Here is a 236,346-nt window from a genome sequence, read left to right on the forward strand (position 1 = left end):
AACAAATGTTTTAAGTGAGCTGCAGAGGGGGAGGCAAATTATTCTCATGAAGCTCCGAGGTTTGGGGATGATGCGGCTGCCAGCTGAGTGCTGGTGCTCGTAGCAGTGTTTCAAAGTGGGGCTGCCGACTTTGCCAGGCCTGCTTCCAGGCAGCACCGCAGGCCCGGCCCGCAGCAGCAGTGCAGCCCTGTCCCCTCCTGTGTCCCCTGCTGGAGGTGCCTCATGCACCGTGGTGGCATATGGAGCAGGAGAAGGCAGGGAGGCAGCCATCCTTTTAAATGTGGGCTGAGACATTTTACCCAAGGGTCTGCAAACATTTAGACACAAAACTGCTGCCGCTAACTGCCAGCCCATTGTCTGCCAGTGACAGTTTTCTCTGAAAGTTACTTACCAGGGGGCGAATGTTGATTGAGCAAATGAACACAAAGTGGCCAAAGCCACTGGCTGTGAATTGTGCTGCTGTTAGTTTAAACAGCTTGGAGAGAATTGCCCTTATTCAGGGAAATAAGGAGGAATATTCATAGAGGGCAAAACTTGCTGGCAGTGACCAGAACAGGGAGATGGACAGACCATTCTGCCTTGACAGAGACACTGTGCTGGCCATGTTTGTTGCACAGGTCTTCCCTCCTCTGAGTGTGATTTAATACAAGACCTCTCCATCCCTCTGTCTTCATCCTTCTGCAGTGCTAAGCCTATACTTGTGCTTCTGGGCTGGAGGTAGGAGCGACAGCCACAACATATGCTCCGTACTTGGAGACTATGCCCCATCCTTGGAGGCTGTCAAGGTCAGGCTGGATCAGGCTCTAAGAACCTGATCTATCTGTACGTACCCCTGCTCATTACACAGGATTTGGACTGGATGACCTTTAGGTTTCCCTTCCAATTCAAACAATTCTGTGATTTTATCAGTTCCAGTAGGCTCCGAACTGTCATGGTCAAACCATCCTCGGCCAGGGGATTCTCTCAGCCTCAGCTCATAAATTCCCAGGCCAGCATGTTCATCTGAGTCATGTCTCTCTGGTTGGAGGAGCTTACTGTACTCAGATGGGGTCAGAAGAACCTAGCAAACTGCACCCACATGCTAACACCTCAATAAATGCCCTCAAGGTGGGGATCACAGAGTCTCTGCTCCATGTGCACACTGAAACCCCCTGTGATGTGGAAAAGAACTGCCCATGCTACGATTTGGCTTCTGCCATGCAGGGGCAATGGTCACACAGGTAAATGTTTTTCCTGTGGCCTGACTCATGAGCTTTTAGAGCTAGAGACTTTGTATGAGGCCTTTTCCAGCCTCTGGCACCTTGCTTGCTGCCCATGTGAAGCAGCACCCTTGGGTAGAGGAATCTGTTTTCAGAGGTTCGGGGGGGTGGCAGTACCTAGGTGAAATTTGTCTTACAAAGAGAAAGGAGGAGAGGGATGAAATACCTGAGCATTCAAAGGAATGGGGAAACCATGACACAAATAGAAGACATGCACATTGTCTCAAATCACACCAGGGTAAAGCTGTCCTTCAAGTACACAAGAGCATCTCCAGGAAGGACTCTAAAACTGAGAGGCATCAGATCAGCTTGAACCTGTTTGCTCAATGAGCTGGTGCTGCAGCAGAAGTGGTTTGCCAGAGATATACCAGATATATGCCAGAGTAAAATCAATGCAGGGATGTCAAAATATTGCCTTAAACGTTCACTGATCAAGTAAAAGGGACTATAAAATCTCCTTAAAGTTGGTGTCTGCTTTAGTGAGCAACTCAGGGCCCTGGAAGGCCCTCCAATAGCAGAAGCCTGGGATTAATTACTTCTCATCCCAGCACCACTGTCTCCGTGACTTCTCCCTGTCTGTCTATCTAACAGTGCTGCGGCTCCTCAGGCCAGGGGCTGCTTCTCATTGGAATTTTGCATGTTCCCAGGCTCACAAAGCCATCCTGGTTGTTCCACAATTCGAGCAGCAGCAGCAAACCAAACCTTTGGGCACACTGATGTTAACAAGTAACATCGCTGCCCATGTTGACAGAGCGGAGACATTGATGTTTCTTTCCCAGTTTTATTTTATTGTTTGGCTTTGGAAAAGAGCAGAAGCACATAACTACAAGGATGGGAGATTCTCTCATGTCCCCACTGCATATTTCAGTCAACCAAAATTAACCTCTTCTCGGGAGACAGAGATGCAGTGTGCAATGAGTTATGGTGAGTGTGGTGAATGTGGCAAGGAGAGAGCACAGCAAAAAGAAACACAATTCACAAACAGTAGAAACACAAGAAGCTTCTGCAGGTAACCCAGTGAAAAACATAGAGCAGCTGTAAAGAGCTACCTGGGCTGGAAAAAGGACTCTTCACAGTAGCCTTTGTGGAACTTGACAGATGGGAAGAAGCATTCGACAGATACCTTGTGCTGCAAAGCTCTTGTTATCCTTTTAATTTTGCTGAAAAAGTTCTGAGGCTGGAAATAGTGTAGAGAACAAACACAGAGTAAAGGTAAAGATCTGTATTCATGCCATGAAAGAGATGGACCATCTATGGTCAGAGCACCTGTGCTATGCTTTCTCGCAAAGGCTGTGCTGTTAGACCATCCCATCACAAAACCAAAACCCAAAATCTGGTGTCCCACGTTTCACCTCTGTCCCTACCTGCCAAAGGGTTCCCAGATGTGCAGAACATATTTGTGTTCTGCAGTAAGGGGAGAGGTGGTTAGAAGGTGGCCCAGGATGTTGTTGTAACACGCCAAGCATTGGGCAAATCATCTAAAATCATTGTTGGCACTTTAGGGAACAGCAAACACAAGGTTTGGGGTCTGAAAGGTTCTGCAGGTCTTTTCTATCTCAAGCCACATGTGGATGTAACATTGGCAAGAAATAGCAGCTTAGAACCTGAAATAACACTCCTTACATCTGCTTGTACTCCTTTCCTTCCTTTCCAGCCCCGGCTCTGAAACTGCGAGTGGAGGGCTGGAGTGACTCTCACCGTGGTGCCAGCAGCAGTGGGAACTCCCACCCGGCACTAACTGGTTAAGAATAGTCTTTACATTTTCCCTAGCTGCCGTGTTCCAGGGAACTTGAATTAACAATTCACCAAGCATGTTAGTTTTGAATGACTGCATTGAAATCAGCACAAACTCAAACAAGCCCTATAAAAAGCCAAAGCTTTATCGTGTGCTTGGTGGTGGCAGAAAGAAGGCCTGTGGGAAGGAAACAATACCCGCCTGAGAGGGGCGAGCGGTTATCTGCTGGCCATCAGCACAGGACGGCCGTGTTATTTTTCCGTCAGCTCACCATGTGAGCAGGCTATGGTGTACAGTACCAGGCTGTGCAAAAGCCCACAGCCGGGTCCTTCTGTTTGTAGGGCTTGCTGACATAAGGTGGAGTTCAGGTTATTGTGGTGTGGGACGTTTCCTGTCCCAGCCACAGATAAGCACAAATCCCAGCAGCCTCATGGGCTCTCTTTGTCCTGGGCTGGAGCTACTTAAAGCCCGTATACGGCCAGCCTGGGGTGAGAGGGCTCTCATCCTATAGCCCACAGATGCTTCTCCATGTACCTATCATCCCGTGAACTTTTTACCTCTGGAGGAGAGGAGGATGAGTCTGAGCTGAGGAGAGCTGCCAGTGAGTGCGCATTCCTTCACACAAGGAGTAACAGGATTAAACCCAACTGCTAACTACGAGCCTGGTGCATACTGGCGGAAGTGCAAATGAAGGTCCTGCTATGGAAACAGCTTTAAGCTCACTTTGTGTCAACCAGCTTGATGTCAGCACGATGTCTCTAAGCCACTCCTGCCCATGTCCTGTGTATTGTATTAGCATGGAAATTGCTGCTGACATGGAAAAATTACATGTTAGCCTGGAAAAGGCAGAGCACACTGAAAGGATAGGCTTTTTCAGTGCTTTGAGTGACAGAGACATCCCAGCAGCAAGCATGGGACCCAGCAGCCCTGCACTAACCCTTACCTTGTTGTGTCCCACCAGCAAAGCAGGGGAACCACGGCCCCATTCGGGCGGGCTCCACTGCTTCATCCCAGCACCAGATGTGTTATCCCAGCACCAGCTTAGAGCAAGCCAAGGGACAGACTGGGAATCCTTTGTTTTCAGGGCTGAAGTGTCAGGAAGTGTTACAGAGTGCCTGTATTTTGCTCAGTAGGATGAAGCCTCCTATCTCCTCCTTAACTGGAACCATAGCTTGAATGTCTTGCTGGCTAGACCTCAGGATGCATTAGATAAATCTGTTCTTGCCTCTGCCTGGGCCTTCTTTTTACTGCTAATGCTTATAAGGTACAGGATGTTGCATTTCTCTCACAGTAACACATAAAGGCGTGCCATCCAGATAGGCATCACAGGAGACTCTCTATCCAGAATTCACTTCACTGCGTTCACACCAGATTGGAAATCAGCAGCATCATCATCAGCTACACTCTTCTGTTTGCTGCAATCATATACCCTGTTTCACATGAAACTTGGAAGGAGACGACCACCCCTGCTGCCTCTGTGTCTTATCAGACAGGAAGGTTTCTCCTCTTCCAAGCAGGCTCAGTTGGAAAAATAATCTGAATAATTATTTCTGCTCACCTTTAACTGTAGCCTCAATGCCTCACACACAAATTATTCAGCCAGTGGAATCAGCCCAGATCTACTTAATGCAAATGTTAATTTATCAGGTGTTTCACCTCTCCTAAATGCTCATCTTGATCAATTTGAGGCTGGCTGGTGGATGTGGTTTGTGAAAGGTGCTGAGAGTTTGTTGCCTAAAAAGTCTAATAAAATTAAGTGCTGCGACAATGACTGTAGTCAGAGCTACATCTGCTTCCTCTGAAAAATTGCGAGCATGGAACATACCAGGCTGGGAGGGACAGAAAAAATAAACAAATTCAATTAAAAAAAAAAAAGCCCTTTGGCATTACAATGGGTGGCACATCCATTCATGGTACATCCCAGCGCCACCTCACATCCTTGTCACGATGTGGGGATGTTATAGGATTGATGGAGAAGGAGCAGGGTGGTGTGGGACAGTAATGGATCTCTGTCCAAGGAGGCTGATCCAGCAGGTCCTTGTGCCTGTAGAGTCTTCCTGCACCTTAACCCTCCCTTCCGCCACTGGAGAGAAATGTTTGGAAAGATTTTCAGAGTGACCTTCCTCCTCCTCCTCGTTAAATTTAGCTCAATCTTGTAAAGCTCAATCAGGAACAGCAATTAGAGGGCTGAGTGTTTTGGTTTGCAGTTATCTGCAAGGTCAGTGGGAAGTACACTTTGTTTTGGTGAAGGTTCCTTGGTTCTCCTGCAGTTTAAACACAGAGGCAGTATGTTAAAAATAAAAACAAAATGTGCTCGCCTGTCCTGAGTCTCACAAATTTAAATCCCTTTCTACACCCCCAAATTTGTGCCTTTCCTTTGCAATACTGATAAAACATAACCAGCTATGTTTGATGGAGGTTAGCTTTGATGAAAGTCGGGGAAGTCAGTGAACGACCTGCCATTGTTCAGGGCTCCCAAAAGCCTCAGAACCCTCCACCCCTATGGGGATCTCCAAGAAGATGACATACTTCTTGGCTGTGGATGAGGATTTTCACTGCTCATCACTCTGGGGACATGCATAACTGCAGTCCACTGCCACTGCCTCGACCTGTGAGGGCAGCCCATGTCCTATCTCACTCCTCTGTCTCTTTTGCCTGTCTTTGTTCGTGTAATTTCCATTGTAGCTAGAACTCTTTTCTTTAATGGCTGAAATGTGTCTTTTGGTATTTTTAGCCGAAAGCTTGGCAGCTTGGCAGCCCCTGGGCATTTTGCCACCTCCAGCAAAAAATGTGCATCGTCCCGATAAGGATTTCAATGCTGTGCTTGGGGGGCCTGTGTGCAGGGAGAGTGGTCTGCTGGCTGCCTGCTCCAGAGGCTCAGGGCTATTCCTGGTAAATCCCATCACACCCAGGCCTGACTTATTGCACCTTGGGTAGAAAGGTGTAGCAGGAGGCCTTCCTGGGCGAGCTGTGTGAGCAAAGCAGGAGACAGCTGTCATACGGCTAAAATTGTTGTGGGGCAAAGTAAACATAGCAGATGACTCCCAAAATCTGCCTTGACAGAGGCAGTGATGGCTAGCAATGGGTGGAGTGCAGCACACACAAGACAGGACATTTTGGAGATCATAAAAACTTAGGCACCAAATATGCTTATCTGGCCATGATCAGCACAGTCACCTTCATTGTCGAGGAAAGGAGAGAATCTCCCTCAGGACATATTTTCGGGGATAACACGGATACTCTAAATGGTCTTCAAATAGGCCTATCTTCCCTATCGGCGCTCTAGGATAGGGAGCCGCCAGGCTGGCAGCTGTGCTGGCCTCTCCCAATCCACAACGCCCTGACCAGGGCCTGTAAGGATGGGACAGGCATCATCTCTGTCCCTGGACAAACAGCTCTGTCACTGCTCTGTTCAGAGTGGAATAATTCAAGGGTAGCAGTGCCTGAGGGCTGGTGGCATGCTGGATGTGTGTGTGTGTATGCACTGAACAGAAGGACAATTTCTTCTGTTCTATTAAGAAAGATGCTCTTTTTTTCCTTCCAACATGAGGTTTGCTTTTTTGTTTTCACTAACAGTGATTCAGTCTCAGAATTGTTGCTTAACCAACCTTTTCCCACCTGCTATGTTCAGCTGATTATTCTTGCCTAATTGTAAATCCTTGCACTGTTCCCCTCTGAGTTTCATCAAGTTTTCCCCTTTTCCTCTCCTCTCCTCTCCTCTCCTCTCCTCTCCTCTCCTCTCCTCTCCTCTCCTCTCCTCTCTTTTTTTTTTATTTCAAAATTTTGCTTGTACATTCCAAATGTCTGTTTTAGCCAGCCTTGATGCCACAGTGTAAGTTGCCTCTCAGTGTGACTAGGACAATGACAGAGAGATGGGCACAGGCCATGCATCCTGCTTAGTGACTCCCTGTTTTGACTAGCAGCAGCTCCTTGGCTTGGGTTATCAAACCTGTTTTGCACTGGAACTGCATTTTTCAGTTTTGCATGAAGATGTGTGAGCCAGCTTTGAAAGCACATGAGCCAACCCCAACCCACCTCCAGAAACAAGTAGTCTGAGATGTGCAAGAGAGATGCAAGATGGCTGGAAGGACACCTTGACACAGAAAACAATGCAGTTTAGGTGTTTTACAAGTCAGCTTGATCATACCATAACAAACCAGCTGTGTAACCAGAAGGTCTTGGTGGCATCTGGGCAGAGAAGTGGAGCCTTTGCAGTTACATGCCTCTGGGACCATTAAGGTTTGATTTAGGTAATTGTGCCAGTTTTCTGACTCCTGCCCTTGTAGTCCAGCTCTCCTCTACAAGGGCACAAGCTCACATCAAAATATTTTCTTCAACCATGTTCACCTTTGGGAGATGCTGTTTTGTATGTGAAAGGCTTTAGACTGAACTTTTTCTTTTGCAAAATTTTCTTACCAAGAAAACACTTAACTTTTATCCTAGCTTAGCAAAGTGAACAAAAATCCAGACTCTGGAAATTGCTGCAGTCTGTAGGATCCCAGCTTCTGAGCAGCTGCTGGCTCTCAGTTGGCACTAGTGGCTTGTATTAAAGGCCAGCAGGTTGCTTCACAAGCCAGGAGCCTGAGTTACCACAAAATCTGTGTTAGTTTTCCCCTCACCCCTTTTTGGCTTTAAAACCTTGAAGAGCTGCAACACACAGAACAAAGGAGAAAGCAACAGGAGAGCAGCAAGGTCACACATCTGCTACTTTCCACACTTCCTTATCTCTGACATCATGGGCTGAAGGTCTTTCTTCTCATTAAAACAGCCAAATAATTGCAAACTGTACACAAACTGACTAAATGTGTGGCCTTCTGCCTTAGTCATAATATGGGCTGTCTTGCCAGTGAAGATATTTCTTGGCCTGGCAATGCAGAGGGTATGAGAAAAGGAGCAGGTCTGTGAGATCACAGCAGGAAATCTTGCCCCTGCTGCCATCCTTGGTGCTGACCAGCTGCATGACATGGCATGGACAAGGAGGGTGGAAGGTGAAAATCAGGAAAAAGTGTGTAAGAGATGGCTCCTGACAGCAATATATAAACTGCAGTGTTAGTAGTCTTAGTCCTTCCTAATTGATTTGTGAAAAGTTGGAAGGTTCTGCTAGGGCATCCTGCCTAACACTGACCTCACAGCTTCCCACAGTACATCCCTCTGCCACAGGCAACTTTCTTTTGGCTGTACTCACCTAGCAGCAAGGCTTCTGCAATGTGCTGCCATGCTCTTCATCCCCACTGGTGAAAATGTAGTTCTGAGTTCTCACATTGGATTTTTTTTTTCAGTATGGCTTCAACTTCCAGCTATTCTTGTTGTGCTTTTCTCTGACAAAAACAAGAGGCTGCTTGAATGAATTTGTAAAATCTGCCTTTGTTTAAAAAGCTAAACAGTGCGAGATGATTCCTCGGATCTGTAAGCTGCCAGTAACCAGCCAGTAGCACACTACTGCTGTCTCCAGCACAAGTTGCCTGCCCCTACTGGTGGGACCCCATTAAACAACATACCCCCATTAGCAACATACAAGAAGCAGGAAGGACAGAGGTAGACAGAGGCTTTTCCCACTACAAGAGTACTGTTCAGCAGGTGCATGATTGTTTTATTTTTCCACTTTCTTTAAAAGCTGAGTCGTAATTACTGCTAGAGGTAGATAGCCAAAGTTTTTAGCTGATCCAGTTTTCCTTGGGAATAAATCAGCTGACAAATATGCTCTCTTTTTGACAGGTTCTCAGATCAACCTGCGACCTTTCTGATTAGATAAGATTCATCATAGACATCTTGTGGCATGCTGCCACACTCTCACAGAGCAGTTCCTCTATCTCTACACAATTGCTTAAAGACAAAATAAGGTGACACTGCAAAACATAACAGCAAAGGCTGCTGATGTGCAGCGATCATAGAGATATTACTTCCCTGTTTGAAGAAACCCTACTCAAATACATACCGAAAAACAAGCAAAAGATGGCAGGGCTAAGTGGACATCTGGAATAATAATAGACCACTGGGAATTCAGTGGAGCTTCCCATCAGTCCAAGCTGAAAGACAGCAGCAAGACTTGTGGCTTCTCTCAATGCAGAGACAGTTTATTCACAGATTAGAAAGTCTTTTAAATGATCTGTCTCCAGGCTGTGCTTCTTGAATATAAGTACCTGGGACTGAGGCCCAGACACAGAGGAAGAAAGAAGAACAAGACATACGCAAACTACAAGCAGCTAACCAACAGAGGGATGCTTGGTAACCACAGGATATAATAACACCTGGGTGGAACAGTTTTTTCCTTTGAAAATTCTAAATACTTCATGGAAAATTTCCAGTTCTGATGGTTCTAGGTAGGTTGAAACAAATCATTTAGCCTTCTGTACTTTGGTGGAGGATGAGGTTGAAATCTTCTATTTCAGCCTTTTGCTCCAAGTAGCTGCAGTTTCAGTCTAAATATTGCATTCCAGTTTCCTGGAGTCATCCCAACAAACCTCCTGAATATCCATTTTGTGATTTAAAATAATTCTGGTTTTCACTTTGGCATTGGAATGATGCAAACATTTTTAATGGTAAGAAATATACAGAATAGAAATAATCTTTTCTAACCTATACTTATGAGAAAGAACAATGATCCAGGTCTGCCAGAGCTGTTATGCCTATACTATTCCTCAGATAGGCCTATGGCTAGTGCATATCTGATGATCTAGGAACATCTCCTTATACGTTTGGCTTCTGCCCCGATACACAGAGCTATTGGTTTCCTAAGGCTGACCAGGACTGGTTCTCAGGGTACATTCCTGCAGCATGCTCCAGTAGAGACAAAGTATAATGAAGACTGATCACGGAGATTTGGGATCCAAGTTAGGAATGTACTGGAAATCAACAGTTGTCCATGCAATGCTGCAATTGGTGAAGAGAAATAAAATGCATTGGTTGAGCAGTTCAGCCTCTTTGAAATGCTGCTGTTTCTGTCCTCTTTTCACTCTGGTAAACTCAGAAGCTCAAAAAATATGACCAAAGTAACCTTGAAAGTATCAGGGTTAAACAAGCACAAGCACAAGCTCACAGGTAGGCCTTTCAAGGCAGGACTCCCGTGAAGATGTGAAAGGTTTCCCTGTGCTCCATCTTTCCTTGTTCACCAGCATTTCCTTCACATTTGGCTGGAATCTTTCAGCCTGAACATACTGCTTTCCTACCACTGAGCATTTCTTCTCCATTAGCAAAGAATTATCAACATTTATCACAATAAATGTTCCCCTAGCTCTCAGGGAAACATGACTTCAAAGCCTCCTGTTAGGATCAGTCACATCGCTGCAGCACCTTGAGATGTGGGCTCTGCTGGTCTTGCTGTCTCGCATGAAGATTACATTGCAACCTCTAGGATGCTTATTAAGTAGACAATATAGAGTACAGTAAAATGAGCTCATGTGACATCTCCATGGTAGGTCAGGTGGAAGCAAGGGACAAGACCTGAGTTATCATATTCCTATCCCAGTGGACACAACTTTCTACCTGTAGTGCCTTCCCATCACCCATCTTCACTCTGCATCCATATGGTTGAGAGCAACAGGTGATGTTCCTGGAAGACCTTGTCTCTTGGCTTCTTCCTTCTCTCATAGGGGTTTTCAGATCTGCAGCCTCTTGGTACCACCTGAGTTGCTTATAACTGGAGTCTATCCTCAGGAAGCATCAAGAACCACTGTGCATGCAGATTCCATGCTCACCCTTACCCAGTATCTCCTTCACTTTCCCATTCCCTCCTCAGCGGGTGGGAACTTCCAGCTTCAGCCCTTCTCCAGGTGCATGCTCCTTAACAGTGAAGAAAAGAGGTTGTCCTGCTAAAGATAACATATAGCGTATAACCTGCTACTGGCTACCTCACCTGTTGACTCTTAGCAATGTTTTGCAGGCTACATCTTGCACCAGATGAGGCTCTTCTTGTTCAGAAGTGGTAATGATGTGAATCTGGCTGTCATCCAGAGGCTACAGGACATGTAATCTGAGCAGGATTAATCCTGTGCAATTGTCCATTTGTAATGTTTTCCTGCACAGTATAGATATCTGAACTGCGCACTGTGGAGAAGGATTGTTGCATCCTAAGAGGGCTCAGGACTGAGCTGTGGAGTGGCTTTGATGGGTTATAAGTGATGTTAGTCAGATCACTGCAAACCCTACAAAAGAGATCAAGCACCTCTTTCAGAAATGAATGACTTCTTTATTATTTTTTTTTCATGCATTACGGAGAGCAGAGGCACATTTGTGGTTAGTGGGGACTTACATTGTCTTATGTAATGTATTGTGACCAGTGTCTTATCTTTGTATGGGTCAGAGGAAATGCTGTAACCTTCTGAATCCATGTTTAAATAGTACAGAGTTACAGGTGTTTGTGAATTGATTTTGAAAGTCTGAATTTCAGTGAGAGTACACACATCCTACCAGAAGAACAGTTTGAGTTCTGTACTTCTCCTTCTTGGAAAATCAATTCAGATGTTCTTTGCATACACAGTTGTAGGTGCTCATCTTCCAAGCTGTGATCGAAATACATGAACCCATTACTTGAACTGCAGTTCCGTGGTTTGTTTCAGCAGGCCCAGGATAAAATATGACTGCTGGTTACAGCATCATCTGCAGAATCAGATCCTGGAAGAGATTTCTGGAACGGAAAGTGCAGAAACCCTGCTCTTTGCAGAAACTCTGGAATGGAATAGGATGAGAAAACAGGGACAGAGAAAAGTATAAGAGCACTCCCTGAAAAATAAGAAGTAAGACTAAAATACAATATATGGCCTAAAAATGAGCCAGAAGAAAAAGATCAGAACTGAAGTCAGAATTGTGCACTCTCCTCTCAAGCTATGTAGCCATGCCACTGAAGTCCTAATACGCCACTTCTGCCTATAGGCTTGCTGTTGCCTAATCTTTTTTTGCAATTCCTTATCTCTGCTAAGGCCCTTGTTCTGCAGATATTTAGATGTGTGAGTTCAGTGGCATTTATGGAGTATTTCTCAAGAAAATTGTGTTTGGAGATAGCACCTCTGTCACAGTTCCTGTAAACAAAAAAAGATGGTTAAAGTTAATACAGGTTTTACAGAAATAAAACAATTTTGATTCCAGTTAAAGGCAAAGGTGTGGCTCAGGTTCCTTTTTCCAAAGTCCTTGTAGCATTCTTTTGAGCCATAAATGTTGATTCTTTACAGGGTAGCTGTGAACAAGGAGGACAGATATAGGGCCTGATGAATATCAACTCTCATGGTATGCTAGTGCCCTGGATATGCACCCATCCCTCACTGCATCAAACGTTGGTGTGTGATGGGCACTGCCCAGTCTGAAAGCAGGGCAGGGGGAGAGTGCAGTGTCAGCTTCAGTGACAGCAAAGAATGTTACGCATTTAGATACACTGGCTAAAGACAGTCCTGTGAACAGCAAAAAAAATGGAGCTGTGCCTTCTGTTGTGATAAAGGATTATGAGAATAAGTTTTGAGATTTCTGAAAAAATCATCAATTTTTTGGTATATTTGCAGTTCTGTTTTCAGTTGACGTGAATATATTACCTGTCAGCTTTCAAATGGAATGTATATATTTCAAATATATATATTGCAATCAAATATTCAACTCAAAGAATAATGTGACCATGTCTCTCTACCAGACTTACATATCACTCTCTTACCAGAGATAAATAACTCTCACTTCACAGCCACACCTCATTTATGTCACTGCTTTTTGGCAGTAGATTCATTTGTGAACACCTATTTTCAAGTATGAAGCACAGGAAAAGTAAAATTTCATCAAAAATCTCTGACAAACACCTTGAGAGCTGACTGTGAATTGGAGCCGCTACCAATCAAATCAGAGTGATGTGTTAGTTTCATAAAAACAAAGACTCATATCCCACTAGTTTTAGGTATTTGTTTCTCTCCTTTTTAGTTTGAACAAAAAATATTAAAAGAGAAAATAAGTTTTGTTACTTATATACAGGAGCTATATTATATATATAAAATGAGGGCTGCTCCAAAAGTAATGACTCCTACTTTATGATGCTGGCCCATGACATCAGAGGTGGATACGGATGGTATGACAGTAAAGGCTGAATGTTCCCACCAATATCCAGTTAGCTCTTGTTCCCATGTGACAGATGGCAGCAGAGGGGCAGTCTGACAAAGTGGCACCTAATGTGGAAGTGCATATGCAGCAAAGGTGTGTCATTGGATTCCTTCATACAGAAAAATGGTATTCATCGATGCTTGCTGAATGTTTGTAGAGACCAAAGTGGATGAGAGCAAAGTGAGGCAATGGGTGGTGTGTTTCAGCAGTGGTGACAGTGGGTCGCCTCCAGTGGTACAGGTTTGAGGAGTATGACATACTGGCATTTCTTCATTGCTGGTGAAAATGCATAGCTAATGATAGTGGCTCTGATGAAAGATAGTGTTTTGTAGTAGAGAATTTGCTCTATCGAATAGTGTTATTGTGCCCTTTATATTGGTTGTAGTTTCTGTGGAAATAAATAGGAGGCATTACTTTTGGTGCAACCCCTTTATATGCAGCCTGAGACAATTCCACTTCACTCACTGCAGCCCAAGCAAGCCAAAAGGTTACACTGCTATGAGTTAAGGTATTCCAAATCCAGGCGATGTGGGGACCTTCTGGTGCTGGAAGATTTTTCCAGTTATGTACATATGATGAGTTCCTCATCTTCCAGAGCAGCAGATTCCCTGCCAAATCCATGCAATCCCCTTTAAAGCTGACTCTGGGGTTTTCTGAACACCATGCCTGGTCTTCAAGGAGAATGGCCACTGATCCTTAATTAAGTGTCTCTTTTCTATTTGTTTATGTATTTATTCAGACTGCGCATTCATTCGCATTGTATTCATTGAGCTTTGATCACATCCTGAATCACTGTCTGTCTGCACGCAAGCGTTTATCTAAAGGTATGGGTTTAAACTAATTAACTCAGACTGGTACAAGCCCCAGTGTAGGCACTGATATTGGCTCAATACCTTACTCAGAGCACTCTGAAGTTGGCTGAGATCTTGTAGGGATCCTCTTCTTTGGGAGTAAAGTGTTTGCACAGCAGCAGGACTGAGCTTTGCTGGGTTGTACAGTGGCTGACCTCAACTGATAGGGTGCTGAGGTGCTGTGGTCTGCGTCTGCTGGAGATGTTCAGATGGAGGATCTTGGCAGTGCAGGGTGACTTTATTATTACAAAACTCTCAGCAAGATAATGCCGTTTCTAATCAAGGTGAGCAGAAGCTGCCGATCTGCTCCCTGGGTGCTGTGTCCCTGCCCTGCTGTGGAGCAAACTCATTTGCTTTGCAAAGCGCTTACAGATGCCTGTAAATGGAAAAGGGGTGGAAACACGCCTGTTCTCCCTGGCTGCAAATGAAGCACATGTCCTCTTTCCCTGAGGTGATTTTCCCACCTGGGTGGATCCAGGCTGCCTCACGAGCCATTCAGTCCTGGCAGACCCGTGGCAGACAGGGCCAGCAGAGAAGCACCCTGATAAAAGCCGCCTCTCTTGCGCTTATCACCAAACGAACTCCCAGTTGGCTTTGTTTGACTTCGCCGGTTTATTGGATTTGTTGCTTCCCTTCTTCATTTTCATATTAAAGGCTGGCGCGGGGCTGTGATCCCGCTCAGCACAGCACTGGTGTGCAGGGCTCTAATTGCTCAGCTGCCTGAGGTCATCGCCGGGAGCTGCGCCGTGTGTGGCGACGGCACCTCGTATTTTCTCCCCAGCCAGATTGAAAAAAAAAGATTCAATTGGCTCTGGGTCTGTCAATAGTGACTAATCAGGTGCTGTACAATTAATTATGGAGGGGTGTCATTTTAAAACAATTCCAAGGTGGGAAAGAACAGGCCCAGGCCCTTTACCTGTTGGCACTGTTTGTGTTGCTAAGCCAATCCAGCCTGCGTCCTCCATTTCATTTACCTTTTAAACTATTGCCCCCGCATAAGTAAACACTTTCTATAAAGTGTGTGTGCACGCATGTGTGTAAGTGGGTGGAGAGTGATCTGGGAAGCTCTCTACCCTAGAAAAGATACTGATGATGAAGGGAAAAAAAGAAGAAGAAAAAGCATAATTTGGCAATAATTCCAGAGAAGAGCAGATTACAACAGGTGGATGAAACAATGATAGCATAGCTGAGGCTGAATCCCCGTAACCCAAATTAGTATGAGACAGGGTGATAAGAGATGTCCTCACTGTGCAGATGTGGGGCTGCCCAGGTGCCTCATGCTGGGCTTTCCTGGCTGCTCTAATACAGGAAATTGGAAGCACCCTGTCAGATTGCCCAGCTTGATGATCTAGGAGCTCTTAAACACCCTCCAGCCAAAAGCTGTACCTGCAGTGCTGTTCTGCTCCATAGGAAAAAATGTGGATTCCTGTGTGTCAGTGTGTGACTGCTGACATCGCTTTTCACTATATTAAATGAAGAGTTAGATATTCTGTATAGACAAGTTACGTGCTAGACAAGGTATTTTAGGAGCAGAAGTCTAAGGCACATCATAGTGGGTTTTTTTTATTTTTGTTTTTTGAACTTTTCAAAATTAAGAATGTTGGCCCTTCCCTTCCCTTCCCTTCCCTTCCCTTCCCTTCCCTTCCCTTCCCAAAATCAGCTTTTCACTTCGTTGGATAACATATTCAAATGAAAAGATTAATTAAACATCAGTACATTTGTATCCTTTATTTAATCAGAAGACTTCTACAGTGTTACTCAAAGCCACTTTCACAGCTTTGCATCTAAGTGCCATTGCTGAGAGTTCTCTCCCTCCCCCAATCCTCAGCCAAAAAAATACATCATGTTGGCTTTGTTAATGGTGAAACATTTAGTACACTTAAACTCAGTTTCTTTCAGTGTTTTGATGACTGCTGCCCTGCTTTGTTGCCATGATGAAGTACTGGGGCTGGAGCTCCTTGTCAGAGGACTTTGCAATATGAAGTGAGCAGGTGCAGCCCACAGGGGCTGTGTAACCAATGTGCTGCCATCTGGTCTAGGGCAGAAACCTGCTGAATCCAGTATCCTGGTTTCAAAGCAAGAAGTTGCAGCAAGTTTTATATTGAGCATGTGAGAATTAGGAGGGCTGTTCCCAAAGTAATGCCTCCTGTTTTATTATGTTGGCACATGACATCAGAGGCGGATGTTGGTGGTACGGTGGTAGAGGTTGAACCTTCCCATCAATGTCCTGTTACCTGTTGTTGCTGTGTGACAGATGGCAGCAGAGGGACAGTCTGAGAGAACGGCTTCTGACATTATATGAAACAATGGAGTGTGACTGAATTCCTTCATGTGGAAAAATGGTACCCAGTGACATTCATCATAGAAACACAGAATCATAAGTTGGAAAAGACTTAAGATGATCTTGATCTGAACGTAGGGGAGGTTCAAGCTGGATATCAGGAAAAAAATTCTTCTCCAAAAATGTGGTGAGGCGTTGCAACAGGCTGCCCAGGGAGGTGGTAGAGTCACTGTTCCTGGAGATGTTCAGGAAAAGGGTAGTTGTGGCACTGAGGGACGTGGTTAGCGGGCATGATTGGGATGAGCTGATGGTTGGACTAGATAGATGATCCTGGAGGTCTTTTCCAGTGTTAATGATTCTGTGTTTCTATGATTCTATGTTTCTATGATTGTGTTTCCCTATTCTGGCAGGGAGAGCAGTGGCACAGTGTGATGGGTAACACGGGGTTTTATGGCCAAGTGAAATAATGGATGTTGGAGTGGAGGTTACAATGTAAACATGCACTCAGATACCAGAGTAATGAACATAGCATAAATATTTAGATGTGTTCCTACATCTAATTCTTGGCCTCATAATTCTCATGTCAAATAGTTTATAAAAGGCAAAACTATATTTCAGTTACAGGCGCGGCTTCATAATTCTTAAGGTTAATTAAGGCAGCCAAATGTGCTTCATGCCTGTCTGCCGTGGCTGTGTAACTGTACTAAGTTGTGTATCATTAAAGGCTTTTCCTATCAGTGACTGTAACAACAGTGATTGTCAGCACATGTGTATCTGAGTGTTTAGCCTAGGTGACAAGCAGCAGCAGTGTGCACTGTCCTTATGTCTCATATAAACATACTGTCACTTGTGTGTACACAACAAGTAAAGGAAGAGTTAATGGTGGCTTGAGATCCTGTTACATGATGTGAACACATCTGAAATGCAGGTAGCACAGAAACAGTGTGCGCCCCAATGCCAGCTTGTGCCCACTCCTTCCTCCTTCAGCTGTCCCTTGCTGTGTTCTTTGAGGACAGTGAATATCTCTCAAGTTGGGGCTGGCAGGGGTCAGGAATGTCTCTGGTAGGGCTGCATGGACAGGCCAGCATCACACCACAGGCCATCTCCTGGGACCTGATGCTGGGCTGCTCCTGATGTCTCAGTGCCTCCTATTTGAGATTAGATGAGTGCCAGGCAAGGAATCCCCCACTGCCAGGGGAATCCCAGCCTGGCACTTCACAGTGTTTTCAAGGATGGCAAGGAGCCTTATCCAGCCTCTACATCTGCCCTAGATGCTTTGCATTCCAGTGATGTGCCACAGATGTGCTGAACCTACAGTACAAACACTACCATCTCACCATCTCTATGGCCAGCAGTTGTTGGTAGGCTCCATCCCAGGCACAGTGGACAGGAACATCTTCACTGCCAAAGATGTCCCATGGAGTCGGTAGCAGGTGACACAGGCTGCCCCTCGCCTATGTCAGCTGGACTGCTTGTTGGGTGCCTCCTGTGCAGAGAACAGCAAAGCTCAGGCAAATAGAAGAGACAGGAGGAGTGTTTTCCAGCCTGGCAGCACTGAGAGTGCATTGAGAGTCCATCGTTGGGTTTTTCAGCTCGAGTTGCTCTGCAGTGGGGCGTGCCCTGGGGAAAACCCTTCTCCCAGAAGACTCAATAATTCAACATATCATCTTCCCAAGTGCTGGTGTCTGTCAGCCCAGTGTTTCACCGTTTCATCGCTACATCAACACAACTCATGCCCCATCTCTCTATCTTCCATTTCTCAGTGCTGTGCCCTTTTGGGGCTTCTTTCTCTTTAAGAGGAAACGCAGCGGAAGCTGAGCTATTCAATATTGTTTCATATTATTTGGTTGTGAAACAATTTAATTTGTTTATGGCTTTAAAGGTCAGATTTGACTTTTGCCCAAATTTCTGAAGAATAAAGAATGGATCAGGCTGAAAGGGACTTTGTGGCATGATAAAATGAAGAAAGAGAAGGGGGCTAGTGAGAATATTTAACTGGAACAGCAAGGCAAACTTACCTTCAGCTCAGGTTTAAAAGCCTAGTCAATCATTAGACATTTTTTATTATTTACCTGGTACAAAATCCCCCCAGGAGAAGAAGTACAAAAACTCATAGGCCACATTCTTGCAAATTTTAGTAACTTGCTCAATAATTTTTTTTCTTTTTTTTTTTCTTCTTTTTTTTTTTTTTTTCCTGTGATTCAAAACATTTTGAGGGGTACAGATCACATAGGTGTATTTATAGATCAGAAACAAGGAGGAAGCGCAAGGTGGTTGCGGATCCAAGCAGAGGATGTTTGTAACAGTGATGAGAGCAGGGCCAGCCGGGGACTTTGAGAAGGAAGGTGATTCTCACACAGTGAGCAGAAGACAAAGGTTGCATTTACACCTGGCCAGAGGTTTAATCATCTACCATTTCCAAACATTGCAGGCTCACAATCTGTTGTGTCTGAGATCATAAAACATATCACAAACTGGAGACAAGAGAGCTGGGGCTCAATTGACCAGAGCTTATCTTTTCTTTTTCCTACTTCTTATTTTTCACTCAATTTTCTGCTTAAAAAAAAAAACACAAAACAAACAAACAACTTGTGATCCCTAAATTCTTACCTGATATAGCAGAAAACATGGTGCAAAGTAATTCTAAAGACTAGGGTGGATTTCTAGACTAGGGTGGATTTCTATTCCTCTCTGCCTCACCACTCCAGGTGCTGGGGATTCCACCTGGCTGCCCAAAGCTCCCTCCCAGGCTTTCAGGGAGGAGAGAAATTGAGGAAAAGTGACTATAAAGTGGAGAGAAATATTCAAAGAGGAGTGGGTAGAAGTCTCTCAGAGATTAGCTTTCCAGGTCCTAACATAAAAACATCTAACACTGAACCATCTGAACCTGAATCTGTAGGCAGCTTTTGTCTTTTTTTTTGTGTATGGATTTTTGAATTATGGCAACGTTTTAAGGAGAATTTGGATGTGATGGGAGGGTTTGTTGGGTTTTTTTTTGGAACATTTGCATTTTTGCATTTCGCATATGCAGTCGGTTTCTTCTGAAGGGAGGCTGGCAGGTCTGTTGGGCAAGACCAGTGACTCCCATGGCAAAGAGAGGCCGTTGCTTCTTCCTTCTCCTGATGGCCTCTGCAGGGTCATTGCCCTTAGCTGAGCAACCACAGCCAGACTGTGGGCAGGAGCGGAGACTTAAAGCAAATGGGATTTCCCACTGACAGTTGCAATGGGCGGTAGGAGTGTGGAATGACCAGGGCATGGCCACAGCTGTCATCCCTCCTGAGGGCTGGGCCAGGAGGGACCTTGAAGAGGGGATGTTCCTTTGCACCTCGTTTGGGTGCTTCAGTGCTGATTCATCAAAGCACTTAGCGCCAGGAGGAAGAACCCGCCCTGTTGGGATGAAGGTTTGCACTGCTAACTTCAAAAGGGGCCCGATTTAACCCTTTAACTTTAGTGGGGTTTGGGCCCCTGTTTGGAGGTAAGGAGGTGATACTGCTGGGTTGGAAGGGAACACAAATACCTTGAGGGTCCTGAGTGTCATCATCATGGTGCCTTTGCGAGTGTTCTGCCTGCCAGCTCTGTAACCACTCTAAAAAACGGGAGCTTCCCCACGGCAAGCTCATCAATCAAAGCAGGATGGAGAGCCATCTGCCCCTGGCATGGCCAGGTGCCCTCAGGGTGTCCCTTGCCTTCCTGAGGTTGCCCTCGACCTGATAACGAGAGTGGCATCTTTGATGTCACCTGAGGGAGCAGTCACACACAATTGCATAATCAAGGTCACAGGAAAATTACACAAAACTTTGTCCACATCTATTGGAAAAATCTGAAGCATTTGCAAAAAAAAAAAAAAAAAGAAAAAGAAAAAAGAAAAAGAAAACAAAACAAAACAAAAAAAACCCCTAACCACAAACTCTTATCCATGCCACCACAACAACATGCTGAATGGAACGCTGCAGTGGTGAGTTTTCCCTTTACTATATCCCAGAATTTTTTATGAAAATAAGTAATACGGGTATAAAGGCAATTAAAAGTTCTCTCTGACAGCCACATTAATTCAGCTCTGTGGTTTTCCCTCTCTCCTCTTCAGATAGTGTTTCAATTACACGATGATAATGTGTGAATATAAGACGCAATCATCTCATACTTCGCATTGCTGAGTGTTGTCTGTCTGAGGATTTTAAGGGGTGAATTGGGTTTCACATGCCCTCAGGAACTACTGAGTATCTGCGAGGCTGCTTGCAAAAAAAAGAAATAGCTACTTTGAGAATTTGTACACGAAAATAAAGAGAAGAATTTTCGGAATTTGTCTCGGAGAAATTTCTGCTCTTCCCTGTGTTAATAAAATTTACATTGAAAAGCTTCCCCCTTTCTTGCCCTTTAGTCTTATCATATTTCTACGCCTTCTTTTTTTTTTTTTTTTAATTTTATCCTCATTTGTCTGTGAGAAAGAATAAGTTGTGGAGGTAGCTTACAGTCAAAAAATCTGTAGCATGAAAGAGGTCAGAACTAGAAAGCGAAGCAAGAAAAGCAAAAACTGAAAACATTTTACAAAATAAATAAGAAAATCTTTAAAAAGCTTATGACGCCTGAAAGGCCTCATAGGTGGTGAAGAGGCCACAGGTCCTGCCCTGTTTGCCCCAGCTGGGCTGGTGAGAGCCCAGTTTCCCAGCTGCCTCCAAATGTTCTTGTCTCCTGGTGATTCAGTGGCACATCATGGCATCAGATCCAGGATGAGGCTGTCTGCAGCACCCGTCTTTCCTCTGTCTGTCACTTAACTGGAGATGATGACTGATGTGCCAGAGATTTTACATCACCAAAATCTGTGTGGTGCAAAGGTCCAGGAGGAGTTGCACAATGCACAGTGATGCCTCTTCAAGACTCTCAAGCTTTTAAGTCTTAAGGCTGAAACATGCATTTCTGATGTGACTCTCTCACAGCATAGTCCTGTCCCTTTATCCTGAGTGGGTTCCTTCTAAATTCTGACCTGCTGAAACTCTCCTCAAAGCTTCTCCCACCTTTGCTGACTGTTGGTATTTCTGATCATGAGAATATTAGGGCAGAATCTTTTAACTTCTTCCACAGACCCAAGTAAATCAAGAGCTCAAAATATCATCTGCTATTCCACTGCTTTATAAAAGTTCTCAAGTTAAGACCTGAAGAAATGATCTTTTTTCCTGATTGCAGAAAGAGCTCAGTCTTTTCGATTTTCATATCATACCAGGAAGAGTGGCTTAATCTGTCTTCCTAACTTTAAGAGTTCAGGGAGCTCTCTTTCCCCCACTTTGGGGACAGCTTGTGAGGAAGCTGTCAATAAACATCCACATTGCTTTCCTATGCTCTGTCATCTGAAAGACTGTCCCCCTTAAATAACATCCATAAATCAGGTGGCTTAGTTAGTTTAAGTGTGGACACAGTTCATCCTTACTAAGTTTGCATTTTGCTTTAGAATACAACAGAAACAACAGAAGTTGGTCCAAGTGAGCCACCCAGAGCAGGGTGCCAGGCTTATGAAGTTCTCCAAGGAGGCCAGAGCAGGGTGCCAGGCTTATGAAGTTCTCCAAGGAGGAGATCCCACAGCCTTTGGGCAGCCTGTACCAGTGCTCTGTCACCGGCACAGCACAGAAATACTGCCTGGTGTTCAGTGAGAAACTCCTATGTTCCAAGCTGTGCCCATTGCTGCTGGGCACACTGGGCACTACTGGAAGGTGCATGGCCCTATCCTTTTTGTTCCTTCCCTTCAGGTATTTATAGGCAGTGATGAGAGATTGCTCGGAGCCTTCTCCTGGCTGAACAGCTCCACCTTTCTCAGCCTCTCCTCACAGTAAACGTTCTCCAGCCCCATTGCCATTTTCATGGCCCTCCACTGGACTCTCTTCAGTATGCCCACATCTCTTGTATTGGGGAACCCACAACCGCACCCAGCACTCCCGGTGTGGCCCCACCAGTGTCGAGGAGATGGGAATCAACAAGAATCTGGTGAAATCCACTCCTGACTCATGGGAATGGCTGGATGGCTGCGGGGCCATTGAAAGGATACAGGGTTGGAAAGCCAATAAATCCAGCAAGGCCGCTTGGCTGCTTTATGCAGAGATGTAACGGCACCGTCTGGAGTATTCTGCTCCTTTACATACCTCGAGAGGCTGCCGTCACCCACAGAACATTTCTTGTATCAGCAGAACTGCTCATCGGCTATAATTTTTGTTGAAATATCTCGCTTTAAACTTAGAGAGAACGAATGGAGGCCTCAAATCTGTAAATCAGCTGCACTTTGGAAAACAAATCATCGCAGTGGAGTTTTGCCAAGCTAATATTCTGTTATCATTCATTATTTGGTTTTCACTTTCTGAGCTGATTTAAAAACACCATGCTCCAACTGTACCAGTTGCTTCCAAGATATGAGCCTGATTTACACTTTGAAGATGTGAGCGGCCTCGTAGCTGTGTTTCTAGGATGAAGATGTGCTACAGTGAGGAGTTTTGGGGCAGCAAACTCAGGACATGTGGACAAGATCTTGCATGTTACATCTGCTTACCTGCTTGGCCTAGCGAGGTATTATCACTGACACAAGCAGTGACTTTTCCACGTGCTACAGCAATAATGTTGACTTCCAGAGAAAAGATGGTAAGACATTTCCCAGTGTGATTTCCTAATGGGACTCTGTGAGAAAATACAGTGGAATAAGCATCTATGAGAGGAAAGCAACACCTGGAAAAAGGATAACAGATGAGGAGTAATGGGGATGTGACATTCATATCTATGGTCCAGAAAATGGATAAGGTGAAGAGGAAGCACCATGGGGAGGACGGGAAAAAACCAATGGAAATTAAATGGTTATTTAAGAAGTCAAGCAAAACACAGCTCAGTGAAACCAAGCCACTGTCCAGGTGTGGTTTAATCAGCACTGAGGACAGCAAGGACACTTAGCTTTCTTTCTTGAGTTTGGGGATTTCTTTGATTCTGATGCTTGCTATAGTATTGTGGGACAGATCTGCTTAAAAATAAATAAATAAATAAATAAATAAATGTGTAGTGATTCAAACACTTATCCCGAATCATAAATAAATGTTATTAACCTTGGTTATGTTCTTAGCAGAAATCAACCTACTAAGAAAATTTTCAGCCTTCTAAACACTTCTTATTTTTCTCTGACCAGAAACACAGGGAAATCAGATTTTTTCAGTCACCATAGAAGGCCAGATCTTCACCTAGTTTAACTTTGTTCTGGTCACAAATAACAAAATATGGAAGTTGAATTGCTGTTCCATCCTATTTTTTGCAGTTCCTGTAAGTCTGTGCAATTAGACAGGCTTTGAGACGAGCTCCAGATTCTCCTTCCTTGCTCGTGTGAAATCCTTTCAAGGCTTCCTGAAGGTTATTACAATAATGCTATTGCATGTTAACAAATACCTACCACTTCCAAGAACACAGCTATTTACACGTCACAGGCTTTTTAAAAAACAAAGGGTCTTTCTTCAAAGGAAAATGGGCTTCCTTGTTATTATTGCTGCATCCTTGTTTCCCCGTCTTGGTGTACAGGCTGGCATACAGGATTTCTGTCTTGCATACGGAAGCATAAGATTTAGATCTGGACTATGTGTATGGCTCAAAAAGAATTGGGGTTATAAAATTCTCACATTTCACATTTGTGGTGGCATAGGATTAAGGAGATATAAATGAACAGGTTCACATAAGAACAATTGTTATACCTTCTTTCACTTATACCCTCTTTAAATTGTGTTGCCAGAAGCAGATTGAAGAAGTTTTTGTGTAGATTTGCATCAGCTCTCCCGTGTTAAGATTGCACTGGCCTTCACAAGGTGCTTGGAGGAGCAGCTGCTAGAGTTGATAGGACCCTGTGTATGCCAGTGTATGTGGAGTTTCAGGTATACCTCTCCAACAGTAAATGGAAGGATACAACTCTTTGAAAGATAATGGCAGGACAAGGGGAAATGGTTTTAAGTTGAGGGAGGGGAGATTTAGGTTGGATGTCAGGGGGAAATTCTTTACAGAGAGAGTGGTGAGGTGCTGGAACAGGCTGCCCAGAGAGGTTGTGGATGCCCCGTCCTTGGAGGTGCTCAAGGTCAGATTGGATGGGGCCCTGGGCAGCCTGGTCTAGTATTAGATGTGGAGGTTGGTGGCCCTGCATGTGGCAGGGGGGTTGGAGATTCATGATCCTTGAGGTCCCTTCCAACCCTGGCCATTCTGTGATTCTATGATTCCATGATTCCATGATTCCATGATTCCATGATATGATAGAGCCTTTTGTCTTTAGTATAGCAGATAAAACCAAAGCTCTTGTGCTCCTGTGGTTCCACCTTTCAAGTTTCAATCTAAGAAATAAGACTGTAACCACCAGTGAGTCTATTCTTGAATCGCAGATGATCTGTTTTTTTGCTAGCAGCAGGTCATTGCAGATATCCAGTATTTGTGTATACTAACACTGAAAAACACCAGCTTGCAGGAAACCACTGAATTGTGCGTAGCAATTTTCCTCTCATTTTTATGCTCAGTGAGAAATCAGTCTCTTATGTGAGTGGAGCAGATACCTGCAATTTGTGATGCACTCAGCGTAACAGTAATGTTAACCACCCCATCTGGTAATCTGAGTGATAAGAACATTGGCTCAGATCTGATGTTCCTGCTGGTACCACGTACCAAGTTCATGTCATTGTTATTAGCAGCATGTGCCCACCATTCTCTTTCTACAGAGCTGGTTGCAGTTGGGGATATATCCTTTTAGAGCTTCATCCCTTGAGACATCTTCATATGCATCTCAGCCTCTCCATCCTCATTGGAACTGCATCTTCCTAGCATCTTCAGTTTTACCACTTCCAAGAAATGATCCTGATGAGACATTCAGGATGCGATGCCAAGGGCATTATGAGTTCCCCAATAGGACGGCTGCCTGCATTTTACGAGAAGGAGCAGCATTGTGCAAGGGCAGATGGCCGAACCTGCAGAACTAGTTTCAGCCATAAATGCTCGGAGCACCATGAATGTTCCGTGGCTTTTTTTTTTTTTTTTTTTAAGGCTGAAATATATTTGGGAAGTACTTGTTCAAACTACTGAGCAGTCAAATATTAACAAGTGGAAACTGAGGGGAAAAAAAAGAAAAAAAAAGATACTTTGAAGGGCTGAAGCTTGTGTGGGTTCTTGCTGTATTTGCCAAACTACAATCACTGGGGCCACACTTGCGACAGGCTAAAACGTTGCTGTGAATAGAAAGTACATCATAAGGGTTCTCAAATACGAAAGTGGGGCTGGAACAAAGGGCAGGCACCAGACAGACTTCCCCTGTTGCGATTACCAGTGTGTCACCCTGGTGCCAGCAGTCTGGTGGCGGCAGCGGGCGGCCGCTTTGCACCAAATGCCACCGGGCAGCTTTGAAACCCTGTGCAGCCCCGCTCTGTGTGCCGCCTCAGTGCAGCAGAGCGAGCTTTATCTCTCTTGTTCTGAGAGTGTTTGCTTTAAAGATGATTTACCACACTTGACAATTACCGAATTTCCTAAATTGAACCTGAGGCTTGGTTGCTATTCTGTAAGGTGCTGTGTGCAGAGCAGTGTGCAGGAGGTATGTTAGTCAATGGGTAGCATCTCCGAGAAACACCTACACATTAGCAATGGACATGAGCCATTTGGGTGCTGATGAGATTTCTTCACTAATAGAGCCGCTGGCACCAGTGCTGCGAGAATGCTCTTCCTTCACTTGAATGAGAGGCAATACAAAGAGGTATTGTTTCGTGTATAGTTTGTTGGGAAAATTACCAAACATTTATATTAGAACGTTTGACAACGGTGTCAACAACATTTCCCTGGATTGCTGCTTAATATATCTTAATTATTTGTTTTCCTTGTGGTGGTTCTTTTAATCTGTTCTTATTAAAGTCTTCCACGTTCCACTAATATTGTCACTGTGTTTCTTTTGAAGGAAACAAGTGTGTGTACTGATAGATTAGATTATCCTGCCCTTTTTTTTTTTTAAAGGGAGAAATGTCTTCAAAATGAAGTACATCAAAAGTAAAAGTAGGTGACAAATGTTAATATTTGCAAAGTGCTTCTGCTTTGATCCCGCATTTCTATTTTTTTAAGAGTTTGACAAATGTGTCCTGTGGTTTGGCTTCAAACCTCTTTGCCTAGTGCTTTACTTGACCCACAACCCATTTGATCTTCCACTTGTTTTTTCTTCTGTCCAGGAGGCCTCTGGACTTGATAAAGGATAGTTCTTATCTCCCACTTGCTGCTGTTCAGAGGCATCATTTTTTATTTTTGGTTGGATTAGGTTATTGTGTCTGTTTGCTTAGGCGATTTCTAAAGAGACATTTATATTGCTGTTATTCTTTGTGATGGTTGCCTTCCCGTTTTCAAGCCAGCTAGATCTGATCTGATCAGGACCTGGATGCACCCATTGATTCTGGCACAGGATGTGAGGCAGCAGGACTGATGGCTGGCTACCACTGGGTTCCATCACATAATTATCATGCATGCTGTCCTCAGTACCAAAGTAGAGAGGCTTTCTATTAGTTAATAACCAGACCCCATTAGGAGCTCTGGATTGAGGTCTGATCCTCAGACCTCAGATCCTCTACAGGGATCCTACTGATCTTACTGCTGCCCCAAAACTCATTCGGCCACTTCTGATCCTGTCCCTGGTATTGTCCTTCATGCACCTGAACTCTTGCATCCTGATAGCTTTAAAGAAATCAAGCACAGCCTGAAGTGGATGAGTGCTCACCTGTGTGCCAGTGTGGGAAGATTACCTACAAGTAGAGATGCTCCTACAGTACTTCAGGTGGTGACAGTGGGGTTACTACCACCACAATTCAGGACAGCTCTTCTGCCAGGCTCTTGCATGCTGCATGTTCTTTTCAGGTTTCTGCATTCCTTGCAGATAGTGGGGCTTCAGTGCACTGCACTCCAGTTCTGTCTCTAGGAGAAGACGTTGCCACAGGTGAGATTAATTCTACCAATGTAGTGACAGATATGTGTGCTTTGAATAAGGGTGGACGTGAGGAGAAGGGGAGCTTGCTTTTAGGAGCAATAGTTACAATACCTTTCCTAACTGGGGTCATATGGCAGGGTGTTAGAACAGTAAAAATATCTTTGCTGCTATGTTTCTTGTCTTAATGGGAGTGTGATAGCTGTCAGCTCTCCATCTCATTCCTCCTCCTGCAGAACACATGCAGGGAAGGCATGCAGCAAGACATAGAGATTTTCATGGGTACGGTTGGGTGTCAGTAAAAAAAATAAAAAGAAAAGAACATGAAAAATCCTGAGAATGAGGAAAACAGTGATGATGGCACTCAGAGATTCAGGGAGAGCCTAGCTAGGTAAACACTTCATCACTGCACTGGCCTCTTCTGTGTTTGTCTATTACTTTCCATTCTCTCATTTTTAGTGCAGAACTATTTCCTTTTGCTCTTACAAGTATAGGAATCCTTCTGCAGGCAGCATTGTATTTTCTAACACTTTACATTCAATCAGGCACTCTACTTTTCATAGGTAGAATGCTTTTCTTCTGGTGAGAACAATTTTATTTTATTTAAAAAAAGCACCAGGGTATTGCACTTTTTTTCTTATTATTTTGTTTTAAGGAATATCTCTAGCCAGATCAACTTTTGCTTTCCAGTGCTGTTTTCACAGGCATTTCCTGAAGATGGACTATCAGATAAAATGCTGACTTTAGCCTTTTCTTTATCCTCTGTGTTGGGTATTATTTTATTCCTCTTGTTTGTTTTTGCAGTTTCTTTTTCTGGGTTTTACTGAGAGCACTCTGCCAGAGAACCAGGAGGTTCAGCACCAGCAGCATGTCAGCTCAGAAGCTGTGTCTCTGCTGGAGCCATCCCTCAGCTTGCTTTATGATTTATGACCAAACTAAGATAAACAATTAATCACAATTAAGGAATGAATCAGATAAAGAAATTTCTCTGCTTGGGGAGTTCTCCTGGTGTCCAGTATCTGCTGTCATGTCCCTTATTCCACCTCTCAGCTTGCAGGAGTCCAAGTGGAAAAGTGGAAATAACCGATGCTTGGTGCTGTGCTGGTTTCAGAGAGTCATAGAATGGTTTGGGTTGGAAGGGACCTTAAATCCCACCCAGTCCCACCCCGTGCCGTGGGCAGGGCTGCCACCCAGCAGCTCAGCTGCCCAGGGCTCCATCCAACCTGGCCTTGAGCACCTCCAGGGATGGGGCACCACAGCTTACATGGGCGGCTGTGCCAGCATCTCACCACTCTCTGAGTAAAGAATTTCTTCCTCACATCTCTTTTGGATTTCCTCTCTTTTAGTTTAAATCCATTCCCACTTTTCCTATCACTAATAGACTGAAAAAGTTGTTTCCCCTCTTGCTTGTAAGCTCCTTTCAAGTAATGTAAGTCTGCAACAAGGTCTCCCGAGAGACTTCTCCAAGCTAGTTTCAGAGTGCCAGAAATGTCACTGAACTAGCTCTGAACATGTCCTGTTAGTCCTGAAATACTCAGCAGCTTTTGAGTCTGGGAGACTGCTGCATTTCCTCAATGGTTGTCAGCAATGGGATGCAAGAAGGTGTGGTTTCTCGTTAAGCACAGTCTTTCCTAGTGGGAAAAAACCCAAAAACCAAAAAGCATGCAAAATGGAGAACACTAACATTAATTGTTTTATTTTAAGAAGTTTCTCCTCTCCTCTGTAGACTTCCTGCTCTTGTGCTCTCTCTCTTACATGTGAACGCAAATTTCCCAGCATTTCTTGGGGTGACTCAGAGAGGAGCAGGTGTAATGCTCATGTCCTGGGCATTGGTGGGCTCAGCAGTAAGTCCCTGATTTGCCTGAAGATGGAATATGTGTGAGGAAAGGGTATACATGGGATGGACTGGGGTGCCAAAAAGCAGCCTCTCCAAGGAGCTCTCCTCTTCCTCAGGTGAACCATCTGCTGCATTGTTTCCTTGAATTTCACACAAAAGGGGAAAGTGTCTTGTAAAAGACAAGAGATGTTAAACCACATCTAAAAGCTAATTGCCCAGGGTCAGCAACGGCTAGACAGATTGAAAGGCAGGAAGAAATTTAACTCTATTTTAGACTGGACGCTTACATTAGGATTAAACAAGTCACCCTACAGAGATACCCCATCCCTGAAGACACCCAAGGTCAGGATGGATGGGGCTCTGAGCACCTAACTGAGATGTAGGTATCCCTGTTCATTGCAGGGGAGTTGGACTAGATGGCCTTTAGAGATTCCTTCCAACTCAAACAGATCTATGATTCTATGATTCTATTTCCCCAAAAAAGAAACCTGGCTTACCTAGATGCATCACATTTACGAAGTTGAGAATCCAGCCTCCAAATACTTCACATTTCTCACACAGCTCATGGCTTTAACAGATTCTTTGTTCCTTAAACTGCTCTCGCTCTGCTGGAAAGGGAGTGCCGTGGGATTATGAATGTATGGCAGGTGCGGCTGTGCTGTGGGGAGCAGGAGAAAAGAGTGAAGAATGCAGAGAGATGGACCCAGTGCATCTCTAAGGAGTGGTCCTGAGCACTTGTGCATCTGTACATCTAATATGTGCCTCTGCTCCTCTGTTTGTCCTGGTTCAGCCCAAATATGATGGGAGGCTGCTCAGCAATGTCTCTCAAGCAGAGCCTGGCCCAGGAGGGGCAATGCCAGCCTTGGCTGTGGTGGGAGAATCGTGCTTGCCGGCTCACCTCCACATCATGAAACAAATGGAAAGTCTGCCTTTTGCTTTTACATTTGTGGAAGTATGACTGGCTTTTTTGTCTGGACTCTAGAAGAGCTGAGAGCCTCCAGGGAGGATGGAATAGCAGAAAGAAAAGTACGCACAGCAGCCTGTGGAATGGAAACTTTTGTTAAGTGGGGTAGTTCGGTGTTGTTATAACACCTGTCAAGAGTAGGAAATAATACCTTGACCCTTTCCTAGCACTGCTCAGGCAGGTGCTGATACAGTGATGGATGTTACTTACACAGGGAGAAGGGGGAGGCAGGAGGAGGGGCTCATTTTTTTTTTTTTCCCCTGCAGATATGCATACAGTAAAAGGTGCAGATTTTGCAGGTCTGGAAATGCTGGGAAAGGGCAGTGAAGGATAAGCATGTCAGAAAGCATGTAAGCAAGAGTCAAAGGAATATAACTTCAAAATAAGTGAGTAAGCAGAGTTAATCTACAAGCCCAACCTGAACCAGCCTCATATGGAAACTTGAAGTTTGAACGTGCACAGGTAGTTTATATGAACGATTTTCCATTTTAAGGAATGGTTTCATTTCTGGGTCTGGGCAGGACTGGCTTGCAAGGTGTAGCACTGTCAAATGATCAGACAAAATTTGTAGCCTGCCTTGAAACAGGAAATACTGAAAATCCCATGAGGATTGGTGGTGAGCTTTGGAGACACAAGAGATTTGGTCTTGATCCGGTGAGACAAGTAGTTGTGTCTGAGCCTCCATGTATGAGTAGCTCCTTTATTTTGTGGGACTGTGCAGAGAGATACCCCACATAATCCTTTCTTCATATGGTCTTATTAGGTATCCAGCCTTTTGTGAAATATCCAAAATGAAGGCTGACATCTTGTGAAGTTTGTTCTCATTCCAGGCTCAACATTTTGTTCTTTTGCATGATAAGAGGCCACTAACATGAACAATGCATGTAAAAATGACAATTCTGTTTTCATGTCAACCTTTCATGAGAAGCTTCTTGTTGTCTTCAAACAGTTGCTAACAAGAAGTGTTGTCTGAACTTTACATATTACTTGAGGCATCCACTTAACTATAATCAGTCACTGACCAAGGAAAATCTTAGAAAGGATGGGTAAAGACAATCTTCTGCTCGCCTCTTCTGCTATAACTTTGTCTTCCTGCTTAATGCTGAAGATAGCAGACTCTTTTTTCGTTTTCTCTCCAGCAGATGATCAATGAATGTTGCACCCATCATCACTGGGCTTCTCTGTGCCCCAGCCTTTTTTCTTGTTCCCTCACCTTCTTTTAGCTGCTTTCTGTAGCATGTGGAGCACAGCAGGTGAAATCACCTCATTTTCCCCCATCATTCTCATCTTTGTCCATGTCTCCTCAGAAGTGGACAATCCATTTCTGCTAAAGAGCAGGAGAGTTCTGGGCAATCTGGGTCTTTTGTACAAGACTCCCAGAACTCTCTTGGGAAAATGGTCATTGTGGCTTTTGTTTTGGTCAGTAGTGTGACTGTGATCACATCCAAACCTGCAGCAGATCTTTCTGCTTTGCACAAGACAGCATGGGATTTTGGCATTCTGCCTTACTTGGCTCTTGCCTGGGCTTAAATGGAAAAATAACATTTTAAGAACAAACAAAGTGTTGTTCCTTTGTTTGCTTGCATTTTCCCAGAATAAATAGTCTTCCATGAAGTGTACCTGGAAAATTCCAGGAAGACATCCCTTTTGTAACCCATCACACACAGTATTTTACCCATCACACACTATAGACCCAGTGTTTTCCTTCTGGAGCAACTGAGGAGGTTTTATTTTCACTTTGCTTCTCCCTTGCCTTCCCCCACATTCCCAGTTTTCCTCTTCTATTATTAACTTAAACAATGCCTTATTGGAAAGTGTACTCTTTCAAAAGTTGCTTTGTTAAAAAGCAAAACAAAAAACCACATAAACAACAGCAAATAACAAACTCCCCCCAAATTTCCCACAGAAACAACTTTGACTTTGAAACTGGAAAGCACTGGCACATGGTGCTGCTGTGCCCAGATGTTACATCCTGGGTAAACCACAGTTACCCTCCGGTTGCTCTGCTGACTTATTTTTCCACTTGATGCTCTTCCATTGAGCCCCAAGGTTTCCAGGTTCAGATACAAACATCCACAAAGATGAGCTAATTGTCAAAGAGAGACAGGAGTGTATATCAAAATCAAATTTCCTCTGCTTTCTCACTTCATATCTTTCCGTCCAAAAGGTGCCAGATTGGGCCAGGACTCTCAAGGAAGGTGGCTATAAGGAGAAAGGTGTAGTAGAGACTATTATTCTCGTAAGTGTGTAGATGAAGGGAAGCTGAGAAAAACTCCTTGAATTGGAGCCTCTGGCATGTATCTGGATGATTTTTTTCCCCAGACAGCAGGAGCTGCCATTCCTCCGTTCTCTACCCTCATGAGCTTTCTGAGAAGCGCAGAGCTACACACTCTTATCTAACCCTGGTGCCTTGTTGCAGGCAGAGGACTGGTGAGATCTCCCTTCCAGGTAGGACCCTGAAGATCTCTCTTACTCTGCAGTCAGACTCACAGCTAGTTATTTTCTTGTGAGCACCCACAGAATAACCACACCATAGGAAGGTGTGGACTGCTGCTCTTTTTGCATTGCTTGGTGTTTATGAAGGACTACAAGAAGGAATTACAAAGGAAGAAGCATGCAAAATCCTTTCCCATTTCTTTTTAAAGCTATACTTGTTTCTTAATCGTAAAATCATAGGATTGCTAAGGTTGGAAAAGACCTCCAATATCATGTAGTCCAACCATCTACCTACAGTATTTCCCCACTAAACCATGTCCCTTAGTACCAGATCTAATGTTTCTTCAACCCTTCCAGGGTTGGTGACTCAACCATTTCCCTGGGCAGCCCATTCCAGTACCTGACCACATAATGATACATCCTTACCAAATATTTGAAGGCTATGTTCATTTTCTTATTTTTTGAATGACCTTAGGCCTAGCAGATTTATTATATCATCGTTTCTAGAGGAATTTCTGTATTTTAAACTACCCTTTGGGCCCCAGAGCTATGTAAAGCACTCAGGTAACTTCATCTTATTGTGGTGACGATGAATATGTGTTAATTTTTTTAATATCCTGCCACATATGTGGTGTTGACATCACAGCGATGACTTCTCCTGACTGATACTCCTGGGTGAAACTGAAATTGCTCGCGCAAGGACCATGCAGTGAATACAGCTTGCATACAGGCAGTTGTATATGGCTTTTTCTGCATTGTCCTACCAATGACCCCTTCTGTAATCAGGCAGAAATCATGCTCCTGAAGAGTGGGAGGTAGTGCTGCTTCCATGCTGGCCTGTTCCTGGGCCCCCGCTGCACAGACATTGCCAACAGTAACAAATTGCTCTGAGTTATGTGCGGCAGTTTAGTGATGTGGACTGGTTATTTATTAGAGAGGGATCTGAGACAACAGCAAAGGGCAAAAGTGGGAATTTAAAAAATATCCAAATCAAATGAAATGAATCTGCTTTGGCCAGAAGGCTGGTCTCCTATTTCTCACTTCTGGGTCTAACCTTATTTATCTAATGGAGGGGTACACGTAGAGATTTGAATGCAAACTCCTTGTGGATAAAGAAATGTTCCTGGGGGTTGTGTATAAAGGTGACAGGGTTGGACTAAACTGCATTTCCAGAGGTGACAAAATAATCTTTTAGTATTTTATTAGTCATAGATTCCTAGGCGTAATCCTGGCTGTGATACTAGTTGCCTTGCTCAGTGGCACCTTTCAATTTGAAGAAGTGTAATTAAAATAACCTCCTCCCATGCTCTTGAAAGGAGAAGCTAGCGTGAGTGAGGACATTGTTTGGTGGAAGCCAGGTCAATGAAGGTCACTGAAGCAACGTTGATTGCCAGGAACAGAGAGCCAGATACTGAGTTTGTTTTGACTTGGAAAAGAAACTTCTTTGTTTAACGTCATGAGTCCATAAATTCGGGGTTTCAAAAATGAGAGAGGAGCTGTTGATGGTGATCCATTACTGGTTCTATTAACATGCAAAAGCAATGCCATTAGGCTACTGGTCTGCACAGATAACTATGTACCCTCAGTACTTTTGCTTGATGCAGAGGTCTGAAAGGATGAAGATACTTTGGAGACGTACCTGCTCAGAGGAAACTGACAGCTCCTGAGAAGCAAAGGGCCTCACAGGCAGAGATCTGGCAGCAGTATGACCTGGACTTGTAAAGAAGAAGAGGGTGGGAAGACATGTTGATGCAAACTCCAAAGACAGATGCAGGCTATGTGGAATAAGTGCCTCTTTCTTGCCTGGATCCCTGCTTGGGAAGCTTGATTTACTTCTGTGAAGCACTATGGAAGCAAAACATTTTTCAGATGGATCAGTCAGTGCGGCACATTTTCCTAGGAACAGAGGCCCTGGCCATTGCTCATTGCTTGAAGCTGTCCTTCTGAAAACCCACAATATGACGAGGGAGCAACTTCCCCACTATTCAGAAGGAGTACTCAACAAACACATTTTTAAATAGTTGCTGACCAATAGATTCTGCTGGAAAAGTAATTTTAGTAATGGCTACAAGCTGCTGCTTGGTTCTACCTAACCGCTGTGTGGACTATGTCTCCAGGATCAAAGTCTGCAATGAAAACTGAGATTGGCTTGATTCACATTGAATCAGCTCCTCCTCAACAAACATTAAGGGGTGTGCATGACTTCCACAGGCACTGCCTGCCACAGGCAGCTCCTACCAGGATCAGACCACTTGTGTCACCGTACCAAAAAAACGACACAAAACAACAACAAAAAAGGTCTCACTTGGCCACCATGAGCAGATAAATATGGGATGCTTTGTACCACCTTGTGAGTACACAGTGAGAAATTATGGGAAACTGCAATGTTTCCAATTGAATATAATGAACTTTAATACATTTTTTTAAATAGACATGAGTAACAATACGTCTAGATCCACTCAAAACTCCAAAGACAAATCAGCTTTGGGATGGAATAGAGGAATTAACTTTTTCCTCACTTTCACTGCTGGGACATGCAGCCTTCCTCCCCTATGAGGTAATTTAATTTTCACATTATGCTTTATGGGATATCCTTTATTTACCTAATGTTTTCCTGTCGAGTCTTTTCAGACTATGAATCTTGTATATTTTATATACACAAAGGTGACTTTTCCTTCCTTTAATGACCGTGGCTTATCAGTGCAGGCAACCGATACTGGACTCATAAATATGTCACTCTCCAGCCCACAGCAGCCCCTTCTGCTTCATAAGACTGCTCCTTGCTGCTTGCTCCTCCTTCTCTCCCTGTGTCTCTGTGGTCCACTCATCCCCTCAGCTCCGCTCAACTCACCATTGGCCAGTATAAATAAATCACTGATTTAAGCTATAGGTGAAAATCATTGTGAAAGCAGCACACAGAGAAATGTAATACAAGGTCAGTGGAGCCAGTGTCTTCCGACTCCAATTAAATATTTCCTGTAAGTCGGTGCCAATTGTGCATCTTGTAAGAACATTTGAAAGCAGGAGGTTGAACTCTAAGGGACCCTCTCGCCTCAAAACCTGTTTCCTGTTTAACAAGATTTAACAAGCAGAACCTAACATGCGCCATCAGCAACAAAAGTCATTGTAAATTGCTCCAGTGTGCAAAGGTATTGTGCTTCCTCTCTGCCCTGAACACCTACCGGCTCTTCCAGCCTGTCACTGGGTGACTGCAGCATGATGCCTCAGTGCCACAGGACATGACAGGCTTGTGTAGGCTCAGCAGTTTTCTGAGAGAGGTGTAAAGAAGGGGTGAAAAGACAGCCTTTTCGAAAGGGATCAAAGATCGTTGGGTGAAAGCTTCAAAGCTTCACTCCATTCTCTGAGGAGTTTTGCACAGAGTTTGAATTCTTGCTGTCTGTGTTAATATTACCTGCCTTTGGATGTGCAATCGGAAACAGGCAGAGAGCTTGTGATGATCTCAACATTTAAGGAGTCTGTGTGATGCCCATTTGTGACTGTGGTTGCAATAGGAGCTTCTTAGAGAGCTGTACTGTGGCAGTAAACATCCATCTACAAATATCTTCATACGTAATATGCATGTTTTAAAAATGTATGTGTGTCTATATCTCTTAATATATTATAGATAGATATTTACATTATATCCATCTATCTATCTATCTATCTATCTATCTATCTATCTATCTATCGATCTGTCAACAGGAACTAATTTCAATGTAATGTATTCCCTGTATCTCTTGCTCTAAGCCAAACGCCTAGGACCTAGGATACCTCCTCCAAGAGCTCCGGAGATAACCACAACAAAGTCTGGGGCAAAAGTCCTATTGTTTGCTGTGAACACTTGTAGAATTCATACACCAGAAACAAGGAAATCTGACTGAAGTTTCCAAGTGCATAGCCTGTGTCTTGCCATTATTCCGGGATCAGCTGCCATTCTCACCTGTGACACCCCAGCATCAGCCAACAACCAGGCAAAGGCCTGTGAGCAAAGAGAGGGGTAAATATTTAAAAGCACAAGATAAATGCTGTAAGATGGATTTTACTGCCATGAAGGTAGCTCCATCCTCAACGCTATTCACAAACTGATAAATACATTTCAGCCATGGATGTTAAAATGAGAATTGTTTTCCTCAAAGAGGTTGCAAACTTGAGATATAAGACATACAAAAACTGATCACCTGTTGTCAGGGTGGGGGAGAAGCTTAGAAATTGGATGCAGGTTCTTCAGCTACATGTTCAATGGGCCATTCTTTATTTGACATCCATCATTTAGGGATACAAATAAGAAGACAGGTCTTTTCTGAAGGGAGTTTCCTCAGCTTTGGTCCTGGCCTTCTAGTTCATGTGTGGATGTGGGACCATTCATTTCACACTTTTTATTTGATTGCTGAATTACTCCCCATCCAGGCTGAGCTCAGAGCTGCAAATACAGCTTGAAATCAGCCAAATAAAAGCTTCAGCTGCTTCCTCCTCCTCTTTTGTGGGTCCAGGCCACAAAGAGAAGTTTCCTCACATTTCCCTGACCTCACCTTCTCTGCTACTACCTGGGACCTTATCAAATGTGTTCATGTCAGTTAGAACTAACAATTGCAACATTTAAGCAAAAGCAAGAAGCCAGGTAATGTGTCCTAGTCTATTCTTTGCCAGAGTGGCTATTAATATCCCCTGTGCACTGCCAGTCATGGAAACATGGCAGACACTGCGTGGCCGTGTCAAGTTATTCTACACACAGTGGAGCGTTGGCTCAGACATGGACTGGGGGATGAGCTCTGAGCTTCTTCTCAACTTTTATGGAAACCATTTGGGTAGACATCAGACAGAAACAATATTTCCTCCCCAGACTGGGGTATAAGGGAATGCTTTTAACATAATTGCTCATAATTGTTAGCACTGACAGCTGAAATGTTATTAGAACCACACCTGAGAGGGGTAAAGGAGGTGTGAGAAGAGCACCTGAGGCTGCTCTCCTTCACGGAAGCACAAAGAAGCAGGTGATGCAGCTTGTATTAGGGCTGATGCAAGCTGATGATTTAATTTGGTATGAGGTATGAGATGAAGTTATGGCTGAAGAGGGAGGAGCTTTCAGTCCTCATAATATAAATATAACATCACTTGTTGATGCTTTGGTACTTATATGCTGAAGCTGCTAGCTTTATCATCTTCCAAAATCATGTGTAAAACCAGAACAGGGTATGATGCACTGTTGACTTGAGTAAAGCCACCCCTTTCTTCTGCCTTGTGGTAGCACAGGTACAAAAATACTATATCCTGGAATCTTGGGGTCTGAGGCAGCAAATAAGAGTTTCAGGGCACTTCTCTAGAGGAGGAGCACATAGGTGGCGTGCAAGACTTCTGCTTGTGGAACCAGCAGTTTAGACACACAGCCTGGAGGGGACCTGCACAAAGTACTTGTGTGCAAAACACTGGTACTGGGAAAGACTATGCTTCATCCCTGTGCGTGAAAAGGCCTTGATTCAGAGTGTGTTTGCACTGATGGGCCTGAGTAGTGACAGCTACAGTACACGTGCTTCAGGCACCGTAATCTCAAACTGAGGTGGATCCCTTTCCATTAAATGCCGTGCGTAACATCTGAAGGAAGCAGCTCCCAGGCTAAGGAGTCTGAAGTTCCCTTTGGTAATATCATGGAGTCATAAAATCATTAGGCTGGAAAAGATTACTAAGACCATCCAGTTCACTACAGCAGATGTACCGCTTTTTCCTTGTACAGAAGGAAAACTGAGTCATGTTTATACCGTTTTTAGAGTGTGTGACTTGGATTTATATGAAATCTCTTGTGCATAGCTGGACGTTAAAATCAGAATCTGTGTCTTATGTTTCTGCTTGAGAGGAGGATGGGAACAGACAAACATTTCCAGACAGGCGGTGGAGTGGATTAGCACAAAAGAAGATGCAGACCTCAGTCATTCAGCTGCCAGCAGAAAGGAGGGGGAGTACACTTAGGCAGCTGGTGGAGAAACAGGTGCAGAGAAGGTTTCCTGGTAGCCATTCTGTCATCCTGCTTTGAACCTTCAACTCCTCAGTAAATCTTCCCTTTTGGAAATCTCTCTTCAAAGTTTCATTTCCTCATGCTCCTAAAATAGTTTTTGATAAGCAACTTGTCCTGCTGATAAAGCCCTTTTGGTTACATTCCTAGAAGTCTATTTTCATGTTTTCTTACTGTGCTTCAGCTGTTTGCATTCCCATTTGGAAAAAAATATCAGTGAAAAAAAAAATCTAGTCAAGGCTTAACACAACACAAAGATTAGTTGGTTAGGTTTAGTAGCACAGCAGGACCTTGTCAGTCAACTGAAATTCCAAGGAATATCATAAATGTATGATGATAGAACCCGTTTCTAACCTCTCAGTGGAGAGACATGGGGACTGCACTGGCACATTGGGTTGAGATTTTCCTGAAGTTTTTCCTGATATTCAACCTAAACTTACCCTGGTGCAACTTAAGGCCATTTCCCCTCGTCCTGTCACGTCTCACCAGTGAGAAGAGACCAACCCCTCTCTTGCTGTAAGCACCTTTCAAATATTGGAAGAGAGCAACAAGGTCTCTCTTCAGCCTTCTCTTCCCCAGACTAAGCAGCCCCAATTCCTTCAGTCTCTCCTCGTAGGGCATATTCTCCAAGCCCTTCACAAGCCCTGTTGCCTTTCTTTGGACCTACTCCAGAACCTAACAATCACACGGAGTGATTTGTGTGAGTGATGTTAGAAGAGTGGGTAATCTGATGGTAGCGCTTGGGGAAAAAGGCTCCTCTATAACTTCAATGCAAAGCCTAGAAAGTGGTTCTGTAGCTTCTGAGGAGCAACAAACAAGACACCAGATCTGCTGGCTTCTTTTCAAAACAGTTTTAGCAGATTCTGGATATCTAACAACAGATGAAATACTTAGTGCCAGTTATGAGACTGTTGTTAGGGGCTGTTTCCATATGATGTACCAAGACTGTTTCCTACAGTACAGAATGTAGAATGAAAGCTGTGCTGTAAGTGACATGCTCACGACAATCCTGCTTTTAATTCCTCTGCAATGTGGGGCAGAACTGTAAGCTTGACGTGAGCAAGGGCTGCCTGTATCCCTCAGAACAATTCATTGCAACCAATTACAACTTCTTTCAGCAAACTCATTTCCTCACTATGCCAAGCCACACATCCATCTGGGGCCAGAGAAGGGACTTTATTCTTCAGAGACAGTGGTTGAGAATACCTCATTGGCCTTCAGGGGGCTCAGCCTTATTGCTACTTGTTCCCTAATGTCCAAATATGAAATGCTTAATCATATTCTGAAGGCAGTAAGCAAGGGACACCTGTGTGCACACATGCAGCAGGTGGGGAGATGCTGAGTGTCCCCAAGAAGCATGAGATGGGCTGTACCTGTTCTTCTGGGTCTGGTGAATTGATGGGAAAGGAGAGCAAGTCAGCACCCTTGCTGCTGCAGGAAGATAAAGATATTTTCTGCATCAGATGTGAAATGAAGCTTGCTAGCTTTGATAGTGCTCCCTAACAGATAGGTCATTGCAGTGCAGCTACCCCATTAACAAGCAGCATCTTTCTTTTGGTTTTGATAAATTTCTTCCCACTCAAGTCAGACACAAACAAAAAAGGCTGCCCTCAGCTTAGCCCAAAGGTGACCTCTTGGCAATGCAGCCTCAGAAGTACCCCAACTGCACACACCCTAAACAGAGACATACATTTTTCTCGAGTCAAGGAATCTTTTTTGTGGGTTTGCAGTGACTTGCAGGCATTTGGGAGGGAATCAAACAGGAAACAAGACCGTGACTACTCTAGTGTACATCAGATCTCAGCAAGTAGCCTTGCACAGTGCCTCTGTGCCCTGTGGGCAAAACCTAATTTTTCCAGGATCAGAGAGATCCACCATGCTATAGGGCATCCTATAAAAACACATTAATTTGATCTGGCTGCCAACCATGGATCCAATCATCCTCATTTGGGTCAGGGCAGTTTAACACTGCTTCCCACAGATTCTCCCTTATTGACTGTCATGGCAGCACAAGAAGGCACCATCACAGAGCACACTTAGGAGTATCATTTAAGTCATTCTAGAATTTAAGCATTTAAATACTGATGTTGGTGTGATTTCCCATGTTCCTGAAAATGGGTTCCATACCCACTAACCATGTCCCTCAGTGCCACATTCACACAGTTCTTGAACACCTCCAGGGATGGTAACTCTACCACCTCCCTGGGCAAAGAATGTTTGTTCCTAATCATCTTAACCCTAATAAATGCAGCAACTCTGTATTAAAACAGGGAATCCTGAAAGACTGCAGAAATGAGTCACTTTTAGTGTTTGTTGCACATAACTAAACATGGAGAAGGAAGAAAATTTAGAGTCATCAAAGTACAATTTCCAAACAGACTTGCATCATTAAAAAGCCATTTAGCTCTGTAGTTCAAGGTTAGGTTTGTTCCCAGAAGATGAGGTAATTTAGTAAAATAATAATGCTCCCATAAAACAAAACCCATAATAGAATTCAGACTTAGCCGTTGCAAAGGAAGGAAACTGTAACTTCTGTCAAAGCACAGGGATGAGATTAGCATTAATAAAGCATTCTTGACAAAGCAGAGTGATAGTATACGGGGGAAGGGACATCCAAATAGCTCTCATTTCCACAATGTTTCCTCCCAGATATGGCCTTTTTAATTAGCCATCGGAAAGAAAACTGAAAGTTCACTTTCTCCTTCTCAGTGCCGAGAACAGTGCCACCAGTCCATCATATTGTTATGAGCTAGCAGAGACGTAAAAGAACTACATTCATATTCCTTATCACAGCTAGAGGTATTTCCTTTGTGTTGCTAGCAGTATTTTGATTAGTTTTGGCTGTGTCTGCAGGGAAGACACAGTTTATATTTTCCATAGCTCACATCATTTCTAGAAATAAAGTGTCTTTCCAGTGTTCAATGCTGTGTATTGGCGGGGTTTAATTGCTGAAGGGGTTCGTTGTTGAGTCTTTTTAAACTCCTGTTGGTTTCATGACTAAGTTTGAGGCGAAACATTGATAGTGAATTGTTCCCAGAGCCAGATGGTGACTTTCAATGAATCATTTATTTGAGGAATGTAACGCTTCCCCCTCAGACTCCACTGTCCCCTGGCAGACACAGTTGACAGCCTAATGCAGGAGCGCAGAGGTGCTCTGCAGAGAGTGATTTCAGAGCCCTTTTTTTCCATACGTCTGGCACTGGTGGCTTTTCCTGGTGGTTTTCCTACAGGAAAAGCTCTCAGGGAAATCTGATGGCAGCGGTGCAGAGTGACAGCCTTGCGGTTGCCTGTGGCTTTTTACCATGTGGAAGGGAAAGGAAAGGGCAATGTTCTTCCCCTCTTCAGAAAGGGAATGCGGCAGCCCCCAGGTATCCTGAGAGCAACCAAAGCCTCAAAGAAGAGGGTTTGTGCAACAAACATTGCTTTGCGCTTGTTTCTAAAACCTCACCAAAGAGTAGAAGATTTTTATTATGTATTTTGGTGCTTCACAGAAGTACAGGCCTTGCTGGTAGAAGCTGCTGGGAAACATAACACATTCTGGGGGTAAAACAGGCTGAACGCACTTACACTTTCCTTTTTGAGGCTGCTAATTTTATGTGACTAAATTATTTGAGGAAACCAGATACAAAAAATCAAATGCTGGCCAGGCTCCTGCTGGCTCATGGAAAAGCTCTGCTCCATTTTCTCTTTTGTTTCCCTCCGAAACCTGAAGCAAGCAGAAGCTTTTAGGAGTGCTAATTGGAGGCCAGTGCAAGCCTCTAAATAACTTTATGACAACCTGCATTGTTTTGCATGTGGAAAATGGAAGAAAAAAAAAAAAGAAGAAAACAATGGAAAATGGGCCACCTCAGATGTTTCCTACTTTGGCAGGCAGTGAGTATGTCTCCACATGAAGGACTGAGATACACTTCACTGCAAATTTATTTTCTGGAGCCGTTGCTAGCCCTCTGGGTGCTCTTAAAACCTGTGGATTCTGTTCTCCTGAGCCACCCAGGTCAGCAGTAGCCTGTGGAAGTGACATAGTCCTGTAATAACTAGCAGCCCCAGGACAGTTTTGCTCTCCTGGTTGAGACATGCAGCATCTGCCAAGCAGCCATCCAGGAGCCTCAGGTGTGCCACTCTTTGGGACACCACTGTCACTATGTCCCAATTGGGAATAGGAGAGCATTGATGTTGGTGTAGAGGCAGCTAGATAAAATCAGCTAACCATGTGTTTATGAGAGGCATGGAGCGGATTTGTTCCGCTCATCTTGCATATGCCTCAGAAGAGCCTTTGTTCTACTGACAAAATCTCCCTGTGCCCTACAATCCAGGGAGTGATAAAAAAGGTATCTTAAAAATGTAGCAATGGTGCCTACTCAACAGGGCTTTAAATCAAAACAAAGTCTTCAGTGAGGAAAAAGGGTTTTCCACTCTGGAAGAATTCCTGGTCTTGTGTTTCCCAAAATGCTATCACGAAACATCGTTATCTTGGCTCTTCCTATCTATGGTGTGTCATTGGAATGGCCTGAATGAAGTTGCTATTTGTAGCATGGGGCTCATGCAAAGCTTGTATCAGTAAAGACACTTAATTGCTCCTCCTTGCAATATTATGCAATTGGCCCTTCTCTAATAGTTCTTCTTGTCAATGCTGGGATCTCATGACTCACTGTCATGAGGGAGCTTTCTCCTTCCTGTGAGCAGTAACTGGTTCACTTGCAAATCTCTGCCAGTTCCTGCATACAAGAGGACGCCTCCATCCTTTCTTGCTAGCGTCTGGAATGCAGCAATCAGATGTGCTCCAGAAATGACTGTATTCAAATGAAGATACTAGGTAAGGCCCTTTGCTCCTCTAAGGAAGGCTGCAAGATGTAGTTAGCAGTGGCTAAGCTTCCTTATGTTGTTTATTAATAGTGAGCAGTTTATCATAGAACCACAGAATGGTTTGGGTTGAAAGGGACCTTAAATCTCACATGGTCCCACCCCATGCCATGGGCAGGGCTGCCACCCAGCAGCTCAGCTGCCCAGGGCTCCATCCAACTCGGCCTTGCCTCCAGGGATGGGGCACCACAGCTTACATGGGCGGCTGTGCCAGCGCCTCACCACCCTCTGAGTAAAGAATTTTCTCCTTACATCTAATCTAGATCTCCTCTCTTTTAGTTTCAAACCATTCCCCCTTATCCTATCACTAATAGACTGTAAAAAGTCAGTCCTTCTTCTGTTCATAAGCTCCCTACAAATACTGGAAAGCTGCAATTTGATCTGATGGAGCCTTCTCTTCTCTAAGCTAAACAACTCCCTCAACCTTTTTTTTTTTTTTCTTAGGAGAGGTGTTCCAGCCCTCTGACCCAATCCAATAGCCATCTGGACCCAATCCAATAGCTCCACATCCTTCCTGTGTTGGAAGCCTCAGGCCTGAACACAGTAATCCAGAAGGGGTCTTACAAGGGCAGAATAGAAGGAGGACAATCCCCTTTCTCTTGCTGCTGGCCACCCCTCTTTTGATGCAGCCCAGGACACAGTTGGTCTTTCTTGGCTGCACTGTTATGGAATAACTGTTTGGAAAGTGTTATTATGGCTTGCTTTGGAGACTCTATAGCCAGTACTGTGCTTCCAGCAGATGCTAACGTAGTGTCAGGTGGTTGGCTGGGCATTGCCTGTAGCATTGATCATAGATTAGACCCCTATTTGAGGATGCCCTGGGCTAGAGCCAGTCCTCCAAGGAACCCAATTGTGGAGCAACTGTTTGAAACTGTTCCCTCTATCGCTTTCAGGTAGTGCAAAGGTGGTGCTTTGCTTCACAAGTGTAAAAAGTGCATTCCTTAATGACAGCTAGTATGAACAAGCTCTCCTGAAATGGAGAGGACTGACTCCTATATGAGATTCTCCTTTCAATAATGCACTGCTAAAACTCAGGAGCTCCCTTTCACACTTGTTGAAGACATTTCGAGTTGAATGTATTTAAGAGGCTGGGGATAGGATTAAACAAATATAGTGTAGGTATCACTTCATATGCCCTTTTTCAGTAGGCTTCTCTGCATGCTGCTGGTGCTGCTGGGGACAGGTCATGAGGGGAAGTGGGTCTTGGATGGCTTTGTCCAATGGTTCTCTTACTGCAGTTTTCTCAGGTTTCTCCATTTCTCCATCCTCTAGTATCTTTCTCTTTTTACCCTCCTTCCTTCATCTTTAGGCACCAAGGCTGTGTAACACTTGTTATCCTTCATCTAACATACAACACAGTGCACTACAAGCCTCCTAGTGAAGGTGTCTGCTGCAGGAGGGCAGTCAAGCTGAAACACATCTTCCAGAGGAGATTTGCTACTTCGGTTTACAGTGGGCTGTGTAATAGCTCACAACATCTGCTCCATTGTGACTCCTTTCTAGGGGCCAAACATATTCAGCAAGCAAATGGAATGGCGGCTCAACCTGCAGCTCTGCCAGAACAGCCTCCATCTCTCTCTCCATCAAGGTAAGCAAAGTCTGTTTCCTACCAAAGCTCATCCTGCAGAACACCTACAAAAGAGTGCAGTTTTTCTGGGAGATGACCCTATTTGTAAGTCCACATACCACCCTCGCATGCCTGATATGATGTGCCACATCAGCAGTGATGGGATGAAGATGGGAAAAGCTCTGCAGGGCACAGATGAAATGCTCCCTGCTCATGGTGAGACGAGGAGTGATAACAGTATTATCCGGGAACTTTCCCCTCCCACCTACCACTGCCACCTCCTTTCTCTCAAAAACACAAACAAGCCAACTTGATTTATATGTTCATAGCTGGGAGTGATTGCCAGCTTAATGAGCACTGCTATTTATATCTAAATAATTGCACTCCTAAACAACTGCTTGGGGGGCATCAGGATGGAAGGTAAGATTCTGTGCCATGGTTTGAAGGGATTCAGGCAGACGTTGTCAGAAGGAGGAATGTATGTTTCATCCAAACTGCAAAAACACTTTAGAGTGTTTTACCCAAAGGGAGGGAAGCTGAACAAAGAGAGGCACTGGAGCAGTGACACCGCGTATGCAGATTTGGCACGCTTACAAATGTGCACCAGCCTGCACCTATTCATAACTCTTTTTACTAAACAGCTTCCTTTGACCACCTCAGGTGTGGCAGCTCTATATGGGCATGGACCATTTATATGACATGGGCAGCACCATCCCTAGCCCAGCGCACAAGGCAGTCCACGCACGGCATCTCTCCCTGCACTGTTTTGGCTGAACTACTGCTGAGTGAATCTCTTGGCTCAGTGCAGAGCTTGCAAGGCCACTTAAATCTCTCTGACCCTTTAATGAAGTTTTTAAAAGGGCTTCATAAATCTTCATCACTAAGAATTTCTTAAAGCCCCACAGGATTCCTCCAGGGGAATTAGCCACTAAAACAAGTAGACAGGCTCAGGTATGTTTATCACATTCGTCTTCATTATTCCATGAGTTTTCCTTCTTTCTCTTCTTATAAATAAGTTACAGCTAGGAAAAGGAACACCAACTCAGTATCACTCATCCAGCAACTTTTAACCTTCCACTACAGCTGTGTGAGATCAGTTCTTTTCTTGGGTATGCTTTCCGTGCAGGACCATCTGCATGCCACACATCGTTTACCCTTCCGCATTTAAGCCATCGTATTGCTCCTCACCTGGGAAGGAACCTGATTCTTTGCCTTTCATATAAAAGCATGCCTTGTGTCACAACATGTCAGCTCCAAAATGGATCAGTTACCTGCTAGCCCTTCTCTCTTTTCCCTTTGAATTTTGGCTGACTTTGGCAATAGTTTTTTGAGAGGAATGCCAATCACCTCTGAAAGAACTGCCGATTTGGTGGCTGTATAAGGGCTGCTAGGAAAATACACCATTTTTTAAAAATTGCCTCCATACCATATTGTGATTTCCAGAGGAAGCTGGAGAGGAAGATTCTGTATGCTCTGGGTGAGTTTTTTGAAGCTACACCTCTGGGGAATGAGGACAGAAAATACATGAATGAGATTCACAGGTGAAAAGATAACGGATAATCAGTGGAGGTAAAGTCACTGAAAACAGCAAGAGTGTTCCCTCCTCATGTGATGCTCAGGAAGGACTGCAGATCTTCATGATACAGCCCAATCCAGCAAGCTTGAGCCACCTCTTGGGAAAATTTCATCACAAAATCATGCTTTAATGAGCCAGATCATTTTCAAAGTTGACTTTTCATTAGGTATTTTTCTTATGTCACTAAGAAAAAGTAGAGTGCCATGGAAAAGCTCCATTAGAGCCATCATGACACTATCTTGTTTTTATCTGCATTACAATAACAGATAAATCTGAGGGAGAACTGGAAAAATGCATGTGGATCAGAAAAAAGAAACATGCATGTGCAGGCAAGCAAGGTCTTATAAAAAAAAATTGATATTGACGTCTTGATCTAGTGAAAGCAGAGGTCATGTGTCCCTAGTCTAGATCAAGACTGGAATGAGACATGTCAACCGATGAACTGAGGGTGTAGGCTCAAAATCCAGATTACACGTGAAAGATGAGATACCTGAGGCACTAATGGAGAGCTCCAAAGCCATGTGAATCACAGCTTCCTGCAATTCTTGCACCTCAGGGTGCTGGATGAGGTCATGTTGTGATGCTGTCACATGAACAAGTTGGATGATTGCATTTAATCATCAGAGTTGTAGGATGGGTTATACCATGCAATATGCTGTCTTCTGTAGAGCAGACAGGGACACAGTTTTACCCTAATGTGGAGAAGATTAGATTTTATCTGACTTCCCGCATGTTAAAGGCTATGCAAGTTCACCCAAGTGCTTGCAAAGCTGTATACAACAATTTGAACTAGGCTGTAGCTTTTTGCAAAATTCACAGGTAGACAAAAATGACAGGCAGAGGATAGAAGCAATCGAAGGACCATCATCACCTGAGATCCATGGAGCAGCAGGAAGCTGGAGAGATAAGAATGAAGGCCAGAGAGATTTCAGCAAGTGACTCATGGCTTTAAGAAAAGATGGAAGAACCCTAAATCCCAGCCAAATTGACCTGGGAGAAGTTCTTACTCAGGCCTGAATCACATATGCAGCTTCATCCTTTGAATGTAAGCAAAATAAGTAGGGCTGTGATCAGAGACCTGCAGGGAATTGCAGCTGGGGAGCATGAGAGGCTGCTGCCCCATGGCCAAGGCACCGTCTCCAACCAAACGCCTGATACTAACCCTGTCCATTTAAGCCTGTAACTGACCGAAAATGAGCCACCTACGAATGTCTTTAGGGACACAGGCTTCATGATTTGGCTGAGGCGTTGCCTACACTGTGTTTTTCCACAATAAAACTTGTGTGACTGCAAACAGGAGTTGGACTCAACGATTTTTATGGGTCCCTTCCAACTGGGGATATTCTATGATCCTATGGTTCTGGGAAATCTCTTGTGTAAATTTAGCTGGGAGAAGAAAACAACAATGCTGCGGCACTTCTGTACCAAGGATTTGCAGCAGAGATGCTACATGGCTATAAGAAGAGCCAGAAAAGGCAAAGTTTAAGCCCATACAATGAACTATCACACCGTAGTCCCATCCAGCCCCTGCCCCAGATGCCGGTTGCCACCTCTGTCCCACAGTTGTCACCTCCTCAGCGGTGCCAAAACAGCTGTGTGCAGGACAGCTCAAACCAGAGCGCTGAAGTAGTGGAAGTTAAAAATAAACCTCCTGCAGGAGGAAGAGAGAGGGAGATATTTTTAAATGTAACCACTTCAGTGGTCTTTCTCCCGGTGTGGTCCCACGTGGAATTCCATTAACATGACGGGAAGGCAGTGATTGCAGGGCTGGCACCAGCACGGCTCCTCTGGGCAGGAGGGACCCTCCAGGCTGCCAGAGAGGGCTGCTTGACAGCAGGGCACCAAAGCCAACGTGCTGTGGAAGGACTTCCAACATCCAGACCCTACACAGGTTAAAGGCAGGACCCAGGTCTCCCAGACTCAACATTTGCTCCTCAATTCTCATAGCCTTAGTTTTAAAATGTATTGTAGGCCAGCCAGAATTATTATTAATAGAAACAAATAAAGAGGCACTGAGGTTTTCCCCGTTTTATAAATGAATATTCATTATAACCATTAACCTCCTCCACAGTTTGTGGTAGCGTGGCTAGACATCACCCACTGAAATCTATTCAAACACAAAATGCACGATAAACAGAGTAAGAAACATCAGAAGACATGCAAATTGAGGGGGAAAAAAAGCTTCATTTAATGAAATTTTTTACATAATCAACAAAGAAAATATTTGTACATTCCTTAAATAGCTTGAAAAGTTCAAGGAAAAGCATCCAACAATACTTCAGAAGGTTGCAGTGCAGATATGACTTGGCAATTTGAAGAATAATTCAGCAACTTGCTTTTGTTTTGGTCCAGGTCATTTCTGGGCTTCGATGGGCACAGCCCAACTTCCACAGTATAGTTCAGGCACCGCAGCGTATTTGCTCTGTTTAAACAAGGAATGCATCTGTTCGCATACAGGCGTCCCCTTTGGATTGCTCCAGAGAAGCTCTGCACCAGCAGAAGTGCCAGAGAAGCAAGTAACATTTAGGCAGCTTTCAGACTGCCATTCAGGGTTGCAAACCAGTCATTAATTCTTCAAATGGTTGGGTTGGTTTGTTTGTTTGTTTTGGTCTTGAATTCTTCATCAAAGTTTTCCAATGATATTACTGATGGAGTTTCAAGGCAACCCTCAGCAAAACAGCACCGAATAATGAAGTAGTGTCCCGAGTCCTGAATCCAGGAACACTTCCCTGGTCTGTGTGCTGGGTCACACCAGTCCCTGGGTGCCTACTTGGGTGTACAGGCAGGATTTCAGTTAAAATTCCTGGACTCTCAGTATGTTCAGCACATCCTTCAAACCTCTCATAATAAATGGAGCCAAGGGCATAGTGAGTCAGTTTTGTGCTTAGATGATATATAATTGTCTCATGAACTCTGTACAAATTACCTCTTCTCCGTATTGTTTTTGCAGTGTATTGTTTTTCTTGAATAATATGGCACACGTCCAGTTTTTATTGCAGTCAATAAATTACCCCGGTTTAGATCTGGATGGCCCCAAAATGATTAACTGACATCAACCAACATAATTAAGCCATCCTTTTTAATACTGTCGGTAGTGTTCATTTAGACCATTATGTTTATTTTTAATCATCAACGCATTTCCCTAAGAGCATCTTTTTGCTTTCTTTTTAACCAAGAAGGGGGACCCAAGATGGGACACTTTGCTCAGCTGTAACAGATCTGTGACCCTAAGTCTGACACCGGGGTGTAGTGATGTAAAGGAAAATGCATGCTGTCACATTTTAATTAAATAGGTCAATTCTTACGGGCCCTCCTCCAGCAAAACTCCCATTGCAGCCAGGTCCTCAGTGGTGAGGCTTTACTGACTTCTTTACTCAGCAGGATTCTCCTTTCCAAAAAGAGGGCTGATAAAATAATTTAGTCCATTAAACAGCCTATTTTTGATATTCACTGACAGATACTGGGAACCCTCGTAACGTTGAATACCACAGCGGAGATATACTGCTGTTTTTAGCAACGTGAGGCTGTAGGGCTGCTGGATACTGCCTTTGTGCAAAGAGTGGGATGGACCCATGGCAGCTCTCCCTCCTTCTGCTGAGTGAGGGTCCCATTGCCCCATCCCTCTGTGCTCCCTTTACAGCTCAGGTTGAACTACTTGCTTTCTGATCTCCTCTGCAGATGCACCCAGCTCTGTGTTCCTACAGCACAAACACTTGGCTTCGGTCAGTGTATTTCTGTACAGAATGTTTTTAGCTTTCTTGTAGGCACAGCTCCCAGCCGTTAGTTTCTCTTCTATGGGTGTATTAGAGGAAATGCTGTGGAAGAGGTGTCACCCTCTGGACCTCACAGGCACACACGGTTCCAGGCAGGCACCAGAAAAATATGTTTTCCTATTTCTTGCAAGCAGAGATGAAGCTAATTTGTTTCTAAAAGCCCCACCGAAGGAAATGTCATTCAACAATTCTGTTGAAGATATCAAAAGCCAAACTGAGGAGATACAAAAATGGAGCACAGCGAGAGGCAGGGTCTTGGGAGTTGAGCAGTGCCTGCTTCTGTAGGGAGAACCTGAAGGGTACAGCTTGGAGTCCAGGTTCGGGCTGAAATAAATCCACTTGAGAGAGCATTGCCCTACGTGGTATGTAAGAACAGAACATCAGTGTGAACCTCTGCTGCCACCTCACTTCCCTCTGTCTATCCCCATCCTCCTGCACAGCCTCAGTGCCCACGCAGCTGCCGGCACCTGCACCACAGAGGTGTTGTAACCTGACAGAGCCCAGTGTGAAACACAGGGGGCAGCCACCCTGCCCCACAGAAAGTGCACGTTTCTGCTGGGCTGCAGTAAAAGCAAGCAACACGCACAAATCTCTAATAAGTAAAAGCTTTTTTCTTGTAATTTTATTTTTAAATTGCTTTATTTCACAGCTAGATATTGCAGTTGTGCATGCCTCAGCTTCTGTTTGGCCATTCTGAATAGCAGCTCAGTGTAGATGCAGTAGCTCAGCCCAGATGCAGTCCTGCTTACAAACTGCCGGAGGTGTTTCGGTACACAGCTGATGCTGTTATATTCAGGGCTCATCAAAGATGCAAACGTCTTTTTTTTTTTTTTTTTTTTTTTTTTTTTTTTCGCCTTGGAAATAGCCACTGTGCAGATTCCAGCACGTGGATTTAGAGCCATAGAGCCATTGGGCATCCCGAGTTGGAGAACCGTTTACACCCTGCCAATGTTACGAATGCTGAAAAGCACAGCAATCGGGATGACTCCCACCTACTCAGGCACCGCTGTGATAAAGCTTTAATTTCTTCCCTGAGTTTTATCATCGACTGTGATAAACGTAGGAACTGATGACAGTGCGCAAAGCCAGCCCCTAAGCACGCCCGGCTGCACTCGCGTCCATCCAATCCGGACTGAAACAGAGCAGTTCGCACCTCCAAATGCACTCATCTGTGACCCTTTACAACACACCGACGGTGGCGATGGGACGGCAACAGTGCAGCCTCCCGGTCATAAGCGTCTTTTGGGACTTTCCGATCCCGATGTCGTCGCAATTAGCAATAAATTCGATGCGTCGGTAACACGCAGACCGGCGTTTTCCTAAGGCAATCGAAAAGCGCCGATCCTTTGCGCAGCGAACGGACAAACGCTGCTGCGGGGACAGGACGGGAACGACGGACATTGCGCGGGGATCTGCGCGGGGCCGGCGGTACTTTTGGGTGGGATAAAGGGAGAAGGAAAGAGAAAAGGAGTACAAAATAAGGGGGAGCGGGGTAGGGGGAAGGGTGAGGGTGTGTGAGGGTGTTCCGCTGCATCCACATTTCTTAATTATAATTATGATTATTTCAATAATGTGTTCTCAGCCAGCCCTGAGATCCTCCCGCTGCAATGTGGCGGCTTTTGTTTGCTTCTATTCGCTTCTTCTTTTCTTTTTTTTTTTTTTTACCCATCCATCGAATGAGACTTCAATTTACAGAATGGATCGGGCGGCCCCCGGCAGAGATCCCGACGCTTCAAGACGAGCAGCAGCGGAGTCGCCAAATTGTGCCACTGCTCTCGGAACGGCAATTGGAAAACTGTTGGTTTGGAGCAAGGGAGGGGCTTTGCTGAAGTCAGATTGCAATTTTCGTGTGTGCATATATACTCATACATATATATATATATATATATACACACAAACTGCAGATATACATATATATACACAGTGTATATATTTTTATATATATGCACACATATATGTGAGTGTATATATATGAGTGTATATATATATTTACATATTTCGTGCGTGTATATGTAATTATATATATGTGTGTATATATATGTAAATTGCATCTTTGTTTCAGACTGTCCCTCACGAACGTTGTTTCCAACGGGACATCCTTTGCCGGCGATGCTGGCAATAGAAACAACAAAAAAGCCGAAGTAAAAAGTACAGGGGAAGGCGGTGCCGGGGGCATTGCCCGGCTGGGTGCGGTGGTTTCGTCCCTCGGAAGGCCCCCGCGGCGGTTCTTAGCGCAGGAACGGGAGCGCAGCGCTGCCCGCAGGTTTTTGAAGCAGAAAACGAAATGTTCTTTTCGGCCCCGGGAGCCCTTATCGATAGGGAGAAGGGAACGGTCAACATCCCTCCGAACCGCCGCGGGCTTTTAGGGGGAGAGTTCCGCCAACCGTCGGGCCCGAGGGGACGCACGGAGAGCTCGCTGCCCGCCCGGCCGCCGCCCGGGCGATAACGCCGGACCCGATGTCCCAGCGGGGGGGGGGGGGGGCGATAACAGCGTATTTTAAGGCACTGGGATAAGGAACGGAGGGGAGCGCAGGCAGCACGTCGGCTCAGGGCGCTGCGTTATCGGCCCGGCCCCACTGGCTCCCCGTGCCGCTCGAGTACAAGGCGTTACATAAACACCGCCCGGGGAGAGCGCCGCGGTCCCCAAAGTGACCCCTCACAGCCGGGCCCTCCCTTAGATGAAGAGCCCCCGGTGGGGTTGCCCTAAGGGATTGCAACGCCCGGCTGTGGGGTTTGGGATTGGGGGCTCACCGTTACGTCAGAAGAACGCGATTTGGGCACGGAGTTGAGACCACGAGGAGCTGGCGGCAGCAGGGCTGCGGGGGGCACAGCCGTGCCGGGGTAGGCGCCCCGCGGGGCTCGGCCCGACCCGAAAGGAAGCGTGGAGCCGGCGGCGTTTAGGGGCGGGGATCGGTACGTGTGGGGGGAAAGGCGGCGTCTGTATCGCGCTCGGGGCTCCCCCGCAGGTAACGAACAAGGAGGGAGAAAGAAAAAGCGTTTTACGTGGCAAAATCCTATGGGAGTGAGCGCGGGGAGTTAAGAGACAGAGGATCGCTGCTTCGAAAAGGTTATTTTCTACGTATTATTAGGCCAGTTAACAAACATCGAAAGGTAAAAATAACGATGGAATGCAATGCAATGAAATTAAATATATTTTTTAAAAGATAAAATAAAATACAAATAAAACAAAACTCCTAATCCGGTAGGACAACATCAGTATCCACACAGAGCCCCGAGTAAAGCTACAATCCGGCAGAGGAACGTTCCCACTCGTTCCCCCATTCTGCCCCCCTAGGTTCTCTCCCCCCTCCCCCCATCCCCGCCCTTCGCGGAGCGACGCCGACAGATCCGCAGGCGATAACCTCGGGGCAACGCCGTTATTTTAATTTTCCACTCACTTTCCCGCTATCAGTTTGTACACAGCTGAGATAAGAAGATCGGAGGGTGGGGGGATGTGGGGTGGTGGTGGGGGAAAGAAAAAGAGGGAGGAAAAAAAGAAGAACGAGAAAGAAGCAGCGGAGAAATGCGCACCGCCGCAGGCTCGCACACGGCTTTGGCCTCACCTGACGGCCGGGGAGGAGTGCGCGTTCCCCCTCGCAGCGCTCTGGTGCTAAGGAGCAGAACGAAGGGTTAACGGCAGCGACACCGCCGAGCGCGGCCCCCCCGCCCCCCTCCTCCTCTGCCCGGCCCCGAGCGCTGCGGTGCCCCCCCGGCCGCCCGCCCGCAGCTCCCGCGGAGCCGCTGTTTGCTCAGCGCCCGGAGCCCAATCAGGGCCGCTCCGCCTGCACTTTCCCGGCCCGGCGGCGAGAGGCGCCTCCTCTCTCCCATTTATACGCCGCCCGCCGCCGCCGCTGCCCCTCGGCGCTGGATCCCTCCCGGCCCGGAGCCGGCAGCAGGTTTGGGCCCCCGTTCTTCTCGCTCCTTTCCGTTCGCTTTCCGCCAGGGGAGCCCGAGGGAGGTTTGTGGGCAAACATCCGACGGCGGGGCCGCAGCTTTATCTAGCTGCCGGCCCTTATCTGCCGCTTATCTCGGGCGGGAGAGAGACGCGCTCCGCGCCCATCTGCGTGTCGGTCCCTACGGGTGCCCCCTCTCAGAGACATCGTCTCCTCTCAGAGATGCGGCGGAGGGCTCGGGGCCAGCCCAGTCCCTGTCCCTGCAGCCGTTGTCTCCGGCCCCGCGCCCCTCCCGGCCGCTTTCCCGCCTCCCCGTGCTGGGAAGGAGCGGACGATAGAGGCGATGCGCGAAGTAACCTCACAGCGATCGCCTTCCCGGTGCTTGTCACCACGGAACATTGTCAAATGACTCATTCATCGCACCGGGAATCGTAAGGACGGCGGTGACGGAGGAAGGAGCTCTGCCGCACCCCCGTCCCCCTGCACCCCCGGCAGCTGTGGGTCGCGGAGGTGCGGACGGGAACCGGCGGGTCCCGTTACGGCCGCCCCGCGCTAACGTTGTTGTTGTCATTTCTCTCCCCCCTCCCCTCCCTCTCTCGTCCCGCCCCCCCACCCCCCCCCCGCCTCGGACCCCCTCCCCTCTCCCTCCTCCCTCCCGTCCCCACCCAGCGCGCAGAGCGGAGCTGCATGGCCGTGGCTGAAGGCGGCTGCCGCGCGGCGGAGCGGTGCGCTGCGTCCTCGTACCCCTTCGCCGCCCGGGCGCCTCCTTCGCCCTCCTCCACCTCCGGGACCCCCGCTCCGGAGACCGGCGGCAGCTCCCGGCCCGCCCCGCGGCACCTCGGGGCCGCCCCCGCTCCCGGCCGGCCCGCCCGCCGGGAGGAGGACGTCCCGCCGTCGCTCTCGCTGCCTCCGGACTCGGAGCGGCCGCCGGCGATGTACCAGACCTTGGCCATTTCGGCCTCGCAGGGCCCCGCGCCCTACGACGGATCTCCGGGCGGCTTCATGCACTCCGCGCCCAGCTCGCCCGTCTACGTGCCCACCACCCGCGTGGGCTCCGTGCTGCCCACGCTGCCCTACCTGCAGGGCGGCGGCGCGGCCCAGCCCGGCCACGCTCCGGCCGGCCACGTCTGGTCGCAGCCGGCGGCCGAGAGCCCCTCGTACGGCGCCGCGGGCGGCGCGCACCCCTCGGGCCGCTTCCCCTACTCGCCCAGCCCGCCCGTGGCCAACGGCGCCTCGCGGGAGCAGTACGGCGGCGGCCTGGCGGCGAGGGAGCAGTACGGAGCGCTGCCGCGGCCGCTCAACGGCTCCTACCCGGCGCCCTACGCCTCCTACGTGGGGCCGCAGCTCGGCCCTGCCTGGCCCGCTGCGCCCTTCGAGAACTCCGTGCTGCACTGCCTGCAGGGCCGCGCCGCGCCTATCCCCGTGCGGGCTCCCAGCGCAGGTAGGGGCCGCCGGCGGCCGCGTGGGGTCTGGGGGGAGCGGCCGGGAACGGCGCTTCGTTCGGGGCGGTCGCGAAGCGAACGGTGCCGGGATAGGAGGGGGCAGGGGGATGCGGGGTCTTCTGCCGTCCCCGAGTGCGAGCCCGTTCTTAACTACAGGATTATCAAATTAATGATCGAATCGCTTAATTGCTGAATTACTTATCGGTTGGACTACTTAATAATTTCATCCGCAAAGCTTTTCGTTACTTCGTTTAAAAACAAAAACAACGAACAACCCAAACACTCAATATCTATATATGTTTTAAAGAAAGCGAGACTCAGCCTCACTCCGTCGATGAGAACGGGTACCCGCGCTGCTGCCGTGCGGGGATGTCCCGATCGCTCCGGAGGTGTCACAGTGCTGCTGTGTGGAGGGATGCGGGGGGGGGGGGGGGGGGGATCTCCATTGGAATCGCAGCGGTGTGACGATCGCTGCCGTTTGTGCAGCTTTAGGGGGTGTCTGTAGGGGTAGGAGTGAGTGTGTGTAGGGAGAGATGGGACTGTGCGAGTGTACGTATGTATATATATAGTATAGATGTGTATATATGTATATATATGCTTATATGCACGCCTCTGCATACTTATATATACGGGTATATATACTGATATATACCTGTGTAGGGGGATAGATGTACGCATAGACGTGCGCGCACACCCGCACTCTCCCTCTCCCGGGCAGCCCCAGGCCCACCCCCTCTGCCCGCTCCGTCCCGCCGTGCCGCTGCCGGCCCCCGAGCCGTCCCCGCCGTCTCCCGGTGGCACCGGGCGGCTGTCGGACGTACGAAGGCTCCGCTCGGCGTCTGCTCGCGGGGGTCGCGGTGAGGCGGAAGCGGTGGGGGAACGGAGCAGAGCAAAGCCGAAGTTTTAACAAACGCTTTGTACACGATTTCCCTAAACTGCAGCGTAAAGCTAAGGGGAAAATAACAGCAAATAAAAACGCGTAAAGACTTTATCGGGCTGGAGGAGGTGAGACGGGACATGGGAAGGAGAGAAGGGGCAGTGCCGATGGAGCCCGGTGGGCTTCGGCTCTGCCCCGCTCCGGGCTTTCTCCCGCCACAGAGCCCTTGTCGGGGCGGCGGAGCGCGGGCCGGGGCTGCCCGTCGGTGGGAGGGCTCCGGAGTGCGCTGTGTCGGGCACGGCAGTGGCACGGGCAGCCCACAGCAGCCCGCAGGGATCGCTTTCGTTTGGTCTGGTTCTAACAAAACACGAGGCGATCTGATGCCGCTTAACTTAACGTTATTCGTAGGGCTACCAAAAAGTAATTTCAAATTAAAGCTTTATTTTTGCTTTCCACGGAGAGAAATATTTTTCTCACTAGTTAAGAGAAACAATATATATATATTTAAAAAAAAAAAAAAGAACAGAAAAAAACAAGGCCGGGCAGTGCGATCAGAGCACAATTCCTTTCGGTCGGCACGAAGGGAACTACGGAAGAGAGACAAATCAAACAATGATTCCAGCGCCCGTGGAACATCGGCCTGGGGTTTGGTGTGGGGATGGATCAGTGCGGACGCTGCGCTCCGCAGCTCTGCGATCCCCCTTAGCCGCGCACAACGAAGGGCCGTTCCCTGCCCGAGCAGTGCCGCGGGGCAGTCGCAGCGCTCCGCGTTTTCACGCTCAGCGCGGAGCAGTATAGGCAACGTTTGTATTTAGTGCAGTTTCGTTTTGGAGTGGGTTTTTTTTTTTTTTCGTTTCTTTTTTTTTTTTTTTTTTTATCCCCACAAAATAGATAAAGCACGAAGATTCGCAGGGGGAAGGTGTTCTCTTTTACACTCGCGTTTCCTTTGCTCCATGCCGTGCTCAGCGCTCTCCCAGCGCTCCACAGCCTTTGGAACATTGTGGCCCAACGCTGCCGATTTTTCCGTTTCCCCCTCTTTCTCCCGCCGAGGACGAATTGAACCAAATAAGCTAAGCGTTCGTTCCCCTTTGTAGCTGGGAGACCGGGCTCCCTCAGGTCGAAGCCGTACCCGTTCGCTGGGCGCTTTCCACCAGAAAGCTGCACGGCTCCGTGCCCTGCGGGGACACCGAGCAAAGCCGCCCCGGGCCCGCAGGTGGGCTCCGATCCGGGGGCTTGCATTACGGCAGGGCATTGCCGCAAGGCATTTCGGCAGGGCGTTTTGGCAGCAGCGGCTGCGCTAGGAGCCTGGTGGGATTAAAGGAAAACAACAACAAATTAGGTGGTGTGGGGGGGAATTTTAAAAAATTTAATCTCGGGGCCTGCGGGGGAATGGCTCGGCCGTGCCTCATAGCAGTGCCCTGCTCCTGTCCGCAGAGCTGCTGGAAGACCTCTCTGAAAGCCGCGAGTGCGTCAACTGCGGCTCCATCCAGACCCCGCTTTGGAGGAGGGATGGCACCGGGAATTACCTGTGCAACGCCTGCGGGCTCTACACCAAAATGAACGGCCTCAGCCGGCCCCTCATCAAGCCCCAGAAGAGAGTGGTGAGTGTGGACTGCGGGCCGAGTGTTGGGTGTGAGAGACGTAGGGACGCCACTGAGGTGTCCCGGTTCGGAGGCCAGCGCGCTGGTAGCGCAGGCAAAGGGCCTCTCTTTGGGACTCTCTGCCCATACACAGGTGTTTGGCGTTTATTTTGCATTAGTGGAGCTCATCGGTGTGAGGAGGTTTACTTCCAAAGTTTCCAAAAGGGTTGGGAGAAAAAAAAAAAAAAAGTAATTGGGTTTGGAAAGTGTTTGTTGAGAGCGCTAGGAATTTCTGCAGACCTGCTTTGTTTGCCGAGAGCTCGATCCTTGGGAACGTAAGCAAGTTTTGTATATAATTCAAAGAAAAGCAATTGTTTAAACGACAATAATAGCCTTTGTTTTGTTTGACTCCTAAGAAATGAGTGGTAATTTTTCTAAAAATATCTTCCTAAAACCAGGGGGAGGGAAATAAATAGTACAAACCAGAGCCCCTGTTTATGACTCCGGCTGGCACTGAATAGGTGAGGAGAGAATTTACCAAGTGGGAACTGCACATTATGTTTAGCAAATCTGGGTGGAGGTCAGCGGGGAAAAAGAATCCGTGCCTTGGTAATGGCTGTTAGGAGCGAGCCACAATAAATCACACCACTATAATCCGAGCTGATGGTTGGACCCTTGTGTACGGAGACGGCGTAGCAAAGCGATCGACCCTTCAAGAGCCTTTCAATCAAACCAGCTGCTCCAGTCCGTCCCTATTTTCGTAGCGTTTAAACTCACCCTTTATTTCACAACGGTCTGAATTTAATGCCTTTAATGGGGGAAGGCAAAAAGTGGACACTCAGGGAGCGGACAGTCCCCGTTCCCAAAGCGACCTCACCTCTGATTAAAGGGACAAAGCTAATGTAGCACTGGGGCAGGAACTGTTTGCCGCTTGGTGCCTGTGTATTTGTAGCCGGCCGTGCACCAAATCACATTGCAGGAAGTTTTATCTCCTTAGTGGGAAGCTCAGCTGCCCGCGGCACCGTGGCTGGGTGCAGATTTTGATGGGCTCGTACCTCTTCCCGACCCTTCTCACCGTTTCCGAGGGGGGAGAGGGCTGAGGAGACCAAATCAGAGTCAGGCAGCAGCCTGATTTCAGCCCGACACCTCGGCTAAATAACTCTGAAATAGCTCTGTGCAACACTCTGCACCAAGCACACTGGCCAGAGCTATAAATCAGAGGCGGCTGCGTGCTCACGCCATTGGAAATATGTAGGTGAGAAGGGAAAATGTTTTGAAAATGCTAAACATGTTTAGATTTCCCTGAAGTTTCTGATAAAATTCCTGCGGCAGAAAAGCCATTTTAGCTTCAAAATGTGCCCCAAAACTCTCGTTTGTTTAGATAGAGGAATGAGCAAAGCTACGGAAATAAAATTAAGGAAGATTTACACCAGACTGCATACGAAAGACAGAAGGATTTAGCAGTGAAATGGCATTTTGCTTGCGAAGAGAGAAAATACAACATACGTGTTACAACCAACTTTTTTTATGACCTGTTCCGTGTGAAACTCGTACTGAATTGCGGAGCACAGTGGGCAGCGTATTTATATGCATTTGAAACTACAAATTCTGCTTTTGTGAGAATTGGATTTTTCAGATTAGAAAGTATATGTATATATTTCAGCCTGTCTTATATTTGGTTGTTTTTTTAAATTTGTTATTATTGTGCAATTAATAATGAATTACTGCTCCAAAGTTGCACAAATCCTATTAAATCTGGAGCTCGCTCTGAGCCGTAGATTAGAATGACAAATTTCCTGTGAAAGAAACTGAAACAGCCCAAATTCAAGAAACTCGGTCATTACTCTGGAATATTCTCCATGCTGAAAGCATCGCTGCGTGTTTCCCAAGTGGCAGGCGGCTCTGTGGTATCAAAGGTGACCGAGCTGTGCCTAACAACCCAGCAGTAAATGATTCAAGAGGAAGGGCATAGTACCCTCAACTCAGTCATTTCAGTTATGGGCGCTTTATAGTCAAAATAAGATTAATGCAATTCTCTAAAGCTGACTTTTCCACGTAAACTCGTTTGGCTGCCAGACAGAGCCAGTCGCAGCTTTTTTTATATATTTTTTTTTGACAATGTGATACTTTGAAAAATAATAGATTTACGATGTAGCTGGAATTCTTTGCTTGTGATGAATGTAAAAGAGATCACTTGTTACAGGAACTTTTATAACCCATTCACCTTCATTTCACATGTTTATGAGGACTGCCTTCACTTATGATATACAGCCTGCAGCCATAAAGCGCCAGGTTATGCGGTTATTTCTGATACCGCGTTGCCTCATCTTGGCTCCAAACTCCACGGAAGAGTGCCATAAATGGCTTATTTGCAGTGTGGACCTTGTTGTCCCATACCAGCTTTTCTGATGGCCGAGGGAAAACTTCGTCCGTAAAACTTGTTCCTGAGACACGTTGTTTTTCACACGATAACATAGCACAGCATGATAAGGAAGCCTTTCCACAAAGTGATGCTTTTTGATGTGTTGCACTCTCTAAAAGCTGTCCTCAGCCCCTCTCCCTTGTCTAAGCCCAGGCTTGCTGCTTGCGTCCTGGGAGGCATCATGGCATTGCTGGGGACTGCAAGAAGGTGTTTGGTGCGGCAGTGTTGTGGTCTGTCCTGCTGGAGAAAAACCCGCTGGTCTCAGTGGAGGCCCAAGTCAGTGATTCCCAAGTGTGACTTGCAGCCCTTCCAATCATCTTTCCAGCCTTGAAAATGAGGATAATCTTGCGTCACTTCTAGGATATCCTTTAGAAATGTTATAAAAAAGCCCCCCGCCATCCCTGCTTTTTGAATGTCAACTGCAAAAACACCGACCATCTGCTCCTGCCCACCTGTTTACGTGTGTTTGCCTCCCCATGCCCACAGCCCTCGTCGCGGCGACTCGGCCTGTCCTGTGCCAACTGCCACACCACCACCACCACCCTCTGGCGCCGGAACGCCGAGGGCGAGCCAGTCTGCAATGCATGCGGCCTCTACATGAAGCTTCACGGGGTAAGAAAGTCCCTTTTGGCCTAGGTGCCATGTTCCCTCTGGTCTGTGCACCGTGTCCCCTCACGCCTGGCTGCCCTGTCCCCCAGGCTCTGGTGAGTGCTGGCAGAAGGTTTGTCCCTGCCGTGGCTTTGGGCACAGCATGTGGGTGGCATCTGGCTTCCCAAAGCCAGGGCAAAGTTTCTGTTGACTCTAATAGTCTTGGACTATGGAGTTAGGAAAAAAAAGGATAGAGGTGTATGAAATTGACAAAATGACTGAAAATGGCACTGGAAATTGGCTCTCTCCTTTTAGCAAGTTATGGTGTTGACAGTGCAATGACAGGGATTTGTCATTGCAAATTTGTATAGATATGTATGAAGAAACTGCCTCGGGATAATTGGCAGAGGTCTTTTTGTCACCATGATTTCAGACAGGGAAAAAAACACTGGACATTTAATATGATAGCTTTTCATAGTCTGGACGGGCAAAATTTTAAATGTAATTACAACCATAGGTATGCCAGCAAAACTTTATATGCGATTTCAGCCTTGGTAGGCAATAATCCAGGAAGAAAATAACTTGAATGTGATGGAATATGGTTTGAGACTTGGAGACCATGATGACCCACTGGGTTATGTTACAGCTGAGCACATGTGTTTGAAGAAAGTGGGCGTTAGGAGTGGTTGGTACGTGGTCCAGCCTTTGAAAAAAACGTAAATTTTATCACTGGTTTAAACATTGTAATGATAATAAGCACATGGCTAAACTGTATTTTTCCAAACTCATGTTATCATGAAATGAAAATACATCTTAAGCCAATGTTTTCTGTATAATCGTTATGATTATACAGAAAACACAAAGCTGACTTTTGAATCATTTTCTCTACAGACATAAGTTTGGATACTCTAAACCTGTATCACATGCAGAACTGCTTATAAGAACAAATGCCACGCTGATTATGGTGTGAAGCTTCTGTCCTAAAAAGCTTACTGGTGTTGATCTGGTTCGCATAGCTGGTCTGCAAGGAGAGGAGAATTTTTACCCTCATTTGCATTCTTGCTTTCCAGAACAAACTTCTGAAGATAATCCCCAACTGACTGGGAAAAGGAATTAGTGATCAGATACTTCCAGTCCAGTTTAATGTCGTATGACCTATGGCCAAACAGTGCTTTTTTTTTCCCTTTAAACTGGTGCTGTTAATCTGTGGACCGACTGAGGTGTTGGAAAAGTTGTTTAGCCTACATCAACAAAAACCTTTTCCCTCTTCTTTATTCTGATAAAACTCCCGTTGAAACAACTCATGGTTTTGCCCAAATAAAATACAATGTTTTTTGGAATTGCTACGTTGTGGCTGGAAAAATGACTTGAACAGGCGTTTCGACCATCTCTCTTTGCTCTTATAGTCTAGTTTTGATTTTTGGTCACTAGAGCACAAGCACAGCTCTAAGATTGGTGTGGAAATTTTTTCTTTTCAGGTTCCCCGACCGCTTGCTATGAAGAAAGAAGGAATTCAGACAAGGAAACGAAAACCTAAGAACATAAATAAGTCAAAGGCATGCTCTGGTAAATATGAAAAAATAAGATAGTTGAGATGCTAGAATTTTTTTCCTTGGCTGGAAAATTCTTGTTTTTAATGCCGGACCCTGATCTTTCAGGTAACAGTACTACTGCAGTTCCTATGACTCCAACATCCACGTCTTCTACTAACTCAGATGACTGTAGCAAAAATGCCTCCCCAAGCACACAGCCGGCAGCCTCGGGGGTGAGTACTGATGCAGCATCCATACTGCTAAGCAGGCTGATCACTGCGCGGTGTTATCACAACTTTTATCTTATCTAGCAGAACAATAATCTAAATAAACTTTCCACTTTTGTTAGCTGATACTAGAACAAGATTTTCGGAAGATATCACATATAGCTGTAAACAGATCGACAAGCTTAAGTACTTTACAAACCCCTTAATTAAGATCTATATAATTTTTATGATTAAGTTAAGCATGGCTTAGCCCAAGCCCTTTTGTATTGAAGTGTTTTGCTTATTTCCCTCTCAAAGGTTTTTCTCTGAAGCAAAACCAACAAACCGTACCCAATTGATCCTTTCAAGAAACATTTATGCACATGCCGTTTCTTTCTGAAATGCTCTCTGATAAGATTTTGTCCTGCTGTTTGAAGGGAAGCATAATGCCATTTGGTTTAAACTCAGCTTTATTCCTACACTCGGACTCAGACCGAGCTGAAAGCAGGCAGAGAATGCCAGCTGATTGCAGTGTGTGTGCATCAGCCCGCTGCTAGCAGAGGGCTCCTCCAGGGTTGGGTGCTCAGCCTCTGACAGCCACGAGCTCTAGTAGTTTTGAGTCACATGCTCATACCATCTCAGACTGCCTTTCTTCGCTCAGTTATCACATTTGATAACAAATACTACTGTTAAAATTGCACGCCTTAATACAGATTAATTCCTAACCTTTTGGCTACATGTACCCTTATCCACACTCCTTTTTATCTTCATATCCTTCAATCTACCACATCATTTATTTCAAAAGCTTTCCTAATGTGACTTTCTCTCTTTTTTAATAAAAAGAAGACACTGTTTATAATAAGTATTTTTCAATATGTCCCAGCACTCCCACATCCCAGTTTCTATTAAATCTAGTCGTTCAATTGCTGACATTCAAAGTTTCATTGTACAGAGGGAAAGAAACAACAGAAAGCAATTTTAGCAGATGCAATTGTTTGTTGGCTGGCAGGGCCACCAAGTTTCAGAAGCACTGGGTTTTTGGTTCTGATGCTGTCAGGCAAGGATATTATTAACAGGGATCCTCTTTGACAATGAGAAAACCCTGACAGTCCAATAAAATAAACAGATCACTTGGGGAAAAAAAAGAAAACAAACAAACAAACAAACAAAAAGCAAGGGATAAACAGTAACCAAAAAGTGCACTGTGCTGGGTTTCGTGCTCTCTGCATTGAATACTATTTTTTAATTTCTCCCCTAATATTTCCAAAGGGAAAAAAAATCAGCCAGATTTTCCCTTTGGATGCTTACTGATCTGAGGAATGTTGTGTGATTTATACAATGGGCAGAACTAACGGGAAAATGCACCCGGAGTCTCAGAGGTGTGGGCTGTAGGTGGTGCAGCTGTGTGCTCCTCTGGAAGGAGAGACCTTATGGAGAGACCCCCTTTTCCCCATGCTGCCAATTTCTTGGCTGGCTGTCGTCTGTCTTCTTTTTCTAGGACAGTGTGTCAGCACCGATATTAGTGATATTTCTTTTATCATTTTAGTGATACAGTTTGTGATACGATTTTAGTAGGAGGAGTTGTGTGCGTGCAAGAGGAGAGAGAGCTGAGTGTTCCTAAGGCAAAAGATGAGCTGGGAGATGCTGGCAACTATGAGTGACTTGCAGAAGCCCTGAGGCTGCTCTTATTTACATGAAGGCTTCCCCAGGGCCAGCACATCCCTGTTTTTTCTGCAGATCAGGCTAAGAGAGGACAGTCATAGCTTTTTCTCTGCTATGATTCTCCTGGAGTGTATGTTCATGTGGCATGCATGTACAAAGCACTTGCAAAATATCTCTTGTGTGCAAAAATTCTGTAAAAGGAAGCAATGGAGGTGGGCTGTATCTCAAGCATCAGCAATTCAGTGGGATGGAGAAGAATGTGAGCCAAAACGCCGTGAGCTGGGTGCTCTTAAGGCCCATTGAAGCTGTCAAGAGGGAAGGGAATGCAGCATTTTAGAACATGGAAGCCCTTAATCTGATCATGTGTGTGAAGCACAGATACTTTACTGGACTTCTATTTTCTTTTTTTTTTTCCCCCATGTTTGAGCTTACATATTGATAGCCTGAAGGTTCGTGTCTATTCTTAGCACAGGCAGTGGCTTTGCATGAGGAGAATAAGCTTCTTCAGGCCATGTCAGGAGGTAAAAGCCTTCGGATGGATGAATCCAGGCTCTCTAATCTTTGGTTGCCTTAACAAGAAGGGTGATGTTGCTGTAACCTGGGCACCTGTTCAGAGAGTGTACTTGTCCATTACCTGCACATTGCACAACTGACATGGCAACTTGTTGTTGCCTTACTCTGTTTTTTCTTCTCTGGCCCTTCTGCGAGAAAGGGAAAAATGCCAAATCAACATTAGACAGAAAAAATATGATGACGTTTTAGAAACTCTTGTCTGAAATTCACTGCCATGTTGTTGCTAAATGAAACAGAGAAAATGAATTCCTCTACTGGTACAAAAGTAATTTATTATGTCTCTTGTGGGAGGCTGCCAAAAGAGCTCCTAGTTATGTAAAAATATAATGGAAATGAAATTCAGCAGAATTCATTTGTGTCAGTAATACTCACTTTTTGCCCTACCTTTCTTTATCTGTTTTAAAGTAAAATAAAGAGGGGAGGGCAGAAAAAGAGGAGGGCAGCAATTACTCAACAAAATGTCTTTGAGACACTCTATTTCATGAAGGGAACTTTATGCGATGCCAATTTCAAGAGAAATTGTCAAGAACCTTAAATGTTGATTTTACGTTCTAGCTGAAGTTTAAACATTTAAAAGATATGATTAATGAATTGCTATGGGTGCAAAGTTGATTTCAAACATCTCAAAATGTAAAAGTGTTCGGATCGGAGATATTTCGTTGCCCCATTGTAAAGGAGCTATTTGCCAAATTCACATCTGGATCTAGGATTTAGGCCCATTTCTGTTTTCCTAAGCAGTGTAAGTACTGGGAGTCCTGTGTTACTAATATGGAAAAGGCCCAGCTGCATGATATATGAAGTTGCCTTACATCCCCATAAAAAGAAGGTTTCAGGCAGCCTGCATGTGCATCCATACCTGCTTTCCCTTTGTTGCTGGTGAATCAGCACAGAGAAAAGCTATGCAGAATAATTTGCTAAACGAGGGGCACCGTCTTTAGTGCACACCCATACATTTCCATGCAGGGGCTCCAACTGATGTGATTACCAGAAGGGCTTTATTCCCTTATTAGGACAAAAGGCAGGACGAAAACTGCTGTAAAATCTGCTTTTCATGGCAGGGCATGGAGGCTCTTTGAGCCAGAGCTGATGTCAGTAGAGGCTCAGCAGCACCAGAGCAGCTCCTCTTGCAGAGGACTGTGCTATGCCCCTTACCTCCAATCGGGAGCTATCTGAGAAGGACTGTAACTGCATGCCACAGAGTAACTGTAGAATAACTCAGGACAGGCATCTTGCAGGTAAAACATGTGTTTACCTCCTTGGAGGCTGACCTGCAGAAAGTGCTTCGGGACTGGCTTTTTGGTTCTGTAGTATGGAAAGTGGGAGAGCTGAAGGAACCAACCTTTGCAGTTGGTAAGGAGGAAGAAAAATACAGCTCCGGCCGTTCCCCAGATGACAAGACAGCCTGAGCTGAATTCACTGATTAGCTTTCACATACTTGTTTTATTTTGTTTTCAGAAGAGGGTTCGTTGGAGAGAGATTGTTGGAGGTTTTGATTTTTGCGCTCTTCTAGGTAGCAGATTGATAGGACAGGGGAACCAGTGTGAGTACAGTATCTCCCAGAGTGTGGATGAGCCTCTTAAAAATATTTACCAGCCACCTGCGCACTGGAAAGTTAAATGGCTGAGAGTCCTTCAGACTACGTGATGATGAGATTTCAGTTAATATAGAGTAGTTTGTTAGCTGCTGGGGTAGCTTTGATGAGAAAGGCTCACCAGCACGGTTGTTAGGACTTTTACCTGGAAAATGAGAACACAGTGCCTCAGTCCTGGTATGAGTAAATATTTAAAGCAGGTGGAATAAGATCAGTAGGAGGCATGAGGAACGTGGCAACCTAAAACACCAAATAGTCTGGTAGTCAGGGCATTATGCAGGAGATATGAAATGTCAGTTTAAATCTTCCCTGTCAGGGAATTAATCCACATTCTCTTTCCTCTTTTGCACTAGTCTTTGCTCTTGCACAAAATAGGATTCTGCTTCCCTCTCCCCACTCAGTTTTATAAATTTAGCCGTTCACTTTTTTTTTTTCCTGTGTATACACGTGTTCAAGAGAAAGCATTTATTTTTGTATCACATAGAACAAAGCAATCCATCCTTTCTTTTGTTTCAGTGGGGAAAACCAAGGAATAAGGAGTATTTTTTGTTCTACTCAAGCATTATACAGGGTTTTAGATGCATATATTTTGCTTTGTTTAGCTTTATTGCAAAAGCAATGAAACCAATTGCTCAAACAGCCCTCATCAGCAGTGGGGTCATCAGCTTTCCCATACCCATGCTGGAAGTTGCCTCCTTTAGGAAATTAATGAAGTATTAACCACAGATTTATGTCGCTATAATACAAAGGAGAGATTAGAAGATATATAAACTTACACATCTGTAATATAAACAAAAGGATCAATTAGACTAGCAAGAAATTACAGCTTTGCGTAGCAAGGGGGTCACTAAATCAGGGAAAAGCTGTGGTTTTGCAGTACTGAAACCCCTGTTTGGAAAGGAGAGAGAGTATTTGGAGAAAGTGGGGATGGCAGTTACCGATGGGAAGCTGAGACTGGAAAATGAAGGGCTCACTGCCATTTGCCAAAATACATTATACATGAAATACGTTTTTGCAAGTGTGTTTCAGCTGACTACGGTTATTATTTAAGTGCAGCAAAGCTAAACTGCGCTAATAGGAGAGGAAGGGATCAGCCTATTGGCTGAGATACAGACCTAGTATGATGTCCAAAATTCCTGGAGTGTTTTAAACTTTTGAAGCAGAAGGAGCAAAGGTCTATCTGATAGAACAGAGGTTCAGACCAAGGCTCTCAGCCACCCCTTCCAGATGTTAGCGCAACTTTTTGACCAGAGACTTTGCCTTTCAGCACCCTCCCCTCTCCCTGGTCTCCATGGCAGACAGACGGTGCAGGAAGGAGTGGGTAGAATAAACAATGAGTCTTCCAGCCAGGGATGTTTCCCTACTGCTGTGCCGAGCAGCTTGCTCCTGCTCCGGGCTAGCAGGACTGGGGAGGATGTGGGTGTCCAAATCCCTTTGTGGATCTGGCCAGGGTCTGGCTGTGAGCATGGAGGGCAGATCCTCTGCAGAGAGGTCACCTCTGATCCAGATGACTTGCCTGCAGGCTGCTCCATAACTGGCTCCTGCTGCTTTGTGTAGAAAGAAGGTGGGATCCTTCAACCACCTTTACAGATACAGATGTTTGTTCGGGAGGCAGGTTCTTCCCAATGGACTTCAATCATTTTTTCTTCAGGAAGTTGAGTTTCATTGATTATCTCTCTTAATATCAGATACCAGCAATAAAAACAAATCCATTATTTCATTGATTGAGCCAGCTGTCGTGAACTGGAGTAGCCTCTTGACTTCAGCAGCAACGTTCAGCTCATTTATTCCAGCTAGCAAACGTCCTCTAATCACCAATCAGCCTTCTGCTGCATTTCCCTTGCTGAAGTAGGAGGTAGGCAGGCTTGGGTCACCTCGCTCAAAGATTCAGCCACCTCCTTTTCACGAGTTTGTTTTTCATGTCTCACTTTGGGAGCTGCCTGAGCTGTCTGGATTTGTCACGACATTACTGGGGTGGGGTTTCCAGGCCCAGCTGTCCTGCCCAGGTCCTGCCCACGCTGGCTCAATGGGGCCAGGATCCGGCCGTGGTTGGGTAGGGATGGGCGGCCTTCAAACAGGACGTGCCTCTGCGTCCTCCCTTCTGGGGTGCCAGAGGGAGGGGGAGCTGATAACCCGGTATGGAAAGGGCAGAGTGCTGTGCCCCACCTTTGTGGGACTGAATCAGGAAAAGGGCAAACTACATTTTCCGAGCCCGGAAAAAATAGGCGGCGATAAGATATTTGCCTACCGGAACAACAGAGGCAAATATGGGCAAACAGGAACCTTTCAAAGCGGCTCCTGGCGTTTTTGGCTAAAGCTGAACACATTTAAACCCTTCTTCCAGCGTGGGGGCACTCAATCTGTTAAAAAAAATAGGTATGTGGTGCCAACAGAAGTCCACACGATGAATGTGAATTTAAAAAACCTGGGTTGATGCAAGACCCACAAATGGACCTGAAGGTTCTTGTGAAAATTGTTTCATTTAATTACTTATGCACAGATAAAGAGGATACAGAGATTAGTTGTTACTGAACAGTAACTGTGTATCTGATAGATGGATAATATAAAAATACTTTTTCTCAAATTGGAGTCATTCTGTTTTCTGCAGCAGCGGTTGTTTCTTCACTCTGTATTTTGGCCTAACAGCTGACGAAACTGGGTGCAAGAATAGCAGCCATCAGACATTTTAATAAGAGAAAAATGAAAATATTGGGCTTTGGTTTGTTTCGGACAGAGCTGACCACTGGCAATGCTGGCAATGAGTACCTCTGTCAGGTGAAGCTTCAGCTGGGTTAGCAACAAAAGCACTGCGAAGTGCAGCTCAGAAACTGCCTTTGAATAAGCAAAACCCCACTTTTCCTATGTACGAACTGCTAGATTGGCATAGCTCCAGGAGAGCCAAGAGCTCTACTCTTGTAAAATGATTAAATATGTATACTTTTCACTTAAACAGCAGGCAGGAAGCTTCTGCAATCACAGTTTAGGATAGCCTTTTTTTTTTTTTTTTGTCCTCTTCTTAAGGAATCCTGTCCGAAGACTATCCATTAACAAGTAAATTAAGGTTTCAAAGTTGACATATCCAAGAGTTAATTTTGCATGAAGTCAGCTCTTAAACATTTCCTTTATCAGGTGAAAATGTTGCCCCTTCTCTGTCTGGCACAGCAAATTTTTCTCTAGTGGATCTGCTCAGCCTTATGGAAAAAATGATTGTTTCTTTGTCTTTGCAACTCCCTGTCTCTCCATTAAAATAAATGACCTGATTACAGCGCTGGTCAGAGCTTCAGCTCTGTGCCTACCAGGGTTCCCTGTGCTTTGTTTTGGGTGTGTAGGTGGTAGTAGTAGGTGGCATGGAGCAAACATGCTCCTGGGTCAGAGGCATAGTTGCTCTGCTTGAGATAAAAAAGGCATCTCCCATAGTGGTTAGTCTTGTGGGGATTAAGGGATCCTGGTGAGCACTTTGAAGGGAGAGGAGTGGTTTTAGATGTCTTACAGTCTGCGGGAGACAAAGAAATCTGACCTCCAGGAGGTGCTCAGCACCCATTGCTGGATGCATTGGGCTTCTCCCATGGAGGGAGCAAAACTAGAAGTGCCACCATACCTGGGTCACATGTTTGGTGCTGGCTTCTGTGTTCCTTCATTAGTGAATGGTGAGACACATGCGCTGCATTCTTCATCATGTACACCTCCTCCCTTACTGTCTAATTTCCACATATTTTCTTGCATGTCATGCTCTTTCTTTTCCACCTTGCTGTGAAGACAACCACTGTACTGTTCTCCAAACACAGCTTTCAACCTAGTTAGGCCTTGCCAGCGTGGGAAAATGAAGAGGCTGTTCCCAAAATATTGATTCAGCTACAGTGTTTGGGGGCTGGTGGTGAGAGGTTGCCTACTGGGGCTGTGAAGTCTCCTTGAGATCTTCAGCAGCTGCCTGGACACAGGCCTGGGCAGCCTGCTCAGGGTGGTCCTGCTTGAGCAGGGGTGGGGCCAGATGCCAGCCTCAGTTATTCTGTGGTCTTCTGCGGTTTCAAGAGCTGAGCACAAACTCTGGATTTTCACAAATGCTTAGGAAAGCAGTGCAAAGCTTACCCTCTCAGTGAAATCTCCCTTTCCTTTCCATCCTTCTCCAGGCAAGCTCGTCAGTGATGTCCGGCCCGGGAGAGAGCACCAGTCCCGAAAGCAGCAACCTTAAGTATTCAGGTCAAGATGGGCTGTACACAGGAGTCAGCCTGACCTCCACGGCTGAGGTGACGGCGTCTGTCAGACAGGATCATTGGTGTGCCCTGGCTCTGGCATGACCCGCTGCCAGCCAAGCTGGATCCCGGCACAGAGCAGCAGCCCCCAGATGTCGTGCGGGGTTTCTTCTGTGGAGCGGTGGCAGCGAGAGTGCTGGCTAGGGACGCTCCTCTGAAATTGTTTCCGTGCCTTGGTGGCAGAGGTGGCTTTCAGTTCCCCTAAGAGGCTCTGCCGAAGCATCCTCATCCTCATCTATGCAAGAAAACTGTAGGGAAAGCAAGTGCCCACTGGGGAATAGCTAATGCAGCCATACACACTCAAAAAAAAAAATAAAAAAAAATAAAAAAAATAAAATAAAATAAAAAAAGTAAAAAATATAAAAAGGAAAATGGAAAAAAAAAAGAAAAAAAAAAAAAAAGAAGAGAGAAACCTAGACCTATTGATAGATTCCAGAAACACACCTTCACTCACCCAGCAGTGCTGCCTTTCTGATTGTATATTTGTTTTCACTCTCTCATCACCTTCTCCTCCCAAGAATTTGACAGACGCCGTCAGCATTGGGGAGGCTTGAATTATTAGAGATAAGCAGATACTCTCTGAAGTGTTGGTAGCGTGTACTGCTGGAGTCAGCGTGGGCGCCCAGAGCCGGACATTTGACCTCCTCACCCATCCTGTGCCTGCCTTGCTCTGCTCCCTTGTGCCAGAGCCCAGCGATGCCCGGGGGAGAAAATCACAGCCTTTGGTACAAACCTCACGGGGTCGAGCTGGTGAAGGACATTTTGTTCTTGTTTAAGATATTTACTCACCTTGCAAGACTGCGCTATAACTTTTGAAGTACACTGTGACTGAGGTTTATGAAAGTTCATATTTTGTGGCTGAACTGTATAGAGTCAGTCAAAATTTGTAAACAGGGTAGCAATCAGATATTTTTTCTTCCATATATACAATAATTTTTTTTAAAAGAAGTGCAATTTGCGTTGCAGCAATCAGTGTTAAATCATTTGCATAAGATTTAACAACGGTTTTTATACGAATGAATGAATGTAAACATTTTAACTTAATGGTACGTAAATAATTTAAAAGAAAAACTTAACTAGGCATCCTTAGGCTTTTTAGTGCAACAAAACCCATCCACTTTCTGTATTTCCAGTTGCTAAAGCAGGAGTTTCAAAGAACAAGCCTTCTCTCAGGAAAATTGCCCTAGCTGTTTGCTCCTAAGTTTTGTACAAAAAAGCAAATGCATCCCCAGTTGGTTATTTTTTTGCCATTTGAAGAAGCCTGTACTGGAAAGAAACAAACTGCAATGAAACTTTACTACCTAACCGATACATACGTAAATACTCCATAAGATATTTAGGCATCTTTGAAGTTTAGGATGCGATCTGTATAGTGTGACTGACACATCGTTAGGTTGGTTTCCATTGTTTTTTAAATGGGATGGCATTTGGAAAGTTGTTTCATCAGAGCTCTACAAATAAAAGGGTATCATTTTTTTTCTGTACACCGCGCCTTCTCCTTTGTTTCAGCCACAGCAGTTTATCTGTATTGAAAGCTATGGATGCAGGCAGCATGTCAGATGGCTTCAATCATGGTCTTCAGTCAAAATGTTCGCTCTGCCTAGCTGAGTCTGTGCCATGAGTGGCATTTTTAGAACTTCCCTCTGTATGCATGCCTCCTGGAGGTATGTACAACTGGGGTCCTGCACCTTCCAACATGAGTGTCTCTTGTGCATACATGTTGTATTTCTGCTTAAATGCCTTGGGAGGACCATAACGGTTTTTCTTGGCCTTCACACAGTAGCTAAAGTGTGGGAGGTAGGTCTCTTGTGTATGTAAAAATCAGCAAATGGGGCAGCAGAGCCCTTGCCTTTCTGCTGACATCCTCTGGTGGTGAAGTCTGAAGGGCAACCACAGCTGAAGGCTCTGAAAAAGAGAAGGTGTTAGTTTATAGCTGCTGAGGGGAATAGAAAGCCTCTGGCTGGCTTTGAGGACCAGTCCTCTGCATTGCTTCGCCGTTGGGAGCAAGACTTTATACTTTGTGTGTTTTCCAGCTACGCTGGCTGTGCTGCTGAACAGGGATGCCGACAGCCCTGTGAGTGGCTGCAATGCATCTCTTCACCTTCCTCAGAATAAGATCCATTTGGGGTGAAGTGGGACAGCTCTTCTGCTTGCAGTGAAGCTATGCTGCTGTGCACCAGCTGAGAACCTGCCTGCTTGCTTTTCAGCCTGTAAAACCCAGAGGGCTGAGGCTGCCTGTGTAATCCCAGGGCTGATGGGAGGACCAACGGATGGACACAGTGGCACAGGCCTCAGAGAGCAGCTCGTAGCAAACAGCCTCTCCTGGGGTTTGGTCTGTATCAGACCTGCTTAGCAGACCCAAGGAGACTGTCATGGTGCTGGACCACTTCAGTTCATTGCACCCTGTGTGTTAATGTGGTGGTGCAGTCCAGCCCTGCTGACCTAGGGCCACATGGGCTGGGATCTCCTAATTTAATAGCTGTTTAGCTCCATCCAACTGGAAAGTGGGCCATGCAAGGGAACACTGGGTTTAAAAAGCAGAAGGTGTGCAAAAGAGGATGAATCTCTTTCCTTTTGAAGCATTTGTTGGCTGAAATACCCTTTTCTGTGCTGACACTTAAATGGATGAAAAGCTGTCACTAATGGGTGTTGAGCAGCCTTCAGACTTAGCTGGAGTCTTGCATTCTCTTTTTTTTTTTTTTTTTTTTTTTTAAAAACAGGAATGAAGTTTGGTGTGCTACTTCTGAATAGTGTAATATAAACCTCACTGCTGAGCAGGAGGAGAGGGCCATGTAGGTCAAAGCTATGTTCCTTCGGGTTATTCTAAAACAGGGAGCTCAGACCAGCACATCCTAATTTGGAGCTGCTGACCCAGCAGTAAACTTAGCTGGCTGCTGACACTCTTGCCATCAGCCTGTGGATGTCTCGTTGCTTTGAAACCCCGTGGCACCATTTAAGAGGGCTCCCAGGAAGCTCTTCTGCCTTCTCAGTACCACCTTTACCTGAAGTGTGACCTAGGATGGTTCTCACAGATAGTAAGTCTTGGAGGGCACAAAAAAATGTGAAGCGTTCTCTCGGATCTGAGTCTGAAAATATTCTTTTAGGTGATATAAGGTGTGGGGGAGAAGAAAGGGAAAAACAGAAGCAAAACAACCAAAACAACCTTTCCTAGGGAAGGTGTGTAATCAATGGATATCAAGATGTTACAATCACAATACAATCAAGAGAGTTAGGCGAAGTGGACAACGATAACAAAAGAGAATAAAATGGAAGGCTTACCCTTAGTCTGGGCTCACCACAAACACCAATAGAGACAATCTCCAGAAGAGATCCTTCCCCACTAGTAGCCAGCTCTTAAATAGGTCTAGGAGGGGTGCAGCCAGGCTCCACCCCTTCCGGCAGTACAGGTGAATTGCCTTCACCTGTGCTCCTCTGGCTGGCTCATGGCTCACCTCAGGTGATCAATCAGAGGTTCAGGCCGTGACTCTGCAGTTCCCATACAGGAAGGTGTTTCCTGTTTTTATTAGCAAGAGCATCAAGAATTAAATACTCTGCCTCCTTGGACAAGAGGCAGGTTTTTGTCCCTCTGCGATAGATAGGAGGGATGCAGTACCATGTTGCCTTATTCTATAGATGCTGAGGAGCTCAAAACCAAGTTCTGTTATGATTTTACATAGCAAAAATCTAAGAATTCTATCAGAGCTCTACAAGAGTACCTTTCTACTCACCAAAGCCAATCTCCAAATGTACTTACTGCTGAAGCTGCTTGACAAAATAAAGGTTTGTCTTTTTAAAAAATTATATATATACATTTGTTTATTTATTTTGCTTTTCAGTCCTGACAAGCTGGCCCAGTTCTGGGTTTGTGAGCTGGATTTTGCTCTGGCTCATACATCATCAATAACACTGATACTGATAGACGGCCTGGCCAGATGCTTTCCTTACGTATCCCTGTTTTTCTTCAGTGACAGCCCCTGGGATGGGCTGGGAAAGAACAAAGAGAGTTCGGCTGCAAGTCTCAATTACTAGTGAGGCTGAACAAGCCAAACTGACCACAGAGCAGCTCTCTGGTGCCAGGATGAAGCTTCAGAGTTGACATTCAGAACAAAACAAAATTAAAAAAAGCATACAGTTATATGTTATCATAGCATCTTTTCTCTAGAAACAACCAATATTAAATGGCTAATGACTTCAGGCATCTTCTTCAGGCTCGCATGCCAAATAACACTGAGGCATTGACAGCATATGCCAGGGTGAGATGTGTGCTGTGGAGGTATATGAGTGTGCAACAACTGCTGGACTTGGTTTGGTGAACTGGATGAAGCACAGACAAACAGGCCTTGTGGCAACTTGGAGGTTTTTTGTTACTTATGAGGAATCAGAGGACAAGGACCTTCACCTGGTGTGAAGCGAGGAGCCAAAGCAGCTAATTTGATTTGGTTTTCTTGCTGCAAAACTAGATAGAGCCATGTGTCAGTCCCGCAATATTTGCTATATAGAACTTGGGTAATTCACTGTTCTGCATAAAAATGATACCAATTCTCATTCTTTCCAAGAGAACACGAATTTTATGAGTTACACTCTGTCCCTGTTACCAAGAGCCTTAGCTGAACACAGGATGTAGAAACACAAAACGGACTCCAGCTCCTCCTGAGTGCTTGGGGCTCCAGATCTTCCTTATCCAGCTGCCCTGAACTTCATTCCTCACAGATCCTTCACTTCCTAAATTTGTATACATTGGAGATTCCAGGGTTGCGTCAAACCTACTGAAATCAATATTAAAATATAGGGCAAGGTTTGTTGCAGTGGGCCACGGGAGGAAGAAACTGAGGGCTTGAGGGGCAATTCCAAGAAGGCTCTGCTCCACATGTTGCAAAAGGCTTTGAGGTCTTCGTTACATGTATGTAACTTGTTTTTAAATCATTTCTTACCTTCTTTCCTTAAAGATATGCAATGAAATTTGCTGTAAGTGATAGGAGAGTGCCCCAGTGGGTGGGCAGCCAAACAGGAGCTGTTAGAACAATGTACTATGCAAAAGTGCTAATACATTCCCTGAAATAAACTGGGAAATACTGAGTAGAGGTAAAGAGGTAATTTGCGATGCTGCATTTGGAGCTGGCTTCCATATTTGAAAAGGATGTTGAAATTTGGAGAGTGTAGGGGAAAAGAGCCACATGAAATGATTTAAGGACTGGAGAAATTGTCTGGCCTTGACAAATTTCATGACCACAGTCTGTTGAAAGTATCCAAAAGACTGAAAGGTGACTGGTTTAGTGAGTCTCTTCATGGGAAGAAAAATCTTAGTACTGAAAGGGCTTTGATCTTGCAGAGGAAAACAGTGGTCTTCCTCTAGTGTTCAGAAGGTGAAGCCAGATAAGCTCAGGTGAGGAATTAGCCTCAACTGAAAAAATTAATGTTATTAGTGATGACATGATGGCAAGAGAAGAAAACGAGTGCTCAATCTCCTGACGTCTTTGCAACAAAATTGTCTAAAAGGCTGAATTCAGCTGAACAAAAGTGAGAAGTGACTGAGCTCAGGACTAAGTAGGTTACATTTGCTGCTTTGTGATTTATAGGCCAGATTAGTTCCCATTTGGCCTGAAGCTGTATTATGTTTTGGGATGAGACCCAATGCTGAGAGTTTGAATTTTTGTCATTATGAAAAACCCCATGGCACTTTTCCTGTGAGTCGTGGTAAACACTGTGGTGTCTTGACCCACTTTCAGCATAAGTCATTACTTTTTGCCTACCTAAAACATCCTCTTTCCTCTCTAGAACTGCCCTGCATCTTTATTGTTTCCTATTAAATACATCCTGAGTTTCACAGATGAAAAGGCTGTGTTTTAAATTATTGCAAATAGGATCTGAAAATACTTTATGGCCTAACACACAGGAAGAGCCACATTTCCAGAGCAGTGGCATAGAGATGTGCCAGTGAGGTCTGGACAGGCACATCTTCCAGCACTGCCTGCACCAGGGCAGGGTCTGCCTCAGGTTTGCATGGTTTCGATACTCTGTTCTTCACAGAATAAGTTGTGTCACAAGGTTAATTTTATTTTATTTTAAACCATAAGGGACTTTTCACCAACCCTGGAACAGTCTTCTGAAGACAGCAATAGTCATGGAATCATGGAATCATTTGAGTTGGAAGGGGCCCGTAAAGGTCATCTGGTCCAACCCCACTGCAATGAACAGGGACACTTACAGCTCAGTAAGACTGCTCAGGGCCCAGCCCAGCCTGATCTTGAGTGCCTCCAGGGATGGGGCACCCACCACCTCTCTGGGCAACATATTCCAGTGCCTCAGCACTCTCACTGTAAAAAAATTTTTCCTTATATCTAGTCTAAGTATCTCCTCTTTTAGTTAGAAACTATTTCCCCTTGTTCTATCCTTCCTTATAACACAGTGATGTCCTGTAGTTTCCAGAAAATTTCACTTGTCTTGTATCAATTAATGGTTAGAACCCTGAGCCTGGAAATTAATATTTCTATTTCATCTAATGGAAAACAACAACAAAAATTGCTTACAAGATGGACTGACAAAACATTTATTCTTCATTGCAACCACCAAGGGATTCCTTCAAACTTTTATATTGCATACTGGCTGCACTGAGCGTAGGTGTGGAGAAATTACGCTGTCTGTGCAATTTAGCAGCTCTCAGAAGATTAAAAAATGAGTTTCTCCCAGAGTATTGTTAGGATTATCTGTGCACTAGATAGAAGGAGGCCAGTAGAGCTCCCACTTTATTGTCAGGTCCCAGGCTTTGCTCAGAGTAGTGATAAAATTCCTGAGACTAAGAAGCTTTGTATAAGCAGGAATTTCAGGAAAAACAGCTTGTCTTTCTAAGTCCCCACGATCAGTTTTCAACAAGAAACTTCGCATACGGATCCCAGCAGACTCAGGCTCTGTATGCAGGGCACTGATCTTAACAGTTCTCTGTGGCTGAGTTCATCAGGAGGAAGTGGACAGGCACCAACAGCTGTGTGCTGTATCCGTTCTGCAGCACGAATTAGTCCCACTCCCTCTGCCGTTTAGTCATGACCAGTTTGCCTCGTGCAAGTAGATGGGTGCTCGCCTCAGGACTGTGTGATATGGTCAAATCTATCACACTGCAAAACCATTTCTTATCTAAAGCAAAGGATTAGTACTTCTGAAATGAGCACACTGAAAAAAAATAAAAATCAGGGTGAAGCTGGGAGGAGCTCGTATTTCACACCTGTTATGTACCAAGGTGTGTATGATGTTTATGTACGCTCTGCTTTCCTGCCGCAGTCAACCTAAAAGGTGGTCAGCATGCTTCACTCATGATTTAATGTACTTCAGCCTATGAGGAAACCTATGTGAGTGAAATGTTAACTCTGAGGTTTCAGTTCTTGTGAAGTTTTGGCCTTGTTTCTTGGTCTACAGGCTCCTCGTGACACCCCCAGCCCAGGCATATTCTTTCCCCTGCAGTCGGGTGCACAGGCCCCTGTGGATCCGTGGCAGAGGTTAACTCTAGTTTATAAGGACCTTTAAAAGATAAGAGCCTCAATTACAGTAGGCTAAAGCAGGCAAGCATATAGGAAGCAGCAAGCTGTCAGCTTCAATGTTAGCTACAAAGTTGAGGAGTACGTGCTTGACACCCTCGTAATCATTGAGACTACTTATGGCAGCCACCTACATCAAACCTCGGCTTCTGGGAGGAGCCTTGTAAAACACAGAGCAATTCAGGCTAGGCCTCATCTAACTTCTCCAAGTGGTTTGAATGGGATAGTCCATGTTTCAGGGACTCACCAGCTGCCAGGAGGTCTTGGCCACCAGAAGCCCCAGCTATCAACCATACCTGAGGGGCACAGTGACCCTCCACTGCTAAGGCACTGAGTAGTGCACCCATCTCCTCCAATTTGACTGTGGTGTGGGAGAGCCATACCTACCTGTCCTGGCCAGAACTTGACTGTTTAGAGGAGAACCAGTACACTAAACATGAGCATGTTCTACCTACATAGCATAGGTGGGAAGGAGGCAAAATAGTCATGGTTGGATGGAGCTTTACTAATAAATGCATTGCAACAGAAGGCAGTGGGAATAGGTCATTACTCCCAGGCAGATATTTTTTATAGCCGCAGAAAATACAGGTCCCGATTTTGCCCTTTGCACCAGAGATAGGGTTAGAATAACAATGGCCACTGTGGAGATAATCCTGATTTACACTAAATAAATTATTCTACTTGCAAGCCAATTTCAGGTATTGGCCTGAGGCACATAGTCCAAGTTTCCAGCTGCAGCTGGGGAACAAGTGGGGCTTGACAAACACCTCTATGCCTTTCTGCTGCTTCAAGCAGAAGGCATGGGCAGAGAGGAGAGAGAGAGAATGAGGCTTCCTTGGTCATCTGAAGAACAGGGATCATTTACCAACCACAGATATGGTTAGATTAATTTCTATGTTCTGTGTGTATGACTGGGCTCATGAGAATTCATTGTGTAAGCCAGAGGACAAGACGGCATCCTTCTGTTAATAAGTACAGAGCAGATAATTAAAAAATTAATGCGAGAGTTTCATTGTTTCAGAAAATCAGCAGTGGACCTGAGGCATGTAGCAAGTCTTTAATTAGCATTATCCTTTAAAGTAAGTAATACAGTGAAAAATCTCCTTGAGTTCTCTGATAGCATATTCATTAGCTAATCAACAGTACTACTATTTCCTTTGAAGTATGCCTTACTCTGCTGTACTAAAGTGCACACACTGATTTACTGGTAAGGGTAATTAAAGGGCATGTCATAAATGCCACTGACGTCATGGAATATTGTTCTTTAACCGTCTTTCCAGTTAACTCTTCCATGTGGAAAAATAGATATTTTGCATCTGACCCTCACCTGGTGTTGAGCATTCTCCATCTCGTAGTGTCACAGCACTTTTGGGAACCCAGGGCAGTGGAGGATGTAGGCTTGCATTTATGGCTTCCCATGGTCGTGAAGTAGATGAATTTGAAATTCTTCCAGCCTTTGCAAAAAGCATGGCAGCGTCACAGAAACTTTTTCTAAGAAAGTTCTTACACAGGAATTTCAGAGAGCCTTCGCCTGTGTAACCTACCCAACCCAGCAGTGAAGCTCTGGTAGTCCTGGTGGCAAGGTGAGCACTTCAGAAAACAACTGTTTCCCATCACCCTTCTCTTGACTTATACCTTCCCTTAAGGCAGAAACTTAGCCCCTGGCTGGACAACACAGATGGTGTGTGTACACCTTTACAGGTTTTTAATTGGATTCTACTCTATCTGTAAGGGAAAGGCCAGGTAGGTTGGAAGAATTGTACCTAAGCTATGCATTTAAAGCTTTCTCTTCTGTGATGAACTTTGAAAACTGGGGGTGCTTTCCATCCATCAGGCTTGTAAATGCCATACTGGCACAAGGGTGTATGAGTGAACAGGGGAACATTAGCACAGGCTTTTCCATCTTCTTGTTTGCTTTATTGCCTCTTTCCCCTTCCTCTACCTTTTTCCTCTTTCCCCTTCTCTGTTTTGTCTAGTGGATTTCTTTTTCTTCTGAGCTATAGGTTTGTCTTCTTTAATCTCACTGCACTGAACAAAATGTTTCCTGATTTTTATTTTTTTTTTCATTTACTGTGTTACACAACATAAACAAGTGGTAGCCTTTCCTTACTGTATTTCAGGTAGTGGTATAATTCCAGGTAACAATAATAAATAGGTCATAAAAAATGGAATGAACAACCATCCTTCACTCACACAAATGAAAGAAATAAAAAGATCAATAATGCGAAACACTTGATTTCAGAATATGTTAAACATATGTTTTACTGTATATTTTAATGGTATATGGTCCTATTTATCTCAGATATGCCTGTTTTCAACGTAGACAACTGTCCTCATTTAAAGCAGAGGTCAAAATTCAATTTTTTCAATTCAATTTTGATCATGGATCTTATTCATGTTATTTGTTACTTTTACTAAGATGATCAGGGGGCTGGAGCACCTCCCCTGTGAAGACAGGCTGAGGGAGCTGGGCTTGTTCAGCCCGGGGAAAAGAAGGCTGTGGGGTGACCTCATTGCAGCCTTTCAGTACCTAAAGGGAGTCTACAGGGGGGGAGGGAATCAACTCTTTACAAGGGTTGATAACTGCAGGGTGAGGTTTCAAGTTGAGGGAGGGGAGATTTAGGTTGGACGTCAGGGGGAAATTCTTTACAGAGAGAGTGGTGAGGTACTGGAACAGGCTGCCCGGAGAGGTTGTGGATGCCCCGCTCTTGGAGGTGTTCAAGGCCAGATTGGATGGGGCCCTGGGCAGCCTGGTCTGGTATTAAATGTGGAGGTTGGTGGCCCTGCATGTGGCAGGGGGGTTGGAGATTCGGGATCCTTGAGGTCCCTTCCAACCCTGGCCATTCTGTGATTCTGCGATTTGTGTTAGTAGACACACTAAGTCAGTATTTGCCCTCTGCTGAAATGAGACTCTCAGGCACAATGGTATAAACCCAGCTGTACAGCTAGAGTACTCTCAGGCTTTCCCATTAATATCCAAGAAGGAAAATGTTCCATCCTCCCACTACCAGTGAGAAACACAGTGGGGATTGTTATCCATTTTATGGATCACGAGAGATGGGACTCAATAATTTGTCAGAAATCCACAGGTGCTATTTTACCTTCCTGGCCCCAGGTGATGTCCCAGCTGGTGGGCAAGGGCCTTGGCAGTGATGTGTGACAGCTCATATTGGTGACTCTTGGCATGGTTTTGGCCAGGTCCACCTAGCTGCCCCCTATAGTCAGGGGACCAGCACGGGCCAGAGACTGGGCCCAGATTGGATTGCTGCCTCTACGTTGAGGATAAGAGAGACTGGCTTGGAGCACTCCTCCTTCAACTGTTCCCTGATCCATTTTATTTCCCAGCAGAGATATAGCCACTTGATGTGTATTTGAGATGTGTGCCTGTTTGCTTGCATGGAAGTGGCATACTTCAAGACTAGCTGGTGAAGAAAGAAGATAAGACACAATATGAAATGTGGATGAGTCTTTTGTGACCCTGAGCCAAGACCTGCCTTAAGTCTGGGGATATTTTTTTTATGAAGGCACGTGATCCTCTGCCTATGTCAGCACAAAGCAGAGATAGGCCCCAACACGTGACTCTTTAGTGACTGGTTTGAATGGAATTGTGTGATTTTTTTGAACAGATTTATTGTGCAAGCAAAAATGTATTTGCTAAAGATTACAGCAGCCTGTTTGCTCTGAATGCTTAGCCCGGAGAATAAAGACTGCCCTATGTGACCGTTCATTACATGGTGAAACAAGGTTTGTGGTGTCAAATACCTGTTCTAGTTTTGTTATCCTCATATCACACAATCTGCAGCAGGGTCTAGCCAGTGGACACAGAGCAGGGCTGGGCTGCAGAGGCTTCAGCTCCTGTGTCCCTTATAGAAGTGGACTATAGGTCTATATACCACTCATGTGTGGATTTCAGATCTGTGTCAGGTGCAAACACACAACCTATGCGCTCACAGACCCCTGACATTTCCAAAATACTTTTGTGGGCTTACACAATCACTGAGTTGCTCTACCTGAGCCTCTCTAGGGTGTCCTCGAGCACCTTTCTGTCACCTTCTTCTCAGGGACAGATGGACTCAGGAGTGCTCACTGACGTCTGGCTCCTGATCACAGGCAAGAGAAGAAGTAGGACTCAGCCTTTGACTTCTGATTTTTCATTTCTGCTTCAAATAGACAATATTTTAAGTCAGATGCGTGTTACATAATTTCATAGCTGGAAGACTCTTGCAGCATTCTGCCCTACTGAGGCCACACCTGGAGTACTGTGTCCAATTCTGGGCTCCTCAGTTCAAGAAAGACAGGGAAATTTTGGACAGTCCCACAAAGGGCTACAAAGATGTTGAGAAGCCTGGAGCATCTCCCTTATGAGGAAAGGCTGGGGTGTTCAGCCTGGAGAAGTGAAGACTGAGGTGGGATCTTAACAAGGCTTGTAAATACCTAATGGGTAGAAGACAGGCGATTGGCTTTCCACCTTTTTAGGGCCAGGCTTTCAGTGGTGCCCAGCCACAGAACAAGTAGCAATGAACACAAACTGCAACACAGGAAGTTCCATATGAACGTGAGGAAGAACTTTTTGACTTCAAGGGTAATAAATTGCTGGAACAGGCTACCTTGAGAGGCTGTGGAGTCACCTCTGGAGATGTTCAAGACCTGCCTGGATGCTTTCCTGTGCAACCTGCTGTAGGGAACCTGCTTTAGCGAGGGGTTGGACTGAATGATCTCCAGTGGTCCCTTCCAACCTCTACAATTATGTGATTCTTGGTGAGCACTCTCCCTAAAATGCAGCAGCTGAGAAGTATGGCTCCATTCCCTGTAGAGCTGTTTGCAAGGCTAGTTTATGAGCATTTCCAACAGAAATATCTTGTAGGCTATGTAGCTTAGTGGGCAACAGACCATCTTGGTCTGGTACCAATTGTGTTCTGAGAGCATGAACCACACACAAAGGTGGACAGAGATGTCTCAGGTTTTTGACAAAAGCAAATGGAGGCAGAGTACTATGGAATTTCAAAATCCACCCTATTTCTTTTACCTGACTTTGTTTTTTAAAACATTCAGGTGGCTGATCTGCAATACGTAGACCTCAATTTGCTTTGGAACTGTGGTTCAGATGTACTTCTAGATGAAACTTAAAAAAAATAAAAAATCATATAAGCATGTTCAAGGTCAGTTGATAAAAATAATTCTTTTGCCTATGTGTTGAATGCAGTTAGAGGTCCCATCACTCAATTTCCTTGGCAGAAACACTCCTGAGGCTTTCTTGTGCTGATACTCCACTGCAGTGTTTGGAAAGAGAAACTCGGCCAACTACGAAGTTATCTTGGAATTGTCCTTGTACAGGGGAGAATGGGGCTTGATTTAGTCTGGCAGGCTGCTAACATCTGCTGCCATGGCATTTTTTGCCAGCTTTCATGGCGCCAGCAAATGGAAGAATGCTGCAGCCCTTGTATCTCTGGAGTTGGTTTAGCATAAGCTTGTCTGTAGGAGGAGGAGTTTGCTGAAATGAACAACCGGAGCAACTGACCTTGCACTGATCTTGCTGACAGTTCCTGCTTGAAATAAGGTTGCCCTGGTTTGGTGCAACATCACTCACCTCCAGCAAGGGAATTTCCAAATGTTAGGAAACACAAAAGATCTGTATAAGGAGTGACACATTCAGAAGGATCCATCTGCACCTGTCACGGGATCTGAGTGCAGAAGCTCTGAAGGAACTCAGTTCCAGACTGAAGGTTGCGGTGGGTTTGTAAAAGATGTCTCTCATATCTTTATCTCTGCATATCTTTAGACAGCAAATTTCAAATCTCATTCTGGATCCCAAATAAAAGCAAACAAAGTGGAAAAATCCTAGAACAGAAACAATGTCCAAAGGCTAGTAGCATCTTCATAGATGCTACTCAAAAACATGGAAATTGAAAAACTTTGTTGAAAACTGTTGTAAAAGACTCAACAAATTCAGGTTCAAGGCAGGAGACTGAATGTTTTGCCTCTTTGGCCTCCTCATGCTTCATACCTTGGAAACCTACCTACAGCTCTGCCTGTTAATGAACATCTGTTTTTGATTGTCACAAACCCATATATTTCAGTAAAATAAATACACCTGATGTCTACTTGGGAACCAATCTATTGTTTCTGCTGTGCCAGGTTCAGCCATTGCTTTTAAATCGGAAATAGACACTTTTTTCTCACTTGCCTACTTATTACCTGTAAGTGCTAAATGACCCCAGTGGGAATTGTGTTTCTGTTTGGTCTAGCTGCAGAACATGGGCTGAAATGTTGCCTTTACTTTGGTGTCTGATGTGTTGTGTGTTGAAGGACTGTCTTGCATATGCAGACTACTGGTATAAGTGTGTAAATAAATCTTTCTCATCTTCTGGTAATTCTGTGTTAGTCCAAATGGACACTGAACTAAATGTGGGTGAAAATACTAAGGTTAAAAAACATAACCTCACCGAGTCCTGCTCATCTTATTCAGGGGCATCACTTTCCTGTCTGTACTGGCACCTTGGTACCACTGTGGCTGTCCACAGCTGTGACAGAAGCCTTGCACAACACTCAGATTTAAAAAAAAAAGAAAGAGTGTGATCAGAGTCACAATGAAAGCCGTTCAAGGCAGGAGCTCCTGGTTTCCCAGAGCAGATAGACCTTCACATGTCATGGCAGGGTGTTTGCTGTTTGATAACCTATTGATCTTGTCATACAGGGTGAAAATCACAGTTCCTACATATAGGAGAAATCAACACCTGTTGATTTCATGATAACTATCAGACTATATGAGCATAACCATTTCTTGCCTTATAACGCTGCTGAGAGCAGCTGAGATTTCTCACCTTCACCTCTTCAGTCTCAGTTCCAGCTAGTTTCAGTCTCTGTTACTACTTGTTGTGAAATAATGGGGGTGGGAGGAACGTTCTGCCTGAGAGAGTAAAATGTATAAGTAGTATCCCTTTTCTATTTTCTATTTTTTATTTTTATTATGTCCTATCTACGTGGTGAAAAGGTTTCAGCAGTCTACTTGTCTGGAGGGGAAACATCAGTGTGGACGTACTGGTTCAGACCAAGGATCTTCTAGTCCAATATTTGGTGTCTTAAAACTGGCTACAAAAAGATGTTTCAGGGAGCGTGAGAACAGGGCAAGTATGTGTAACATTTTCCTTTAAGTCCCTCCCACTCTCTGACCATTTTCAGCTCATAACTGTTTGGACCTTCCTAAGCCTCTGCAGTTTGTTTATGTGTAGCAGCTCGCAATGGATTCCTCATCCAGGGCTCATCCATTCTCACCCTGATCCCTTGTAAATTGTGTGCATCCACATTGACCTTTCAAAAGGAGTTGCACCTGCTGCGAGAAGAGCCACCTCCTTTGCCAAGAGGTGGAAGCCCCATCCCTTGAGACATTCAAGATCAGGCAGGTGGGAGTCTGAGCAACCTGATGAAGTTGGAGGTGTCCCAGTTCATTGCAGGGGAGATGGACTAGATGGTCTTTAAGGGTCCCCTCCAACTCAAATGATTCTATGAGTCTCCTTTGCCCAGCTGTGAACCCAGTTCCTAATAGTTTAGTTTGATGGTCCCTAGGTCATCTTTTGGAAGATACTGAGCCAATCCCTATCTGTGCTCTCCAAGCCACTTCTGACAAACTACTCTCCTATCTTCACCAAAGACTCTCAGACTCTAATGTCTCTAAACCTGTGTCCTCCAACAGAATGCTGTTCACACCGTGCTGATACTCATTGCAGTGCAAAGCTGCTTATTGGTATTTGAGAAAAGCACAGTTGCTTTTTATGCATAATTATTTCATCCTCCAGAGGGTACATGCAAAGGCCATCTTCAGCTTGGAGAATCAATCAGCAGATGATGGGGAGAAACAGTTTTCTCCAGAAGGAAACCTATGCTGCAGCACTGGCATGGTTGTGCATAAGTTTCTCAGGAGCACACAGGAGTGTCAGACACAATGACACTGATCACATCCACATGTGGGCTTGCCTGATGGCACTGGCATCACTGCCGAGGGTAGCATTCAGCCAAAGGCATGCCACAGCTGAGGTGAAGAAAGTTCAAACTGCTTGGACAACATGCTAGCTGGAACAGGAGGATCTCTCCAGGAAATTTTCAAAGCTCTATTTGGGGAAGACTGTGTGTATTCATGTGTGTGTGTGTGTGTGTAGGTCCTCTCCTCTCTCTCTGTTGTGTCCCATGCTTGCAGGTCTTCCTGGATTACCACTCAGCAATCAGTACTGTTTTGCTAAAATTAATACTATGGCTGCTTGTGGATTAACATCTCAGATTTCCTAGGTATGGGAGAATTCTTCACCTACATCCAAAACCTATAGTAAGGATTAATCTGGCCTCAGATTAGTGCTCTTTCATGCCTGCTCCCTCATTTCCAAAGACAGTCCATGTTCTCAGCTAAAGGGTAGAGACAGATTCCTCATGCTCTGACCAGCTGCCTGACCTGGAGGACTGAGGTGAAAGTATATAAAGCCAGCCCATAGAAATGGAGTAACAATCTGACTGCGGGTCTTGCTATAGATCAGCCAGGGACGTGCTGAAGAAGTGACTGCTGCCCAGACCTTCCTCACCAAGGAGAATGCTACTAGTACATGGCTGATAATGAGGAAGGCTGGAAGGGCTGTGGGGATTTGGTGCATGCACTGCAAACTGGGGTTGAGTTTGTTTGGAGTAGTGATAACATATGGAAGCACATATGGCGTGGGGTAGAGTCAAAACAACTTGGACACAGGAAAACAAGTGGCAAGAAGAAAGAAGTGAACAGACAGTACTTTTGTTCAAACTTCCTTTGGGATCAAGATGAAAATGTGCATCATTTTTTTCATTTCCTCTTTCTCAAGTATCCACCAGTCTGCATCACCTGTGTTCCAGGCAGCTGCAAAATACTTTGCCTGTAAAGTGGGATATACTTCTGTTGCTTGCTATCACAGCTGATTTTGCAATTGAGAATAATTCATGGTGTTATGTGATGAACTAATCTAACCCCACAGCGCTCATTTGAGCAGCACTCAAAGGAAAAAGCTGGAACAGCAGCACTTACATTTCCCTACCCCCAAAGGCAAACGAACCATTAACACTGCAGTAAAGCAGCAGAGCAAAGGTGTGTTTGCTGCATAAGGTTGGTCTCATAAAAGTGAACTTTGCCCAAGATTGAACAAAACTGTAAGAAACACACAGAAGGGAACTAAAGACATGATTTTTATAAGGACAAGTTATTTATGATCTTTATCCGATTCTTTATATGGTTTAAATTTTGTTACACAACATCCATTCCTTCCACACTTTGGCAGGAGAGATGTCGGATTATTAGGACAGATGCAATAACCATATTTTTAATGCTCAGTTGTTGTTGAGCTACCTTATCCCATTCAAAGTGTTTTATGGTCAGGTTGCTCCATTTGCATAATTACTGCCACATCACCAGTTGATTGATTTTATCTGTTTCTCTCTCAAACCAATCTAAAATATGATATGCATATAAAAACATCATGCATGCTCATGCAAACTTTACATTTGTAATTGCTTCAGGTCAAAAATATCTGATAAAGTTGCCCTCTGTTATTTCCCCCTCCCTGCTAGCTTCTTTCATTCGCTGTTGTGAATACTTTATATCACACGGAAGTATTATCTATCAGCAATTTTATTTTTCTTTGAATGGGAGACAAAATAAGTGACATAGAAAGTCAAAACAAAGGCAGTACTGACACAGGCAGCTGTGAGTGCATGGAATCACAAGTACAGGTGGGCAGGTTTGTCACACTGAAGTCTGAGGGAAAGTCAAAACCACTGCTGCTTTCTGGGTAGATTTCAAACTGTACACCAAAAATGTCTCTGTGATTTCAATGGTGCCTGGACTCCAACAACCAGATAAACCTGGTAGCTCTTGTTCACATCTTGGAAAAATTAAGTATCTTGAAGTAGATAACAAGATTTACACAAGTGTCAACAGAAGTCAAGATGAGCAAATTCTTCTCTAGATTTTAAATATTTGGAAAGAAGAGTGATGTAAATCTTCGCAGTTATGAGTTACGCTGGTTAGATTTTGCCAGCAGTTCATGTGATGGGAACTAAAATCAAAGATAGCATAAATGGTAAAAAAAGGTACTTCTTAATTTCCTGATATCAGGAGTTATCTTCCTGGTTCGAATTATCATGGAATTAACAATCTGATTATGTTCTTTAATTTTTTTTCACTGATCCTTGCTCATCTTCCATGAAAGGCTCACTGTGACAGACTCAACTTCTCATCTCAATGCATACATCCTGAAGGTAAAGCTCACTTTTAAGCATTTGAAGGAGAAATGAAAAACAAGCTTGTCTCCTGCACAAAAAAAGAGGAAGAGATGCTTATAAAAATTCTCACTTCCAAAAGATTCCAAGGAGAGCCAAAAAACATGCAATATCTCATTTCTGCTCACTAATTTATCTTTCTCTCCTATGTGTCCAAAATGACAAATTTTTTTTTTTTTTTTTTTTTTTTTTTTTTTTTTTTTTTTTTTTTCTGATTCAAATTCTCATGGATCAGATAGCAGTTTGAAGTGAATGGCAAAATACTCCTGCATTTTCAACAAAAGAGGAAATTATATCTGCTTTCATAAAAGTTTCTTAGTTGCTGCTGCTCTCATCTTGGTGATGTAACCCACCATTTCCTTCTTCTCCTCTGCAACTCTTTGGTGATTCAAGATCTGTTATTTTCATGCTCCTAGAAAATAGACCTGTGTGTTTTAAACAGGAGAACTGATAAAGTAACTGGATGGAGAGCTGCTTGTTATTTGCAGTTTGGAATTAAGTTCCTTGCTGCTGATGAAACAGTTGTAGGAAAGTAACTATTTCATTCAAACTGTTTCCATGGCAGCTGTTGACGGTATCCTTCAGAAAAGCCAAGCCTTAGCATTCACAAATAATAGATTCAATCTTATCCTGACACAGGCTATGATATCAATAAGCTTCTGTCTTCAGGTCAATAAAAAAGGCTTAATAAAACAGCCTTTGTAAAAACATCTAGTATAAAATCAGCACATAAGCTAAGATGAGGTAAATAATTTGACCAGCTTGTATTTGGCTGGAGACTGAGAATGAGGAGCATTGCTTTAGCATGCACTTGTTTTCCTTCCAGTAGAAGATAACTAAGTGGTGGGAATGTCTTGCTCCAAAGCCCGAGCTGATGGGCACATGTCTATTAATGAAAGCCAGACAAAGCTCCACTTCTGTGGCTTCTGTCTTTCCATTTGGCCAGAACCTGGATTATTTAGTATACTCATGTGGATATTAAGCTATAAATGGAAATAATGGGACAACGTGCCCTGTGGTGGCAGAAGCACCCTGCTGACCCTTCAAGTAACACGTCTGATATCCCATGCAAGCAAGGCAGCTGCTCAGTCACTCTTGCCTAGATGGTACAAGGCTGAAATGACAGTCCCATGGCTGAAAGGTGGAGAGATGCTGGGCTGTGAGGTTCCACCGGGGCAGTATTGGCTGAGAACTGGCACAGGTGCCCAGAGAGGTTGGAGAATCCTTGGAGATGTTCAGAAGCCTCCCAGATATGGGCCTGGGAACTCTGCTCTGGGTGTCCCTGCCAGAACAGAGGTTGAGTCAGACGGACCCAGAGGTTTCTTCCAACCTCAACCACTCTATGCTTCATGATAATTTAATCCAAGAAACTGCTGCCTTCCCAGCTGAGCCATGTGAGCTTTTTATGTCCTCTAAGAAGTACCTACTCTCTACCAACTTAGCATGAGCTTCTTGTTATTTTTTTCCTGGATGGTGACAATGTACTCACTTGGTTCTTCCTGGAAGTCTACTGTCGGGGTATCGCGCACATATCTACACACATAGAACAATGTTGAAACATTAAAAAATGTGTAATGCAAAGACTGATCTGTCTTGCAGCTCGTTTCCAAGTGTAATCCAAATTACACTTTTCTGTTGAGCTAGATTCAATTTGATTACAGGGTATTTTCTAAGACTACTCTTTTTTTGAGAACTGAATAAGAAATAACATTAGGAGACAGAAACCCTACTCTTCCTAGGGCTGTGGGCAGGGACTACACAGGACACAGTTCTTGATTCAGGAATTCACTTCCCTCTTTGCGTGAGGGAGCCCCTGTTTGTTGACTTTCCCAACATGTTGCACAGGCTATCTATTTATTCAGGCCTTTTCTGGATGGGTGGGTTTAGTGGGGAGGATCTTTGAAATTTCCTTTTGCTTTCCTTTCTTTGGAAGATACTCATTCATATCCTAACTGATTTTCAGGCTTTTCTTGTCCCTTATGTCTCCTAAAGAAGTATGGTAGATGTACAATGCTGCAAAAAGTAAAATAAAACAAAACAAAACAAAATGTGGAGAAGTTATTCTCTTCCTCCACAGCCTCTGTACCAGTTCTTTAGTAATTAAGGGAGGAAACCAGACTTCCTTCTTCCCAGTGATGCCAGACATTGCTGGCTTGGTCCTTGGCAATGCTGGTGCAGGAAGTGTCCCTCATCCCCAGGCATTCACATCCTTACAGGCTGAGGACAAACTGGCAGATGGACACAGCCTGGCCTGCTGTACCAACAGAACAACCTCTTTGTCTCCTGCAGAGCACTGTGGAGATCAAAAGGGATGTGCTGTTGTCAGCTCAGCTCCCCGTCAGCTGCAGTAGGCCAAGAAAGACCAAGGCAGGTCTCCTTTTGCTTGTGGAGAGGAGGGCGGAAGGATAAGGGGGTAGTGAGAAGGAGATATTGAACTGTGTTGATACCGATATCAAATATTTTTCAAGCAGTAAATCTACTAGATAAACTAATCTCAAGTGCCATAAGACTCCAGATGAAATACTGGAATATGCCAAGCTTCTCATTTTTATTTCCAAATGTTGAGTTAATCTAGATTCAAACCGAGCCAAATTTTGCCTTAGAGTAAGCAGGTGCAACTCCACGGGCTTGAACAAGGTTACACCCACCTAACAGGGCTGGATTTGTCCTGAAATGATTTAAATAAGGCAGAACAGAGCACAGATGTTTCCAGTGTTTCATCTTTGAACCAAGAGTCACGTGAAAAATGAAAAAGTCTTCTCATTTTCTCTCACATCAAGCTTCGGCAGGCTCTGTTTAAGCACAAGACCTCACCATCTTTCCTTTCTTCATTTCTTCCTTCCTTCCTTCCTATCTTTCTTTCTCTCTCTCCCTTTCTCTCTCCCTTTCTTCCTTCCTTCCTTCCTTCCTTCCTTCCTTTCTTTCTTTCTTTCTTTCTTTCTTTCTTTCTTTCTTTCTTTCTTTCTTTCTTTCTTTCTTTCTTTCTTTCTTTCTTTCTTTCTTTCTTTCTTTCTTTCTTTCTTTCTTTCTTTCTTTCTTTCTTTCTTTCTTTCTTTCTTTCTTTCTTTCTTTCTTTCTTTCTTTCTTTCTTTCTTTCTTTCTCTCTTTCTTTCTCTCTTTCTTTCTCTCTTTCTTTCTCTCTTTCTTTCTCTCTTTCTTCTCTCTCTTTCTCTCTTTCTTTCTCTCTCTTTCTCTCTTTCTCTCTTTCTTTCTCTCTTTCTTTCCCTTTCTCCCTTTCTTCCTTTCTTCCTTTCCTTCTTTCCTTCTTTCCTTTTTTCCTCCTTCCTTTCTTCCTTTCTCTCTCTCTCTCTTTCTCTCTTTCTTCTCATTTGCTGCCACATTTACCCACTTTCTTTCCTTCCTTGTCCTTGTTCTGAAGATGTTTTACTTAACAGGAAAGACCTGTCATGAGAGTGAATGAGACTCTTGTTGATGGATTCACCTGACCCAGATGTTATCTCTTTTCCTTCTGACTCTAGTATAATTGAATACTGGAATTATACTTAGTTTGCAGTTCTCACTGAAGTTTTTGTGGACATTGTGTTTTGTGAGTTCTCCATATTGTATAAAATCAAGACAATTGTTATCAGGAATCTATATGCTTCCTACCAGAACAAGTGACTTTTGCTCATCTCACAGTAAGGAGCGCATAGAAGGTTGTCTACGGAAAATAATAAATGGTATGTTGATATGGCAGCAGTCATTGGTTTCAAGGTAGGTTATAGATACCTAACCATGAATAAAGAGAAAAACAGCACTGAGTGTGGAAATGATTACTGTCCTTTCCCATCATTACACAATGAATCAACCATTGCTGCTCAAGGGGTCTGGCAGTGTGGCATTGCCAGCCTGGGCTGGTTACTCAACATGACTTTCCCACTCCCATGGCTCAGACCATTGATGGTTCAGCAGTATCAGGAGCAGAAAGTCCCCACCGACCCGACTCCATGATGCTCAGGGAGCTCAGCACTTTCTGGAGATTAGTATCACCTGGCTATTATTCTCCAACCTGGATATTCTTGGCTAACAATCATTACCTTTTCCTCCACCCCCACTCCATGCAGCAGAACAGCAGCCTGCTATCCACTTCCTTCCCCCATCACCCCCCACCACGGCGCAGCCCTAGCAGGAAGGAAGTCAGCAGCCCACCTCCCTCCCCTGTCTTCACAAGGAATGGGGCCGGGTGTCACTTACTGCTTTGGTGCATGGAGGAAGGGGGGGAAGAGCACACTACATGATGTTACCACCCTACTGGTGGATGGTAGCCACCACACCGTCTGATGTTACTGGCATAAGTCATGACTCTTCTCATTTCAGGAGGTCTGTCAGTATCTCTGAGTTTACCCAAGGGGAATATAAAGATACTCCTGTCCTGTGAGGATGGAAGCGTCATAGGCTGAGGCATTTCCTCTGTTCTGGAGCCCTGTGAGGCCTAGCAGCAGTCTGAACCACTGCAAGCCAGTAAGGTAGTGGCTTTGCTTCTTCAGGATCAGATGTTTAACAGCCCGACTAAGTAAATTTTGGATGTTTTCAGGGCTTTCAAAGGGCATTTGCTGTTAAAGATTCTTAAAATCTAGGAAAACAGGGACCTTCTTAAAGACGTATATGAAACCATCTTCTGCAGTTTCTCAAGGCAAGGCACTCTTTATTACTGCTCCAGCAATTTACTCTCCAGAAATTTCACACAATATAGGGAGGCTTGCCGGTGTCCCTGAACTGACAACATGCTTTTTAGCAAAAATAGCAGCTTCAGCTGCAGAAAGCACTTTGGGTTCAGACCTGGAGGATGTTAAGCCTCATCTTGCACTTCCCCTTCAGCCATCCCTTTTGTTACTTGTGTTAATATTCTTGGCTAGAGCAGCTTGTGCTGAAGGAAGAGGAACAAAATGTTCAGCCTTTTAAGTGCTTTACTTTGAGGCATTTTTTTTTCTTGCACTGCTAACATTTTACCTAGCCTGGATTCAATATAGGACTTCACAGGTTTCATCTCACAGGCACGTATGAATCAAGGTACTCTTGGGCTTCAGTAATACAAATCTATTTTTACACCACATCAAATCAGTTGTCAAAATGAAGCAAGGTAGAAAACAAAACGATAAGAAAATTATAGCTGTATTTATATGTTTTCATCCTATAAGTACAATACATTTTCACACTACAATGAATAAAATCTTACAGGCGGCTGAGCAGATATTCAGAGTATAATTTTCCTGTGCTGCCAGACTCCTTGGGATAAGTTTCCAGTAGAGGCTCAGCCTGTGTCCATGTTTGAAGGAAAACACGAGTGATTGTATGCTCCTCCTGCATGGGACGCTACACTGCGTTTGGCAGGCCAGATGCCGCTGCAGGAACCTCACTTTCTTTTCTGGCACTTTAAAACAATTCAGTCTTGAACATTAAAGAAGCTTGATGATTATGTTTTTTTCTACGTTTAGATAAGATAGCCAGTTCACCTGAAAGCAATTGCTCTGGCTTGCTGTCACACAGAATGCTGCAGCAGTGACACCAAGCATTTGCTTGAGCATTTTCATCTTTTATGTGTTTTTATAGACAGCAGAGGCTCCAACCTGGGCAGAAAGGGCAGTGTCTGACATATGCAATCTTGCTTTCTTGACACCTGAGGTTGATCAGCTTTTGTATGTGCATACTTCCATTTGCACAGCCCTCATCTGAAGCCATCGTAATAGCCACCCTCTTCAAAATGCAATCCCATCATCTGCTTTTAGCTTCTGTGAAGAAATACTTCCATTAACATATTCTAAACTTTTCATGCCTTTACTTCACTGATTGCTGTCTCCACAAATTTCAATCAAAATCTCCTCAGACCTGAAGTTAACACTTATTTGTTCCATTTTTTTTGCATTTCTGGTAAAGTAATGCCAAATTCCATGTGTGACATACATCATCTGGGTATACTGCAGTTCTTCAGTAGATGGAGTCTAGTCATTGGGAAGACGCTCTTGGAATAGGCAAGTAGGGTAAGGAAGCACTGGGTGTCTGCAGAATACCTAACAACTGATTTCTTCATCACTCAGAGCATGCTTTACAGGCACAGCAATGTTGTCCATCTCATGAGGGGTCTGGGTTTGGATTTCCTTCCTCTTGAGGTCAGACAAAGGAGGCAGCTCCCACTTTTTTTCATGGTCCAAGTGAGGAGCACCCCTGGACAAAGTGACTGCCTCTGGGACACTTATGGACAGAGTGATGAATTCATGCCCCCCTCAAAAGTAAGGCAAATTCTGCTTTTAAAAATAGCAAGATCTATTGTATATGTGCAGAAATATTTGATTTGGTGCATAAAAATATAAGCAAATCAGTAGTACACAGGCACCATTTATGCTGCTCAAGCAGGGCTGCTACAAGGGAAAGTAGTATTCAGCCTCATATTTCCATAGATCTAATCTGTCGTGTTCATCTTGTTCCTTTGAAATAGCTAATGATATCTGACCAAGCTAATTTAATACAATTGGAAGACATTCATTACCATCTTTGGTGGCTTGGACTGGAACTGGCTGTGAAATAGTGCACATGTTAAATTGCAGAGAGTCAAACCAGATAGAAACATGGGGAGTTGCTTTTCTGAGTGGATGGGGGGCTCTCCTGCTGGGTGCAGAGCCACTGATACATGTGGCTGGTATGGGCCTTGGAGCAAGGAGAGAAACAAAAGAGATGCCTAGGACTCGTTCTGAGCCCTTTCCTGCAGCTTCCTTCACCACTCCAGGGAGGTGAAGAGGTGGCATAGGTGTGAAAAGGTCATTATGAGAAAAAGTTGATATTTTAAGTGTGGATTTACCAAAGTAAACTATGAAGAATGAGAGAAAATGAAAAGATCCTATTTCTCATGGGTTTAAAGCCAGCTAACAAGGCTGATCATCCAGGAGATGTTGAAGAAAGAGCAATTTCCACATCCTTACTCAACTGTTACAAACTGTAGTATTTATTCCTTTTTAGTTGCTAAAATTCCGGAGTGTAGTTATACTTATGGCAGTGCTTTCCTCCTTCACCATTTACCTATCAGGCTGCAGTGTTTGGGTCTTCTAGCAGTGCTCCAGCATGTGCTTGTGGCAGAGAGGTCTTGTCATGATGCTGCAGAGCAGCAAACTCTGAGAGAGCTAAAGGTGTGTGTAGACACACCCAGGTGTAAGCAGCTACATATATGCCCATCCTACACCCATTCTTCTTTATCCAATGTCTTTTGCCATCTCACAAAGGTGTTGTGAGAAGACCAGGAAGCAACATGGGTACCGCAGTTACTGGCTATATAAATCCAGCAGGAACAGAACGAGGACGTTTTTACACCATCATAGATTTTTAAATAAATTGCTTTTCCTTTTAAAACAAGCTCAACGAGCAGGAGATAGAGTTTTCTCAAGGCCACGCATTTCTGTTTCATCTTACTATTGGCAGTTTAGCAGTGTCATTAAATAATGTTGTAGAAGGTTAATTATTTTTAGTCTAGTAATAAAATTTTCAAGCAAGAGACCTGTTTGAAAGGTCGATGACCTCATATAAATTGCTAAGTGTCAATAAATATCTTTCAACACAGGTGGAACAATATTTGTAAGGTTATGGACAGAGCTGTAGAGTTTAGCTTGCTCAAGACCATTAAAGATCTCATGCTCAGAGCTGAACTGCGAATGTCATCAGTGCAACCTTTAAAACACTGCCTGCTCAGACCTGACTTCTTCAGAAACAGCGCTGCTGTTTTTGAGAGCTGAAGGTCACCAGGAAAGAGGAAAGGCTTTCAAGTAAGAAAAAAAGTACCTGCAATTTTCTTTTGATTTCACTCAAACATGATTCCTGAATCATTTTGCTTTGCACTTTTCCCAAACAGGCATAATATTTTATCAGTCGTCTACTTCAGATTTTTCACTCCTGGCTTTAAGTTAATATTTGATGATTCATTTAACTGTGAACACAAAGGAAATTTCTAACTTCAGATTTCTCATGTACCAACACAATGTCTCAGGCACGATTTGCTTTTCTGTAAGATGAATCTGCATCTGCTACTTCCTGTGCCTAATGGAAATGGGAAGGGACATTAAATGCTGTTTTATGAGGACTTTCCAACTTCATGCTATGTTTGAATGCTACGTGAGCAACATGCGGGGTTTTTATGAACGGAGGAAAGCATATCCTGAATTATCTCACTGCTATTCTACATGCAATTTCAAAGGAAAACAAAGCGTGTCTTTCATACGTGATTCATCTTCTAGGAATCCATGCCTTCATAGCACCTTTTTCTAAAACAGGAAATAAATATGTGTTGCTAAGTTACTTTCAAGCTTTGAAAAATCCCACTGCTGCCTCCATTGTCCAGGTTGTGTTCTGAGGGCTGTGCTGTCACACAGCCTTTTTTTCCCCATAATGGATATCTGCTCTTTGAAGGTGAAGGCAAAAAGTCACACGGACTCCCAGCTTCCCTCAGCAGGTTAGGCCTCTTGCACCTGTGCAAAGCATCCCCCCACCTGGCTGGGAAGTTCCAGGAAGATGCAGACAACATTCATGGGCACAGAGGGAAGTCTTGCAGGCTGCAAGGCACCAAGCCAGTGCTCCTCACTTCAACATGTTGATGCCTGGGTAGGGACACGTTGTGCTCCAGTCATCATCAGCACCAGCACTTTTGCTAAGCAGATAAAGCTACCTGCATCTCACGGATCTGCCTTCCTTTCTTTGACTTGGTGCACATCAGCATTTTATTGCATGTGATTTACAAAGAATTACTTCCCAGCTCTGTCTCTTAAGAGTAGGTGTCTTCTGATTAATTCAGAGCTATAAACAGGACCAGCTAGCGTGATTCCCCCACATCCTGGTCAACACTGCAACTGACCTGTAACACGCTCTCCCAGCAATTTCAGCACTGGGCGTCTCTTAAGCAAATATGGCTAATCGCTTCAGCAGTGTGCTGGCATTAAGAATGGAACTGCATGGCAAATAACTGTGACGGTGTGCACAGCACCACCAGGCAAGAAAACAACATCGTCATGTGAGGCAGAACGTTGGACAGGCCGGCAGAGCTCAGCAGCAGCAGCAGCAGCAGCAGCGCGCCTCCGGGGCAGCCGGCACCTCCGGGACAGCCGGCTCCTCCGGGCGCAGCGCGGGGCTCCGCCTGCCGGTGCCTCCCGTACCCGCTTCCAGCACGGAGAGCAGAGGAAGAAGGGGAGGAGGAGCCCCCAGCCCGGAGCTGCCCGAGGCTGCGTGCCCACCGCCGGGTTCCTGCTTTTGGAATGATCTCCGGTGTGCTCTAACAGCTACGTTAATCTCCCCATTAAAGGAAACGCTTCACGTCATCTGTTCTGCCACGGGCAGTCTTCTTCCCTTGCCACATCCACCGAATTTTGATTTCATCTCACCTGAAATGCATTTGGCCACATCTTGCAGTATACAAACTGGATTTACATTACCAATGTAGTGCTCCAACATAATTTGCCATAATTAGCCCATCAAGCCCGCTAAGCAATAGTTTGCTTTATGTTCTACAAATCAAAGAGCACTCAGGGCAGTCGGGATACTCTGGAAATCATTTCCCTGCAATTTTCAGCAATCTAATACAAATTCTTGGTAAAATGATACATTAGTCACTCATTACACAACATGTCTTTCTCCAATAACTTACAGTTCGTTCTAGCTGCACTAAAAATAGTGGTTATAACCCTCATTAATTATAAGGATGTTGGATAGTAAATTGCTACAAAAAAGCTTTCGTGCCAGGAACTGCAGCTCCCTTGTTTGTATTTGATGTCTGTATTATGAGACAAATAATGTTTCCTCTTTCCAACTACAGGCCCTGGCTCAGAAAAGCTGGCAAAACTCTCCTGAAAGACAGCCATGGGTAGACTAGGGGGACATGGGGCTTTAGGGGGTTTCTGATACCCGGGGTTCGTGAAGATGCTCTCCACCCTGTTGCCCTGAGAGCTGGGTTATAAAGTGACCAGAAAAACTGGGATATAGTATCACAGAATGGATTAGGTTAGAAGGGTCCTTAAAGATCATCGTGCTCCAATCTCCCTGCCATGGGCAGGGCTGCCACCCAGCAGCTCAGCTGCCCAGGGCCCCATCCAACCTGGCCTTGAGCGTCTGCAGGGATGGGCCACCACAGCTTACGTGGGCAGCTGTGCCAGCGCCTTACTGCCCAGTAATGAAGTCTACACAGGCCTGGAGCTGGGTTAGAAAAACTGTAGGAGGAAAGACGCATCCACCAACCAATTTCTGAAAGCTGAGAAGTTGGACTGGGAAGGGATGCTGTTTTCAGGCAGGATCTGCTCTTATGCACTGCCTTCCAGCCCCTTGGAATAGCCAGGGAACAGCTGGTGGGACAGCTCAGGCACTGTCATACTCATTGGCTCCTTCTTTTTTGTCCCTCTGATGGCTCCAGCCAAGAAAGCACACAAGGACATTTGCAGTATCAGAAGAATGATTCCCTTTTCCATGATTTTTTTTTCCTCTTAATTCGACTTCAACTTCATGTGACATTCAGGGTCTTTGAATACATATGGAGTTTCACTGCAGCAGTCATACAACCACCAATGCTACAGTATAATTTCCTTGCTAAAATGCAATACTGTAAGCTGTATAATAAGACACTTCATGATTTATTGCCATTGAGGACTGGATCCAAACAACTACATTCTTCTTTTTCTCCTCAGCTATATGACAGTTTTGTTTTTGTTTTTTTCTCTCAGATTTGATTGATGCTTTGAATATTATCAGGTTTTGTTTTTGTTTTGTCACCTAAGTGTAGTGGTGATTATCATCACAAAATGTGGAATTTACTTCCTTTGGGAAACCTGTCTTTTTGCCTTCAGAACTCAGAGACTCCAACTAGAATATTAAAATATACTTAGCATTTACAAAATGTTTAAGAACCACAGTCATTTTCTTCATTCACATTAGTTGGAGGGACAGTTCTATCTCAAAAGGCAGTACAAAATAGACAATGATGCTCCAGAGCTCATATTGCAGAAACTGGTTAATGTAAGCTAGCCAAAATCTGCTAGCACATTAGTGTAACAGGACCCATTATTCATGGGATGTTCCAATTATCCTCCTTAGTTTGGAAAAATCCTCAATGCTAAACTCTTTTAAATGCCAGAAGTCAGCTAAAATTTGGGTGTTGTGCAATTTTCCAGCAGTGAGGGGAAAGCCGGGCTCTTTCTGCCCCTGCACCAGCCATGGGGAACTCACTCCAGCACAAGCAATCACCAGTAAAGTAGCACTGAGAATTCCTCAAAAACATCCCTTCAAGAGCCGCAGCAGCTCCTCAGTCTGCTGCTGCTCCTGTATGCTGTGACAGCTCAGAGTGTGCAAGAGTTGCAAAATGGTGGCCATACATAGGCGAGCAATTTGCTGGAGGCTGTCAGTTTTGAAGGTCACCCAGTGGATCTGCAGTAGCCCCAGAGAATCACTAGGTCATATCCTTGAGCACACTGTACAACATTATGCTCCACTAGATAGATGCTACTGGTGTTAAAAGCAGGGAGTATGTAATTAAGGAGATTTCAACCTTCTTGAAGAACACCTCCCAAAGAAAATGAAGTGCTTCTGAGGGCTAACAGACACATGTTTTCTTTCTCCTTTTTGTGGCCTGGGACAAGAGTGCTAGCTAGCATACAGTCTTTTACATCTTCTAAGCTTGATCAGATTTGTCTTCATATCCAACATGTTGAAAGAAAGTTACTTGTGCAACAGTTCTTGGGTCTGGTCTTTTTTTTTTATCCCTAAGCTGTTAACCCAGTCTTTAATGGACCCACCTCTCAGGGAGCCCAGGCTGGGCTGGAGACAAACACACAAGAAGGATGCCTTGTCACTGCAAATGATGTCACTGGAACTTCTCACCAATTCTGTGTATCTTCATGCTTACTGGCATTGGAGCTGTTGCGGGATCTCTCCCTTGGTTCAGTCATGAGCACAAGTTGCCTGTGGTTTTTAAACACAGGAATCCAGCAAGCTATAGTCTGGAAAAGAAACAGTAAAGGTTCAATTTTCCACCAAAGAAAGATGTCTGTAGAACTCTTCAGTGAAAATGTTGCTTCTGGTGTGGCCCGCACATCCATTTTGTGTAGGAACAAGCCCTCTTTCTCCCCAAATGTGTGAAGCAGGGAGGATACCAAAGAGGCAAGCCAAGAGAAGAATGCAGAGCATTCCCTGAAGAGTTGTGGCCTCAAAATTAGGCAGAAGATATCTCATAGCATTGTTTTGCATGGCTGTTGGATTTCCCTTTGCTGCAGGGCTTGTGGAGGCTTTTCATTTAGTGCAGCCAGCAAGGAGCAGCTGGGGGCGGTGGCAATGTAGATTAGTAATCTGTGGAATAATAAACTCCATACAAGCCATGTTCATTGACTGCTACAGCTGATGGAAATTAGGATGACCATTTAAACAAAATGATCTCTGTCTCCTTGCAGGTGGTGAGTTATAAAAGAGTCATTCATCAAGAATCCTTGGAATTTAGGATAGTAAAGTAAGTCAGTAGAAATCATAGAAATGAAGTAAAACTGTAGTTTGGGCAAGATGCTGCCAGGTGATTGTATTATGCATGCATGACAACTCTAAAATGAACCTGTAAGGACCTCATTTTAAGATTTTAAGCCTAAAATTGAGAGATGGAAAACGTGAATTCAGCTGATTAATCCTAGAGACCCACAGCTTCCTAGATGTCTCTTTTTGGGCCTAAAAGCTGCCCCTGCCTTCAGGCTGCATTACTGCTGGACAGAAAAGGCTTGACCACCAGGTCAGGAAAGATGGACAGGTTAAGACTTTGGCCTTGTTGAGATGCCATTACTACACATTACCTGTACTGAACCTGTAGGTGCCCAGTCTATTGTTGGATGTGGCCTAAGGTTTATTGCTCACTTATTGATCACATTGAGTGAACACTACCCCAGGCCAAATATTTTGCCACAAAGACACATTTTAAAATAACTTTATTTGGCCAGTTTTCTCTTTCTCCTTTATTGAGTTTTTGTAAATGATCTGGCTGGCAAAATGGCAACTTGCATATATTGCAGATTATTCACACTACAATTCACATGCTATTCCAATGGGCCCTAAAGGGAAAAAAAATCTACTAGAGTAGGATGCTGGGAAGCTGTCTTTTATTTACTGTTAACTTCAGTGAGGGTGAGACAGTCCAAGAGGCTAGAGAAAAGTCTTGTGACATGTGCATAACATTTCTGGTTGCTCAGTGGAAAAAATCTGCACTTACTAGAAGGAGTAAGGGATTCCTGACTGAAGGAAGAACATGACTCTGCTCTTTATTAAACTCTTAGCATTGCAACTTATCTGCATTTGAGAGTTGAAAACAGCAATCTCAGAAGTGGTCTGACACAAAATTTCTTACTGCTACCTCACACTACCTCAAGAACTGTAGGCTTTTCTCTCTTCGTTGTCTCCAGTGCCAATCTCCCTGGGAAGCTAAGGCACATATAATGCATATTTGCACTTACTCCATCGATGAGACTATTATCAGTTAAAGCCATTTAAAGTCTTTACTGCTTTTGCTTTTACCATAACAGCTTACTTCACAAGCTCATTCATGAAAACTAGATTAATTTTAGAGGCCAGTAGTGACAGGTACAATGCATGCTATTTTTACTGAAGGAGGGATGTCCAGTTCTAGGCTTACTGGTGGTGCTTGTGTGCTGCATTGGGCTGCAGCCAGAGGTACCTGATGAGGTTCCTCTGATGCCATGCCAGGTCTTCCCCAGTGCCAGGTCTTCATCCAAGGGAAATCTGTCCCTGTTTTTAGGTATGAGCCTCTGCCTAATGCAATATTTATAACATATTTGCTTCACAGAATCTCATTTAGGGCTATAATTACATTCAGAAATGCAATGAATTACATTAATGTCTGTCTGAAAATAGTTCAAATGCCTTGGAAATGATGATGACAATATGAATAAAGACATCTTTGAATACATTAATGAAATTAGGACAGCATAAACAAATTCATGTACAAACTCACTGATTTTGGTGACGTTATTTCTGATTTTGACACTGATACTGGCATAAGTCAGAACAGAACCTGGCCATCAGTTTTTTCCAAGGTTTAGAAGGATAAAACGCATAAAACTTAAGGCTTTTCATTCAGCCTAGACTTTGTATTGTGTACACTCGTCTGAATTCCTCTTTTATAATGGCCAAGCCATTAGAAGGAGACCTTTCCTACCCCTTTAGCATGTAGCAGCATTAATAAATCAAATGATTTCTTGCTGGCCAAAGCAAGTTGGCCAGGAAAAAAAAAATCTATAATATGCAGGCTATGTAGCTGTGATCTCCTTTACTGTAACAACAGGGTTCTGTGTGTTGCATATGTAATAGTTGTTTGAAGAAAACAAAAAATCAGGATTCTTTTAGAGGAAAACTTTTTGGTTGAAAAGATGTAGCAATAGCCATGCGTGTAATATAGTTTAACAATCTTAAATATTCCAGACAGGAAAAGTTTTTTGTCAAAGTCTCTGACAGTTTAAACTTTAAAGCTTCAGCAAAACTTTTAAACTTTTAAACTTTGAACCTGTTTGAACTTCATTTGATTTATGAATTATTAAATGTACCACTGAAATTCACCGTCTTTATTTTCATCTAGTAAAGATTTTTTGTTTAAAAGCTGCAGATGAAGAGTGGGAACGAAGGAAATGCAGCCCGAGGAGATTATAGCGCGGTTTTATCAGAGCAGCATTCCTCTCAGCTGTATAAAACAAAAATCCAGTAAAATATTTAGAAGTAGGAGAGATAAAGGACTAAAAGTGGTATATACAAAGTGCGGGGAAAATGAATGCTAACTGGAAAGCTGGATTAGATGATATTTTGAAAATTAGATATCTCTAAATTAATTATTTAACTATTTCTTCATGTTGTGCTCAGTTTTTATATGTCAGGATTAAGAGAAGGGCAGCTCCAAGGTTAACAGTGTCTTTAAAATTAAGTGGAGGGCAGTGGGAAGGAGGAAGGCATTACTTTAGAAAGTTTCTCTGGAGGAAACAAATCTATGGAAAGGGAAATGCCCTGAATGGCTCCCAGAGTCCTGAGCCAGAGTGTCAGCTGTAATTTATGTCGTGGCTGACAAGGGACCTGCTTAAATCACGGCGCTCAACCTAGCTAGGTATAAAATGGAGAGGCTGAGCGGTCAGCACTCATACAAATCTAATCATATCCTTCAGGCTGCGTCCCAGTTCAGCCTGGTCACCGCACAACCCTGTGGGAGCATGAGGATCCCGGGGGGAATCCTTCTGAAAGCCTGGAGAAAAGTCGGTCCTGGAAGAGGCACAGAGAGAGTGTGGCGGCAGTCTGTGCACAGGCGGCGGGTATTTATAGCCTGTGTCTGAATGAGCCTGTACAGATGTAGTTTATCTGGGAGTGCTAGATACTGTCTGCATATTGGTGATCCCTTGCTTGCAGGATAAAAGGAGAAATAAATAGAAGGCAAACCCACTCGTTGGCTCTTTAATGAATTGTAAAAGTCTGCTTTGCCAGGATGCTTAGTGCTGAGTCCCCAGGGAAGGCACCATCCCCTGCCAGGGAGCAGAGCCATGCTGGGAGCACTGGGGCAAGGGAAGAGCGGATTGCTCTAGCCCTGTTGAACGCCTTCCAGCAACTGTTGTTGCAGAGCAATCACGTTAATAAGGCCAGAGATAAAAGGGATAAAGCACACCGGGGAAACGGAATGAAACTGGAGCTGTGTGAATACCCAAACTTGGCAAATGTTAATGTCAACAGCCTAAGTTGCAATTGAGCTTCTGAACTTGCAGCAAAAGGAATAGAAGACCCCGGTAAAAATGAGGAAGAACTGGGGAAGAGGGAGGCCAGAAACAATGTACCCCGCAGCTTGTACATGCAGCCATTGCAATAATCCATGCAGCATCCAGCCTCACATTACACACAGAGAACAAGGTCTTAAGCAGAAGGAGAAACTAGATATGCAAGTATTTTTTCTCTAATAAGAAGCTTTTTGTTTGTCTTTTTCCTTATACTCTGTTCAGGATGATGTCTTCTTACAGAAGAAAAGGCAGGGAGATTCTACCAGCATCCAGCTGGCAGCAGAAAATCAAGGCTATTCACGAGCAAGCTGAGCAGCAATAGGACACCACACACAAGTGAGTGCCCGAGGACACAGAATTAGGAGCCCTATGAACAACTTAGATCAGAGCACTTCAATTTATCTGATATAAAGTGGATTTTATTGAGGGGCTGCCTTCAGAATAGGGCTACTTGACATTTTTTGTGCTGGAGTGTATTTGCTTAGAAATCTCAAAAACTGGGAGGTTTATGGATAATGGGAACAGAAACGAGCAAAGCCCAACTATGGGACATTAAATCACGTGCAGAAGTTTGAACATCGGTAACCACATTAGTTCTGCAACAGCATTCATGAACATAATGATAATAATTGCAGAATTGGGCATTTGGCATGATTTTAGTTACATTTTATGAGCAGAAAAATAATAGAACCGTTATCTTGCAGTGCAAAATGCATTTGCTCTTTTGTACAAAGCAGTGCCTTAAAGGTTTTTCCTTAGCAAATTCATGCAGGGACATTGGCTCAGGTAGACGAGGTGGAATGACCTCCAGTTGCGTCAGGTTGGATATTAGGAAAAAATTTGTCTGAAAGAGAGGTGAGGCACTTCAGTGAGGTGGTGGAGTCATTGCCCCTGGAGGTGTTCAAGAAACTCATAGATGTGATACTTAGAGACAAAGGGTTAGTGGCAATATTGGTGGTAGGTGGATTGTTGGACTAGTGATCATAGGGGTCTTTTCCAACCTTACTGATTCTATGAAATTAGGGAGAGCAATGTCACTGGGCAATTCTTACCTCCAAGGTATGGCTACCTACATTGTACCCTCTGTGCAATTGAAGTTCAGCGCTCTTTGACTCTGTGGTGTTTGGGAACTGAGGCTGTGGTGGTCGCCTTCCACAGTACAGGCCTTCAGGAGCAATGCTTTGGAAACATAATGCATGCTTGAGTTCTGAAGACAACTTCTTAGTTTGGGACAGAATCAAAACATTCAGCCTTAACCTTAAAGGTAGGTGGAATGGCCAATACCTTCACAGCTGTTGTGTGGCCATGGGAGAGGGCTGACCAGAAGGGCAGTGACAAAAGTAGTTTGCAGCACTGCAGTAGTTTGTTCCACCACTTTTCACTTGTGCTGTCTTTAGGGATGTGCTGAGACAATTGCCACTCAAGATGGACGGTGGGTTTAAACTCTTTTCTCTGAAATCCAAGGGAGAGAGAAAGAAATAATGCTTAGCACAGTAAAGCTCAGGAGGCTGGAAACCATCTCAGCTTTCAGTGTGGAAAAGCAGCTATCTCCCACCCACACAGTCAATGCTCTTACAATGCACCCTAAGAGCAGGCTCAGATCAAAGGGGCTTTCTGGATGAAATCACAGCAGGTTTGTGTATAAACATGTCCCCTCTCATCCCTGACCGCTCTGGGATCAATTTCTCTATCAGCAGCTCTTATTCAAGAGGTGGGCCTATGAATTCAGCAATGGGGGCTTCCAAACTGAGCTGCCTGGGGGATTTGCAGACCAAAAGGCACTGTTGACCAGAGGAAAAAAGTTTCCTTATTTCTCCTGTGTTACCCATAGTGTTATTTTAAAAATAAACTAATTGTCACTTTGGCTTCTATGCAGCCTTTCTGTTTTATGCATGCTCTAAAATTTCCATTGGTGTCCTGACCCAGCCAGGGGCTTTGAATGAGCTCCATAGGAAATGGGTCAGTTCAGAGCAGCCTAACCCAGAGATCTGTCGCTAAAAGTAGGCCTGTGCTTCAGGAAACAACTGGGCTGGAAAAAAAAAAAAAAAGAGGAAAAAGAGGGACTTTGCTCGGGGAAATCTATGCAAAACTGAAGTTAACTGTGTACATTGCGGACAATTAAAAGAAATATTTAATAGCGGAATCTCTGACTCACGGAAATGGGTTTTAACCATTCTTCCCAAGCACAAAGACAGAGGAAAGCACACCGCTGTGCAGGTAGAGAGCGGTTGCTGGACTCGGCCCCTTCAGCTTCCAGCACGCTTGAAGAAAAATTGGTTGCAGGGATCAGAAAGCACTGCAAGGCCAAAAGACTTCAACAGTGAAAATGTATGTTCTCAAGCTTGTTGCTAAAGCCTGCCTGACTCTGCCATTACACCCTCCAGGGGCCATGGTCTCAGGCAACTTAAGGCGTGCAAAGGGGTGAAGGGACGGGCCTTTTCCTGAAAAAACCAAGGGGCTGTGCCCCCACCCAAATACATGTCAATCTGGGGGCTGCAGGCCTAGGAGGCTGCGTCATGGAGGCGTGCCACTGGGATGGGGTGGGTGGCAGCCTAGCCTCTCCTCCCAAAAATTTTGGCCGGGTGGCCTCCTCCCTCTCTTCCCGCTAAGCATTTTAAATATTTCCACCCTGAAGTGGACCAGTTTCTCCCGACACTTGTAGTGCTTGGCAAACAGCGACGGCCCGGCACATCCTGTCCAGGGTGGGTGAAAGGGGGAAGGTGACTCCTGGCCCCCCCAGCCCAGGCCCTGGCGGCCCCCCCAAAGTATGCAGTGGGCGTGCGCCTCCCCGAAGTGTGTGTTTTGGATGAGGCAGCGCATCAGCTGCCTGGTATCAGCGCTGCGGCTCCGGCGGGGCGGGATGGAGGCTGAGCAGAGCCAGGCTCGGGAGGGTCAAGTACAGGTTGCTGCAGGAAAGAACCGGGGGAGGGGAGCCCGGGTCACTCCTCTCCCTGCTGTCTCTCTTTTTCTCTTTTTCCTTTTTCTTTTTTTTTTTTTTTTCATCTTCCCCCCACCCTTTTTCCTTCTTGACCCCCCTTTCTGCCGCAGAAGGGGATTTTGGGACTATTCCATCAGTGTGGTATGTCTGTATAAACATCATTAGCTCCTATGAGCTGACACGCTGGAGATTTTCATTTCTTCTTACAAATCGCTCCCTTCCACAATAAAAATACCATGCATATTAGGCTGGATATGCTAGGAGGGAAAATGGAGATGTTTATTCTCACTGCCTTTGATCTCCAGCAAAGCAAAAAGCGATCTCAGCAGAGGACTACCACCCTGGGCAGGAGAACTCGAGGGTCTCCCTGATGGCTGTGGTGTAAATGCAGAGCCACCGGCCTGGCCACAGGCACGGGGCAGTAAGCAGGAAGCCAGGCACCAACATGCGCTGCTGCTAGCACAGCAGAAAGGCTGCAGGCTGGGCAGAGCTCTCCAGAGTGGCCAAGAGGGGCTGAGCAAGGGTAGGCCAGCACAAAATACTTCATCTCTGGTGTGCCTGCGGGGCCCAGCCGACCCCGTCCCGTCTTGTCCCTCTCGTTCCATTGCATCCCAGTGTGCCATCTGTTCCCTGCCTGTGGGTTGGCGCTGGTAAACACGGTGCTCTGGCACATGAGCTTGCCTCAGCCACTTCTGCCTTCTGCCCCTTTGTCCTGGCCGCAGAATGGCATTTCAGTGACAGTAGATCTCCACTCTTAACTTCTTCAAAGCTCCTTCCTAGGCCCGTTGCCTCAGTGGCTTTGCTTCTTTTTTTCAGTCATTCTAGGGGGACGAGGGCACTCAGTGATGCATTTATTCCCAGTGCAACAGCGGTAAAAGCAGTGAGGTCTGCATGCCCAACTCTACACGGAGAAGGCGGCACTCAGCACAGCATGTATCAGTTCTTGCAAACCTTTGTGACAAGACTTCAGTTGAGCTGAGTTGTCCTACACTGCAAAGACAGATGGTCTGGGGACCTACCCTCACCTCAGGCTTTTCAAGTCTTCTCTTTTTGCTCTCAATATTGTGTGTTCTTGTCTGTTTCTAGTGGTCTCTGTGTACCAATTCATATGAATGACCAAAGCCCATCTAATTAGGGCCATTTGCAGCAGTAAAATATGCAGATGCCAGCCCAGACCTTGTTGTTTGCTGCAGTCCCTGACTGCATGACTAGGAGGGCCTGCCATAAAAAGAAGGGACCAGATCAGTTGCTAACACGAACCTCAGAAATGCCAAATGTCAGCCTATTTCCCTCTGTTAGGTTGATCCTCTGTGTGTGCCACAGTGCAGACCCATTAGTCAGACCGCATTGGGTCATCTTCCCTTCTCATCCTTGAGAATTTCCTCTCCATACCTCAAACCTTCTTTCCACAAATCCCCAGGACAAGGGTGTGGGCAGAAAGCCCCTCACTCACTCACTCACTATTTCCCTTAGTTCCTTCAGTGGGGTTGTGCATTTGGTTTCTTGCTGCCACTTGCTCTTTTGGTAATTAATTACCATGGACTCTATGAGGCAGCTTCACTCATTTGTGATACTGTCTTTTCCTAGGCAAACTGAAACCAGTTGTATTAAGAGCAAGTACAGAGAGGGTTTTAACAGGTCTTCTACATATGTGACTGTATGACACGGAAAATCCACAGCTTGTTCCTACTGCAGAGACCTGCTTTCTACTCTACCTTTTATATCTGAGTTATATCATGACTTTCAAGCCCTCAATTTTAGAGAAGCGTTGGGTAACTAAGGACAGCATTTTGCTTAATAGATGTCAAAAGTCAGAGGCTAAATAGAGTTATCACTTTGCCAGTGTCTGAGAATCTAGCCCTCATTCTTTGAATACATTTTTATGCCATGTGACTGTAGTCGAGGGACTGATAGGCCTGGAGCCAAAGTCATGACCAAATAGTGAAGGAGTTAGGAATCTGCATTTCTCAGCTGGAGGTGACAAACTGGAGTCTTTTGATCCTCACAGAAAAAAAATAATAAGGCAGAAAAAAACCAAAGTAACGAACCCAAAGGTCTTCATTGAATTCACGTTACTCCTTTTATCCAAACAAGTGACAACAGAGATTTCAAAACATAGCTCTAACTTCAAGGGAGGAAATGTCCACTTCCAGGTCTGGAGAATCTGCCCTCATGAGGCCAAACTTGTGATCCCTGTGGTATAAGATTTTCCTAAAGGATAACAGTTGTAATTCCAGTATCACCGATACATTAATGATGTGCATAATGCTGAAATCACTAGTTTACATGATTTAAGAACATCTGGTTTGTAAGACCAAGCTGTCATTCCCTGCTGGATCATGCACAGTGGCTTCAGTGGCCTGGGTATCGCCTGTCCTGCTGTTTGTGTCAGACCCTTCAGGCCACCAAGCGATACAGCAGCCTGAATGCTCCTGCAGCAGTGATCAGACATCAGCTTTGCAACGCCAGGCATCCATGAATGACATCGTACAGAAACAATATGCCCTCATTTTTATCACCTGAGCTGTCTGAGTAACTTGAGTAAATAAAAAGGGAGGTTACTGTGTTCACCTTTTCTTGTGGCTTCTGCATTTATTCAATATCAGTAGCTTAACAAATTGCTAATTAGTAGAAGCCTGTAATTATTTTTTAAGACACCATTGGTAGAAAGACAGTTTTTAATTCAAATGCGCTGGCAATCACATAAAAATAAGGCAGTAATATTTTGTTTTTCCCAACTTGGGCTGAGTGGAACGAGCTGTAAGTATCTAGCTGAACTAATGAGATCTAATCTTGGATCTGCGGTAGAATAATCATCTGAGTAGTAAGAATCAGTAGTAGAATATAAGCAACTGCTTGCAAACATCTGTACCAGCCGAAGCTTCGTAAAATCACACAGACAATAATTTTGAATAAAGGCTCTTAAAAATACTGTAACTTGTTTGCTGACAGCAAACAATAAGCCAGACCCTCTGGATAAATTATTTGCAGTGAGTTCTTTGCTTGGATCTAGTTCTCCTCCTCCTCCTCAGGCAGTATTTTTAAAGAGAACAGACACCAATTATTTGGATTTTCAGCCCCAGGGATTTGGAAGCAAAAAGAGTTCATCAAAATGAGTGTGGGTTTTTTTTTTTCTTTCCCCCCCCCCCCCCCCCCCTGTGTTAAAGTGAATTTCAATCTTAAACAAACATGCCTGCAATAAACTGGGACTTGAACAGGGCTCATCATGAAGAGCACCTAATGATCCAACCCCGATGCTAGGAACTGTTGTTCTTCTGACAGGGGTACCGACGTGAAATCTCCATGCAGTGGAAAGTCTTGTGGGCAGACTTATTGCACTGGCTGCAAAGCAAACTGTAAAGCACTAAAAGGGATTCTCCCAAGGCTAGCTGCTAGCACAGCTTACATAAAAAAATATGGCACATTCAGAAACTAACATAAAACATTTAAAATATGATTTTTTTTTATAAGTATATATGTCAAATATGAAATATGACAAAGTTTTCTATAGATGATTAAGAAATTGCAAATTCTTATTTACAGAGTAGCCTTCCAATGACAAATTCCTTCACACCATGTCAGCTGTGTGTGTGGGGGGGTGGGTTGTAAGTACCATTTTCCCCTTGCATTCTTTGAAAACCTTTGATAATTGCAAAATCTTCATTCAGCTTGATCTTTGCTGCATGCTAAGTTTGTTTTAACATTTTCTGTTTACAAATACATAGTTTAGTTTCAGGATGTTTCTTCCCTTCAGTGAACTATTCAATGCAGCTACCGTATTTGAATGGTTCTTGGCATTTTTTATTTCATTGTGACCCAACAAAATGGCTATTTTTGCTCATGCGAGCTGGCTTCCCCAAATGTTGCTAAGATGAACAACTGAACCATTGCTGCCATGCTCACAAGGCTATCTCACTTCACGCTCTTCCTTTGCACTTCTTCAGCAGGGCCCTGTCCCGCCAATCCTGGGCTGTGTCTGCACTGAGGAGTGATACCAGCACACCGCCACCGTGAAAGGCTAAGTGGTCTGGTTCCCTCGCACAGATCCACATACAGAGGTTAGAGGGTGCATATTTGTACTCGTAACTGTTTCACCAGTTTTGACTGATGCATAGCTTTCGGTGAAGCTAGAGTTGGAAGTTCAGGTTTGCCTTGGATTCCTGCAGGGTGAGGTCACTCTGAGTAACAGATCTTTGACAAGTGGTCCAAAAAGGCCCGCCTCTTTCCTACACAGCCTCAGTCCTTCAAGCAAGCATGATGTAATGTGGAAAGCCAAAATACTTGCCAGTTGACCACTTGCCTACCATTGCAAAATCAGTGAAAACTCTCACTGACGGACAGAAAATCTCTGGCTTTCTACTAGCTTAGATGCTCTAAAATCATGTCCCAAGTTTCTTTGTGCTACCTCTGAGTCCATGTCTGCACTGTATGGCATCCAGAGGTGAGGTGCTTCCTGTCCCCAGCACTGTGCATCCCACAGCACAGATCTGGCAGGCGCAGCCCAGGGCAGCCCTGCTGCAGCAGCACAGATCTATAGGCACCAAGTGAGGTACAGATGCCACTAAAGGCAAAAGAGCTGAAAGGCTGACTCAGCAGCTGCTCTCTAGGAGCAACTCAAAGCAGTTAGGAACTGAGTGCTATGAAGACTTCAAGATACAATTCCTTCCTAACGGGGAATGGGACAAAACAATTCAAACTATGTACAGAATTTAAGGCCAGAAAAAAAAGCATCCAGCAAGGTACTGCCAGGTTATATAACTTCATCAGCTGCAATCAGCACCTGTGATAACGACTTTTTATACTGCTGGAATGGTATCATTGCATGGTATTTACTCTGCAGGTCTCAAAGGCAAACCTTAGGAGTACAGTGCAGTATATTTTATTTCTATGTTAAAAACAAACAAACAACAACAACCAAAAAAAAAAAAAAAAACAGGGAGAGAAAGATTGCACCTTTCCATATCTACCTACAACAGCATAGAGTAGCATCTTAGATAAAGCACATTCTTTAAGCAGGACACAGTGCAGTATCTGTAATACCAGGGTATGCTTTGCCAATCTGGATGAGAGACTCACCATGTTTTTACTGCAGATACACTCAGTTTGTGTGCTCAGCTGTAAGGGTGAAAAATCTGTTGCATGTAGAACCATTGAAATGGCAACCACATATTTCATGCTCTGGAGCTCTCTGCAGTGATCAAATCCCACTAATGTTGGTGTTTTCCTTATAGGCAGACTTGCTTACTTGCTGCTACCTTCTAAGAGAGCCAAGAAGCACGCTCTGGCATTAGCTTCATTGTAAGTTTTTGGTAACTTTGGTGTAACTGCTAAGTACAATTTTCTTCTTATCATTTAAACTTGGTCTTGCCCCTAGCCGTCCCTCTGCTCCTGTGTAAGAGTCACCAGACTCACCATGAGATGTCATTGTCTGTATATTTTGCAGGTGGCAAATAAATTACTTTTATTTTCATTATCATCAGCTGCCAGGGCAATTATTATTTGATGTCAGTGATGTCTTCAGGCTTGGTCTTGAGTTTTCCGTTGCAAAAAGGCCAGCAGATTGAGGGAGGTAATACTCCTCCTTTGCTCTGTGCTGGTGAGACCATATCTTGAGTAGTGTGTCTAGTTCTGGACTCCTCAGTTCAAGAATGACAGGGAACTTCTGGAGAGAGTATTGCAGAGATAATTAGGGGCCTGGAGCATCTCCTTTGTGATGAAAAGCTGAGACACCTGGGGCTGTTCAGCCTGGAGAAGAGAAGAGAAGAGAAGAGAAGAGAAGAGAAGAGAAGAGAAGAGAAGAGAAGAGAAGAGAAGAGAAGAGAAGAGAAGAGAAGAGAAGAGAAGAGAAGAGAAGAGAAGAGAAGAGAAGAGAAGAGAAGAGAAGAGAAGACTGAGGGGGGGATCTCATCAATGCTCTTCTTCTGTCCTGTAAAATTATCTCATTCACATCTAAAGCTGTTTTAGCCTTTTAACTGGGTAAAACATTTTTACCCCATTATTGAAAGCAGGTGAATGTTCCATGCCACCTGCACTCAGAAGTGATATCTCCTCCCACTGAAATTCCCTGTCATGACACAAGATAAGGCAGCAGAACTCACAACCATAGGAGGTGGCTGTGGTGTCATTTCAGTGGAGAATTTGCCTTACTGCTTTGCAGCTTAGGTCTGAGGCTGCAAACCCTCTAGCACAGACACAAGATGGCAAAATGTGGTGTTTGATTGAAACATGGCACACCACTGCTTTGTTGTGTGGTATGCCAGAGTGGACAGGTATGACTTTACACTTTCACTCACTTGCATTGATTTCTAGTGCTTTTAACAAGAGTTTGTTTGATTTGAACTGTAAGTTTCCTGAGTTTTCATTTAGAGAAATGTGAAAAATCATCTTTTAGGGGAGGAACAACTGGACAGTAGAGGTGTTGCTACAAAATGCCTTATGAAGTGGTGCACTGCAGCCACTTCTCCACTTCTTCTCCCTGCATCAATTACTCTGTGCTCTCAAAGACTGCAACTTAGTGATCATTAGAATATTATTTCCTCGATGCTTCCAAATGTGCTTCCCAGGGGAAAAAATAATAAAAATAAATGGAAAACACTTATGTATATATATATATATATAAATATATATAAAAACACAATACACAATACTTTCAGCTAAGTAAACACTAAAATCTGTCACACTGGATTCAAAAGACAATGGAAAAGGAAATGAAACATAAGCATATGCCTAATATTGATCAAAACAGTCACCCTCTCAAAGGGCTGTAAACAGTAAAACAACAGATTCACTGCAGCAGGGAGCCCAGGTTTAAGGAATTTCTTTGCAAGGGTATAAATCCCCTCTGCATTCGCTGTGGTGCATAGCAGAGTCCAGTCCTCCATCTCTAAGCTTTTTAAAATCCTCCCAAACAATTTTAATGTGAGCACAATGCAACCTTGAGAGCAGTCCTGGAAGATATCTGAATGTCCAGTTCTCAAAACAAGACTTCAACATACGTCACACCCCTCCTTGGATTACTTTGGCCAAGGGTGACAGGATCAACCAGAATTCCAGGTTGCAGCTCATTAGTCCATAACAGCTAGCTTATCTCTGTCTGCCAGTAGGGCAGTTCTGACCATTCACATTTGGATTACTTAGACATTTCCTGGGATAGCTATCTTGATGCAATTTTTGTGCCCCTGAGCAAAAATAGAAGCAGTTAGACCTGAACTGTAGGTGTAATCTGTTAGCAAAGCAGCTGAAAATCCACTTCAGTGATATTCCGCTTCAAATGTAAAATTTCAGATATGATAGTGAAGTAGAAGATCTTCAGAACACACCATCAGATGGAGATGGGCTGTTTGTGCCAGGCCGGGGAATTTAAAAAAAGAAAAAAAAAAAAAAGAGTACTTTAACATCATCTCAAGTTAGTGAAACAAATTATCAAGTGCATGAGTGATTGGTCACTGGAATGCTTTACTCTGGGAAGTGGTGAATTCTCCAAAACTTGATGTCATTGCATCAGGACTGGACGTCTTTCAGGAAGGTTTTGTGTCAGACAGGAGAAACTACTGAACTCAGCTTGTGATTATTTGTACATCAGAAGTGGGAAGGGCTGACAGGGAACCTGAAAACATGCTAAAAATCTGCGAAAGCAGGTTAGTGGGGTTCTTTATGTGATCTCAGAGTGTAATAGCCAGAAAGCATCCATGCTCAGAAATGAATTGAGTGTTGCCTGAGGAGTGGCTGAGTCAGTAGAGCTATCAACTCCTTCTCAGCGCTGCATTGGCTCCGTAGTGCTGACAGCACTAAAAAACTTGTTTATTGATTGTCAATGAAGTATGACTTGAATATGCACAGTCTTCAAACAGAAGAGGAAAAAGATGATTTTACATCATCATTGGTCTGGTTAGCTACACCAAGCTGATCCAATTACCTTTTCTGTTGTTAAAAGTTTTGATGTGATTGTTTTAGGAAAACAACTCCCATCTTAGAAGAATTAAATATCATCCTGGAAAAGTAAACGTTCACTTAGATAAGGAAAATGACTGCTGGAAGCATCACAGCAAGTAAATTCTGCCTTTTATTGAACTATTTCCTCTACATAACCATGGGAATTTTGAAAAAGATGAAAATCAAAAACATGCACAAAATGTAGAAACTGAAAAAGGAAAGGAAAATAAAAAGACAAAACAGAAATGCTATATTACATCAAAAAATACCCTGAAATTTTGGAAGAAGCAAATACTATTTCCCATTCTCCACAGACACTAGTCTGTAAAAACAATGCAAAACATTACATCTTGTTCTGGTAATGACTTTGTAGGACTGACCCCCATGCAGAAAGCCAAAGCAGTGTCAGTGCCTCAGGTAAGACACAACAAGTCCTGTTTTGAAGACAGCTTTTTGCAAAGAATTAAATTCTGCTATTTAAATACATGCAGGCAGCACTGTCTGAGGCAGATATGACAGAACCATCTCAGCAGCAATGCTACGGCTGAAGATGCTTTCAGCATCAGCTGCTATTTTTAGGTGCTTACAGTTTGATTGGAGACTTTTACTGTGCCAGGTGTAGCGCAAACCATAGCAATGAAATAAAGCTTTGCTTGTAATTGTAATGACTCCTATACTTACAATGAGGAAAAATTTGGAAAGTATGGAAGAATTACATTTGTCTTTTCTGTTCTTTAAGAGCAGGGCAGTCCAGCATTCAATGACAGAATAAAAAGCCCCTGAGTCAGACAATGGGCAACACATGGATTTTGTTTTAGCTGCTATAACTCCAAAACCTTATTTGAGAATTCTCCCACACTCAGTGGTTCATAAATGTGCTTGGCACATGGTACTAATGTGATTTAGAGTCACACCTCTGTTACCAGATCTCCAAGCATGTCAGCAGTCCAACATGGACCCATTCTCCTTTTTATTTTCAAGTGGAGCCATTTGAACCAGAACATGCTATACAATCCCACAAGGGCAAGGTAGATCTTTCAACAATTTCATACTTTCTTTGCAATGACGGAAATGGCTAGGCAAAGTGCAGAATAATAAATAATTGGGTCCATTTAGGATATAAGTCCAGGTTATACGTGCAAGACAAGATCTTCATTGGAGGCTCTGCCCCTCTGAAAGAATTGGCCAAGAGCACAGGAGTTGCAGGCATGTTGCCAGATTTCAGGCAGGGGAACTCAAGATTTTCACCAGAAGCATTCAGAGCAATGCAGAGTTTCAACAGCAGACCAGATTCTCAGAGGTGTTTGGTACATATGCCTACTCCTGGTGAGATTTGTTTACTTGTTGATTCTTACAAGGTCTCAGTCTAGTTCTGCTCCCAGTCTCCCAGCACACTGTGGAAGTCCACACGACTATCTCATCCAACTCTGTGTTTTCTCCACGGTCCTTTCAAATTCTGCCACTGCCTCTGCTCATTAGATCATTACCAGTTAGTTGGGTGCTTGAAGATGGGGATAGGATTCGTCTCATCTTCCGTGGTTGCTTCAGGTGATTCTTCACGCTCAGAGGGAAGCTGTGGATGAATTAGACTTTCAGAGACCATGCTCACGCATGGGAGGCTTTGAGACTTTTGATGCCTAACTTGAGTCTGAAAACTGAAAATCTGGGACTGCTCCTATTTCCTTAATTTCATGGATGGAAAATGCATTTTAGATCTCAAGTGGAAGCTAACACTGTAACAAAGCTCTCAGAACCAAGATAACACACAGTTGTGTACACATTTTACAGCAGCATTCTTTGAAAATCAGATTAACTCAACTCAAGCTCTCATCCCCATCCTTGAAAATGTGTGTGCAAATCCCAGTGCACTCAATGGATGTTGCATGAAAGCCACACAAATGGAGTCACTTTTCGGAGAGTAGTACAGAGCAAGGCCAGGGTGCTGCTTGCTGCTAGCACTCCCCTAAATTCATTTTTCTCTTTTCATTTTTATAGTATTTCTCCTCCCACACCTTTGCCCTCCCTGCCTTTCTGAACTTTCACAGATATTTAAGCATTGGCTTTCGTACTGAAACTGGGCCCTGATCTTATGTGAAAAACAAGGGAAACTTTCTGAAGGAATAACCTAAATGCAACACCAGATAAATTAAAAGTACTCACTGCTGTCATTCAGCGAAGCCATGCACAGGCAGAGAACTTTCACAGCTATTAAAAAAAATGTGCTATTCAGTGCAAACTTGCCATCTGGCTCCTAGTGCTGGATTCCACTACAGTGTGCTTCTTGAGATTATACTCATCTGCCAGCCTCCCCCTCTCCTCCCAAGGCACTTAGGAAGACTCTTCTGGGAATAGAAAGTGAATTATTTTATCCCAATCACTATGCAGCTAACTATACATGGTAATTAAACAAAGAGACATTCTCCTTCTGCCATTGGAGGCAAAGGTTTTCTTGCTAGCCATAAATAACAATCCTTCTTTGGGAAGATGAAAAGGTATTTACAGAATAAACTGGTATACTGTTATCATGCTGATGGCCAGGCAAAGATAATTAAGTATTAAAATAGACAACAAGGGAAAGATATTCAAAGTGGAGGCTTCTTATGCCATCTTTAATGGATGCAGTTGTTCTGGATGATCACAAGCATCTCTGAGCACAGAGAAGAGGGGGAATGTTTATCTCCGATTTAAACAGCCGTGAAGCCAGTGGAGTCCACCAGGAATGAATGTGGTTTGCTGGGAGACCTCACCTCCTATGACAAGGGAGTAGCTTTATTAAACTCAGTGGCCTCCGTAAATAGGGTCTTCCATGTAAATGTTTGCTGGATGAGGCCCTAATAGCTGACAAGGTGGAGAGCTTTCCCGTGCAGCTCCCATCTCATGTCTGGGAAATATTAACATTCAAGCAGAGGAAAGTGCTCTTGTTTGTACCAAGCACTGCTAAATTCAGCTGTGGGAGACCCGCACAGTGCAAACCTCCCCAGGGGCACACACTCACTTGGCAGCTGCCCCCTCCTGTCTGCAGTCCCAGATGACTCACGCTCTCCTCACGCTGGCCCCAGTATTCCCACCAGGCTCTAGGCAGTTTGCTGAACTAGAAATTCTCAACACCATACCACGATGCTGCAGCTCTGACCCTGAATCTGACGTTTCCACGTGGTCCAAGCTTTTCTTTTTCTGACCTGAAAGTTAATATCCTTAGTAATTCAAATGCACCCAGAACTTCTAGCATGCATTTGGTAAGCTTTGATAATTTTCATTCACCTGCAACTTCTGTCTCAGTGTCAGGACTGCCAGCTCTAAGTCACAAAAAATATCACGAGGCATATTCTCCTGGCTCTGTCTCACTCTGCACTCATGATGCTTACTTAAAGAATATAAAGAGCCTTTCATTTAGTCCTTTGGTTTTGGAGCCTTACCATTAACCGATGCTATGCCTTCAGATTCTTTAAAAAAAAAAGCAACCCAAAATATAAAACAACCAAAGATATCAGAGATTCTGAAAGATTCTCGGGACTCCAGGAGCATAGCAGAATGGTTAAGACGAAATCTGAAATTCCTTCTTGGTTCAGCTGCCTTTCCTTCAAGCTTAAAACTACATCGTGATTTAGGCCCCCGTTTTGAATCCAAAATGTTATGACTCCTCCTTGTTTTGCTGCGAGCCTTCCAAAGTTTTCTGGATCCAACATTTCCTAGGCATATCTCTTAATGTAGATATTCCCCACTGGGTCCTAAACTCTTGCTTAGGTTCCCAATTGGCTCCACTTCTTGCTCCTGAGACTGAATTTATCTTATCTCACATACAGAGATCCCTAATGGATTCTACTCATTGGTTGCTTTTCCTCAAGTACTGACACTCCCTCACGGTTTACCCTGCTTCTCAGCCTGCCAAGTAATATATAGCAAGTTATTCATAACTGCATGAATGTGTTTTGATAGACCAGTTCATTCAAAAGTCTTTGTCCTGCTGATGTCACAGACCTGGTAGTTTGTCAGGCAAACAGTCTTCCATTTGCCAAGACTTTAATGTCTAATGATTAAAAATACATTACGAGAACTAAATATCCAAGCATCATTTTGAAACTCCTCCCTTTCTGGAGGATAGAGAGTTTTATGGATTTACACCAGCTATAATTTTGGTCTCTGTCAAAATAAGCTGCCAGAACATGTCCATTGTGTTAGTTAGTGTGTCTCCAAGTTCATTCTGAATGGCAGATTCAACCACCACCCTCAACACTCTGGGTCTTCAAGACTGTGCTAAGAAACCATCAGCTTCCAAACTCCATAAAAGAGAGAGCCTAGGTCTTCTTGATGTCTTAGGTCTGGACTAGCCCCTTGCTTACACAGCCTAGCTCCATTAGGCTTTACAGCATAGTTCTGCAGCCTGTGGCCTGACTCTAAATGCTACTAATCCCAGCAGAGATGCTGTGACTTGAAGTGGAGCCAGACTGCAGGCAGCAATGAGAATGAATAGCAAGTAGGTATCACGAGCTCTGGCTCCCTGTGCTGGAGCCTACCCTCACCACCTTTGCACTGGCACCTTTGAGTGTTTCTTAGCTAGCTGCCAGCATTTCTCTTTTGGCAATATCCCTGCCCACCTGATTATGCCAGGGTAAAACAGAAACTAAGAGCAGAATCTGGTCTGCTGATAGACCAAACTTGGCTCTAGTCTGGTGCCCTATGATTCACTCCCACACTATTGCTGCCTATTAATAAAACACTTTTTCCAAGACTCAGAAAATGAATTACTCATAGATAAGACACTGAAATTGAAATCTTGTCAACACTGTATATTTAGAAAGTGACTGTGGGACAAATACAGATCAGTATTCCATCAGTGTGGACTTAGCACCTGAACGGGTGTGCTTGCTGCAAGGGACAGTACTCAGAAGCACTCACCCCTTTTGTCATTTGCCATTCATCAGCTACTTGGACCATGGCTGTGATTTCATAGGTAATTCCATGATGTGAAGAGCAAAGCACACAGGTGAGATGATGAAAAAGATATTTTTGGTATGCATAGGCCCTAATAATCATTTGCTTTTGCAAAGATCAAAAATGACCAGTTTTTGCCCCTTACCAGGCTCACTGCACAGCTAATCAAATCTGTTTCTCCAGTCTGCGAAAGATTCTGCTCTACATATTCAGAAGTCCAGTAGCATAATGCATCTAGTACCACAGTCTTTCCAATCAGATTGCAGATCCTTAGCATGGTTTCAGTTGCTAACAAGTTAAGTAAGTCATTTTCCACAGATGTTTCTAGGTGATCAATATTTCCAATCAATCTTCGCTTAACAGAACCTCAGTCATTTAAGATGCTCTTTCGTATCTTTTGTCATCTCTCAGTAGTGGCAGGTGTTGAAGCTGTAAGTCATTTTCAGTCAGTCCGTACATGGTATCTCCCAAATTTTCCCCTCAACACATTTTCCAGGGTGATGCCTCAATTTATATCCAGATCCTTGCCAGGCATCGTGACTCTATTTTCATCTCTCTGGTGGTGGAAAATGATCCAAATTCACTTGTCATCCAATAACTTTTGAATCATGCCAAGTGGCATCTAGGATAAAACTACATTCCTAAAAAGGCTCAGATCCACATAAAGTTTATTCATGTAGAGAAAGGACATGAGCAGATCTAGTGCCCATGCTGGGCCAGAAAGATGAACTCAAAATAAGGAAGGTGAAGAAAAGCAAGGAAGGTGATCAGGAAATAGAGAACAACTGAGGGAAGATTTAAAGAGTTTTACTTTGTGAAGACTAGTAGGAGAAAGTGTGAGAGGGAAGACTTTTATATAAAGTGCATGATTCAAGCACCATGAATGAATACATATTTTTAAATTAAAGGATAGTGCTAGCACAAAAACACATGGGTTTTAATAAACTTCAAGCTGGAAAGCAGAGGGATTTAGTGATAAAAGAAGTGAAGTTCTGGAGAAAGTCCTAAACTACTTGAGTAGTGTGAAGATGGACTATGAACAGGTCATGCCTTGCCCCACAGGAACTCCTTCCCACCCTGAAAATCAGTTTATATGTGTTGCCTTCCATTGCAGCACCCTCACAGCACTGTTTTACAAACACAGGAATCTAATACACATTAAATGGTTTATGAAACAGGTAGCCTAAAACCTCTAGCCTTGGGGCTCTCCAGTGTGTCTAGTCAGGCTGGATATTAGGAAAAAAATCTCTGAAAGAGCAGTGAGGCAGTGGCACAGGCTGCCCAGGGAGGTGGTGGTGTCACCTGGAGGTGTTCAAGAAATTTGGAGATGTGGCACGGAGGGACATGGGTTAGTGAGCATAGAGACAGACCTGAAGATCATTTAATTCTAACAACTTGCTCAAAGTGGAGCCATTTTCAAAATTATATCAGGCTGTTTGTGACCTCATTCATTCAAGTTTTGAAGATCTTTATGGATGAAGAATCCACAGCCTCTAGAGCCTTTCAGCATGACTTACTCCAGTACTTAGCTAACTGCTCAGTAGGTGAAATATGACCATCTCAGCAGCTTTCTGCTGCACTTGTTCATCTACAGGTTATATAGATGAAGAAGCTTTGTATTGTTCTTCCTTTCTACAGTCTGCTCTCAAAGACTTCCATGTGGAAGAACTGCTTAACAGTAAGGGTGACGGAGCATGGAAAAGTTTCCCCAGAGATGTTGTGGAGTCTCCTTCTATAGAGATACTCAAGACTCATTTGGATGCCTACCTGTGTGACCTGTTGTAGGGTACCTGCTTTAGCAGGGAGCTGGACTCAGTAATCTCTTCCAACCCCTGCAATTCTGTGATTCTGTATTTTCTACTTGGGGCACTCCTGATGGCATTCCCACTGCATTTGGGGCATCTCAGGATAGGCCAACAGTGATAGGGTCCACCTCAGAGCCATCACTAAGCCTGGACATGCTGACTACTCAAGCCTCAGCTGAACCTTCTTATGATTCAGTCCCAGCCTGCCCATCCCACTCTTTTTATGCTAGATGTTGGACTTAGAAATGCTGTCAGTGACAAACACACAGCTCTATCCTCCTGACTTGTGGCCCTTCAGCATCCTGTTTCTTCCCTTCATAATGAGTGATGGTGGTTGATTGTTATCTCACTAAACTTTAATATCCCGAGTAAATATATGGCTTCCAGATTAACCAATTCAGCCTGTTGTCACATAGAACCATTCCCTAAGTCTTGTTCTAGCTGTGGCACTGGGGACAACTGATCACTCCATAGGTTCAGCCACAGCTATAAATCCTCCTGGTATACTCCACGTTGTTAAAAACAATATTAAAAAGGATTTTTTCAAGCATTCCTTCAGGAACGATTGAGGTGGTAATCTACTTAGAAAGCAGTGTTATATCAATACTATGACAGAGCTTTCCTGTTTGCATGATGAGAGATTGACAGTGTTTTGACATTATAGATTGTCATCATGACAGCGCCTAGCAATGACAGCTTGCTTTATCTCCCAAACAATTTATAAACATGAATTTCAAAATCACACAAGAACGATATGCGATATGTACCAGAAAATGTGAAGAATCCTTCTAAGATCAACATGCTACATGTAACAGATTTCTTAGGAAACTGCCAGAGTGTAACAAGAGGAGCATTTCTGCAGAAATGTTGCCCTTGGCAGATGTGTCTATAGAAAGCAGAAGAGTAAGGCTGGGAATCTGTTTATTTACAAGAGAAGCATCCTCCCAATAACAGCAGGAATACTGCAACTTAAAAATAAAAATACACATACAAACACCTTACTGGAATGTATTTTAATTTAACTTGAGCTAGACTGGGAACTCATTCTCACTGCTTCTTTGATGTGGCAATAGGCAAGTTAAAGAATGTTCACAGTTTATGCATTCATCTCTGGGAGAGGCAACCCTGAATTCCTTGTGGAAAAAGTCTGTTTTTGCAGTGGGAAATGCTGTTTCTTCAGACTACTATTAAATGTTCTTTCCCTGGATTTTCCTGTGCACTTAGAATATACACAAAGCCTAGAGGAACTTTCAGCTACCCACAACAAGTTTTCTGCACACGCAGTGCCAGCTCCACGTGGTCATTTCGGGTTTGCTGGGAGGAAAGGAGATGAAAACTCAGGGCTCATGAACTGGCAGGGACCAGGCAGGCAGGACAATCACAAAACAAACAAACAAACCAAAAACAACCACCAAAACCTAACAAAACATTCATATTAGGCACACTGAGTTGTCATATGTCAGTATGAGCTGCTTCTAGAAAAGAACTACTATCGGAGTCCTTACCTGGGAAGTTAACGCACTGAGCTGCAACAGTATTGAAACACTTCCCTGACTCTTCATTACCCACTGATAATACGTTGGTGACTTGAAGAACTCTTGCATCCAGCTGCTGTCAGACCCTGAAGACACATGGATCCCTTAGATGCCTCCGTATCTCTCATGTACCTTGCCTCACTCTGTTTCAGGTGTCACTCTCCTAAAAATCCATTCCACAAAACTCTTAACAAAAGACTGGTGGTGATTTCTACATTTTCAACCAGTGCATCCATACACTTTAGCCAACCTTCCACTTGCAGTTCTGATTCTTGGGAGAAAAACAGGGACGTCTTATGTGAGCCTAGCCTGCAGGAGAATTTCTGCCACAGGAATTTGAAACATGGGAGGTGGCCATCTCTGACCAAGTAACACCCATGTCCTGCTTCTTCCTTCATTTCTCTCTTTGCTTAGGCAGCTCCACACTCAGACCTATTTGAAACTTTTCCAAATCCACCCAATTTCTTCCAGGGAGGGCTGAGATCCTCTAAGATAATATGCCCAGAACAGTGCAATCAGGCTGCCCACATATTGTAGACCCAATGTATTGTAGGAGCACTGGCTTCACTCTGAGCATGTGGTAGGGCACAGCCATCTCCACGCTGCCTGCAGCCCAACTTGCTCCCTGGGGGAGAGAAGTATTTGTAGAAAGAAAAGTGGCACAAATGAGCTTCTCCAATTCCAAATCACCCAGAGAACCAGACTGAGGCAGATCCTGGATTTCTGTACAAAAGACTCAAAACAGGGTGGTTTCAAACTTTACATAACAGAACCAAATTTAATGTAAGTCCCCTTCTGGAAGAGGCAGGGAGCCATTCACATTGGCTAAGGACTTGCTTTTCATTCAATCCCTTGCATCCACTCCAAGTTGCTCCATTTGTCTGAAGAAATTAAAATATAGTGAAAAGATTTCAGGTTTCTGCGCAACAGGCTCTCAGTGACCTCCAACCGCTTTCTGGTGTTTTGGTGAGAGAGCACGGAATCATAAAATATCCTGAGTTGGAAGGGACGCATAAAGATTATTGAGTCCAACTCGTGATCACAACGACAGAATCAGGAGAATCACAGAACGGCTTAGGTTAGAGGAGACCTTAAAGATGGCTGCCCCCCAGCAGCTCAGCTGCCCAGGGCTCCATCCAACCTGACCTTGAGCACCTCCAGGGATGGGGCACTATAGCTTCTCTGGGCAGCTGTGCCAGTACCTCACCTCTGAGTCACGAATTTCTTTCTCAGATCTAACCTAAATCTCCTCTTAGTTTAAAGCCATTTCCCTTTGTCCTATCATTACCAAACTGTGTAAAAAGTCAGTCCCTCTCCTGCTTGTAAGCTCCCTTCAAGTACTGGAAGGCCACAAGGAGGTCACTCTGGAGCTTCCTCTTCTCCAGGATGAACGTGCCCAGCTCCTTCACGGGCTTATGGCACAAAGTGGCTCATTCAGAACCACAGAGCAGTGCTGTGCTTCCACGGCAGCACTCACACCATGCAGTGCCACTGACACTGCTGGGGGACAGCAGCTACGGGCAGAAGTATGGCACAGTAAGAGAAAAAAAGAAAAGGCTGCTACGGCATTCTGTCCTCAAGTCCTTGCTGCCACCAATGAATTATTAACCTCAATGATTAAATTATTATTTGCAAGAGTGCACTAAAGCAGTAAAGATGGGCTAGTTGCAATGCCGTTTCCTCATTGCACATGGCCCTCCTTTCCCCTGCGTGCCAGCCCCGCTCCGCTGAGCGCTGAGTTCCCGGTGAAAGCCTTTGGTGCACACACACAGGAAGTGAGGTCAGGCTTGTTTTGGCAGTTTCAGCCGCTTTTATCCCAGATAGCAGCTGAATTTTATCAGTTGGTTTAGCCTTTGGTCTTCGAGAGACACACTATTATTTCACTCCTCTTTAAAAATAATAATAAAGAAAGAAGAAAGAAAAAAAAAAAAAAAAAGGAAGGAAGAAAGAAAAGGCTCAGCGAGGCCGCAGCAGCAGCGAGAGGGCGAGCCGTGCCTCAGAGCCGGCCGAGCGCTGCCGCGAGCGCCCTCGTGTGCCCGCAGCTCCCGCAGCACTGCCCCGCCTCGGCGGGTACCCCGGGCCCCTCCGAAGGGATGATGTCGCCTTCCCTGGGCTGGCACCGACGCCGCCCTCCCCGTGAGCAGAGTGTCGGGTTGCAGAATGAGGCGTGAAGTTGGACGTTAGGAAGGAGATAGTAGGAAAAACTTCTTCGTCGAGAAGCGCTGGATGGGCTGCCCAAGAAGGTGGTGAAGTCGCAGTCCCTGGGGGTGTTCAAGAAACACTTAGGTGTTATACTGAGGGACGCTGTTAGTAGGAAATATTGGTGATAGGTGGACAATTGGACTGGATGACCTTGGAGGTCTTTTTCAACCTTGGTGATTCTATGATTCTAAGAGCACAGGTTGCTGTCATTCTCCTCTCTTCATGTGAGCTTGTTCACAATGTTTCTTCCATCCGAGTGTGAGCTTCTCAGCACAACCTTCCAGCAGAAAAATAATACATATTTTTGTTCTCAGTGACAACTTTCATACTAAAATCACTGCAAGTCAAACATAAAAAACATTTTTGAGATATAAATGACAAACAATGCCCATATTGGAAACTTTCTAGAGATTACTTCAGGCCCTGGAAGAGGGCCCCTGCCTCTGTCAAAGAAGTGTTATCTTGAGATTGTCAATGCATGCTTCAGAGTAAGAGTGACTTTGTCCCCAGAGACCCAAGGGAACATAACAAGTGACATCAGTCATATTTTGGAGACTGTAGAGTCTCGTGTCACTAAACGTCAACTAAATCTCTGTACATGGCTCTCTTCAAAGAGTCATTCCTGAAGTGCTGAAAGGTGAGGGGGCTAACTAAGCCAATTAAAGAAACATTTACTAAGCAGGGGAAGGACACGATGATCTGCAGACCAGGTATGTAACAATTTATTTTGTTTTCCTTTAGTTTCTGTCAGGGCCAAAGTGGGTGGGAAAAATACCTCTCCACCAAGCACCAGAGGTAGGACATGAGCTGACGAAAGGCAGGAGGCTTACTCTGAAGCAATGGCCATTTCTTTTTCCCCTCAAGCTAATGTTCTGTCTGTTCCACCTCGGCATTCCTTGTGAAGCCAGAGACAACAAGCTGGTCTGCCCAAACACAAAAATAAAACACCAGACAGACTTCTTTGGGAAAAGCAACATTTCTTGTGAAAGAGGAATTGCAATTGGAATTTACTGGAATGCTAGCAGTCATACCATCAGGTCATATTCTGATCCTGCTCGCTTTATTGTAAATAACGAACGGTCTCCCAGCCACACCAGCCATGGCCGCTCCTTTTTTGGCCCTTTATTCGTATGTCGGAGCTCCTAAGAAGTAATTAAAATGGGAGACATTTTGTGCTATTGAAAACAAACTATTGTATTTCCTTGGTGAAACCAGAGCTTTTCCTTTTGCAGAAGTTGACTCATGTGAAAAGCAGCCACAAAGGAATCATACAAATACATTTTGGGATACAAACAGACTGTTTTTTGTCAATCAGTCTCCTGTCACTCATAGGTGGGACAAAATTTTGCTTTGGTGTTAGCCAATGCCACAGCTATGAGTACTACCAAGGAATGTAGGCAGAGGTGTCCTTGCAGCTCTGGTGAAGAGAAAACAGGGCATTACTTCTGTCCCTGTCCTAGAGGTGACTGTTTCCCCAGCAGAGCCTGCAAGTGGAAATTATGGCTGGACGAAGCTGCTGGCCTAGCTCAATGCGATTCCTGCAGCATCTCAATGTAACTCATCTGACTTTTTGCTGAGGCTGCTCGGTTCACCAAGGCCGCTGACTTGGCTTGATAGAGCCATGGAAACTTCCCACTGAAGGCACTTGCAAAGAGGAGATAGGCAGTGATATCTAAAATTAGGAAAACCCCCTTTCTGAAAAGATCATGAGTCTGAGCTTTAAGAGAATTTACACACCACGTCCTTATCTGGGATCTAAGTTCAAGGCTGTTCGTATCTTGGGTGTTGGTTTGGTTCATTATGGAGATAAGTCCAAGCTGTGAAATTTGGATCTGGACCAAATTTCTCCATAGTTTGAAAGAATTTGGCTCCATCATTTTGGAAAGGGCCTATCACTGCTACTAGGTCTTTTAACTCGAACAACAGATGCAGACATAATAAGAAGAGAAATGAACATTAGGAAGTCATCATAACTGCACCAAGCTGAACTCTCCAACACTTTCCAGAGTCTCTAATTTACAAAGAAAGAAGAATAATAAAGCATAAACAGTAACTGAAACACATCCAACATTTCAATCAGTGCAGTGCACTTATTACATAGGCTCTATAAATACATTTTGCTAATGCAGGAAGTCTGGGACAAGATCAAGAGCAAAGGCAATTAGCCGATTGTGATTACCAGGCATTTGACAAAATACTGTTTGATACTTGGAAGAATATAATCACATGCAGAAGATTGCTATCAAAACTGTTTGTTTAGTATAATGAATATGGCAGCAAAAGCATGTTCTGTGTATGGATATCTGTGGCAACACCACTCTGTGATGTTGGGGTATCAACAGTAGATTGTACAACTTCAAGACACCAAAGATAAGGAAATAATAAGGCACTACAGAAGGTCTGGAAGAGAAAGCAAAAAATATGGAGAGAGAAAGAAGCCAGTGGCAGCCCCATTCAATCAGCTCATGCTGTAAAAATAAAAAGTACATTACAACCATCATATCAAAGGCTCTTCAGGTGCCTTCAATGCTTTAAGCTATTAAAGTGGTCCCTTCAGGTCAGCTGAAGAAAAAAATATAAATCTATAGCATGCTTCTTATCTTACTGAAATCTGTGAAATACACAGTCAACACTGTCTGGCATTCCTACAGGCTTGCAACAATTATTACAGCTACTGACATAAATGTCATATCACAATGCAAGGTTTTGAAGCCTAGCAAGTGCAGCTAATCTTAGCTAATCTCAGGCATGATTCTTTTAGGGAAAGCGTTCTTATACAGTCATCTTGTTTCTCTTGGTTGGCAAAAAAATCAACTACTAGATATACTCCATAGTACAGTCCTTATCATGTTCATTTTACACATACACTGACATCATCCAAATTAGGTAGGCAAGTGTTTGACTTCATTTTAACAAATGTTTAAGTGTTAAAATGCAGCTGAGACTGAAAGCATGCAGACTGCTATTCTAAGGCAGTTCGGTAGTAGGTAAAACATGAATATGAAATGTAGTACGGTAGTTAGCAAAATGGAAATCCTAGAGTCCAGTGAGGAATAAAGAGCAAACCACCTAATCTCCAGCACTGTGTGCTTCCCAGAACCTTCACATTTGAGCATCTCATGGGCTTTAAAATATTCACCCTATCAACATGCCTGAGAGGTGGGTGAATAAAAGCCTTGCTCTTTACAGGTGTCAGGCTCTGCCCAGGATGTCTGTGGTTAGCAGTGATTGAAACCTGGTCTCCAATACCCCAAGCAAGGCTCTCCTCCCAGACAGGACTTCCCTTTGGGAACAGGCAACACATTGGTTCTGCTGGGCAGCTCCTGCAAGAAGCAAAGGCTGTGCCTCACTGTTTTTTTTTTTTCCTTGGGCAAGTGCTTTCAGTGTTGGGCATAAATGAGGCCAGAAGGGCAAGCAAGCATTGTGGACCAGGAAAGCTTAGGAAACCTAGCACACATCTATAATGTTTTTCTTTCTCTTTTTCATGCCCGCACTGGAAGCAGGGATCTGAGTACAGAGCTCACTCCACACCGTATTTTCCTCAGCAATGATTTACAGACTGCTCTCCTTTACTTCATTCTCCTTCTCTGAGAGATTGCCAGTCCTGTCAGCATTATCCTCTCTGACACTCTGCTCTGGAAATATTTCAAGATCAGATATGCTTTTCTTGCTTTCGCTGCCTATATTTCTAGAAGGACCATCAACCAGACAATGTTTTGCACCGGAGTCTGATGCCAGAGCCAGAACACGGATGAGTTAGCAGCCACTCAGTCTGCAGAGTCTAGTACCAGCTGCTCTGCGCACACAGTAGCAAACCTGAAAAATCCAGGAAAACAGGAAGCCTCTTTGGTGTGCTGCTTGAATTGCAGACCTTTCTCTTATTCAGACCTTCTGGCTGGAGCTGCTGATGGAAAGGAATTTGCAGTGAGAATTGCAGATCAACCTAAATCTCCCACTAAATATAGCCCTCCTTATATATATAGTGAGCAGGAAGAGAGGGGGAACACAGCAGGAGGGGGAGAGTTCTTTCGATACACAAAATGTAGGCTGAGAGCAGTTAAGCATCGTTAATTAATGATGAGTTTTCAATAGCAGGGTTCATGTATTTGAATTCTAAGTTGAGCAAAGCTGAAGAAAAGCAGATTCTGTGTTCAAAAATGTTATGAAGTTACACACGTAGCAAAAAGAAAACACGTGTAACCACAAAATATTACTCACTGAACAACAATAAAGTGAATGAGTCATGATATTAAATAACTCTATTAAACAAAAGTTGCAGAATGCCTGGGAAGGCTGAACTGATTCAACTTCTGATCATTACGTGCCCGTTAACGTCTTCCTTTAGCAAGCTTGAATAACGAATGGGATGCCAGTGGGAGGCTGCTGTGAACAGCAGAGGAAGGGTGTATAGTGTGGTGGCTAAATGTGTATGATAATGTCATCTGTCCCCAAGAGAACAAAGAACATCTGACCCATGTACTTTTAGCCCTCTCATCCTCCACCAGCCTAATTGCTCTGCAAGGAGACGTGGATGAAATCACAGAGTTCCTGCAGATTTCAGAGCGTAGAGTAATAGTCTACGGGAAAGATGTTATCTCGTGTCCAAAGAATCAGGAACATAAGCACAGCCTACGTTTCACAAACAACAACAACAACAAAACAGAAAACCACCTGAAATTATTTTGCAAACTTGTAATTTATGATTCATGCATCTTTGGACAGAGCTTATCCTCTGCATCATTTGGAGCTACTTACACTGTCAGCATAGGGTTTGGAGAGTGCTCCAAGGGCTCTGAAGGTGCCTGAATCTGTGAATGTACAGTTCCAGATTCAAGGAATATCTAGGTGGTCAAAGTTTTTGTCTTGCCCTTTCAGGTCATCTTCAGATGTCTTCTTCTCTTCAACGTGACCTCACTGCTGCTCTGAAATCCTTGTGTCATGTTGTGTGGAGTTAGTCTCTTAGAGCGCCATGTCCAAAGGGTTTCTGAAATGGAGTCCATGCCTTGATATGTACTTGTGTGCCAAAGGTGCTTTCATTTCTGTGCCCATTTAGGATAGGTAAAGCTCTCTCAAATCCCTCATGGGCCTTAGGGGCCTGGGAAGAGGAATTTCAGAAGCTTGAGCTAGTAAGGTAGTCAGAAGCAACTCAACATGTACACTACATCAGCAGTGCAGCTCAACTTCTGCAAGTCACACAAATGTGAACACTAACATCAGTAAGATTTCTGGTGGGAGCTGCACTTGAGTTGAGACTGAAAAAACAATAAGTGCCAGAAACTGTGGGTTTGAAGTTCTACTTTAAGCAAGTAACTTTGCTGGCAGCATGATGCTCAATATCTACTTTTGCAGACGAGTTAATGTGAGACTCAGCTGGACACAGAGATATGAAATATAGCAAAGGTGACAAAGTTATCTCTGCTCTTGCTTATTGCTTGAATTCATTTCCAGTGTTTATAAGACAAAGAATAGTATTCCAACAGAAAAAAAAAAAAAAAAAAGAAAAAAAGAAAAAAAAAGAAAAAAAATTAAAAAACCAAGAGACATGTAATTCAGTAGCGCATATGAAAAATACTTGAACAGACGAATGGTGTTTAGTTTAGTTAATATAGCTATCATTAGTGAACCACAATGCAGACATTTTTTAAAAGACTGCAATCACCATGACAGCCTGATAACATTTAGTCACATCATTTCCGAATATGATTATCCTTCTGAAACCCTTTTTTTTTTTTTTTTCATGAAAACAGAGGGCAGATTTGAAGTCTGTGGTTTGTTCTCAAGAAAGCCTGTTTGCTCTCTCTTTGAAAAGCACCATGATATAGTGGGAAAAGCAGAATGGGGGGATTTGTATTAAAATTTTCACCCAAAATTCAAGGAAAATCTTGCTATCTTACACTGTAAACTGTAACTGATTTGCACATATTATTTAGACTGCAGGCCTTACTTTCAGGGATCTTCATCCCAGTGCCACAGTACTGTAGTGGGGACAAGGGCAATCCATGCAGGACCTAAACGAGACGGAGAGCAAGATCTGTGGGGATATTCCTTCTCATGATCTTTCTGTAGCACAGACATCTGCTTGTGTCAATCTGCTGTACACTTTTGGAATAATCCATGAGCAGAACAGTCTGGCCTACGTACTGAGCTATACCTGAAAGTCTGAGAAGCTCAGAGTGCCTTGGGATGGTGGACAACATGTCATGGCAGGGTGCAATAAAGTGTGTAGTTCTGCTGGAAGGAGTAGGGGGGATACTGACTTTTTGCCTTGCATTCTGCATCCAGTCCAGGCCATGGCCACAGTGGTACACAAGCCCCCAGCAATCCTTGCTCCAGTGGAGAGATGGTTCCCTGCCTTTGTTCTTGAAAGCCTCGCTCACCTTCTGAACTAAACTAGGAGTACAGTAGCCTATGTCCTCTTGCAGCTAGCATAGCTAAGTGAAGTTGCATGATAAATAGGTTGAATTTAGTGGTGTCCTCTACTGTTTTACACTGATTTACTATCATCATCTCAGGCACTGCCAAATTATTATTTTATTGGGAAGGAAAATAGAGGTACCACAAAGTGACACTTATTCCTTGGAAGAATTTGGCAGGCAGCCGCGATAAGAAGGACTCGGTGGCCCGAGCCCGATCCTCCCAGTGGGACCGCTGCAGTGTGAGGATTCCCTTACTAGGATGTAGTAGAAGCAGAGCCTGCAGCCCCTTGGCTTGCCTCTGCAGCATCCACTTAGCTTAACTGGATGAAACACTTACAAACTGATCTGGATGAAACACTTACAAACTCCAAATCTGTGCAAACGTGCAATCAGCAGCATAATTAATTGTGCTTTTCTGACAGAAGTTGTTGCAAATAGATAGGTTAAGCACTGGAAGTGCTGCTCCAGGCGGGATGGCTGCTGGCAAAGTCCATGGCTAGGAATTTGCAGAAAGCGAAGGAGAGAGTATGCAAGGGCTGTCAAGCATCATTTGGTCTGTGAGTCCAAATTAATTGAATTGATATTCAGGGGGAAAGTGGTGCATTTTTATTGTCCAAATGAATCTGGATGAAAAACCCAATCCCATGGTTTGAATTCAGAGTGGTTTTGATTTAGGGATTTGCCTTGATTTATGAAGACAGGGGGCCAGTCCCCTTGAATATATACTTGGCACTGAGAATTTGCACCATTATTTCTGACTTATCTTGGGCCACACAAGGCAAAGCTCACACCCATAGCTTGTTTTCCTTGTGATCTGGGTTCGATTCCACTCTGTGGGAAGCTGGTAGCAGTGCTGGGCTGAGGAGACACTCTGAACAGCCACCCTGCTCCCTGGTTTCAGACAATAAGATGAGGGGCATGGAGATTCCCTAGGGACTGTTCACATTCGTATCCTGACTGCAAAACCACCCCAATGAGAGTTCAGATGTGAGAGGGTGAAAAGGTTCTGAGTGGGGCTGTTGCCTGGATAAGGCTGTGAGGCTCTCCATAGAATGTGACCTACAGAGCCTAGGCCTGGTGTTTTCCAGAGGAGATGGTGGACGCCAGGCAGGGGTGATTCTAAATCACCTTCCCTGGAGGACGCCAGCACCCTACTGAAGTGGAGTTTCATGCTGGAGTGGTGTTTGGGGGCATGCAATACTGGCAGTGCGGCTCCACGCCAGGCACCAGCCTGAGCTCTCAGAGATGCTAAGCTCCACTTGGCCTCCACGTGGGGAGAGCGGGAAAAAGGGCCAAGACTCCTTATCTCTTATTTCATCACTTTATTGCAATATTGCGGCTGATTAAGTACTTGAGAATGACTCTCCATTCAGTTTTGGTTTTGCAAGCTCCTTAGGGACAGGTCCTTGTACCCTATGTTGCTCCATTTCAGAATGAATAAAGGAAGCGATGTTAAACTGCTGTTTAGGAATCACAATTATGAAAACCCTATTAAACTATTCAAAAGGCAGCTTGAGCTGCCATGCTCACCTTTTTTGTTTTGTGACGAGAAAAATCTTTGCTCCTGAGCTGTGGAGGAAAATCCAGCCCACAACTGCATGTTTCATAGGAGTTATAAACTCTGCAAGACAAGTGACTGTAATGGAAACAAAAACAACCCTGTAATGGTAGCAGGTGCAAAATGAAGCAGTACATTAAAAATAGCCTGGCCGCATTCCCCAGTGGCATGAGTTCTCAATGCACATCACTCCGAAATAATCCATTTATCCTTTCTCCCTATGGTTACAGAGAGCCATACTCTATAGCTCTGTGCTATGCGTGCTGGGGATCTGCTGCAGCCCCCATCAAGACTGCCTGTACCCTCCTTCTAGCACTGTGCACAGCGTCAAAACCCTTTCTCTGTCTTCTCCTCACTGCAGGTAGGGAATGACGGCAAAAGAAGCAAATGTGCTTCTTCAGGTTCTGATAAGTGCTGACTTAATTGCTAGGAGAATAATGTTAAATTAATTCGTGTTTTGTTGAGGGTAAATTTGACTCTGGGGCTGTTTGTACTGCAGGACTTAGCAATCACAAGCTGCTCTGGAGCTCTGAGGGCTGACAAAGGCACATTTAAATAGCCAGCTTTCATTGAGCAAAGCCTGGCCTTCACAAGCTGCACTCAGCACTTCTGCACCTCTTGGCTGTCGCTGCTTCTCCAGGCCCAGATCCTTTACTTCTGCCTCATCAGTCTCTTTCTTTAGAGCTGCTTTGTGGTGTCACCTCCTTACATCATGGGATCATTTTTTCTTCTCCAGTCTTGTATTTCCAGTCTCAGATTCAGGCTGGGTGACTCGGAAGCAATACTGGCTGTGCATACAGCCCTGGTGCCATCGCCACCGAGCACAGCCTTGGGGCCCCTGGCTTTGGTGGGCAGACACCTGACTTATTCCAAGTGATTTCATCTGTATCAAAAAAGTTCAGGCAGAAAAGTTGCAAATGGGGTTATTTCTATGCTAGTCATTAAGTAAAGGCAAAAAACTAAGAGACAACATTTTAATATCGTTAATAAAAACAGCCTTTGAAAGTTTGATTGCTGACTGCTTTCATTTATTCTCTTTTCCTTGGGTCAGTTCTCATCACAGCCTATTGATCTCTTTGGCTGTTGTGCCAATGCGAAAACCCAGAGCAGACCAAATGGACCAAAGTCCGAGCAGTTTCAGAGGAGGCAGAATTTGTCTGTAGACTTTTAGCAGGACAACTTGCATCTCAGTAGCTCAGTACAAAGTTTGGCAAGCCAGAGGACACAAATGAAGTTCATCTGCTGACGGCTTAACATTGTTTTATCTAAATAAATGTTTCACGGGGCATTTACCAGCAGCTTCTGAGCTGCAGTCAGTGAGCTTGGAGATAGGAGGCCCTTACTGCAGTTGGTTTATATCACCCATAATAAATCAACTCTTCTGGAATAAATCAGCTTGTCACAGCCCAGTGCACACATTCATGTGTGCAGACCTGGGTGACTTGCTGCCACAAAGCCTCTCCATGACAGCACGTGTGCCCTGGTGCCTGGGAGAGTGTCTAAGAGGTTTACACACCAAGCCCTATCAGAAGACCAGTATGGCTGTCTGATAACAACTCTCTCTTTTGCATGGGGCTGCTCTCTGAGACTTTGGCTGGTGAGCTCAGTATTTGTTGTATCCTACCACCTTGAGGATTTGCCTGTGCACCTGCTCAGAGCAGCCTGTCTCCTGGCCTCACCTGCAAGGCAAGCACTTCAGGTGCTTAGCGACTCCAAGGAGTCTAAATCAAGAATTTAATTCATACCACGAGTCTAAGCCATCAGCCTTCTGGAGGCAAAAGCAAAGCAACCAGAGATACTGGCTGGTGCTTGGTCAGCCCAACGCTGTTGGCAGATGGTGAGCATAGCACGGCCTGTCCCCACGGCCAAAGATTTCTTCAGGCTCGGAGGCCTTGCTCATATTCCAAATCCATGCTCTGTTTATATTTTCTTTTGTCCTGAACAAAAATTGGCCTCATTGTGTGGGAGCAACACTGGAAAAGAAAAACAAGAAACATCCACTGAGAGAACATGGATATTGTGGGAGCTGAGGAAATGTACATACTTTGCTGATTCCATTTGCTGATGATGTCAGAGTCAAAGAATATCTTAAAAAAAAAAAAAAAAAAAAAAGATCTCTGCAACTTGGAATCAAAAGCTCTGTTCATCACGGCCTCCTGTTAAAAGAAGAAATGTAAACACTCTTCCTTGCCACCACCCCCAACCTCCCAGAAATTAAATCTGGCTCCATTCGGGTGGACCTTCGGCTGGAATCAAGGGGACGTCTCCAGGGAGGCAGGCGTTAATGTACCGGGGGTGCGGCGGGGGGCAGGAGAATGCGAACGCGCAATGTGAAATGCAGGGATTCAAGCTGCTGCATTTCATAGAGGCTGAAGAAGGGCGGCCTGACACTTTACAGATTGGGTGTAATACACAGGAAATTTGTCCTTTCTGCCAGAGTAGTCTAGGGATAGGGCTACCCCTCCACCCCCAGCCACTTTGCTTGGCTGGTAAAAGCTCAGGAGAAAAGGGTTAAATAAATGTTTGTGATATGATAAGGTGCTTGTTTATTCAAGGGATGACAGATTATTGGCTCCCAAGGCAGGGTTGAAAAATAGTACAAAGGAGCTGGCTTTCTCTTCACTGATGTGATTTCCTCCGAAGGTTTTGCTTTTTGGTAGGAACAATATGCGCTGGGAATTAAGAGGGATGATTTTATTTCAGACTGGAACAGACAGACTAAGAGCTGCTTTCTGGAGTCACTGACTCTGTTTTTGTTTTTGTGGGTTGGGTTTTTTTTTTTTCCCATTTTTTTCCTCTCTGCTGAGCTTCTTCTCCCAAACCCTTTGGAAACTGGACTATATCCCATCCAGGATGAACACTCAGCATGGCAGGCTGGCTTGAGCCCTTCAGATTAGTGCAGATACACATCCTCTGCTAAACACAGGTTGAGGGGAGGGTTTCTCACCGCCGCGGGATGCCTGTGGCAGCCCGATGGCAGGACTGCCGCTGCAGAGCTGTGATGCACTGACACCAGCACTCAGCTGTCACTCAGACAAGCAGCACGATGTTCAGGCTGCAATGGGGCAGCCAAACCCGCGCTCCCATCCACAGGGAGCCAGCCAGCGGCCGCCCATTGGGGAAACCAGGCAGTGGTTCCCATGATCCTGGAGTAAATGACAGTTAATCCACACATTTGTTTTCAATGCTTGGATCTGGCACTGGATTCCTTTTTGAATGAAAACTATGCCAAACATCTTTTATAATTTTTTTCCTCGAGCAAATATGTGAGCAATCCAGCACTGAAGTGCCAGAAACATTTGCTTTCCTTCCTAAGAAGTGGGGTAAAGAAAAAAACAAAACACCACACACATCCACACAACAAATTTTATTTAAAAGCCTTCAAAGGACAAGACACTTTAAACACTGGACTGAGCTATTGAACCTTTCTCCAGTGTGTATGTGCAAGAGAAGTACATATGTGTACTATATTATATTATATTATAATTATATTATTATATATTATATTATAGAATCATTAAGGTTAGAAAAGACCCCTAAGACCATTGAGGCCAACTTTCAACCCATCACAACTATGTTCTCTAGAGCATGTGTGTGGTGGGTATGCACAGAAAGACTCTCACACTGTCTATTTCTTTCAGATCTCACATTGCTTTACAAATAAACAAACATACATACAAAGATTAAAAAATCTAGATCAAAGCTTAATATTAGAACCTGTCTTTCAGAAGGAAACTTTGAGTCATTTAGTGGGTAGACCCGGAAGATCACTGATCCATGTGTCTTTAGTTCTAAAGCAATGAGGGCCTGAGCTGCAAGGACAGCTTTCTTCAAATCCTCAGAGCTGGACGAATCCATGGCAAATAAAGCTCAGGCAGAAGCAGGATGAAGGCTGTGCAAGGAGGAATATTAGTATTTAAAGGCTGAGCCAAACAGGGGGAAGATACAGTGTCACACTAAAGGCAGCTCTTAAATGTCATGGTAGTCCGCAAAGTCTCATCCAAACAAGGTCTGGTCACGTAGCTGGACATGAATAACTCATGTGAGAAAGCCTTTCTAAAGGTTTGTCCTCAGCATCTCTGGAAACACCATGTTCCTTTCTCCTCCAGTCTGGTCCTATGTGGTACCTAAGACTTGCACAGAGTTAGCCGAACATCTCACTTGGAAAGCCCATGATGGTCACTGGCCCCATGTGTGCAGCGAGCGGGCCCCAGACTGGCACAAAACTCCAGACCCATCCTCAAACCAAGAGCAAAAGGGGGCTGTACGACCTTTCACAGCCACTCCTATGGGTTTACCTTTCCTACTACTAACTGCATTTCTTGGTGAGTGGTCAGATAACTTATGCTGGCTTGATTCTGCTTTGACCATCCTGCTAAGATAATTCTTCTTAATTAATGTTAAGTTACTTACATCATAAGACAAGAGCAGTGTCAGATTTCGATATACTGCAATACTAAATTAACCTGTTATGATCTTGTTTCTTTTTGCACCCCTGCTAGCTTCCACAATCCCGCTATGTCCATTTGAGACATATTTTAACACAGTTTCAGTCTTCCATTCTCTCTGTGCTGTCCCAACATTTTCTGGGAGTGGGGACCAACTTATCCAAAAGGCACATGCTATGCTTGTACCAACGTCAATAAAAAGGCATCAGTATAATTTTAGCCTTACAGCTTTGTGTAGCTATTAACAAAAATCCTTCGAGATGTCCCTCGTCCCCCTGTACCCAATTCGCATGATGCTTTCATGGGAGTTTTAGTTACCAGCATACTGTTGATCAAATGTAGGTAGGAAAGGCGCACACATAGCCCAGAAATGTGTGTTAGATAACCTAGAGCAGATATTTCAGGTATTAGGAGGGTTGTCCCTGGTACCCCAAACCTGCCTCAAACTAGCACTTCCTCAGCGGGGACTCATTGACACAGGTCTGTCACAGTTGGAATGGAGTCATTTCACACCAGGGGCTGAGCTGGTTTGAGCAAACATTGTAAAGTATCCAGCTCTGCAATGCGTCAGTAATGTCTGCCAACAGAAATATTCTTACACATATCCTTCAGCTGCCATTTTTGTTTATCTACCAAAAAAAATGGGGGTAAGTTAATTACGTGCATGTACTCCTGTTCCTATCTACATGAATGAACTAACCCAACCTCAAAAGCAACAGCTCAGGATGAAAATAAGATCTCCTGCATGGGAAAAAAACTACACTTCAATGGGATTGCGTATTTTTAGTTCCAGCTTTTGTTTTCAGGATGATCTTTTCATTTGTGGGTCAGGTTAAGTCAAATATTTCCAGGCAGTTCTTCACAGAGGAGGAGAACAGACACCCCTCTGGCTGCGTAGCTATTTCTCTTCTTGGACATGATGTTGGTCTTCAACCAAGCTTGGGTGACAGGTTAACAGAAAGTCAGGGGAAGGTCTTGTAGGATGCAATATTTCTTCTCCAAGAGACTATGTGGAACCAGAGGAGAAGGAGGTTACGTTTTGGGGCTGTGCGTTTACATGGGCCCCACCATTTGTCAGGGAGACCATCCACCAAGGCTGGACGTCACAAGGCGGCTGCCACTATGTATTTGTGTAGGATCTCAAGCCAAAGGCACATGTGCTGTATTTGCACCAGTCACATAAAGTGATGTGCTGTAAATCCCAACATCCAAGCACTCCTAAGGCATGGGAGTAGGAATTAAAGGAGCTCTTTTTCTGGTAGTCACCACCACTCATCTCCACTCATCACCTTCAGTTCTTCCAGCTCCAAAATCATGCCACTAAGTAATGCAGCCTTGTCTACCTCTACCATCTGTGGCACACAGCAAGTGTTTTCTTTCTTTGCTGCAATTAACATGATGGCTGATAGACCATGTCTTTCTTCTAACCCCCAACCCCAGAGGATCACATGCTGAAAGCAATGATAATTTGGTTGCTGTTGCAGTTTTGCAATGATAGGGATCATAATCACTGAGACTTTGATTATGCCCTTTTGAAGATGAGGCAAGCACTGCTGTTTACAGCATCCTGCTGTCATTGGCCATCATATGACTTCCTGACATTGCCTCTGGGGTGATGCACAACCTCCGCTTCCCCAGCAGAGCCTGGTCCCATGAGAGGTATAATTTTGCCCAGTGCAGGGGTAATTCCTTCAGTTGCAGGGAAGCAATTGGTTGTGCACACAGCCTGCTTCTCATGCCATGGCGCTAGGCTGGCCAGAAGCCCCCTGGGCCCCCTCTGTCCAGCTGCACGAGAACGAATGATGACGTTGCAGCCTCAACTTCTGGCATTTCCTGGCTTTTCTTAATCTTAACATCTCATTAGGCTTTATTTGCAGATGTGTATCCTTGCTCTCTTCTCACACAGGCTGCTGTAAATCACCGCTGCCTCTGCTGAAATCCACAGAGCGGCCACAAAAAGGAAAGGCTGGAGGTAGAGGGATTGCTGTGAGGGCTGGGGGAGGCAGTGCCTCTATGGCCATGGCCTGAAGGTCCCTTGTGCCACCTTGATCAAAGTCTGTCCTCACAGCAAAACTTCACTCTAACCATCTTGGCCAGACCAAGTATGCAGAACTTCTGGGACTTGCCTCCTGCTAGCTCCTACTTGGAAGAAGGGCCATCATGCTGCATTTATCTACAGCAATGAATCCATCCAGCCACTTGATAAATGAATGAGGCTTTGGCAAAGTGCTTTGAGCAAGCAATGCTTTATCTGGATGCATAGAGCAACCGTTAATATCATATGCACTAGAAAGATGTGTGGCTTTATTTTTAGCTAAGTAGGAAATACTGAGGTTAGCATTGTTATTCAGAGGTTGAAGATCAAGTGGCAAACTGGTTAAACTGTAAACAGGACTGGAGAGAGAGATGAAATGGGGAGCATCTGTCTTCTCCTTATTTGTTCATGGTGATCACTTATAGTCAATGTGTTTGCTGTGGTGATAAAGCTACATTTTAAATAGAGATTAGTGATTGGTGAATTGGCCTCCTGTTACTGTTAGAGTACATCATTGTTCACCTGTAGCACACGGTGCCAATTATTACACCAAAAAGTGATTATCTAAATCATGGCAAAACTTATTCTGTTGGGAAAAAAATATATACCATTTTAATAGGATTTCATCTCGTCTTCAGTGCAAGGGTCAAATATCCAAGAGTGGAGCAGCAACATGAAAGGCAGGTGCAAAATATATTTAATGGATCACTGCCTTGAGCTGCAGGCAGTCCTCAGTGTCTGGCAGGGTGAAAAACCCACCCACTTTCCAGGTGGAAACCCACTTGAGATCTCTTGATCTTTTCTGCAGGTAACTAAAGCAAACCCACAGAGAGGAACAACTGCAGCAGTGGCTGCTCACCTTTGCTGTCCCTGAACTTCTCAGAGTAGGATGAATAGGATATTTGAGAACACACCTTGGAGTGAAAACTCAGCCCAGAATCATAGAATTACAGGTGAACAGGGGCTCTCAGTGTCCCTCGGACCCACTCCCACTCCAACAGGGCCACCCAGAGCAGGGTGTCCAAGCCCATATCCAGCTTCTGAAGGTCCCCAAGGAGGATACCCCACATCCTCTGCGCAACCTGTGCCAGTGCTCCATAATCTGTGTAGTAAAAAATGCTTCCTGAGGGTCAGAGGGAGCCTGCTGTGCCCCAGCTGTGCCCATTGCCTCTTGTCCTGACACCGGGAGCCTCTGAAAAGAGCCTGATTCTGTCCTCTTTGCTCCCTTCCTTCAGGTATTTGTACGTATTGATTATGGCCAGACTCCCCTCATAGGATACCAGCTTCAGTCCCATTTCCACTGTCACGACCCTCTGTTGGACTCTCTCCAGTACATCCATATCTCTTTTGTACTGGGAGGCCCAGAACTGGACCCAGTACTCCAGATGTGGCCACACCAGTGCTGAGTAAAGGGAAAAGGTCACCTCTCTTCACCTGCTGTCAGTGCTTTCCCAAAATGCAGTCCAAGATGCTATTGGTCCTCCCTGCTGCTGCTTGGCCTGCTGCAGCTGTGTCCACTGGGACCCATAGGCCCAGTGCAGCACAGCAACCCACGAGCCTTTAAATCAGGATCGATGTGCATACATACAGATTGCCTTTTGCACCTCGCAGGCTGGGCAGACCCCATGGCGATCCCCTCCATCCCCCCTGTCCTCAAGGGCTGACATATGGCGCGTGGCACATAGCGCAGCCATTCCAGGGCTGCCCCAGCCTGGCGGGGCAGGGAGGATTTCTGCCTCTCGCACTCCTCCCGGCGCTGCTTAGAGAACATTCCACAGATAAACCAAGTTCATAACTCATCAAAGTACACTGAATTACAGGAAAACTGTAAAAAAGAAACCTATAAACTGCATGCAGATATGAGATACACTGAAAGGCATAAACGTAAATCAATATACACCTCGTAAGTAATCTTGCTATACTTAATGTGTACAAAATATGAAGCAAATAATTACATGCCAGTGTATATTTCTACTGGCTGTTTTGGGTTGTTGGCTTTTTTTCCCTTTTAGCCTGAGATGAAAGCTGCCATTACAGATTTATTTGAGTGGAAATGCTGATGTTTGTGTGAAGTGAACTCTTTCTTTGTTTATGTAACCCCGGGTTTTCAGCTACTTTATCAAATAACTACCTCTCCTCATTGCTGGCCAGCAGAAACATCAGCCTTGTTCCTCAGCTCTAGTTGCAATGGGAACATGGTGCAGGGGGTCTTGGAGCAGCCGTAATATCTTTTGAGGGTTTCTTTCTCTAAAGATGGCAAATTCAGTGGTGTTTATCTGCATGGAGAATTCCCATAGAGGAAGAAGGGGAAAAGATGGTGATGAAAGACTCTCATTTGTCTGATGCTTTCACTATGGGAAGACGTCACCTGTCTGTGCAGGCCAACACACAACGTTTGCACCAAGCAGTTGGCCCATGCACATAGGAGCTGGTTTCTGCAAGCACTTTGACTCAGTCCGTAGGGAGTACACATTTGCAGCAGGAGGACCATAACGACACGACCACCCGAAGCTGGAGACAAGCTTTTGCTTTTGTGTCTTTGCAATGGAAGAGAAGATTTTGCTTTTCATTGCCACCATGCGAGCTGGGTACTGGAGAAGGGGACCCATCAGCATATGGAAACTGCTGCAAGCACTTCTGATTTGTGCTGCTCATCTTGCTGACGCACATAACGTTTTTACTTGGGCTACATGGAAAAAAATTACAGAATTAGGAACATTGCATTTCCTATGCAATTCCTGAAGAACTCTGCAGCGCATTTTAAACAAGGCATTAATTAGCACTATCAAGGCAATCTTAACACCAGCATTTCTGTAAAACCACCTTTCATGTGTGTATATAATTGCTAGTTTATTTACTGTCCCAAACTTCAAAAGTACTTCTTTCTTTCTCCTGTTAACATAAATTTCCGAATTTCTTCTCATCCTCTAAAACATGATGTTGCCTTTCAATGGGTTGCCTACTAAAGGAAATCAGAAGTCTTTTTTCTGCACCTTGCCAAAAGTTGTGCAGAATGAAACAGTGGCAGGGTCATGAACATCAAGATACGCCATGGTTGTAGGGGTATAGGGAGAGAAGCTTGTCTGTAAGTGGGGGCTATGATTCATTTAGTTAACAATAGAGTCCACTGCCCTTTTCTACTCAGTTTTTCATTTGTCTCCGATAGGTCATTGTCTAACTTGTGTAAATCTTTCCATTGCTTCTTGAATTATTGTTGAATATTTGGGAAGCGTATTTTTTTGTTTTATAAGGAGAAAAAAAGCCGATTGCAATCACTTCCAAATAACACTTAACTCCTTGACACAAGGTCAGCAAGAGGGTTCGTGCATGTGTGTGTGTGCGTGTGTGTTTTCTTTCTAATCTGTGAGCTGTTCCCTGAGAGACATATTGAGAACTGGGGCTTGTCTGCTGACATGTTTTACACAGCTGATCCATTAGGATCCTGCTCTTCCTAGCCTCCCTGGCACCGCTTTGATCAGCGACATGTTGAAAAAAAAAAAAAGGGGGAAAGAAAAAAAAAATAAAAGGCACTTCTCTGATCAGGAATCCCTCCCCTCCACTAAATCATCCCGGGCACTTTAAAGCTATAGGAACCACCGAGGGACCGCTCAGCTCTGTGAGGCTTCACGACAGCTCTGCACTAAAACATCCAGACACGAGACCATAACGCCTTCTGCCCATTGGCCTTTTCTGCGCAGCTCCATGGTTAACCTCTTCCCTGCCCGCTGGGAGACACAGCCTCTGCTGCCATGTCTGCATCCCAATGGGATGCTCCTGAGGGGTCTGTGCCTGGCACTCCAGCAGAGAAATGCCAGCATCACTTCACCACCCCAAACACTTGAGAAAAGTTGTATGGGAGAAAATGTGACTGTAGCTATAAGCTTGCATTGTATCTCAGCCTAACAGCCATGGACATGGATATTTGGGGTGAGTTGTGGACGGTGTACAGATGGTCAGTGATGCTCTACCTGCATGGGAGCATCCTCTGACCACACATAGGGAATACAGCAGAGGCTATGGCCAGGCCCATCCCATAACCCCCACTCCACATACTCTCACAGACAGATGGGCCTTTACCAAATGCTGGGTGAACCTCTGTGCTTTAATCCCAGAAGCCAGTGTGTGGACTTCCCAGCTCCCATGGCACTGGGAAGAACCCAGATGCAGAAGCAGTCAGGGACTGCTGGCAGACATAATTTCTTTGCTTTTTTGTCAAACCCTGTATGACAGAGCATATTTTGTAGCTGATTGACACCACTTCAGACGATTAGACTAAAAAGACACCTTTGGTGCTTGCAGAAGGCACATACGGAGAAATGAACAAAGCCCACAGAAAAGGTAGGAACATGGCACTGGACCAGATCCAGGATGAAAGGGGAAGCCGTTTTACAGAAGTCCATAGGTGCCCAACAGAGAGTGGGATTAGGGGCAGCTACTATGACAGTCCAGATCAGCTTCTCTTTTAAATGATTTTGAGCCTGGTTCTCGGTCATTTGCTGGGCAATGGCCAGTGATAACCCTAAATGTCAAATCAGAAAGATAGACACAACTTACAAAACAGTCATCGCTGCCTTCCATCCCAAGCTGGAAAATGTCATGTGAGCACCTTGCCGCAGCAAAAGCTTACTGGGGTGGACAATACAGTGGTTTGAACTCTAAATAAATAATCCATGGTGTTCATTATCAGCAGGCATAATGCCAGTTAGTGCATGGCAGTACTGATTTCTCCCCTGTGTTCAGATCCTCAAATCTGTTGTGTTTTGCAATGGATGGAGGACGTTCCAGACATTGCAGAGATCTGGATGAGTTGTCCATAGCTCAAGGAAATTCCCTGAACCTCATCCCAATGACTTTCCTTCTCTTTGCCCATCTCACCCCCACACATTAATTCCTTGCCTTTTTTGAACATTCTTCACTGGGTTGAGTGATGAAAGGGAAATTTTGCCCTGAATGCCCAGCATGTCCTTACTACTTGGGTTAGAGAATGAGGAAAGATAATGCCATGGAGAATCTGTTCCTGACAGCCTTCTTGAGACTGATATTTTGGCAGTGCGGAAGTTGAGGAATAACTGAAACACATTTTCTTTTGCTATACCCTGGGTGCTGACATGTATCTCGGATTGCTACATTCAGCAACTCTGCAAAACATCCAGCAGCTGATCTTTAAAGCAGATTTGATAGCATGCATGATTTTGTTTTTGGTATGAGGCATTTGCAAAAGTTTCAAGGGGAGGAATTCAAAAAGCACCAATATGCAGTCTTTGTTCAGTTGTGCTTTAGCTCAGACTGGGGCTGAAGGAGATCTCACCAGCTCTATGTTTTCCTCAAGATATAAAACCCTGGGACTGGATGCCATAAAGCATCCTCACAAGTTCCCAGCAGTCTGTCGATATGCCAGAGTGCCCAGCCTTAGCACAGTGGGGCAGCAGAAGACAAACACCTTAGTAAAAGCCAGGATGAAGGAAAAAAAAAAAGCCATTTTAAAACAACAACTTTTTTTTTTTTTTTTTTTTCAGGCTATCTGCAGATAAATGACCTCCCTTCTTATAATTAACGAATATGTGCAATTAGCTTAATCAGATCTGTGGGAAGAAAAGCAGTCAGTGAGTCTCAAAAAAGCAGGTTCTGAGAAACTGCAGCCAACTTTTACTGGGACCAGCTAGAGACACTACATCACAAACAGCATGAGACCTGCCAAAGCCTTATTTCTGTGAAAAATGATGTTTCAATTTAGGCTCCTGTGTATTGTATTCGTTAATCTCCCTCTCACTTGCTTACTCACTTTTTCTCTCTCGCTGTTTAACGTTGTAAGTAGAGGCATGAAGAAGTGTTTCCTTGTATTGATATAGACGCTGCATTCTAATTTTTCAATGATACAAAATTGAGTTAATCAGTCCAGTTTCCCATCATCCTCACTGTTCTTTGTACCTCTTGATCCAAAGAGCTGATATTTCATGATACAAGACAAGAGCTGGTAGCTAGAAAATAGGTCTTTCCTACAGGAAAGGTGAATAGGACTAAATTGGCTCTGCTTTCCTTATGCAACAGGAAAAGATCTTGAAAACCTTAGTTGTTTTGGGGGTGAAGGTCCTGAGAGACTGTTAGAAATCCTGATGAGGAAGCTGGGCTCAGAGATCAGGACCTCCTCTCTAAAACAAAGTGGGAGCTGCGAACAGGACTAGTTCCCTTAACGCTTTGCTAGGGTGTTCTTGCCAGTAACCCTCTCTCTCTTATTATGTTGCAAATACAGATTAGTAGAGAAAACAGGGAAGGAGGAAACACACATTATGTCAGAGAGACAGCTTTTTAATAGTAATATCTATTCAAATAGTTGTGAAGTACAATTCTTTTCAAAAGCAGGAAAAATCACTTTTTTAGTCACGCAGAGTAAAGAGCCAGCTCTGCAACAAGCTTGCCACCCCACAAACTGGGCTTGCAACTGGGCAAACTGGGTCATAACCAATTATCAGAACAAATTACCCTTATTCTGCTGGTTACTTGTCAAGCCTTTTCTAAAGACATTTTCAAGCAGGTCTTGAGCCACCTCCACAGTCATGTGGGGGTTTGGCTTTTCACTGGATGTTGCTCCAGAGAAGGAAGAGATGAACGCCAAGTCACCCCAGGTCAGAGTCTGCAGGCTCTGCTGCCTTCTCAGCGCAGGACATAGGGATCACATCAATACATCTCCCAGTTGCTTTCCTCTAGCTGAATGGTTGCTCCTCAGCATCAGGCCTGGGACCTCCACCCATCCACGTTCACAGGTGATGGTGTCCAGGTTTTCCTATTTTTCTGTCACATGATCGTGACAATCCAGTGAGTTACTGGATTTTGCGGGGTGCTTTACCTCTACCCTACCAGTAGGTTGGAGATGTGCTGACCTCATCTGACTGAGGGCAAATGCTTTCAGCTGGCCAGCAGAGCCACTACAACTGCAGGTGCTCATAAGCAGCTAGGAAATAGCACCAGAACCAGTCATTATTATTATCCTGATTTGGAGGGAATTCTATTTTCTAAACATTTCTGCCCCCGAGGTTTTTAGGCTTATTTATTGTTGGCATTTTGGAAAACACTAAGATTTTGAACTGTTTGTGTGATCTTTGCATGTATCTTTTTCTAAAATACTCCTGTTTGCAGCCAGTTGTGGGTTTTTTGTTTTTTTTTTGTTTACAATTTTTCCCACAAGAGAAAAGTTAGATGCAAAGTTCCCAAAAGTCGAGGTTTCCCTGCCATTGCCTGTGATTTCTTGTTGACTCCTAACAGATTTCCACCATTTGGTTAAGAGGGAAAAAATCAAGGTTAAAAATAAAGAGGGGGCCCTAAAATATCTGCAAACCAACAATAGGAAACGGATGTGTTTATTTTTTGGTCTCTTTCCAAAAACCCAAGGGAGTTTAAGTTAATGTTAATACTTTATGTTCAAAATATTTATTAGCTTGGGTAATGAACACATTCTGATAATGAGCCTGTTGCCTCAAATGTGAGACAACAAATAAGTGAAACCCTGTCTATTTTACAGCACATAATGAATGTTTGCGTGCAAAAGCAAACCCTACTGAGGTGCAGTGCAGGGGCTGCAGCCCAGTGTAGTGGTTTGGGGGTGAGGTCCTATGGGATACCCAGCGATTCACCCAGTGTGGCTGAGGCTGGTGGCTCCCCGCCAGCAGCATCAAGGCAGAGAGAGCTGGAGACCAGCCCGAGTCTCTGACAAACCCCATTGGTCACCTTCCCGACAAGATAAATGACATTTTAAATACAGAGATGACCTCTGTAATCAGAAATAAATCAGTGGGATAATCAAAATTGATGGGTGAGTCAAATCTAGAAAATTTATATAGTGGAGCCCTATAGAATAGCTTGGAAATCCCCATAAGTCGGGTCCTGGCTGAAATTTTGGTCCCTTTGCTGTAGTAATTTAAACTTTTCTATTTACTTTGGCATTTCTCTCTTCAGTGACTTGGCCTGATTGAAATGCTTTGTTATATCCAACAAGAATAAAAAATATAAGAGGCGAAGGGTAGTATCTTGGTTTAGGACAACTGTGAACATGAAATTTAATCCTGGGCTTTGCAAGAGGGACTCCAGTACATACTGGGGAGGAGAAAGCAATTAATACTGCATTAAAAAAAAGAGCAGCCCTTCCTTTTCACTTTGCTTTTTAATGTCCTGTAATTTGGGCCAAACCAAACACTGCTTACGCCACTACTGATGTTACAAGTTCATGCACCGCCGCTGATGTTATGGACGTCAACAGAGCGGCCTCTGGAAAGGAAAAGGCAAGTGTAATTTGTCCAGAGCGGGGACAAAAGGAGAGTGCAGAGCAAAGCTGGCTCTCCTATTTTATTCCCTGCTGTTAATTGCTTTCTTGATACACCCTTGCTTTTGTCCTTTTGACACGTACTACCATCTCACGCAGGCTACCAGAGCTGAAATTGCTCTAAGACCCATTATCCCCTAAACAATCTTAAATCTGCTGGCGCTGCTCTGACACTCTTCTAAAACCTATTTACTGGCCTCAGTGCAGTTACTCCTGCTTCATATCAGTGCGAGGAGAGTAGAGCCAGGCCAACTCTCTGATCTACTCGTGTCTGACATGTGGCTTACACTGCTTTTGTGTCAATCAAGAATTTGGCCTTGAGATCCCTACGCTCTTGGTTTGACTCAGGGTTTAAAAAAAAACAAACATGTTTCAAATCCATGCCTTTCTGCTCTTCCTTTCTTTCATCCTTTCCAGACTCTACTAGCCTATTCTTCACATCTGCAAACTCAACCAAAAGTCCTGGACCACGCACGGCCATTTATTGCTTTCTATTGTACTCACTGTTGAGTTTACACTTATCTGTCTTATTAAAACATTTTAGAGGGCTACTTTTTGTAGGGCTGGTAAAGGCTTTTACATCAAAACTGCTTTCAAGTAGAATTGATTTTTAGCAAATGAGAATAGGTGTTTTTCATAAAGGACAGTTTCTGTTTTCTACTGGTGAAATACAAATGCCTAAAAACTGTATATTGAGGGAGATTCCAGACTCCACAGTTGTCACTTTGGTAACTGATTTTCTTCCAGGGGTCTGCAGTGTCATTGCGTGTTATCTTCAATGATATAACTCATAAAGCTTCTTTCAACAGCTACATATGCATCCTCATGAGCCCAGGATCTGGGCAGTGGGCAGGGAGTTGAACTTGGCATGACTTGGCAGCTTCTCAGGTCCTCTGATGGAGTTTTCATTTCTGTCTTCCTTGTTTGGGACAATTTGTTTAAGCATGTAATAATAAACTTGGGATAGGGCAGCTATTTTCTGACCAACCTACTTGCAAATTTTTAAATCCCTTAAATCACATGAAGGCTACAGTGTGTAACTCGGGCAGGTAACTAACAAACAGTACCACCAGTATTAAACGACTGATAGAGAAGATAGAGAAGCAAAGAAGTGAAGGACTGGGAGAAGGCTATCAAAAGAATCACATAATTATATTTTCAGTATGTCCATTGAAGACTATCAAAGATTAAATCTGAGGAGTGAGGTAAGTGCTAGATATAATACATCAAATGAAAGGATCATTCATGAAAGGATCATTGACAAGTGTCAAAGATCGAAGATTAAAGGCTTACAGAGACTCTGGGAAACAGCTTAGGAAGAGTCTAAGAGAGAAAAACAGGCACTTCAAGAAAAAAACAATAACTTTGCTTCCATTCCATGTGCAGGCATATACTTCAGTTCCTCGGTCTTCTAACATGAAAGACTCCATGCAACAAAGTGATACTAGTCAGGAAGGACACAGACCAAATGAGCATGTTGCATCCAGGTCTAAGCCATCCAACCATCCTTCTCTGAACAAGGCAAAGGACCCTTTGGGAAGGACACATTAGGCACAGCCTCAGTAGCAGATCTAGATCAGGGGTCATGGAACAAGGAAAGACCATGGCACATCTGCTGCTGATGAAGGAGACAGGCTTTTAGGATTGTAATGTTCTAGCTTTCAGTCATTCACTGTGGAGGTGTGCACTGTTAGCAGTGGGATTTTCTCACTCTGAGACCAGACATGGATTCAGCTGCTGAAAATGAAAAGATTGGGAATCATTTCAGTCTGTTTTCTCTAGAAGCAACTGCTGCCTCCAAGCAATTAAATGAAATGACTTCCTACTTAGGATTTACCCATTTGTGGTCTAATCTTTTAAAATAATTGAGTATGTACAACAGTTTACCAGTTTCCTACCAACCTTTTTCTTTCTTATTACCCTTCACCATTGAGTGATTCACATTCAGAAATCTTGTGACAACTTTCTGCACTGAAAGAATATGAATGCATTTTCAGTTGTGTTGTTTTTTTTTTTCTTTTCTATTTATTTTTTTTCTCCCAGAGACCTACCATTGTTTCAAGGAAAGGATATAGTTTGTAGCCTCAGGACTGCAAATGACCTCCTTCCTCAGTGCATTACCCAAACCGTAAATGCAGCTTATTTAGAAATGGATTGTACAGCAATGCACACATACAGAGTAGTTCAAATTCTGGTTGTGCTCAGACAGCAGTTACTGCCACAGTTTTCTGGCTTTGCATTAACTCACTGAGCAGAAGCCTTGGCTTGGTCATAGCATTTTTTCTCGTCTGAAAGATGACCTGGTTAATGGAGGACAAACTCTGGAGCTCCTCTTGTTCTTCCCTTTTCCCATTCACACATATACACATGTATGCATGCATACATGCATGTATATATAGAGAGAACACACAGGCATATGTAGAACACATACATCACATATATGTACATTTGCATGCACATATCTTATATATATATATATAGGCACATAAATGAATTCTTGGTCTCTCTTCCAGTGTTAGTGCATGTAAAGACCTGAAGGGGCAGTCTGCTTTTCTGATGTAGTCATGCCTGCTTTTAATTCCAACAGTTCAGAAGATATCTCTAGATTATATGTGGGGAAAGTATCTACACCAGCTTCTTCTGGACAGACAAACTGGACAGACTCTTGCATCTACAGCGCAATGTTTTCCTTGGAATATATATTGTGCCCCAGGAATAGGTGGTATTCCTTCATTCTCTTGAAGAAACATACTTTTCCTTGGAGTCAAGGTCAAGAATTACCTATAAAAAATAATTTAAAAAAAAATGGACAACAACATGGTCTACATTTTAAGGAAATTAGGCACGTGCAAAAGAAAACAGTCACAAACCTGGTTCTTGCCTGGTTGACAACTGATTTCTGCTTCTTTTAGGAGTTACGCACATGCAGTAAAACTGTCAGTTCAATATTGTAAAACAACCCCAGCCCAGAGTGGCTTTCCAAATTACCGTAAGTCACTGGGGTCAAGCTGCAAGTACGTTGAGATGGAAGGATATTGAACCAGCCCTGGTGCCAGGGCTGCACCTGTGTGCATTTGTCCCTGTGTGAGAAATGCCAGGAGACCCAAATTGCATCGTGACGTACAAGCTATTTCCACTCCCACAGTGAAGTACAGTTACAAGGCTATTAGAGCCAGCCCATGACCTCAGTGTCATCACTGAAAACTACTGAAGTCAGAGCTTGCTCATCACCTCATATTGCAATTTACGTAGCTGCAATTAGGCGAAGGCAGTTATAAAATAACTGACTTACCAAATGACTATGCAAGTTGTGAGGCAACTGGGGTGTGCTATCTGCTGGGGCTGGTCAAAGTGGAGTTTGTCTCACATTTGCCAGAATAATTGGAGGATGCAGACAAATGATTTTAAAGACAGCAAATTAAAAGAGATCTAGCGGCCCATTTTTCTAGGGATGGAAAGAAGGCTTCCCAACATTTGCACACTACTGCTCTGGGAGTTTTTCTGGGATACAGATCATTATCCAAAAAGGAAGAAAGCAAATGTCCAGAGAACTGGAGCATCTCTGCATGAGAAGACAAGGAAAACTTGGAACTGTAAAATTTTGTTTATTAATGGCAGTTCTGAGAATTTTAAAAAATGAAGTGGGAAAAAAAGCAACCCTTCATGAAACATTGATTATGCGCCAGTTCACATAAATCTCCTTGGCTACCATGTGTTAATATTATTCTTTTAAAAGACTAATAGATCCTGTTCTTGACAAGCACAAAGCCAGGAGGTGAGACTTTATGCAGTATTTTCATTTTTTAGCCCACAAGAGGCAATGATTTTATAAGAATATTATTTCTCTGACCAAACCACATTCTCTGTGTGAACCTCTGCAGAGAGCTTCCATTCTCAGGAATTCTCTGCTCCATCAGACAGTGTGCAGAAGCAGCATTCCTCCTTGTCCTTGTTCTCAGCTCTATCAAGACAAAATTAATTTTCCTAAACCAAATTTCTGTAGCCAACCTTCAAGTTTGCATTCAGTTTTTACCTGAAAATTCCTACACGCAAACCAGATTGAATCCGAGTACATCACAAAGCTGACTGCTCAAACAGCTGAAGCACACAGATAAAACGGTGAGCAGTAAAAATGGAATGGCAAACCTGAAGAAAAGACTGATGAAGTGGAAACGTGGTTGAGCACATCTGATTTTGCTTCACTGCATGGGAAACATGGCCGAATGGCCTTTTGAACAAGCAAGAGTCAACTCATTCACAAAGAGCTTTGAAACTCTTAATGTGGAGGCGTTTTACGGAACATGTGGGAGATGTACTGGGGAGATTTGGTTCAACGCTTTCAACTCAGTTATTCTATAAAGCTCTAGGGATGTCCAACGCTGTAAAAGTAGCCCACGGAGATCTCCATGTTCTCAACTTGTCTTCTGGATGACTTCAAGGCAGGGGCAGTCAGTCCCAGAAGGCAGACACTATCCTTAGCTGTGTGCTTATCAGTCTGTACACATTTTTTCTAGAACTTAGTGTTACCAGATCCTGACTCATAAGAATAGCTTTGCTTTTTTGTGAAGCTACCAAAGTGTCCTGGTGTTAGCATGTGTGTGAGTGTCCTGATAAGGACATGACAGTGTGTGGGAGGCCAGAGATGGGTAATGCCACTGGTATGTAGAGTGGGGAATTAGTTGTGTGTATGGAACGACCTTTTCTTCCATAGACTCTCCAAGACAAGAGGGCCAAGGAGAAAGAGCAGTGGTGACAGCTCAAGGTCCAGTCCACTCTACCAAAACTTTCCACCCTAATGAATGAAGCTATTCACTAGATTCTGCTTTCTACTTTGCTTCAGTACTGTTTTAATCTTAAAATAAAGAGCTATCTCTCTGGAGAATAACTTCGGCTGTAATGCAGCCCTAGAGTGGATAGTGGATTTACACCAAGGCTGAGGCTGATCTCCATCTCTACTTGCCAGTAAGTTTTCAGAAGTTAGACCTTGAGTAGCATGACTCTGAGAAGGGTTTATGCTATTTGGGACTTAGCCTGTTTCCTTTAAAAGCATCATCTTGCAGAAAGGATTAAAAAAGAAGGCAAAAAACATTGAAGTTGTTTCCATACAGCAGAGTCTAAAACAGAACCACATTTTATGGAATTTTTCACACACATCCTCTCCCTCCCTTAAATTTCAATGTTCCCTTTTCTTCTGTTTTTGACGTATTGCCACTGAGTGAAATGAAATGAGAAATAGCCAGGGGCTTGCTCTGACATTTTCTTCCCCACCCCATTCATCCATCTACCCAGACTCTTCTCAGTTTTAATTTTATTATTATTTTTTTTAATAGTATGGAACAGCAGAAGGCAACCTTAGGATGTGTGTATCCATTTGCTGTAACCCACTCACTTTGGTGATCCTTGTCACCTTTCTTATCATACCATCAGCATTTTTTGGACCATCTAAAGCTGAAATAAAAATCCTTTGCCTGCAGATTCACTCCAGATTGACAGGCAGGGAAAAATCCGTCCCCAGAGTCTGAGATCAAGAGCTTTATGGTCTAGTCCTGCCTAATTTTAAAGGGGTTTTATATAGCAGAATTGGAAAGAACCAAGAGACACTCAGAGCACATGTTCTGAAATACCAAGAATAACAAAGCAAAGGCTTAATGAGTTCAAATGTGTATGTCTGCTGTGAGTAATGATGCTTAATCCTGCTACAAAATAATTCCTTTATATGTTCTTCTGTTTTTTTAAAATGCATCACTGCTGCACAGGGGTCATAAAAATTACGAATATGTTTTCCCATGGCATGAGGCCATAGCATACTGTAAGGCACTGTGCTGGGCCATTATACACAGCCAGTAATCAGAAACAAATGTATTAAGTGAGATGATGTGATGTTACATGAGAAAAGTGAAAATAGAGCAAGAAAGTGTGATAGACAGTGACTTGGACGGCAGTATCAACTCTGAACAGCCCCTTTCTCTTCAGAAATCAGAGGCTGTGCCAGATGAAGTTATTTTTCTAGATCTAGATCCTGGTCTAGAAAATAAATCCAAGCTTCTTGGAAGAAGAAAGAAATTAAATTTGTCTGAGAGCTGAAGTAGGCAAAACAAAACAACAGCACTTCCTATTCAGAAAGAGAAATACTGTGTGTTGGTGAGGGCGTTCCTCATTAGGGGTGGTTCAGGCTGGATATTAAGAGAAAATTTCTCTCAGAAAGAGCAGTGAGGCAGCCCAGGGAGGTGGTGGAGTCACCATCCCTGGAGGTGTTCAAGAATCGTTTGGATGTAGCACTGTAGGACATGGTCTAGAGTGGTCAAAGGCATAGGTTGATGGTCAGCCAAAATTATCTTCTTGGTCTTTCCAACTTTAATGATTCTATGATTCAATATGCATTAGTCCAGGCTTAGCCATTGTCTCAGAAATGCAAAGGAGCCTGTCCCCCCACTCCTTCACCTCACAAACTTGTGACAAAGTCCAAGTATCAGCTGTGACAAGGTGAGAGCTGTCACTGAATAAAGGGCTCTTCTTTCTTTGGAGTTTATATTTCTGAGACTTTGCTCCAGTACTGCTAGTATCAGCTTAAAAATTAAACTTGACTCCAATTAGGAGAAATACAACAACTCATTTGTCTGTTTGCCAGTGTTTATTCTCTAAATAAGAAAAAAAAAAAAAAAAAAAGCCGTTTGTGACAGCTGCTTTCATTTCCAGGAGTACAGCAAGTATCTTCAACATCAAAGCTGGATTTTAATTTATTGGCTTTACAGCACACAGAGCAAAAGGTCAAGTAAAAAGAACTTTCTTTAGAAAAATTACAATTGCTATTAGAGTGCATATGGGCTATTTGAATATTCCAACACTTTATCTACCAGTCCCTTAGAAAGGCTTTTTGAAACCCCTAAAGCTCAGCTACTTGTACCCCATAAGAGATTTGCAGACTGGCCCATTACTGTCAGGTAGAGGTGAGAGCAGTTGTCACCCCAGCAGCAAAGAAAGTTGCTTCCTGTTTCCCAGGTGTTATAGTGATGGGTCCTGAGGTCAAAGCAGTGCCCAGAGTTCCCTAATTTCATCCTCCAGTGTTTCTCTGTGGCAGGCCCAGCACACAAGGTCTTCATTTGTTGAGAGTGAAAGCTGTATCAGCCATAGATAAGACCATCAAAACCTAACCATGAAGATAGCAGTGCATATAACATCTCGAAAACAGATTGCTTGGATAATATTGCTTTCCTTTTGTTCCCACCAGAACAGGAAGAATCAATCAGCTTGATTTGACCAGAGTACCAAAGCACCTGGACAAATAAACTCTATCTGATTACTAATAATTATCTTAAGAACTGCCTCAGCAGTTATCTTAGAAATTATTCAGCTCCACTTAGATCTGTAAAAGCAACAGTCGCTGCTTCCCTGCCTTCCACAGAAAACAACTGTCTGTTCTGCTGTGGAGCACTTGTTCCATTTTTTTTTTCTGAAATGTACAAATAATTGGTGCAAATAGGAGAACTGTTTCTTTTCTGACTCTGTTTGTCCTTCACGAAACTACACAACTACTTAGAATCGTAAGTAAATACAGCTAGGAATTTACCATGAAGAAAATCCAAATGAAACTCTTTCCAGATTCCAGCTATCTTCCCCTGCGCTTGAACAAATCCCCTCAGTGGATGAACCCCTGTGCATCTGAGAACTGCTGAGACCCTCAAACACAGGAGGTAAACCATATGCATTGCATGCTTGCTTTAATGAAATGATTGATTTATTGGTCACAAATTCCTCAAAAGAATTTGTTTTTATTCCCTGGGTTCTTATCAGGGAGCTCCCCGCATCAGTCAAAATCATGACTGTCATTCAGTGCAGGACAGCACAAGTCAAAAGGCTTTCCCAGTGCTCCCCCATTAGCAGGGAACCTTTCCCTACTGCTGGAGCACGTCCCCTGTTGGGGCACAGTTGTCCTCTCGTCCCATAGCTGTTTCCTTCCTTGAATAGGACGAGAGCCTTCCTAATGGAGCTCGAGTGCATTCATGGCACAATAGGTCATTTCTGGCTTACTTGATCTCTTTTCAGCTCACAGGACAAAAAGGGACATGGTTACACCATTTGCTTACATTGGTAGGTAAAGAAAGTCTTAAACGTCGCATGAGTCACTTGCACTCAATTAATTTCTGCTTGTGTTATTTATTCATGTTTAAGATATGACTTTTATTCTATATGTGACCTTCAGCAATGGAGCTGATAACAAGAACATTGCTTTGGAAAAATGAAAGGTTAAACATTAACCAGAAAAATAGTTCTAAGACAAACATTTTGAATGTTTTCTTTCGTCGTATTTGGAAGTAACTTGTCACTTCCCCTCTTACTGCCTCCCTGACGTAACTGTTGTGCTGCTGCTCCTGACACAGAGATTGGCAGATGCAGTAGTCTCCAGGCTTTATCATTGTGAGATGGACTCTTCCGAGACTACTGCAAATCAGCCAGGTCTTTGAGCTGGCTGCAGGCGCTGGCTTAATTAGCTTTGTGTTAAAAATTTCTGCTCTTTCTCACTTCTCAAGAGGCACAGCTGAGAGAACAGCCTCTAGCACCATGCTCTGAGGTAGGGCCTCATCTCTGCTCCATGTTCTGCACCCTGTTTCCTGTGGGAAGGGAAGAAATACAAAAGATAAAGCGGGCTGGAAATGGGGTAAAGCGTTGTCCAAGCTTCAGAGACACTGTAGGAGTCTGTAGCACTGATTGAAGCAGATGTCTTTTTTCTCTACGATCCACAAGCTTCACTCAGGCATAACCACTATTCCTTAGAATTTTAAATTTAGTTTACAGTGTGAGTCAACCACGGGGAAATGTTCTTTGTGTCTTTGGTGGCAAAAAAAAAAAGTCTTTGTAATGTTAAAAGAAAGGACAGAAAAAATAAAATTGATCTCTGCTTTCAAGTGCCTCATTTAACCATGAACCAATTTGACTTTTTTATGTGTAGACAACCTTGTTGAGCTCCAACTATGCTCCAAAGCTACTTCTGCTGGAAGGTAGTCTCTATTCTCAGTTACTACAACATTAATCATGAAAAAAAAAACAGTAAATTGATGATGTTACTTCTATTCCCGCCCATTTTTAGAAGCCCAGAACATGAAACATTCATAACTTTTATGCAGTGAAGCAGACTAATTGCCTGTTGTTTGGTTAATTTGAGTAGCAAAAATAAACCACCAAATGTAAAGATGAATGAAACAGCTAAGATAAAACCAAAGCCAAACAAACATCGACAACAACAAACTAGGTGACTGAAAAAGGGTAACTCCTGCTTTAGGAGTCTTTCTGGGTGGTCGAGGCTCTGTTTCAGCACACGGCAGGCCAGGATCCCGGGTGCAGGGCTGCTGGCCAAGCCAGGCAGCAGAGGCATCCGCTGGCCCCATCTCCTGCTGGCTCCCATCCACCCTTCCTGCACGGCTGATACCCCCATGATGTCCCAGGGTATTCGACCTGCCCTTCTCCAGCAGAAAGACTGCTCTGTTGGCAATGCTTCAGTCTGCCTGGGGAAAAAAAAAAATGAACAAATATTGTTCATTTTTTTGTTCATTTCCAGTGAAATGGAATCAGCAAAAGCAAATCTATCATCATCCAACAGATAATCCAAGCATCTTCATTGATTTTAGATGGCACACTTGAAATCAAAGCTCACTGTCACTTATAGTCCTTAATACCATGGATTGGTAAAACAGTGTTACTTGTTTGTATATCTTAGCTCTTAGCTCTTAGCTCAGTCTGTAAAGATCTGTAGATCAAGAGATGTGTTCTACTGAAGAATGACACCAGGTTATACTGCGCTGTATGAACAGAGGTTTCCTTTCGTCAGTACTTATTTTGCCATATTTCATTTTTATTAAAGGTCCTCTTGTACTTTGCCATGGTATTATGTGAATAGAAACCTCCTGGTCCTCATCCCTGGGACCATTTATTATTTCATAAAATTTCCTCAGGTCTGCAAATATTTATGACTCCCATAAGGTAATCTTTGCTGGGATAACAGCCCGCTCCTCCAGTGTGGCTGTTAGAGCCACAGCAAGATTCTACCAGAAGTCTCCTACAATAATGTCTTCCTAGAAGACTCGCAGGCTGGGTCCCAGCCCCCTGAAGCAGGCTTGACTTGAGGCAACTGGGACCTCAGCCCACCATAGTGAGCCTTGTCCCTGCCCTTCTGATCCAACCTTCTCCCTCTCTGCTCTCTTTCATCTTCCTTGCTGGGCTCCCCATAGTGCCCCCCCTTCTCCAGTCAGACAATCCCTTCCTGTCGCCTCCCTAGGATGGACTTCTTCATTTTTCCTTAGCCAGCTCCCCTGGACAGACTCTTCGTTTCTCATTGACTTGCTGCTCGGTTGAGGTTTCTTGGCCTGGGTCCCAGGGTTCCTGCCTTAATCCATCCCTTCAAAGAGATTTGGATAAGTCTGGATAAGCTTCCAAGCCTCTGGATGCTTATTCAAAGCATGAGGCTGGGGGAAGGGGGAGCATCTCTGAAGGAAGCCAGAGGCCAGCTATGTACAGTCAAGCAAACTTTTTTTTTTTTTTTTTTGAACCAGATACCTCCCCAAATCCCTTAGCACCTGTGTCAGAATCTGCATTTATGTTAGAAAAAATGCGAACTCCATCCCGAAACAACATCCCTGAACATTTAGACAGCATTATGACAGGCCAACATCTCATCAGGGTGTCTGTTGCAAAACTGAAAACTGGGATTCATTCCTTCAGGAGACCTCAGATGTGTTTATACATAGTGCTGGGTATTTTAGGGGTGACTCACTACAGAAGCCCTATTTGAAACCAAGAGAGCATGGTCTTGAAATGAAATGCAGTGAAAAGGTGTGAGTGCAGCAACAGAACACACAAAAATGTGGGGCTGGATTCTCCAGCCTGCTGGTGTGCTGTGGGCTGTGTCTCTGTTGCCAGTCGCTGCCTCTGGAGGCACGGGAAGGGTTAAGCAGATGCAACATCTGGGCCCAGGAAGAAATTTCTACTGTACCCTCCTTCCTCTTTCTCACTCTAACATTACATATGGACTGAGAAAGAGCTATTTGGAACTGTTTCTGTACGTGTTTTGAGTGGTTCTGGTCCTGTTTTAAAGGTATTGGCACCTGCCGTGAAAATCACAACATTTATTAGAACCAGATTTCAGCCCCTTTAGAACCCAAACCAGCATTTGCTCAAATACTGCAATTATTCCAGTCCTTTCCATCAGCATGTCAGCTTTCAAGATATGTTCATTCATGACTCAGTTTCCTGCTCAAAACACTTGCTTTGGTGAAACTCTATTTTCCGTCCAGCTGAAGTCCAGTGGTGTCCCGTCCACCAAAAGAACAACTTACAGCAGTTATAAGAAAACTGCTATCTGATGTCAGTAAATCTTTGTGCTACAACTGCCTTAAGTCCGGAAGCAGTGGGTGTGCTCAAAACTGCACATAAAGATAAAGATTGCCAGTGCTAGGAATGCAAATTTATTTTGGAAGAAAACACGGGGGGCATTCCATGCAGGAAGAGACGAAAATATGTATCAGCCTACAGAGCCTGCCAGCACTTTGGCATACACGTGCCGGCCGACCAGGGAAAGCAGATCTTCAGCTGGAGGGAAGGAAGCGTGCTCTGCTCCCCATGCTCTGCTCTTATTTGTCTCTCTTTCTTGCAGTGGAGCACCTGGTGTTCCTCTGTGTTCTTTTCGCACAGATGGGTGTTGAATGGTTCTCAGGGCCAGGAGGGTATTTGGCCACTGGCTGCGTTGCACTCCTGGACTCATTTGGGAATCTACCCTAATTTTTCCTTGAGCAGAATGGGTGTTGTTACAACCAAACCCTGGCATGTTGATCACCCTTTGACCCTAAAACAACATCAGTGTCCTCATGGAAAAGGGCATCTATCAGTTTCCTAGAAAACCTTTACAGCATGTGATGCTGGAATCATTCCACCAAGGCCAAGGATATTTCTATTCCTTGCTCTGCATGTGTAAATTAAAAAGAGAGGTTATTACTCTTTGTTAAATGTCTACCTGATTACCAACATACTTCTTTATCTTGCTGCTAGTTTCCCTGTTAGTTAATGTGCAGAACAGCAACAAAAAAATGGAAGTGTGTATCCATACAGAGAGCTATCTTTCGCCAGGAATTGCTATCTTTTAGGTTTCAGGGCATTGTACTGCTAGGAAAAAAATTCAGTAGCTCCCTACTACAAAACAGTAGCTTGTTTAATCCATGAAGACAGAAAAGACTGTCTTGTGTTGACCTGCCTTAGTGTGACTTGTGTATCCACTTGTTTCTAATGCAGGTTACAAAAGCAAATCTACTCCATGTCCGAATGTGCCTGTGAAACCAACTGCAGTAAACCTTCATGAGATGAGACAGTGGAGTCACACAGGTAAATACTGCCAAACAGGACGGTGCTTCTTGCTCAGCTCTTGCTCTCTGGCTTCCATAACGCTACCCTTTCTTTGCTGAACTGAAATTGCCTTTTCAAGGACAGAGAAATAATACATGCATTTAGGAAGACTTGGGTAACCTAAACTATGCAGCATAATTCAAGTGAGCATGGCCATGGTGGCTGTCTGCTGTCAGGTATTTGGCCAGAATGCACAACGATCACAAGACAGCACAGCTTGTAAGAGTGGGGACAATACAGAGAAGCTGGTCTGGCTAAGACTGGCTTTTCCCCAAGAGGGAGTGCAAAGTGCTGTCCCCTGGAGCCTTTTAACTCTGAAGCTTACAATAATAATGAAATCTCCATGGGCCTAAATGTGCCTCCCACACACATCTCGGATAGGGTCTTACCACACAAGGAGGCCTGCTGAAATTAATGGGCTGTGTGTGGATTACAAGAGGCTATTTGGAACAACTGAGTGTGATCTCACAGGCATTTTCCCACTGTTGTTCCCACCATCCCATCCAGAGTACCTGGCTCTAAATTTACCCATGTGTCTCCATCAAGGAATGAATGCTTGAAACATGGGAAGGGAGAAAGAGTTAAACATTTATACAGAGGAGCACGGTCTGGTGGCTGAAGTATGAACCTGAAGACTAGGATTACAGTGTTGTCTCTCTCACTTGACTCATATCCAGATATCCAGAGGCCACCTGGCCTCCATCCCTTCCTACAACACAACATAAGAGCCCAACATCCAATGCAACATCGTGTCACCATGGCTGCAGGCTCACTGCTCGCTGCGGGCACAGCCCTGGGCTCAGACGATGTGGCTGTAGCTGCACAGACAGCCACAGCAGTGCATGCGTCATGGGACTTTTCCTGTTTGCTTTGTCCCCAGGGTTATTTCTGGGTGGGAGGGAGGCTGCAGTGTGATGTCAGTGTGTAAACAGGGAGAAGAGTGTCGTCAGGGCTCGGGGGTGGAGATAACGGGATGCCGAGATCCCCGGAGTGGGGAGCAGGAAAAAAATCAGCTCTGATAAGGAAACATAATGGAGATGGCAGTGAGGCCAGGGGGGAGGCTGCTGTCCCCATGCAAATGGTTTGGGAAAACAGTGCACCACCTTCCATTAATTCCCCTGATTAAAACGGAATTAGTCGTTAGGTGTCGGGGACAGGCAGCTGTTTTCAAGGAAGCCCTGGCTCCACGAGGTCCTTCCTTGCAGGGCAGCGGCGGCTCTATCTGGAGGTAAACGTCAGCGAGGCGCTGAGCCTGCCGACGCTTGTCCTCCTCCTGACAGGCCCTGGCCAGTGTCCTGCTGCTGAGGGTCGTGGTAATTTACATCCCTTCTGTGTACATTAACTTATCTGCAGCGGGACTGGCGGGGCTCTTTCAGCCAGCCTGTCTCCTCCGCGGGCTGGGAGACTTTTCCTGCCTGTGGGACCCGGAGCAAGAACCGGCTCCTGCCAAGTTCCTGCGCCGGATGAAGAACAACAAACAGCGCCTAGGAGCCGGCGGCTGTCCCACCGGCCTGGCGGCATCGCCTGCAGCCCCAGGCTCAGGCCTGACAGGGAAAGAGGAACAAGGCGGTCTTCGCCCTGCCACTCCAGCTCTCTCCTGCTCTTGTTCTGCAGCAGCTCCACTGGTTATTCGCCACTGGTGGCTCCCCAGGGCTCTGTGCCCATCCGTTTTCCTCAGCACACCTGGGGGGGTGGCAGTTGTGTCATGTAGTAGGAGACAGTCCCCCCCTGGCTGTGAATTTTGGTGGCCTGGATGTTGTGACTGTCTGTTCGTGTAAACTCGGAGGGATGCTAATGTACAGGTACACAATAAACAGCAGATCTGCCCTCAGCCTGAGGAAACAAGTGTCAATTAACAGGAGATGCCATGGGTGTGTTCCTCTGGGCAAAGCTTTTTCTGAAGAGCGGGATATTACCCCGTGTCCATGGTATGAATATCCCTGTCACCCCAACTTGTGCTGCTGAACATGATTAAACATCCAGCAGCATCCCAGAAAATTTTATCTCTCCGCTTTTACAATGTTAATTACAATAGGTATAGATCAACAAATTAACATGGAATCCATTCACCTCTGGTCTGCCAAAGTATAAACATGAAGCAATCCGAATTAGAAAGCTGCGTGAGTAATGTAGTCCTAAATCATTAATTGAATGCACTTCTGCACCAAGGCTTTCCTTTAGGTGCTGTGTTTTCATTTGCAGCATATCACAGCACCCATCCTAGCCACTCACCGTCCACATAGGTACCTGCTCAGGAGAAGAAGCAGTGGCCAAGGGTATACCTCATCACTGTTTTCTATAACTTTGTGGAATTCCTGTGGGAGAGGAAATGGCTGGATCATAACTGGAAGACTATTATTCCCCAAAACTATTTCATATTTAGTGAAAATTGGAAGGCTTGTTGTGATATTGGTGAAATTCACTGCTCAGCCAACTGTGTTCATTATTCCATTTTGACTGAAAACTCACGAATCTGATATAAATTCAGGCTGTGCTCATATACTCCCATTTTAAATCAGGTTCAGCCAACAAAGCAGGGTGAAATCTTCCTAGATTTTTCTGCATTCTGTTCTGAAGGCGATAACAAAAGAGAATGGTCTTTTCTGTGGAAAAGCTGACAGATTTTTTTCCATGTAAAGGACTTTCATTGTCAGTTTTATTCTGAGATCACAAACACTTGAGTCATGAAGCGCATCCCTTCCTTCAAGTACTTCCAAGTCATCATCTGCCTGTGTATGTTACCGTGTTTAAATTAGACTTTATGAGTTCTACAGATGGGCAGGAACAGGGCCATGGACACCCAGAGCCAGAACAGAAATAGAAGAAAATGGTCAGCTTAGAGCCCAAGCAGACATGGATACGTGTTTCCCTCTGGAACCACCATTATGCATCAAAGAACAGATTTAACTGCATACAACTGAGTTTGAACAACTCCCCTCTTGAAACTCCAGAAAAGATAGCAAAATGGATCTTTGTTTTCTTAGTGAATATCACACAGTTCTTCTGCCTCTTTCTTAAGCCAAAAACCACTGCCCAGTCATAAGCACAATATTATATATGACACAGCTTTACAGCCACTTGATACAAACAATAATCATTAAGAAATAGTATCAAAAAAAAAGTTAACAACTTCACTTAGCTTTCATAGCTGTTTCTGTGTATTTAAGAATACTTGAAGATTTTACATGAGATTTAGAAGACAACTAGTAACTAAGGTCAATGGAGTAGTTATAGTATATATGTGTATATATCTAGACCTCTATATGACCAAGATAGAGTATAAATGTTACCGAAAACATGCAGTGTCAATGTTGTCTATTCTTCCAGCTACATCAAAACTCCAATTAAACTCCACTTTTTCTTCACGTAGCCCTGCCTTCCAGAATCATGTTTACATGACAGGCTCAGCTTTTCTATCTTAGTATGTGCAATGGGAATCTTGAAAGTATGTGCTGGTGGGCTACTACGTCAGGATGCAAAGGAACAGATCCATTCTTACAATAACTAAATGTCTCTTGGTCTTTGAGAACATCATAATTTGAGGTTAAGAATATCATGGTACATTAGCACCATTTTCTGGTAAGCCACAAATGTCCATAAGACTCATCTCTGTATGCTTACAGCTGCCAGGGAACTCAGTCTCAGTACGGAGACTGTTCCTTTCTGATCTCGCCTGTGATACTGGGAATCACGAATATCCCTTGATCAAGTCACACATCAGATGAGATACTGGAAGACTGACTTTCAGCCTTTGATTCCTTGCTTTCATTTTACTATAAAAGACTCTTATCTTCATCAAGGGAGAGCAGGAGTTCTTCCATCAGCACACACTGCAGAGATTGCTTTGGCTCTGATGGGAGTTTGTCAACTTTCACCACTTGTCAATCTTATGTATGCCAATATATTTGCATAGACCTGCTGATTTTGCATGCAGTACCAGCTAAAATTTGAAGCTTTCCAAAACTCATAGAAATGAAAAACATTTCTGTCTGAAGTACTTTTATGGCAAATATCAGAAACATTGCCAATAGCATTTGTAGTTGGCATCTGTTTTTATTGTTTTCTTTTCTCTCTCTCCTTCTTCTAGTGACATTGCCAAGCTGTGCTCTAATCTGGTGGGCATTGGGGAAATGAAACAGAAAAATAACTGAAGGGCTTTTGGTAAACTTGAATTTCTCTGAGGCTAAGACTTGTGCTGTGAAGCAGTCACAAATCCAAAAGCTTTCTCCCAGTGCTTGCACTTTGCCATCAAGGGGGCTATGTCATTTCTTTGAAGCAGGCTCTATTTTGATGGGCAAAACACCAAAGGATGACGTAAATCTCCAAGGATGATTACTTGGGTCCTGTGTCCGGCTTATTCTCAAAAAATGCCTTGACAATCTTCAGAGCTGCTGCTCTTTTGTCTGACAGCAATGAAAACAAGGGAGATGTTGCTGGTCAGACAGCAGTTGAATCAAAGGACAGGCTGTGGACTTCCCTGTGAAGTTTCACAGGACTTCCCTGTGAAGTTTTCGTGTCCTCAATACAATCTGTCCTTTTTTTTTTTTTTTTTTCTTTTTTTTTTCTGGGGAAGTTTTCAGATAGAAATGCCAACTTGGTGGATGCTATGCAATAACTAAACAAAGTACTACATAGTTAGTGCTCATCTGACAGTGGAAGACCCTCTCCAAGGCATCAGTGGTCCTCAGGACTGTTGCTCATGTAGGGCTGATTGCTTCTGCTTGGACTTTGTAGCTGCCAAAGCACACTCAAGAATGGCAGTGATGCTGAATATTTTCTCCCAGTGTCTCAGACAGCTGCATGTGTGCAAACACAGAAGCCAGTAAGGTCCAACAGAGGTGCACTCGCCCTTTGTATCAGTCCTGCTTCAGGGGGATGAGGATTTTTACAATCATGTTATAAATCTGTTGGTGCACTTGCTATTTTGATAGTGTCAAAAAGAATGAAACAGAAATCAAGACACAGTAAGGAGTCATCATGTGTCATAAAGCTCTAATCGTAAATTCTGTCTCTTCACCCAGTTAGCTTTAGATTCCTCACAATACCCTCCTACTCCTCACCATTCCCATTCCCAGAAAAAAAAAACCAAACCCAAATTCCCAGCAGTCAAGGGGCAAAGTATCAAGATCAAACTAATAATCTGAGAACTTTTCCCGCTCACAAATTCACAATTACTGTAAATAACAAAACAAAGTCACACTGGCTAAAATGCTTGGCTTATGGTTTATTTATCCAATTTGATTCTGTATATGCTCCAAAATTGTATTTGTCATGGCAGTATGAGGGTGCCATGAGCTTCTTGCAGTGTTGTATTAAGAAATGTCTCCCTTGTTCAGCAGCAGAAAGTGTGCAGGAGAAGGCAGGTTAGAATTAGACACAAACACAGACATGACCCAAGAAGTCTCACAGGTACCAGCTGTGGAGAGGTTATTTCACTCCCTGCCTCTCATCAAGGCCTGAGAAGTCCCCCTTTCTGTGCAGACAATTTTCCCATTCTTATCAAGGATCTTGCTGGAGTAGAGGACTACAGCTTTCACCCCTTAGCATGAACACAGATTTTTTAGGTTCTCTATGCAGACCAGAGAAACATGGAGGTCATTAAGAATGTTGTAAATTTGACTGAAAGTCTGATGGGAGGCCAGTAGAAATTGCAGAGGACAAACATGACAAATCCGGAATAGCATCAGTAGTTGAGAAAATGCACATTCTGATTTTTCAAGGGTTTTCTGCATATGGCCTGGCTTTCTAGCCTGGCCAAGAAGTGGTATAGGCACTAATAACTGGAACCAGACAACTGGTTGCCAGGGTTGGAGAGTATATTTTGACCAGCTGCAAATAGAAGTGGGTGTTACTCTTGCTAAATCTCTTCAATAATCATAAATTCAAGAATAAAACAGAAAATATGGCATATTACTGAGAATATCCATGAGGATATTCCATGACACAGGGAGAAAATCAGAAATGCTGTGTCAGAACATAAATTCCAAGGGATGTAAAATAATAATGAAACATTCTTCTGCAAGTATGTTACTAATAATACAACAAAGGAAAGAATTGATCCAAACTGCCTGTGGGATTTTTTATTTCAATCTTCATTAAAAGCATTGACTGTGATCAAATGCCTAACACATTTAACACTGTAAGCAAAGAAGCCATTGGTTGAAAGTCATTAGTATGACCAAAAGTCATTAGTCGTTAGTCAGGGTTAAAGTAGAAGATGGCATATTGTTACCCCCTACACAATTTGATATTGTCAAATCAGTTTTGTCTGACAAAATTCACTTCAAATTTAGAAAGTCCGTCTCAGTGATCTGGAAACAATGACTGAAGTTATAGAGTACCAAAAATAAAGCAAATATGCTACTTGTTTTTATAATAAGAAGTCCCAGAACAATAAATTGACTGCCTGCTTGATTTTTATTTCCAGAAAAATAAGAGAAAAAAAATGCTATCGACAAACCACCAGATGACAATCAGACTGCTTAGGAGATAACTGGTGCAGAAGAATATGACTTTGTCAAACACCAGCTGGGCTAAGCTCTACTTAATTTTCATGTCTAGCAAGATATGGGTCTTTCTGAGTTGATGTCACATGTCTGGATGCTAGCAAGGCTTTTTGACACTGTCGTGTATATATTTTTCCAAGAAAATTCTAAGAAAGCATGAAGTAGTCAAAGCTACTGTAAGGCAGGTGCTCAGACACTTGGAAAACTCTGCTCAGAAAGTAGCTGGAAATAAGTAATTGCCAGACTGGAAAGTTTGTTTGACTATAGTTCCACAGGGGTCTGTCTTAGGTCAACATTTTTATTATAAACTTGGAAAACATCAGAAGGGATTTCTCACTTCTTGGAAGAGGTTGGAAACACTTTAGGAGACTTAACCAGAATTGAAATGATTGTTGTACACTGAAAAAAACCCCAACATTATTAAAATACAATATAATAATAATTGATCCTCGAATGACTGGATAGATACAAGGTCCAACAACAGAAGTGTAGATTTCTACCTCTATTAGTCATTGGCATCCCTCCAAAAGGGACTCAGGCATTTAACACGCTACTCTGGCCCCTGTTAACACTCTCAAGAGAAACAAAAGTACCTTCAGGTCAAGAGTGTAAAGTGTTGAAGAAAAGTCCAGGAGGATGCGAATGGATAGCTGTTTTCTATCTATTGACAGGCAGAGGTCATCCATCAATGCCACCAAAGTGGATTCAGTTCAATGTCTTGGTCTCAATCCAAACTGCACCATCTCTAATGCTAATGAATATCCCTGCTCCCATAAATGTAGAAGCCATATTTCATCTTCCAATGAGATGCTGGACTGAGCAAAAGGACATCTGTTCTGATTTACAGTATGCCTACAGTCGATATCTACTCCACACCTCTTTCTCCCTGTTGCGTGGCTCATTTTCTATAGAACAGATGTGCTAACGCAGCTTAATTCAGAAGCAACATTTCTGACAGTTCTAGGATGAAATACAAATACTCTTTTGGAAATAAAGTGGAATAAAATAACCCAATAAGCAGATGTCAAGGCTGATATCTTTGTGAGCACTCTTAGGTAATTCCTTAAAAGAAGGGAGATCCATTATGCCCTAACCTGCACTTTGTCACCAGTGTTGTTCCACTGTCAAGGTAAAGAACTGAGGAATGTCCACAAACCTGTTATGACATTAATCATATTAAACAAGGCATGTGAACAACAACCGCAATTAAACTGTAGCAATCAAAGATATAGGAAGCATTTACATTTTGGGAGATCATAAACTGGTATGTTTTGCTTAGAAATCACAAAGGTTGTGTCAGTGTTTGAGACAGGAACTATATACACATCTTCCTAAAATGTAGTCCTATCTCAAGCAGAATTTGTCTGCATCTCTAGCAAAGTGTCAGAGAGTTAACAAGCTGCTAAAACCTTGACCCTAGTACACAGTGGTATAGCATCCCCAAAGTCAAATGAAGCATAAACAGTCTGAATGTATCTCATAGCATCCAATTCTCACATATCCACCAGAAAAATGCAGGCCAAATAGCCAAACTAACAGTTTTTTAGACTCCATATTCAGAATTCTCATGTCTCCCAAACAGTTCTTCCACCAATGGAAGATGTCAACCCACTGATGGGTTGACAGGAATCACTGATTGTTAACACTGAGGAAAAAGAATTTTCTTCACCCAAAGCGTTTCACAGTTCTATGTAAGAAATCTGAATAGTGAGGTCAAGATTCCTATCCAAACCTAAGGTTACTCAAGCTCCAGGAAGGTATGTATGTAGGTCAAACCAGTGATACTGTGCCACCACAGCTCAACCCTAGTGACAGTCAAATGCTCTAAAGGTGTTCTGCCCTTGGCTATAATTTGAAAACATCTTGGATGCAAACCTTCAACAACAATACGCAGTGAAATTATTATCCAGCATTCAGACAGTGCAGTTCACTGCTTATGACTGAAAAGTGCTTGCCTTATGCTATTTTGCAATAATTTCCAGGGTTAACAATATAACAATCAGCTTATTCATGACCTGCTCTGAGTAACAGATGAGACCCTTACCGACAGGACATGGTGAATTATTTGAAAGAAAAGGTAAATTCAAAAACAGCGTGCATTACAAGTTTATCTGCAGTGGTTTCCTGTAACCAAGGCTTTGTTCTTTTCCTTACCGTTTTAAATAATTTGGAATGCACAGAGCAGACACCAGCAATATACTGAAGAAGAGAATGTTTTGCTTGACTTTCCAGTGCTTAAAAACCATAAAAACCTGTTGATATTGGTGTAGCTATGAGCCTTGGGTCAGACAGACCTGCTTAGCAGAATCACCGCTCTCCAGCTCCAGCTTCAAGGACACTGCTAACAATCTTTCTTCTCTGAGGTTAAGCTGGCCTACCGCCACTGTAAACACAAAATCTCACTTACATGGTTGAAAGATTAAATATCTGATTAAAATTTCTGGCCACTAATTTGTTGAACTTGGACATATGGGTAAATCTGAACTACATGATACTCAATTCTACGTGTTCAGAAGCAGGGGGAGAAGAAAAGAAGGAGGATGTCGTAATTCATGAAGCAGCAGGGAAGTCACATTCCAAATGAAAATCAAGATGGAGAATATGATTTAGCCTGTGGACAAAACAAGAGGTGAAGCAAACTTGGACAGGCTTTTCTTCTTGGACTAGGAGGCCTCTATGCAACTATACTACATGTGAAGTTATTGCAGTCACCCCATGCCTCCCTTTGAGATGATGCACCTGATCTGAGCAATACAACTGTAAAACCTTGCCAGCAGAAGAGTCTAAGGATAATCCGCAGCTGAGTCCAAATTCAGCAAGGGATGTCAATGGTTTGGATCAGTAACTTAAACTACCATCTGAGCCCTGGTTCATGATATACAGGAAATCTCAAACCTGGTTCTGTATTCTCCCCACTCCATCATTCTCCCTACCTATTGCTCCAAGATTTGTCCTTACAAAGAGAGCAGGGTGGGCCATCCCTTGAAGTGGCAGGGATGTGTTCACTGGGCATTGCATGTCCAGAAACCTCAACAATTTTCTACAAATTATTATTACAGTACAGAGTACAGATGAATAATTTTTTTAGAGACAACAAACAGCACCTTCCTGGCTACAGATCTTCCCCTTGCCAAACATCATTATTTATTGCAAGCTATGTTAAAACCCTGATCTTTCAAACACCTGTGAAGACCTACTAGGGGATATAACCTCCAAGAATTATTTCTACCATTTTTTCAGTAGCCACATTCTTTTTGGTCTCCTTACTCCAGCCTTTGCAGAGAGTACTACCATGACAACTGCTCTTAACAGTCACATTACCTCCTTCTTCTGCACATCCATGGCAGAGCTATGTTTTCCTCAAATGCCTGCAGATCCCTGGCATGTGATTTATCTGCTCAGATTCAGTACAGTGAGGACAGATGCTGAACAATCTTAACTCGGGCTGGACAATGACCAATTTGTCTTAATTGGTCAGTGAAAGCTCATGGCATTGCGTCTGTTCCAGCATCAGGTTTCATTCAACAAAGGCAATGAGGCACATCCATGTACTTAAAGTCAGTAAGTGTGTTTTTGAACTGGGGTCTGGTTGTTCTTCAGAACAAATATTGACGTTTTCCCCCAAATCAGCTTTCCGTAGCACATCTGTGGCAATAAACATCACTGTTCAAACTGGAAATGAAAACACAAAGGTGAAAATATCACCAAAGCCAATTAATCTGAGTGAATAATCCTGACTGATGTTTTATTGTCCCCACAAATGGCTGTGGGTAATGACTGGAAAAGCTTCTGTACAAGTTATACAGCAGAAACATTTCCAAGAGCTGAGGAGCTTGGGGACACTGGAGAGCCCTTCACAGCCACTCCACCACCAGCAAGACATAAGGCATGGTCGATCAGGGGTCCAAGCATCCAGAAAATTCCTCCATGCGGAAAAAATGGCACCCACTGACATTCATCAACACTTGCTGGATGTTTGTAGAGACCAATCAGTGGATGTGAGCACAGCGAAGTGGTGGGTGGTGTGTTTCAGCAGTGGTGACAGAAGAGTGGGTAACCTGTGCTGGTGCAGATAGTTATGAGTGTGGCAGGCAAGCTCTTTTTCATCGATGGCAAAAATGCAGAGCTAAAGGTGGTGGCTATTTTGTAGCTGTAGCTTAGAATTTGCTCTATGAAAGTTTTATTGTGCTCTTTGTGTTGGTTGTAGTTGGGTAGCATTACTGTCAAAGAAACTTAAGTATTTACAACACTATGACATAAAAAGTGTTAGCAAAGTACGGCCAACAAACACCCTGAGGACTAAGGATGTTTTTGCAATGGTAACCTAACAGGTAGTTCCCATGCTAGGTGCCCAGCAAGGATAAAAGGCACCACAGTTTTGCTGCAGACTCCCCAGCTGAACATCTTACTGCTTAGATGAGTGTTCAATAGCAAATCTTGGAGGTTCCCATTCAGAAAAGGCCTTCTATTTTTTTGTTTCCTTTGGCTCACATTGTTTCATAATAATGTCACATTCCACTACATTTATCCCAGCCATCGAAAGACCCCTGGATGGCTGGAGAAGCCTGGTCACCTCTCTGTCGCAGAGCTGAAAAACACATTGGACTTTGCTGCTTACAGGTGTACAGTGAGAGGAAACCTGTGGTGCAGAGTAGAACCAGAACCACATTTCTGAGCAAAATATGCAACTCGATAGTCTGAAAATGTCATTGGCTGGAAGGCAGCCATTTACTTTTAAGAGTATTTAAAGTATGTTAACTACAGACCGAAAGAATACATTGTAAACACAACATACTAACTCTCTAATAGAGGAGAGAGGTTTTGTATTTACCTACCAGAGACATTTGATTATCAAGCAAAATTGCCTTGTGAAAAGAAAAGCACTTCATCACCTCATAGCCTCGAGTGCCAGCATACCACATATAACTTTAATGTGGTTGGTATCTGTTTAGAGGTCACTTAAAAGGTAACTATTTCAAAAAACGCATTCGTATAAACATAAGTTTTAATGCCTTTTGTGCGAAATACAGAAGCCCAGTCCTGAATGTCTGTGCTCGGAGTATTTTTAGCAAGATTAAAGGGGTTAATCCTGGTCAAATTCCACTTTGAACGCTTACACTCTGCCTCCTTCAGTTCTCCTGAAATTTCCACTGAAGTCAGTGTTCTCCTGGCTTTTGCCCTGGCGTGTCGGTGTTGCTTAAGTATGGCTGCATGGCAGCGTGGCTCTGCTGAGCATGCTAGGACCTTGCGGGTTGCTCCACAGGGACCAAGCAGGCATAGCCAGGCCTGACATGCACCAAAGGAGAGCATTTTGCCTTTACTTTCATCACCATTAAGATACCCAGGGAATAAATGTGCTACGCAAATAGGAAGTGCTGTTGCTATAAATACCAACAAGGAGTAGTTATATCTAATGCCTTCCTTTTCACTTCACGTTTTGGTGATAAAAGGATTTTAATTAAGAATATAAACAGGTCTTTCACTTTTTGTTGTATACTTATCTTCCACATGTGCTTGTAATAATCTCCTTCTTGCCAACACCATCTTGTAAATGAGATCCGTATCTCAAGGGTTTATCCTGGTAAAATAAACTGAATTCAATAAAACCCATCTTCAGATATTCCACATGTGAGAGTTATTACTACACTAACATGCTACTGTTGCTTCTGTTACCTAGTGTTACAGATGCATTAACTTCTCCCCTTTGCTTGAGTTATGCTCCACTGTATATCTAAGATAAGAAAATGGAGTGCCTGGAGTCTGTTCAGTGTTATCGTATAACAAACAGTGACTTTTTTATTGAAGGAGCTCCACGAGCAATGCAGGTTTTATTGAAACTAATTCAGAGGAAAAAAAATATTTAAAGATAAATGTTGAACTAAAAACAAAGTAAGTCACCATGTTATTTACCCCTTTTCTCTTTCCTTCCCTTTTCCTTCTCCCAGCTGCTAAATGCTGTGGTCATGTTGTGCAGGGTTGTATAACACTTTTTTAAAGTCAGAACTCAAAGGTTACAGTGCAGTCTGAGAACTGCGCCCAGTTAAGTTGGCATCAGCATTTCCTGCCCCCTCATATTCATTCGTTTATCAGCTTCCTTGCTTCGAGCACCTCTGCAGTGCCTGCAAGTTGGATTGTGCACAGCACAGACCTCAGAGTAAAACAAACAATTGTATTTAAGCTCCATGGGGTTTCTTTTTTTTTTTGCCTGGATGACTTCTTCTAGTTGTCTAGTTGCACTTCCTGCCTTGTTACCGTAAAAATGATCTGATCCACGGTCAAACAGAGCCCTCACTGTGTGTTCCTGACAGAATTTCTTTCTCAAAAGCACACCCCAAGCATTTGTTTATCCAAGCAAAGCTAGATACCTATTACAAAGTCAGTGAGTGTATTTTGTCCCAGATCCATCTTCAGTTCAGATAAGAGTGCAGTGGGCAGCTGGGTCTTCTTCCAAAATTAGAGTGATGAAGATGTTTCTTAGATGGGGATCCCAAAACAAGAGCACAGGCAAAGGTCAGCTACAACTGCTCCTCCAAGGTTCCCAAGGCCAAGCCTCCCTTCTCCATTTCTTTTCTTTAAAGTTTCATTTTCCCATTTCCTTCCCATCAGGGAATTCGTCGCATTGTATCACAGCCATCAGATGGAAAACCAGTTTTGTTTGCAGAGATGTGGACAGACTGACAGCTCAACCTTGAGACACACAGTTGTTTCGATTGGCAGCAAGAGCCTGATGTCCGGAATGACTCCAAATGATGAATTAGGAATACAACCTAGGCTCTCTTGAGAGGGCCACAAAGCAACTCTTGACCCATCAGAAAAATAATTAGAACAGCATTGCCAATAGCAAGGCTCCTTTTGCAACATTTATAGCAACGGAGGCCTCTCTGGGAAGATTTCCAGGAGCAGAGCCAAATTCAGAAATAAAAGCCAACTTAAGGAAGATTTACACGTCTCTCACAAAGATAGCCAATAAGATTTCAAGGTAAATTTTTAGACTTTGGCTGCTGAGTCACATTTCTCAGATTTTTCTCTTTGATTTTAATGAGGTGAACTAATACTTTTGTTTACTCAAATAAAGAATACTAATAACAGAAACAAATACCAAAGAACCATCTAGAATCGAGGCCTGATTTCAGGATTTCATATCCAAAAAACTCTTTACTATCATCTTTTATTTGCAAAAGCATATCCCTGCAATGGGGTCATCGACACTCTGAGCTAGGCACTGTCTAAATCACACAGCATAATGTCTGTTTCCCGGAGAATTTGCAATGTTTAGTTTTGGTAGGGAGATTAAAAATTAAAATTAAACAAACAAATAAGTATTAAAAATAAAAATAGCAATTTAAAAATCAACTAAAACTAGAATGACATTATGAATGTGCTGGTACAACTGATACCTAAGACCCAGACAGCGTAGAAATGTACCTATTGCCACACTTTCCCTCTTTAATTCCTTTATAGGATTTTTCCTCTTATGAACTACTCCTTGCCTTTTCCTCCAGGTGTACTAACTCCCCCTGCCCTCTCTGCACTTCCAGCCATCTTCTCTTTGCCTGTTGGCTTGGAGTACCCCAACTACTCTTAATTTCGTTCACTGATCATATAAATCTATATATCATATAAATCACTCCATAAAAGAATAAATGAGTCTTGTCAATCAGGCAATCATTTTTTTGTCATAGGCTTCATCACATCTTAAGTAAATAATTAATCTGAACTCAGGAAAAAATGGTTTCACATATCTGAAATAAAAGAAAAACAACAAAACACCACTATGCCTTTGTGTTCCAGGCCTTATTTATAATAAATGAAATGACCACAGGCTTTTTTTTTTTTTTTTTTTTTTTTTTTTTCACATTTGTAATCTTGGTAAATACCTAAGAATCCATCAGAAAATATTAACCAGCAGTTACAGTAAGCAGTTAATGTTTCCTACATATATGCCATGATATGCTTTTGGAAAAGGTTCAGAAGGTTTTTTTGAGCAATATTGCTTTGAAGCTCTGTATTGGGCTCTATTGTTCTGGCAAATCCTAGAAGCTTCCAAGTGGAGAACGCATGCTGGAAATTTTCATTCCTGTTTTCTCTTTCTCTCTCATCCAAGGCTGTGCAAGACTGCTACCATAACTCTCCCTTAGTGCTCTCCTTTTCAAACTGAAGAGCATCACTCATACATCAGCTGCGTATGTGGAAGTCTCTTCCTCCCTTTCAGTTTCCTTTGCCCTAGGTCTTGGGACCCAATTCTCCTCTGCTGCAGAGAAGAAGGAAGGGGAGACATGGTCCTCTAGTACAAAGACAAAGGGAGGATGCAGACCTGCACACTACTCTAGATGCATACGTTTATAGTGGATTGTACCATGATAGTTTTCTTCCACACGTTTTTCTTAATGCTTCCTAACATTTGATTTGGTTTTGCACAAGCACGTGATCTTTTCATGTAACTGTTATAAGCCTGACATCTTGAACAGAAGTGATAAGTAGCTGACCCTTAGCATTTTACACAAGCTTTTCAAATTCCTTCTGCAATGTTCATGACCTTATGTTTATTTATATGGAATTGTCTTCCATTTTACCATCCATTCTTGCAAAATTCTCCACAGTTGTTCACAGTCAGCCATCACCTTACTATTCTGAATAGCCCAGTAGCATTACCAATGTTATCTTACTATTAAGCTCTTTCCAGATCCTGTATGGATTTTTTGATCACGAGTTTTAGAACAGACCATCTGGAACTCCACTGATAACATTCCAGCTGTGGAAATAGGCCATTTTTTCTACTCTCTGCTTCCCATCTTTCCAGTAATTATTTCTGCGTATAAAGACCTCATATCCTATACTTTTTCTGATTTTCTAAGTGTTGGTAATGGTGTTGCTGAAAGACGTTTAAGAATTCAATTGTCGAAATCAGTGGGACATCACTTATCTATATACTAGTTGGCTCCTTCAGAGAAATAAGATTTCAGTGGCATTTTAATGCTAGACCTCTCTTTACAAACGTCACGTTGACTTTTCAGGGCAGCGTATTTGTCCAAGTTTATTATTTATGTTTCTCATTATGTCCATGTTTATTACGCATGTTTTTACAGATTTGCCCAAACGCAGACATTATAATTACTAATATATAGTTCTCTTCAAATTCCCTTGAGCAAAAGCTTTTTTGTTGTTGGTTTTTGTTTTTTTTTTTGGTAGGTTTTTTTGTTGTTGTTTACTCAATTTTAAAATGGTGTCATTTTGCCGACTTCCAATCTTCAGACAGCAGTTTTAAATGTAAGATTAAATGTGAGATTAAACATCAAAGTCCAGTTATTTCATCCCTGGATTCCTGTTCAACCACTGGGTAAATACCATCTGGTCCCAGTGACTTGGCTTTGTTCATTGTCCATATGGAGCCCATAACCTCTTCCACCAGCACTTCACTTAGAGACAGATCTTCTGATGGGTCCCTCGTGAATTAAGATCCCAGTGTGGGAACCTTCCCACGCTTTTCCACACCTTCTTTTTCAGGTGGAATCTTGACTTCATGATCTTAAAAAAATGATATCTTACACTTATGCAGCACTTTAAGCAAAAAAAAAAAGGTCCTAGATTTTGTTTAAAACAACATAACAATAAATGTACAAGGATGAATTTTACTGTGAACAAAAAGCAAGGAAGTGCTTGAAAATAATTTTCAAAGTCATTTGCTTACCAAAAGAGCTGCTGCTGTGGTGAACCTACACAGGAAAATTTTTTGTAATTATAATTATTTTATCTCATATATATATATATCATTTTCCGAATACTGTCTGTACTATGCACAGACAGGGATCAGTCGACCTAGTTCACAGGATTTTGAAAGCTGACAAAACCATCATGATTTAAAGGTTAGTTTAAGTTTTATATACTTTTATTTGCTCAAGTTACGCCTCTCAACTGTCCAGGACTGGGACAGCTAAGGTCATACTGTTTCATCAGAGTGTCAAGAAAACTCCTACATCAAAGGGAAAAAAAAAAAATAGAACAATGGAAAAAGAAGAGGTTGCAATCTTTCTCAAATAAGTATAGAAATTATCTGGCTTGAAGCATGAGGAAGGCAATATCAGACATCTCATAGTCACTTATGGAGATGTTTCTGAATTGCTCATGGTAAGACAGCATACAAAGAACATGAATTATGAAAAAGACTGATGTGTTTTCTAATAACAAAGCTCTTGAAGTGTTCTTGATTGTTAAAACACAATAAATGACAGGAAAGATGGCTGCTAAAGAAGTAACAAATATGTACCAAAATGCTACCCATCCTCCCTTATGGAGATGAAATGATTGTGAACAGTGTGAGTTCTCTGGGTATATTTTGCAATGAGAAATACACGAGATCTTGTGTTCACACTTAAAGAAATTGTGCAAACTAGATGATGTGATTCCCCTAGCATTACTCAGAATTACAATCACACGTAACATGGTAGGACAAAGGCTTCTGCACACTGCCAATACCAAATGCTGCCACTCATACTGCTTCTTTTCAAATAACATAGAAGTAAAGCTTTGTTTAAAAGGATAGGTTTTTTCTTGCAGTCAGTGACGTCTCATCCACAGCAAAATGTTTCAGTTAGCTGTTGGTCACTATACAGATGAGAGGGGAATAATTGGCTGCCTTCAATGAGGCAGAGAATTTAGATATTCCTACAAGCGAAAAAAAAGATCCTTGGCTCCATATCACTGTTTGCTCAACGTTTATGATAACGGCGAGATACCTCTTTGACTATAAAGCAATGAAAACTTAAAGTTATTATCTACTTCCAAAGGACTGAGGAGCTTATTTACTGCATCATACAGCAATGTATCGTTCAGATAAGTTAGCATTTGTTCTGGAAAATTGTGAAATACGATATTTCAACACTTCTCCTCTCCTGCCAAGGGAGCTTCGGAATCACAGAAGACAGTTTATTTTGAACATATGGAAAAGATGAGGAATGTCCTCCCTGAGATAACCATCTCTCTAACCTGCAGTTGAAAGGATCTTCAGACCTTTTCCAGCTATTAGACATTATTTTTGTACATTAGGTGAGCACTTCCCACTTGCATTTTTTCATGTTTGAGGAGAATGGAGAGACATTCAAGTGACTGAATACTTTTCCAGCAAAATATGTTTTATGTTTTTATGACAGGCTTAAAAATGGAGCAGTCTGATTTTGACATATGCTGAAGTTCATGGCGTAAAACTGACGGGGAAGTTATAACAACTTACAGCAAATTACTTGGTCATAAATATAACTCCTATCTAGTACCATAGCAAAGGAGCAAAATGAGAAGAAATCTCATTCACGGTAATGCCCTAGCTCTAAACTGTGTGAGTACCGTGCACCTTCACAGGATTGCTGTAACCTGATTTAGACTTGATTCTTCGGAAATGGCACTGATTTTTCAGGAAATTGCAGGCATTAATAAATGGGTGAAACTTGGCAAGAGGTTGGGCCCAGCTTATTTTTAGAGGAGTATTTTGTATTGAAGCACTCATGGGTTCATGTGCACATTCTCTAGGAAACATGCATAAAGAAATGGCGTAATGTTCTATTTTCACTTCCTACTTGTCTCAGTTTCTTGAAACTTTCACAATTTATTATGCCCATTCCCACCTTAAATTCAGCAATGGGAAGGATCTTTTGTCTGTGTTACCAGACTAGGAGAGACTGCAGATGTCTTTTGAATGTGGGCTTTCAGCCTCCACATCAGGTTAAAATTAATTACAGTTGAATGCACAAAGAATTTTGTTTTTAAGTAACAAAGCTATATGGAAATGTTTAAATATGTATCACATTTTAACAGCATAATTCAGCTTTATGATAACTAAGTCAAATCATCAGTGTGGTGAACTTCCCTGATGCTATTTGCTTCAGCTATGAGAAACACCTGCCTGCAGTTCTGTAGAAACGGTAAAAGCTTACCTGCAGAGCTGAAGACAGGCTGTTTTTCCACCTGGAGGTCTATAGCACTGTGACCTGACTGCTGGCAACACCCCAATGAGGCGTCATGAAATCCGGCTGGCGGTGATTGTGAGAGCTGGTGCCAGAAATGTAAGCGGCACCAAGATGCTCTGCAAAGTCTCCTCAAATGTACTGATGTCTTTCCAGTGCCTGATTAGACAGACCAGCCAGGAGGAGCAGAGCACACAGCCCCAAGGCTCCCAGTGAAGCTATGTGAGCTCTGCCTATACATGCTCCATCGTGCCTGGTGTGGTCAGCAAGATCCGCTCCTTGGCAGCGCATCACCCCACACCATAGTATTTCAGTTTCTTTTTGTTCATAAAGAGTACAGACCCCTACTGTGCTGTATAAATAATGCTCATTTTAACTTGCCAAGGACAAATGAAATGTTTTAATTTTACACTCAAACTTAGTATGAGAAAATAAACATGAGCTGCTGGAGAATTCAGTAAACTTGCTCTTGAACCAAGTGGGTGAAGTAGAAAGGGCTGACAGCACATGGAAACCTTCCATTTACTGGGAATCAGATAGAAAAGAAAGTAGAAAACTACCCTGCATATGAAAAAAGCCTAGACAACAATATTGAAATTATCAGGGTGCCTCTGTATAAATCAGCATAACAACTTGACACACAAAACTATTCTTTCTATTCCTAATCCAAAAAGCTTATAGAGTCCATCTATCAAAATAAAGTAATACTTATTCTAAGGGAAAGAAGACAACTTCCCTTTCTTTCATTCCATCTGCATGTTCCCCTAGTAATTGCTTATCTTAACCATGGTGCTGAGAGGAATCTGCTTGAGGATGCTGTTGCTGTGGTAGACTTTGGAAGGAACTGCAGATTTATACGGTCTAAGAGAGACTGTGATGCAAGAGCTCTGGCAGAGTAGTAACATATTAGACATTTATTGCATTGGCAACATATTCTTTCTTTCTTTGGCAATTCATGAGCACTTTAAAACTCTCCAAGAGAAACAACTTTTTATATTCAATCTTGATTCTTCTCAATATTTTAAAGACAGAGGGAGTCACATGAGGAGCAACCATACCTTTAACACCCATTTCTCTGGCTCATGAAGATACAGTACATCACCAACAAGTGAGCAGGACAGATCTGAGGAAGCGGGGTATATTTGCTGTTACCTAAATATGTGTTTTTTCAGTACTAAAACCTTGTCTCACATCAAAGCAAAGATGGATACCTCATTCATTCTGATTAGAAGTAACTCAGTGTAATTCAAAGGATCAGAGGGTCTTCCAGTACACAAAGAGAGCTTACAGAAAAGATGAGGAGGGACTCTTTATCAGGCAGTATAGCAACAGGTTAAGAGATACAGTTTTTAACATGAAAAAGTGAGATTCAGATCAGACATTCAGCAGAAATTCATTATTTGGAGGGTGGTGAGGCATTGGCACAGCTGCCCAGAGAAGCTGTGGTGCCCCACTCCTGAAAGTGCTCAAGGCCAGGTTGGATGGGGCCATGGGAAGCTGAGCTGCTGAGTAGCAGCCTTGCCTACAGCAGGGGGATTTGAATTGGGTTGTCTTACAACTCAGACCATTCTATGACTCCAGGATCAATGATTCTGTCACCAAGGTACCAGAGGAGAATCAGCACCACTGACTTCTGAGAGTATAGCTCAGAGAGCTAGAACCAGTGCCTTGATATCTAGCACAGGTATCATTTAACTGAACAACAAGCCTCTTTCACACTGAGCAAGTCAAAACTGATGGATAATTTCTATTGGATCACTTCAGGACTATTTTGCCCACCAAACTGAGTAGGCATGTAGAGGCTGTGTTTTCTTAAAGTGCATTTAAAAACATGATGACATGATCAAAAGACCAAGATTTCCAGAAGTAACTGCAGGAAGTAATGATCTGTATAACTTGTAGAAGCTGGGCACAGTTAGAAGCATGTGGATGTGCATTTTTCTGGAATTTGCCTATTTATGAGGCTGCATCATCTTATTATGCTGCCTATGAGTCTTTACAGCAGGAGTGCTGTTCGGGAAGTAGGAATTATATTTAAAGGCATCTTATGAACATTCCTGCTATATAGGGTCCAAAAGACAACTGGGGCATGAACTCTTAGTCTTTGTTTTCTTGGAGTAACCAGTATGAGAAAAGCAACAGCTTTATTCATAGGGGCTATATTTGACCATATTATTGTGTCAAGTTTCATTAGCTCTGATTCCAGGGAATGATACATAACACAGTAAGTTTTTACAACTGGAGCAGATTGGCTTGCAATTTGGCGAACAGATGCTCTAAAATATTTTCTCCAACCGCACACACTAAAAAAGGGCAAAAGCGGGAAGAAGTTCATTGCCTGTCTTGTTTTTCAGATTTTCCAAGTACTTGATGGCAGCCTTAAGTTAAATTAATGCATTTAAAGGAAGCGAAAGTGTCTCATTACAAAAGTAAGTAATCACAAGGATACCTGCTTTGGCTGTTAGATATAAATCACATCTAATAAGTGCAGAAAGTGCTTTTTCCCTTTTTATGAAGTGATGGAGCATAAGTTGTTCCCCAGGTTTTTACAGAGTGGCATATATCCATCCTCTCTAACAGTAATGATGACTTTGACATTGCATTCATCTGATATGAGACCTCATCTAAGAGTATCAGAGGAGTTGACTGACTTAAGTCAGCTGGAAAACAGCCAGAAGAAGTAGCTGCAGACTGTATAGCACTGGGACAAGCTAATTCCAAATGAATTTTGTCACCCCTGTTTAAAATGCTTGGCAACACCACAGAACAGTTAAGACTAAAAGGTATGGCCAACATAACCAAACGATGCTGCACAGATAAGCACAGCTGGCTGAATTGGTTGGCCTCAGTTTCTCAAGACCAGACTGTTTTTGCCTAAGGAAAAGCAGCCAGGACCTCCAACAGGAGGCTCATGAATAAGGCAGAACCAGAACATCACATTCCCCACTAATGATGTGCCCAGCCAGCTACTTTTTCAACATTGACTCAGAAGAAAGAAAAATCACCTACTGAGTAATCAGCTCCACATCCTGAAGAATGTAAGTTCCTAAATCCCTCAGAGTTTCTCTGGAACATTTTTTGCTCACTTTTCTGAAACATCACTACCTGAGGAACAGTATGTCTAAGTGTTGCATGGCCTGCAGGCAGGCAGATGAAGGACACCATGAGGACTTGAGTCCATCCTGAAGCAGCATCCACAGGGTATGATGAAAGTCCTGAAGTAGAATAGCCAAAGATGGATAGCAATTCTGAGGTTGGCATTTTTAACCATGGAAGAGATGGATCCCAGAACAGCCCTGGGGGAAAAGAGGTCTGGGGAACACTATCTGCCACAATGACAGCACAAATGTTACAGTCATGGAACCATACAATATCCAAAATTAGAGAAGAAATACAAGGCTTGTTGAGTCCAACATTTGTGCTTCTTCTCAGGATGATTGCCTTCCTTTTCCTTTTCCTGCATCCTTCTCTGATCATCTCATCATTATCAGGATACCTGGTAGCCAGAAAACACCCAACACCTTCCCACCTTGCAAAATGAATATTGGCTGGGTTGGGGCTTTTTGGTAATTAAAAAGAACACGTCTCAATGTCACATTTACATCAAACCAAATTCCTCCCACTAAAGGAACCTATAGTAAGTGGGCATATCATATAATAAATGTGTCTTAATTTTCAGAGTGCTACTGGAATTTTTTTTGAGGTTTATTTGGAAAATTTCTGATTTAATGGAAAAAGATAGTTAAATAGACATGCTCTGAACAATTCTTTCCCTCTAAGAATTGATCACCATACAGTAGTGAAAGTAAGAACAGTTGTATAGTGAAGACTGTAAGTCTTGAAATTCTCTCTTCAAAACCTTGAGTCACACACTTGATGGACCTCTTGCTGTATGGTCCATAGGTAGTTCTGGGAACATCTATTATCTCCCAAGATCTTCACAGCACTGTAATCAAAATCAAGTGCTGTTTTAAGAAATATCTCACTATGAAGCAGCTGTAAAAATGGATGCAGTTCCTTGTGCAGTATGCAAATACAGTTAATTAAATTCTCAAGATACATCATTAAGTTATTTTCCCATGGGCCTCTTAGATGACTGCCATCATCATTACTATATATTTGTACTGCATTTATTTATAGAGGGCTGTCAGTGTCACAGCACACAGCCTGCTGCTGCCACGGTGTCCTGATGCCAGGCCAGATCTTAGGTTGGACACTGCCCTTTAAACTTCTGTTTCTCCGAAAACTGTGTTACTGGGCTCAGACTGGAAAAGAAATGCTCTATGTGGAAACTGAAAAATTCTGACAGAATAAAGGAATTTCTCTCTCTTGCATTCTAATCATTGCATTTGAGGGGCTTGATATTTATGAGAGTGAGACCTGAAGTGGATGACAAGCACCAGGATGCCAGGATGCCTGGCAAACAACAGGAATTTCAACGCTGCCCCATGCATTAAGACAAATGACAATTCTCTAAATCATCAGTGGGCTATTATGTGGGAACCAATGTATCGTAGATACACAAGGTTTATGACAAGCAGTATATTAAAAAGATGTCCGAGCAGAGAATGAGGGTAATTTCTAAGAGAAATTAATCCGTGTAGGTTTATTGTTCTGAGAATGTTTCATCCATCCTATTGTGTAAAGATGACTTCTCTGTGAATGTTTCCAGACAAGACTTACTAAATTGAAGTAAGAGTCCTCCCCACTCACACTCTAAGGATTCTCTCAGTTTTTCTTAATCCTTTTGGCTGTTATGTAGCAGTCTGAAACAGCATCTCCCCATCGCCTCACTGAGACTAACCGAATTTATTATATAATCTCATCCCCTGTTCCAAAAAATCTTCGAGATCAATCTCAAAGAGCAGTCCTCTGAACTTGGCAGGCGCTTGTGTGGGAAAGTCTTTAAACAAAAACAAATTTGTTTATGTACTGGGACAGGGAGCTCAGAAAGAAGATAAAACTCACCATGAGCCAACACTGCCCTCGGCCGCAGAGCCTGGACCGCTCTCACAGTGCAGGCGCTGCTGTAGGCCTGAGGCCGCCTGCCTGTGCCGCGGCTGTCCCCGTGCTCCCAGCAGTGGGGATGGAGGTGTTTTGGGGAGGGGGGAGCAGCCTGAGCACTGCACAGGGAGAAGAGGACGCCTGAGAGGAACGACAGTTTCATGCAAAGTCACGTTAAATTCACGGACATTTATGTGGGGGGTTTGTTGTTGTGGTTTTTTAAGAAGTGACTTAAGTGCATAGCACCACTGGCATCCTATGAGAGTTAACCACAAACCCTGGAAACTTTTTTGCTTGCAGTCTAGTCCTAGTTTTGACCAGCTGCATAGTTACATGCTTTGGATGGAAAAACAGCCTACACCTACTTAGAGTGCCAGCACTACATCAGTTCTCCAGTCAGTTCTCACGTAAGTGGTGTTTGAGCACTTTCAAAGAATGTCTGCATGATCCACTACACTGAATTGGTTAGTCTCAGAGCTTCAGATTATAGACATTTTCCCAAATAGGTGTATTGCTGCATTTTTTGCGGAGATGAAAGAAGCATGGCACTGCTCTCAGATCAGAGCCAATGAGTTTCATTTCAGAGTCTGCACCATTTGTGCAGCATCCTAAATTGAAGCTGTGTGGGAAGTCAGCAAAGGGGGCAAAGAGCAGGGACGATGCAACTGTCCATTTGGCTGAGAAATGACAACCATGATCAGTGCTAGATGGTGAATCTTTCATGCTGAAACCATAATCACTAATTACCCACTGTTGAATTGCAGCACAGGACACCAGAACCCAGGTCTCTGCATACACCTTTAGGTAAAGACTAGGGCTGCCCAAGGTAGGTTTTACTTGGATCCTGGGAGCAGTTTGAGTAGGCAGTAAGGAGTCAGTGAGACATAAGGCTGGTATTCCTTTTTGTAGGCGGGTGATTGCAGACTAGAGGGATCCTTGTCCAACAGATTCCTAACTGACCATCAATGGTTGAAGCATTATTTCTGATGTGATGGAGAGATCTTAGCATAAATGAGAATTATAAGAACATAAATCCAAATGGTCAAAATAGTTAAATTTTTTGTCTGAGGAAACAACAGCTAAACATTTTTGAAAAGTTTGTCTTCAATCTGCCACATTCTATGTTGGATTTGGCTCTAAAGTACTATGTGTGATTTTGCATGGAAAAAAAAACCCAACAAACTGCATTTGGCTGACACTCAAATTTTATGTTGTTTGATGAATCTATATGCATTTTAGTGAGAAAATAGGAACTTTAATGTATGTGAAATAGATATAATCCTCTAATCTAGCAATCCCCTAACACAGAAATACCTGAGCTTTGGAAGGAATCAAATGACTGGTGAAGCAGTTCCCTAAAAATGAATCCGTCAGAGAGAAATGTGGAGGTGATGAGTAGTGGAGCTTGTAGAAAATAATAGCAAGACGCACTTGAAGAAAGCAGAGTCCAAGAAAGTCTATTTGATCTGTTCTCCAAATGGATATCCCTAACTACATTCAGAGACTCTGAACACGATGTGGAGGAATGACACAGCCAAGTAGACTTGATAGAAGTTTGCAAAACATTCAGGAGTTTTCAAATCTTTTCACCCTCATTAATCATAAATATACTCTGCAAGTCACTGCTGAATGCAGATCGGGATGAATGCTGCAGTACCATAACGACTCAAGAAGACAAGACATGCATGTGCTAGAATCCATTACACATCAGCACCTGTGGATGGTACCTCTGAAAGGAAGCAGATGGCTTAGTAAATGAATAGTTAAAACTGAAGTGTGAGACTGCCACAGAAAAAGGCTCCGTGGCACTTTTGTAATCATTTGACCAACGTACGGGGCTTGTGCTGTCACATGGAATCTAAGAGAATGCATTCATGGTGCATCTTGAAATCAGCACACAGGCTAGCATTCTCACCCCAAAATACTGCCTTCCACCATGAAGAAAACTGGGTCTGCGCTCCAGGTAGAGCGAAATGGAGCTTTATGTCCTGCATTATAGCAGAGCTCACCTTTCCTCTCATGCTAAGCCCTCTAATGTATGGCTTTTTGTGCAAGTGGACTCCTGGAACACTTTGCAACTATGGGATCAGTATGGCTGAGACCACGTGCAAAGACAAGTATGGAACAGAAAACAGTTCCTTTCTCGCAGAGTGAGGGGAAACCCAGAAGAGGAATTACGAGGGTGTGAGTCACCATGTGCCTTCTGCATGACTCTAGGGAAAGGGTGGCCTCTTGTTCCAGGACTGGGGCAAAGTCACAGCTTCGCCTGTTGTTATTGTTAGTCACAACCCTAGTTATACAAAGTCCAACTGAAACCGCACTTGCAAATGCCTAAACCTGAAATGTAAAATAAACACTGGGAAAATAGCTGCTACTTACTTTCTCTAAATATACCCTAAGGCTAGATCTGCTTCCACTGAAGTCTAGTCCAGTTTTGAAATCAGGGTCAGGGGAAGCAACGCCCAACCCTTTATTTGGAAAGATGGTAATAATCAAATTGCAGTTTTAATTTGTCACCAAGACAGGAGTGTGATAAGACATTTTGGTTGCTGCTAAAAGTAGATCTGACAATTGTTAGGGGTTGCTGTAGGTGCTAAAGACTTTATGACATCCTGGCACAGTGACTCTGGCATATGTCCTCACTAGAGGGAGGTGAAGAAATCCCTCTGGACCACCTCTGAACACAGAGGAGGGATATAGCTGGGCCTGAGAAGCTGCAAGAAGAGTGGGAATAGAAAAACAGGAAGGCTGGAAGCTATGGATCAGCTCTGTATCAACGACCTTATCAGTATTTTCAGTGACTCATTTATGGCTTTTTCCCCTCCAATGTTTTTGTGACATATCCATTTTCTTCATGACCGTATAAAGATTGGGAAATTAAGCAGAAAAGGATGGAGAATTTAAGAAGAAAAGGTGGAAAAGTGCTAAGCCGAGGCAAATGTATAAACATGAGTGTTTTTAGCTTTAGCAATATGCTCAGCCAAATCCTTTCCAGATTATGATGTCATGGACTTCATGATGGTATGTACAGGATTGTGCTGACACAACCTGTGCTACACAGTCATTTTTAGACCATCTCAGTAGAAGTTAATTTCCAGAAAACCTTCCGTGTGTGACATGCACACTTTAAATGCTGCATGCCATCCATGTGCTTCCTGTGTAGTTTCAGTAACTGGTTTATAGGTAAGAGAATACCAGCATCTTGAGTTGTTACTGGACCTTACCTGGGGAGGAGAACCATTCTTTAGTACAGAAAAACAGAGAAAAGGGAGAAAGGAACTGCTACATTTCCAGCTTTCAGCTCAATAGGTGTCTGGGATGAACTCTGAGAGGCATCCAGAGATGGAAGCTTAGAGTCACTCCCAGCAGCACAGCCAAGACGCAGCCTGCATATCTTTTAGCACATTACATACATTGAAAGTGAAGACCGGTCAGCTCTGTGATTGACTCCAGATAGAGTCAACTTAAGTTTAGCCAGACTTATTAGCTCTAATTCAGCCCTGGCTTTGCCAGATACAACCTGGCTTTTGCACAATCTCTTAGGTATTTCTGCACTCCACTCCAAGAGGGTGTATTAGCTCATGTGCAACTCAAGGTATGTTTGCAACACTGCAACCACAAGGATAAATGCTGCTGGAGCCAGGACATACTTCGGTGTTGCCACAGAGTTTGCTAAAGCTTTGGACTCAGTCCCGGAATGCTGTACTTGCACTTCCGAGTGCAGATGGACCCCCTGCACAGTGCCAGTAAAGTGTCAGAGCCTCCACAGCACAGTTAATCCACAACCTGCATAAACTGCTAGTGGATAATTAAGAATTGATTGCACACTCATCTAGCACCTTTGTTTTACTGGAGGATAAACACTTCACAAAAATACTTGTAGATGTGAATTCTCCCATTACAAACAGTCATGTTTTATATACATTTCCCATTTGTTTTCATTTTAAATTGTAAAATGAATCACGTTTTTTACTGCATTTTACAGTACAAACTCCAAACACTGTAGGAGCAGAAGCATGTAACATGAAGAGCAGAGTTTGCAGTGCAGGGATGGTCACACCCAGGCAAAGAAGAAGGATGCAAATCACAGCTATTCAAAATCTAATGGAGGTAAAACAAGTTCAGTTAATTGAAGGCTTAATCTTCTGCCCTCTGGCGCTGATCAACAGTCAGACATTCCTATCCTGACCTGGGCAGTTGTGTGACAATTTACAGTTCTGCAAGTGTCCATTGGAAAAAAACGTATAAAGAAGTAAAATTAACAGCTTCAGAAGTAAAGGCTCCCTGGCTTTGTCCACCCAACTGCTTTGAACTAAACTCAGTTCTGGAAATGTCCTAGAGTATCAGCTATGGACAATAACGTGAACAAAGAGTTTGAAACCTTCAGTTCTCATCCCAGAGGAATCTGAGCCAAGAGCCCCTCCAGAGCCAATGACCCTGACTCCTTAGCTTTCATCTACAGCAGCTGGTATTTCTAACCACTGTCCACCCAAGGAGCAAAAAAAGACCACTCTACCTACTTACAAATTCAGAAAAAGGGATTCATCACCAAATTGGTGAACGAATCTCTCATAAAACAAGAGACTAAAAGCAGCAATACAATCTTCGCCTCTCTTGCCCTCCTATTTGCAAGGGCCCACTCTTACAACTGTGGCCAGTAATTTCTATGGCCAGCACAAAGGAAGAACTGTGATGACGATGTTTAATGGGTAACTCCTTTAGCAATAACTTCATGATGTCCTTTGTAGTCACTGACAACCTGACCGAGGATATTCACCCATAGGTCAAGCACACACACCCTTACAGAGGAAAGAACAGAAATCACAGGTCTCGGCTGATGGGTTGAGCATTAATAATAACACAATAAAATAATGGATGTAATGGGAACAAAGTGCCAGTTATAAGAACATGTCATAAAAGCAAATGTAAAGTAAAGTTTCAGTGAGATTGGAAGGAATTTATGGTTGCATCCCTTGATACAGATGAGAAAGGAGGCTATAAAGAAAGGACAAAGGAGGCTATAAAGGTGGAAGCAAGAGGTTTTACACAGCCACTTCAGCGGTTATCCTCAGTTTCTTCTATTTTCTGCTTCTTTTTTTTTTTTTTTTCTGTATAGATTTGCTCCTCTGCCTGTTGCAGTGAGGACAAGGTAGAGGGAAAAGACATAAGACAACATTCCTTGAGTACAAATTGTTGCGGAGGGCTCAGGAACAGACTGGCAGCAGTGAAAGCCCAGGGCATGCCACTACCTGTTTGCAGCAAGATGATGCTTTTAATTCCCTCTGTTTACTCTCACTACTGTTCCCATCCCCATAGAAAAAATAAAATAAATGCCTTTGTTATTTACAGCCTGTGCCAAGGGCAGTCATCAAGGTTGATTGTGGGTTTATGGTTGCCAGCCAGCCTCCCTGCTCCAGCAGGTGCCAGGCACCCTGAATTACTCCCATTGCACACCGCTCCATGGGGCAGTGAGTAAGCTGATGAATTCTGCTTGTTTCATCTGGGAGGCAACTGCCTCCCTTTCTCCACGAGGAACATCCCACATATAATAAAGGTTTATGGTCAACCAGAGCAAGACTTCAAACTCATTCCTTCCAGATTCATTCATGACAAGGGCGGGGATGCTAGACTGCTCTGCAATGTTTAACTCAACAAATACTAAAATCTCCAGAGCAATGGCCCTTTATCACTCCTGGTTGCTGCAGATACAGAATCAAAGAGCTAGCAAGCATGCTCTGTCAGCATATGGTTACCCAAACTGAAACTGGATGCAAGGTATTTAGTAAAACACAGCTAGGAAATAAATGCTACATATGTTTAAAAAGTCATTACCTTGGTCACCAAACAAAACTTGGAGACTAAAAGGCAGGCCAATCAAAAATATTCCAAGCATTTCTCTGTGATATATAGAGAGAATTACAGCTTAAAAGACATAAGGAGGTCTTGTCATGAGCAGAGTGCTGAGTTTTTTGGGTTACACCTAAAGAAAAATGGGGAACAACTCTGGAGAGTGTGGGAACAAGAATGGCCAGAGATCCTGAAAACATGATCAGCAAAGGAAAGCTGCATGAATCAAGGGAAAAATAAAAAGAACACTGGGGAGAAGAGGAGAAATGACAATAATCTTCAAACACATACATATAAAGAAGCTGCAAAGAGAAAGGGACAGCTGTACTAGCTATGTCCAGAAAAGACAGGAGAAGCAATGGGCTCAAGCTGCCACCAAGAAGATTCAAAACAGACATGGGTTAGGATATTGACAGCAAGAGTAGACTGCTGGGAGAGTCTTTAGGGTCTCAGTCATTAGAGATCTCTCAAATCAGACAGCATCTGTCAGCAAGAGAGTATTGATAATCCATTCTAATCTCACAACTCTGCAAAACAGAAGCAAATGTACCATCAGCCAAGATTTCAAGTAACAACTTCAGGTTTTTTGTTCAAAATAAGATATGAAGTATAGCTACTGCAAAATCCTGAAGGGGGAAGATGACATAGAGAGTGGTAAAGCAAGAATTAGAAGCAGATTCTTCACATCTTGATGTGGAAAACTATCAATCAAAAAGATGATTTTTAATTAGATGTATACCATGCAGTGCTTCTTCAGACATAAGAATAGTCTCACATCTCCAACCCCACAAAGTACAGAGTCATCCAGGGACATGCTAAGGAGGGTTTTGTTTTAAAACATCAAACACCACCCTTACCTATCTTGCAGATGTGAATCATTAAGCCATATAAGAGTCATTGTTATCTATTGCTGGCTATGGGTAAGAAGGAATATTGTGTTTTGTCAAACCAAACAGCAGAAAAGACTATCTTATTGCATTTGGATAAGATCAGTGCTCTCCATGGCAGACGATCATTTCCAGTGTCAGTACAAGAGATCACTAGCAGCAGCAGAACAGGTTAGAGACAAATGAATCACCTGTGTTAATGTTACGAGGTCTGAATGGAAACAGACCACGAAGAACTGAAACAAATCTTTTTATAAACATTTTTAGAATTGCCTACTTTTGACTATTCACAGAAATATTATAGACCAAAAAGGCACATGCCTCCCACCAGTATGAGTACTCCAAGATTTTGTAAGATGGAAAGTCCCACTAGGGAAAACAATCCACATCAAAGGAAACTGGGTTGGGAAGGGAATTGTATTTTTATATTTGTACTATAAAACTAATTCACAGCATCTGACAAATGATTTTCAGGGGAATTGTTAACAACTCTGTTTTTGTAGCCATGAAATAACTGGCCCCAGTGCCTTTCCTTTCCTGAAACTGACCTTTCTTTTTTTGTTCCCAAAATATTTTGGTGCATTTTGTATCAATAAACTCCTGAATCATGAATAGCATCATCATTTGGGCTAGTCTACTGCAAGGCGAGGAACATTTTCCATCTCAATACTGTTAAGTGATAACATGCTACAATTCAATGGAAATCCCTGATGTAATTTCACAAACAATTCTGAAGTTCTGAAATTTGGGCTTCTGTTTTGGAGTACAAGTAAGGCCTTGAGATGTGCCGAGAGAAAGGCACTCCAAAACTGCCAAGAGTCACGGGAACTAAACCAGAAGGTGAGAGGCCTCCATTCAAAAACCTTGCCTATACCAGATTTCTTGAGATCTTGAACCTGTTTCTCTCAGCTAAGGAAGTCTCAAGTTAGACTCTTGAGAAAAGAAAAATCTTTAAAAAGACACTTTTGTCTACAAAATACTTAGTGCTACCGAAATCAAGACTTCTTTCAAGGAGGAAGGGCCCAGGATGGGGTTTTGGGCAACCTGATGTAGTAGATAGCAACTGTGCTTACCGCAGTGGGGTTGGAACTGGATGGTTTTTAAAGTTCCGCAATCCATTCTATGGTCCCATGATTCTACCATTCTATGAATTTGGTTCTATCAGGAATATCTTCACTATGCAATGACAAGCAGGCTTTCAAGATGATAGACAATTTCTCATCTACGTGTTTTCATTTGCTTTTCACTGTGCATTTTGAAATTGCATTTTACAGCCAAGGGGGAAAAAAAAAGTGTGAGTTTCTTTGGAAACCAGTGAAAGCAGTGTCTGCCCCACCTCGCGTTGCTTCGTACCTGGCTGTGGGAAGAGCCTCGCTCATTCCAAAGGGAAGAGTCAGCGAGTGCAGCGTTATCCAGCCAAGCACGGGATGAGCCTGGGAGCACAGTGCTGCCCAACACACAGACCTCTAAACAAGAAGCCCTGCTGCATTTTTCCAAGGCTGCCTCAAAGCGTGTTAACTTTCGTTTGCAGAGCTTTGGGAAACTGCTTCTGCCAAACTAATCAGCAGCTATTACTCAATGTTAAGGGATACCTCCAGATTCGTTTGGACTTGGCACCCTCCAGAATTTTTCTCAGATAAAATATATTTAAAAGGGAAAAAAAAAAAAAGAAAGAAAGAAAGAAAGAAAGAAAGAAAGAAAGAAAGAAAGAAAGAAAGAAAGAAAGAAAGAAAGAAAGAAAGAAAGAAAGAAAGAAAGAAAGAAAGAAAGAAAGAAAGAAAGAAAGAAAGAAAGAAAGAAAGAAAGAAAGAAAGAAAGAAAGAAAGAAAGAAAGAGAGAAAGAGAGAAAGAGAGAAAGAAAGAAAGAAAGAAAGAGAGAAACAAAGAAAGAAAGAAAGAAAGAAAGAAAGAAAGAAAGAAAGAAAGAAAGAAAGAAAGAAAGAAAGAAAGAAAGGGAAAAAAAAAGAAAATAATGCCCTGCTGAACTTTTGTGTTTTGATGTTCTTGTAACATATATGAAACAGATCTGACAGGAGAGTTTCCTTCAGCTCATATCTCAGCAGCATGTACGGGTATGAGATTTTTTCTTTCTTTCTTTCTTTTTTAATCAACAATCTTTACTAAAAATAACTCCTTTAAGACTGTGGAAGCTGATTTTCAGCCTTGTAAGTTCAGATGTGCCTGTGTTCATTCAGAAGGTTGATCTGGAGTTAATATGCACAGCCCTGTCAATACCGTGTTAAGCCCTCTGGCACCAGAGGGTCCAGGCAGTCTCCCTGTATTGTATCCCAACTCCAAGCATCAAGAGGGACGTAATCCATCACATCAGCCCTTGAACCAAAACTGCTGCAATTACATGCTCTCAAGATGGGCCCATTAACCTATCAAAAAGCATTTGAGGAGAGTTATAATGCTGTCAGTTATTGTTCACAGGGAAGAAGTGAAGATAATTCTTATCTTGCAAATAGATTCATGCAAAACCAATTGTGTTTGTGTTGCTCTAATTGATTTAGCTCATTTTCTGTCCTATGAAAATTCCAGGGCAGAGTGTTCACACTCATGTATGCCCGCATATTCAAAGGGTAACGTGGTTTCCCAAGACAGAATTAGAAGGAGTCCTTGTGCCTGGCCTGCTGCAGGAGTGCAGAACTGAGTCAGCCACTAAGAGTAGAGCATTTTTTCCCGCAGGATCCCGAGGAGGGCAAGAAACATTCAAGGAGATGGAAAAAGCGTCAAAGTCAATGCTCTCTGTCAGAAACAGCAGCAGACACAGTAGCATTAACATTCATACCTAACTTCGGCGTCTCCATGTATTAGCATTGAGCTTAGGCACCTTTCAAAGCAGGCCTCCAATAGGGAACAATTTCTACAAGAAAAAGTAACAATTTACTAACCTGAAATAGTCTCCAAATCAGATAAGCTTGGCTACAGTAAGTTCAGCAACTTTCCTATCTTCCTTATAGAACGGCAAGTACACCCGATGAGCCCATTTTGGTGGAGATTAGGCAGAAGAGGTAACTGCGTTGATGACACTCCTCGTGGTTCCCCAGTGCTTGAGAGAAGGTGTGTCATTCAGAACGTATTACTTATATCCCAAGATCATGAGGCAGGGAGCCTTGGGAGAAAAGCCCTCAGTAATCAGGGTCAAAAATCCTTCTAATTCAGCTGCCCAAACAAAGTGCCCACAGTAAAGTGATGTGCATTGCTGTCCTCTGCATCTCCCCTGTGCGAGTCCTGCTTTTGTTGCTAAGAGCTCAGCAGATAAGCTGGGGCTCTCTGAAGCTGTGCCATAGCTAGCTCTAGGCTCAGCAGGACATCAGTGGGCCCAGGCTACCTCTCACTGGGAGCCACAGGAGAAGACCTTTCCTGCAGAGGGCCAAGGGGTGGCACAGCTACTTGCATATTTCCCACACAGCACAGACCCAGGAGAGCTCTGCTCCCTCACCAACACGACCAGAAGACCACCTGCAAATGGAATTGACACATTCCTCTCTCTTTGTTTTTCTCACCACTGGCACACCACACTATGCAACCTCTTCCCAGGTGAGAACCCAGCCTCAGCCATGAGCAGCTACCAAAAGTGGATGCAGAACGCAGCTTACACTCAGTTGTCCTCTCAAACTTAAGGGCCAATCCCTCTTTATGATTCTCCTTAATCCAAATGTCCTGATGAGTCATTTCTTTTCTTTGCTGAAAATACTCCTCTCACTTGCACTTGAGTCACTGGATTCATTCTGTTCTGATGACTTACACATTTCAGAAAGAATGTTGCTCCAAAAATAATAGGATGGATTCCTCTTCTCATATTTGCAGTCCTGTATGCTATTTCCCCAGTTTCAAGAGTGGAGCAGTAAAAATGTGTTCATTTCGTACTTTCCCCCAAAGCAGCTTCTAATGACCACTGCTGGAGGCCTGCTGGGCTGCCAGAGGGCAAATCACATCTACCAGGGCAAAACCTCTCTCCATCCCCCTGTCATCACATTCTTCTTTGCCCGTATAGCAACTACTGGGGACTACATTTCACTCCTGTTTTTAGAACTCCTGGAAAAGAAAAACAGTGTCTTCCCAACAATATTTCCATTTGCTGAGGAATAGGGCTAGAAATACCCATATCTGAAAAATGAAAGCTGAAAAATGAAAGCTGAGCATCTCTTTAAATTCATAATTCTCTCAATGAGTGGGGCCCATGGCTGCAGACTGCACGGAGCCTAAAGGCCATCTCTGTACAAAAGGGCACAGGCAGTTCCTGTATGTGCTCCATAACAGTATGACACGTCTCAAGGCTTTTGGACAAAAGGGATGTATTTTTTTATGTGAAATTGTTCCGTAGCTGTATATTTCTTTGTCCTCTGCCCATGGGAATAACAAAATCATGCCAAGAATGAAAGACTCCTTTAAATGTCTCCACGCAGATCGGTTTGCCATTCATATTTCTTCTTGACGAGGGAGGCTGACAGGTTGAGGCAATACTAAAAGCTTTGTGGTAATGAAGGCAGGCACCTGATATCCAAAAGTTTTTAGACACTTTCACACTGTATTAAGAAGAGCTCTTTCTAAAGCAGGGGGGTTTGCAGGTAAACTATACTTTGATTATTCCTCCTTGTTCTATAAACTAAATTGATAAGATTTAAGCTAACATTTCATCTTGACATTACTAATACATGTTTGCGAGCATTCTGTTTACACTTTCAATACAATCTGTCAGATTAGATTTGTATACCTGCTACTGAATAACAAGGGTACTATTGATTTGTCGTTATTTTGAAGTATTTGTTTTCTTCAGTTGAGCACATTCTATTTTGGCAGGGGTAGCAGGGAAACCAGAGACTTAACCTCTTTTCAGAAGGATTTAAGACTTGACAGGCACCAGAGCTTTGTGAAGCTGCTCACTCCCGTGGTGGTTGGTGACACAGTATTGTCTTCTTTATTACTTTGTTCACTGTTCATTCCCTCAATTTTATGTCTAAGTCTGCAGTGCAGAGGACGTGCAGAGCGGGTGTGCAGGGTGTGCAGTGATAGCTTTCTCCTGAAGGGACTTGAAAAGTTGCTGAAATGTTTGGGCTTTTTGTGCCCTGTGGCTCAGTTTGGAGGTTCTTTCAAGTACCTACCAGGCGCCTTCCACCCAGAGCAATATCCTGCTTTGCACTGTGAATACATACACACTGAAGTGTGGGAGCAATTTTTAGAATTCTTTATTCTCAGTAGGAGTATCTATACTTGCTGCTATATGGATTAAAATAAAAAGACTCCAAATCTCATTGTTTTATGATAAAAGCCACAGTATGACATGAAATCATTTTCTTTGGCTGTTTGAGGCTTGCAGAGCCCAGGTGCACTGAGGAGCACCCAAAGGCTATGGCAGCCTGCTGCGCCATACAGAACCTTTCAATAGCAGTATTGCCCATGGAGATATGCCTAGAGTTGCTATTGGTGATCTGTGCATATTGCATACTCAGAGTAAACAAAGAACACAGTGTAGGTATATATATGATGTAATTTATATAATATATAAATATTTGTATGCATGTTTGCAAAACCGCAACAACACCGCTGGTTTTCCACCTTCTCAGTGTGCTCGTGCAGTGCTGTGCTCCTATACTGGCACCTAGTGGGGAGCGCACAGGAGATGGGTGAACAAAGTGGGCAGGATTCATGGAAATACATACATCCAGCCCACGAAATACTCAGACATCCTTTTTATCTTGGATATTCAAAAGCCCCTCTAGCTTAGTGCAGTCTTTGCTGACTTTATTTCCACAGCAGTCTCACAGACCTCCCCCCCCATCTTGTCCTCCCTTCCCTATAACCAGAGAACCTTGGCTTGGGCAAGAATCTATTCTTTGCCTCATACCTATCCTGCAGAACTGCTTCCCACTCCTTGCCCCTCTTTTCACTTGGCTTCCCTACTTGTGGTCTCCCTCTTCTGAGCCTAGATCTCTTCGGTTCTCCCTGCCTTGACTTGGGCCACTCAGGTATCTCAGGAACGCAAAAGACTACTGACATTGCTTCCTGCCTCATGGTGCTTAGGCCTAGGAGGAAAGGGCGGCCTCTCATCCAGCCAGGACTTCCTCCACCCATTCCCATCACTCACAGGAACTTTGTAGCCCACTATTGTCCCACTTTAGCTGAAACAGCAGAAGACTCAGTCTTACAGCTTCTCCCCAGGCCCACCCTGTGTCATTAGAGCATTTGAAAGGAAGCACTGAGAAGACGTGATGTTCTTGCCAAAAAACATTCATCTTCTTCTTACCATCTGTATAAAAAGGAAACCCTTCCCAAGGAGCCTCCAAGATCGGTCTGAAATGTTGTAATCCAACTCAGACCTCCTGGACGTTCCCATCACACCAATATATTGTGCCAATTACACTGAGACTATTGCCACAGTCGCAGAGCACCCTGGCTCCTAACAGCTGCAAGGGTTGCTGCAAGGATGTATTTACAGCACCAACCCAAGGAAGATCAGCCTCTTCCAGACAGGAACTTGCTGACGGGCAGCTCAGGAGAACCATCAGTCTTACTGAGAACTGGAAGCTTCCCATCACTGCTGACCACAGGACAGCCTGACCTCCTGCTTCCTGTGCATGGCAAAGACATAATGCACTTTTGCTTCTGAATTCAAATCTGCTAGATCCCTTGAGTTATTTCTTGTTTCCTACTCAAACTCTAACCAGTCCATCCATGTAGGGAGAGGATGCAGTGATTCCTTTGGTGGAGTCATTCATTTCCCAGCAGGGATGAAGGCCTTGCTGCTGTTCTCAGGGGCACTCACTGAGGGTGATGCTGTTAGGCAGCTCTCCATCCTGTCCAGTCTGCAGCCGTGATTTACAGCCAGTCTCCAGTTACACAGTGATTCAGCTGACTTCTCTGTTGAATCGCTGATCTAAACCTTTTCAAGGCTAGCAGCATTTCTGAGATTCATTCAGCTTGAGGAAACACTGGAAATTTATTAGGATGTTTTTACAATCCTGGAAATTGGAATGTGACTCTGTCACTAACAAAGGAACAGAAATGGCTCACAGTTTCATTGCCCTTTTCCATACATGTGAGGTGTTGTAGGCCTTTGTCATTCAGTTTTTAAGTCACAGAGATTCTGGAGGACTTGCAGTTCATGCAATTTTGTCACAAGCTTCACTTGTGTCTGGCGCTTTCCTTAAAGCTCAGGCTCTTGTAGTCACTTGACTTGACTAGGTGAGAATCTCAACTTTATAATAAAAGAAATCAAAAAATGATTCTATGTCTGGAGATTGCAGAGAACAGAAACAAACATTAACAATAAAGTTGCTCAAATGCAGGACGGTAGGGAAAAGCTAGAGTTTCAGGATGTTTTTACACAACTTCTGATTTTGGCTTATGTTTTCTGAATCTCTGAGCGCTGGTGATGATGGTATCTGGTAGAAAGGGAAGGGGGGAAGAAGCCACTCACAATCATCTGAAATATCCTTGATCCAGCTTAGCACACCAGCTGAAATCAGGTGCTGTTCAGCAAGTGTGACTAATTTTTCTCCTATGGACTTGGTGCTCTCCAGCCTAAGAAGGCAAGCATCAGCTGAACCGTCATCACAATGCAAACAACATTCTCACCACAGTAAATATAGCCAAATAACAAGCGGTCTTGGGATTAAGGCAGATTTTTTTTCTCAGTAACTGGGAGAAGATAAGCTTGAGTAATATATGCACAGCTGCATCCGAGCCGTGCACAGGGTAGGCAGGTTGCGCTTTCCATGTTCACATATGATGATGCACCATCACACCTCACTGTGAATTTGCTTTGCTTCCAAGCAGTGCACACAGCCAGAGATGAGGATGCCAAGCAGCCTAGTAGCAACAGCAGGGAATTACATCATTTATAAGGCTTAGTCAACCAAGTGCTGAGGAGAAAGGTACAAACCACATGTCAGCTCAGGGAAGGGCGTCCTTCCTGTCAACTGGTCTCCTTCCAGAATACTCATTGCAGTGCTATGAGTGGCTGCTGTATTTTTATTAAAGCAAAAAATTCTTCCATAGTGTTGCACAGTAGGACACAGTAAGCCTTGGCCCAAAGCTCTTGCTGTAGTATGATGAAAGATATAACAAAACAGTGTTACACATAAAGGGAGGGAATCTTGGAGATAACAGTAACAGGATCATGTTGACCAGTAATCTGTTGGGTTTCAGTTTCATGGCTGTGAATCCTTCATGCTGGAATTTTCAAATGGCCTTAGGTAATCGGACTTAAAAATGGGAGGAGGAGACATAAGCATTGGTATTTGTACACTACTTGCAAATTCTGAACCCTCTCCTCACTTCAGTAAGTTTTTACTCCGAACAGGGAGTCACTTTACATCCTGCAAAAAGAAGCCTGCCTGCTTTTAAGATCTGTGGTTCAGTTTCAAAACAGCATAAAATCTTCAGAGTTGCTGATATAGACCAGAATCAGACAAACAAACAAACAAAAAAACCACAGATGTGTTGGGGCTTAAAGTAAAGACTGGCATTTAGGGTTGCCAAACATATTTGTTCACACAGCGTTCCGTTATGAAGACTTTATTATGTACCAATTTGAGGTTATACTCAAAATAAAGCAGGGCTGCCTTGTTCCTGTGGATCTTTTTTTTTTGCCTTTATGGTGGATTTTTTTAAAATAAAGAATCATGAACAGGTCTCCCTTGGTGGATGAACGTCCTAACATGCCATGGTTTTGCCTCCCCAGAGCAGCATTTCCACAGGCTTGAGGGAAATCATATAAACTACATAGGAGGAATAGGAATAGGGATAGGGATAGGGATAGGGATAGGGATAGGGATAGGAATAGGGATAGGGATAGGGATAGGGATAGGGATAGGGATAGGGATAGGGATAGGGATAGGGATAGGGATAGGGATAGGGATAGGGATAGGAGGAATAGGATTCACAGGGCTGTCCCAGCCAGCTGCATCCCTGTTTGCAGGTTCTGGCACAAGAGCTTAGCAAAGTAAGGCAGCAGCAGAGCATCTGACCTAGTTGTGAACACATGGAAGAGAGGAAGGAAGCAGAAGGCAAAGGGAAGCAATGAGGAAATCAAAACTCTCCATGTTCTCTAAAGCTTTTGGTAAAAAAAACATCATATCTACATACTGCTTATAACACATTTGTGTCCAAACTTGTAAAGGTGGTCATGAAATAAAAATTCAGAAACGGGACAAATCTGGAGCCCTGAAGAGTCTCTGTTTTTAAGATCTGCATCAGTTAAGGACAGTTAACCTCTCATCAGGGCTGCTAATGATCGTACACAATCATCACTGCCCAAGGGGGTGGTGGAGTCACCATCCCTGGAGACATTCAAGAAACGTGAAGATGTGGCACTGAGGGACGTGGGTTAGTGGGTTATTGGTGGTAGGTGAACAGTTGGACTAGATGATCATAGAGGTCTTTTACAGCCCTAATTGTTCTGTGATTCTATGATCAGCACTGGCAGAGAGCAAAGAGCAGCCAAGGGCTTGGCAAGGAGAAAATTCACTAGCTGATCCAGGCTGGGGCAGCCACTGCCAACCTGCTTGCTCCTCTGATTTTGGAAATGCAATGGCTTAGGCTAAGCCCCCATCGAACACACATGTAGTCCAAGATTATTTTGGAGCTGGGAAGAGGACTGAGCTCACACCAGCGAGCACTCAACCATGGAGAGTGCAAACAAGCACCTCCTTCTCAAGTACTGCTAAAGAGAGGGAGGAATTTTTATTCTCTTAGGGGTGTTGTTCCTCACTTTTGCAAATCAGGCCTTATATCTGGGCACCTGAGAATTGGTTTGGGAAACTAACTTCAGCCTTCTTTTCCCCCTCCCCCTTTTTTTTAATCTTGGCCATAAATTCTATCACTTACAAGTCAAAAACCCATCTGCTCTGAATTTGCACTTGATTTCATGCACAAATAGGGTTCACACATGTAAGTCTTGTCATTTGTGTGCTCCCAGAGGCAGTGCATAAATTACCCAAGCACGAAACAAGAACTCGGTCAGCTTTGCCTCGTGCAGTGCAGAGTAAGTGCACATCAAAGGGAATGCTGTGTTCCTGGAAGCAGAATGAGGAGACTAGGTGTGGACCACTCCCCTTCCATGTGGAAATACTGCTTTTCTTGGCCAAACACACACACACAAAATGAATAAATTAATAAATAAATAAGCAATTTTAAAAAAATTCTGCCAGAATTAATTATCCAGCAGAAGGTTCAGGAGATGGGATTTGGGTTGGCAAAACTATGAGGAGTGTTATTAAAGAAGGTGCTAAAATGCCTCCATATGATCAGTGTAGATGGAGGAAGACACACTCAAGACAAGTTAAATGGATAATATCAAACAGTCAAAATCATAGGGTTAACTCAGATTGGTCAGCATGAAGTAATTCCTGCCCCAGGTACTACGAATGTATCTTGCAACATCGTGTTTCATGTGACTCCTTCAGTCACTCTTCTAGGCAAATTTTCTCTGGAGTACAAGTGCCTTGAAAATCTGGGCATCTCACTCTAACTGCAATCTGTACAAAAAGCAGGATTAGCAAGGATTAGCAAGAAGTGAGGGAGGAAAGGCATTGAATCTGCGTGGATCTTTCCCAGATAAATAAATTAAAAACACAGTAACACACAATGACTACCACAGCTTGTAAATTAAGAGAGTAACTGATGCATAGTGAGGCACTGATGTATAGCCTGGAGGAGGAACAACTTAATGTGAACTACTAACAATTCATTTAAAAAAAAAAATACTTTGAAGAAAAAAATTGTCTCCAGACCAGCTTATGAATAAAGCATACCAAAAGGCAATTCTGATACTCCGTCAGCAGAACAAAAATGGAACGCTCCCCCAAGTCTAGAATAAAAATGAATTCCTTCTTGTTAAAAATACAACTGCTTTGACATCTCAGGCTAAATGTTCTGGTGCTGCTTGGAGAAGCACTGTATGCCACACCAAAAAATACAGTGCCCCACACAGTTAGCTGAAATTGCTGTAAATACAGTTCGGGTCAGTGCCTGCTCCGAGCTCTGTTGTGTAGAATCGTAGAATCATAGAATGGTTTGGGTTGGAAGGGACCTTCAAAATCACCTACCTCCAACTGCCCTGCTGTAAGCAGGGACACCTCCCTCTAGACCAGGTTGCTCACAGCCCCATCCAGACTGGCCTTCCATACTTCCAGGGATGGGGCATCCACAACCTCTCTGGGCAACCTGTTCCAGTGTCTCACCACTCACGCAGTAAAGAATTTCTTCCTAATATCTGGTCTAAATCTACCCTCCTCCAGTGTAAGGCCATTTCCACTTGTCCTGTCTCTATATGCCCTTATAAAAAGTCCCTCCCCAGCTTTCCTGTAGGCCTCCTTCAGGTACTGGAAGGCTGCTAGAATGTCCCTTCTGAGCCTTCTCTTCTCCAAGCTGAAGAGCCCCAGATCTCTCAGCCTGTCCCTGTGAGGGAGGAGCAAGGAGAGGGCATTGGCTACACATCAGCTGCTGCTGGAACTGAGCAATCCTGGCCATCAGGTAGCATCTCCATAGTGTACTTCTTTGACCTGTTTTGGAGAAGTCTCAGCCTTATTGGAGCATATTCAGGTGTTTATGAACAGCAGTACCATAATTGTACATAACTGCTCTGAGGTTCTGTTATGTGACCACTCAGATGGGCTATGGGGAAAAGAAAAGAATTTTCTGTCTCATATTTTTGCCAGTCTTCCTGTCCCCAAGGCCTACACTGAAGCCACTGCCGTCAAACCAACCCTACAGGAAAAGTTGGTGACTTTGTGGAAGTGTGAGTCACAGCTTCAGCAACTAAAGGTTCACTCCAAGAAAGCATGCAGGCATCAGAGATAAAGATCCAAAATAGACAGAAAGGTAAATCCAACACCTTCCTCCAAATTGCCCACAGCAACTTGGGTTAAAGCAACAGTGAGATGTCTGTAGTGTCAGCGCAGGTCTCCAGGAATATCTCTGTTTCTGGATGCCATTTCTGAAAGCTACTTTTTATCTCCTTACATCTTAGATGCTCCCTTCTTTCAGAATCCTGCTTGTTTTGCTGGTTTGTTTTGTGAAAGGGTTAAAAAGCAGCCCCATTGGAAGACTCGTTTCTTGTTACATTTTAGATTTGCTAAACCCTACTTCAATCCTTACTGAAGGTTTGGACGAAACTTCAATTGCTTTCAAAAAACTTACTCAGTATAAAGAGTCGGTTTAGCAGTTATTTAACTTGAAGCTTCTTCTTTCCTTTTGGACAGGCACACATTTGGGGAACTGCTTTAACATCCAAGTTGATACGAGCATGAAAATCCATTGAGGCAATCAGATTGTACAGGAGCAAGCTTCTAACAGCATGCATCCAGGCAGGTTCATCAGATGGCTAATCTATGCTCACATGTACACACAAGAGCATGATGCAGGTAAATAGCAGAGCCACAAACAAATCACAGAATCATAGAATGACAGAATCATTTCAGTTGGAAGGGACCCTTAAAGGCCATCAAGTCCAACTCCCCTGCAATGAACGGGGACACCTACTGCTCAGTCAGGTCACTCAGAGCCTCATCGAGCCTGACCGTGAGTGTCTCCAAGGATGGGGCATGTGCCACCTCTCTGAGCAACCCGTTCCAGTGCCTCATCAATCTGTCTTACACTCAGAAACAAAAATCAGAGGCTAGTAGGCAGAACTTAACCAGACAACTTCTGGAGTTCAGTTAAGAAAGATCTCTGAGAAAAAAAAAATGATTTACTAAGGACATACCTTAAAAACTGATATCAAATCATTTTTTTTAATCATTTCATTGACTTTCTAATATACTATTAACCTACACTGCCTCTGTTCTGGGAGTTAGATGTAAAAAACTGATTGAATTCCCCAATCATTAAGAAAACATGCAGTACCAGCATTAGCTTGTAACTTTTCAAATCTTGGCAGAGTTTGCGTTCAACCTCTCAACTTCCACTCAACTTTCCTGTCTTGTTTTTAAGTTTGCTTATTTTAAGCACAACTAAAGGAATCTCTCTCCCTCCTCCCCTCTTCAAAACCAGACTTCTGCATCAATCAGTCTCCCCAGTCCCTTTACCACTCTGCTTCATACATTTTTGTACTCTGATTGTAGACAACGTCTTCAAAAGAAAAACTTAAGAAAGTCTAAATCTGAAGGTTAAATACTGTGCAAAGCAAGAAAAGACAGGACAGGAGAGCACTCAATCATGTATAGTTTCTCATCCCAATGAAAGCATCCTTTGAGAGTCTGCCTAGGTGTTGTCTAGCTTATATGATACAGTGCAGTGCCCATCAGCACTTCTGTTTGGAAGCTCACTCCTTAGAAATCACCAACAGGCTCATTACACATAAATCAGAAGAAGTGTTTCAGACATGCCTGGGAATCTGGGGATGCTACATGGAGAGGGAGTTTTGTCTGCTCTGTGGAAAAGGGGGTAGGCTTGGCTTCCTATCCTTGTGCATTCAATCAAGTGAATTGCACAACCTTACTGCTTTTCTCTATTTAATGTAATGTTTCCTGAAATGTCACTATTGAGTAGTACAAGTTACGGTCACTGTGGGGGAAAGTGCCCCAGGCTAATAATGGAAAGCAAGCTATCTAAGGGACAAGGGAAGACAGGAAGGTGTTCCTTCAATTAGATCAAGAAAATATTTATATGTATTTCAAGCATACTTTTGAGCCTACAACACCAAATGAAAGGTAGCTTCTTGCATCTTGATGGAATCCCATTGATTTTAGAAGTCTATTCCTTGTAAAATACCATCTTGTATTAATCCAGGTTTTGCAGATCTAGACCTTAAAAATTTAATGAATAGCTGGGTGCTATTCATTAATAATATTTTAAGACTCTCACCTACGCTGAAGAACAGACAAAATAAGAATAGTTGGAGAGACAAATCATATCCACAGTGGCTCTGAAGGTGCCTCATCTTATCACAACTGAGCAAATTACTCAGGATCCCATTTTTTTAAATGTGATTTCCAAATCAGAAATTTTTATAGAGGGAGACAAAATCATTAGTAAATCCTCAAACAAGGTCAGGACTTCAGATTCTGAAGTAGTCTTTCAAAAGACAAAGATTAAAATCAAGGTAAAATCTATATTGGTCCATTTTGGAAACTTATGTGTGAAAGATATGGTCTCAAAGTCAGCCAGTTCACAGATGAGTTTAATCCGTGGCCTCTATCTTGAGGCCTTAAAAACCTGCTGAGGCTAATGGGAGTAATCCAATTGCATTAGCACACCTCAGAGCAGGGCATTCACCTCAGATCCCAAAGGCAGAAATCTTTCTTGCCCTCACCTTATCTGCAGAAGTCAAATGCAGCACCAGTGAAAACAGACAGAGGTGTATGTAGCTGGGGAGCATCTCTAATTCAAAACATTGCTTGTGTGACTCCCACCTGGGAGAGTTACTATTTGAAATGGAGTGGTGATGTCTCCAACCTCCTTTACTATGGAAATGCTGAATACAGCAGAAAACAAAACAAAACAAAACAAAAAACACCAAACACTATTATTCATTGGAATCAATTCACTGCACTAAGAAAGGAGAAGGTGATTTCTTCTAAATCTTCTCTACTTCAGTGCAAGGCAGCTGTTTTTTAATCATCAGGGATGGTTGTGACATTGAAATAGAGACTGTTCACTGGATTGCCATAAAAAAACTTGACAATTAATTACCTGAACTCCATATAGCCAAAAATAATAACACTTAGAACCAGGCTGTACTACCTCTTTTGAGAATGGACATCTGTGTGCTCTGCTAGTCACAAAGAATTAGGATCTCCAAGACAAAGAATTTAATATATTGCTCTTTGTATTCTTCAAGTCTCTGCCTGTAGCTCTGTTAAGCACTCAGGGTTTTTATTCAGTAAACTCCATTATTAGGGCCACTTCCAGCTACAGTTACTGTCAACAAACAGCAGCTGGGGCAAACACGCTTCTACTTAAGCATGAATCCCAGATAGGAAAACACAAAAAAGCACTGTAGTAAAATCACAGAAACTGCTATTAGTCATTCAAAATGGAAAATAATCAGTTCCCACAATATTTTTCTCTTTGTGTCCGAGTCATCTTGGAAATACAAGATTCTCTCCTATAAAAACATGCATCAACAGCCCATTTGGTGTTATCTTTAACACAGAAATTATGGAAGTGGTTGTCTTTGGCCAGCTCCATTCTTTCTCTTCGTCACTCACTCTTGTTCAGCAGATAACATGAATGTGTGTACTTCTTCCCACCATTTGCCACCCTTCAGGTGTCACCACTACAGCTTGCACAACCCATAAGCACAGGAGACAACTTCTGCATTGTATAGACTATCCGTAATGCAAAGCAGTACATGCAGAGGATAACAAAGATGGCACTGAATATTTGACTGCTCAACAACAACAGTTCTGGTCATTTTGAATTTATGTAGCAGGCAATTTACCATGTTTCAAAACCATTTACTGTTAAACTAAGAAAGCAGAGACATTATTATTATTATTATTATTATTATTATTATTATTACTATTGCTGCAAATTTTACAGAACCAGGGCTTCCATTGTGGTTGGCTTTTTTTGTTGTTGTTTTTGTTTTTTCATTTAAAACTGAAAGAAACTAATATTGACGCTACAGACAGAAGTCCAATGTTATTTTAGTTGACAGTACTTCTGTGAGGCTGAAAAGGAGTAAGGCTGTGTTTTGTTTCCTAGGTATCTCCTCTGTGTACCAGTCTCCCTTGGTACGTTCTTATTCGCTATCTCATGTGATCTCTTTGCTATTGAAACATCCTCTGAATCCATACATTCGAGGGAATATAAACATTACTCCCTTCAGCAAATTTCATTTATATGTGCAAGAAAGATTCCAACTACGAACTTAAAGCTTTTGCATTACTGTTGGTGGGAGTTTTCAGAGGCACTAGCTGTATCAAAAAAAAACAGGTCTTCACCGGGTGATTAGATTTGTCTTCTTAATGGCAAAAAAATAAAACTCCCAATTTTGATGTCAGATGAAGGATAGATTGCTGTCCAAGTTTGTTGGTTTGTCTGAACTAGAATCAACTTCAATGTGTTAATGAGAGATAATTCCTGAGTAAGAATGAATAAATTTTGTTTAGTCAGTGCCTTCCTCACCAGGGTATGTTTTATAGCCAAACAGAGTGCCTTCAGCTTGCTTTAAAAACAAAGTCCTAGTCAAGCCTGAGCTAAAGATTTCTCGAATCAGTGTGTTGTTTGGAGCTAAGTGACATTTCACCTCTATTTTGACCACTGATTAATAGAGTGTGTTTATGCCCCTTCCCTCTTGTTTGTTGGATGAAAACTCTGACCTTCTGAACAAGATGGGAAAACAGTTCCATCAGGGACTGAGTAGTACTGTAGAAACTAAAATGTGTGTGTGAGAGAGAGAGAGTGTGTGTGAGTGGGAGAAAATGCTCTCTTCTGTTTCCTGCCGAGTTGATGGTGAGGCTGGAGGAGACCCAATTCCTCCAAGGGAGTTTATTTAAACTGTGATACTAAAGTTATTCTGAAAAGACAAATGGCCCCTCTGACAGGACTCAGCTGCTTTATTGACTGCTGCTACAAATTTTGCTCTTGATTTAAACCCTCAGTCCAAAGAGTACCTTGAGAGAAGAACCTGGGCTTGGGGTGCCGTTAGAAATTGGGAAAAAATTTAGGGTGAAGGGAACTGACATCAATGTGAAGTGTGTCTTCTCCAAATGGAATAAGCACTTTATTTTAGTGGTGCCTCATGGTTAAGATTACGGCATCAGAATGGATTTTGCAGTACGGAGATGGCAGAATGAGTCACTTGGTCTGAGACACAGCTAACAGGTATATGGGCCTTCAGTCAGTGTCTTTGTTACTCATATTCACACCCCATTTCAGGAAGCTGTGCTCTTGCCCATACCACCATGCCCTCAGCAGTCTTGGCCCATATCCCTGAAGGAGGCTCAAAAATTGCCTGCATAACTGTCGTGGCAGCAGCCACGCTCAGGACTGTGCTACCACCTAAAGACTATGGATGGGGATATGCCAGTGCAGCACTTTTGCCCTGACATGGCTGTGTTTGCTAACAAAGATTCAACCTAGCAGATGCCAGGTAGGATGACTAATATACAAGATACCTGGGGAAAGTGGCCTCAAAAAAGCTGTTTAATCTTATTTGCAGGGGAAGTTCAGGTGCTCTAAACTTCCATATGAACTGACACATAGCCTGTGTCCCTCCCAAATGTTGAACCCCTAGCAAGTTCATATATATATACAACTTGCAAGGTCAGAGATGAATAAGACCTTCAGTTCCCAGAAGCTCCCCAGAAAAGAGGAGCAGCAATGGGGACAGCCAAAATAAGTTTCCTGCCAAGATGAGGCCATGACCTCAACCATGTTAGAAGCCGCAGGGCCTGCTCAGGAAAAACACCTCATACTGCTCAGTTTCAGCTGGATCCAAGGCCTTCAACCAAACAGTACAACTATCCCATGACAAAAACTAAGGAGAAACTAGGCGAACTCACTTGAAGTTCCCATACAAATACGTATTTGACTCTGACGCATACTTCCACTCAGTTTTCACTTCCCAGAAAGACATCATGAAACCTCCCCGTGGCCGTGGCAGTGGACCCCACTGAGGTGGTGAGCGTCTGAACGACGGTGATGTAAAAGGGCTGGAAGTTTCCCGATGAGTTTTCAGGGTAAAAAATGCAATACAGCCTTGCAGACCAACAGAATCAAATTTAGAGGTAGGGGATATGCAAAAATATACCAAAAATAGTATTTTCTGCTGAAAGTAGATAGAATAGTATTTTCTTCTGTATCATAAAATGATTTTTTTTTTTTTTTTCCCTGAAAATTGTTCAGAATTAAAAAATCAACCACAAGAAGGATTATATTGTGAACATTTCTTTCCTTTGTCCTTTAGACTTCTGTGAGAACAGAACAGACCAAGAGGTTACTCAGGATTGTCTGGCAGAGGAAGTGAGCAGTCAAGCTGAGGATAACAATAAGGTAGACACCAAGCTAAAGAAAAGTTTTAATATACCAAATTTTTGTGATATATATATATATATATGTTTTAAGCACCAAGGAAAAAGAGTTTTATAAGGTAAATATTTCACCTGTGGTAACTCAGAGAGGTTTGCATACTCTGAATACTGCAACTTCTGTCCTGAATGAATATTGTCATCAGGTGGAAAACTGCATTAGCAAGGGTTAGAGGAAATCCAGGACAGAGGTCTGTGTCCTTGAGGTGATCCCAGAGCGCCTGAGAATTTATTTGGGTTCACCAGACCTGACTGCTGTCCAATCTATTTCCTAGGAAAATGCTGGGCAGCTGCTCAGCAAAAACATATGAGAAACTCACCATAAAAAAACTGAAAGTGGGTATCATGTCCTGGTCATGGCATAGCTAAAGTCCCATAAGTTGAAAAACCTCTTCTTAGCAATACTGGAAACTAAATTTACTGCTTAATTGGTAGTACGGTGACATTTCTGAGTTCAGTCAGGTTGAGTAAAGTGGTTTCAAATCCTTCATTAATTCGTTCTTGCTGTCCCCATCCTCTCCGTGTACAGGCTCATTAGGATCACTCTTTCACAAAGAAGAGAACTTAGAGGGCGGAGTAAGAGAAATTAGTAGCCAGTTTTCCTTCTGAGCACAGACTGCAAAATATTAGCCTCCTTTTTCAACAAGAGACAAGAGGAAATACCAAGGAAAAGCAGTTAAAGGTCACAAAATGGCACATTTTTTGTGTAGTTTAGTAGAAATATGTGAAAACAACTGTAGAGAACGGATAAATCATGTTTTAACTTCGGACCGAGCTCAGAATTTTCAACAAGAAAATCTACCTTCCCTATTTATAGCTGATTTTGACACAACCGTACTGTATGCTACTGCCATTTATTAGCTGACAATGGTTTTGATTAATCAGTGTGAAAGTCATCCTCTTAATAGAGAAGTCACAATGAGACATAAGGCAAGATCATCCCTTGCGTTCCTTGTCCCTTTTTCCTCGGGATACTTCACCTCCTGTCCTATTAGAAATGTCAATGTTTATGTGCCCACATGCTGAGAGAATAAAACAGCAGCATGCCAGTGGAAAGTTTGTGTTCATGTAGACAGTATTACAGCGCTGATGGCCTCCACAGAAGATAAGGGCACATATTTTGACAAACAATTATTCATCTGCCATCAGAGCATGAAACAATAGAGAATTATTATATATTAGGTATGGCAAAGAAGCTTTTAGACTGTTTCCAGACAATGGCCTAATCACATGTGACTTCAGTTTATTCTCAAATATTACTGGCACAGTTTGTGTTAAACTATTATTAAACTCAAGTTTATTAAACAAAAGTTTCGTGTGCATGCAGTCCTGTGCCAGTAATACTTGGGGGAAAAATAGAGATGTGCTCGGCAAAGTGGTAGAAAAACCTCTGTTATTAATAAGCACATTAACTGTAAAGGCAATGCATTTGGAGCACACCTTTAACACACACAAATTTAGGTACTCTTCTTTTGCACTATGGATTTCCAATATTATTAAAAGATTTAATAAGCATAACCATATGCAGAAAGATATCACCTTGCTCTCCAATGTGAATATTTAAGGAATGTGAAGCCATGAGCAGGCTCATGAGCAAGTCTAACTCCCTCCATTGGAAGTGCTTGGTGAAGCCTCAAAAATCTGATTAGGAGAATGGGCCCAGAAAAGTGCTCGTATTTTAATCCAAAGCCAAATTTCATGTCAAATATTTTCACAGCTATGTGTTGCTTTACATTTCTGATGACACTACCCTCTTTTTTTTTTTTTTAATATAATGAAGAATGAATATTAAATTTGAACGCGCTGCTGGAAAATAGGCATGGACTCTCAGCTAAAATTCATGGTAAAAAAACCATCCTTCATTATGGTTATATATCTGTACCCCTTCAACCAGCATAAAGTATATAATCATCTGATGCTGACTGAATGCAAATTTCCACCGTTGATCACAGACCGCTGGTTGTTTGCGAATGACTTATTATCAAAGAGTTCCACAGACAAACTCAACAACCCTCAATATTGGGAAAAAAAACACCTCTCTCTTTTCACAAACATTTCACAGCAGGGAATATCAATCTTATCAAATGCGTTATCTCAAATAATTTGCTCGGATACATTGAGGTGTTTTCAGATTATGAAAACCGAGCAGTATGATTTCCATACCAGGTTTTCTGCCTCTGTACTCAAGATGAGTACAGAGGTCTCAACCAAAACAAGATGCATTAGCTGAGTGAGACCAACAGGCCGCCACCAGAAGAAGGCAACAAGAAGACCAGAAGACTCCAACAAGAAGGCACCAACCTTCTTACAGCAGGATTCTGACTTTGGTTCCTAGTAACTTCAGAAGACTCCACTTCATCATAGAAATGTCTGTATGTTTATTTTATACCATTTCTTACAGACTAGCTTTTCAACAAAGTATTGTCTGTGTATAGAATTGTATCCATTAAACTAGAGATTTATTGTATGCATCAAAGAAAAGTAAATAACTGTAAAGTGCATTAAATTTCTAAGTAATGATTGCATACACTAAACCCATGATGGCTGATATGGTTGTTTCATGTTTGCAGACCCAGACTGATGAATCCTGCTGTAATTCTGCCTTGTCCTGCACTCATGAAATGGGTTGGATGTCCTTGAGGGCCAAGCCACGTCCTTGGCAAGGTGGGAAGAGGGAACATTTTCCACCACAGTGGCAGAAGGGTTAAGATTTCCATGCCTGTGTACTATCAACAGTGTCATTAACTTGTTTTCATTTCTTTCTTGTTTTCATTCCCTTCTAATGCTGTTGTTCATTTTCAGATTCCATTTTTAATATTTTTAATTCAGTTTTAATATCCTCCACAGGAATTTAAAAACAATCTACTCTTTAAAACTTAATTGTAGTGTTTGTTATTCCATAAAAATACATTTAAAATTTTTGATCCAATTTTATGAAGTAATTGGATAATAAATGAATAACAAGGACAACAAGACCCTTATTAACTTTTTAGTCATTAAACTGACTTAACATTTTAGAAAGAACAATAACTTTTCCAATAACGTTCCCAAGCAGCGTTTATATTGCAATGCACTAAACCAAATGTATAAAAAGATGCTGCCTTTCTTGGATGGTGGAATGGAAATTTGTCATTATTTACATTTTCCCCAGGCAGAACCAAGTGCCTGCAGTTCTCTCCAAGAAGGGACAGTGCCCCTCCTGCTGCAAGCAACTCAACAACCCTTCAAGCATTAAGGAGAAGCCCCGCTTAGCAGAGATGCCAGCTGCTCTCCATGCTGAGCCTCTTGTTCCTGAGCAGGTAGATGGTGCAAGGCCCATCACTCTGTGTGCACTCAGCTCAGGGCACAGCTGGAAAATCCCACCTCCTGGCCATTTCCCTGTCCGGGCGAAGACGCCATAGAAGTTCTGGATATATTCCATCGCTGATTGGGAAGCACACCGTTGGGTAAAGGGCAGAGCAACCTGCTGTAGCTGTTGGTGTCTCTGTTCATCGCAGGGTGGTTGGACTAAATGACCTTTAAGGTCATCTTCCAGCTCAAACAGTTTCATGATTCTGTGATTCTGAGCCCTGCCTAGGAGCAGCTCACACACAGCACTCCATGCAGCTGGAGAAGTGCCCAGAGATGGGACTTAGGAACAGATGGGTGTGTGATTAAGTCCAGCCCTTACTATTGTCCCAAGTACCCCTTTGGCACCTCATGCTGCTTTACAACTTCCTCAAGCCTCTCAGTGCCTTGTCCCGACCACCTAATACTCCTTCCATACATTCCAAAATGCAGCTGAAATCTGGACAGCGAGAAACCTGAGCAGTGCTGTGGAGCCCCCAGTTATTTGCAACACCTCGCAATACAACCTAAGTGGGCGCTCCAGAAAGCGCTGATTTAACTTTCCTGTCTCCCAATCAGCTGGAAATCTATCAATGTAAAATATCTTCTGGCTGAGTAAGAGCTGTTTCCAGCTTTCTGAGTAGCCTAGGAGAACTGAGCCGTGGCCTGGCTTCTCATCCCAGCTCTCCTCACTCAAACTGCACATCCAGCTCAAGGAGGAGGCTTTAGATGTGTGCTAGCCCTTAATCGTGCCAGCAGTGTCTTTGCAGTCACGGAGGACTTTATGCTAAATGCTTCTCTCCCACAGTTCTAAAATAGTAACATAGCAAGCAACAAATGACTATGGGGCTTCTCAAGCAGCAGAGTGCACACTGGTCCTGTCTCAATAGAAAAAAAAAAAAAGAAGAAGAATTTTGCCAAAGGTTTGAATGGGAGAAAGAGCTTGTGGCTGACCACACAGCAAAGGGCTATATTTTTATTTATTTTTTTAATGTCAAGTAAATGCAATTTATAAGCCGTTGCCCACAGAGTTTTCTATTCAAAAGTAGGTGTAGTAGGTCGAAAATCAAGAGACCAAAAGGCACAGGTGACACAATCTGAGCACAGGACCATTGTGTTGGGCCCAGCCCCGCTGCCCCAGCCACAACACTGTGAGGAAGTGCCACACAAACAGAGGAAGCAGAATTCGGGCCGAGAAGGATTTAGTAACCGCATTACTACGCTCTCAGCACTGATGCCTGCAAAAGATAAAACCTGGGAAAAGACCTCGGGTTCCTACTCCTTATTGTTGCTACCGGGGATTTAGCTTGTATGTCTGAACTGTGTACATATTTCACTGGTCTAGGTGGGGCACCGCCAGCATATTTGTACGGGCTGGGACAGTGACAGGACTGCTGATGTTTACAGTAACAGGTTAGAGGGACTTTGCCAAAGCATTCTTAGTTTTTAAAATGATCGGGGCGACCTAGCCCCCTTCCCCCCCTCCATTGTTACTTCATCTGCGGGATTTACGGAAGAAGGAAATGGTAAATTACAAGAAAAAAAAATAGTATTTATCTTGCCAGGACATGTTGCTTTGAACTCGGATGATATTAACATATCAATCAGATTCAGTGATACGTTAAACAAGGTTGTCCCTGGTTTATGGTTCACTGAGTCTGGGAGCTGAACTATGGCTTTGTATTCCTCTGTCTGAATCCTTCCCCAGAGCACACCACATTGGTAGCCAGCACCAGGAGGGATTTGTTTTGTCTTGTTGACCCAAAATGAAGCCCATTTCCATTGAACTTCCAGTGAATATTTGCCCAGGTAGGTATGTTTCAAAACAGTAATAATGGCTGAAAATCCTTGGAGGAAGAAATCTAAGACTAAAGAACACAATCAGAGGCTACAAGCGCACTGTTTAGAGTAGTCTTGTGAGAGAAAATATTTCAGATGACATTTCCAGTTCCCAATCAAAGCTTGGCCAATTAGATGGAAAATTAATTTAGAAAGGAAGCATTAATTAGATTTTTATATACATGTTAACTCCAAAATTTCACGAGGCTTCAAATATTTGCCTGCTTCGCTCAGCCATTTCCTGATTATGGAATATCCATTATTTTACAGAAACTCTTCAGGCTGGGGACAGCTTAATTTCACTACATGGCTTCCTCTGGGGATGGCTAGGAACTTGTTTCTTGAGTGTTAAATGGCAGCACTGAGCTGGGTAGTGATTTGAACTGGTCTGCACTGGATTTACCATGCTAAGCAGCACACCGATCCACTGGCTACAAAGAATTAAAAAAAAAAGACGAGAGAAAGAGAGAGCAAATCAAGCAATTCCCACAGGTGGTAGCCTGGAAAAAAATCTTACCGTCTTCTTTCTTTTCTCTGCTAGGAAATGGCACAGACAACAAAATGAAGAAATACATCTAAAGAATCTTTAACTTCATTTGTTTCTGTTTGCAAAATGATACTCCTCCGTTTTATAAGCCAACAGTGAGAACAGATACTGCTAAATAAATTGCATAGTAACCAAATAAGTAATTTAATAAACAATAACAATGCTCACAAATAAAGTTAATCCTCAGAGCTTTAAACAAATATATAAATTGAACTCACAAGTGTGATCCTTTTCTGCGAGCTACAGTAAAATCTGAAGGGGGTCATAACCGTACCATTTACTCTAGACAAGTTGCACGTGCATTGCTGTTTGGAAAATGGAATCAGTTGTTGGAAAAGTACTTGTACTTACTGCACACAGAAACACTCTACAGTTCATCAGCAGACAGACCCCATCAGGCTCACTATCCACTTTTTATGCAATTAGGTTTTACACTGACAATGTATTACAAAATTATTAGAAAGGGAGCTGGAGTTAAAAATTAAGATGACGCAAGTTCAAAGCTTGGGATCACAGTTCAGCAAAAGCTCTCTGGAAGTGAAAAAAGAGGAAAACCCCAAACAATCTGATTTAAGAAAACAAGTTACTGCAGAAAATGAAGTCCAGTTTCCTGCAGCTTTCTACCTTGTAGTTGAACTATCCTAAACCTAATAAGATTTAAACTCTGATTGAAATTCTTTCTGTGGTTGAGGCCACTATCAGCTCTTATTCCCTCAGATGTAGATTTTCTGATGGCAGTAGTCATGTTTTGTTCCTAACAATTTTTTTCACTCAGCTGAAAAATAAAGCAGGCCTCTCCGCTCTTTTCAGATACTACTTTTCACCAAGCAAGGAATAAGGTAATGTGTTGGGATTTTTTCACTAAATAGATCGACATTAGTCTCAAAATTCAAAAGTTTTGGAGGAGTGAAAGCACCATAATAATACACACTTCTGAAGGAAAGCACATTAGAAGTCCAAGGATCTTGTGTGCATTTGCTCCTGTCTCTAAGTTTTCCCTCATCTGCAGATTTGTATATGAGATGCTACGTGTATCATCAAGGTGCATGTTCTTTTTATAAGAACAACTGTGGGGAATAGAAACCCAGCACAGTCATGCCAAAAGAGGAGCTCACAGTAGACAAGCTACTTTAAGCAGATATAGCTGAAGCAGAAAATAAGTGCTACAATAAACAGATTTCAATTGTAGCATCTTCAGGGAGTCTCTCATGTTTTATGTGAATTTTCTTTCTTTAAGAAAAGAGCAAGAGAAGTGACAATGTCTAAAAGGATACAGGAGGACGCATCTTCTGCTTCAGTTTTCCCTTATGTCTGTATTCTAGAAGACTGACATTCTAGAAGACTTCAGCATTTCTGTCTTAGAAAAAAAATGTCTCCTCGCTCAGCGTTTGCCTGAAATGCAGTTTCATCCACTACTGAAAGGAGACAAACAGCCATATTACTTTCAAAAAGTGCTTTATAAAACATCCACACAGCAGTGGTAAAGGCTGTACAGCCAAAATTTGCTGTTTGTGTTGAGTGTAAATGAGGCCTCTAAGAACTTCCAGGACAAGATAAGGCAATGCCAACTCCTATTTTCCTACACTGACAATAATTTAGTGTATGCTTTAAAAATTAAAGGTATCTAATGAATTCAAAAATGTATTTTATCTGGTGAGACAAACTTCTACAAGGGGGAAGGATTACCAGACTTGTAAGAATTCCTCTTTGCCACAGGAGATTCCACAACTAAATGAGATTAACAAATTTTGGCTATGTTCCTCAGGGAAAAAAAAAAAAGTACTAGAGTTCAAATATATTGCAACTACAGTTTACCTCAGTCAGTAACACCAATTATCTTCCATAACCTTTGCTTCATTTTTTTTTCATAGGGAGGCCACTTCTGGAACCTTTGGCTCATGGCATCTGGCTGAGAATTAGGAATATATTTGCAGGCTCTTAAGATGAAATTTCATCAGAACTAGGGATATTTTTGGAAACTTTAAGTCAGAATTAGCTTACCCGAGGATGCAGAGGTAGCTCAGAAGAAACAAAAAGCTCCAGTCATCAGCTCAACTCAGCACTTTTCCAGCTATCTTTCTTTAGGAAGAGGTTTCAAAAGAGTTAAGGAAAGTCTGCTCTTGGCAAATTTGAAGTCCAAGGTCTCAAAGACAGACTTTTTTCCTGACTAGGAGAAGCAGCTGAACTTAGATATCCCATCCTATCCTCTCTCCAGGGAGTCTCAGACAGCACTCAACTTTCTATGTAGAAGCGTCAAAAGATCCTTTCTGAGATAACCACAACTGGTGTCTGCAAAGAATGTAAAACAAAGAAGACCAAATGGAATCTATTAAGTATCACCTGCTTAATATCTAGTTGGCCCCACTGCCCCAGAAGGGTCCTGAAGAAAAATCAAAAGCAATTCATAATGTTACGTTGAGGTTTTGAAACCAGTCATCGGAAATGGACACCTCTGTTCTTCATGCGTTCTTCTGCAAAGAATGAGCCAGCCTCCACAGGACATACTACATCCCATCTGGCGGGAAGCCCCTGTCTCCTTCCCGCTGCTTGATCCATCTGGACTACACAGGCCTTGACAAGAATGAGTCAGCACAACATTTCCATGTAATTTAACCGAGATTTTAATTATCAGCCAAATCAAACAGCAGAGGGCTCAGGCAACATCCAATCTGCTCAGGAATTCACCACCTGCCTGGTTCAAAAAGTATAAGCAAAACCACATCGTTTTATATGTTTCAGAAGAGAAGAGAGATGAAAACCAGTAAGAATTTGATTGCTTTTGCTTGCAGCATGCATTAAAAATCTGTAGCAATATTTGAACAGAACTACTCTGGCAAACTGCAGCTTTTTGGTAGTTCAGACTGCAACTTTGGGTCCATCGCCCGCATTTTCCCAGAGATCAGTTGGATATAAGGTCAATTTGTTCTGAGAATAAAACCCATTCTGTATAGCTATGGACCCTGTGGACAAAAATCATGTAAATGTCATGGACACAGAGAAAAAGAGAAAAATTAATGTAACACAGACAACTTATTTCAAATATTTTGTAACTTCGTAGCGCTGGACTTGCATGAAAAATAATGTAGTTGTTAATTCCCTTAAAAAATATAAAAAAAAAAAAAAAAAAAAGATTGAGACAGAACTGTAAGGCTTTGTGGGTAGTCAACAAGTCCCAAAAACTTAGATTCACAGCACAGCCTACGATTGCCCTAATCTACTTTAGCATTTGGTGATACAGTGGAAGACTATTGTCTGCCCAGCCATGGAAGGGATATGAAAGAGATCTTCACTGAGTACATTTCAAAGTTATTTGTTAGACAGCAAATGAAAGATGAAAGTTGGAAAGCACAATTCCATCATAGAAGAAAAATGTATTTTCTTGCTGGAAACTCTGCTGGTCTTGTTCTCCCTGGCTTCTCTAGCCATCCCCACATCTGTTCCTACTTACTCTGCCCCCATTTTCTCACTGGGAAGCATCAGACAATCTTACTGCAGGCACAAGTAGCCGTTCCAAGTGTCTTCAAGGGAATGCATTCTTAGTCATGTTTGTGTTCTACTGGGTGTCCTTATGTTACAGGCGAGTCCAGGCCCACATGTGTCCCAGGCCTCCACTCAGCAAAATGCAGGAGACCTCTCTGTACAGAAGAGCCTAACTCTCACGTACACATTTAACTGTGAGAACTTGTTCCACTCAAGTTCCACTCAAGCTAGAGGAACTGCGGTGGTTGTCACTGTCTTGTCCTAATCCAGGCCTGAGACCTGCATGTAGCACTTGCCTTTGACATCAGTGGCCAAAAAAGGTGTATTAATTATAGAGCAAAGAGAAAAAGTATGGTGGCAAGACTTACTTCTCTCAATCTTTTTCAAGATTATTTAATTAGGAATTGTATTCCTCACTCTGTTAAGCTCTCAAAATTCAGTGTAAGAGATAGCCAAGCTGTCTCCAGAGACTCTTGCTGGGTCTTACGCATGCCCTGGCTCCATCTGTGCTAACAGTCCCCTTAGGCACTTCGGTTGGTCATGAAAACCTGTTCCTCTCCTTGCCCTTGGCCCTCTAGGTGGCTCAGGTGTCCTTTGCAGAGAAAACAGAACACAACCACTCCGAGGTGAAAAAAATGCCTGAAAATGCAACCAACGCCCATATTTGCTTATTGCTTGTGGGTAAATGATTGTGATCCATGGTAGGAGTAGAGAGCTGGCACGGGCAGGAGAACAACATCATAAGACCAATAGGTTGCTATGCAAAATAATGACTTAATAGGTAGTGCCTGTAAGCATTTGTTGTATTAATTAATTACAATTAGCCTGCTTCAACTATTAGGAAGGTTTTCACTCTGTTAGAAAAAGCAAGTATTTGGTGTGCAATAAAGCCACCAAATGTAGAAAATCATAGCGTAGAAAATCATAGATCTGAAAGAGAAGAGTGTTAGTGTTAGCTCTTCTTCTTTGGAAGAAAAAGAACTGGCAGGATGGGATGTTCCCACTCAGAGAACATGCGTGCTCAGGCAAGCTGAAGGACTGTGTAAAGCAGGCAGCTGGGGAGGGATGAGTAAGTCCCATCCATTCTGAGATAAAACGAAGCCGGTTTTGTTTTTTTGGTTTTTTTTTTTTTTTTTTTTTTTTTTTTTTTTTTTTTTTTTTTTTTTTAATTATTATTATTATTTTACATGGGATAGTCTAATGTGGAAACTGCCAGTCCTTCTGCTCTCACTACTACTTTGATGTTCATTTGCTTTAATTTTTTTCTCCTGTGATGAACAGCAGAGATTGCCAGGGAGTATTTGCAAGCTCAGCAGCAAAACAGAAAGAACTGGGGATTTGTTACTCAAAATGAATCCTTGATAAGTATCATCTACAATCATTCCCTAGCTTCACTGTCACAGGTTGAAGGGCAGCACAGAGAGCGCAATGGCTACAGCTATAACACATATAATACATACATATAATACATATATGCATACATGCTACATAAATATATATGCATGCTACATGTATTACAGCAAAATATCGCCACGCTGGAATCCTTCCCGCAGACTCAGTCCCCATCTCAGAGCGGGTCCCCCCCTGGCCTGAGGCAGGAGCCCGCAGGTTGCACTAGGTGGCACTGGAGGCACTGCGTTTTGGGGGGCACCGCGGTTACTCAATGCTTCCAGCGCCATCTGGTGGTGCTTTGTTTTCGAGACAGCATTTGCTCTTCCTCAAGAAGAGTGATCTAAGCAGGACAAACCAGAGGAACTGCGATGGGAGCTACAATGATCGAAAGACCCATATAGTACATCCATGTATTCTCCCACCTCACCAAAGGTCAGGATGGTATCTCATGTTGCATGAGCACACAGGCTGGCTAGCAAGGTTTTTCTTCCAAGCTGCAGACCTGCTCATTCCAGACCCCATTCTTAGCTTGTTTGACCTGAAATGTTCTTTAAACAAATAATCTCTGATTTTACTTCTATAGAGTATTCCTCCACAGAAAAGAGCATTGTCTGTGTATGTAAAACTATAGATGACTCCTTGCCATTTCCTGGACAGCTGCCATTCCCGGGCTGGAGACACTGTGAAACAGGTAAACACCGAGTTTTTCAAAAGCAGGCATCCACTTTACATTTGTAAGAATTTCATGCTGCAGGAAAGACTGAGGGATTCATCTCAGTCTTACTCATGTTGAGGCTGGCATCAAAAGTGTCAACCTAAAACAACTTTAACTTTTTAGGGGTTACTTTTGCTTCTGAGCATGTAAACTGATGCTGCAACAGGGTCAGGCCAGTAATGTGACAAGGGAGAGACCCTTTTGGCCCAGGACTGGTGCTGGGGCAGCCTCCAGCAAAACCACTCCCCCATCCCATCTATGGGCAGAGACTTCTGATCCGTGCTGAAAGGAGTGTGGTGGTCTCCACTGTCCTTCCTGGGATCACCACCAGTGGTTCACTGAAGTCAGAGTTTAGACGACCCTTGGGAAATCTGCCAACAATTCATTTGCACTATCACCATCAGGCATGCTACTGCTGGGGGCAAGGATGGAGGGCTTGCAGGTGAGCACCAGGACAGAACACAGGCAGCTGTGCAAGGTGCCAGACCAAGCAGAAGGGAGAAGAAAGCAGACCAAGCTCACAATAAAAAAAATCAGAAATAACTGCAAAACTGTTGATCTACCTAAAAACAAATCCTGTCGCACTCATAATGAACACAGAATTTGCATCAGAGATCCATACAGCTGTTTGGAAAGGGGAACGTTGCCCTCAGGGACAAATCCACTCCCTAACACCCAGCCTCAGCGTCTCCCTCATGCCTGGCCAAGATCCTCCCCCTCACGAGGAAGAATCCTCTCCCCGAGGCGCCTGAGCAAGAGTGGAGCAATCCCGAGGAGGCTCCTTTATTAAATTAAATATCCTCGTGGGAGGATGCAATCCAGGGGCTTTTTTCTTTTTTTCTTTTTTTTGCCTCCTCCTTTTTTTTTTTTCTTCCACATGAATCTCCCTTCTAAACAAAAAAAACCCAAAAAAAAAAAAAAAAAAAAAAAAAAAAGGAATTCTGCTTTTGTGTGGCAGAATTCAAACCAAAATCTCTCTCTTTGTTCTTTTTGATGTTTTTTAAGTTGAGCGTGCATAAAAAGTAACAGATTTCCAAAATCAGGTAGTCTCTTCCTTCAGATCTGATTACTCCCTCCAAGACCATCATTGGGATGGTGTAAGCTAGAGCTGTATTTTAAGCAGAACTCCCCAGTGAAAACAATGAGGAGAGCCCTGCCTAAATTAATACCACAACACGTCCCATAGAAAATAAATAAACGATAAATCAAGGCAAGTTCATTTAATTTAGGCCAAAAGTGGGTGTTCTATCTTGAAGAAAAAGCATAGAAATTTGCTCTTGTTCAATTCTAAAAGAAATTAAGAAATATGCCCTAAATTATCAAAGCAAACAAATGTTTTGTATATAAGTAGCCAGGACTACATCCCTGAAATACAGATGAGGATTCTGTGCCAATTTAATATGCAGATTTCTATACAATGTATTCAGAAGAAATTCTCAAATCTGACATTCTTTACTTTCCACAGCCTGCATTTTTTTTACTTCAGTCACTTCAAACTCCTTTACAACACTTCATTTTTTTTTTCTGCACCATTCTTTGCATGCTGCTGATAGGGCCACTAATATAAATCATCGTTGCAGAAGCCCCTTAGAAGGTCTATATTTTTGTAGAGTGTTTTACTTGTTCTGTTCTGTTCTGTTTATTGGCCAGCTGCAAACTGTATCTTTATGGTACATTTATGGTCTGAAAATTCACTCTAAAAATAGCAACATGAGGTTTGGTGTTTATGATCACTTTGTGACTCAACATTCTTGGTTTAAGTTTTCTTTAAAACCTGCTTTCCTAACCTCATACAATATAAATTCAGTACAGGATACAAAGGCCAAGCTATATTATCCTAGTAATAAATATGTAGTAAATAAGCAAATACACAATAAATGAAGAAAAAGCAGAAGATCAAATCGCAATGCTCCAGTGCAGCTTCAGTAACAGAAGTTTGCACTGTCATCTGCATGGCTATGGAGACAACCACAATTACTTCTAGACTGCATTTCAAGCTTGGGTTCCAGCACAAGCTTAATCTCCAATTCTTTTCATGTCCACACAATCTGAACATTAACACCCAAAATACAGGAGTTTCAGACAAGCAGAGATTTGAAGCTACACTATCTCTTAGCCCAGATTCAAGCGCACGCCAACCCATAGGCTGTGTAAACCCAGCCTCTTATCACCATGTAGCAACATTACATTTTTGACATAAGCAACGCAGCCCAAAAGCCTTCTAAGAAGGTTGGTGTCCGCAGCAAGACACTGTAAGTTAAGCAGGTTGCTGAACTATATTTCAGGGCCTGCAGACATACAGATAAAGTACATTTAGTTTCAGGCAGTTTTCTGGCTTGTGCTCCACCAGAGAAAGGAGAAGCACCTACTTGGCCCAGAAATTCCTGATTCTTCTTAGACCAATTGCAATCTCTACCTCTGTGTTAGGTTGCATTCAGCACTGATACACTTCAGTCAGAAAGGCAATATGTAAAAGTTCATGACTGTGGCATGGGAAGTAGATTTGCTTAAACTAGTGCTATTTTCTAGTGTCATTTTTGCCCAGTGGTTAATTACACCTTTGTACTTCCCATTTAAAGGTCATGCTTTTCATAAGATGGAAAAGATAGGATGACAAGTGGGCTTTCTGTACTACTTTAGTTCATAATTTCTTTGCAGTTCTTGAAGATGCCGAGCAAAATGATAACACTGAGAGTGATGAAAAGTGTGAACACTTCTTCCTACCAAATAGTATTCACTATCCCTGTTGTACTATCTTGCAGTTATGCTGTTCAAGCATTTTATGTTTACCAAGGTTTGGATGTTATTTTCATCCAGTTACATTCAAGGCTTTCTGTATAGAGAAACCTAATGATCCTTCTAGTTGAAAGAGATGTACAAGAAAAATTGGCACTGCATCATAGATAAGAAAAAATGAAGAAGAAAGGCTCGAGGTGAGATGTCAACTACTGTATGGTGTTCTTACTCACATATATAAGGACACCAGTGTAGACTGGGCTTTAAATTACTTGCTTAGAAGAATATCACTATCGGAAAAGTAAATAGAATTACAAAGTTATTGGCTCTCTGGCTTTGATGAGACCCACGCTCTCTTCCTCTTGTTCACCTCCAAACACAGAAGACACCTGAACTTTCTCGGGCATGCAGAAATTCTCATTTATATCCTCCAGTGACTTGCCCCACTGTCCTTTAGGAGTGTAAATACCTTTCTTTAAAAGAAGAAAAAGGTCAGATTTATTAAAAGCTTCACAACTCTGCCCATGATTACCAGGTTGCCGCAATGCAATGACTCCAGGAGATAGGTCTACAGTCCTAGTGTTAAGGAATGCAATCTGAGCTTTTGCCGGCACAGACATGTCACTGATGCTACTAAAACAAAAACTTGAGCTAAAATTTGTTTCAAGTCTTTACTTGCTTGCAGTGGAAAGTTTGCTGGCAGCTGTTGTCATCATTAGCCTTGTGGCGATGTTTTTTTCTGAAGTGTCTTGTGTCTTATTGAAGCTTAAAGCTTGTTAAGTTGGGAGGGGACCTTGGGTGATCTGCCAACAGCAGACAATAAAGTGTTCTTTTCTCCTGTTGTAACAGAGTTGTAAGTTTTGGTTTATGGATAATGGCAGCTACACACAGTAAATGAAAGCACACACAAAAAAAGAGGAAAGCATGAGGCTTTTCTCTTAAACAGTCCATTTAGACCATTATAGGCTCCCCTAGAGTTTTAAATGAAATTTTAAAAACACCCTAATTTTTCACCATTAACTATTTTAGTTTCCTACTGGGCTATGAGTGTGCATTTTAATAGTGACAACTCTCTCCAGGGACACAAGCTTTACAAGCTTTGAGCTGGATTGTTACCACCCCACTTTGCTGTGGCTCCCCCGACCAGCAGGAAAAGATGTGATCTGGAGAATTTGGAGTCTCCCTATTTGGCGAACTTCAAAAGCTCTTTGCATACGGTCCTGGGCAACCTGCTCTGGGCAGCCTTGCCTGAGTAAGGAGTTGGACCACGTGTCTTGAGAGGTCCCTGCCAACCTCAACCCTTCTGTTATTCTGGAAGAATACCCACTCCCCCCTGCCTGGCTCCTGAAGGAGCTCAAATTCATTACCTGCATATATACTGTCCTCTGGTTTTTCCTACTCACTATGAATTGCTGGGATGGATGAATGGTGGTCTAGGTATTACAGATGGCTCGTGTACAGCATGTTTATCTTGTAAGCTGATAGAGAGCTGTATCTTGAAGTCTGTCAGGGAGCCCAGGGTGGAATTAACCACTGAACCAAATCACAGCCCAAAGGAGTCTCACAAGCACAGTGGCCTCACATGGTGAAGCCGGCACACATGGCTGTCAGGGCCATGAAACACACTGCAGGACATCTGGTATTTGTTGACAGGAAACACCAAGAATTGTTTAAGCCCACCAGCTTTGGTACAGAGGTTCTCTCGTGTGCCCTGCAAGCAGATTGGGAGGTGCTACCACTCTACACAGTCACGCAGCAGCCTCAGGCTGTTAGGTTTAAGTTCCAGTTCATTATCATACATCAGGCCCAGCAAAGGCTAATCACAGTAAGATAATTAAAAAGCAACTGGGCACCTTCACCAGAAAGAAAAAAAAAAAAAATTGGAGAGAGAAGCCCAAGCAAGGAGTAGCATGTTTTACCCTTTGATTGCGGTTTTCCTTGTTTGCTTAAGTTGCTGGAGCCCTTGAAGTTACGTAAAGCAAGCGTGGCCAGGGACTGGCATTGTCTTAACAGCATGAGGAAATTAGATTGTAAAAGAAGTCTGGACCCACCACAAGGTTTGTGTGATTTAACAGAGTTCTATGGGTAAGTCCTGGAATAGAAATATTGGTTAAATGGGGGGTTCAGTTCCACGCACCTCCTCTCTCATAACTGGAGCTTTGCAGGGAGCAGTTGCCAGCAGCTCACCATGCAGACTGCCCAGCACAGCAAGGCAGACAGCATGGCACAGCCTGGTGGCAATGCCAGCAGCAGGGTCTGTGCTCACACAGGCACGTGCAGAAAGGTGTGCTTCCTCTCTGCTGAACAGAGTAGGTGAGGTAGAGAGACACCAGGCAAAAACCACTTTCTCTGCTCCTAACATATTTAATGATTGGCATACATGACTTAAAACTTATGGGCAATTCAGGAATTAATTGCCTGGGCACTTGGCTTCGATTCTGGTGTTAATATGTGTTATAAAACATAAGAACATTATGGAAGCGTCGCTCTATATGTCAGGAAAAGTACTGCAGAACAGGAAGGCAAGTCCTTTCCTCATCCATGCTGCATCTTAAGCAATCAGCTCCTCCTGCAGGCTCTGAGGAAACAGCATGCATGCTTTCAGCTGTCTCTCAGCTACCCTGGGACAAGAAGCATAGAAAAGAAATTCCACTTTCTGTATATCTGGCCTTTCCTGGTGTTCAAGGACTCGGTGTAGCTGGGCCCCAGCCCAGTTAGAAGCCAGCCCAGCCTCACAGAGTTCAGTCACCTGGTAGACGTTAACAGGTATCTCTGCAATTGCACTTTCTCCTGGCTGTCTTTCATAAAAAGGTCTATGTGCCTTTTGATCTTCCTGCATTATAAAACCAGATAAACTAATCAAGAAATGGAACACAAAAGACAGTTGAGCATGTGTAACAACTACCTCCCCACAGTGTCTCTGAAAGGCCTGTGCTCTGATCCTGCCAACTTCAACACTGGAGATAGTCCTGCCTTCTCTTCTGACTCAAACATATAAGAAAAAACGGGCAGGTTTATTTCTTCCTATTTTCCTCCCTTTCCTACTTTTTTTTAGTCTTTCACACCTCAGTTTATACTTACTGAGATACTGAGATGGGCAGCCTGCTCAATGGAAGGTCCTGCAAAGGACCCAGATAAGCCAGGTGAGCCATCAGAAGGAAGGGAATGCTATGGCTGCTCAAAGTTAGGCAACTGTCATGTTCTCAGGAGCTTTATTTCATTAAAAAAATGAGCCTAAATGGCTGTCCCAAGATAGATATTATGTCTTTCTGCTTTTGAAGTGTATCTAGAGCTCAAGTTGCTTTCCTCTGGTGCTAAGGGTCTGTAAGCAGCAGCAACATATGGATTTCAAACATCAATCACTGCTGGAAGACAATGAACAAAGAGCCATGCAAAAGGAAGGAAAGAACTCAGAGCCAAACTCAGGTCACATGCCATGTGAGATGACACCGGTTCAGTCTGTTCACTTGTCCTAATGAGGCCCTCCTGCCATCTGCCCACATATTTCTATCTCTCTGGTGTTGTTGTCACAGCAAGTCCTTCATTCTTTTGACAAAAAGCCACCTGAACTATTGTATGTGTATTGATTTGGTTGATTTGCTGCCGATGTTGCTCAGAGCATCATTAATCTGATACAGAGAGCACTGCTTGAAAGGCTTTGACTAAATACAATATCAAGTGTCACCCTGGGCTTTAGAGTACAAAAAGTACAGATAGAACAAACAAAAAGGCCATATTCACCCTGGTTTAACTTTTCCAACTTTCCTAACAATTGACATAAGGTTATTATGCCACTGCTGAATCTGAGGAAGATCTGAACCAAAACTGAAATGGGAAAAATTGCTTGGATAAAGATGTTTTCTTGATTTCTTAAGCATGCCACTTGATTGATACTGCCAAAAATGCTGGAAGTGATTGGAAACATTCACACAACTATTTTTCGGATGCTGGAATTATCAGGTTTATCCAAGGACTGCAACATGCTTAGTAGAAGGTGCTCTTTCACAGTCACCCCTGATGTTCCCATAGCCTCTCTCCTATTCACATCCTGGACACTCAGGGATCAGTCGTGCCAATGGCAGACAAATTCTCTTAGCTTTAATGAATCTAAATATGAATTGAATTCTCAGTAATTCTGGTATCCCCTAAAAGAAAATGTGTGAAGTAATTCAATGTGGTAACTTCTGCCCTACTAATAAACTTATATTTTTGTTTAAAAGGGCATCTCTGAATGAGAGAATGAGCTAGATCCTGTCTTGTTTTAAAGCAAAAGTTGTGACCTGGCTCCCTACCATTTTACTACCATTTTACTTCCAGCACATAAATGGGATCTAGAAACTCCTGAAAATGGGAGACAAGGAGAACAGAAGTGAGCAGTTTTGTTTTTTAAACCAATTCCAGTATCAGCTGAAGTCTACACCATTGTGCCACAAAATTCACTGAGACCGGAATGCCTTTTGTTGGTGCTTCTCCTCTTATTTAGCATTGTAAATGGCTATGGCCAAGGAAAAAGTTATTTTCTGAACAAAACCCACCTGGTATTAGTGGTGACTCACTACTTATGACAAAAAGCAGCTCCTCTGTCACCAAATTATTGTTTCTCACTGACATTAAGAAAACAACCTGAAGATTAGCAATTGATAAATGGTTTATATTTCCTCAAATGTAAGTTTTTCTTTTTACACTGCAATTCAGACAATTGAGTCTATGTCAGCTCGTCAGCAATGCGTGACAATAGTTTCCTGTAACAAATAGGCCGTGTTCCAGTACGCACATTCCACTTACATTAATCCTCACACCGCTTTGGGTTTAAAATACAAGAAGCAGACACAACTGGAAAAACAATGAAGATATCATCTAAACAGTATGCATATAAGCGTGCTGAATTCTTAGAAACATGCATTGCTGACACTGGACTGTCCCAGTGCTTCCCAGCACGTAGGAAAGATTGGACCCTACCACCCTAAGAAAGAGAACAAAGCATCTCACCTGTGCTGGCAAAACTCGGCAGCTGAGGGTTTAACCCTTGCTGCTGCAGTGAAGAAAGTAGACGTCGTGATTGCCTCTGTGAGGAGAGAATCTCTCTTCCCAGAGTAGCTACCATACTAGCTTCCCAGACTAGCAGCTATTTCCTTGGCATTTGCTGGGGAGCAGCTAGGCATTTGGCTGTGTGAAGATGTAGCAATTTTCTTCTTGGGCAATAAGCACTGCCTTTTTCTTCCAGTACAGGAATTAAAGCAGCAGATCCACTGCCAACCCAATTTATAAAAGAAAGCAACCCATTCCATTCCTTTTTTCTGTACTGGCATACAATTCTCTGAGAAATCCTAAAACATGAAACCCAAAGAGCAGCAGGTCAGTGAAAGGAGAAAGCAGAACAGGACAAATTCTTCCCTCACCTACACTGAAAATAATCCATCTCAGGCTGGAAAAATAAATCTATGCACACCAGTAGCTCAGTATTTCATACTTAAAGACATATCAGGAAGGTCTGCTTAAAAGGTAGCAGAGCCTATATTCTACCTCAGGTGTGGTTTAACACCTAATGCTTTTTTTCTTTTTCTTTTTCACTTGTCACTTAAAACACAACTGAAATATGAAGCCCCTGATATTTCCTCTTAGAATTAATCATATTTCTGTACCTGCTTGAATATGAGCCAGTAGTAAACTACAGACATGACTGTTAGAAAAGAATTATGACAGGCAATACACATGCATTGTTTGCTATGCCACGTCTACTCTGAATTGCCCACAGTGGGGAAAAATTCTTTAAGATTTTTGTTCAGCATATGCATTTTCACTTACTTAATTTGAAAGGAGGTTATTAGCCAAAATTCTTTGCTGTCTTTTAGATAGTTACTTGCCACCATTTTATAGAACATACCGTCTACTCCTGCCTGTGTATGAGTCAGCCCAGTTACAAGAAGGGAGGTGGAGAGCCTACGTTTGGGCCAGCTGGGAGAGGGATGGTTACCCAGCTAGTGTTGGCTAGAGTTGTCAGAGTCTTTTGTTTTTTTCTCTCATAAGTGTGGTTATGTTAATTCCAGCGGGTGCATCAAAGTTATTTTTCTCAGTGCTGGGCAAAACAAAGAATGGCTTCACCAGCGTGTTCAGATTTTGCACTTCTAGATGCTAATATAAGAAGAAAACATGTTGTTGATTGCAAACAGAAATACTCAAGGCCCCTGAACTGCACAGGTAGATCCGTTTCTATAACACTTGGAAAAATTTCTATTATTTTACTTATAAAAATCACTTGTTAAAATAAAATTTAGTTCCCTAACATGAAAATAGTGAGAGAACTTGCATAAAGCATGGTAGAAAAGCCCTTTTAAGATCACAGAATTATACAACACCCAACTCAGACACTTCAGCTTTGTTAGCACCAGCACTATAAAGATGCTCCATGTAAACCTTGATGACTTTTCTGCCCACTTATTGCTAATGGGAGAATAGAAATGAATCTCACCTGCAGAATACAAGCAAGTTTCAGTTGGTAAATTAGAACTCAGCTATACAAGATAATTCCTGCAGAGTGGAATAGGGAATGCCGTCAGAGTCATGGAGTGTTAATGAAGAAGACAAAGACACAGCAGCTAGAGAGCTGTGAATTAACACCTTAGCTTACTTGCTCCGACTTTCCTGTCAGCTGATGAAGATGAGATTTAAACTGATCACAGTTAGAAAATCCAACAAATTGACTGATCACTGAAGTTTGTATCCAGATTTGTCTTCTTAGCTTAGCTGAGCTAACTAGGATACAAGTGGCTGCAGATGAATTTAGTTTAGTTTAACAGAATGATTCAAAAGCCCATCTACACTGAAATACTGTGGTGTCTATTTTCTCAGATAGCACAATTCAGCATCCTGAAGAACTCTGAGTCAGATTCTGATCGTGCTTCAGATGGAGCCTATCTGAACAGTCAGTTCTGACACCACTGTCTTTCTTTGGGAGCTTATGAAAGTACCAGAAAAAAAACATATGCTTTCCTTAAGACAAATTCCCATTTCCTTCAGAATTCTCAGAAGCTCAAAATACTTAAGGAAACAACAATACTTGCATTGTGTCTGTTATAACTTTTTTTTTTTTTTTTATGGTGGTGTTATGCACAGCACAGTAACCACAGCTCAAAAAGAAACCTGAGAAGCACCATGTAACGAAGGATCACTTCAAAGTATAAATCTTTCCTGTGCAGGTGAAGAGTTTATTATGTTTTAGCCATACAGCTGGCCTATGGGAGGAAAATCTAACTGAATTTGGCAGACACTGTTAAATCCCAATTACTTTCTCTATGATTTTGTTTTGTTTTTCAGTTGATCCCATCTATTCAGCTATAAACAAGTAGGGAATGAAGAAAGTGTGCAGTTTCCAGAATTAACCCAGTAATGTATCTGCATGGTAGCTGTAAGGTATTCCTTCACAAAATTATGAGCTGAACAATATTCATGTCTTATTAAATGACAATTGAATTATTGTGCATGTTCCCAGAAGTTTGATCCTTTTCAGATATTGAAAAAGGCTGAGCACATGCCACCTCAGACAGGCATCTACTGATGGCTTTGTTTTAAAATTAAGTGCAGACTTTATTTGCCTATGGGCCCATCACTTTTGCCTGCCCTGTCAATGTTTGCCAGTATTTCAGCTATCCTCTGATTCTGTGATTACGACTCTCGTAGCTGCTGAATGTAAACAACCAATGATAGAAGCTGAGGAACTGACAGAGGCAGCAGAGGAAACTGGATGAAACAAGTAGGTCCAATTCACCTCCCTGTTGATTCCATTACCTTTAATAGAAATTAATTTAGTTGAATGTGATTAAGTCAAGACTTAAGTAACTGCTCAGACACTTAAGTGGGAACAGTGGATACCTGTTAGATGTGACAATACTGAATTTAATAAAGGGAATAGTGACAAATAGGACCCCCAAAAACAGCTGTAAAAAGTCAGATCATTTTCTTATAATGAGCAAATAAAATGAATATGAAAGCAGAGCACATTTCTTTTTAATTTTGAGTATCTATAGGAAACACAGGACATTGTTAAAGAATCAGACATGATCTGTATAAACACTGGTTTCCAGGTTTTCTATAGGTTACTCATTTGTTCTGAGTGACTGCTTTTGAAACAAGAGCAGTTAACTTCAGATTCAGAATCCCATCTCATAGTGCCTTTTAATTAAAGTAAGTTGCAGCTTGTGAAGTGGGTGAAAAAGCAGATTAGCTACTTTGGAGATAGTCCGATGAATGAAGATTGGCCTTATTCTGTATATTCTACATGTACATTTAAGTAGCTCCTGTCAAATTGCCATCATTTGACCTTAGAGCAGCAGTCACTCAGGAAGCAAAAACACTAAATACGATGAAGTGCATTTCATTAAAAATATTCCTGTGATACTTCTTTTCTAACACACAACAAAGTACTTAAACGCATTTCAAGGCAAAAGGATGCATTTGACACGTGGTGCTCCCTAGGAGCAAGAGTCACGATGGGAAAACACTACTGTGCTGCTGGGGAGTCTGCCACTAATGGGCTTCTCTGAGCAAATTACTAAGCAGTGTGCTTTCCTGCTTACTGCAACAGATGCTGCTGCACCTCTCCCACAGAATCCAGTTTAGCAGAGGTAGACGGTCACTGGATGACAGCTGATTAGTAATCTGCTAGTGATGCACTGAACTGTTGATTTAAGGGTATTTATGGTGCAAATCACAGGCTGAAGGTCAAAGCTGGAGGCTTGAAGGTCTGTGTCTTCATTTGCTGCTTTTATCATGCAGGGCCTGGAAGACATTCTCATGGCCCCATATTATGTGTACTAACTAGCTAAAGTTTATTTTTCCCCATTGCCTCAAAGAAGAAAAAAAAAAACTTAAAGTCTCAATCCAGAAAGACATTCTGGACAGAGTAAGAGGGCAGGAAAAGAAAATTCAAAATCTGTCTTCGCTAAAGTCATTAGCAAAGCTCCCTTTAACTTAAGAAATTCAGAAATTTACCTGAAAGGTATTAATTGCAAAGGTTCTTTTTGTTTCTCAGTTATAAAATTGGGGCCTACATTCACTTTCACCTTCGTTTCCCCGCTCTCCTGATCTTGTCTAGATACAAGAAACATGAGAGACTGAAGAGGCTTTAGGCACTGGAAGAGAAAATGTTACAACAAACTGCTGAATGAAGTAACAGTGTGTAAGAGCTGTTGGCTTTATCTTGTTGTTCTGCATTTTGAGGAAGTTTAGTAACAAAGGGGCTTTTAAAGTTCCTACCAAAAATGTCACAAATATCAGGTTTTAAACCAAAAATATATATCTCACTCAAAGAACTGAAAAGCAGCAAGTATATATTCTTCTTTTAAAACAGACCAAGTGAATAATCTTAGGTAAATGTAGTGAATTTTTCTTCAGGAGCAACTTAATTTAAACTGTAATTACATTTGGCAATATGAAACACAAAGAGAAACCTAATATAGTAAGGACATCTCAACAAGATTCCTGCAATAGAAAACTGTAGCTCCTTGTTCAAAGTATGTGGTGCGTTAGTAAAAGAGCAGATAAATGAGTAGCTGGGAATTGGACTTCCCAAGGTCTGACAAAGGACTGCAGAAGAGGCTGTAAGCACAAGCTCAATCACTTTAAGGCAGGAGGGCAGTTCTTGTGCTCAAAAAAGTAAAGATGTAGAAAATGAAATGCAAAAATAAAATATCAACTTTCAGCAGGGGAAAAGCTAACTCAGAGGTCCTTGTTATCCCATGCTTTCACATCACCCATAGCAGGGCTATAACTTAATGCGGTGCAGTCTGAAAAAGTAGAAAAATATCAACAAAAAAATATTCATTCATCAGATTAAAAACATAAACAGAAACACCAGCAATGCCACTTTTGTATCCTGCTGTCTGGACATTGATCATCTTTATAGCAAATATTAACTCTTCTTTTCCTAACAAAAAAAGCAGAAAAAAAAGGACAAAGTATTCCTAAAAGTATCCTATAAAAGGATAAGCTACAATGCTTGGTAATAATATTTAAGACAATAAACAGAATGAAAAAACAATTGTGTGTGACACTAATACCTTAGTCCTTAGTCTGTAAAAGTCTTTTTTTTTTTCTGGGTTGGGAAGGTCTTTTTTTTTTCTTTTTTTCCCCAGAAGATACAATAACCAATCCCTCTGAGTGCTGGAAAGGACAACATGTGGAAAGGACAATGTCGGGATGGATGACCTCTTCCAGCCATTTGTGTGATCTCATTCCAGAGCAGCAAATCCACCCTAATAGTCTGAGGTGCTTCTGCTACTTGTGTTCTCTCTTCCCCTCTGAGAGCAGAAGGGAATGCTGGAATTTCCTAAGAGCTAATCCTGCTCTTACAACATTCCCCTCAAAACATTCCTGTAGCACTGTAGTCTGTAGGAAGCTCTCTATGCATCCAAAATTTCTCAAATTACTGAAATAGTTTACTGAATTACTGAAATGGATCATTTGTTAATGACAGTCTTCAGAATTGGGGAGAAAGATGCAAACTGACAAGTAGAAGAGTAACATTTTGAGTCTTTTTCCTCTCTTGTATCATTATATTCCTCTATGGAGAACAGTGAAAGTTCTCTTGTAATTTTTTTACGTACTGCCAGTGTACAGCTCTGCTGTCTCAACTGAGGTGAGAAATTGTTCTCATTAGCAAATCAGTCCTAACAAATTCTAAAACTCTTCTTGCTCAGAAAGGCATCTAAATCCACTTTTGGTTTCATCCTCTGGCTCACTCAGAGACATTTCGCTCTGGCTAACTCCCAGGTCAGAAGTTACCTTCTGCCTGCCTGCCCCATCCAAGAGAGGACTTGATGTTTCTTTCAGGTTGCTCCTCAGGTACCAGAAGTCTTGCTGTCCTTACAGCCAAGAAGAGAAATATTACCTAACTCTAATAGGGTGTGGGGGCATATGTGTTATCTGAATTTGTTTGTGAAAGCCCTGAGCAGCTTTTGATAGCTACCGGGAGGTATGTTGTAAACTTTCTGTAATGAATACTTGTAGACATGAATGTTTGTGCATACCTTTACTATAAGAACAAGTTCAAGCCTGCACCATTTAGATTGCCTACTTTTCAGAATTGCACCTCTCTGAGACTCTTCTCTTGAAGAAGACTTCATGTGATTGTTGTGTAAGTGGAACTATTTACAAATAAGCATTATGTGACTTTTCTTAGTTGAAGCTGAAGATGTTCAAGGTATATAAATTTGTTCTTCATTGGAAAAGCATTTAATAATAGGTTTGATTTGAAAGCACTGATTTTTAAGGTCTCGCTGCAAAATGTATTAGAAATGAGAAAGTATTTGAATATCAGTACTTCAGATAAACATAGTGACTTCTTCAGGAAGAACAGAAATCTCTCAAACAGCTCTAAGCAAGTCTGATAGCATGGTAACTATTTCTGTGGTATATGTATTTTTAGAACAGGAGTTAGAATGTTGAGAACAGTCAAGTTATGCTTACCCAAAACTGTATTGAGATATGCAATAATCTTTGTCTCCAGTAACTTTGTGGGGTTTTTTTAATTCTGAACAATTAAATTTTTACAACTTGTGGAAAAGCATGTGAAAGTCTAATTTAAGGCCTCACCCCTGCCAGCAACCTTAGATGAGAAGATCCTACTGAGCGTGTAAAGTGTGTATATGGTGGCTTCATTTCAGGTGAGCAAGGGGCTGGAGAGGTAAAAAGATGTCTAACTCTTGTTCAAGGCATCAAAGAGTAGATAATAAAGATCTCTTTTGTCCCTCTATCTTCAGACTCCAGTGAGCAGTTAAATAGCAAGCCCAACGTGCTTTAAAGGCTGAATAAGAGATCGACTACAGATAACAGACCCAGGTTTAAGATGGAGAAAAGGTATCAAGAAAGCTGGTGTTCATTGTACCCATCTAAGAATGGTCAGAATGTTGTTTCCTCAGTTCTGTTGTTGCCATGATGAACTCAGGATGCTACATGGAAAATGTCAGATGGCATCATTTATGAGATCAGCTGACATAGCTGGAAGGAGCAGGCCAACTTTGAAGCTTTTCTTCAATCTTCTCTACAAGCAGAGCCTTCTCTACCCTGTATAGTCTAACAGCTATTTTGGGTTGTAATTTACCTATGTTAATCACTTAGGCAGTTTATCCAATTATGTGACGCACACTAAAACAAATTGAAGGCACTGTTTCCACACATGGTATTTTCACACTAGATGGGAAATTACAGTTCCAAATGTAGTGGCTATGAAAAGGGCTTGGAGTCTATAAAACTTCGTTTTCATATGACACCAAAACTATTGCATATACAGAACCTGTATATCCATCATGTTTGGCAATGATGCCCAATTACTCAGTACAGCCCTCTGAATCACCAAAACCACTTCCTGCCATGGACTTTCCTGTAAATCACCTCTCAAATACTGACCAAGCCCAGCCTTGCTTAGTCGTATGAAATCATACCCTAAGGTGGTGCAAACTGCAAGCACAAACAGTGTACATCTGTCATTTCAGCTCAGTTAGTAATCTAGTTGCTTTCTGCAGCATTAAGCCTTTCTCTCAGAAAATGTGGTCTTATAAGAAAGGTAACTGTAGTGAAACAGTAGTGCAATAGTCTGAATAGACTATATGCAAATACCAGCATTATTTCTTTTACCTATTCTGATCAGTGATGAAAAAACATGGTGCACAACAGTGGTATATGTTGATGGTAATTTCCTATTCAGACTACACACTAGTTATCTATTATTAAAGTTTAGAAATGAAGATCTAAAAAAGGATAACTGATGCCACTATGGGATAATTTTATGAACAAACACAGGTTTCAGGACTTACTCAGAGTCTTCAACAACATTAAACAGAGACAATTTTTTCCAGATCAAGTGTTTAAATTTAAGTACTTAAATAAAAGATAAAGGAATCTGCCTAAGCTGAATTTAGGAGGCTGATCATAGGCATCCATGATCACATTTCCAGAAGTGCTGAACTCTTACTTAGTCAAGATCTCAGACAATCATAGAAGTAGAACTGAAAATTACGGTCTATATTTATAGTTGAAAGAATGTAATAAGTTGACACAGATGCAGGATTCTGTTGGGGCATATCCTGCTCTCTGCCTACAGCTTGAATAAATATGCAGTACGCAGGACTAATATGAAGTATTCTTGCCTCCCAGCCATGAATATGAAGCAGCACAGCTGCTGCTTACAGCCTGTGTGCAGTTGTAGTAGGGCAGCTTCTGTATCCTTCAGAGAAGGGTGTTGCCTCACCTGTAGTTCCTCATGGTTATGGAAGCATGTCCCTTGGCGTTCTACAATCTGTTTCACC

The 236,346-nt window shown here is 43.2% G+C and overlaps 1 protein-coding gene and 4 long non-coding RNA genes across 7 annotated transcripts; 3 read left to right on the forward strand and 2 right to left on the reverse strand.

The window, feature by feature from the left end:
• Positions 1–15,662: 15,662 nt before the first annotated feature.
• Positions 15,663–53,773, reverse strand: LOC128091278 (uncharacterized). Its single transcript, XR_008211328.1, has 4 exons — positions 53,708–53,773; positions 26,924–27,115; positions 22,724–22,848; positions 15,663–17,680 (listed from the first exon to the last, which is right to left on the reverse strand). It is a non-coding gene; the product is annotated as an uncharacterized LOC128091278 (long non-coding RNA).
• Positions 20,083–49,048, forward strand: LOC128091277 (uncharacterized). Its single transcript, XR_008211327.1, has 3 exons — positions 20,083–20,149; positions 44,732–44,816; positions 45,922–49,048. It is a non-coding gene; the product is annotated as an uncharacterized LOC128091277 (long non-coding RNA).
• On the reverse strand, positions 50,736–53,417 carry LOC128091275 (uncharacterized). The gene is made up of 2 exons (XR_008211324.1): positions 52,896–53,417; positions 50,736–51,939 (listed from the first exon to the last, which is right to left on the reverse strand). It is a non-coding gene; the product is annotated as an uncharacterized LOC128091275 (long non-coding RNA).
• A 936-nt stretch (positions 53,774–54,709) lies between the features above and the next one.
• GATA6 (GATA binding protein 6) lies at positions 54,710–134,652 on the forward strand. 2 transcript variants are annotated; one of them, XM_052704345.1, is made up of 6 exons: positions 54,710–55,478; positions 57,791–57,957; positions 60,845–60,970; positions 62,425–62,512; positions 62,605–62,711; positions 130,545–134,652. In XM_052704345.1, exons 1-6 carry the CDS (start codon positions 54,725–54,727, stop codon positions 130,593–130,595), a joined length of 1,293 nt encoding a protein of 430 aa, XP_052560305.1. In that variant the 5' UTR covers positions 54,710–54,724; the 3' UTR covers positions 130,596–134,652. The 2 variants fall into 2 exon arrangements, with proteins under 2 accessions (XP_052560305.1, XP_052560304.1); XM_052704344.1 differs by lacking the exon at positions 130,545–134,652 and adding an exon at positions 70,638–72,244.
• An 8,561-nt stretch (positions 134,653–143,213) lies between these two features.
• On the forward strand, positions 143,214–216,048 carry LOC128091276 (uncharacterized). 2 transcript variants are annotated; one of them, XR_008211326.1, is made up of 5 exons: positions 143,217–157,009; positions 160,717–160,806; positions 211,580–211,673; positions 212,165–214,145; positions 214,717–216,048. It is a non-coding gene; the product is annotated as an uncharacterized LOC128091276 (long non-coding RNA). The 2 variants fall into 2 exon arrangements; XR_008211325.1 differs by lacking the exon at positions 214,717–216,048 and having other exon boundaries at positions 143,214–156,131; positions 212,165–213,248.
• Positions 216,049–236,346: the final 20,298 nt, after the last annotated feature.

This window comes from Tympanuchus pallidicinctus, unplaced genomic scaffold, assembly GCF_026119805.1.
Source record: "Tympanuchus pallidicinctus isolate F22 unplaced genomic scaffold, pur_lepc_1.0 scaffold5, whole genome shotgun sequence".
Taxonomy (NCBI): Eukaryota; Metazoa; Chordata; class Aves; order Galliformes; family Phasianidae; genus Tympanuchus; species Tympanuchus pallidicinctus.

Coding starts and splice junctions, on each gene's coding strand:
- GATA6 (XM_052704344.1), top strand. CDS start 54,725: ATGGCCGTGGCTGAAGGCGGCTGCCGCGCGGCGGAGCGGTGCGCTGCG. Junction 57,958..60,844: donor TCAAGCCCCAGAAGAGAGTG/GTGAGTGTGGAC, acceptor CCATGCCCACAG/CCCTCGTCGCGGCGACTCGG. Junction 62,712..70,637: donor CACAGCCGGCAGCCTCGGGG/GTGAGTACTGAT, acceptor ATCCTTCTCCAG/GCAAGCTCGTCAGTGATGTC.